A 288,358-nucleotide genomic window follows, 5' to 3' on the forward strand; every position below is an offset into this window, starting at 1 on the left:
AATAAAATAAGATAATTAATAAAAAATTAATAAAAAAAATTAATTGTCGTTATTTTAGTTTTCCTTTTCCATGTGTCAACTACGCTGCCTTTTCCATTTATTTTATTTTTTTTATGTTTGTTTCTAAAAATGTATTCATTTAACTGGTTCAGAATTGTTGAAAGCAGCTAAATTGAAAAAGTGTATGATAATCTTGCGCTGGATGATGAGTTTGGCGAGTAAATGTATTTTCTGAAATAGTGCTCCCTCATTGGTAAATAAGCACTGTCTGTCACGATGTGCTTCGCTGGGATTGGTTTTTGAGGAACCAACCGTGTATTCCTCCCCGTTGTACCTGTCGCACTGTGAGAGGCTAACGGCTCTTCCTGTTGGCCCGCCCATCTCCACCCCCCACATCTGAGCAAGTCATTCAGCTTGTGCATGAGTGTCAGCTCCTGCCGGGTGTAATGGTACTCTGCGGAAGCCGTTGCTGCAAATAAATACCGGTGGAGTTATCAAGAGGATTAGGGGAAGAGGGCCACATCGAGCGACGGGGAGCTGCGCAGGGTTTGTAGGAGACAGGGGAGCGCGTGGCAGGAGAGGGGCTCTCTTTCCTTCCATAACACACCGCTTATCGCTTAGAATATGGCGGAGCAGCACACAGTCACCGACGGCAAGCACAAAGCTTCCACGAATGCCGGGAGCACGCTTCTGGCTAATAGTCGGCCCAGCGCTGGAGGAACCAGAGGAAGCCTGTCGGGGGGACTGACACAGCCGGCGGGATGGCAGTCGTTGCTGTCGTTCACCATACTCTTCCTGGCCTGGTTGGCAGGCTTTAGTTCGAGACTGTTCGCAGTGATTCGTTTCGAGAGCATCATCCACGAGTTTGACCCATGGTGAGTTGCCAGCTTGTTAACGTTAGTAGCGAGCCAACTACCGGCATGATGTTTGGCGAATGGTTAACCCAGTATGGGTTTGGGGTTAATCTTTCATTTTGGCATACAATGTAACGTTCCCACAATTACATCTCATCGCCCTCAAGTAGCTATCCAGGATGCTGTAATCCTAACGTTAACTTGAATTGATGGCTAGTTGTCGATATATGTATCATAAAATAACGTTATATCGTACATTGTCTATGTTCGTCCAGTTAACTTGCGCTAATAACCCGAATGAATCCAGGTTTGATTGAAGCGTTTTGTCTGGCGCGATTCACAAGCTTCGTGCCGACGTAGCTTGCTAGCATAGCTAGCTAACGTTGGCAAGTTAATGCGCATCCATTCATTTATGCGGGAGTCTTGGCTAACGTTAGGTAGTTTTGATATGCTGCCTCACATTTTTTTGTTTCCATTTGCTGCGCCTGCTTAGTTAAGTAGTTAGACTAACGTTAGCTGTTGTGGGAACGTTATATTGCCTGTAGTGTTCGATATACCAAACCACTTCGGAAGCAACTGTTTTATCTCATAGAAGTAAGCGCACTTTGTCAAAGAATAGCGTGGCTGTCCTGATGTCAGTGGCGAGTTCAACCCGGAAGCCGAAGGCAGTATGACTTGACGCGGTCTCTAGTCTAGTTTATTACCACTATTCCTGTCCTCGACTGACGTTCTTATCTGCCCTAAACTGCGTTCAGTTCCGAGGTAGGCTGAGATGAGCATGGGTTGTTATCCAAGTAGCACTAGGTAATTCATTAGCAACGAAGCTAATGAACGGCTTTCTCCCCTTCCGTTCGTTATGAGTATGCAATAAAAAGAAAATGCACGTGCATAACCTGCAGGCTAATGAGAAGACCCCTTAGTTTCCAGCCTAATAATATTCCCCCTTATTCTGTTTCCCCTATTAACAGCATCATGTTTTGGGAATAGTTGAAGTATTGCCGTTTTACAATTTTGGCTACAATCTTTAGTATTGGTTCTATATATGGGTAGTTAATAATGTGTAACTGCTATACTTGAAGCTGTGCTAAATAGATTTTTTTAAATATAGAATTGTGTGTTCTGCTGGCTGATTTGGAGAAAATGGTGTGCATTCAAAAGGAGAGAATCGCAAAACATGGTGCAGAGAGCTTGGAGGTGAATTCCAGAGATCAAGGTTTTGAAGTGTGATTGACAAGTTACAGACTCCCTCATCAGCGACATTGCCATATCTCCTGCATCTTTTTGTATTTGAATGCATCCGCGTTTAAGAAGAGTGCGTATTGCATCCAGCCGGGAGGAAAGAATCTCTGCAACACCTGGCAGTTTAGATTCCTGATCCTTACAGTCTTCTTAGATGCAGTTTCAGAGCTACGTTCTCTGCAGCTGAATGTAAAGTAGGATCAATCTGATGTGTCCAAACTGCAGTATGTATTCTGTCAACGTTTGATAAAAGCGGTTTACTAACCTCTTTCCTTAGACCAAGGTCAAGCATAGGGATTAATGCTCAATCTCAATAGAAAGAGTTGTCCCAGACCCATACTGTCTTTATCAGACAGTAGACTGTAAAGTCTGGTGACCAGCAAACACAGAGTAATCATTAACCACTGAAGCTGTCACTGCTGCATAGCAAATAAGGTTTTGCTTAGCCTGATTGTGAGATTTCCATGTAATATGAATTGAGCAAATAGTAAGGAAATAGTATGGAATTGCCCTTTCAGAGCCTAATATTTATACTAAGTGTTCATTTATGCTTTATGCTAAATCATTCATATTTAAACTGCTGCTGTTGCCTTCAGTGTACCCCATCACACAGCTGTTTCATTGTGTTGTTTTCCAAGGCCAACATTATGAGGGTAAACAGTGTGACCCGTTTAACCCGATGAATCTAATACACTTAGTAGAGCTGAAATACATGATTCATTTTAGTGCATGGGAGTTCATATTCAGTTGTTCAACGTTCAGCAGTGAGCGCACATTGCTGCATAACAAGGATAAGTAAGAATCTCCCGAACTTCCACGAGTATTCAGTTTTTCCATTGTTTGTTGGAGACATCTACAAATAAACAATGCAATTTGGACTATTGTTGTGTGACTGGCCAGAGCTCCGGAGCCCGTAATGGCCGTAACCCCTGAGCTGGGAGCAGGCTTCAGAGCCGCGCGCAGTCCCCCCTGCATGCCCCGCCGGCGGCGCCTGTGTCTGGTGCTGCGTGCGGGGCGCGCGGCGTGGGTTCACCGCGCGAGTACGGCACGCGGCACGCTCAGCCGCTCCTCAGATTGGGCTCCGCCCTCTCCGGTCGCCGTGACGGCGCGTAGGCTCGGTCTTTTCTCCGTTCAGCGCGCGGGAGTGACAGCCGGCGCCGTTTGAGCCTCCGCGCGCGTTTACTCCTGTCAGCGCATTATACCCCACGTTAATGCACAACGTCACAACATAAGCAACGATCGGGCAGCTGCGTGCTGTGTCGGGTCTGACTTGTCGGGGAAACGAGGCTGGTTTTTCAGGAAATAATCCCGTTGCTCCGCCCCCGCCCGTCCAGCTCCGCGGCGGCGGCTCCAGACGCTCGCTCGCTCTCTCCGCACATCTCCTCATCTCCCGCCTTTGATCTGCGGAGCTGCGTCTGCGCTCGAGGAGAGCCCGGCGGATTCTGTGGCAGGCGACGGGCCCCCGCGCGGCGCGGGCGCAGGATTAAGCACATTAACCCGTATCGATCCGGAGGAGCGGGAGCGGGAGCGCCCCCGTATCCCCCCGCCCCTGCTTTCCCCGGGGTTTTAACACACACCCACACGATGGAAAAGGTTGCTCTGATCCTCGCGGGTCCTCCGTGAGAAACGCGGAGCCGGGGAGAGAGCACAGAGCCAGCGGCGCTCCCGGGCCGAGCGCTGAGCTCTGAGCTCTGAGCGCCGAGCGCTCTGCAGGGGTGCAGCTGCGGCCGCCTGCTGCGATGCCCATTTTACCTGTAATGCTTCACTTTTAGCAGAAGGAAGGATTGTGCTCATTTCAAGCTGCTTTAACCAGGAAATCGATCTTGAGAAATTTTAACCGCTTCGTGCAGTGCCTCACAAAGACCAGAAAAATACATTTTCTGAGAAAGTGTCAGCAATGCTGATGTGTCCCTAACTTTTGTGAGCAATGAAACCTGCCGATGGTGCGATGAGGGGTAGTCCTCCTGACCCTTTAGTTTGAAGGGCAGCAAATGAATAAAACGTAACTCTGGGCAAGCGTTTGGTTGGCCGTGCTGTCATTGCTGTAATGAGGAATTGTGATGAGGAATCTTCCTGGTTGTGTGGGAGAAGAGCTGTGGTCCAGTGCCAGCACAGCCTCTTTTAGTGTTCCATGAACAGATCACAGCCCAGCCCTGTCCCCTTTATGCACGAGGAGCGACAACAGCTGCCATACACACCACTGCTCTTTTGCATGCTATCATCCTCTCACTGCCACCCCCTGTAAGGAGTTGATATCTGATGCATTACTAACACCTAGTGTAATAATTGCATAGCCCAGGTTTAAAACAAGCTGTAATGATAACATTGCAGGGGTGAAGATGCGTCTGTGTTCATAATTGCCATGCACAATGGTGTATTTTGAAAGGCCATTTTGAGCAAGTCACAAGACCGTTGACAGCTTGTGCTCGTTTCTTCCCAGCGTACCGCGCAGTACTGAGACTGGAGGGAAAACATTTCAATGGATTCTTTTGTCTCATTGGGGGAACGGCGTGGATTTCGTTGAGCTGGAAATGCTGAATCAGGCCGTCTGTGAAGTGCTCTTTTCTGTGCGCATAAGTGAAGGTGTAGTAACGTTACGTAACTCCTGATGAGCCGCGAGCCTGTCCGCGTATGACACGCTTACCGGCGGTGCCCTGCTCTCTTTGTTCCACTGCATTTTATTTTTTTTTTTGCATATTCAACAAAACAGATTTTTGCCTGAAAATGTGCAGGCCGACAGACCGTCGGGCACACGGGGTTTCTAACGGTGTCGGTTACGGGCGTCCCTCAACAGCGCTGACAGGAACACTTAGTCTAATGTCTTCTGAGCAGCTGAGCACTTTGAATTTGCAATCCCTCCTTTTTTTTTCCCACAGCAAATTTTTTTCTTTTTGGCAGCATTAAACATCAAAGCGTGTGAAGATGCAGTGCCTCCAGTTTTGTTTTTTTTTTCTTTCTTTTCAGGCGGTTTTTTTTAGGTTGAGAAACAAAACGTGATTCATACAGGCAGAGGAGCACAGATTTGGCAAATGCGTGCAAAGACTGAGATTGCTACTGCATCATAGCACGATCATTTTATAATATTTTCGAGGTGATAATATACTTATATGTATAATATTTTCTGCACATTTTGTATTTACTGTTTCTTGGATGACTACCCTTGAAATAGAGGGTTATATCACTTACGGCCATTATCAACATTAGTAGTGTATCTGACAGGTATAATTTAAAAGGCATACATAATTAGACCTTGAAATTAACTTGACGTGTTCTTGAAAAACCTGAAGAGTGTCAGTATCTTCTCATAATGGGGGCAGCATGGTTGTGGAAGCAGGCTTGTGAGCGGCGTGTCGGTTTCTAATCTCTGCTTTGTTATTGTGGTTGCACCCTGGAGCCGGGTATATAAATGGAGCCGCTTCGGTAAATATTCTGCCGTATATCTGGGTAATGCGGAAAAAATATGAGGTGCCCTGCGCAGGAGCATAAATAATGTAGCGCGGCCCCTGGGAAAGTCTTTAGCTGGTAATGCTAAACCGGCGCAGCTGGTGACTCTCGCCGGGTGCACACAGAGCCCTGCCCAGAGCCTCGCGCAGGGTTATCTCTGTCCCAGCGGGGGGTGCTTCTGTAATAAAGGCGACTGCAGGTCATTTCACGCTCCTGGTGACTCCGCCTCGGCGCCGGAACGGGCCGTCTGTTCAGGTGCGAGCGGCGGCAGACGGTCGGCCCGGCGCCCCGGCAGCGCGCCAAACGCACGGGCCGTCGACGGCAGCGTCCGCTCCGAACGCAGGACTGGAAACTGCTAATGCTGTCATACCTGTACAGTGCAGGGAGGGGAGGGGCCACACACACAGCAGTGTTTTAGCATGGTTTTGAGCCGGGGGTTAGGCGGTTAAGCGTGTATTATTGGCCTCCGTCGGCTGTCCCCTGGGTAGCGGGCGGCTTCGGGCGAGCGTGTGGCCCGTCTGCCCGGCGCTGACGGATACCTCCCCTGGCTCTGGAGCGCCGGGGCTGGAGCCGAGCGGTCAGCATGGAGCTCGGGGCGGAGGAGAGCTTCAGGAGGAGCGCGATAAAGAGCACTGCCTGCATGCACAACGAGAGGGAGAGAGGGAGGGAGGGAGAGAGAGAGACAGGAAGAGCAAGAGAGACAGGGAGAGCGAGAGTATTACACACACAGCCTCCACCACCACAAAAGACCTTTATCCTTTTTTTTGTTGTTTTTTTTTCTTTTGTTTTCTTTTTTCATTCAATTTCCCTCTCGGTTTTTGCGGAAACACTTAAATTATGAATGCGGGCGATGTCAAGGGCTTGCCAAAACAGTTCCCCGCCAGGGGAAAAAATAACGTGCGTGCTCGAGGGCCACATCCACTTCCTTCACACAAGCAGGCCACTCTGAGTAGTTAGAAGAGCGCGGGGGGGCGGGCGGGCGGGGGGGGGCGGGGGGGGGAGTACGGATGCTGATGCCAAGCGGGAGATCGCTGACACGTCCTTCTCACCTCCAGATTAATTATGCATACCTGTCCTGACGGGCTCCGGGTGTCTGGCCGATGCGATCAGCCCCCCCCCCCCCGAAGCTCAGCGACTCCAGTTATCCAGCCGTAGGCTGGCGGTAGTGGCGGGTGACGGAATAGAGGAGTATTTATTTATGTGATTAATCGCTGAGCGGAAAGGTCCCTGCGGTTCTGCCACCGTCTGTGCGGTAGGGACAGCGCTGGGGTTTTTTCCCTCTTTTTGGTGCGATCCAGAGACAGATGACAGGGAGAGTAATTGTCTTTCAGAGTTTACTGTAGGACTGTAAACCTGTAGAGCTGGGAAGGCCCACTGATTGCTTCACTCTGTCAGACTCCCCTCTTCCTCTTCTTCCCCCGGTAGTGCGGCGTGAGTGCGGTCCTTCTGCCTGGTTTCAGAGCTCTCTCTCCCCCCCCCTCTCTCTCCCCCTCCCTCCTCTCTCTCCCTCTCCTCTCTCTCTCCCTCTCTCTCTCTCTCCTCTCTCTCTCCTCCCTCTCTCTCTCTCTCTCCTCCTCCTCCCTCTCTCTCTCTTCCTCTCTCTCCTCTCTCTCTCTCTCCTCCTCTCTCTCTCTCTCTCCTCTCTCTCTCTCTCCTCTCTCTCCTCTCCTCTCTCTCTCTCTCTCTCTCTCTCTCTCTCTCTCTCTCTCTCTCTCTCTCTCTCTCTCTCTCTCTCGCAGAAGAAAGGTGGCGCGGTGCGATGTGCGGCGGAGAGTGCGTACGCGGTCTAGTGAAAATAACCCAGGCAACCCGCGGCGTTTCCATCGCCCAGATCAAAAGTGAAGTTTAAGGGGGAAAAGCAGTGATTGGCAGGTTATCATCTGAGGGATCCAGACGTAATGGCTTATTGCTGTGCATGCTACTTAGGGCATTATAAAAAAGTTCTTCACACGAGTCTCTCAGATGATATGAACCATTGAACAAAGAAATCCCACCAATCGATCATATCGACCGGATTTCCATGGCCCTGCTGGAGCGTAGCGTAGCATTTGAGATGAGCCCGCTTGTTCGCGTGCACGCGGCTTCCCTCGCTGCCCCTCTCACCGCACACGGAGACCACGGCAGGCGGTGCGAGCCCCCCGCTCTCTCAGTGCTTTTTGCAGTGGGTTTTCACATCTGAAGGTCATGCACTCTCTCCCGAACCCTGCAGGAAGGTAGCTCAGTGGCAGTCAAGGGGCTGGTGGAGAGCAGGAGGCTTTAGTTTTAACCATTTAAGGTGTGAGATCACATACACGATTAGAATGTTCGGTTGAGAACATTCTAATGCTGATGTTGCGATCACTACTGGTAACTGAAACTGCAGTTCTAGAACACTGAATTTTGAAAAACAAAAAAAAACAAACAAAAACAGAACATTCCAACAGGCCTGCTCTTCAGATGTTTAAACCAGCTGTCTTCCAGAATGGTTCATGGCAAGCAGAAGACCCAAGCTAGGTCAATAAAACAGAAAATGCTTCCGAGTGCGCTCGTTGTATTATTAATATTTTTTGAGAGAAAGATGAGAATTCCTGTGCGGGTTGTTTTTATGTTCAGAATTGAAATTTTTAAGACCATATGGTGCGGAGCTGTTGTGCGGAGATAAACGGCTTAATTTGTCATATGGCTGCGCGCTTTAAGCTTTGCGTGATCTGTGGGTGTGCGGGATAAAAATAAAGTTTGCTTCAGTCTTTGAACATCGTCGCTCGACTGTTAGAACTGGCGTGCCATCAGGCGGCAGCCCACCAGCCAGGCCGCCGACCCACGCCAGTGCCCGCCCGACCGCGAGGCAGATAAGGCGAGGACTGCGCGGTGCCAACCCGCTCGGCCGGTTTGGCTCGGCGCCTCAGTACTGCGAAGGCATCTGTCCCTGGACGCCCGTGGCCAAAGGAGGCCAGCGCGTCCTCAGCGACCTGGCGCCGCGTGGCGGATGCTGTTTTCCAGCCTCATCATCAGCCTGAGCGCTTGCTCAGAAGCGGCTGACACGAGGCGCGCGCTGGCGGTGGCAGCGTAAAGCCCGACGGTGGTGGAGAGGGAGGATGCGTCCGCCAGGCGCGGATAGACGGGAGACGACTTGGCTGCGAGGCGGCTCACGGGCAGGGTGACAGCCGGGACATGAGAGGAGGAGGAGGAGGAGAGAGACTGGTAGAGAGAGAGAGCCTTCTGAAAGACGGCCGCGGTGGATTGGCGGGTGGGCAGTCGCTGTAGGCGGAGAGGCCTGTCAGAAGCCTGTCAGCCCCCTGCGCTCGTCAAACGCCCCTCTGAGTGACGGGCGGCCGGCGCGGGGCAGCCGGGGCGGGGGGGGGGGGCTGGGGGTGGACTGGGGGGGCAGGGCAGCGATGCTCACAGCAGCCTGTCCCATGAGATAGGCGAGAGCGGAGCTCACACTCAGTTTTTGAAATGCTCGGGGAGCAGCGGTGCGGAGCTGAGCGGCGGACGGCCCTGTCTGCAGGTACAGTCCTCCAGACCTCCACAGGCTCCGCCTCCCGCACGCTAGCCACGCGCGCTAGCCAAACTGTCACCCTTTCATTCGTTTGTGTACATGATACGGCACGATTGTCAGGCTGCGTTCACCCGCCTAAATTAGCCAGCCTCGCCCCCTCCTGCCCCCCCCCCCCCCCACACTCATTGCATATGCGGATAATGTCTGGTAATCATGGCCCGGCCCGCTCTACGTCTCACTGATGCTTATCGTCCGTCAGTAAGTAACAGACTTAATAATCTCTGAGGAAATTGTGTGAACGTGGCTCAGACAGCGATAGGGTCTACGCACGGTGCGAAATATCTCCTTAAGCCCCATTTCCAACAGGCACGCTGCTGTTTCCATCCACGGCTCCTGCCCGTGTGGCGCTTTTCAGTGGACTGATCTGGCCCGCGCGTGCAGTGAAATCCTTCGCTGTAGCGACGGGAGGAAGGCGCATCTGCTGGGCTTCCTCTGAGGGCGTGTTCACAGCTGGTCACGCCGCGATCTTATCAGACCCCTGCCGATTTCACCCGGCGCGCCGAACGCGCGTTCGAGCGCTGCGCGTCAGGAGCCGAAACGCCGCCGCGGTCCCCGCGGTAATCTCTGCCCCGCGCGCGGAAAACCGCCGTGAAGTCAAAGGGAAAGAATCCCGGGCCCTTCCGGGAGGCGGGCTGTCACGCCCGGTTCTGTCCCCGCGCTGGCGCTGGCTTGGGACGGACGTGTGGATGTTCTCACAGCTCTCTCTCCGCTCTGTTCTTTAGGCAGCCGGGCGTGCTCCGCCTCCTGAGACCTGCGCGTGTGGGACACGGCTGTTTACCACACCATACTGCTGCAGCGAGCGGGCAGACACTGTGCTACGCCTGTGATTGGCCCAGATTAGCCAGAAATATCTTCACATTATTACGTAATGCATTAGCCTAACGTTCTGCAAAGGGAAAAAACAAAGTGCCTTAGATTTGCCAAGCCACTGACCTGGGGAAGCCTGGCCAAGATAAAGCTTTTCATGAACTACAGAGATGTGCAGTATTTGTGACTTTGTGTATTTGTAACTTATTTAATGCAAAACAGTCTCTATTTGGTGGGAAGGCTAATCTGATATCGTGACTAGCTGACCTGTCCCTCACATGGGGTGACCCACGTTTGTGTGTTAACTCAAACGTGGTTGCAGTGACCGAAGACTTGTGAGACTTCCTGAAACCTGTAATAATGGCTCATTTGAGCCAATCAGAAGACTCTGAGATAACTGATTGATTAATTGCACTGAATGGCTCCACCCATGAAGGAATTCATGATGGCATCACTCTTTAGATCATTAATCAGCAGTTAGTAGGCTATATACTGTATGATAACTTCTATTCAGATGCACCGTACATAGTTTTGAAATGATTGGAATGTTTACCCTTATTGTAAAACAGTTGCCTCCTTAAGATTGAGCAATGGAGTAGTATTTCATTTTATTGTAGGCTGTATCACTAAGGTGATCCTGCTTTCCCTAAATGCGTATTGATTGAAAATCACTACACACATCGGGTGTAAAATCTATACAAGTGCATTGCACACAGCTATTTGCTCCCAGAGTTATCCCCTTGCAGACAAATAGTAGCCTATTTCTACTCATTTAATGATTTACTAAGCTGGAGAGGAAACTGGTCCTGACCACTTTTTCCTACTGGAAAAAGGTTCCATGCGGCGTTCCACTTTTTGTTGTGCCGAAGCGTGTCAGGTCTGCTCTGCTCGCTGGCATTAATTGCTCTTACCGGTACAAAGCTGTGGGTAGCATTGGAAAGCTGTGTAATTGACTTCTTCTGTATTTGATCTGCACCAAAAAATAGGCCTAGATGAAGGAGGAAGACAGTAGCATGCCAGTCACAGCAAAAGGTGAATGGAAGGAATATAGTTTTATAGCCCTACACTGTTGCTGTGGTCAGCCTGTTATCTTGACCTGGGACATTGTGATTGGCGTTATGTAACGCTGTCCTGGATATTTCTAGTGTAATGGAAGTGCACTTGAGCTGTGGAGCAGAAAATGAATATGTAATGTGTGAGGTATGAGCAACCCAGAAAAAGGGCTGGGAAATTCCAACTCTGTTCGTTATTATTCTGGGAATTCATTTAGCCTAGCCCCGCCTTTTCTGTGTTGGAAACGCAGTGCGTGTTGTCTTCTTGTCTGGCTCTTGATATTTTAGAAGGCCTAGAAGTAGACCCACGAGTAGGCCTGTTGATCGTAAACGTCTCACCTCTGCAGGTTTGTATTCCGCTGAACCTAATCAGTATACAGTATACATGCACTGCATTATCACATTTTCTGCTTTGAATGGCCAGTAAATATGCCAGACACAATGAATGTTGTCTTCCTTACACTTTCACTCTCTTTGATGCTTTCTGAATTGCAGACGGGCAAGTCATGGAGTCAAGATGTAAAGCATTTAAATTCATGAAGCCAGTCTTACCAGCAGGTTGAAATGACTTTTCAGGCTAAAAGGATGCAGCTTTTTCAGCTTGTTCTTGAGTCGCTGGAAATAGCTAAGGTAAACAATAACCCAAGTGAATTTCATTTATTTGTTGAATTCATTTAATTTATTCCATTGTGACATCCGTATGCCATTATCATGAGAGACAGCGCTGTAAGACTGACATGATAGTGAATCCTTCACTCGGAACATTCACTCTGTCTTTCACACTTTTATGTTTTGAATATTTAATATCCCCCCCCATTTAATGTATGCCTTGAAGACCCTTTTCTCTCCCTGCTTGTAATATGTCTTTTGAGCCCTTGTCTGATACATTAATCCCCTGTGGAAGATTATGCCGCTCATGACAAAGGCTGGACTTCAAGGTTTTCGAGTTCCCCTGCGGGGCTTTGCGGGGTAGGAAGCCCGCTGCGCCGGTACGATCTGAGCTCTCAGAATGACCTCGCCCTGGTTTCTCTCTTCGGGTGGGCGCGGGCGGGCGGGGCGGGGCGGGGCGGAGCTCCCGCTGTGAAACGCACGCATCGGCAGTCCTGGGGGGGGCGGTCTGCGCAGACGCGCGCGTTTGAAGCGAGCGGTTCTCCTCCTCTGAACGCTTCGCCGTGCCGCTCCTCGCGCGATGCGGATCGGCACGGGCACGGGCGCAGGCACAGGCACGTGCACGTGCACGGACACGGGCACAGGCACAGGCACGTGCACACTGAACTTATCCGCGAAGCGCGGGAGGAGCTCTGCATTCTGCCGCGCTCAAGTCTCACAGTACAAACGGCGCTCACCATGGCGACAGCACTCCTTTTCTTTTGAGGAGGGGAGTGAGATGTGTGTTTAACATTTCAGAGACTCCCCCTTTCTCTGTTGCCCCCTCCAACCCCCCCCCCCCCCCGCACAATACCCTTCAGAGATGCCGCTAAGTATGGCTTTCATCATTCCACCTCTCCCAAGCCAAGTCTTAAAAATAGATCTTTGAAAATTAATAAATAAAATACATTTTCCGGCCCTGGCTTCAATTTAATTTGTCCTTGAGACGGAGAGCTCAGCGGGAGAAGAAGCGATTTGCCTTCCAAATGCTAATCAATGTCCAATTTCATAATCCGCCTCGTATTCACTGATCCTTCTGTTCCAGCCCACGTAGCCTGGAGCCCTGACCCTTTTCATCTTCCCTCCTTTATTTATTTTTATTTGACTTCCTGTGTGTGAGCGTGTGCGTGTCTGTTTTTATGTGCGTGTGTGTGTGTGTGTGTGTGTCTTTTTGTGTGCGTGTGTGTCTGTGTGTGTCTGTGTGTGCCTGTTGTGTGTGTGTGTCTTTTTGTGTGCAGTGAGAGACAGAGCTTTAAACACAGGGGTTTAAATCAGCCCATTACCAGCTACAGCAGCTCTCTCCCCCTCTCTGTGATTGGTGGAGGTAGATAAGGACCGCTCAGGGCTGCACAAGTCAAGCGGCTCTGAAATTGCCGTGCGTCCACCGGCGGTGATTGACACGTTCCCGAATTGGCGAAATTGAAACACTTGACACCTGATTGATGCGGCCTGCTTTCTCCCCCGTCTCCCATCGCACACTCCCTCCCTCCCGGTGTTCATTATGGGCTTTAAAGCACCTGTTCACAAATCAGCGGTCTGACAAGACCGGGGCACCGCTGGCCCTCGGCATGAATGAACAATGAAATGTCATAAACATCTTAATAGTTTCTTTCCGCCAGTAATGCGAAAAGGCAATTTGCTACCGGTGCATTTATGCAAACCGCTTCGACCTCCCCGCTCCACCCTGAGCCGCTCCCGCTTCGCCGAGCTCCGTCCTCCTCATCACGCGCGGGGAGAGCGCTGCGATCCCCGCGGGCTGCGCTGAGCTAGCACGTCTGGCCTAGCGTAGGGCGTGAGCAGCGTCGGCCCGGCGGCGGGGTGGATTAGCCGGCGACGCTCCGGACGCGTGCTCACAGAGCGATCCGTACGGAGGCGCGTGACTGACAGCCATCGACTGAGACCTTCCCCCCCACCCCCCGTGTGAGAACAGTGTTAAAGTCCACGGCCGGGTCACTGAAGGAGCCGTGCCAGGGTTGAGACAGAGGGCCGGGGTGCACCGGGTCCTCCTGGATCCCTCCGGACCACGGCGAGCGGCTAGCGGCTAGCGGCTCGCTTTCCCCTGCCGCATGCGGAGAGGGGGGCGGACTGCTCCCCCAAACTGCTCCTCTGCGGCAGCTCCTGCTGTAAAGCGCAGTTTACCCACACCTTTAAACACCTGACTGCAGGTGCTCCGGAGCTGGGCCAGCCTCGGCCCTGCGTCCCCTTCACCAACTCTGCCCCCAAGCATTTTGGGAAATGTTACCCCCTGTGCAGATCTGCAAAGCTTTGTATTTCAATTTCTCTCTTTACAAAGATGTTTTTTTTCTTTCTTTTCTTTTACATCCTCGGTAGTTAAAAATAATACAATGGTTTTAAAGCGGAGTGTGCATTCACATGGGGGGAGGAACTCACAATGTGTCCTCACAAAGATTAGAAAGAGGCATTGTGTGAGGAGCTGTAAAGAGCCATTGTGTGTGATATTTCCCATTGTGGAGTCTTCAACCTGTAACCCAGAGCCTTTTAAGGGCGTGTCTCCAGCTGGCTCATCCTGGCGCTCGGGCGCCCTTCTCGACCCCGCGTCCGAATCGCCCCGCTTCCGGGACTCTGCGTCCGGCGCTTTAAGAGCGGAACGGACACGCGGGCCCCGCCCCGGGGCAGGAGAGGCGGCCGCGCCTGGCCCACCGCCCAAGAGCCCAACCTGTTACTGTCTGTTCCTGGAAAGGGGGGGGAGGAGGGGACAGAGGGGATCGTGAGAAGCACAAGCTTGGCTTCCTTGATCCTGATAAGAATAAGTCAGCTTCCTGTAGAGGGCTCAGTGCTCTGACCCCTTCGCCTTTAAAACTCTGGGGTCAGATGTGGATCTGAGAATCTGCGTTGTGTACTTGAGCTGGGAGTTTCGCTGCTGGGCGAATTGGCGGCAGCAGGTGAGGATTCTTTCCCTTCCCTTTTGGGACAGTCCCTGGGTTTATCCTGGGATTCCAAAACATTGAGAGCTGCTCGTAAAAGGTATCGCTCGACGCTCTCTCTCATTAAGGGCGATGGCTGTGATTCACGTTTTACACATGATCAATTTATACAGCTTGATACTTACCGAAGCCATTTGGATTAAGCGCAAGGTGGCGACGGCACTGTTCTGCCTGGGATGGCAACCGCCTCCTGGTTTATACAGCTCCTTCAGGAGTGCCTTTCGCTGCCTTCCTTGTTCGGGATGGAGCCATTGCATTGCAGATGAGCACCTGTTGACTTATTTTTCCCCCGTCTTCAGGCCCCCCTAGGGTGAAGTGAGTTGAATCGGTGGAGGAGGGGAGTGTTTATGATTCATGCGGCTTGAAAAATCATTTGAAAAGAAGTTGCGCCCTTCAAATCAGTTGCAGTTTTCCTGTCTCTGGTTTGTGGTGCTTCTTGAGGAATTCTTGAAGAAGAGCCCTTACCTCCGCTTTGGATTCAATGATTTATTCTAATAATGGACTGTTCCGTCGTAAAGCCTGAAAGCATAGTATCTTTCTCTGTGGATGTCCTACGTGCTTCGTGAGATGCTGAGGATACTCTTTCTTGAGTCTTGACACTTCAAAGAAACTCTACTGGCACTTTTGAGATCCTACAAGACACTCTAGTTGTTAGGGGTGGACATGGGTACTCAAAAGACAAGGACTGTTAGAAGTATGTACTACTCGAAAATACTTGCTTGAAAATACATTCAAGTCAGTTAACAGTTTTAGTTTCAGCTATTATTTTTACATTGCAGCTTTAGCAGTTCGCTATTTTATGCATTGTAATGTTAGCTTCTGGCATAACTGCAGTCTGCATTTCAGATGCAGTTATGATTCTAAAGCATGTAGGTTTTCAATATTATTAGCATCGTGAAAGATGCAGGCAATGACGTGCATGTGAAGTCCCACTCGGCTACCCTTGAGTCACCCTTGAGAATTTGAATCAACATGGTGGCAACATGAATAGGATTTATAATGAAAGTTAGTGGTTTTCATTAACACAACATCTTGAACTCTTAAAGGACTGACAGAACTAATATATAATATATATATATAATATATATATATATATATATATATATATATATAATATATAATATATATATATATATAATCTCTGACTGACATCTCTGCTTTCCCCCCCATCTGGTATATTGTTTTTGCAGGGCACAGATGTGGGTAATTTAAAATCTAAATAAGTCATTTAAATATCATTAAATGCTATTGCTAGGCCAAGTTAACTTGTTACAGTTACGGATTATCAAAGAATTGAATGATTTTATGTATATTCATGGCAATTTATCATTCATTTTGTATTTTTCATTCTAATCATACAAAATGTCCTGAAATGAACCACTTTGTGCAGATGCCAAATCTGGCCAGTCCTAGCCCATTTTGGGGGTGTTCTATTTAAGGCTTTATAACTCCAGATGTGAGCATCACAGAGACTTGAAAAATGGCTTAAATGAAGCAAGACACTTGTGCCATTTACAATACCAATTAGTGTTGGATTTGTTTATATTCATAATTTAGGTAGAACTAAAGTGTCACAAATGCAATTATCTTTGAAAAAAGATATAAAATTTAGTTGTTCTCATTTATTTTGAGGTAAAATTGAAAGATCACATATATAAATCAGGGGAAACTATACATATGTGTATACTATATGTCCTGGATCACAAACTCCTTGAACGCGAGTGTGCAAAATCTGAGGGTGAAATGTGGAACTGCTAAAGATCTATGAAGCAAAAAGTAGTTTACTTCTCCAATAGATTGTTCCATTTAAAGACAATAAATAACCTCTAAATCTTCAAAGGGACATCTTTATGTGTAAAAACAATGGTAAGTTTATATATTTATTCCATGTATAGTCGCAGATATTTATAGTAGAATGGCGCATTATAATTACATACAAATTCCTCTTGTTTGTTTCTCTATTCAGTGAACAGCATTTTTCACTGCTGTTTTGGCATACCTTCAGGCTATTGTTGGCAAATGCCCATCTCTACGAGCTATTAGTGTGGTACTCCGAATTTAATTTGTCTTTCCTTATTGTCACCTCGACCTTGTGGTCTCGCTGTTTTAGATTGAACTGACCCACGCCTCTTAGAGATTACAGGGGGTTTTTTTTTTTGTCTGCCCCCAATTTCCAGTTGAGTGGTTTGGCTCCTCTCCGGTTGTGGGAGCTTTAAACTCAAGTTAAGGTGTCTCCTGAACTGCCATCTCACTGACGGCAGGTTTCCTCGGGGTTTTATTCTGTGTGAAAGGGAGATAATGTGTAAAGGTGTTTTATTGTGCCAGCTTCTGTCATCCCCTGGCTGTGTAGGGCTCATCCGGCACCTCAGCTGCTCCTCTGCTAGAGATGAAAATGAGCGGCTGACATCTCATTAGCCCTCTGATTCCCTGCCACACACTGCACTTCATCAGAGAGAGAGAGAGAGAGAGAGAGAGACTGGGAGGGGGAGAGACTGGATGAGTGATGGGGGGAGTGAGACAGTGAGAGAGAGAGACAGGGAGAGGGAGAGAGAGACAGGGAGAGCGACAGACTGGGAGAGCGAGCAACAAGAGCAACTGGAAGCTGGGGAGAGAGACAGGGAGACGGGGTGAGAGACAGGGTGGTTGACAGGGAGACAGACAGGCAGACTGAGTGACAGACAGGGAGACGGGGAGAGACAGACTGGAAGACGGGGAGATACGGAGACAGACGGGGAGAGACACACAGACCTGTGACACAGCAGAAACGAAGGATCGATGGTGCGTCGGCAGCCTTCGGTATTGAAGCAAATGGACTGGGCTGCCGTCCCCATGGGGACACATCCAGTAATACGCCACTGCTCATGTGTGGATTGCAAACAGCCCGCCTTCTGTTTGAGGAAATATCCACAGCAGTCTGCCATCGCATCCCCAATAAAGCACTGCTCCCCAAGCCTCAGCTACGCACCGCTGCAGACCGACTTTTATGTTTGCCTTCCACCTCGCCATCCATCGCTTAAAAGCAAGCAGAAAATGAAGGATTTTTTGGGTTCCTAGCTTATATCCTCTGCCCCAAGGAAGACTGCCCTCTCATCCTGCCTTCTCAAATAAACACATAAGGACTTTAGTTGCGTGGCCACTCTTGTTCTCATAATCGATTTTCATCTCATTGACGGAGCCAAGCAGTGTGCCTGATCACACTTCATAACGTGCCGAGAATTGGATTGTGGATGAAAATGGAAACTGAAAGATTTTCAGCCTGTGCTAAAATCAGTGGCACTGCACTGGGAAAGTTCTCTCTTGTTATTTGCCCTACAACCAAACCAAAGGTCAAAACACGGCTTTCCAAAAAGTATGAAAAAAAAGTCTTATATTTAAGCAACAGGGGCGAGAGATTAGCCTACACTATTTCAATGATTAAAAAAAAAAAAGTCAAAAAAATGTTGACTCTGGGAATCCGATAAAATATTCCGCCCTGGCGTTACTGTCGGTGGATTCGGAGATATGTGGTGTGTTGTTGCTGGAGGAGAAGCCTCCCCGTGGACCTGAAGGTAATTCTGGATGTATATCGTTTCAGCTCTCAAAGGTCACCATCCGTCTTTTAATAAGAATTCTAGCTCTGAATAGAGAAGTGTGATATCTGGCCCGCGGCTCTGTGCAGCCAGCTGGCTTGCCTGTGATCGGCTAACACCCCTCACCTCTGCGACCCCTTCCGCCCAGGACCGCATTCAGAGCTGGGCTCTGCCTGGCGCGTGGGCCTGCAAGTGTTCCTCTGCACTGCTTGTGCTGATCTCACTGCTGCCCATCTGATGGCCAGACCCCGCACAGATTCTCACTGGCGTAGACCTACATGCTAATCTCACTGTCAGTCTTAGTCTGATTATCATTATCACTGGTCTGGGAGAGACCTGCACAGTGGTCTTACTGTCAGAATCTCCTACACTGATTATCACTAGAGAGACCTGCACACTGGTCTTACTGAATCTCACTGAATCTCCTAACTGATTACTCACTGTGACCTACACTGCATTCACTGAGTCTTACTCTTACGTTAGAACTCCTACACTGATTATCACTAGGAGAGACCTGCACACTGGTCTTACTGTTAGAATCTCCTACACTGATTATCACTAGGAGAGACCTGCACACTGGTCTTACTGTTAGAATCTCCTACACTGATTATCACTGAGAGAGACCTACATGCTAATCTCACTGCCAGTCTTACTGCCTTACACTGATTTTCACTGGGAGAGACCTGCAGGCTGGTCTCTAACTTTTTGAATCCCCTACACTGATTTTCACTGGTACTGGGATGGCAGGTATGCCCCATACCTATACAGCATCAAGAGTTTAGCACTTTTCAGGATTTCCACAGTGACCTCAGACTCAGCCCCTAAGAACATCAAATTATGTACCGTCCAACCTCATGTGAACACAGAATTCACAAACAACTTCGGTGATATAAGATAAACAACGGTCGGTTTGACAATTCATGGCCATTTAACTTTATAACATTATTTCCTTATGCAATATTGATATTAAAATGATCAGAATGTTCAATACTGTCAAAGTGAGAGTCATATGGATTTCATGACAGCAGATTTATTGATTTTCTTGTTTTTCTCAAATTAACCACTGCAGCATTTCTACTGTCAACTACTTTTTAACAGCCTACTGTAGCTACCTTGCCAATTACATTACAAAACAGGCATTTAGCAGACATTCTGGTCCACAGCAACTTACACAACATTTTACACAGCATTTACATTGCTTCCATTTATACAGCTGGATATAGCCTACACTGAAGCTGTGCAGGTTTAGTACCTTGCTCAAGGGTACAACAGCAGTGTGCTGCCTGGGAATTGAACCCATGACCTTTAGGTTAGAAGACCAGCTCCTTACCCATTATGCTTCACTGCCGCAAATTCCACCTTTTAAAATGAATGATAGCTAGGTCTTTAGAATATACACACATACAAACAATTAGTAGGTCTATTATGTATACCCATTAAAAACACTTACCATAGTCCATTTAAAAATATGACAAACTCATTCATTTATTTGTAATTCATGGTAAAGGAAAAATTACTGTGTGTTTGCATGTATGTAGGTGTCTGCATGTCTCTCTCTTATGGTTTATACATTTAAATGCTTTATTATTGTCAGTTACTCATAACAAAAACAGTACAAAAAGAAATATTTCAACAAAAAAACTATGGAAATGTCAAGTTATTCATAATTACAAAGCACTGTCTGTAAGTCATTAATTAAAACTTGCAAAATGTAGGCCTGCTGTTGTAAGTATTCAGTTACAACAATATTGCCTATTTTAGCTCACACAAATGAAACTTCCAAAGCAATGCTACCCAATGTTTCCTGAACTATTTCATGTAAATTGGCCTTGTGTTTTCTTCCTCTTAGCTTTAGATTTTTCACATTTTAATTAATGACTTATAGATAGTGCGTTGCATGTGTGAGTAACTTGTCATTTTTGTACATTGAAAGTGTGGTTTTTGTTGAGCTGGACCGACACACTGATCTGAGGTGAACTTTAATCTCGCTGCCAGCCCCAGGTTCAGCGGAAGGCGTCACGCTGGCATTTGGAGCCAGCTCTTTGTGTGTGTGCAGGAGCCATCCTCTTTGTTCAGCCTGGCTGCAGTTCTCAGTACTCTGTGGCCTCCGCTGCCACCTGTCTCACTTTCATGAATAGCCAATTGAAATCAACTGGTCCAGATTAATTCCTTTGCTCTCAAAACGCCGTTTTTGCCATTTGCATTGGTCTTCAGGAGGGCCTTACTGCTTGCGTCATTGTGTTCACTGTTATTTTATGGTGAGAAAAGGCTGGCCTGACTGTTCATCCGTTGCACTTGACCTGCGTTTTCTCGCTGCTGAAAGGGGTTGTTTGTGCGAGCCGTCTTCCTGGTCTAATCTCAGCCGCAGGGCGCCCGCCCGTCACCGTGTCACACAGACGCAGAAGCCTTCGCCGCCGCAGCTTTGGCCTCCGCTCTGCAGCCGGAACTCCTCGCGGCTCAGACGTAACTGCCGCCTCTGAAACGGGGCCTTAACTCAGCGGCACCCGAGTCGAGGTCGCCTGAGCACCGCCAGCGTCTGAGCGAGCGAGCGTTAATGTCTGCCCGGAGGCGAGCGCCGAGCCAGACCGGGGAAGCGTCTCTGTCTTTCAGTTCCTCCTCCTGCCGTCGTCTCTCAGGGCCGGCTGCCGCACCGCAGATCGAGGTTTACTGCGAGTGTCTCCTTCAGAGCCCCGACCCGTTTCAGAGTCCCGTCTCCAGCGCTGTGGAGGCGGCCGCAGCCAGCCCTCCGGACAGCTGCACCGTTTCTCTAAGCATGAGCTCCAGACCCGCACGTCTCGGGCCACGCGCCCGTTGGGGGTGCTGTTAGCCAGTGGGGGAAGGGGGGGGAGGGGTGCAGATAGCAGGAAGCAGTTAGCGTAATTGCGGGTTGTGTTAGGTTCGAGATGCGCGGAGAGGCGCGATGGTCCTTCAGAAGCTCTCTGTGAGACGCACGTGAAGAACACGAGGTCACGCCAGCGAAATCGCTCGCGCGTTGGCAGAGCCGGCCGCTGTCAGGCGCGGAGTCAGCTGGCTGATGCCCTCACGCCCGCGTCCGATCGATCCAAGCGATGCGCGTATCGGAAAAACCGAGCGGCGGAGAGTCCATTTTCCTCCGCCCGCTGTCATTCCTCGGCCCTTGGGTGCCGCGCGTCCCCTCCCCCCTCCACGGCTGATTTATTAGCTGAGCGGTGACCCTGTCCCACGCCTGTCTGTTTGGCACAGACCGCCCTTCACTCTCAGTGAAACTTTTCAGGCCGCGGTGGTTCTGGCGCAGCGCCCCCTGCAGGCCAGGCTGAGCCGCGGCTTTTCGTTTCCGCGCTCCCGGATTGCCGCCGTCTGCCTCCGAGCCCTGGAATCAAGGTGTAGGGTTGAGGCGTCTGAGGTGAGGATTAATTGGAGTGGAGACAAAGGCTCACAGTCTTTTTGTTTTCTTCTGGAAGTTTCCGGCGCGGGCTCACTCGGGTGCCTCTTTTCCTCCGGTGAAGTCAATTTGCACATCATAAGGTCTTATAGCACCCTCCCTATTTTTTTATTTATTATAATTTCTTTTTTTTACAAATGCGGTTGTTTTCCGAGTTGTGGATCATCACGGGGAAGCCAGCTTAAAGCAGGATTTCTGCATTTTATTATGTTTGAAAGGCTGTCAGCCTTCAAGATGATAACCCCGCTGCCCCCCCCCCACCCCGCCCCAAACAACCCCGACACCCACCGGCATAATCCCCCCCCCAATCCAGTCTGACTGCAGCCTTCTGAAGCGGTGTCATATGAGCGGGGTTTGATGTTTGCGCTCGAGCAACGCGCAGACTTGCTGCTAATTATCTTAATATCCCTCATTGAAAAATAAAACAAATTTGCTGCTTGAAGTGTTCCCCCCCCCCCCCCCCCTCACCACAAATCTTGTAATGTGTCTCCAGGCACTCCCAGTAAATATTTTGATAAACATTTAACTGGTTTGTTTACTTTTAATTTGCCTTAATTGACAAAAAAATGAAGCGGGTGTTTGCGTTTCCGCCGGTCGCTCTGTGTGACGCATCTGCCGGCGGTCCTGAGCAAAATGGATGTGTTCAATCGCGAGGATATTTAATCATCTGAACTTTGTTTGCCAAAATAGGCGCTTAGTATTCACAGAACATTTCAATCCGTCTGCCAATTAAGTGCCTCATTTATTCCGGGTGATGTCCTGATTATATTAAAAATAGCATCTTAGCAAACAGGCCTCCAAGATCCTCTATCCGATGTTCGTAAATGCGTTTGGACACCCGTGCCTGCGCCCCATCGTTCATTGCGGTTCGACGGAGGTTCTAGACGCACGTTCGTAGCAGCGAATTTATTTGAGCATTCTCGTGCTCACTACAGGTTGATCTGCCACTGATGGAATAATTGAATTCCATATTTATTCTAAATTTCTCATTTCCAAATGAATTACTATTAACAGGGTTTTTAAGAAGTGGAGCCAATGGGCCTATATTACGAGTGAGACAAAGGAAGGGAAAGAAACTAGTTCTCTTCCTTTTTATTTATGTTTATTTGTTTTCTTATTCAGCATCTATTAATGTTCTTTTAATGTTCTTTAAATTGGGCTGCATTATTTAATGAATAAGTAATGAAGTTAGGCAGTTTAAAGGAGTCGGAAGATTGGGGTGTTGCGGCGTGTCTGGGCGTGCCGGTGAGATTTGAAACTGCGGCACGTCTAGACTCGATCCTTAATTGAAGTCCCGCATTTTACATTTCAGCTGAGACCAGAGCAAACCCGCATCCTGCTGAAGTCCGAGGCGTCTGCTCGAGTGAAACCGCAATTCCCTTTACCCTCAGCCGGGAGGAAGTTTAAAGTTCGCTCCAGTTATGGCCCACATTACCGCTTTGCCGCGCGCGTTTTCAAAAAAAAAATTCCAACAACGTTTAAGCTCTGTGTTGTGGGCTGGGGGGGGGGGAAATGACATTTATTTTGGAGAAAAGGCTTGGCAGCCATATTAAAAATCTCTCTCTCTCTCTCAAGCGTGGCGTCTCCCCGGCGGGTGCCGGGCGTTCGGTGAAATACGGGGGAAGCAGGCTGCCAGACACGCCGCCGCTCTCAGACCAGACGGCCATTACCGGAGCCTTTCTCCGCGCTTGGAGTCGTTACTTCTGCTCGGTGGAACATGTAGCCCGGGCAGCGATTGGCTGGAGAATAGTGATTAAGGAGCGGACCTGATTTGAAGACGGTGTAATTAGAGCCCCAGGCGGGCGCTCGGCTGTAAATTCCGGGGCTCTGATCTCCGAGCGCGGTCGCCCCTGTGCCCCCCCCCCCGTGACCGCCTCCGTCCCGCCGCGTGATTGAGGGTTTCGATCCATCACGCCGTGAAAGCAGACCCCAAACAGACCCGCGTGCGTATCAGCGCTGATTTACGGCCTTCTCCCCGGTCTGTGTTGTTGTTTACGCGCCCGGGCCCGTCCGCGCCGCGGGAGCCCGCTCAGGCCTAGCGCAGGCGTCTCGGGACCAGCCCGGGGATCGCCGGGAGGTGGAAGCGGTGCGCTGTGGGTAAGCGTGAGAGCCTTGCAGAGCACGCGGCCGAGCCTGGACGGGGGTGGTGCTGGGTCCCCCTGGACGCTACAACCGGTGTTGACTGGGCCCCGGCCCGAGCCATCTGTCTGGCTCTGTGCCGAGCCCTCCATTTTCCATTTTTATAGGTTCTACGCTGCGGCCTGACTGTGGGTTTGAACCCAAAGCTGACGGGGCACAATGCATATTGAGCGATAGACCGTTGGTGATGCATGTTCACAAGCCTTTCAGCAGGTGAATATAACTGAGGCCTGTGGTCTTGTGGATGAGGCGAAATGAGCAGGGAAAGATTTCACAAACCATTTCCGTCGGTTTCTGCACCATCTACGGAAGGCTCTGCATGGGCTTATCTTCAGGAATGAAGTCATCATCCTTTACAAAATATGTCGAATCTGGCCATGTTGCAAATCTGGGGGAATGGTTGCTTCGCAGCCTGTTCTTGGGTTTATCGTCTTTTTTGCATTTGTTCCATGTTGCTGACTCAGCTGCAGAGCACTTCTGCTCTTTAGTGTAAGCTGAAGTCCTTTGGTGAAAAAAAGATGGGAAATCAAGTGTGTCTGGAAGGTTCTATTCAGAGAGTAGAATGTGTCTGCCATCAGATGCCAGAGATGTATATTTTTCAGATAAAGGCAGTAGCTTAGAAAGCTGAATAGGCCCGTTTTTTTACTAAACTGCATGAATACCTTATCACTAAAGATGCTTTTCGTGTCTGTACCAGTAGCCGTAGCACTGATGGGTCTCCACAGTCTACTCAGTGTTGCACCATTAAAGCTTGTCTTTTGGCTAGAGACCTAGCTCTGAGCTATCTGAACTATCCACAGCACTTCTTTTTAAGTCTGCTCAGTGGTGGGATTCAGACTCCCGAATCCACTTGTGCTTAACTGTTTTACTGAAGCAAATTATTGCAGAAGAGTATTGAAGAATCTGCACTGGGGTCTAGAACCCTTTTGGGTCGTTACCCATTTCTGCTCCCTGGCTGAGAGCATGAGGGCACCCAGGAACAGCTCAACCCCTCCCCCCCCCCCTCATCCCATCCTGCCCTGCCACCCCCCCCCCCCTTCCCCCGTCATCCCGCTGGAAGGCAGAGGTTCCGTTCCGCTTGTTTGAGCCTTTCCCAAAGTCAGCTCTTCACAGTCCAGTGGCTGCCCAAGGCATACAGAGGAAATCAGCATATGAGACTGGGCCAGAAGGACTTCATGCATGGAATTCATGATTTTTTTTCCTGTTAAAACAACACTTATTGACCTTTCAGTGTGTGCATTGTGATAATTTTTTTTTATTTCACAAGAATGTATGTCGGTTAGGGAAATAATGCTGAACTTTTTTTAACTGAGAAAATGATAGTCCTTATACCGCTTTAGAGGTTAGTTTTGTTAGTGTGCATAAAAACTTGGATAAGGAACCAAGTTCCTTCAGATCTAGTGTTTTCATACCTCTTCTAAGCAAGAGAAGTTATTCCTTTTCACTTCAGATTCAGATAACCTCATTGTTCATCACATGACATGATAGAAATTTGCCTTTGGTAAGAGTTCATAAAAACACACGCGACACTGGCTTACACAAAGGCAAGCTATTGATCAAAGGTAAAAACACAACACCACGTGGAAAGCAACTGAGACCGTTAGAGCAGGTGCAGAAAGATGCAGAAAAGTGCCGACTGGGACGTTCTGCGTGAATTTGGAGATTTTCCGATTTTCCTTGAACTTTCTAAAAAGAAACTTCCTATGGAGAAGGGATGTAGCTATTTAAAAGCTGTGTCACAAATAGCCTACTTCTAATGAAAATAGCAATTTAAGTGCCCGTTTTGGGCATTTTTGTGTGTTTAACACATGCAATTCTTTGAGACATTTTTGTATAGTCATTTACTAATTATTTCTTTTATATTAATATTTCGAAAGCACTAGTTAGATTTTTCTCATCTTTTGATATGTTCTATAAACTATTGTAAGCACGGAAAAATTTTGAGAGGGATCTCTGGTACTTTTTGTGCTACATTTTATGTGCGGGGGGAAGTTAAGCGTATTCTAATCATCTTAGTTAAATGTAATCCATCCTATTAAGCCAATTAAATGAACACTGATTAGTATTAAAGGAAACACCTGAGGAAAACCTCTGGGGGATTTAGCAATGCAAGTGTGTTTGGAGTCTTCAGCCATACCTCGACTAGACCTTCACACCGAAGCTGCTCTGTGACTGTGGAAAGCAGAATCTGACTGGTGTGCTGTTCATGTATTTCACATCGGCAGAACGGGAGGATGGACAGGCTTTTCTGGAAGATCGATTCAGTGCTGCCAAGACAATCACAGGCCCTCAGAAGCTGCATGTATTCATGCCAGTGTCAAACGCCAAGCTGCCGGTGAACTGTTTACTCAGAGAGCAAGGAAATCCCATTGCGTCTGCATCGCCTCTGTAGATCTGGGCAGGCCCGCACTTCAGGGGAAACATTAGGGGAGTCCTCACTGCTGAGTATGATGGCAAGTGGGGGCTTGGCTCTGTCCTAGAGGTTGACTGTGAAGAGAAAGTGAGCTTTCTCTATCCAGCTGGACCATCATATCCAAGAAAGGATGACCTGACCTCCCTGTGATATCTCAGGACCAGGTTTTTGACAGACCCTTTAGCAACAACAGGAAGAGCGTACCCTTTTTCAGAAGATATGAAGAAAGCCTCAGCTGCCTCGCTCAATCGGAAAACCTAAAATGGACCCCTGGTTGCCTGCCTGATACCCCTTAGGAAAAACATGCAGCAAAACAAGATAAAATGGGAGAAATCTCCTTTTCACTTTGTTATTTGTGAATGAATCATATTTTTTTCTGTTTTCTGTTAAAACATATTTTGTTGTTTGTATTATCTGATGCACTCTCATAAAATGACCTGTAGCTTGGAAAGAACAACATAGCCTATCAAAAGATAAGAAAAATTAAAAAATGGTACTTTTGAATTCAATTCGACTAAGTTTATTTCTTATTTAAAGTGTTGGTCGCCCCCGTATCTGCCGCTCTGCCTAGGTTTTGAGTTTCCCCTCAGAGTCCGGGGCAAAGCCTGACTTGTGGGCGCATTAAATGACCCTGTGATGTACAACTGGGTCGTTCTAAGCAGCCAGTCGATGAAGGCAATGGTGAGCTGCTTTTTTGGAATTTCATGAAATAGTAATGAGCTGTTTATATCTACCCTGTGGTTAAGCTGTCCGAGTGATTTAAGAGAGAAGTTTTAGTTTTGTTAATCAACTAAATTATTTAGCCGGACTATCAGTTGGTTGGAGAACAAAACCATAATCGGAGGCAGTTAGCATGAAGTCACCCAGGGGCGTCGTACTTTTAATAACCCAAAGCGCTGGTGGTGAAACTGCCTTCATCTCTCGTGTGCTGCAGGACCACTTTATCCGCCATCGCAGTACTTAAGATGTTAAGAACTTTGAAACGATAGCATTAAGACATCCGAAAAGATTATTTTTGCATCCAGTGTGCTTTCTACTGGCCGTAATGCCCTGTGCTGTGGAGCTGTGGAGGACCAGGGGCAGAGGACCAGGCCTCCTGGGGACGGAAAGTTCCGGGGCCGAAGGATGAATCCTGCTCTCAGCCAGTCAGCAGCTAGGGCCTTCCACAGGCTCGGGGGTCCACACCTTATATGGCCAAGCCCCGCCCCTGCAGGTGTGGACAGGGCAAATTGAAGGAACCTCCCGGGCTAGTGAGCCAAGCAGCCAAACCTTGCTGTTAGGGCAGATGTTCTGCACCGTTTCCTCAGTGCCCGCTCTGCTGCAGTGTTGTGAGAACGTCGAGACATTTTGCAGGACTGCAGCACACCCGCAGTAGCTGTTCTGCTGTAGCCCTGTCTGCCATCGGAGGGGGGGGTAGGTGGGCAGCGGAGGACGTTGGCCCCCCAGCCTCAGCCGGCTGTCCCACGCGAATGAGAACCAGCCCGACACGCCCCGCACTGCAGCAAGCGGGCCGCTCGGAGCCCCGCCGGGCCACAAAATGGCCAGACCCGACAAATGGATTTTTTCATTAAGAAAACACCTGGAAAAAAACTGAATGTCTCCACCGAGTGTGAAATTGAGTTTTATTTGAGCACCTCTTGAAAGTTGGGAGCGCGCGTGTGAGCCGAGAGTGTTCCGTTCGCTGTGGCCAGCCTAATGGACTGGACCGGAATGGTAATTTTCCCTCCGCTCTGCTCTTTACCAGGGGTTACATTTGCCCTTGGTTCCTCGTACAAAGGAGGCTTTTGGATGATAATGTGGAAATGTATTATGAAGTCACCACATCACTTTCTGGCTTTGTGCTCCATGCAAAGCGTCAGGCTCCACTCCTTATAGCCTTTTAAGTCCTGCAGGAGTTTGTCTGCAGACGGGCAGAGAGGGACAGATGTAATTGAGCTTCTGCCTGTTCCAGCTTTCTGCACTGTTGGAGGCTTAGTGCTAAAGCCATGTCCTGCCACCTAGACCTTTGTTCTCTCTGTTTCGTGATTATAAACTATTACTGTGCAAGACTTGATAGTTTTTTTTTTGGCCACACTTTATATAGCTAGTTGATATTCTTATCTTTGCTGAATCATGTACGTATATCTTGTACGTATATCTACACTACAAGTATTACATCTTTCTGAATTAGTCACATACATCTGTGCAGGGAATTTGGCCAGAACATTGACCCTAAATTCACATTGTTTGTTTGAGATTAGAAGTTAATTTTCCCAGAAAGCATTGTGTTTGCTTTTTGATGATCTGTAGACATGTTCTGACATGCCTACAAAGGCGTTATTCATGCTTTATGCCTTGTGACGTGTCTGAAATATTGAGACAAAAATATGTCTTGCAAAGTGCCTACAACTGAAATGTTTTGTTGTTTGGTGCAGTATGGTGTTGGTGTGTCTGATGAGAACGTGGGAGGCTGAGGGAGTTGTGAGCCCAATGTTGGATAAGCCTGTAAGCCTGAACCCAACACTGAACTGGCATTATAGCGGGACCTATTACGGATGAAGTGGTGTGGCTTGTCGCAAGGAACAAGGAGAAGTTAAATTCATATTTTTAATGAGTAGCTGACAGAATGGGCTGGTGGTTGTGCAGTATCGACAAGTACATTTTTCTTAGTCATCTGGTCATAGTTGGAAATGTAAAAATAAATGTTTAAATGGAAGATTTTCTGTTTGCTTTTTGAATAATAGCCTATAGTTTTTTCCAGTTCTGAATGCTCCATGTCTTATGAGTGAATCATGACTTTGGTATAGCGGACTTAAATTGTAAAATATGTTTGTACTGAGGGTCTTCCCTGGATATCACATGCAAATTAAATGAACTGCTAGGCCAGAGTAGGGTACGCTACAATTAATGGCAACTAGACTACATTTATGGATTTATTTGAGAAATCCAGAAATAGTTATTCACTTGAATTTAAATTTTGTGTCACAATGGTAAAGCCTTTTGACATTTTAATTTCTAGTTGTTTGTCATCATTGATTTTTCCTTCCGTGATTTTTTTTTTGTGCATCCATCTTTCGGATTTCTTTAAAATATAAAAAAGGAAGAACAGAGAACACTGTAATACAGTCTCTGCTCCATCATTCCCCTGATTTTTTAATAGTCTAGTCTTGCATTTTGAGCACGAACCTTTTTTTTACTTGCATTATTAAGGCCATTTCTGTAGTAACCTGAATGCAGGCTTATTAAAGATTTTATGAAACACGGCAAAGAGGCAGGGCGGGCAAACCCACTCGGATGCCAAAGCACCGTTCAAAAAGGCAGCTTCCTTCTCATCCAGGATTCCTGCAGTATGAACTGAAAATATCATTTCACGGCTGTAAAAATGGGGAGGCATTTGAAGGCTGCAGTCATTGCCTGTATGCAACAAGACCGGAGACAATCAATCAACGTGATCGATTGCGCCTCGCTAGGATGTAAGTTATGACTTATTAAAAAGTACAGAGTTGAAAGCAGAAGTTGATACCGCAGTTCTGTGCTTCATCAGTGTTGTTTCACAGCTGATCGAATAATCACGGTCCGAGCTCTATTCATCAGCTGCCCAGAGACGGCCTCGCTGGTGAAGCCTTCAGCCAGCCCTAGGAAAACTTGTGTGCGCATGCCTGGGTCAGTGTCTTTGTGTCTGTCTGTCTGGTGTGTGTGTGTGTGTGTGTGTGTGTGTGTGTGTGTGCGCATGCCTGGGTCAGTGTCTTTGTGTCTGTCTGTCTGGTGTGCGTGTGTGCGTGTGTGCGTGTGTGCGTGTGTGCGTGTGTGCGTGTGTGTGTGTGTGTGTGTGTGTGTGCGTGTGTGTGTGTGTGTGTGTGTGTGTGTGTCTATCTAGTATGTGCGTGTGTGTGCGTGCGTGCGCGTGCGTGTGTCTGTGTCTATCTAGTATGTGTTTGCGCGTGTGTGTGTGCGTGCGTGCGCACAGCGAGTCAGACAACCACCGCAGTTGCGTGTGAAATCTTTAGCAGTCTCTGCGTCAGAGGCTGGTCCCGTCACCTCCTCTCAGACATGGCTGCCATCGCAGAAGCCCCCTCAGGACCCGTTCACTGCGCGACCCCCCCAACAGCCCGTCCCTGACAGGCGCCCACGCGCCATCTCACCCCCCCCCCCCATCCCAGGGGCCGGCGGGCGCTTCTCCGCCTTTTAAACGACATTCCTCTGAAGCGGGTGGGGGTGTCCGGGGCGATGGGCGAGCTGTATCCCTCTCTGAGCCCAATTAAAAGCACAGGAGTCACGGGCCGCTTGTGTGGAACGCTAGCACTCAGAGAGGTGTGTTCACTACAGCTTCCGACTCAGAGGAGGATGGGAGAACCCAGCTGAAGCGTACCTGGAGCTGTACCCAGTAGTTTCTTCAGATGCCAGGGTATTATAATTCCAACCAGTATTCAGACTTAATTATATTCTGGCTTTAATTCACTCGGGCGCTTTGCCTAATAAATATTGTAATCAGCGGTGATCCAAGGTGATGCCTTTCCTTTGGCTGTTTTTATTCAAATGCGCTAGTGCTAAAGATGGTTGGGGTCTGAAGAGGGGCCATGCCAGTGTCAGTTCTCTGCTGACAGATGCATGATGGGATGTCACCAAGGCTGCACAACCGCGACTGAGCAGCAGAGGCCTTAAACAGAGCTCAGCTCAGTGGAACACAGTCAGCAGAGCACCTACTCCGGAGCCTCAACTCACGAGCTCGAATCTCCTGTGTGTTGTTTGGAAAGGCCAGACAAAAAAAAAAACAATTAAGCCCAAATCTTTCTGGAACATACTGTTAATGACCTATTAGCAGCCCAGCAAAGAAGGCCCAGGAGCTCCCCTATCCCTCCAACACTCTCCATCCTCATTCTGCTCTATAATAAGGACAGACCCAACTTCACCGTTGGACAGCATCACATAATGGGCTGGTGAGTTCAGAGCAAATGAGCGAGAGAGAGAGAGAGAGAAGTTCTAATCTTTTCTGGTTTTGATGGGGAGGCTGGCCGCCCAGTATCGGGACCGCAAGCTCCAGTGGAGTCCTGGGGCACGGGTGGTGAGTGGTGGGGATCTCTCTCATAACATGGCCACGTTCAGAGCCCTCTGAATAAGGATCACTTAGGAGGAGCAGTGACTTGTAACCCGGAGCGAACACTGGTGCACTTTGAGGGAAAAACACAATCTCACAAGCGGGCGGTTCGCCGACCCCGTGTGTCCGACCGGCACCCTGGCCTTCGAGCCGAAACGCGCGCCAAGTGAGGGGGTTCCTGGAGACCCGCGCCCCACCCCTCCATAGCGAACGCGGGGTCGGCTGGGTTTGCTTCAGCATTCCCCTCCAGCCCGCCATGTTGACTCACACAGCGAGCTCAGCCGGGCGTGGCACATCGCCCTGACTCCCAGACAGCGCGAGCGGCCAGGACAGAGCCCTTTTGTTGACGGGGAAGCGGGCAGAGGTGTCGGGAACAATGGCTCTGAAGATTGGAGTGTGAGGGAAGAAGAAAGAGGGGGGGGGGTGCAGATAAAGCCGCGCTCGCGGGCCGCTGCTCAGCCCGTCAAAAGGCTCGCGTCGCCGCGCCGACCTCCACGGCAACCGCCGCGGCTCGCGTGGTTCGTCTTCGTCGTTCGTCTTCGTCAGCCCCTCTGAACGTTCGCGGGGATGCGTCCTCTTGCTTGCGCTTCTTCAGGTGCGTCTAATTAAAGTGACTTTTCCGGTTTGGAAGCCGGGTCCGTTCATGATGATGAGTCTGTCCCCAGTTTCCTGTTTTTGTGTGTGATCCGTCTCTCTCCTCTCTGGCGGAGGAGCACTGAGGCTTTCCCCCTGCGGGCGTAGTGCGTAGCTTTCTCACACGCCGCCTTGCGTTTCCTCCGCTGTGGAAATGGGAGAGCGCGTGTATCAGTCACAGTCAGGGGCTCACGCTGCGCCTAATTGGGCCCATCCATCCCAGTCCTCGCCCCCCCCCCCCTCCCCCCCGGAGCGAGCTGGGCCAGGTGGCGGCTGCTCTCTCCTGTTTGAGCTGTGACCCGGGCTGCTGGAGCCGTGTGACCCCGGTGCGTGACGCAAACACGGTCAGTCGCGCCGCGGCGGCTAATCCCAGCGTGGGGGAGCACAGAGGCACACGCGTCCTGCTCCAGCGTGAGCGCGGAGGCACGGAGAGCAGTTAGCGCTCGATTGCTCTCCGCTGGAGACGCGTCCTCATTTCCCCGCGCGTGGTCATGCCAGTACGCCGGGTCCTTCTCTTTCTAACTGGGTGTTATTTTCCCCGTCTTGAAGCTTAAAGCTGAAGCGGCTTGAAGCTTAAAGCTGAAGCGGCTTGAAGCTGAAAGCTGAAGCGGCTTGAAGCTTAAAGCTGAAGCGGCTTGAAGCTTAAAGCTGAAGCGGCTTGAAGCTTAAAGCTGAAGCGGGAGAGGGTGCGCGTTGGATGCGGCATTTGGAAAAGAGCAGACTGGAGGCTTCGTGAGAGAGGCTCTCCCCCAGCCTGCGTCCGGACTGCAGGGATGCAGTAAGAAGCATTGGCGTGTTTGGCGGGACTGCGTTGTGTGCCCCGCGGAAAGGCGATCGCAGAGAGAGCCGGGGAGGGAGGGGGGTGGGGGGGAAACGCTTCGTTCTGGTGTACGCGAGACCGGTCGCAAAGTGTCCCTCCCAAATGCGATAGGGCAGCTCAAGTGCTTTCAGCGCTCGGCTTCACCCCCTCCTCAAACCCCCCCCCCCCCCCATCAGCCTCTGCAGTGTGGAGACGGTGGCCTGGTCGTAGGGTGGAGTTTGGTGAAGACGGGCCTGTACGGGCACAGAGCTCACACACACTGGGCTGCCTCACCCCCCCTCCGTTTGCTTGTCACCTCACGGCCCAGAACCCCGGAGAACAGCAGCTCCGCCGGTGACTGCTCATCTCCACTCTTCTGATGTGGAAATGTTCCGTGACTCTGTTCGGTTCTGCGGCTCTGTCGGGGCAGAAGAAAGGCCTCCCTGCAGAGATCTCCGTCCCTCCCCCGGGTCTGATGCATAAGCGCCGGGGTGTTTGGTACGGGGCGGCCCGTGGTGAGGACGGTTCCGATCCGTCCCGGTCACGGCCTCCCCGCGTTGGAAGCGCGACTCCGGGGGTAAATATTTGCGGAGCCCAACGCGCGGCCTCATTGACGATGCGGTTGAGGGTCCCGGGAGACCTTTTTTGTTCAGGGGCTGATCCTCATGCTGCTTTGATGCCATTGAAAGCCCTTTTCTCAGTCCATGCCTCAAGAACTGCGCGCACTCGCGTGTGTGTGTGTGTGTGTGTGTGCGCATGCGCATGCCTTCCACCTGTAGTTTTTGTAGACATTCAGACTTCACGATGGGCTTGGTGGTTTGAGACAGAAAACCGTCAGAGACAAAACTACTGCTCTCTGACAGAGCTGCAGTGTCTCTCTGGTTAGGTAGGGGGATGTAGTATTTCTGGTGCAGGGGGTGTTGCACTGCTGGGATTGCTGGTTTCAGCTGCTCTCATTTCCTTCTAGAGACAGCCTCCCCTTCAGGCGGCTGGTTGTCAGGGCAAAATCTGACCTTGGTGACTTCAGAATGGCCAGTAGGCAAATGTAGGCAAAACTGATTTTCTCACTTTCAGAGAAAGACCACTGACCGCACAAACTGATTTCTTTGACAAAGGTTCACCCACAGGCTTCCCTGATATACAGCTCTGAGTGAGATGGGTCTGATATACAGCACTGAGTGATATCGGAAGATAACATTTCAGGTTCATGTTTCCGGTTGATTTTTGTATTTACTATTAATTTCTTAGTTTTGGCTCGTGAGGTTCTGTTTGCGTGAGTTTTTGAACATTTGGTTTGTGGCATTACCCTCCTTTATTACCAGGTATTAAGAAACGAATCACTTTGATTCCTCTGTTTGATGACTTGTCATTGTTTCTTTAACCTGGGCAGACCATTGGATTATCCTGTGGGAATTTAGGCAGCAGGACTGTTGAAGAGCCGAGCAGCAGAGCAGCCGAGCAGCAGAGCAGCAGAGCAGACAGACAGAGCCCTCGGGATATTTACCCTCAGTCGGATGTTAAATTACGCTCAGCGTCACACTGATTATTTAGGAATATGACAGCAATTAGGACCAGTCTGGTCTTTAAATAGGCTTCTGCTTGTTTGCCTGTGTGCAGAGGCGAGCGGGCGGCACGCCCTCGTTTGCGTGCTCCTTGGCCCTCGCCGTTTGCCCTCGCACTGACGCCGTCCTCCTCCCTGTCCCGCAGGTTCAACTACCGGTCGACTCATCACCTCACCACAAACGGCTTCTACGAGTTCCTCAACTGGTTCGACGAGCGAGCGTGGTACCCCCTGGGGCGCATCGTGGGAGGAACCGTGAGTAGCGTCCGTCCGAGGGGGGGAGGGGAGGGGAGGAGGGGAGGGGGAGGGGAGGGTTTGGGGGCGTGGGGGGAGTGTTTCGGCGGCGCGCGGCTCCCGCCCCGGACGCTTTTGGGTGATGGAGCACTCCCCGGGCCGCTCCCGGCCTTGGCTGGGGCCGGCCGCCCGTTAATTTGGCAGATTTACGGGCCGGGCTTGTTTACCGACGGGACCCGCGGCGGTGGAGCGGGTGCCGCCATCAGCGTGAGTTACTCCCGCCCGATTTATTCCCCGTCTTGTTTTCCGGCCCGTGGACCCCTGCCCCCCCCCCCCCCCCTCCCCCCCCTCCCCCACAGTACAGACGGGCAGCTCCGCTCCTGTCCGAGTGAGAGCGGCCAGGCTGTGCTGTAATTACCGCCACGGGTGTTCAGGCCGCCGCCGCCGCGTCAGCAGCGCCAGGGTTCTACCGTCCCCAAAACGAGTCCCTGCGCACCTCCCTCACCTCCCTCAGCCAGAGGAGCAGCTGCAGCCGCACTCCTCCTGCTTTACCGCATTTACAAACCGCAGGGGAGAGAGAGGGAGAGAGGGAGAGAGAGGAGAGAGAGAGGAGAGAGCAGGAGAGAGAGGAGAGAGAGAGCAGGAGAGAGAGGAGAGAGAGAGGGGAGAGAGAGAGGAGAGAGAGCGGAGAGAGAGAGCGAGGGGGGAAGGAGAGAGAGAGAGAGGAGAGAGAGAGAGGAGGAGAGAGAGAAAGAAAGAGAGAGAGAGAGAGAGAGAGAGAGAGAGAGAGAGAGAGAGAGAGAGAGAGAGAGAGAGAGAGAGAGAGAGAGAGAGAGAGAGAGAGAGAGAGAGAGAGAGAGAGAGAGAGAGAGAGGAGAGAGAGAGAGAGAGAGGAGAGAGAGAGAGAGAGAGAGAGAGGGGAGAGAGAGGGGAGAGAGAGAGAGGGGAGAGAAGTGAGAGAGAGAGAGGAGAGAGAGAGAGAGAGAGGAGGAGGAGAGAGAGAGAGAGAGGGAGAGAGAGAGAGGAGAGAGAGAGGGAGGAGAGAGAGATGGGGAGAGAGAGGGGATGAGAGAAGCCTTTACTGAGAAAGCGCCGTAGGCACCGCCCCCATTCCTCCCGCCTCTCACGGGAGAAAGGGGGGGAGATCGTATCACGGCGGATGGATCAATGCGTCGGACGCTCCGCTCGATGGGCTCGGTCTCCAGCTGTGCAGCCGAAGCGCGTCCGTGGGGAGCCCGAGCGCTCGTCCCCGTCCCCGCCCCCGCCCCCGCGGCGCTCGTCCCCGCCCTCGCCCCCGCGGCGCTCGTCCCCGCCCCCGCCCCCGCTGAGCCCCGACGCTGCGGGGACGCTCTCATTAACCCGTGTAAGACTCCATTAACATGATTCAGGGCGCAGTTTAGAGCTGGCAGCAGATGCACGCAAGGCTGGGGCTGCCATAAAAAGCACATTCAGGGGCTGAGGAAGCGCTCCCCAGCGGCTCGGGCTGGGGCAGCGGCTCATGGAGGCGGCTCGTAGGCTCGCTGGCGCACGCTCAGGCCTGGGCTGGGACTGCAGCGAGCTCCGTTACCGCCAGTCGCTCTCCAGTCAGGCTTCGGTCAAAGCTTACTCCAGACATCCTGCTCCCGGCAACAAGAGATCGTCGCGCTACGTTACCGTTTGGCGGTACGCAAACAAACCCTTAAACCAGGGGCGCCCAGTCGTATGTCATGGAGGGCAGAGAGTCTGCAGGCTTTCATTCCGACCAATCACTTCACCTGCTGATTTCACTGGTTAGTTCCCTCCTCTCTCAAAGGTGGGTTAAGGGTTGAAATCAGCGGGTGAAGTGATTGGGCGGCATAAAAACCTTGCGTACTCCTCTGTCCTCCATGGCACACGATTGGGAACCACTGCCTTAAACCATAGATACTCAAAGCTCGCCCTCAAATCTCAATCCGGCCTTGGTCTTTTTGGCCAGACTGTATTCACACCTGACTCCCAGGTAAAGGGAGGTTGGAAAACCGGCAGTTCATGGCCCTCGAAGGACCGCAATTGGAGTAACAGGGCCTTAAAACTTCCAGGGAAAAGTCTGGAATGGAAGCGAAATACGTTAACGAGGTGTTAATTTAATTTGGGACATTTGTTGCTTCAGTACATTTGATATGAAGCTCGTGTTGAAATAATTGGCAGCTCCTGCTTCAGGCTTCAGATCGTGACACATCAGTCCAACGCTTTCTTAAACTTGCGTTTTTAACAGGCTTTGCACATTTCTTTACCATCTTACAAATTAGAATCTGGATGTAAAACCAATTAGCGTTGGGTCAGTTTTACTTCTTCAAGTGAAGAACACAAAGACCTGTGTGACGGAGAGCCACTGGTACTGCCGGACCTCCGGAAAGCTAATTAAATAAAGTGCCAGGCAGCAAAAAGCCTCCCCTGACATTGAAAATGCTACAGTGCCTTATTCAAATCACAGGTCAATACCAGCCTCCTTTGAAGATTTACCTGAAAGGCATAGTCTTTTTAGAGTTCCACTTCACTAGTCTTTTTCAACATCAGCTACATCAATTGCTTTGTTTTGATGCATGAAATGGGCTAACCAAGGTCGAGAGGAATCCGAAAATGTTTTTTCCTGAAAACTTCAAGCGGTGTTTAACAGTTGAAGCGCTCTGCGGTTCCGCTCTGCGGTTCCGCTCTGCAGGGCAGAAGCGCTTAGTGCAGAGTGACCTTCTCGAATTGCGTTTGTGCACCGTAAGCTAATTAGTTTGTGAATGCGTCGAGTTTAGTGTGCGCTCCACCCACTCAGCAAGCGGGTCGCGGAGAGTGTCACTACAGTGTCACACTCCCCGCGGTGCCGGGAGATCTCTGGAGGTGGATCTGTGCGAAGAACAGGGCTCTGTGATCCGGAATCCGATGGAGTATTTTCAGAGAGGTTTATCTACCGGCTGCCTTGACTGTATCAGAGTTTGCAAATGACCTGATGAGTCATTGATTGATTTTCCCCATGCGGAAATGTATTCTTAGATTTTATGAGGTATTTTATGAGGTGTCCTGTCCATTTAATATTAACATACCCCAGATTTAAACATGTGAACCATCACACACACACACACACACACACGTATGAGTGGAGCATTGTGTAAAAATTCTGAACTGTTGCAATTGATTTGACATCTGAAACTATCACTGAATAACAATAACCAGGGATCAGTCCCTCTCTTTCTCCCTGCTCACTTGCTTTCTCTCCATCCCTCTCTCTCTTCCCCTCGCTCTCTCCTCCTTTCCCCTCTCTCACTCACCCTTTCCGATACGAGCAGCTGATGGCTGTGACAGGCCCCATTAATTGTGCATGATGACATAAGTCTCTGTGCGCAGTTAAGTCACACACATCTGCAGCTAGACTTAGGGGATGTCAGTAAAGTGACAGCTTTTCTTCTCTATAGTGCGTCTCTGCTGTTGCTCTGTCTGGCTGCGTTGCCTTGTTTATCGTTAAAGAGGAACTGCAGAATTTAGCGCAGTCAGGTCGGCTCTTGGCTCCGGAATAAGAGTGATTCCAGCATCTGTTGTTTCGGGCAATTAAAAGGGTAATTATTTAGTGCTTATTTTTAATGTGGTGCATTAGGGGGAACGTGCCCCTCAGGACGGGGCGACGGGGAGAGGATTTGGGCACAGGGTGCTGCAAAGCACCGATCGAGGGACTGCAGCTCTGCCCCGGGCCCCGCTGGCGACAGGTTTAAGACCCCGGGGTTCAGGGGGTGATGAATACCCGGGTGCCCTGTGCTGGGCCGGTACAGTTTGCTCTAAAATGCAGCAGTTTGGCTGCAGGGACCCAGAGCCTTTCTGCTCTGCCTGCACAGGGGCCGGAAGAGCTCAGTGTGGCATGGGTTAGGCTGCAGAGGGGGATGGTATCAGATCAAATTATGAGCGATCACCACACTCCTGGCCTCACTACTGAGGAAGGTATACAGGCTTTTTAAAAATACTGTGGAATTGTCCAAGGAAGTTACGCAGTGTCAGGGCTCTATGGTGCTCCAGTTTTAGAAGCATTTGCTCCTGAAAATTGATATTTACTAAGTGGAAAAATGATTTGGGAGCACATCTACTACTAATTGGGATTCATTAGTGTGCTCCTTCATTTTTAAATTTTTAATTTTTCAACTTGGGAGCACATGTGCCCTTGGGAAAAAATGTTAGCTAGAGCCCTGAGAGAGTCTGTATGTGTGCATGGATGACATGGACTGACTTAGTGCTCAGTATGTAAATAGTGATAAACCCGTGCTGTTTAATGAGAGTGTAGAAGCCCTGTCCTGTGCTCCAGGTTAAGATGGCAGCCGTGGTAAATCCGTCTCTCCCCCGCTCCCCCCGTGTTTCCCGCAGGTATACCCGGGCCTGATGGTGACGGCGGGCCTCATCCACTACGTGCTGAACCTGCTGCACGTGACCGTGCACATCCGGGACGTGTGCGTCTTCCTGGCCCCCGTCTTCAGCGGCCTGACCTCCATATCCACCTTCCTGCTCACGCGGGAGCTGTGGAACCAGGGGGCGGGGCTCCTGGCCGCCTGCTTCATCGCCATCGTCCCCGGCTACATCTCCCGCTCCGTCGCCGGCTCCTTCGACAACGAGGGCATCGCCATCTTCGCCCTGCAGTTCACCTACTACCTTTGGGTAGGAGCCGCGACCGCACATGACCACACAACACACACACACACACGCACACACACCACACACCACACACCACACACACGACCACACACACACGCACACACACACGCACACACACCACACACGCACACGACCGCACACACACACGCACACGACCGCACACACACACACTCACACACGACCGCACACACACACACACACACCACACACACACACACACACACGCACACACACACACACACACACACACACACACACACACACCACACACACACGACCACACACACACGCACGCACACACACGACCACACACACACGCACACACACACGCACACACACACACACACGCACGCACACACACACGACCACACACACACCACACACACACCACACACACGCACACACACACACACACACACGACCGCACACACACCACACACGCGACCACACACATACACGCGCACACACACACGACCACGCACACACACACCACACACACACGACCACACACACACACACACACACACACGACCACACGCACACGACCACACGCACGCACACACACACACACACACACACACATGACCGCACACACACACACCACACACACACACACACACGACCGCACACACACACGCATGCACACACACACACACCACACACACACACACGACTGCACACCACACACACACACACACACACACACACACACACACACACGCTTTGAGGTCCTGTGCCTGTTCACACTGATGAGGAGAGTTATGCTAATGCGGCAGACTTGCAGGCTGTTGCATGCTGTTATTGCCACTCCATTGGTGGTGCAAGTTTGCCTTTTTTAGTTTTCCTTTTTCTTTTTTTTTGGGCCCCCCAGTGCTGTTTTGAACTCAATTAGGAGTCTGGCAGCTTGTGCTCCGGTTGGCGGTGTCTCCGAGGCAGCCGCTCTGCCGAGAGGAGCGCTGGGGTCAGAACGCACGGTACGGCACGCCGGGGAATGCGTACGAAGCGTTACCGCGACGGCCAGCCCAGAGCGCCGCTTCCCTCCCCCCCCGTCCTCCCCATCTCTCTGCCGATCACGTAATTGGACGAAGGCTGCCCTGAGCCGCCGCTGTAAGTCAGCGGGAAGCCCAGCTTTCCTCTCCTTACTGAAAAAGAGGCAGAATGTTCGCCCTACGCAAACCGCACAAATGCGGTGTTTCTCAAGGAAAAACACATCCTGATTTCTCCTGCCATTCCGCCTCCTTTAACAGTGAGCGCTGTTGAAAATATTAGCGGCTTTTTTGTCCGCTCTTCCATTTTAATGAAGCGAGAGGGTCTGAATAAGCACTGATACGGCAACAGCCATTTTCCATTGTGCAGGTAAATGAAGCCCATTCAGCTGCACAGTACAAACGAAGCACAGTCTCGGGGTGCAGGTGTTATTGACGGTGTCACTCCTCCACCGAAGCGCGTCTCTCTTGTGCGGCCGCCGTACGAGCGCGTGCGAGGACGGAATCGGCGTGCGGGGGGGATAAGCAGGTTTCATTCGCACGCCCCGCAACGTATCGTCGAATCGACCTTTGGCACCGAACGGATCGATTCTCCTCCAGCTTGCACGATCAATTTCCGCCCACCACCCCACCCGACGTGGCCGCCATGCTGTGCCGCCCGCGCCTGTGCGCCCGGGCTCGCTCTCGTACCGCTCGCGCTTAAAGACGCTACGCTCGCTCTCGTATCGCTCGCGCTTAAAGACGCTACGCTCGCTCTCGTACCGCTCGCGCTTAAAGACGCTACGCTGACGCTACGCTACCCTCGCTCTCGTACCGCTCGCGCTTAAAGACGCTACGCTGACGCTACGCTCGCTCTCGTACCGCTCGCGCTTAAAGACGCTACGCTCGCTCTCGTACCGCTCGCGCTTAAAGACGCTACGCTCGCTCTCGTACCGCTCGCTCTTAAAGACGCTACGCTCGCTCTCGTATCGCTCGCTCTTAAAGACGCTACGCTCGCTCTCGTACCGCTCGCGCTTAAAGACGCTACGCTCGCTCTCGTACCGCTCGCTCTTAAAGACGCTACGCTCGCTCTCGTACCGCTCGCTCTTAAAGACGCTACGCTGACGCTACGCTCGCTCTCGTACCGCTCGCGCTTAAAGACGCTACGCTCGCTCTCGTACCGCTCGCTCTTAAAGACGCTACGCTCGCTCTCGTACCGCTCGCGCTTAAAGACGCTACGCTCGCTCTCGTATCGCTCGCGCTTAAAGACGCTACGCTCGCTCTCGTATCGCTCGCGCTTAAAGACGCTACGCTCGCTCTCGTACCGCTCGCGCTTAAAGACGCTACGCTCGCTCTCGTACGCTCGCTGCTTAAAGACGCTACGCTCGCTCTCGTACGCTCGCGCTTAAAGACGCTACGCTCGCTCTCGTACCGCTCGCGCTTAAAGACGCTACGCTCGCTCTCGTACCGCTCGCTCTTAAAGACGCTACGCTCGCTCTCGTACCGCTCGCTCTTAAAGACGCTACGCTCGCTCTCGTACCGCTCACGCTTAAAGACGCTACGCTCGCTCTCGTACCGCTCACGCTTAAAGACGCTACGCTCGCTCTCGTACCTCTCGCGCTTAAAGACGCTACGCTCGCTCTCGTACGCTCGCGCTTAAAGACGCTACGCTCGCTCTCGTACCGCTCGCTCTTAAAGACGCTACGCTCGCTCTCGTACCGCTCGCGCTTAAAGACGCTACGCTCGCTCTGTACGCTCGCGCTTAAGACGCTACGCTCGCTCTGTACCGCTCGCGCTTAAAGACGCTACGCTCGCTCTCGTACCGCTCGCGCTTAAAGACGCTACGCTCGCTCTCGTACCGCTCGCGCTTAAAGACGCTACGCTCGCTCTCGTACCGCTCGCGCTTAAAGACGCTACGCTCGCTCTCGTACCGCTCGCGCTTAAAGACGCTACGCTCGCTCTCGTACCGCTCGCTCTTAAAGACGCTACGCTCGCTCTCGTATCGCTCGCGCTTAAAGACGCTACGCTCGCTCTCGTACCGCTCGCGCTTAAAGACGCTACGCTCGCTCTCGTACCGCTCGCGCTTAAAGACGCTACGCTCGCTCTCGTACCGCTCGCTCTTAAAGACGCTACGCTACGCTACGCTCGCTCTCGTACCGCTCGCGCTTAAAGACGCTACGCTCGCTCCGTACTCGCCGCTGCTTAAAGACGCTACGCTACGCTCGCTCTCGTACCGCTCGCGCTTAAAGACGCTACGCCGCTCGTCTCGTACCGCTCGCGCTTAAAGACGCTACGCTCGCTCTCGTACCGCTCGCGCTTAAAGACGCTACGCTCGCTCTCGTACCGCTCGCGCTTAAAGACGCTACGCTCGCTCTCGTACGCTCGCTCTTAAAGACGCTACGCTCGCTCTCGTACCGCTCGACGCTTAAAGACGCTACGCTCGCTCTCGTACGCTCGCGCTTAAACGGACGCTACGCTCGCTCTCGTACCGCTCGCGCTTAAAGACGCTACGCTGCGCTCCTCGTACGCTCCGCTAAAGACGCTACGCTCCTCTCGTACGCTCGCTAAAGACGCTACGCTCGCTCTCGTACCGCTCGCGCTTAAAGACGCTACGCTCGCTCTCGTACCGCTCGCGCTTAAAGACGCTACGCTCGCTCTCGATCGCTCGCGCTTAAAGACGCTACGCTCGCTCTCGTACCGCTCGCGTCTTAAAGACGCTACGCTCGCTCTCGTACCGCTCGCAGCTTAAAGACGCTACGCTCGCTCTCGTACCGCTCGCGCTTAAAGACGCTACGCTCGCTCTCGTACCGCTCGCCTTAAGAGCGCTACGCTCGCTCTCGTACCGCTCCGCTTAAAGACGCTACGCTCGCTCTCGTACGCTCGCTCTAAAGACGCTACGCTCGCTCTCGTACGCTCGCGCTAAGAGACGCTACGCTCGCGCTACGTACGCTCGCTTAAAGACGCTACGCTCGCTCTGACCGCGCGCTGACGCTACGCTCGCTCTCGTACCGCTCGCGCTTAAAGACGCTACGCTCGCTCTCGTACCGCTCGCCTTAAAGACGCTACGCTCGCTACGTACCGCTCGCGCTTAAGACGCTACGCTCGCTCTCAGACGCTCGCTAGCTAAGACGCTACGCTCGCTCTCGTACCGCTCGCTCTTAAAGACGCTACGCTCGCTCTCGTCCGCGGCTAAAGCCGCTACGCTCGCTCTCGTAACGCTCGCTACTAAAGACTACGCTCGCTCTCGTACCGCTCGCGCTTAAAGACGCTACGCTCGTCTCGTACGCTCGCGCTTTAAAGACCTACGCTCGCTTCGTTCGCTCCGCTAAGACGCTACGCCGCTCTCGTTATCGCTGCGTCTTAAAGACGCTCTCGCTCGCTCTGTACCGCTCGCGCTTAAAGCGCACTTCGTACGCCGTGTACGGCGCTAGACGTAGCTCGCTCTCGTACCGCTCGCGCTTAAAGACGCTACGTCTCGCTCTGTACCGCCGCTCTTAGACCTGCTCGTCCGTGAGGCTCGCCTTACCTACGCTCGCTCTCGTACGCTCCCTTAAGACGCTACGCTCGCTCATCGTACGTGTCGTTAAAGACGCTACGCTGACGCTCGCGTCTCGTCCGCTCTGCTTAAAGACGCTACGCGCTGACGCTCTGCTCGCCTCGTCGCGCCTTGAACAGCTGTGACGCTCGCTCTCGTACCGCTCGCGCTTTAAAGACGCTACGCTCGCTCTCTACCGCTCGCTCTTAAAGACGCTACGCTCGCTCTCGTACCGCTCGCTCTTAAAGACGCTACGCTCGCTCTCGTACCGCTCGCGCTTAAAGACGCTACGCTGACGCCGCGGGCTCGCTCTCGTACCGCTCGCTTAAAGACGCTACGCTCGCTCTCGTACCGCTCGCTTAAAGACGCTACGCTCGCTCTCGTACCGCTCGCTTTAAAGACGCTACGCTCGCTCTCGTACGCTCACGCTTAAAGACGCTACGCTCGCTCTCGTACCGCTCGCTTAAAGACGCTACGCTCGCTCTCGTACGCTCGCGCTTAAAGACGTCCCACGCTACGCCTCTCCGTACCGCTCGCTCTTAAAGACGCTACGCTCGCTACTCGTACCGCTCGCGCTTAAAGACGCTACGCTCGCTCTCGTACCGCTCGCTCTTAAGACAGTGACGCTACGTCGCTCGCTCTCGCACCGCTCGCTCTTAAAGACGCTACGCTGACGCCGCGGGCTCGCTCTCGTACCGCTCGCTCTTAAAGACGCTACGCTGACGCCGCGGGCTAGCTCTCGTACCGCTCGCGCTTAAAGACGCTACGCTACGCTGCGGGCTCGCTCTCGTACCGCTCGCGCTTAAAGACGCTACGCCAGACGCTCTCTCGCGGTAAACGGCCTAAAGGCTCTTATCCCATTCAGCTCAGACTCAAGGACTCGGGCTCTTGAGTTAAATGCGCTGAGCGGATGTGTAATCTACACTGAGCGCATTCCGTGCTGCCAGGCCGGGAGCCGTGTGATGAACCGACCGCCTGTGGGCCGCCGACGTTCGTCCAGCAGGCCCGTGTGACGGCGCGGGGACAGTGATGTCAGCGAATGGGTTTGCCCCGCGGTGCGACCTGACCCCAGTCTCCTCTGTGTGCTGTGAAACCGTCCCCTCTTCCTGCTCGTATCCGTGATGGATGCCTTCCCCTCCCGCCCCTCCGGCTACGTTTCTCCCTTTGTGCGGAGCTCAGAGGCTGCAGGGCCACGCCCGAGCGGAGCAGGATGGGCGGTGTTAACTGGAGCCCGGAGCGGCCTGACGTCGCGTCTGGCTGCTCCCCTTTAATTGCTGTAATTTAATTGGAGTGGTGGAGCGGCAGTGGACCGAGCGTCTGCTTACCGCTGCTCTTCAGTGCCTGTCCTGGGCCAGCTGTGACATCACTCTTACGCACAGAAGAGTCTATACCTGTCCTGGGTCAGCTGTGACATCACTCTTACGCACAGAAGAGTCTGTACCTGTCCTGGGTCAGCTGTGACATCACTCTTACGCACAGGAGATTCAGTGCCTGTTCTGGGCCAGCTGTGACATCACTCTTACGCACAGGAGATTCAGTGCCTGTTCTGGGCCAGCTGTGACATCACTCTTACGCACAGGAGAGTCTATACCTGTCCTGGCTCAGCTGTGACATCACTCTTACGCACAGGAGATTCAGTGCCTGTCCTGGGCCAGCTGTGACATCACTCTTACGCAGAGAAGAGTCTGTGCCTGTCCTGGCTCAGGTGTGACATCACTCTTACAGTAACGTCAGAAATGTACTGTATTTAACATTTATTTAACCAACTCAAAAACTGAAACAAAAGCTCAACTAAGAGGCCTAAATGAGTAAATATAAAATAAAAAATAAATGTCAGCAAACATGTCTTTATACATAAATACATACATGTATTTAGAAGCTGTAGCATTAACCCTTGTGGGGCGATGGAACTGTACTGTGCAGTTCAGGCAGTCACTTCATCGAACCCCAGACCAGCCGGTGATGCTGAAGCTTGATTACTGGGCTCTGGAGGTCTGCAGGCTTTAGCTGCCTTCCTGTTTGATACCGGCCTGCGTACTCCGGGAACACCCGGCCAGGTGATTCGCTCTCAGGATGACGACCTCACAGGCGGAGGGGCGTGGGCTCTGGGGCAGTCAGTCAGCGATTGGGACGGGCAGGGTGGAGGTTTCGGAGGCGTGTTTTTAAAAGCGGACCGTGTCATTCACGACCGGCTCAGCTGAAGGTATCTGGGCAGCGCATGGGTAGCTGCCGTTATCGGTCTTATTTACAGCGGCCTGTTCCGCCGTCTTCCCTCGCGGAGCGTGAGGGGCTGTCTCTCCCACGCCAGGAAGGGCCGCCATTATTCCAGCGCTCATTTGTTCTGCTAATAACCCATTCAGCTTGGGCCGCTTAACCTTCTCCGGGTTTCCCTGTTCTCCCCAATCTATAATTGAATCCCCTCCGGCCCGCGGGGCCTGCCCTTCCCGGGGCCCGCCGGCTCGCCCGCGTCTCGCCCGCCCGTCCCCTCGCCCCCACCGCCGCTTCGTCCCGGACCGAGACGAGGTCGGCCGCCCGCGCCGCGGCGAACGCGCGTCGCTCGGAGAGAGGCGCCGGGGCGGAACACTGCGCCGGCGTTAGGGCCGCTCTCTGATGAGCCCCGCTGACCCGCGCCCCCCGAGCCCCCTCGCCTGCACCCCCCGAGCCCCCTCCCCTGCCCCCCACTACCCCCGCTCTTATTACTGCACTGATCCGGAGGGGCAGAGGTCCCCACCACTCTTTATTACAGCCTTCCACACACACCTGCCTTTCTGCTCTTTATTACGCCCATACATGTCTCTCCCTCCCCTCCTCCTCCCTCTGTACATATAGGAGATATATATAGAACATGTTCTTTCTTCTCTCTCTTTCTCTGTCTCCCCTCACTCTCTTGCCCCTTTTCCTTTCACTCTCCAGATCTTTTCATCTCATGCTGTCCCTCTCTTTCTCGCTAGCTTACTCTCTTGCTCTTTCTCTCTCCCTCTCTAGCTCTCTCTCTTTCATGTCTCTCGCTCTCTTTCTTTATCCCTCCCTTTCTATCCCTCTCTCTCTCTCTCTCTCTCTCTCTCTCGTTCTCTCTCCACTTCTCACAGCTCAGTGTCTGTTGTTCTGTTTGGAGGACTCAGATATACAAAATGTCTCATTGTCAGCTCTCCTCCATCTCCTGAATGAATTCTTAGTGTGAAATGCACATGACAGTCCAGCACTCTGCAGTGCATTAGAAACCCGTGCCTGCAATACAGAGCTGAACCCCGCAGCGTGTCAGGGACATTATAAAACCTGTGTGTGAAGGGCTTAGGGGGGGGTGCTCTCCAGTGGGACAGATTAAACTTGTGGGTTCCGTTTAGAAGCGGTCTAAATAAAATATATATATTTTTTTTTTAAATAAATAATCAAGCGCTACACTGACCAACACACTTAATAATTTCTCATTTAAATGTTTAAGGCATAAATCATTCGTGCAGATGATTAATATCTGACTGCCCTGTGTCCTGTTTGGTCGCTGAAGAGCAGTTGTGCAGAGAGAGAGGGAGAGAGTGCTGCTCTTGCTTTTGTGAGCTGGGACGGTAGCAGATGCAGTCAGTGGCCCCAAAGCAGGCGGGACGTCCCGTGTGCTGCTGCTGCAGAGGCAGGTCCTCAGACAGAGGGGCGCTGTGGGGGCACGGGGCGGTGTTCTTAAGGGCTCTGATGTTCCTCTGGGGTTAGCAGCGCCCCCTCTCTCCGCTAACGCAGTCAGACGCGTCCTTCCAGACAGCTGCGCGCCGCGTGCTGATTGGGCGCAGCTGACGAGGCTCCCTTTCACGCTCGATCACCCCCCCCACCCCCACGCAGGAGCATTTAGCCCTAATTAGAAAAGCGCTTTAAAGTCTTCGGCTGGGTCCGCTAATGGCTCTCGCTTAAAGCTGCTTAATTTGGCTTTGTCTCCTCGGCAGCGAGCGACGCCCGGGCTGAATTATGGGTGATTACGGTGATGCAGAGCGCGCGCTTGAGAGTTTCTGTTAACCCTTTCCCCTCCGTGTCCCCTCTCTCTCTCCCTCTCTCTCTCTCTCTCCCCGCCTCTCCCCCTCCTCGCAGGTGAAGTCCGTTAAAACCGGCTCGGTCTTCTGGACAATCGGATGCTGCCTCTCCTACTTCTACATGGTGAGTGCCGACGGCCGCTGTTGCCATGGCCACGGGCGAGGGGGGGGGCTGATAGCGCTCAGCGGGCTCCCTGAGCTCAGCGGGCGGGAGGCTTTTATGAATGGGAACGGCCGCAGGAAGTGGCAGGTGTCGCATCGGAGAGCGCGGTCACGCCGAAGTGAGGCGCAGGGAGAGAGCCCGTCCAGATCAGGGGCTCGAACCGCGACCGTCCCTCAAAGAGGAGCGCGGTTTAGACCGCAGCGCCACCGCGGGTTAGCGCACCCGGAGGGCGCGCGGCTGAGAGACTGTGATGGGGCTCGTCCCCTCCCCGTTCGCCTCTGATTGAGAGCTAAATGGGGACAAGGAGAAGAGACGCGCCTCCAATCTCTCGAGGAAAATTTCTCTCATTAGAAGAGGTTGTCATGTGAGATGGATTGTAGGAACCCGGGCCCATCGATCACGCCGGGCGTCTGAACCCAGGGCGGAGGGAACAGCACCAGCGGTCGCACAACATTTGAGACCCCGGATTTCTATGGAGAAAACCAAGATGATTAATAACTCAGAATCCACCCAGCTACACACACGCACACACACATACGCACACACACATACACGTACGCATGTATGCGCACAAACAAACACATACGCACACACACATACACGTACGCATGTATGCGCACAAACACACATACGCACACACACACATGCACGTACGCACACTCACACATACATACGCATGTACGCGCGCACACACATATGCGCACACACGCACACACACACGTACACGCACACACGCACACACACACATACACGTACGCATGTACGCGCACAGACACACATGCGCACATACACACACATACGCACACACACACATACACGTACGCATGTACGCGCACACACACACATACGCACAAACACACACACACACACACACATACGCACACACACATACACGTACGCATGTATGCGCACAAACACACATACGCACACACACATACACGTACGCATGCATGCGCACAAACACACATACGCACACACACACACACACACATATGCATGTACGCACACTCTCACATACATACGCATGTACGCGCGCACACACGTATGCACACACACACGCACGCACTCTGAGGTTTACAGAGGTGTGCTGAGGCCCTGCCCCCACCCCTTGTGCATCAGAACCGAATTGTTCCTACGGTCCTGCAGTGGAGCCTGCTCGCGAGGCCGCCCGGTGGCCACTCCGCACCCTGCAGCGGGGCGTAATCCTCCTGTGCTTGGCGGTGAGCGAGAGGCCGTCGCGACTCCACCGTGCGCGACCCCGCCCGGACCGCGGGTCAGCTCCTCTCCGAAACCAGGGCCGTCTCAACCGCCAGAATGGGCCGGTCCGCTCCCCGTAGTTGGCGGTTTTCGGGCCTATCCCAGAGGTCTTTGCGCCGCGCTGGCCCAATCTCTCCCGATGTCCGTCCCCAGGAGCGAGGCCAGAGTTCCTCTTCCTCCTCCCGTTGGGGACCTGTGAGCCGGGTCCTGTCCTCCGGGTGACCCTCTGGCCCCAGCGTCTGCTGCTGATCCGCTCCCCACGTCTGCGGTACCGGCCTGCTGATAACGACAGCCCTGCGAGCCAGGAGCCACAGGAAAGAGGCTGAGAGGCTGGGCCGTGTGGCCGCCACACTGCGCCTCCCCCTCCCCTCTCCCGAGCCTCCTGAGAGGAGGTGGGTGGAGGGCTGAGAGGGAGGGAGAGGCGGACAGTGACAGCTGAAGGACAGGCTCTTCTCTCCCGCAGTGACGTTCTCTTCCCTGAAGGGAACGCTTTCAGGCCTGTGTTAGCGGGAAGTCCTCCTCCTTACATAAATCACAGTTACTACGCCCCTCTTCTGAGCTGTGTCATACCTGCGCCCTCACACGCATGTGCACACTCGCATCTAAACACTTTCACATGTATGTGCACACTCGCATCTAAACACTTTCACATGTATGTGCACACTCACCATCTTGCACACATTAACGTACCCACACCTAAACACTCACACTGTCATCTCACAAGTGAGCCATCACGCTCTGTCTCACTCTCACACACGTACTTACGCACGCACAAACACACACGCACACGCACACACGCACACACACACACACACACAGGCCATTAGCATTGAGTGGCAGGACGTCAGGCGTCCCGGGACCAGCGCTGTCAAACGAAACGCTGCCCTCAGCTCAGCATCCCCCCCCCCCCCCAGCGGGTTCGTTCTCAGTTATCTCCCCCCTCTCCAGAACGCCTCTGACACCATGCGTGAGAGCTGAGACTGAGCCGGGCCCACACCCTGCTCAGATAATGAGCTCAGGCATTCATACGCCACGCTGCAGACGGCGCTAGAAGAGATGGCCACGCTGGCCCACCTCAGAGGAGTGTTTCACTCAGATTCCTACAGTCATTTCTCCTCGCTTCCTCGCTTCGATGGTGTAGCGATTAAGTCCGGTCAGTTTGTCTGCTGCAGTTTATGCGCGTTTGAACACTTTTAGCGGTTATCTGTGTGGGACGTTTGTGCTTTGTTTTTATCTGCTTTTGACTTGTTTGAGGTGTCGTTGGTGTGTGTGTGTGTGTGTGTGTTTCCCTGCAGTCTGCTGTGGGTGGGGGTGATTAAGGTGGCTGCTTGGGAATGGAGTGTGTTTGGTGTGTATCAGCTGTTTGTTGTGTGTGTTTGGCGCTCCGCACACCTCTTTGTGGGGTTGACAGAAGTGTTTGGTGTGTTAATGTGTGTGTGTGTGTTTTGTTTCAGGTTTCTGCGTGGGGAGGCTACGTGTTCATCATTAATCTGATCCCCCTCCATGTGTTTGTGCTGCTGCTCATGCAGAGATACAGCAGGAGAGTCTACATAGGTGAGTGACTGCACACTTACCTGTCTAATGCATCAGTGAGTGTCCACACACTCTTATCTAATACATCAGTGAGTGTCCACGCACTCTTACCTGTCTAATGCATCAGTGAGTGTCCACACACTCTTACCTGTCTAATACATCAGTGAGTGTCCACACACTCTTACCTGTCTAATGCATCAGTGAGTGTCCACACACTCTTATCTAATACATCAGTGAGTGTCCACACACACACTTACCTGTCTAATGCATCAGTGAGTGTCCACACACTCTTATATGTCTAACACATCAGTGAGTGTCCACACACACTCTTATCTGTCTAATGCATCAGTGAGTGTCCACACACACTTACCTGTCTAACACATCAATGAGTGTCCACACACACTCTTACCTGTCTAATACATCAGTGAGTGTCCACACACACTCTTACCTGTCTAACACATCAGTGACTGTCCACACACACTCTTACCTGTCTAATGCATCAGTGAATGTCCACACACACACTTACCTGTCTAATGCATCAGTGAGTGTCCACACACTCTTACCTGTCTAACACATCAGTGAGTGTCCACACACTCTTACCTGTCTAATGCATCAGTGAGTGTCCACACACACTTACCTGTCTAACACATCAATGAGTGTCCACACACACACTTACCTGTCTAATACATCAGTGAGTGTCCACACACACTCTTACCTGTCTAACACATCAGTGAGTGTCCACACACACTTACCTGTCTAATACATCAGTGAGTGTCCACACACTCTTACCTGTCTAATACATCAGTGAGTGTCCACACACACTCTTACCTGTCTAACACATCAGTGAGTGTCCACACACACACTTACCAGGCGAACACAATTTTCAGACCTCAGTCTAGACCACATCAGTGAGAGACCACACCTTACTCCTCTGTCTTCTCCACTCTGTTTTAAGCACACTGGCTGGCAAAGACCTCCTGTGTTTCTGTGAGAGTGCCAAGCAGCCGCGAACAGCGCCCTCTGTCGGCAGCGTACGGTCCGGTGACCGTCCTGCGGTGCCCGCAGACTGCTTCCTCGCTGACCGTAACACACAGGAGGCGTCTCCCCGTGGTTCAGTAACACACAGGAGGCATCTCCCCGTGGTTCAGTAACACACAGGAGGCATCTCCCCGTGGTTCAGTAACACACAGGAGGCATCTCCCCGTGGTTCAGGAACACACAGGAGGCATCTCCCCGTGGTTCAGTAACACACAGGAGGCATCTCCCCGTGGTTCAGTAACACACAGGAGGCATCTCCCCGTGGTTCAGGAACACACAGGAGGCATCTCCCCGTGGTTCAGTAACACACAGGAGGCATCTCCCCGTGGTTCAGTAACACACAGGAGGCATCTCCCCGTGGTTCAGGAACACACAGGAGGCATCTCCCCGTGGTTCAGTAACACACAGGAGGCATCTCCCCGTGGTTCAGTAACACACAGGAGGCGTCTCCCCGTGGTTCAGTAACACACAGGAGGCGTCTCCCCGTGGTTCAGTAACACACGGGCAGGCGACCGCAGTGGTCCCTCTCCCTCACCCCGAGAGCGTGCTCAGATCGGCCGCTCCCCCGCCAGCCGTGGGGCGATGGACTGGAGCCAGCCCGCCGAGCGGAGGGGTGGGTGTGATGCAGTAAACGTCCCAGCGGGCGCGGGGGAGCTGAGCACGCTCTTCCCCTGCGCTGACCCCGCCCGGCCAGCCCAGCCCAGCCCAGCCCAGGACATCTATTTCCCTCTGCTTAGGAGCCACAGCTCCTCGCTGTGAAACGTCAGCCCTGCACAGCCTTGACCCGACGGGACCCGGGGAAGCTGCAGAAGGCTTTATGAACTCCCCGACGGGACGGGAGTGTCTAATCAGCCCAGGAGGAGGACAAGACGCCCTTCCTCCTCACCTACCAGGCTCCATTAGCGGGAGCGCGTGCTGCGGTCCTGCCTGTAGATGGCGCCATACTTCTTGACATTTGCCCTTGAGACCAGGGGCAGAAAATGCAGTCCTAGCCGGGCCGTGTTCGAGGGCTCTATTATAACACACGACAGAGGATGCGCCATGTTCACTTGCTGAGTGGCAGCACCCAGCAGGGATCTAGCAGTCTGAGATGTTGCGCCCATCTGGGGCAGTGTGTCGTTCAGCCAAGCTCTTTCCCAGATTGGCTTCAGGCGGATGATGTAACGTAATGAATGTGTATTGACAAAACGTTAATTTCACAAGGACACTGCAAATCTTTTCCAATTAGCAGCTGTACGTAATCGGCACTAGCATATTGCTATGTTAGAAAGGGGGGAATTGTATCAGCATTTCAACGCTGTTGACTGAACGAGCAGGGCAGTGGTTTAGACCGATCGCACCGCTATGACCGTGCTGATGTTATAAGTAATAAATAATGCATCGTCCTGTGTGATGCGGATAAAGAGGAAATGGGCTGAGATCTGGAGCGCTGCTCTGCTTGTTGATGGTGAAGCGCACTCGATGTTTTCATCACAGTCCCGCAGCGCTGAGTGTTTGACTCATCCCTGGTGATGCTGCCCTGTGGGGCGGCCGTACAGCCGGGCTCTCCAGCTACGCCTAGGCTATTGCAGCGCAGGTCTTGGCGGCAGCAGACACGGGTGGTTTGGGTCATTTTTGGGCGCTCGCCTCCTCGTATCCTCGTCTGATCATCACGTCGGTGCCGTCCCGCTGAGGAGCAACGTTTTAATCTCCTCCGGGCATGCGGCGTTCATCCAGCACCAGCCCCTCTGAAACATCCGCTCTGAAACACATGGTTCCAGCACGCTGTCCATTCGCTTCAGACAAACCGTTTGTTCTTTTTCCTCACAGGCCTCTCTTCTGCCTCACTGTTTGAGCAGAGTGAAGCCAGAAAGTCTGATTTCTTATCAGTTTGCAAGCTCGACTTGCTGGCTAGTTGAAAATGACAGATTTGGCATAGACAAAACAGTAACTCTGTTAGTGGGGCAGGTCGAAGGCCCAAGACACGTTCCGGTATCTTTTTGGGGTCCTACGAAGTAGGAACCCTATTGTTTTTGTTAGTATTATTAGGGGTCCTACGAAGTAGGAACCCTATTGTTTTTGTTAGTATTATTATTATTATTAGGGGTCCTACAAAGTAGGAACCCTATTGTTTTTGTTAGTATTATTATTATTATTCTTTTCCTTGAAATGGGCAAATAACCCCAAAGTCCTTGACCAAAAATGATACAAATTACGAAGTCGAAACTAGAGACCATGAGTAACTATGCCACAAAGAATTGCCATGATTCGTCCATAGGTGGCGCTATGGTAACGGATTCAAAACGCAAATTTCAAAATGCTGCCATTTCCACCCCATTTGATGAAAATTCATGAAATCAGGTGGACTTGTGTCATTTCTCATGAGGAACAAATATGCCTCAAGAACCCATAAAGTCCACCATGATGGATTTTCCTGCAGATTGAAAATTTGGCAAAACCAATGGTCATACACATGCTACTAGACAACTTTGCTGGTTCATTCAAAATCATTAACAAACCCATGTCCTAACCTTTCTTCAAGCTGCTAAACACAACCGTGAACTTGCCTCAACCCTCAGACGTACCGTTTTCCTAACCCTAACCCTAACCCTAGCTGAACCCTAGTTTGAGCCCTAAACCCTAATTGAAGCCATTGGTACCTATGAAAACATCAGAAACCCCATTTAAAATTGATGGAAAACAGGGTAAATATAATGAATACAATAATACAAATACAAAATAATATGTATGAGGCCATTTAAAAAACATAAATGTTCTCCCTAATAGAACATGCATTTATTACACCATATGGTCATAGGTACATATGCTACTAGAGAATTTTTTTGGTTCATTCAAAATCATTAACAAACCCATGTCCTAATCTTTCTTCAAGCTGCTAAACACAACCGTGAACTTGCCTCAACCCTCAGACTTACCGTTTTCCTAACCCTAACCCTAGCTGAACCCTAGTTTGAGCCCTAAACCCTAATTGAAGCCATTGGTACCATTGAAAACATCAGAAACCCCATTTAAAATTGATGAAAAACAAGGTAAATATGATGAATACTATAATCCAAATGCAAAATAATATGTATGAGGTCATTTAAAAAACAAAAATGTTCTCCCTAAAGGAAAATGCATTTATTACACATTTTCTATGGTCATAGGTACACATGCTACTAGAGAATTTTTTTGGTTCATTCAAAATCATTAACAAACCCATGTCCTAACCTTTTTTCAAGCTGCTAATCACAAGCGTGAACTTGCCTCAACCCTCAGACTTACCGTTTTCCTAACCCTAACCCTAACCCTAGCTGAACCCTAGTTTGAGCCCTAAACCCAAATTGAAGCCATTGGTACCATTGAAAACATCATAAAACCCATTTAAAATTGATGGAAAACAAGGTAAATATCATGAATGCAATAATACAAATGCAAAATAATATGTATGAGGTCATTTAAAAAACAGAAATGTTCTCCCTAAAAGAACATGCATTTATTGCACATTTTCTATGGTCATAGGTACACATGCTACTAGAGAATTTTTTTGGTTCATTCAAAATCATTAACAAACCCATGTCCTAACCTTTCTTCAAGCTGCTAAACACAACCGTGAACTTGCCTCAACCCTCAGACTTACCGTTTTCCTAACCCTAACCCTAACCCTAAATGTGCCCTAGTTTGAGCCCTAAACCCTAATTGAAGCCATTGGTACCTATGAAAACATCAGAAACCCCATTTAAAATGGATGGAAAACAAGGTAAATATCATGAATACAATTATACAAATACAAAATAATATGTATGAGGCCGTTTAAAAAACATAAATGTTCTCCCTAAAAGAACATGCATTTATTACACATTTTCTATGGTCATAGGTACACATGCTACGAGAGAAAATTTTTGGTTCATTCAAAATCATTAACAAACCCATGTCCTAACCTTTCTTCAAGCTGCTAAACACAACCGTGAACTTGCCTCAACCCTCAGACTTACCGTTTTCCTAACCCTAACCCTAGCTGAACCCTAGTTTGAGCCCTAAACCCTAATTGAAGCCATTGGTACCTATGAAAACATCAGAAAACCCATTTAAAATTGATGGAAAACAAGGTAAATATCATGAATACAATAATACAAATGCAAAATAATATGTATGAGGCCATTTAAAAAACATAAATGTTCTCCCTAATAGAACATGCATTTATTACACCATATGGTCATAGGTACACATGCTACGAGGGAAAATTTTTGGTTCATTCAAAATCATTAACAAACCCATGTCCTAACCTTTCTTCAAGCTGCTAAACACAACCGTGAACTTGCCTCAACCCTCAGACTTACCGTTTTCCTAACCCTAACCCTAACCCTAGCTGAACCCTAGCTGTGCCCTAAACCTTAATTGAAGCCAGTCCCAGGTCGACGGTTGGTCCAGGTTGGGCCTGGACCAACCAATCACAAGCTTGCCCCAGCCTGGCGATTTGCATATTAACTACAGTGTCTCTCTCTATAATTCTATATATATTCTTTAAAATTCCCCATATAATTCAGTAATACAAATGTATTAAACAGTCGACCTAGTAACGCCATTGATAACGTTAGCGGCGGGGCTAAAGATGCTGGTCAACCTTGCAGCAGTGGCGCTGCTAATGTCGCTGACGACTTAAACCGAAACACGGCAAGTCGACCACTTTTAAAGTCATACCCCCACCGACTAATTAGTGTTGGGGAGAGATGCTTTCAAGCCGCTTGGTATCACTCCAGAACCTGGCTTGAATACTCCATCAAGAAAGATGCATGCTTTTGCTTTCCCTGTCTGCATAGGTGTAATTTAGCAGAAGGCAGGAGAAGGGTGAAATTGTTGCATCCTTATTAGGTCCCCAACAAATCAAGAAGAATCGTTGCCAGGTGGGAAATATTAAACTATCGTAGCCTACAAAAGGCTTAAAATCATTGGATTTTAAAGAGAATTATCGTACACGCCCAAAAAAGAGAAATCACAGGTGTGAATAACAACCTTGTTTAACACGCCTATTGACATACTTCAGCCAATGAGTGCAATACCAAAGGTCACAAAGGGGAGAAAAACATTTGCCAACCACATACGCTGCGTGGAAGCAGGCAACTTCCTGGACCCTACTCAAATGAGTGAGACTAACACTAGAAAGCCTGGTCTACGGATATTGTCAAATAGCTTACAATTAAATCGCAATCGCTCAAACATGTAATCGTTGTAATTGAGAGTTGTAACGTTACAATTCATGGTATACTGTATGTGAAAAGGCAAACCGGATCCTGAATCAGCAGCCAGGGAATTTAGTAAATTTAATAAATTCATTGTGAAATGGCGAAATTATCGTAGCCTACATTTGGGCACTTTTTGGGATTATTGATCGTACAGAGGGTAAAATTATGGTACAAATACGATTGTGCATGTTCGTTGCGCCCCGCATTGCTGCTTGCAGCTATATTTTTTGTTGTTGTTTTTTTTGTATTGTCTTTGTGAATGCTGGGTGAAACTGAGCTGTTTTTCTCTCTTCCCTCCTCAGCGTACAGCACCTTCTTCATAGTGGGCCTGGTGTTATCCATGCAGATCCCATTCGTAGGCTTCCAGCCAATCAGGACCAGCGAACACATGGCGGCGGCAGGTAGGGTTCATCCCTTTCCCGGTTCTTCCAATCAGCACCCTGCCCCAGCCCTGGGCTGCCTGCAGCATACACAACAGGCCTGCTCCCTGCAGTGCTGTAAACTGTAAACTGTAATAATAATAATGATGATAATTATAATCTTTATTTCGAAGGTGCTTTTGAAACATTGCGTTCAGAAGGCTAATGCGCTCTCCCTCTGCATCCAGCTGTACGGCTGGTCCGCATCCTCTCCTTTAAACGCTGCTATTTGTCAGGTTTAGAGAAGCGGGGGATGAAATTAAGGGTGGGGTGCATGGCAGCGGCCTCAGATTTGTTTTCCTGGGCGTGAGGATTTGCTTGTGAGGAGCGAGGCGGCGTTTGGGAGCCGGCGGGTCCGTGTGCATAAAACGCCAGAGCGCTCGTAAGTCTGCAGCAGCGGCGGAACAGCTGCTCCCCTCTCAGCGTGGCGGGGGGGAGGGGTGCCTGGCTGCAGGAGGGGGAGAGCCGGCCTGTAGGACGGCCCCCGTACCCGCAGCCGTGGGCGTGGCCCTGTCTGTCATTCTGACAAATGTGAAAGAGGAGACCTTGCAGAGCCAGGAGACTGTGACGGTGCTGTTTTCCACGTGTGTGTGTGTGTGTGTGTGTGTGTGAGTGTGAGTGTGTGTGTGTGTCTGTATGCGTGCGTGCCCGTGTGCCAGTGCATCTCTGTGCCTGATCGATTGGATATTTATCGGCTGCTTTGCGGAGGCGAGTCCAGATTCATTATTACCGGGACCCCCAGTCCACAGCTGTGGCATCGCCTGCCCTTCATGAGCGAGCCCGGCTGAGCGGGCGTGCGCTGCCCTGTGCTCCAGCAGCAGGGAGGGCCCCGTGCCAGCGCTCTGCCCAGCCGCTGCGGTCTCCTGCGGTCCTCTGCGCTCTGCTGCGGTCACAGGAACCTGTTTAAACGTGGCGACCTGTTCCCCGCTCCAGGTGTGTTCGCGCTGCTCCAGGCGTACGCCTTCCTGCAGTACCTCAAAGACCGCCTCACCAAGCAGGAGTTCCAGACACTCTTCTTCCTGGGCGTGTCCCTGGCTGCTGGAGTCGTCTTCCTCACTGTCATATACCTGACCTACACAGGTACTGTACCTCACTGTCCTATACCTACTATACCTCACCGTCATATACCTGACCTACACAGGTACTATACCTCACTGTCATATACCTGACCTACACAGGTACTATACCTCACTGTCCTATACCTACTATACCTCACCTTCATATACCTGACCTACACAGGTAGTGTACCTCACTGTCCTATACCTACTATACCTCACCGTCATATAGCTGACCTACACAGGTAGTGTACCTCACTGTCATATACCTGACCTACACTGGTACTGTGCATCACTTTTATTTGCACAGGTAATTTACCTTATCATAACATACAAGACCTGTACAGAACACAGAACCTCACCCTCTTTTAACTGCTGACAGCGGTAGCATGCCTCATACCTTCATTATCCTGAGATAAACACGCCAGGGCCTCAGTCGTGTACCTGAGCGAATCAGGTGAGTCCACACCTCACCGGCGCGTCACCTGACCTTCATAAACAAACCCAGACGCCCTTCGCCGCCGAGCCCATCAGACAGATGGAAGGGCTGTCTGCCAGCTCGTTGCCACCCGCTCCCCCGCCGCCGCCGCCGCGCAGATTAGCCGATGGCGTCGGAGTGACAGGTTACAGTCTCCAGCGGACGGCCGCGCGCGGCTGCTGTCGGGCTAACTTGTTTCATTAGTCTAAGAGCACAGCGGCGTAGATGTAACAGGACAGCTGAATTATGCATCCAGCAGGAGGGGAGGGGCCGTACCTTCCGCGGCAGGAGAGCAGTAATTGCTGCTTTTTTTTCGGAAGGGTCAGTCATTTCGCACTGCTCCGGGACAGAATTAGAAGACCGTAAAACGCCTTGCTGTCTGAATACGTCACTCGTTTTTTTTTCGTTCCGTCCAAATTTGTACACGGCTGTGTGAATTTTGGCAAGATAAATACGTTCATTCAGGATTACTTTGCAGGCTTTCTGGATATTAATATTTTCAATCCAATCTAAAACAAATATCCATCTGGCCATATTTTTTTTTTGAAGAGTGCTCTAAAGATCTCTTAAATACTTTGTTTTGCCCCAGACTGAAAACTTCAGTTGTTGCCAGGGTGCTTTTCGGTTACGGCGGCCATTTTGTGTCTCAGCCCTGTTTCTGCTCGTACTCCAGCCCTCAGTATTGTTAATAAAGCGGTGTTGCAGGAGAGCCCTTCTACTCCCACGCATCAGAGCTTCAGTCTTCACCACATATTACAGTTTTCATTCCCTGTCTCTTCAGTCCAAAAAAACGGATCACTGACCTGCTGAACACAATAAAAGGAAAGCAAGCAGGCTTACTTATTCTGTAAATATGATTTGCAGACATCCTTTTTTTGGCAACAAACATCTTTACATAACAAGTCTATATTTTATATGACGTCCATCTGTTCCCCACTGGGGAATCAAACCTACTACCTTCTGCTCACAAGCCCAATTTAACAACTGTTTTGTGCCGAAATGGTATGCGTTTGATGTAATATTGACTGTGTATATTGTGCATACTGGATGTGTCAGTCTGTTAGTGGATGTGTTTGTAATGGCTGTGTTTGTCTGTTCAGGCTACATTGCACCATGGAGTGGCCGATTTTACTCTCTGTGGGACACAGGGTGAGTATCATTATGTACTAGATGTCCTTTATCTTCTGATTGGTGGGCCTCATGTGCACGATGTCCTTCATCTTCTGATTGGTGGGCCTCATGTGCACGATGTCCTTCACCTTCTGATTGGTGGGCCTCATGTGCACGATGTCCTTCACCTTCTGATTGGTGGGCATCATGTACATGATGTCCTTCATCTTCTGATTGGTGGGCCTCATGTACACGATGTCCTTCATCTTCTGATTGGTGGGCCTCGTGTATATGATGTCTTTCATCTCCTGAATGATTGGCCCCCTTTCCTCCCCTTTGCCCTGCGCTCCCCAGGTACGCCAAGATCCACATCCCCATCATCGCCTCCGTATCGGAGCACCAGCCCACCACCTGGGTCTCCTTCTTCTTCGACCTCCACATCCTGGTCTGCACCTTCCCAGCAGGCCTCTGGTTCTGCATCAAAAACGTCAACGACGAGCGCGTCTTCGGTGAGCCGTCGCCGGCTGTTCCCAGCGACCGTTTCTAGGGCTGCACGTCGTAAGTGTTCACTGCACTGCGCTGAACCCGGGGCTGTGCAGCAAACATTACAGGAGCCTCAACACAGAACAGTCATTAGAGGAGTGATTAGAGTACGTCTCCAGGGCACAGATTCTCCCCGTCTCTCAGTACAGTACAGTGCATCTCTGGGGCGCAGGCTGATGTGCCCACGCTGGAAGTGGGTGTAATACATCTCTGTGGTCTGCTGGGAAATGTGGTTTACCTTGAGAATGAGCAGCACAGTGAGGGCCGCTCAGTGTGTACTTACTGCGGGAGACGTCCTGATTGGTGTTCATATCTCAAACCGCTGTGTGTCTCTCGCACTAACCCCCCACTCCCCCCCGCTCCTCTCTCCTGCCCCCTAGTGGCGCTGTACGCCATCAGCGCGGTCTACTTCGCGGGGGTGATGGTGCGGCTCATGCTGACGCTGACGCCCGTCGTGTGCATGCTGTCGGCCATCGCCTTCTCCAACGTCTTCGAGCACTACCTGGGAGACGACCAGAAGAGGGAGAACCCGCCAGCCGAGGACAGCAGCGACGAGGACGACAAGAGAAACTCTGGCAACCTTTACGATAAGGTGAGGGGTTAGCGAGGGAAGCTCTGGCAACCTTTACGATAAAGTAAGAGCTTAAAGAAAACTCTGGCAACCTTTACAATAAGGTGAGGGGTTAGCGAAGGACACTCTGGCAACCTTTACAGTAAGGTAAGGGGTTAGCGAGGGACACTCTGGCAACCTTTACAGTAAGCTGAGTGGCTAGTAAGAGAAACTGCCACCTTCTGCAAGAAGCTAGAAGCGTTAAAATAACCACTTCTGGAAACCTTAACAACAAGATTGAGGGGCTGAGAGGAACTCTGGCAGCCGTTGTGACAAGATGAGTGTTTAACGAGGCGAATGTGGCGTTACGCGTTCTGCATATCGAGCCCCCTCGTTAACGAAACGCGCTCGCAGCGAGGTGTCTGGAGGCTTCCCGCGGCACTGGAGCGTGCGGTGGCTGGATTCAGCTCACGGCCCTCAGTTACACCTGAGCAGAATGCTGCTTTTATGTGCTGCTCTGAGAGCCGTAATGGCTGACATTATCACTGCCTGTATTGCTTTAATAATGGCCGCGGGCTGCATAGTTAAGCGCTGTGTCTTGGGAGCAGGCCGCGCCGTAGCGGAGGCAGGTACTGTACGTGAGTGTCTGACAGCGTGTGTCTCCCCCTGCAGGCCGGAAAGGTGCGCAAGCACGTGTCTGAGCAGGAGAAGTCGGAGGAGGGACTGGGGCCCAACATTAAGAGCATCGTCACCATGCTGATGCTCATGCTGCTGATGATGTTCGCTGTGCACTGCACCTGGGTCACCAGCAACGCCTACTCCAGCCCCAGCGTAGTGCTGGCCTCCTACAACCACGACGGGTTAGAGAACGCAAGCACACACACACGGACAAACACACTGAAACACGCACACACATGAACACGTACATACGCAGGCACACACACGCACGCACTCACGGACATGGACTAATACACTAAAACCACGTGCCCATGAACACGGACACAGACACACACGTACGCACAAATACATACACGCACGTGGACACACACACATACTGTGCTGTGTGCATAGACATAGATTACATTACACAGCCATACATTAATACTGTTGACTTACAACCATGATGGGTAGGTGAACACATATAACACGTACAACCACACAGTTCTACACCACTGTAGCACTAGCTTCCGACAACGAGCAGGAGTGTGCACAAGCTCACTTGCTTGCCTAACGGATTAGACCAGCGCGTGTGTGCGTGTGCGTGTGTGTGTGCGTGTGTGTGTGCGTGTGCGTGTGCGTGTGCGCGTGCGCGTGCGTGTGCGTGTGTGTCACAGAGGCCTGGCCTTTCTGTGGCTCTGATGAGTTGGCAGCAGAGAGGAAGAGCTGTGAATTGCTCCATACCCTGTGACTGATGTTCCTGCCTCTGTGAGGTCAGGCCTCCCTGTTTCTCCTCTTATTAGCCAGAGGGACACTTCACCAGTGTGAGAGTGGTGTCAGCGGATGAGACTTCAGTCTGCAGCCCTAATGCTTCTCCTTACGGTGTCATCTGGGTGTTTCAGCTCTCCGGAGCTGGCACACTCCTTTGAGATTTGAGTCCGCTCGTGACATAGGGGTCGAGATTTAGTCGGTTGCGTGTTCCTACGCAGGACACGGAACATTCTGGACGACTTCCGCGAGGCGTACTACTGGCTGCGTCAGAACACGGACGAGCACGCGCGGGTCATGTCCTGGTGGGACTACGGCTACCAGATCGCTGGGATGGCTAACCGGACAACCCTGGTGGACAACAACACTTGGAACAACAGCCACATAGCCCTGGTGAGTGCCTCTTTGTGCCGGCAGCAGGGGGCGCTGTTGGGTATGGCTGTAACTGCTGTTAACCCTCCTTTTTGTCTGTGGACCACTCTCCCTCACTGCATGTCATTTTAATTCTGTCCTTCATCCACATTTCTCCATTCTCTCCTCCTCCTCCCTTTCCTGCCACACATTCTCTTCCCCCTCCCTTTCCCTCTCCCTCTCCTGCACACCCCCTCCCCTTCCCCCTCTCTCTCTCACTCTCACTCTCACTGTCTTTGTTTGTCCCTTGCCCCGCCCCCCTCCTCCAGGTGGGCAAAGCCATGTCCTCCAACGAGAGCGCGGCCTATCAGATCATGCAGAGCCTCGACGTGGACTACGTGCTGATCATTTTCGGGGGCGTGATTGGCTACTCGGGGGATGACATCAACAAGTTCCTGTGGATGGTGCGGATAGCAGAGGGGGAGCACCCCAAGGACATTCGGGTGAGCGGCGGCTGTTTCTCACTCCCTCCGTATTTATTCCGTCTCCCAGCATCCTCCACTGCGTACGCCGAGTGCGTTTTACCTGTTATCCACTCGAGCCAGCAGACGCATTTTCCGGAATGCGTTTGTAACGGTACTTAACGAGCCTCTTAAAGTTACCACGGCAAACGAGGAGAGATTCAAATGTCAAACAGCGTAAGTGAAAATCAATAGAAGGCTCTATGAATAGGTAGAAATTGAGCTGGAAGTATTTCGGGTCTGAGTACATTTTGGTTTCCTTCACAGAGCCAAGACTACTCCCACCCTGCAGCTGCACATTGTGTGGCTCTGTTTTTTTTTAATCATGCATTTTAATCGTTACCTCAGCTGGTGATTTTGCATAATTGCATTATGCTCTGTTTCTCTGCTTTTGATTCTGCTGGAGGTATACTAGGTCCTATTGAACTTGGAGAAAGTTACAAGACTATGTGAAACAAGTATGCATTGGTCATTTACTAACTGATCATTTATTAGCAAATTGACTTTTCCAGGGTAACTTTCTGAGCTCGTATTTGACTGCAGGATGTTTGTTGAAGCGATTTGCATTAATCGCTTTTGCTCAAGTGCGCAACAGGCAGGGCACATCTGCCATCCGGTCACCTAACCCCGGGTTGCCATGTCCCATAACTCCCCCTGACCGATGACTGCTGGCTCCACTGCCACTGCAGTGTCACAGAGGTTAACCGTCTCCCCCACCCTCCAGGAAAGCGACTACTTCACCCCTCAGGGGGAGTTTCGGGTGGACAAGGCCGGCTCTCCCACCCTGCTCAACTGCCTCATGTACAAGATGTCCTACTACCGCTTCGGCGAGATGCAGGTGAGCCGTGGGGAGTCCGTCTCTCCCTCTCTCTTTCTCTCCCTCTCTCTTTCCCTCCCTCCCTCCCTGCAGGGCATGCTGGGGTGTGACTGCTTATCCACACACAGTGAAAAAGTGCCTGTCCCTCACACATACTCGACCTGGTCATGGAGTGTGAAGGTCAAGTGAAGGATGTTCTTTTTCTTTCTCTGTCCTCGGACCACCTGCTCTTAGTCACGAGCCAGGCAGCGCTGGTGTGGTGTTAGCGGTGTAAAGTTAGTGACCCCCTCCCTGAACAAAGAGACACGCGAGAGAGAGAGAGAGAGAGAGAGAGAGAGAGGCCGAGCGAGATGGTGAAATCTGGCCAGCGTTGAGGGAAGCTCTGTGATCTCTGCGTGATTCCTCCTGTGATCAGCCTCTGCTGCTGCCGCTGCATGGAACACAGTGACGTGTGTCCTTGAATGTTTGCTTTAGATATGGAGCGTGTCGCCAAGGCGACGCTGTTGATGTGAAGTTTGTCTTTGAACGTGCTTCGGATACGATTAGCGATTGCGAGTACCACGAAGACAGAGGAGCTAATAATTAATATTACGAGGAATTAGAACTCTGTAATTAATTATCAACACTTCAGAAAGCAAAAGACCTATTAGGATTATCTGGATAACACATTTACAGGATGTAATTAAATCCGCAGTTTCCTCTCCTGAGCTAGCCTATCTGAGTAATGGGCCAATTAGAGCTCTTTGTTCCAGTACGAGGGCCGTACCTGTATGAGTAACCATTATGGCCCGGCTGGCTCAGGACCAGTGCCATCTGGAGACGCACGCCATTCACACTGACCCATCTGATTAGAGCCAGAATTTACAGCCGACTCTGAACCGTTCGTCTGCTATCTGTAGAGTCACGCGGCCCTACACACGCTTACTGTCTGTTTACCAAGAGCCAGGCCCTAGCTGTGTAAGGCCCACGCCATAAATTCTGCCTCCCCTGTGCTAAATGCCTCTAAGGTTACATTTCTGACAGTTTTAAACAACGAACGAAATTCAACAGCCATCACTTCTTGCAACTGTGCCATTGATTTCAAATGAACACAAATTCCCCAATGCAAAGTCTGTGAGCCAAAATGTACAGCGTCTCTTGAACGGAGCACCGCTATTTCATGTAGACAAATATGAAAAGACACAAGGTGTACCCAAAACCCAGAATTCATTAAACAATCTAGAACAGTGTTCGTGATGTTTCCCTGAACTCTGAATTACAGTAGTACAATAGTAGTACAAGTCTTAGTCTTTCTCCAGAACGTTTCATCCATGTTTTAGTTTTACTGTGCCACAAACCATATTTAGAAATGGTTTTATTCACTGGAAGTATCTGCTTTATGCCGCTGAGCTGTTGCCGCAGGTGTGGAGGACACAGTTCTGTTTGTTCTGTACTGTAGATCTGCAGATGAAAAGTTCAGCCTGCTCAAACTGCTAATTCTGCACAGCTACAGGGGGCTGATTTCACGGCACCATGGAAACCTTTAATTCTGTGTGTGTCGTGCAGAATGTGAAGCACAGAATAGACTCTGTCTCTGAGGTGACACAGGCCTGTGGGTATGAAGGCTAATCCGCTCCGTCACAGTGGCTGTGGAGCGTAATCGATGCTGAAAGTGTGACCGTTCGCCTCTCTTCAGTGTTAGCGTTTTTTATTCTGACTTTGAAAAGAGCGAGAAGATTCAGACGTTCCCTTGAGCTCCCCCTCACCCCGCCCCTTCCCTCCGCCCGCAGCTGGACTTCCGGACGCCGCCGGGCTTCGACCGGACGCGCAACGCGGAGATCGGGAACAAGGACATCAAGTTCAAGCACCTGGAGGAGGCCTTCACCTCCGAGCACTGGCTGGTGCGCATCTACAAGGTGAAGAAGCTGGAGAACCGCGAGCCCCTGGACCACAAGCCCCGCGTCTCCAACATCGTCTCCAAACAGAAGTACACCTCCAAAAAGGTGGGCGTCCTCACTCAAGATAACCCAGAGTTTTGAGATGGTCCCTTACACGGCTGCCCAAAGTCCAGTTCTCTGTGCAGGTACATAAAATGCCCTGTGACCTTTTTATCTGGCACCCCCCCCCCTCCCTGCATCCCCTCCTCTTTCTCCCCATTTGTCTCACTGTTGTTCACGGTGCTACCAGGGAGATCACCGGGGGCCTTGGTCAGCGCCAGGGAACCTGCCCTGCCAGGTAACACCGTGGCACGTGACGCGTCACCGCGCCCAGCCAGGGATGGGTGTCAGTTGGCACCCCATTTTAGCAGCTCCTCTGATGCGGTGTGGTCTGGCCGCACAGCTGTGCCCAGGCGCAGCGCTCTGGCGCCGTGTCCGCATCATTATTATTATAATCCAGTTTCCTCCCCTCGCGACGACAGCACAGACGGCCAGCCATGTTTAATGATGCGCTGCTCAGCTAAGCCTGCGCTCCATTCAGATTTAAGAAAGCGGATAGGCTGCAGCCTGCGTAAATGAAACGCCATCCGCGCACACGAGACGTCACGCCCCAGCCTGGCGAATGTTTTCCGTGCGCAGTTTATCTCTTCTGTCCGGTTTGGCTGAACGGTGACTGGGTTCAGTCCCCGCCATCGCTCTCTCAGCTGTGGTCCCTCTTGTCTGCAGCAAAAAAAAAAATATTAAAAAAACATGAAAGGGGATGGACTGTCCTGCTCTCCTAAAAAAAAAATACATGAATAAAGGAGGGAGATGGATATAACCCAGGACCCAGCTTCACTGCATGTAAAATTTTGAAGCACAGCGGGCAAACAATGCTTCCCCCACCCCTGTGTTACAGTGCAAGTGGTAAGGTAAAACAGCACATACAGTACAGGCCAAGAGTATTGGGCCACCTGTAGTTTAAAAAAAAAATTTTGTTAGGTAGAGAACAATTCAGTTAATATATGTGCCTATTGAATAATAAACCAAAGTACAAACTTTTTTTCCCTTCCAATTTCTACCTACAATAACTAAAAAATTAGCTTTACATAAAAGTAATCTTGTACAAGACTTTTCTCAGAATAGCCTCCTTTGGCTTTAATTCCAATTAATTATAAGTCTATCCAATTATTTTGCTAAGTGGGAGGTGGAGGGATGGGAGGGAGGTGGGTGGATAACTAAATTGAGTGGAATCGTATCTACCTTAAGTTTTTAAAAACCCCAGGTAGCCTAATACCTTTAGCCAGTAGTGCAAGTGAAATAGCCACTAAAGTTGCAAGAAATATGGCAAAGGAGGAGTTAGACTTCTTAGATGTGCGGGGTGAAGTAAACATTGTGACAAGGAGGTTATTCATATTAAGTAATTGCAAAGAAACTTTAGCAAGAGAAACCACCCTAAAACTGCACCACAGCTACAGGAAGAACTCAATGCAGATAGAAAGAAGCCAGTTCCCCTGACTACAGATGTGTATCTCTGAAAAAGCCCTTGCTATGTGCTGTTAACAAGAAGAAAAGACTCCAGTGGGCCAAGCACCATCAACACTGAACCAAAAAATTGGGAAAAGACAGTTGCACATCCCTTTTGACCAGCAGACTATAGTTGTCGTTTCACTGTAGTCAAGGGAACTGGTTTCTCTCTAGCTGCACTGTGTTCTTCCTGTAGTTGTGGTGTGATTTTACAAAGGTTTCTTTCGCAATTTCTAATTGCGAATAACGTTCTTGTCACAATGATTACTCAATCCCGCACATCTAAGCCTAACTCCTCCTCTTTTGCAATATTTCTCGCACCGTTAGTGCCTATTTTACATGCACTACAAGCCAAATTTATTAGGCCACCTGTGGTTTTTAAAAATAATTTAAGGTAGAAAAGATTTCAGTCCATTTAACTTCCCCTCTACCTCCCTCCCATGCCCCATTTGCAAAATGATTGGATTGACTTCCAATAATTTGTTTAATTGTAATTAAAGCCAAAGGAGGCTATTTTAAGGAAATGTCTAAGCACATAATTCTGTGTTATTGTTGGTAGAATTTTTTGTATTGTTGCATTGGTTTGTTATTCAACAAATGCACATAAATTAACTGAATTCTTCTCTATCAAAGGTTTTTTTTAAATTTTTTTTAAACCCACAGGTGGCCTAGTACCTTTGGCCTGTACTGTATCTCTAGCAGGTAAGTATGCATATGTCCTGTGATTGGCTATGACAAAAGGAACCCCCTGGAGGCATGAACGTAGCACATTTTAAAGTAAGTGGAATTATTTATTTTTATTTTTATTTTTTTTCCTCAAGCAGATTGCCAAGAGGAAGCGTGGCTACATCAAGAACAAACTGGTCCTGAAGAAAGGCAAGAAACTGAACAAGAAGGCAGTGTAATATAATGATGGGGGAGTAAAAAAAATAAATAAAAAAACACACACAAAAAAAGAAAAAAATTGAAAATGACAAATAAGCAAGGAACCCACCAATGAAGAACAGCCGTTGTCTGGAAGCTCAGAACGTGTTTGCCTTGAGCTCTGGTCCCCCGAGCAGCCCAGTGAAGTGGGGTAAAGAGGTCTCCTGTACACCCGGGGTTGGTCTGCTCCAGATTTACTTTTACCCAGAGGACTTTTTTTTTTTGTCTTGCTTTTCTTTTTTGTTTTTTTTTGTACTTGAATGTGGTGGCAAGGCAAGGCACTGCTCAGTTGGGTCGGTAGCAGGTATTTTGTGGTACATGTTCTATAATCCAATAAATCTGGAAAAAAAAATCAAAACGGGAAAAAAATGTGGTGAATGTGGGAGCAACTGCAACCAAAGAGCCCTCTTTCCTGCTCCTTGGCACATGTAAACTTGTTACCTTTTTAAAAAAATAAATAAATAAAAATCAAAAAGGGGAGGGGAAAAAAATAGCATAGCAGACAAGAGTTCCTGACGAATGTACTGACAATGTACGACATGGAGGAACACCACTATTTAGGTACAGCTTTTCTGTGTCGATGCATTCTTTTAGCTTGTTTTTGAAAACTTCAGCTCAATCTAAATGTGTAAATATGTTATGTACAAAAAATGTCTAATAGGGTTATATAATATATATTGGAATATTGTGATTTTTAATTCGAAGTTTTTTTTCTTTTGTTCTCTTTGTTACTAGTTGCAATTTTTTTTTTTTTTTTTTAATCACAGCAGATCATTGAAACAGCGAATGCAATAAGTCTTGTTTGTAGGGATTTCAGATTTCCGTTTGATGAAGAATGTGAATTTTTAAAATACTTTTGTTGATTCCATCACTTAGATTGTATATTCTGCTGCTTGATTAAAAAGGAAGCAATGCTATTTAAAAAAAAAGTACAAAAATGTAATTATTCTACCTCCCTCCACCAGAGGGAGCACTCCTGTGAATAAGAGCAGAGCTTCGGAGTCAGGAGACCATTGCCAGTTAACACTCACTTTGATATTCAGCTTCCTCCTGCCATTCTCTTGTCTGTTCATAAACTTAAAACAGGATTAATTAATGAGCTGGATTAATTCATTTCAAAGACTGATTTAGAAGCTGCAATAACTGCCCCTAGAGGAGCAATCTTTTAATCTTTCATTACAATAAAGAAAAAAAAGGGTAAATATTTGGGCACTGGCAGTTCAAAAGTAAATATCACCATTGCTGTCAGTATAGGCATCCCCCCTCGCTATTCACTCTCCTTTTAGCAAAGCCATGACTGAAACGACAAACTGTTTTAAAAAGGTGACAAGTCTACACATTTACCGCACGAGACTCCAGAGGGCTTTCGATCATCGTTTTATCAGCACTCTACGGTTTACCTCTTGTTTTTATCACACTATCTTTTTTTACGCTTTGTTTTTTTCCCAGGAGCCTTTCAGAGAGAGGGGGGGAGGTATGTTGTTTTTCATCTCTATTGATGTGCAAATTTCTTAGCTTTTTTTTCTTGGATCGTATGTAAAAAAGGATGCATTTCTAATGACTGCCTTTCAGATGCTTCTTAGCCAATCACAGGACATCATATCAGTTAAGTGCAACTCGAACTTGACCGTATTTATTTACGTGATAAGAAGTTAAATGTTTTCAGGTTTTTCCCTTCTTTCATAAGCTAATCGGCTTTTCCCCTTACACTTCATTGTAATACAATGCTGGTGTCAAAAATGTAAATGGAGAAATTAAATGGTTTGATTGAAGCCTTATAAATGGAAAGTACGATTTTTATTTTTTCATTAAAATTTTTCTTTGTTTGGGGGAGGGGGGGTGGCTTTAATTTTGGTTTAATTTTATACTTATTTGCATCGTTGGACCCAGCTGTGTTTTTCCAGTGGTGGAGCAGTACCCATTCTGTCTTCTCTCCTAGTTCTCTGATCCGCCATTGCTTGGTTCCTGGTAACCTTTTCTTTTTTTTTTTAGCTTTGTTCTGTGCCCCGCCCCACTCCCTCCTTAACTTTCGCCCAGGTTTACATTTTTACTTGTTGCTGAGAAGACTTGGTACAGTCCTGTTCGGAAGTAGACAAAATAAAATGGACTTTGTGTAATAAAATGTCCTTGGTGTTTTCAGTTTGTTAAAACAGACCAGATTGCATTGTTTTGTAATAGTGGATGTCAGCCAGAACAGGAAATTTGACAATTAAGAATGTATTCACTTCACCTTTCATGGATCAGAACTGATATAGTGCCTGGAATGGTAAAGTTTTCATGAATTTATAACGTGCTATAACATGTTTGTGTTCTGGCAGTACAACATTTGATGCGCTTCACAATCACGTCACCAACATTCTGCAGACATTTTGTGAGCACGCCACATGCTTGGGCTAATTATAAGCCTTTCTTCGATTCAGGAGGTGACATGAGCTTAAATATGAACACAACATTAGAAGCCAGGGTTGCATCCTCACACAGTTAAATTACTCTGTAATGATGCGATATGCTGGCTTGCTGACTTGTGCTCAGCCCACTTCTAAAGGTCTGGTGACTAGCATTCCCTGCCCAGAGCATCTGCAAGTGCACTGCATCCAAGCACACAAAGTTTATTGAAAACATCTGAAAATATATTTCCCTTGAGAATACAATCTGCAAAGTATCCCAATATGCACAGGAATTTCACATTACAGTAATGGGTGTAACCCCTAAAAACTCATTTTTATCTTCAATCTTTACAGAGTAATGGATAAATGTTTCTGATATGACTGGCAGTTCTATCAACCTATTCCCTGTACAACAGAGCAAATACTTTGACTTTGCCCTGCAATTATGGAAACACAATGAGATACAGTATATATAGTAAGGTCACTGCAGTTTCCTCTAATGTATGCTGCCACTGTTCTTCACTAAGACTACAACCAAAGCCACCAGCTAAGGAAAAATGTAAGTGCTGGGTTTTTATTTTTTTCCTAGGGAATGTGGGTGTGGCTCAAAAAACAAAAGGGAATTAATAAAAACCTCCACAAGACGGCAGCAATACCCTTCTCGATGGTGACAGCCAGGGTGGTAAAAGGCAGAACTTTTGAGTGGGCACTGTGGCAATGCTGCCACCAGCAGGTCTACAGCAGGAAAAGGTCACTTGTTCATTTGATTCAGTTCACAAGCTTTTCAAATCGAGTAACAAGATGAGAGTGTGATTGCCAAGGTGTATTTATTTTAAACCAATCCCCACCAAGCTACTATATTTCAAGTGTTGCATAGGTTCTACTCAGGTGAGAGTAGTTTGGTTCAAGCTAGCTGAATACATTACCATGCTGAACAAACTTCATTCTCTCACAGTTTTACATACATTCAAGACACGTGAAGGAACTCACACCTACAGCATGTACACATTCCCCACCCCTCTTTACAACTCACTTCGGCTTTCCAAGGTGCAAATTGATCACAATAAAGCAATCAGCAGACCTTCTGTACAGTTGAATGTTGAAGTAGTCAGGAAATATGTTTTGCAGCCAGAAGGTTGTGGGTTCAAATCCCTGGTATTTCAAAATTGGAATTATAATATAAGTACACACAACACACAATTTCTTTGGGATCCTTACTATTTACCTTTAGGGGAAACAAATCCCTCAGCTTTAGACCCTATAGACCCAACATGAGGGGGTCAGGGGAAACGTTCCTGACCTCGTACTGGTACCTTAGTCCCTGGTGTCCACCCCCTGGCTACACAGTGTATGAAAGTGCTCAACAGGTCAAATAATGCCAAAAACCACAAACCAAAATCACAAAAAAATCTTATCAAATCAAATAATACTAACAGGCTGCATTACATACATCTGTGACCAACACCACCACCATTATCACAATCAGCAAAAATGAATCTCATGATGAAATAACTAATATTAGTCTTGCCCACAAGTTCAAGCACACAATAATTGATTATTTAGGTTTCAGAAGATCTGAGCAGCTCATCTGAAGATGTTGCTTTAATTGGTGTGGCACTCAAGCTTATTATTGAATGTGAAGAGGCATAGTATCTGACTGACTTCAGTCCCATTTCATAATATCACGGTGTTGGGTGGGTCACTGTAGATATATACTGTTCCTCAGTATGTACCTGTTTTTCATACTTTCAAGACATTTTCAGAATCTATGGCAGCAGTTACAGCAAAACTGTTGTTCATTTCATTTTTACTTCTGATAATATGGCACAAACTCTGTCAGTTCAACTGCATAACACACTCAAGCACCCAAGTATACTCACCAGAGAACAAGTGAAAGCGCGTTGCTTAGTTACAGCTGACATTGGACAGTACAGGCACCAAATCCTGTAATACATTTCATTGTGTTCCCTTGTTTATTTTTCAAAATTCTAATCCTAATTATGAATATTTTGGTAGGCAAAATATATTTAAAAACAACTTCGGGTTACTAACAGGGGCAGTGTCTCAGAAAGAACAGATCACTCGTGATTGACAAGGTGGCCATTTAATTTCCCTTACACTGCCTGTTTAATTGCACGCTTATCACCCACATCCCCCAATTAATCATCCTTATCTCAAACGGGCTGCCTTTCAAAAGTAATAAAGGCCAAGGAGCATTTAGAACAAAATGCCAAATGCCCAAAATCATTAAATAATTTGATCTGTATATCATTTGGAACATGTCTGAATCCTATCGCAGTTTTCCGTGTCAAATTGGGAGAAAAGCCTGCTCTGTTCATTTGACGCCCGGAACTGTCCGTGGTTACGGCGATCCATTTCCTCACACCTGTCAGTCTCAGCAGAGGCAGTGAAACCAGTACACAAAAAGGCCTGCTGAAGGCGCTTCCCTTTTTTTCCCCAAACAGCAAATCACTGGAACGGTAATACGATATTAAACAGGAAACAAAGAACATACCGTCCAATTGTTGGTACACTGTCTATAATTATTTCACTGTATTTCAACATAAACTGAAGCATATGTTGTAACGTTACATGTCATTTTAAATTCATTCCAGAGTATATGCATAAAATTAGATATATTAGTGGAATAACTAATACATTTGTAGCCAGAAAGTTACACATTTTAACATCAGAAGGTAGGATTATGGAAATGTTGTATGCACTGAAATTAATGTGCTGGATCTAAAGTGTCAGGGCTACAGTATATTTCCGACAGTAGGTAGGACTGGAGTTATGGTATACTTTTGACAGCAGGTGAGTATAGGGGATCCACCGAGAGACTTGCCTACAAATGGATGAGCAAATCTCTGGAAATTTGAAAACTGGCAGAACAAGGCTTCTTTGGACTAGGACACAGTGGAGTTCACCTTGAAAGCAACTGCCCTGCAGTGTTCCAGATATACTTCCTCTGCAGTGTTCCAGATACACTTCCTGTCCCGATGACACAACGTGATGGCGAGATACACAGCCTGGGTTTTTCTCGAGCTCACTGCAGCAGGCTGACGCCCTCGTGTATCTTTAACACCCCATGGTGGGAACACCTGAGCAGTGCTCACAGTGGTGCTATTTGTGTTGTCAATGGAGGGAAAGACCAAAAACCCACCAGTGGCAAATCACCCTTGTACATTACACGTGCAAAAAAGTCTTGGCAAAGTGAAAAATAGAAATATTCTATATGGAATAATAAAAAATTACATCTCCCTTCCCTGCTCCCCCACCTCAAAACTTCTCTCAGGTCGAAGAGAAAGTTTGTGTAGCACACTTCAGACGCTGTTGGAGCACACATTTAGCCATCTTTGCGCCTCCCACGGGGCGTATGATGTGGCTTGCCTCCCCCGCCCCCGCCAATCAGCTCTAAAGTCCAGAGGAAAGGGGGCGGCATTGTCAGTGGCTCCTCCTCCGCCTCTGTGGCCCAGCTTCCCTTCGTCCCTCCCTGACCCCACCCCCTTTCTGCACAGGCTTCGCCGACAGCAGGCGATGGTCTTCTCTCCTGGCGTCAGTGTGTCTTCCACAGAGGGTTGTGGTACACCCAGCCTTCTCCCTGTGGGTACCACATGAACACCGTGTTATGACAAGAACAGGACATTCAAGGCTCGCCATATTTCCCAGTCTAGGTACTACACTGATTACACCATGTCAAACCTGGGGCCTCCTTTACAAAATAATCTTGGAATTCATCGTAAATGTGAGCGTACAGTCATTTCCTAAAATGTTCCCATGAACAAATTATAAAATGTCCATACAGACCAATTCATATAAAAATACTGGCGGTGACATGTCTTCCTGTCTCTCTGCAAGCCTGCATGGCTGCGACAGTCTAGTTTAGGGCCCACAATATCGCATCTCACAGTGCCGATCGCAGAAACAAACCCAGCGCACGCTTAGTCTAATAGCCCATACATATCCATGTGTGACGTGACAGGCAAAATATTCTCACATCAGAAAAAATGTATTGAGCCTGCAAGGATAAGTTGTACGCATCGTCATCGGAGTTTGCCTATGCACAAGAACGTTTTCGCATCAGTTTCAAGTTTTACAAATCTCAATTAGTCCAGTTTTTGTGTAAAATCACATTATTAATTTAGGATCAAATCCGTGTGTACGAATGTTTTATACTGTAAGCAAGGCCCCCGGACTTTAACACCCCAAAGGTCTCTGCTTCTACTGTATGCTTCTACAACTGACAGGCCATTGCATGCATTTACAATTCTCTGTGCGGACAGAAAAAACACAGATAGTACACAGCTGAAGTACATACCTGATCTTCCTTTTCTAATGTTCAATTAACATTTATAGCCAAGCATTTGGGTTGAGCTGAATTAGAACATTACCTGGCCACAGCAAGAAGTACATTCACCCTAACACACTATTTCAGGCCAGTGAAAATGAAATAAGAGATGAATGCACCAATGCAAGTATCTAAGGGTAAAGCCACACATCCCCCGAGAAGAAGCAACTTTGAAATTCGTCATTCATTTCAATGGGACCGAGAGTTATCGCATCCGCAAGGTATGCTGGGATAGCTGGCGATGTGAGGCAAGTGGGCAGAAAGACAGGGAACACGGTGCGATAACCAATCAGATTAAAGTTTTCGATTTCAATTTTTTTTCCCAACTCCACATAGTTCTGTTAAGCAGGAGTCGTTAATTATTGCTGTATGGGGTTTCTCCAGAATATACGATCGATATACATTTAACGGACACCGTTTCAAAAACAGAAAAGAGAAAACAGGAAAGAGTGATGCTGAGCGTTCTCATCGGAGGCTGTGGCTCTACCCTTACTGGGTGCTTGTGAGGCTGTATGGGGCGAGGCTGGGAGAGGAGGGGCGGGGCCTCACCTCTTTGATGAAGTACTTGGGTTTCCAGGGCGTGTTGCTGGCGGCCCTCTGCCTCTCCTCGTCGCGCTGCCGCTCCTCCAGGCAGTGCTTATGCTCAGTGGCCGTGTCGATGTTCCCCTCCTTCAGCGCCATGGTAACACTCTGCCACAGCCGCCTATCACAAACAGGGGCGGAGAGCGAGACAGGATCAAACAAAGAGATTAATAATTACAGGAGCATATGTCAACCCTCAGACTTACCATTTTCCTAACCCTAACCCTAGCTGAACCCTAGTTTGAGCCCTAAACCCTAATTAAAACCATTGGTACCTATGAAAACATCAAAAAACCCATTTAAAATGGGTGGAAAACAAGGTAAATATCATGAAGACAATAATACAAATACAAAATAATATGTATGAGGCCATTTAAAAAACATAAATGTTCTCCCTAAAAGAACATGCATTTATTACACCATATGGTCATAGGTACACATGCTACTAGAGAATTTTTTTGGTTCATTCAAAATCATTAACAAACCCATGTCCTAACCTTTCTTCAAGCTGCTAAACACAACCGTGAACTTGCCTCAATCCTCAGACTTACCATTTTCATAACCCTAACCCTAGCTGAACCCTAGTTTGAGCCCTAAACCGTAACTGAAACCATTGGTACCTATGAAAACACCTGACAACCCATTTAAAATTGATGGAAAACAAGGTAAATATCATGAATACAATAATACAAATGCAAAATAATATGTATGAGGTCATTTAAAAAACACAAATGTTATCCCTAAAAAAACATGCATTTATTGCACATTTTCTATGGTCATAGGTACACATGCTACTAGAGAATTTTTTTGGTTCATTCAAAATCATTAACAAACCCATGTCCTAACCTTTCTTCAAGCTGCTAAACACAACCGTGAACTTGCCTCAACCCTCAGACTTACCATTTTCCTAACCCTAACCCTAGCTGAACCCTAGTTTGAGCCCTAAACCCTAATTAAAACCATTGGTACCTATGAAAACACCTGACAACCCATTTAAAATTGATGGAAAACAAGGTAAATATCATGAATACAATAATACAAATGCAAAATAATATGTATGAGGTCATTTAAAAAACACAAATGTTCTCCCTAAAAAAACATGCATTTATTGCACATTTTCTATGGTCATAGGTACACATGCTACTAGAGAATTTTTTTGGTTCATTCAAAATCATTAACAAACCCATGTCCTAACCTTTCTTCAAGCTGCTAAACACAACCGTGAACTTGCCTCAACCCTCAGACTTACCATTTTCCTAACCCTAACCCTAGCTGAACCCTAGTTGAGCCCTAAACCCTAATTAAACATTGGTACCTATGAAAACATCAAAAAACCCATTTAAAATGGGTGGAAAACAAGGTAAATATCATGAAGACAATAATACAAATGAAAAATAATATGTATGAGGTCATTAAAAAACACAAATGTTCTCCCTAAAAGAACATGCATTTATTGCACATTTTCTATGGTCATAGGTACACATGCTACTAGAGAATTTTTTTGGTTCATTCAAAATCATTAAAAAACCCATGTCCTAACCTTTCTTCAAGCTGCTAAACACAACCGTGAACTTGCCTCAACCCTCAGACTTACCATTTTTCTAACCCTAACCCTAGCTGAACCCTAGTTTGAGCCCTAAACCCTAATTAAAACCATTGGTACCTATGAAAACACCTGACAACCCATTTAAAATTGATGGAAAACAAGGTAAATATCATGAATACAATAATACAAATGCAAAATAATATGTATGAGGTCATTTCAAAAACACAAATGTTCTCCCTAAAAAAACATGCATTTATTGCACATTTTCTATGGTCGTAGGCACACATGCTACTAGAGATTTTTTTTGGTTCATTCAAAATCATTAACAAACCCATGTCCTAACCTTTCTTCAAGCTGCTAAACACAACCGTGACTTGCCTCAACCCTCAGATTACCATTTTCCTAACCTAACCTAGCTGAACCCTAGTTTGAGCCCTAAACCCTAATTAAAACCATTGGTACCTATGAAAACACCTGACATCCCATTTAAAATTGATGGAAAACAAGGTAAATATCATGAATACAATAATACAAATGCAAAATAATATGTATGAGGTCATTTAAAAAACAAAATGTTCTCCCTAAAAAAAACATGCATTATTGCACATTTTCTATGGTCATAGGTACACATGCTACGAGAGAATTTTTTTGGTTCATTCAAAATCATTAACAAACCCATGTCCTAACCTTTCTTCAAGCTGCTAAACACAACCGTGAACTTGCCTCAACCCTCAGACTTACCATTTTCCTAACCCTAACCCTAGCTGAACCCTAGTTTGAGCCCTAAACCCTAATTGAAGCAATTGGTACCTATGAAAACATCAAAAAACCTATTTAAAATGGGTGGAAAACAAGGTAAATATCATGAAGACAATAATACAAATGCAAAATAATATGTATGAGGTCATTTAAAAAACACAAATGTTCTCCCTAAAAGAACATGCATTTATTACACCATATGGTCATAGGTACACATGCTACTAGAGAATTTTTTTGGTTCATTCAAAATCATTAAAAAACCCATGTCCTAACCTTTCTTCAAGCTGCTAAACACAACCGTGAACTTGCCTCAACCCTCAGACTTACCATTTTTCTAACCCTAACCCTAGCTGAACCCTAGTTTGAGCCCTAAACCCTAATTAAAACCATTGGTACCTATGAAAACACCTGACAACCCATTTAAAATTGATGGAAAACAAGGTAAATATCATGAATATAATAATACAAATGAAAAATAATATGTATGAGGTCATTTAAAAAACAAAAATGTTCTCCCTAAAAAAACATGCATTTATTGCACATTTTCTATGGTCATAGGCACACATGCTACGAGAGAAAATGTTTGGTTCATTCAAAATCATTAACAAACCCATGGCCTAACCTTTCTTCAAGCTGCTAAACACAACCGTGAACTTGCCTCAACCCTCAGACTTACCATTTTCTAACCTAACCTAGCTGACCCTAGGTTTGAGCCCTAAACCCTAATTGAACCATTGTGGTACCTATGAAAACATCAAAAAACCCATTTAAAATGGGTGGAAAACAAGGTAAATATCATGAAGACAATAATACAAATACAAAATAATATGTATGAGGCCATTTAAAAAACATAAATGTTCTCCCTAAAAGAACATGCATTTATTACACCATATGGTTATAGGTACACATGCTACTAGATAATTTTTTTGGTTCATTCAAAATCATTAACAAACCCATGTCCTAACCTTTCTTCAAGCTGCTAAACACAACCGTGAACTTGCCTCAACCCTCAGACTTACCATTTTCCTAACCCTAACCCTAGCTGAACCCTAGTTTGAGCCCTAAACCCTAATTGAAGCCATTGGTACCTATGAAAACATCAAAAAACCCATTTAAAATGGGTGGAAAACAAGGTAAATATCATGAAGACAATAATACAAATACAAAATAATATGTATGAGGCCATTTAAAAAACATAAATGTTCTCCCTAAAAGAACATGCATTTATTACACCATATGGTTATAGGTACACATGCTACTAGAGAATTTTTTTGGTTCATTCAAAATCATTAACAAACCCATGTCCTAACCTTTCTTCAAGCTGCTAAACACAACCGTGAACTTGCCTCAACCCTCAGACTTACCATTTTCCTAACCCTAACCCTAGCTGAACCCTAGTTTGAGCCCTAAACCCTCATTAAAACCATTGGTACCTATGAAAACACCTGACAACCCATTTAAAATTGATGGAAAACAAGGTAAATATCATTAATACAATAATACAAATGAAAAATAATATGTATGAGGTCATTTAAAAAACACAAATGTTCTCCCTAAAAGAACATGCATTTATTACACCATATGGTCATAGGTACACATGCTACCAGAGAATTTTTTTGGTTCATTCAAAATCATTAACAAACCCATGTCCTAACCTTTCTTCAAGCTGCTAAACACAACCGTGAACTTGCCTCAACCCTCAGACTTACCATTTTCCTAACCCTAACCCTAGCTGAACCCTAGTTTGAGCCCTAAACCCTAATTGAAGCAATTGGTACCTATGAAAACATCAAAAAACCCATTTAAAATGGGTGGAAAACAAGGTAAATATCATGAAGACAATAATACAAATGCAAAATAATATGTATGAGGTCATTTAAAAAAACACAAATGTTATCCCTAAAAAAACCTGCATTTATTGCACATTTTCTATGGTCATAGGTACACATGCTACTAGAGAATTTTTTTGCTTCATTCAAAATCATTAACAAACCCATGTCCTAACCTTTCTTCAAGCTGCTAAACACAACCGTGAACTTGCCTCAATCCTCAGACTTACCATTTTCCTAACCCTAACCCTAGCTGAACCCTAGTTTGAGCCCTAAACCCTAATTAAAACCATTGGTACCTATGAAAACACCTGACAACCCATTTAAAATTGATGGAAAACAAGGTAAATATGACGAATACTATAATTCAAATGCAAAATAATATGTGACGGTTGCTGGAGAAAAGGTCCGCAAGTCGCAAATCTTGAAATCGCGCTAGGAGGCAAAAAAGGTTTTTAAATTTTTTTTTTTACTGTTTTCCTTTTTTCATATTACGAAAGTTAAAGTGTTGAAGAAGTCACTCAAAAGAATAAACAACATTTTTAGGGTCGCTAAATACTTATAATTTGTCAGCAAAGTCGGCTTGTTTTAGTGATTCTTACAGCTGGGTTTTGGAGGCGTGATGGGGGTGCAGTTTAATTAGCATGTTTGATTTTGTTGGCTATTGTCACTTTGTTTCAGTCAAGCCACCGCCCATAAATAAAGCCGTGTGGTAGTAGCCTATGTTTGTTTACTCTGTGAGGTCGCTACAATGGTGGATGCTCAATCAGTAGGTGAGAGTATAAGCTTTCTAACAATGTATAACATGTCTAATTTTGCTTTTGGAATAGCGTTTTATAGGTTAGCGTAACCAAACATTTTCTTACCATGGCATTCGCTCTATATATGGTAGCATTAAAAGACGTTGCACCTAACGAAACATTGTCAACGATTTTTCGTAATTCCTTGGAAAATACCATCATTATTGAAGACTTCTGGGCATAGCTAAGCCATATGTTTGCTGATAGACCTATCTGACATCGTTTTCTGGAGCAAAACAGAAGCGGATAGAGCTGTCATTGATTTACTGTCTGTGTCTCCATCTACTGAACATAGATAAGATATCATCATTGCTTTGTAAGTATTACTGCTCAAAATATTTCGGTTATATACGTTATTTTAGAAATTTAGTGTCTTTAAATAGGTTAGTGGTATTATGTAATGTTTAAATTATATCATCTTAAACCTTCATAAGGGGCTCATATGCTTTACAATGGACAAAAAGCATTATATTCCTTTTTGGAGAGATTTTGGATTTGTTTCTGGACCCTTAGCTATTTTAGACCAGTGTTAATAATTTAGACATTTTGGGTAGATTTGGAGATGCTGGGTACACTGCTTAGTTTTTGCTTCATAGATCTTTAGTAGTTCTACATATCCACCCTTAGATTTTATGAACTTGTGGTCAAGAAGTTTTTGATCCAGGAAATGTATACTTTAACCCGCAATCTCACAGTATTTCATTGCGAACTAAAAAAGGAGCAAATTCATTTTAGATTTTTTGCCTTGACCATTGCATTTGTGGCACTTTATTTCTTACAAAATTATGAATATAAAGTAATCTAAGCTAGTATTATAAATGGTACAAATGTATTGCTTCATTTAAGACATTTTTCTAGTCTCTGTGGTGTTCACATCTGGAGTTATAAAGCTTTAGATAGGGTAATCCCTAAATGGACAAGGATTTACAGGTACTCTAGCAGGGGAGTGGTTGGGGTGGAGTTAACTAGCTATTGTTCCCACCCATTATCTCCCTGTGAGAAGTGTGAAAAGTTCTAGATCTTTCAAGGGGATTTTCTCTGCTACTTGATTTTAGGAGTACCAACATTCAAATAAGCATATCTTCCTCAACTATTTTCAGATTTCAATGTATGACACATCATTTGAAAGTTTATAATCTGCACTTTCATAATCTTTAAAAAACTGAAAAATGCCCTACTTGAGGACCAAAACAGCAGCACCTGTCACATATCACTCAAAAACACACACAGAAGAGACACATTCGCATACATATCACATGCACAAAGACACCGTGTACACACACACACACCCGTGTTTCCAAATAAGGAAGCACCAGCTCAGGGATTTAGCACTGTCCTTGAAAACATTCAATGCTCAAGCAGAGACAGAACACAGCTCTTCATATGTCACCATTCCTCCTCTCATCCCTCTGTTTATCTCTTTTACCATAAAAACGGCTCCTCAATTATCATGAAACTTTCCGGTTCGCTATAAGGGAACAGCCTTAAAACCAGCCTAACTGGACCCAGACTCTCAGTCAGAACTCCCTGAAAGGTCTTTGAAAGGGAGGGACTACAGTGCCAGAAATGCAGCAGATCTACAGCAGACTGTGTTCAGACCGGGTTCTTTTCACTCTTTTCTACTCTAGGGTCATAATTAGCTAGTGATGCTTATCTAACACCCAGTAGCTTCTATTTTAACTGGAAATAATTTTTCTCAATAGGGATTTCTGCCTTTTCATCTACGGTTGGCTTCTCGTTTTATGTTTTCTTTGAAATAATCTTCACTCTGGGGGTTCTGACAAGTACATATTTGGCAACAATAATGGAAACAGTATACTGGGTTAGTTGTGCTAATGCTAGCTTCCGTTGAGTCATGAGTTACTTCTTGATCATGTTATGCCTTTATTGAATGAACATAAATTTTATTGGTAATGATTGCTTCTATTTTCAGATGGCATTCTAGATACATAATTGAGCATCATGAAAGCATTACATTGCAATTATATGGAGTATTATGAACGTGGGAAATGGTTTCCAGGGGCAAAATGGTGCCACAAAAGTTTAGTTCTGAGTGTAGTCTTTCATCTGTGATTTTACAGTTTTCTTATTATTATCTCTCAGGTCTTTACTGAAGAATTGAGCACAGTGTGGTGTACAGTAACTTGGTGCATCTCACCTCGACTCTGATCTTCCCTGCTTCTCCACCGGCCGAATCTTCTTCCTGAAGACTGGCAGTTTGCCAGTGTCAATCACTTTGGTCTCTCCGCTGCTATAGGTGAACTCCAGTGTTCCGTTCCACTCCCCCTGGGCCTTGCACACGATTGTATTGGTGGGGTTGTGTTTCACCTCAGCCGTCACCCTGTCAGTCACACAGAGCCCAGGGTTCACATCCACAGAAAAGACCAATAACACACTCCAGGCAGGATTTTAGTCTACAGTACTGGAACAAACTATGGAAGCACTACTTAAAAGAGTTTACATTGCATTACACTACATTACAGGCATTTCATTTAGTTTAGTACTCTTAAAACTTTTATCTGTGCTCTTTCCTCTGTTGTTGTTTCTTCCTCTGTAAAAATTTATTTGAAACAGTTATCTTCTTCAGCACGAATGGTAATGATATTACATGACCATTAGAAATTTGAAAAAGTATACAAGCCAAAATAAATAAATAAATAACGCAAAAAATGGTTTTCTTTGCTTTAATTATTATTTAATGTAGAAAAATACTGGACAAAGAAATGTTCAAGCTGATTATTGAATGATAAAATGTCCAACAGTAAGAAACATAAGACTTCTCAATTATGGTGGTATGAACTAATACATAAAGAAAGGTGTAATGATTATTACTTGTTTAACAAAAATGCTAATTATTTATAATGCAACGTATGTTGATATTAACTTCATTATTTATTACATATATTATGCCAAAGAGGAATTCTTGCAAAATATTGCATTACTCGTTTAATTTTTAAAAGTTTATAAATGCAGTGTTTCCATAATTTGTGTCAGTACTGTACATTTGAGTCAACATTTGCATAATATCAACATAAAAAATTTGTATCCCATAAAAAACACACATACACAAGCACACACAGAAGTGCACACAAGCATGTGCGCACACACATAAGTGCACATAAGTGCACACAAGAACACACAAACACACACAAACACAAACATACAAGCGTGCGCACACACACACACAGCCCCACCTGTGTACCTTCCCTCCATAGAAAGGCTTGGTGTGGAATGTGACGGTGGCGGAGTAGCCACTCTTGGCACAGCTGATGAAGACTTTGCCGCCCAGCTCCACCCAGGGCACGGTGAGGATGGAGCGGGCGTACGCACTGGGCAGTGTAAACACATACTCCTCGTCATGCTCCAGAAGGCAAAGGACCCCTGGAAGTCAAAGGGTCACAGGTCAGAGGTGATCTTCTCTCCATGTTCTCATCTGACAGCATATTGAAGTGAGTGAATAACCAACATCAGGGGTGGCCAAACCAGGTCCTGGAGAGCCGCAGGCCAGGGTCTGCTGGTTTTTGTTTTTACTCTGCACTTAATTGATCAATTAAGGTAATTGACTACACAGTTAACTCGCCTCACTTGACTTCTTTGGCCAAAGGGTTTGTTGTATTTAAAGGTGAAAGCAAAAACCAGCAGACCCTGCAGCTACCCAGGACCAGGGTTGGCCACCCCTGACTTCGATCATTAAGCAGGGTCATACTTACATATTCTTCGTATTTATGTAACCAGCTTAAGCAGTTTTTTAAGCATAAATGCCTATCGTTATATTCAAAAGCTTTGACCTTGTTTCTTATGTACTGACATTATAATTTAATTTAATGTAAATGAGAAAGTTTCACTTTCTACAAAGACTGAACACAAATTATAAATATTTTACAAGCCCTATAATGCCGCTGGGTTTTGCTGAGGCTAGTCCACCTTGAGGTGCTCAGACCACTACGCCACATAGCTGCCTGAACTGCCAGCCAGTTGTCTGCCATCTGCCGATCAAATCACATGCCAATTCTTTGTCCATCACAGGAACGAGACTCCATGATCAGCAATTCAATCGCTTAATTCAGCTCAGCATCTGCACATTCCTCATTCTGGCAGCTGTTCTTTTTGAAATGTGATTGCTTATATACATTCCCCTGGCACAGATTTACCTCAACAGTACACTAGTAATCCCCAAATACATCCAAAACAATTGAGTTGCTTAAGGAATATATTAAAAAGCTAATTTACTGTATGCCAATAATGGCCTACACAATGAGCTAAAAGGAAAACTTAAAATTCCTTTTAAAATACATTCCTGCAGATCTTCAGCAAGACCACTCCATAAATGACCTTCAATGAAGAATAGAGGAAATGGATACATATTCCAGTTTGCCAGTTGCTCCACACTATTTCAGAACAAATCTCAAATTTTTTTATTTTGGTTTTTTAAACACATATTGAAACCGGCAACTAATAAAGTTGGTTCAAAACTCCAAGTAATAATGTATGACAGGTAAATGAAAAATAACTTTGTTGTTTTTTTTGCATCTTTTAAAATATGATGTTTATGCATGACATCACCATTTCACATTCTCCTCAAATCTAACTTGCTTCTGAATTCCCCCCCAAAGACATTTCGATACCTAACTGGAATTTTTGTAATAAAAATTTTGTAAATCCTGCCATACAAAAACAAATACTGTGTGACTGATCAGATTCACAACTATACCTGAACCATATTTTACGCATTTATGTTCATGTACAGTATTTCTCCTTTAGTACACTTGTATATAAAGTATTTCTCCTGAAAAACATTAGTGCATACTTTGAGTATTTAGCCAGAAACACATCTGGCGATGAAGTATTTCTCCTGAATCACGCCTGTGCTGTGCAGACACTGCTCTTGGCATCTGTACGTCGTCTCCTATGCAACCCTGCTCCCTCCGTGTGAGATATGAGGGAGTGAGCCAGTGACACATCTGTGGGAGTCACCCATGACTCATCGAAGCCTGGCAGGGAATACATGTGATCCCCCACAGATGTGTGGGGGGGAAACGGCACGGCTGTCGGCTCATTACTCCTTCTAAAAGCCCAATTACACACAACGCTCATCAGAGCGGAAAAAAAAGAAAAACACAGGTCAGGAAAATGGCTGCCATGTGGTTCGGGGCTTCAAGCCTCATTAAGACAATTGAGATAATTATTGGTTGCTCAGCATTTTTTTTTTACTGCCACACAGGGGGGACTGGAGAAGCCGACCACAAAAAATAACTTGACTGATAAAACTGTTGTATATTGTCCTTTTGTTTTTTCTGTGTGATGGCAAACTCACAGAGGAAGGAATGGAGATGCACTTCACAATGTCCCCTGATAAAGAATGTCTTTACCTGCATCACACAGGAAGTATGACTGCTTCTCACAGAGATCCACTTCCTCTGAATACGACTACATTTACATCATAAAGTCTCTTGTGCATTGGCTATATTTCACATGCAATGGTTTACCCTGCTCTTCTATTCCATGTAGCTATTTAAATTACATTTTCTAACAGACCATTAGCCTAGTTGCTGTGAATTTTTCATGTTGAGAATGAGACTGGAGATGGGTTTTTAAAAAGAATGTTTATAACTGGACATTTTGTCAGGCACTTCTGTCTTAATCACTTGTTGGTACATAATTCCTCACACTCTACTTGTAAGGCCTGTGAAGTGTTGCTTTTCAGTTAGTTTTAGCTGGGTGATTTCTCATGAAATCACAAGAAGTAGGCTACTTGTTCCACTGTACTTTTTTAGAAGCGGCATACCGACATACACTAAAAATATTCTCCAGGAGAACAAATTGTTTTCCAGAACATTTTGGCAATTTTCCCATTTTCCATGACTTTTACGTAACTGGAAAACAGCATCAAAAAATTCCAGTTTTTCCAGGACATGAATCTGCCACTGCCAGCTCACATATGCCCACCTGTGAGACACGTGCGTGCCCTTTTTATTTTAACTTTAACATTAATGTCTACAAGCGCCACTCTATGTCATTTGCATCTCTTTTTGTTCGCCCAGCTATTCCAAATAAATGATCCAAAGCGAAGTAGGCTGCTGTGGTTGGGACCGTGTGACCAGCAGAGCAGACGATGTTGAAAACAGTCCTCGGGCGTTACTATGACTGCACAAAAAAATCCATTCTTGTCCGTGCTAAACAGCGGCTCTTCATGCCATTCATGACAAACCACCGGCGTCACGGGTCGATAGCCAATGGGATTCCACAGATCGCCCGCGGAGAGAGCGGGTCACACGCACCGCGGCGCTTCGCTGAGCCGGCCGTCACCCAGAGCGGAGGCGCTCGAGCGTTCTCCAGCGTTCACACGCCCCCTTCCCCCGGGCGGCCTCTTCTCCTCTGCGCAAAGTTAAGCATCGAGTACAGCTGGGAAGCACGCGACTCCATTCAGCATCGACTCGTTCGGTCAATACGAATCAGTAAGTCAACGCAGGAAATGAGCGTCTCCTCGGTCACGGCTTCGGTCTGACGCAGTCTGCTGGAACAGCGGGACCTGAGGGGTGCGCTCCTCAGGCAGGCCTGGGGCCACACAGTATTCAATACAGCCTCACACTGATAACAAACAAGAGTCCGCTACTGCATTAATAACAGGTCCTGTGTTCGCACACACAAGTACTGCCACTGCATAACAGGAATGGGCACGAGTACTCGAGCATTCGAGAGCTCGAAAGACGAAGACTGCTCAAGTACTATACAGTACACGGGAAAATCTGCTTGAGAATAAATTCAGGTGAATTAACGTGTTTAGCTTCATTCTTTATTTTTACATGGCAGCTTTAGCAGTTTGTCATTTTATGGGTAATTATGTTCATTTCAGAAATCCTTCAGCAGGTGTTGTTACTTCTTCAGTGCTCAGTTGCTTTGATAATAACTTTAAACTGTATTTACACTACAATGCATTTATTGAGGGTTTAATTAATATTGATTTGCAGAAATTTTTGGTTTCCCTGTCTATTGCAACGTGTTTCTGTTTTGATTGACTACTATAGGCCTATAGCCCATAGCCAACAATAACACCAGTAACAATATAGGCTACATATTTAAGGATGGGTGTTTGTCACGGAAAATACTGGCTGAAGTCAGTTGCGGTAAAGTTGATGAAAATCATGAAAAACTGAAAAAAGCAGCAGTCTTTCAAAAAATATAAATGAATTGAATTAATAGATCTCATGCACGAAACAACCTAAATAACCTGCACAACCGTAGCAACAGGTGCGTGAAGTTTAAAGGAAAAATCAGTGGGCATGTCACCGCAGCAGGAACAAATAGCAGCGAGATGCACTGATGGACCGGTGCAGATTTAATCACTTTGGTCCATCACAGAAAGAAAGCATGATTTTCTTGCCTTTACCACAGGTCCGTTTGTATTTATTTAAAGTTTGTTTCGGTACAACGTGGTGTGCATTGTGAGGTTTGAGTCTTTGATGAAGCATGTTGTCACTGACACGTTACCATAATGGGGGAACGGGAGCTTAGCAACAATTCTGTTGACAGGGGCCATCAAACATTTCCTTACAACAACTGACAAGAATAGGATTTTTGACCCCAGCACATTGTCGCACTTTGTTTCTCCCAGAATTTGGCAATAATAGGGTGAAAGTGCTATGGTATGGATGACAGTCCCCATTCAATTTGCTAAAAAGTCACGGAAAGCAGGAAAGACAAAGGAAATCCGTCCAAATTAGTGACTCAGTCAATAAAGGTCTTCAGTACAAATGCAGACTGAGGCCTGGAGTCTTTTTTACTATTTGGTGCCCGATGTGTGGCTGTAAATATTCTCACCCTAATTTAGAATGTCTGCTTATCTGTAACCACAGCCACATTCATGTGGGAACGCCACTGCCAATTTGGGAGAGCATAGAAATCCATAGTTCTCCTCATAAAAGAAGTGGTGTTGCCAGCTGCACACCACAGACCACATCTCTCACATCTGGAATAGAGCGGATTCGGAGGAAGACCTTTCACATGCAGCTTTAGCGTGTAGACGCTCTTCTGACCGGTGGGGGTTGCTAGTGAGCGATGAAACACAGTCCCCTAACTGACTGAAGCCTCCCATAAGCAGAGCATCCCAACAGTCGGTTGCACGTTGCCCTATGGAGCTATTGGCCACAGTCGGCCCTGGCACGGTCCGGATTCCATCGGAGACCGTGGGGCTCATCCACGCACAGAATAGTGCCTTAAGTGAAAAAAACACCCAGCAACAGTGGGTATAGCCTGCGTTATCTCACTGACTACACCCAGGAGTCCCAGCAGGGTTGCCTGCATACAAATCATTGAATCTCACCAGGTGGGATCAGTTTATCACTTTTCCCCACTGAAAGATGCTCCTCCCCTCTGAACAGCGCTGCCTGTCTTGTAGCAACCTGTCAGCCTGTAGTGTGGAAAATGGCGTCTTCCTTGTAGGCAGGTGAACTGGATTACTGCATGTGCTTCTGCTGCAGTGTTTTCAATCCTTCAACCAAGACTCAAATCTTCTCCCTCTCACTGCAACTCACACTCTTTTTCTGCAACCTTCGGCATTCCTACCTACTACAGTTGTTTTTTGTGCACTTAAAAATATATTACTGCCTCAGTGTTTTCCTAATTGTGTTCATCTGTAATTGGGTGATTTATCTGTGTATCATATATTATTTGTGTGTCTGTACGATTTAAGTGGCTTTTGGTTCTCGAAAAGCACAATATGAGGCCCTTTACCCCACAGCGCTTTGCTCCCTCACACCGCTCCTCCTCCTCGTTCCTACCTTCCCCGACCATGGACACTCCGATGGACATGCCCATGAACTTGCTCTTGGTCCAGACGTGGGCGTTGACGCACATGCGCCTCTCCGGGCACTCGCAGTAGAAGCCGGAGACGGGCGGGTGGTGGGACACCTGCTCGGCCACGAAGCGCACGCGGTAGCAGCCGGCCGCGTCCGGGCGGGCGCAGTCCCGGGCGGGAGGGGCGGAGCTGTTAGTCCTCGGGGGCCGGACCCTGTCTCTGGGCACCTCCCAGGAGCAGCGGAAGCTCTCCCCCAGGATGGGGTTGTAGGGCTTCTTGGCCACGGCGCCCTTGCGGCCCTCGTGGAAGGCGGTCATGTAGTACTCCACGAAGCCCACGATGCGCTCCTCGGGGCTCCCGGCCGCCGTGATGGACAGGAACATGTCCGGGTGCGCCATGAAGTTGGCGTACATCTCCAGCAGGGAGCGCTTCTCCAGGATGAAGGTGGGCAGCACCACCTGTGTGGGAAAGGAGAGGAAAGCAACCTTAGGTCAACGCTGTATAATGGATAAAGATTTAGCTTTACTGCTTTTGGAAAACAAATACTCTTTTGAGGTGCTTGGGCTAGGAGTGGAAATAGCGACCTAGTGACCCTGAACCATAGCTTACCAGCTATGACTCCGTCTCTGTTTGAAACACATTTGTATGGAGTGTCTCCAGTAAAGCAGCCATTACTGTAATTCAGTTGGGAGGGTGCTTTCTGGATGGCTCTCTTTTATTGGATTTTTGAAACTTAATCGCCATGAGCTGATCTTGGCTGCAATCAATGCTCGATGGGTCAGTTCATCAGAATTTACAAGACAGCGGTGACATATGTGTATCACTACAATAAAACCAAATAAACCAAATCTGGTTTATTAAATAAAGCAGAAATTTAAAATGGGACTCAAAGTATTCTACAGGATATTAAGTATTGTGTGCACTGTCCAGGTAATATTGGATTTTGACTTTGATTAGCTGCTTTGTAGAGCCCTTTAATCTCCCATGAGCTTTAAACACACAGACACACACAAACACACACACACACAGACACACACACACACACACACACACACACACACACACACACACACACATACAGACATACACACACACACACACACACACACATGCAAACGCACATGCGCGCACCCACCCTGGTGAGGTCCATGCCCAGTTTCAGCTGTGACAGCAGGTGCAGGATGACGCTACGCTGGTCGTCCATCACGCCCAGGTCCTCCTCCTCATTGTCCTCGGTGTCCGTCACCTCCTCGCTGGGGCTGAAGGCCTCCACACCGGTGTGCTGTAACCACAGGAGAACCTCTGTGAGCGAGGAGCGGGGGCAGGTTAGGGAGCTCCCACAGAACCTGAGAACCGGGTCTCCGTGGTTCATCAATCGCAGGACACCTTCAACCCTGGGTTATATAATCCATCAGGCATGATGGCAAATCAAAGTATTGAAGGATAAGGTTGAATGAACAGACTCCAAGCATATGTCTTCTAAATAGCCTGGGATACATGTGCTGACAGACACAGAGAAGGTTTTCCCCTTACAATGCAGTCCTAATCCAGACAGCAGGCCCAGCTGACCTGTGACTCTCACCCAATCAACACATGAACCCGCAGTCCCAAAACAATCCAGTGACTCATGTTAGCACTGGCACAGCTGACTGTTCCTGCTTCACCGTATGTCATAAAGGGCGATCGGGCTACATTGGGTGATTGAAGAGAGTCTGCACTGGGACTATGGGGCTCCAGGGGGTGAGGACAGAAACAAACAGGCCTGGGCACTCCATGAGAGGCACACATTCACTAAATGTGTCTTTTAAACCAGTCACCAATGGCGAAGCAAAAACCTGCCCACAGTTAGCTTACATGAAGACTAGCTTGTCTCAACAGAATCTTTAAAACCATTTCAAATCAAAATTAAACCCGTCAACACTTCCAAACACTTGCACTGCACAGGAGAAATGTTAGCATCAGCATATATTTAACATCCCCGTACCGTTAAATGAAGAGTGTTGTGGTCTTGGAATCAACGTATATCAGCGTTAAACTGGCAGGAAAATCTAAACTGGGTTAAGGCAGTGGACACATTAGATTTCCCCTGCTGTAGAGCAGGCTGGAGCCCGCATTGTTCCTTATGCATAATGCAGGCATGTGTTCTGCAAACAGTCACTCTCAAGCCTGGGGGCCTTGAGCAAAAAGCCGTCCTCTCTCTCTTTCTCTCTGTCTCTCTCTCTCGCTCACTCTCTCTCTTATTCTCTGCATTAGCATCTCATGACAAAAGTCACACTGCAACCCAAGAAAAGGGGGTTCTTAAGTAGGACAGGTTATTTTTTACATTCGCTGCTCAAATCATAAAGACATTTTGAAAAACTCTCGAACACATCATCATCATCATCTTCGTATTCGTCTCTCTACCCAGGTCATGTGAGGAGGAGGAGGAGGAGGAGGAGGAGGAGGAGGAGGAGGAGCGTGTTTGTTCCCAGCAGCCCCGGGAGCTCGCTGGCTGCCTGCCTCCAATCGGGCGGAGAGATCGGTTCGGCACGAAGCGGCCGTCTTTTTTTCTTTTTTCTCCTTCCTGTCTTTTTTACCTGAATATTTCATGGCGAGCGAGGCAGCGTGACTCTCCATCTCGCACTCCCTCCCCCACGTCGTGGGCCCGGGGATCCGTCCTGGAGCGCTCGCGGGCCGGGGCGAAGGGCGCTATAAATAGAGCGATCGCTGGTTCCATTTCCACCCCCCCCCTCCCCCACGCCAGCTAATTAAACAGAGACTGAGTGCGGTGCCTGTGCTCGGTGGTGCCCGGATACAGAGACAGAGAGACGCATCCTCAGGACCCCAGAATAAAACAGCCTCCTGTTAATAACCCTGACTGACCAAAAAAAAGAGCAAAGCAGTTGATCGGTTGCACTTCAACTGCTGTGACTGACATCCAGGGCAGTGAGTGAGAACAGGAACAGCTTTCAAGCACTCAGAGAACACGCTCAGCAGCTCTCCACATTACCCAAGGATAATCACCTGTTTGCCTGGCTAATGGGACTGGCGTTGGAACAGGAGCGGGATTTTTAGACACATCGCGATTCTCATCCGGCGCGGACGTGCTCCTATCTGGCCGAGTTAAAGCCCGCCGAATCGAAGCGCGTGGTCACGTGGCTCCCTGACGCGATCGATGCTCCCCTCGCAAACTCCCGTCAGAGCGATTTCTACTTGAGCCGTGAAGCACAAAGCAATACACCCCCGACAGGGCCAATCAATAGATTATGAAAATAAAGGTTTTCATTTGACGACAGCCAGAAGCAAAGCTCCACAGATCAGTGATTATCAGTGGCAGTACTGCCAATGAAGAGTTCAGGAGAACTTACAGAAAGATGTAGTGTTTCATTCACTCGGATGCTCTGAAAACCTTGAAATAACTAATGCAATAAAACAGTCCAACAGCTTTTCACAAATGTCAGCAAATTTCACAATACTTCACAGAGCCCAGGAAAAAAAAAAGCAACTGTATTAAGTAGAGGAGTCAACTGTGTGAGTTCACAACCCAGCCAGGTTACAAGCACATCAAGAACAACGAACCACTTCATTCAGTCAGCCCCTCCTCTGACACCGGCTTCAACAGAAGTAACACAATCTCTAGCCCCCAGTCACAGGTCATGTGTGTCAGGAAGTTTCCATGGGTACCCTCAACCCTGGCATTCAACCCCCTTTTCACCACCACCCCCCTCCCCCCCCCCCCCCCCCCCCCCCCCCCCCACACTACCTGGCGAGACCCCTACTCACGCCGCGTCCCTGGGGGGGGATGAGCTTGTCCTGAGTGCAGCTGGACCTCATCTCCTGACGGAGAGGCGCTGGGGTACGAGGGCCGTGCGGAGGGCCCGGTTGGCGGGGCGTAGGAGGGCTGCGCTGGCTGAGACGAGCCGACTGTGCTTGCGGAGGCTGAGAGACTGCGCTGCTGCTGCTGCCTGCCTGCCGCACTTCGAGTGGGACAATTCCCAGCGATGCGGATGATTCCCACCTCCTCTCCAGCCTTCACATTTCCACAACACCCCCACCAACCCCACCCCCACCCCCACCCCCACCCAGCCCGCCTGCCTGCCTGCCTGCCTGCCTCCCTCCCTCTCCGCCCCCGCTCGGTCACATGACGCAGAGGATCAGACTTAATAACCAGCAGCCTGGTGACTCCAGAGACACCCTAACCTCTGCTACAGCTGGTGGGAGGCTTTCAAATAGTTTCTCTCGCTCTCTCTCTCGTTCAATAACTCCTGTTCTCACTTTCTTCCATTCTTTCATCTCTCTCTTTCTCTCTCTTGTTAGCTCTTGTTTGCTTCATTAACTAACCCCAGCCTTCCTGATTTTTCTCCCACTCTCCCTCCCTCTCTCTTAGCCAGGAAAGACCTGGTAATTATTTTGTTAACGTCAAAGCCAGGAAGTTAACTTAGCCAGAAATCCCTCACCACAATTTCACCAATTTTATTTTACTGTAAAGCTGTACTGAGAGCAGGGAGTTTTCATGCAATGTGAAAGTGCTGGAGATTTGGTTTGTTCCCACAATGCATTGTGTTACCCTATGAGCTGGGCCCATCGGTGGATCACGCAGTCACGTAAAAGATCTGCTGACAAGCGTCCTGTGCTATCACGTATAAAGAGCTGAGCACAGCTGATTTTTCACACATCCACCTCTGCAGCATCTCAGCCATTAAGCAGATGCAGATCACCAGAAAGCAACTAGTGATCTTGTCAGAATGTTTATCTGAAGTATTTTGACACACCAACACAAGATTTTTGAACAAACGTTTTCTTATAAAACGTATCAAGTATTCAAAATAAGTATTTCATAAAGAAAGTATTTTGTCGTACTTACCGAACATATCAGGCCAAAAGACCTTATGTGGTAAATGTATAAATCCTTGGTGATTGCCTTTTAAGCTGCTCTGTTTAAGTTGAGCTTAGTGACGCTTTTTCCAAATTCATGCCCAGGAACATTGACCCAGAAGCTGCCAGCTTCTCAAACACTGACAGCTGTTTAATGAATCCACCAGATGGAAGTTGTTCCATAAGTAGGTCATTTCCAAACGCAGGTAGAATACAAGACCACCATGTTCCCATCCTGGCATTCTATCAACACCAGATCCCCAAGTCATCCTAGCAGATCCCACATTCAATACCTATAAAGTGTCCCTTGCATCCAAATGCGTTGCAGAATGGTCTGATGTTCATAATAAACCACAAACAACCCACAGCATGTCCCCCATCTCATTTCATATTTCCTAAAAAAGATTGATGGATTGCTTCAATCACAGTCACAGAATGTCTAGTGGATTCAGGATGCCCCTCGGTGCGTGCCCTGCATTCAAGCACAATCTCCACCCACGAAAAGCCACAGAGAAACAGAATAAAAAATCCTCCTCCTTTCTTCTGTGTTCAACAAAAAGCTCAAGACAAAAGGAAACGTGTTCTGCTGCAGAGTTCCCAGGTGTCAAAAGCTTCCTCTCAGAAACGCTCTCATCTTTCCCCACAAGCATATGGGAGTTAAACAGTACTTGGGACGTAATTTAAAACGCTTTTCACAGGCAAGCTGTACCTGCACATATTCACATAAAGCAAATCACACGCCCGGCTCCTCCATCCTCTTGTCTTTGTTCACCACAGGGAACAGAGTCCTCCTTTTTAACCGCAACAAGGGAACGAGCGAGAGACGGCCTGTCAGCTTTTCAGTCAAAGAGTGAGGCGTGCATTTTGCTCACGTCTCTAGATGACAGTCTGTGCTGTTATGGCACCAGTTTCCAGGTAGGAATGACTTTGAAAGGACAGAGATTTCAGTGTTTTGGCCCCGCCTACCACGGGCCCACACAGCCAGAGGGTCAGGACACGGACTTTAATCTCTACATCTACACTGACTTTAATCTCTACACCTCTCTCTATCTCCCTCCATCTCTCTCTGTCTCTCTTTTCATCTCTCTCTCTCTCCTCAGCTCCACTCTGTTCATGACTGAAAACAAGCCCAGAGCAGAGAGGACAGGGTCACATGCTCTTAAGGATATGACATGAAGCCCCAAGAAGATAGGAAGAGAGGGAGGAGGGAGGAAGGAGGGGGTGGTGGGATGCAGTGGGGGTGTGATGTAGATATATGTTAATTATCTTAATATAAGCCAACCCTGTGCCTGATGCAGTATGGGGAACGGTTATACTAAATATACAGTGCATTATTCTCTGTTGCAGAGTGGTATGTATTAAATTGTGTTAAAACAAAACCGAAAACACTGAAGCAAAGCATATAATAATGTGTACAAGAGCAAAGTGTGCAATTTGTAAGTACTATATTGTCAGAGGTTGTGGATTATCCTCTTTTTCATGAGAGATGTAAGAACAAGAAATCTTTTTTCTAAACCAAAGCAGAAAGCTAAATAAATATAAACATCACTGTGTTTATGTCTGAACAAAATCATTGGTATTATTTTTCAAGTGCATTTACATAGAGCTTTTTTCTCCAGCTGGTGACTGAAAGTGCTTTACAGTGATGAAGGGGAAACTCGCCTCAGCCACCACCAATGTGCAGCACCGACCTGATACATGGCAGCCATTTTGCGCCAGAACACTCACCACACATCAGCTGAGGTGGAGAGAAATGGAAAGACTTTTTTTAGCCAATTAAATCAGGAGATAATTAGGTAACAGGTGGAGAGAGCCAGACTGAGACTGTGGCCAGGGCACCAGGAACCCCCCTACTCTTTGCGATGAGTGTCATGGGGGCGACATAGCTCAGGAGGTAAGACCGATTGTCTGGCAGTCGGAGGGTTGCCGGTTCAAACCCCGCCCTGGGCGTGTCGAAGTGTCCTTGAGCAAGACACCTAACCCCTAACTGCTCTGGCGAATGAGAGGCATCAATTGTAAAGCGCTTTGGATAAAAGCGCTATATAAATGCAGTCCATTTACCATTTACTTTAATGACCACAGTGAGTCAGGACCTTGGTTTAATGTCTCATCCTAAATGACGGTGTCTCCTACAGCACAGTGTCCCCATCTGGGGCACCGGGATTTATTTGACCAGAGGAAAGATTGCCCCCTTTAGGCCCACCAACACCACTTCCAGCAGAAACTTAGTTTTCCCTGGAGGTGTCCCATCTAAGTACCACACCTGCTTAGCTTCAACCATTCGGCAGGAGCAAGGTACATGGTATGTCTGCTGTCAATATCTGCAGAAAATGCAGAAAACAGTTCTCATAAAGCCTATCTAGCCTTATTTCATATACATCTGAATCAGGGACATCAGCTACTGCAAATTAAAATAAAATAAAGCTTTGATCTTGACAGCTGTAACATACGGGCAACTGACTGTGACTCATAATGGCTTAGTGACTCACAGAAGGTTCTAGGTGTCAATGAAACAGTTCAGCACCATGGACAGCATTCTCTAGGCCACAGCTGAGCCAAATCGCATTCCAGGTGAGCTTCAACACACTTTTCTATTCTGAGATTCTGCTCGAAAGGTCTTCTTTCTTTTTGACCCCTTGGCCCTCTCTCTCTCCCTCTCTGCAGATAGAGGGAAGGCACACAAACTAGGCACGGCAGTTGAAAATGGCAGCTGGTGACAATTTGCCCGTCGTGCAGAGGCTCATATTTCAAAGCCTTGCAGTCAGATTACTCTTACAAGACTAATACAGTATACTGAGACTGACTGTTTCAGCCTACAATACCCACAAACCACTGCTCAGTGCACCCCTACATGAAAATACCCACCATGATCCAGCTATGCTCATCAGTATAAAGAGAAAAGGAGAAGACTTTGTTTAAGCAAGGCAGTGGTGGAGCACTTCATCAAATTGCATTGGGAGTCAAAACGGATGAACGCGTCTGGAAAGAGCCGCAGAATTGGCAGCGGCATCAAAGAGATTCGCTGAAAACCAGAACAGCGTAACAAAAAAAATCTGTCTCTTCCATTCTGAGCACAAAGCGGATGTCTAAGGACAACCACAACAAATAAACAATTCATTCAGCGTGCTTCAATAAATCAGTCAAATGTATATTTCATTGTTCCCTCCACAACAGAAGCGTCAAAGAAATCTTTGAATAAAGATCTTTCTGAGATACAAATGAAAATCATTAGATGCCCTGTAATTATGAGGTATAACCACAGGGAAGATACAAAAGAGATACCTGTGTGGATGATCAATGGAAAAACAATCATGGAAATCAAATACACTCTGTTCTTCTCGCTCACTACCACCACCACCCACCACCATCATCATTATCATTATCACCATCAAAGCGCTTGGCAGACACATTTTTGGCAATTATTTGGGGAGACAAGTGTATAGAATTTCTCTGGGTGAGTCACAGGCCAATGTTCCCCTGTCTGCCTGCTTCAGAGCGGAGTCTAGACAGGAAAGGCCCGGTGCTCGCTGTGCTGTTGGGCTACACTTCTGAACGGAGGTCCTGCCGCACCCACAAGCCAGGCATCTCACAGCAGCGGCCACACCTCTGCACACAGGCCACACACACTCACACAGCCTCTGAACAAGCAGGCCAGGGGAGGCTCAAAAACAGGAAGCAGGCCACGCTGCGTCTCTCCATAAAGACACGCCCAGCACATTTACCCCTCAAACAGCAAATACAACGCTCCACTGCCCCATATAGCATGTGTGAAAAAGCCTATCTCCAAAAAAATGTGTTCAAAACCTCAGATGTGCCATACCCAGCTGAAGATTCTCTCAGCTACGCTGCAGCATCCACTAGCACACCTCATCGGGAGTGACATTTTTCTCATATTACACATTCCGGGACTCTTTGATGCAAATGGATTTTCACTGATGCAATATGGGTAAAATCGCTCGCAGAATTAGTACAGCAGCAGCATCTCACACAACCCTGCTTCATTCGTTAAGCCAAACACAGGATTAAAATGGTAAATGGACTGCATTTATATAGCGCTTTTATCCAAAGCGCTTTACAATTGATGCCTCTCATTCGCCAGAGCAGTTAGGGGTTAGGGGTTAGGGGTTAGGTGTCTTGCTCAAGGACACTTCGACACGCCCAGGGCGGGGTTTGAACCGGCAACCCTCCGACTGCCAGACAATCGGTCTTACCTCCTGAGCTATGTCGCCCCACGGATTAATATAACATAATGCTGCTACTGTAAAACTGTTACACTGTAATAAGACTGTTCCACATTAGATGACTCGTCTACACTTGACTGGGTATATCAACATACATTAAGACAGAATCAAATGTACCATGAACTCTTTCACAGTGTAATTTTACTTGTCCTCAAATTATGGTGCAGAGTGTATAGCGCTATGCTGGAGTTCATGCTAGAGTGCCGAGGAGACAGATTCTTCCTTCTTCTGTCACACTTCGGATCTGACAGAGGTATTCTTTGTCTTCAGACACCGTTGCATTTCTAGTGCTGTCACGTCCTCGGGGGACAAAGGGAATCAATGCGCAGTAAAACTAACTGACATGTTTTATCACAGAGGACAGTGAGTGAATTCTGCATCACAGGAAGACCACTGTGATTCCCTGCTTATGAAAACATTATATTTAGACTGCATTACCCAAGAATGATTTTAAAAATTATATTGGGTTTTTGAAATCCATCTTTCCATAAAGTTTGCCTAATCAGTTTCAATGACTCAATTTGGCAGCGAAAAGCCCTTGTATACAAAGTTACAGTAATACAACCTGTTCCACATCACTCAAGTCCAGAACAGAGCAATAACCCTCTTCTCTGATCTTTAGTGACCCCTGCTGGCAGATACAGATACACGAGATACAGATAAATGTCTGCATGCCCGGGTTTAATCTCTTCAAATGAATTACCCATTCTACACGCAGTACACTTCACAAAACACGGCCATTACTACAGAACATTATAGTGGCCTATCAGGGATGGACGCAGATAGCAGAGAAACGGCTGTCTGAGATAACCTAATTGCACAGTAACTTCTGCTCTGACACAGTCCAGCTGGCCAAAAGCTTAGAACTATGTAAAAGAGACCTGCGATTTGTCCCAGCGGGCCAAAGTTTTCTCTTCATGTACTTTTTGAAACTCTTTATGTACTTTTTAAAAACTAATTTTATTGAACCTGAAGCTTTTTTTGTACTAAACCTAAATCAATCTGTCATGTGGCTTGGCGCAGGAGCGGCAGTAGTTTAGCATACTGAAGTACACCGGGGCAGAGCAATGTCAGCTTCCGCCAGACCGGCATCACAAGAGGGCAAACTGATGAAATTACCGCAAGTACAAGTACTCCCCCCCCCTCCCCCTCGCCCATTTTCCATCCATCTTCCCCCGCCACAGATAGCTTTGGCCGCCCGCCCACCAAGATAACGAGAGCACTTCGCCTGGCGCATCTATGGACTCCGTAAAGAACCACTGTTAACACCTTGTTTTACCGTTCTCCATTTTGCACAGGAAGCCTCACAGATAAGAATCCAATGAATGGCTCTGTCATGACTTACACTGTTAAGTCATGTAAGGACGGTATCTCGGAACTGAGGTTTAGATAACAAAGGCTGCATGTCCCAGCACATGAAATTATCCCCAAGACAGGAGAATCTCATGACACAGGTAGGGGTCTCATGATTGCCCACGCTAACCAGATGGTAAGCTTTTAATATTGAACGTTCTGTCGGATGTTGGCATGGTGTTTAGATTTTCTGGGCAATTATGAACATTTGTGAAGGAACGACCGTATAGCCATAGCAACCGTATCAACACAAAATCCACCAGAACCTCCTAGAATAAGGAAGGACATAGGACGGAAGGAACGGCATATGTGGAGCATATGCAGCGTATGCTGTTCTGTTGGTCTGGTTATAATTACAATCTTCAGCTAACAGCTAGAAAAATGCATGAGTTGGATGTACAGCACACAAAATAAAAAACTCTTGTGGATTGACTTGCTATATCAAAACAACTGCTCTCCTCAAATATCATTAATAAATAGGTATTGACATGTTCTTGACAACTAAAAAACAATTACAACAACAGTTGTCTGTCTGTTGTCTCTTTATCCAGAGAATAGCCCAGTGTTAAATAGTAAGCGTTAAACCACACAAATATCAGTTTAAAAACTGAAGAAGCAGTCAGGTTGTCATGTGGGTGCAGTAACAGTAAGATAAATATAGTGGTACATTTCCCACAAAACCACTGTCACTACTTTATGGCAATATCAGTATTAATCATATGGTTACAACACAGTCACTCACACACTGTCCATTACATCATAATGGGCGAGTGCCTTATAAATGATGAATCTAAGGTTGACATCAGAAGGTTGCAGGCATGAAATACGAAAGGGGTAGCACTTCACTTTTGGACAAGGTACTTTATCTGATTTGTGTGTGAGTGTGTGAGTGTGTGTGTGTGTGTGTGTGCACGCACTGGATTGTGGATTCTTTCCATCATGGTTCTATGTGTTCTGTTTCTATTGTGGGTGTGTGTGCGTGCGTGCGTGCGTGAATTGTTTCTAATGGTTCTGTGTGTGATGTTTCTATTGTGTATGTGTGCATGTGTATGAGTGTGTGAGAGAGAGAGTGTGTGCGTGTATGTGGATTGTTTCTAATGGTTTTGTGTGTGATGTTTCTATTGTGTGCGTGTGTGTGTGTGTGTGTGTGTGTGCTTGTGTGCTTGTGTGTGTCTCTGTGTGTGCATGTGTGTGTATGTGTGTGCATGAATGTGTGTTGTCTGGTGTGCAAATAAACCATATAAACCATATAAATAATGTAAAGCAACAGCAATGGTAATGAAAAAAATGGAAAGTTTGTGACTATCTTTGGTTCAGCCTTAATGCTCACAACTATGATGAATTCTTTACTGGAGAGATAAACAATAAACAATAAAATTCATAAAGGTGTCCAGTATCATTATGAAATGGCCACTGAGCTGCAGAGCTAGAGGCTGGCTCGTAATACAGCAGCCTCTACAGGACTCTATGCCATTTTGTTTGGGACACGCAAGGGCAGTACGTGCACTGGTAATGCTGTAAAAATCATCAACCTGTGCAAATAAGGGTCTGTTTGCCAGCCTTCTCTGGACCCAGGACTGGACTGCAGGAGGGGTCAGGTGTTAGGTTAATCTTGCATAATAAATGAATATGCCTGACACTGTAAGTATGTCCAGAAGTAAAAATGAGGATGAATTATTGATACACATCGACTTCACACTGAACAATCATTGCTTCCCATTTATCAACTATTTTCAATTAGCTGCTCTACGTCTGCAAAAAAGCCAAAGGACATGCTAAATGTCGATCTCTACACTCTGACTGGGAAGACTGAAACAACTCTACTGTACAACAAATACTTATTTATTTATTAAAAGCACAGTGTACTAGAGAGGATGGCAAGACAGTCATGTTTAAACAGGAAGCAAAACTAAACATATAGGTGACAACACTGGTAAACCGGGCACAGTGAATACCATTTTCACAACAATTCATTTCTACACAATTTTTCAAATATTATGTCACAGAAACGTAGTTTTAAAAAGTTCAGAGTAGAAATTACTAACACACAACCTATGCCTGCAATTCCCCCATATATACGAATATGAATGACAGCTGGAAAGATAACTTAAATCACAATTGCATTTAGAGCAGTCTGAAAAACACTGGATTTAAAAGCATAAATCAAATGGTATCCATGTTATCTAGAGCAACAGGTAGGGTAACAATCACAAAATGACGGTATATTATTATAATCATGTAAGTGGAATTTCTCATAGCCAAATGTGAAACAGTAGAAGCACAGACACCTCCCATCTGAGAGAGCCATAGAATGCAATTACAGACTAGGAACAACAGAATCAGGTTCATTACCTATACTGCAGAAATAATTCAGCAAAGTCGAGCTCCTATTTGAGTACACACTCTTAACTCATTACAATATCATGCCTTGCATATTCTCCTGACATTTACCAGAAAAACAGTTTAACTACGTATGAAGAAAGGCAAGACAGCAAGGTCACAGTACAGCCATACATCGTCAAGGTCACAAGCTTTGAGTTGCAAAGCTATTATGCTTTCATCACATTTAATCACCTTAAAAAAATCATATGGAATGAGTTTCTAGTCTGGCCATATGTCACATATACAATGTCTTTTTCCTGCTTAATTATTTATTTCAGTTCCAATTACTCACTGCATAGTGTAAATGAGTGCCGTGGTATTAAATTAATCTTGGTGAAATTGTAATACAAGTACTAATCGCATTATAACATATGATGGACACATAATTGCCCCAGAAGATTTGTCATGTCTTTGCCGTCTCAAAATATTTAATATTATACCATAAAGGGCAATGGTGTAAATGGTAATATTTCATCACTCTAATTTCAGTGTCAAATGCTAATTGTATCCATGACTAAATTCCTTTTGAATTACATTTGGACAATGACTAGTGCCTGAACGCCAACTCCTCCTATTCACAACCAAAGAAGACCCCATTATAGAAAAACTATTCTAAAAATGGAAAACAGGTTTAAATACACAAGGGGTTCTTCTCAGGATTCTAATTTTGAGACTCGATCTCGGGCTTAAGATCTTTTCCCACTCAAAGAGTTCCACAGGCCCCAGCTGCCCTATTTCCCTGGTGAGGTGTAGTGTTTGATACTCAAAGAGCAGTGATCTTTCTTCACCCTGGTAAGGGTGCTAGATGGGGGGGGGGTTCATGTTCGGATGTGTGCTACCCGTCTTTGAGCTCAACAGCGCAATGCGCAGCAGTCTTAACGCAGCCAGAACAGCGCAGAATGCCCTGGGCCTCTCCTAAAAATAAACAGGTGCGCACGCTACCTTCTCATTACTGCGGCATGCGAGCTTCAGATTCAGCGGCTGCCAGTACTCTGGAATAACCAGCCACGACGCGTTTCAGAGGCTACGGCAGTAATGGCACTGGGGACTGCGTGAGCCACCGCATGCAGAGATAAAACGATTTCACGAGCGGAACACGACATTTACACTCCACTTCTTATTCATTTTTTCCCCTCAAGTGGGCTTCTCGCACAACCCGGTTGGTATGAGCTTTTATGGCACGATCACAGGAACGATCCCATCGTGCAATCAGCAAGCCGAGGGTAAATAAAGCAGATTTATCTCCAGACACACCGTCACGTTCTCATATGAAATGTGTGAAGTGTATGAAATGTTCTCCATAAATAAAGACTGATTGATTGATTGATATGGTGCAGAGAATGGGGAAGTCATTGCACCAGGAAGTAATTAGTGCAGGTGCAGGGTGACAAAAAGTCATCAAGCAAAAAAAAGACACACCTTTTAAATACCCTGGAGTGATTTAGAACAACAGGACACAGTTTCTCCCTAAACTGTCTTAGATTGCCTGGGAGAAAAGGTTGTTTCTTTTTTTGTTGTAATAAATCACCCGGGAGCGTTTAGTGTGCATGTGTAACTATTCATCTCAGGTTCGTATATATAGGCCAAACACTATTGCTGACATATCGCAGCCTGAGCAAAGAGCAAAGATTTACGGCTTAGCACCTCACCCCATCAAAGATACAACACGGAACATCTGCCCTACAGTACGGCGCATAACCTGAGCCCTAGCACAGATGCATTACTCCACTTCCCCTCAAGCACAGTCCTACAGGCAATCTCTATCCTAGACGCTATATGACATATAACCTCAAAGATCCTGTACAAGGTTCTCAAACCCAGCAAAGATAGTGCACTAAAGGCACACTGCACCCAAGATATGTTACTACACAGGAGTCACAGGACCCCTCAGGTGTTTTCCGCTGACGCTCCGCTCTGAGAGGAAATGGGCTCACCTCCGCGCCCGGGGGCAGGCTCTTCTTCCGCAGGGCGGGGGAGGGCTCGGCCGAGGCCAGGGAGCTCAGGCTGCCGTTCTTCATCCGCTGCACCGCGGGCGACTTGGGCTCGGGCCAATCAGGGCCAGCGTCTGTAACCGGGACAACAGAGCGGCGCGTCAGGACCACGCGGGGCTGCAGCACGGACAGAAGGAAGGAGGCAGAAGCAACCCGGACCGATGCACTGAAAGCCAGGCTCCGCTTCCCAATCCTGCATTGATTAGTTCAGTCTGGGAGCGCTCGACCTGCCAAGAGGCAAAAGAGAAGGACACCTGGGGGGCGTTCAGCACAGCGAGAAAGAAACAGGCTCCCCATGAAGACGTTGTTAATTGGCTCCCTCTGAAGATTTCATAACTCACACCATGCTTCCATTTTTGGAATCTTAACCTTATTTTGTGAGAGGATTACACAAAGGGTGCAAAGTTTAGTTATGTCTCCGGTGGGAAAGTAAAAGCATCGCTCATATGGCATTACATGTGAAGGAAGTACTTTTATTTTGAAATATTATGAACTTTGATTTATTTTCTAAAATATAAAGACAAAAAATTAATTAGTGATATATCAGAAATATATTTAGAATTTCTTTAAAAACATAGGCTGTAAATGTTCAGGAGTGAGATATTTTATCTTCCAAATAAACAGTGGTCCCCGTTATATATCTGAAATGGAAAATATCAAAAGACTAGTGGGTTATCAAGTTTTTCCAGCATACCCTTCAGTTTGTTGATGTGTAGGAAGAGGTGAAATGGGTAGGGACCATGCACGTGTGTATGTGTGTGTGTATGCATGTGTACAGACACTAGATGAAGCAACTACTCCTGTAGGTCACTCTGAACTGGTCTGAAAATCCAATCACCTTAATTATGTCAATGGCAAAATCCAATCATGGCCTAAACAGAGCAACATGATGTTAATTTACAGTTCATAACAACGCAGCCATGCAGCACACTCTGAAACACCCCATAATATCCACTTTTATTATTCACAACATTCAGAACGCTCCCGTTGGTGACACAAAAGCCCCTGCTGAAGTGAAAGCACCGCCCCGAGTCAGCCAGACCACGGGCAGTACCACGGGCAGCACCACCGCTCCGGACCTGGAATTCTGCTTCAGACAGTTAAACGCCATCACCAAAATGAGTCAAGGCTTCTGAGATGGAGAGAGGCAACCTCACTGGCCCTTCAAAAAAAAAAAAAAAGGAACAACTGCTGAAACACAAGCACACCTGTACTCTACGTGAGAAAAGATGGCCGCAACACACACCCATTTTTAAAAAACCCGCACGAGTGCTGATCTTTACCTCCGAGACCTTGAGCAATGCTTCCAGGAGCGGGTTACACATCAAATCCTGTGTGCCATGTTTGAGGGCATGGAAGTCAGGGGAAGAAGAAATAGCAGTTTTTCTGTTATCGGGCCATTATTTTCAGCTCAGTTATTTTCCTATGAAAAGAATGCATTGTGTACACTGTTCTGCCTCTGTGCATCCGCATATGTTACATCAATACAATCCTGCACCAGGGCTACTACTACCTGGCTTATATTCAGGTGAAACCATGAAAACATGATTATTAAATTATATATTTCATATTCACAATTTCATGTTTCACAGGATTTGGGACAATTCAAAGAAGGGAAGAAACTAAAAATGTGAAGAATTTCACTTTAGCTTTCATGTCTGAAGTAAAATGTATAAGGATTTTAGATAGGAAATATTGTAGGTTAAGTTCATTAATCCAAAATACACAGCTTAAGTTTGTGTAATAAGACTGCCATAGTAGCTCTCAAAATCCATGTTGGTGTGGCTAGTTTTGACTCGGTCTGACCTTAAGAAATCCTCCAGTCAAATGCATTTCCACACAAATTATTCACATTTGGGCTGCAATACATCAGGATCCAATTTAAGCCAGTGGGGGGACGAGGACCCTGTCAGGAGAGTGCGTTCCAGAAGGCCATCAGCTCAACCCCAGTTAAATTTAATGCATCTCATATTCGTAATGGACCGACCCGTTCCACTGAAGCAGCTGGAGTGGAGCCCGGAGCCCAGAGTGGGTCTGCCCTGATGGGGGGGGGGGGGGGGGGGGCTCTAATAACACATGCTTCCTGTCTGCCGGACCCTCAACATCCGGGTGCTGCAGTGGTCAGGGGGCTTCGGCCCAGCAAAGGACACTGCTGTCACATGCCTTACGAAGGTACTTTATGTCAAAGCCAATAGAAATAGTACTTACAATATGGAAGGACATTTTATACTATTACATGTATTATATATTACATGTATTCTACTTACGATTACATGTATTAACATGTTTCCTGAGAAAAGGCAATAATGTCACTAACATCTATCATCATCCGGTAACAGTAGCAAAAGGCAGCCATATGCAAATCAAGATGCCGTGCAGAAGCATGTAAGGTCAGGCATTTTACAGCTGAAAATGTCATCGATGATGCGCAACGTGCAAGACCTATGACCAGGCGGGTTCTGCGTTCTAATAATAATGAGGATATGATATCAGCAAACAGAACAGCAAGCATGGCAAGGCCCTGCCCTCGCCTCGCCTCAGTGGATGTGCTGCGACACAACAGCCTCTCTGAGGAGCGCCACAGACTCAGAACTTCCCTCAAAGAAAAATCACCTCAGAGCATGCGATAGCTTTCCGAACGGCAGGCCAAGCTAAAGAGTGTTCATTCATAGCCTCCAGGGCGCCGTGCAAACAAGCAGGCAAACCTCTTCAATCATCGACTCTGACACAATCCCTCAGAGAACCCTCCATATTCATTTAGTCAGCATAAATGAATAAAAACCATTACCGAAGAACCATCCCGTGCCATGTGGATTGAAATGTTAAATGGGAGACACTTCAGCCCCATGCGCTCCTTGTTGAATGATGCCACGTCAGGTCTGCCCCTTGCCCAGCAATTCTGCCAGGGTGTAGCACGTCTGGGTCACCTAGGAGATCCACTGGGCAGCAGCACCATGGTGATATGGCTGACATCATCACTCTAGAACCAGCCCTGTGGCAAAGTCACCCTGTAGCACCACCACATCTGTCGCAGTGGTGTGAAGACTCGGCACTGGCACCACACCCATCAAAAAAAACAGGAAGTGGAACAGAGCTGTTCAGAACGTGAACCCTGGCGGATTCTTTCTGCGCATCCTGCTCACAGTGCAGCATTGACACAGGGTACAGGAGCAGATTTCCATGCAGGACCGGGACATAACGCCCCCGTCTGTCCCAGATAGGGGGGGCCCAGACCGCCCCACCCTCCCACACCACTTTGGATGGCCTTCAACACATACAGAAGTCACCACCTTACGGCCGCTGGGGTTTTGCTTTCAAAAGGTCTTTATTTGTTCCATGTTGGCAGACAATTAGGCAGTAGGCACTGTAAATGATTTCTTTGGCATGAAATTAGTCCATCGTCAGTACATGCAGGCATACACACACTTCCGCACACACACAAACACACACTGAGCAGCGTTATGCCAGCTTGGACTGACCGAGACCATCTTGAACGCTTTGGCTCCTTACTGTAAACAGGCTGACCAGAAATAGCCCACCGTCAGGACTGTTTCAGGAGGGGTGGGGGGACAACAAACAAAACGAACATTCAAAAAAACAAACAGAATAAGACAGGCGACCAACACAACAACAACAAAAAAAAAACGGATTTTCGACATCTTTCAGCAACATTTATTGCATAAACTCAGGTGGATAGGTCCAGACAGACAGGGGCAGGAGTCACAGTCTACCTCCGCGTGGCCCTTGTTGGGCTCTGGGGGCGGGAGGCTCGATGTTGGGGGGCCCGGGGGGGCGAGCAGCGGGGGGCCCGGGGCCGACTCACCGGGGGGCGGGCCGCGGTTCTGGTTCTGCTGGGTCACCTGGGTGACGTTCTGATGCAGGATGTTCAGGCACTCCCCCAGGCAGCTGAGGGTGGCGGCCGAGGTGGCCTTGAGCAGCAGCAGGTCCTGGTCCAGGCAGGACAGCGGCCCGCGGGCAGGCAGCGACTCGATGGAATGCACCAGGCTCTTCTGCTGGCCCTCCACCTGGGTCATGATCTGGGACCGGGGGAACACAGCAGAGTCAGGATACGCCAAACTCACCCCACCCCTCCCTTTCCACTGCAGGGAGGAAATGATCAGCTGCTCACCAGCAAACATCTGCATGATGGATCAGTGCACCTTTTCTGAAAACCATGAGTTACCAGGACCCTGAATTCCACTAACTGCACTATTACCCTAACAACCAGTCATGGGTCCGCATTGCAATCTCTACTTTAGATGAGGGGGGAATAGGAGGATGAACAATTTTGATCCAGACTTCTGAGTTGTTTTCCCGCTGGAGTTTGTTTATTTCGATCCCCGTATGCAGGGATGAGTTATTATTCCTGTATGACTCACTCTTCAAGCATAATTTAGAAAATAACATGACACAAATTCGGCTGCACAGACAGTGATTCCTTGTGACAGCAGGTGTCTCTGCACAGCAGCATGAACACCTTGAATGTACACTGAATGTCAGATTAAATTTTACAGGAATTGTACAATGGAAACTGGCAACATGGAACTTTTGGAGGAGTCTCAGACACGAATGGGGGGGGGGTGATTTGTATTTGTGAGATGGGGGGGGTTTGACTTACCTGGAACACTGGCATATAGGAGTGGTCACCTGACACAAAAAATGGTCACGAATGATATGTTGGACCGAGAGCTTTCGGGGAACAACAATTTTTTAAACAAAGTTTAGAACTGAACACTTCACTCTACTTTGTCTCACAAGACCTTGTGAGACAAATAATTGTGCAATACTATAACCAAAGCATCTGTTTTCCTCAGTTCTGTAAACATAATATCCCTCAGCTAACATGGAACAAAACATTCAAGTTTCACAATCTGTATCAATTTTGGTTCAAACTAATTAATAGCAGATGAGTTCCTCTTCCAACTGATGACAGGAATTCTCCACAATAGTCATTTTAGTTAGGCTAAATGCACTGAACAGGAAAAGAGCACTTAACAGAAATACGCACTGAAAGGAAATACACATGTAAGAAAAATATACAATGAATAGAAACTGCCTTCGTGCTGAGCATAAAAGTATAGAATAGAAAAAAAAGCACTGAGCATAAAATGAGAGATGAATAGACATATCCCCTGAAAAGAAAAGGGCATTGAAGGAAATAAGGGTAATGCAGCTTCTTCTCAGCAAATGGGAATTGAAACCTCTCTCCACTGGACCAGAGCGGTACCCTGGGCTAAAGCCTCTTCACATTCAGTCCAGCTGGCTTTGTGCAGAAAGGTCAAGCGGAAAGCATGCACTATGCATGGCCTTTACACAGTTCACAGCGCTCCGACTTCACACACAGGTGAATATGAAGCACTGCAGCCTCTTTGGCAGTAATGCAACATCAGAGTTGATGTGCACATGTAAGGGTGAGTGCGTGTGGTATCGTGTGTCAGAGAGGGATCGGGGACTTTCCACACACCTGAAAAAAGCTATCGTGATCTTTCCCTTTGCATATTGACTCTGTTCTTTATCATTTTTATTCTTCTCATGTTGTCACATAGACAATATACATACACAGACACACACACACAACATACACAAGCACACAACGACTTATTGTTCGTTGCTTTGGATAAGCGTCCGCCAAATAAATGTAATGTAAAAAATGTAATAAACAGGAACATGAGGAAAAATGCATCATAAAAGTCCAAGAATGCAACATGTTTGTTAAAGGGGTTATCATCAGTGCAAAGACCCAATTCTCTGCCAGCAGTGTCCTAAGGTTTTCCCCACACACAGAACAGAACCAATCTGTCCATGCAGCACAAAAATTACTTGGTTATTTTCATTTATGAATTAGTATGTCATACTGTGCACACAGTGCTCAGCCAATCAGTGAGTTTTCACTCAACAGGTAATTCCCAGGCTACCACAAAACCAACAGGTACCAGGCAAGGGGACGAGCAGGAAGTCAACCTACACCAAACCGTTACTTAACTGTAATAAAACTCTCTTACAAGCAAAACCTCTCTTACAAGGTAATCCTTAATTCTGAAAAAAATACAAAAAAAAACCTTTGTATAATGTACCAACAGCTGAAAATATTGGCAAATCAGGTTTTGATCTCCCCTCGTCCCGAAAGTGCTCAGGTTTCCTGGAGGTCTTAAGGACATCTTAAAAATATGTGTTGTAAAACTATAATCACATCAGCCTTTATTAAAAACCACTTGAGTAAATGAATAATCTGTTGAATGGACCCTAAAGTTCTACTTCAAAAATTAGATCTCCACTGCACTGAATCTCTGCAAAGGAGAAATTGAATTAGCCTCAGTGTACATCAACTCATGAGTGAGCCTTTGTGAAAAATTAACCAGCAGAGCTGCTCACGTCAAATCAAATATCCACACAAATTCCTCTCCCCGCCCCTAAACTCCAGTTCAGAAGGAAACGGTTTACTGCACAATAAATAAATCCAAGCGTTAACTGAGGGCCATTAACCACCCATGAAATGCCATGTAATCTTGTGCGTTTCCCTTTTATCACGGCCACAGCTAAACTACCTGCTGCACTGGAGCTAAATGGCTCGAGAAGCACACGGCATCCCCTGAAAGCATCCGCTGTGTTCAACAAAGAAAACATTCACTAAAGGGGGATTGTGTAGCCTTACAAGGGGGTAGGCTCGGTTTGGACAGCCCTGCATTCGGTGTGTCCTTACTGGCATTCAGTCAGCCTGCTGGTCCAGATAAAGCTGCGATTGAGCTGCCTGTTTTCAGCCACGACCTGCGCGCTGCTGGGGCGTCCGATAACAGGTCCCCTCTTTCTCTCCCTTTCTCCCAGAGAGCAGTCAGCGTTACAGCAGGCTCGGTGTGCTGAAGGTCAGCAGGCCCCAGTCCGGTAACCGAGCATAAAGACGCTCTTTGTGCCACACAGACTCTGTAGAGAGCCCTGGAAACAGGACAACTCTGGATGGCTGACTTTAGACTTCTGGCCTTTGAAAAACACCATTTTACCTGCCAGAAACTGCTCTCTAAATTCTGTCTTTGCCTTGAAAAAAATTTGCTCCAAGTCCTGTCTTTACCTGGAAAAACCTCCCTCCACATACTGTCTACCTAGCAAAACCTTTCTCCAAACCCAGTATACCAGGCAAGAAACTCTAAAGCCAAATCTTGGCTTTATTTAAAGCAAGATATTTTTCCAATGACAGCCAGCAGGACTGGTTTTGTAGCATACAATACATTACAGGCATTTAGCAGACGCTAATCCAGAGCAATTTACACAACTTTTTAGATAGCACATTTACACTGCATCCACTTACACAGCTTGATATATACTGAAGCAATTCAAGTTAAGTACCTTGCTCAAGAGTATAACAGCAGTGTCCAAGCTGGGAATTGAACCGTTTACCTTTAGGTTACAAGATCAGCTTCTTATCCATTATATTTCATCTCTCTCCACATGACAACCCTCTCCAGTGTATTTCTCAAACACAGACAAAGGGAGGGGGTTTTTCCACATATGGGCATCATCTTGGATCAGTGGTTAATTCATGGTTCATTCCACACAATGCAGATGCAGTATTCGATGCTTTACAGAGCCCTTTGTGGACAAAGGCAATGTCATGTAGAGACTTTGTGTATGAAATGACTAACGCTTTGTGCAATTCCAGAATGCTACTGACCTTTCACACGTAAATCTCTAACACGGTTACCTTGATGCTGAGATGTTAAAGTCACTCACTGAAGACATTATATACACTAAGCGGATTACTGAAGCCATCTTTTAGGTTTACAAACACTTGAGGTGGAAAAGCAATTATATGATAAACTTTAAGTGGACTATCAGCATACTTGACAGGTTGGATAAGTGCTTTAAGAAGTAGCCCTTCACTTAAGTTTTACATTTTTCTCAGTGCAATCGTTTCTAATTGAGGCTGGTGATTACTGGACTCCCTAGCTTATAATTTAAAGAGCCGATAATCACATTTAAATTATATTCAAAGTTTAGAACAAATGATGATTGAATCCAGTCAAGGACTCAACCTTGCATCATTCAACAGGCAGATATTTATTTTCTTGCTGTAACATCCATAAAAATTCCACCATAACAAACAGATGAATGTGATCCTGAAGGGCAGTAAAAAAACAACACTGCATCCACACGTCAAAGAGAAGCATGCAGCTTGCTGACAGAGACAAGACAGTTGCTGAATACAGCTTAAAAATAAGGCAATTCTGCTAGATTTAACAGAATATTACTCTATTGCCTTATTCTGCCTTATACACCCTTGGCTAAATCGGCTTCATTCAAATACACTAGCAAATCCATCACACAGATGCAAATTTTTTTGAAAGACTGCAAAAATAACTCTGAGTCAACATTCTACCTCTTAATCTTCAGCTGATTTCACAGTTTGTGCTTTTTATATTATTTCTTAAATTAGAAGACAGCCAAGCTTTATAATTCAGGTTGCCAACAAATCATAAATTTGCAAAATTTACTTCCAAGGAAAAAATGTGCAAAGTCAAAAATTGTCATCAAATATTTCAGCTTTTCAGGATGAGCCATCCATTTTAATTCAAAATAAATAAATATATAACAATAAAATCAAACCTTTACAAAAGACCTATGCCAAAGCCAGCACAGAAGCTAAGCCCACTACATTTCTGCAGAACTTGCTGAGCACAGCTTCTCTGTTTCTTAGTGAAATATTGTCAACGGTGTAGCACCATTATATTTCACTTTTGGCGTACAAAGCTCAGTGCTGCTATTAGTGATGCAGCGGAGACATAACTCTCATTTTCCCCACTTACGGCCACCTGACAGAGCCTACAGACCTACACTTGGATTGATCTTCAGTATGGGGTTCATTCAAATTCCCCCATTTCTACACACGGTGTGGGTTTGTGCACCGATTCAGAAACAGCAGGAAGAGTAGGCCTAAGCCTGAACCCAGAACTGAACCTGAACTGAAGAGCTAAGCGAAGTGCTCAGCAGCAGCACACACCTTTTCCACACTAGGCATCTGAGGGGCAGGGATGCAGTAAAAGCAGGCGGGCAGGCAGACGGCTCATTAAACATGCGCAGCGGCCCCTACCTCTTTGACCTCCATGAGCCTCCCAGGGTACTGGTTTTTAGCCCTTCGGGCGGCGGCCGGTGACTTGTGATGGGTGATGGTGACGATGTTATTGGGCGCCCCGGGGTGGACCGAGTGTCTCTGCGTCCCGGGCGAGGAGGAGGGAGGGAGGAACACAAAGCTGTGGGTCCGACCAGATGAGGAGGAGGAGGAGCCCTAAGAGAGGAGGAATCATGAGTCAGAGCCGCCCTGTGGCCCTGAGCCCACTGAGCACCTCAGGCCCCTGCAGCTTCAGTAGGTCATTGAAACTGAAAACTCTAAGGCACTTCAGGTTTGGTCCTGGAGGCGTATTTGTTTGTTCATCTTCAAACTTAGAACTGAGTAGTAGTTGGCTAAGGAGCTGGGCTTCAAACCATGATTGTCTGATTCTCAAGTGGTGCACTGTGGTTTGCACCCCCGTGCAAGATACTTCATCTGAATAATTTCACAAAATATTAACCTTTACAAATGTAAAACACCTAAAAGCATAAGCTATGCAAGTCGGAACGGATTCAAGTGTCTGCCCAGCAAATAAATCATGTCATTTCTAGACAGATCTTTCTTAATATTCCATAAAATGAAGACAAGAGGAGATTCACAAAATGATTAGAAGCCTCTGCACTGCCACCGCTGTCTACCAAACTTCAGCTCAAGGTGACTCCATTTTAAATGTTCCAAAAGCCTTTCCCAGGGGTAAAGTAGACACGTTCCTCACTGATTTCTCATTGGCAATCCCCCACTTGCTTCCTTTAACTTTGACAGATCTCTGATTTGGGAGGGGATAAAAGGAAGTCTGGGCACAGTGGAGACGGAACAAAACAAGTCTCTCTGAGCATCGCTCACCCAAAGAGAAAGACCACGCCTCAAAACTGAAACGGCTATCTGTTCCAGACTGGGCCCAACACATAAGCAACTTAATTTGACTCGAACGGTACTACTATGTCCCTCTTAAAAGCGTTTCAGCTTTTCTTATTTCCAATTTGCCAGCAAGGCTCGCCTTGCCTCTCCAATGGAATACAAACACGTACTTGAGACTGAAATACTTCACTTGGACTGGGGCCATAGCTCTGCAAATGTAATTTCCTTTGTGGGAAAAGGCCTGGGAAAACAGCCTGTCCCTAAGAGCGTCTTAATGGCCTGGGGCAAAACCGAACCAATAACGGGCACCGCTGGTCCCAGCTGCTGTGCAGGGAGCACGAGCAGAAATCATCCCTAAGCTAATAAGGGGAATGGATGCACGGCGACTCCCTAATCGCCTTGCTCAGCATTTATAACCGCTCTGAGGTCCAGTCCAGGTCTTTCCGCCAGAAAATGCACTGCATGCAGCACCATATGTGCAGGTCTGGATATGTGCAAAGAGGTAACCGGCATATGTTCACAGATGTAAGCATTTGTTTTGAGTCCCGTATGTACATATTTGTTCAGGCAAGCAAGGGCATAACTAGTGTATAAAGATGCCAACAAGGATGTATGCGTACTATGCACGCATACACAGTGTATATAGATGTACACAGGTGTGTGAGGGTATACATACAGTGTATAGAGAGGTGTACAGGCACGTACAGGTTTGCAGTGTATACACATACATGCAGGGATGTATAGGCAGATATATCTAGTGTAAATATATATTGATCTGATCTGGTATGAAAAAGGGTAATTAGTGCATGGAGATGTGCACACATGTCCCTGCTGAAGAGGTCACTCACCATTCCCTCCTGGCCATTCCCTGTCTTCTCCACATAGAGGTGCTCATCGGACCCCTTCAGCTTTCGCAGCTGAATCAAAAAAAAAGAAGAAGAAGTGTAGTAGCCTTCCTCACACATCAAAGTGATCATTTACTCAGCAACAGCATTTACTTCGGTTAGCGTGACATCATCTGAGCAGGCTTAATTAAGGCTGGAATTCTTGCAGTAGTACTGAATTTAGCACCTGGGTGCAGCTCAGGAGAAGGCTGATTAGCTGCGAAAGCCTCAGTGCAAAACGAGCAAACAGCTTCAAGGTCTCGTTTCGCGACCGCAATCTGTGTTTACTTTTTAAACCTGTCAGCTGAGTAAAAACAAAAAGGGCAAAGAGGCAAACGATACTGAGCGTGAAGGCGCCGCGCTCCAGCGCAGTCGTGCGTGCGGCACACGTGCACGAGGCAGCGCAGCGGCTACACGAGGGACTCCCGCCAGGGATGGAGACGCCGCCCGTGCAGCATGGAGACTGGTGTTCCCGGGCAGGCCCGAGGACAAAGCTACCGCAACATACACAACACACCATCCCATTACACTGTTACTACAACATACACAACACACCATCCCATTACACTGTTACTACAACGTACACAACACACCATCCCATTACACTGTTACTACAACGTACACAACACACCATCCCATTACACTGTTACTACAATGTACACAACACACCATCCCATTACACTGTTACTACAACGTACACAACACACCATCCCATTACACTGCTACTACAACGTACACAACACACCATCCCATTACACTGTTACTACAACGTACACAACACACCATCCCATTACACTGTTACTACAACGTACACAACACACCATCCCATTACACTGTTACTACAACGTACACAACACACCATCCCATTACACTGCTACTGCAATGTGTAACACACCATCTCATTACACTGCTACTGCAATGTGTAACACACCATCTCATTACACTGTTACTAAAATGTACACAACACACCATCCCATTACACTACTACTGCAATGTGTAACACACCATCTCATTACACTGTTACTACAACGTACACAACACACCATCCCATTACACTGTTACTACAATGTACACAACACACCATCCCATTACACTGTTACTACAACGTACACAACACACCATCCCATTACACTGCTACTACAACGTACACAACACACCATCCCATTACACTGTTACTACAACGTACACAACACACCATCCCATTACACTGTTACTACAACGTACACAACACACCATCCCATTACACTGTTACTACAACGTACACAACACACCATCCCATTACACTGTTACTACAACGTACACAACACACCATCCCATTACACTGCTACTGCAATGTGTAACACACCATCTCATTACACTGCTACTGCAATGTGTAACACACCATCTCATTACACTGTTACTAAAATGTACACAACACACCATCCCATTACACTGCTACTGCAATGTGTAACACACCATCTCATTACACTGTTACTACAATGTGCACAACACACCATCCCATTACACTGCTACTGCAATGTGTAACACACCATCCCATTACACTGCTACTGCAATGTACACAACACACCATTACATTAAACTGCTACTGCAATGTGTAATACACCATCCCATTACATTGCTACTGCAATGTGTAACACACCATCCCATTACACTGCTACTGCAATGTACACAACACACCATCCCATTGTGTAACACACCATCCCATTACACTGCTACTGCAATGTACACAACACACCATTACATTAAACTGCTACTGCAATGTGTAACACACCATCCCATTACACTGCTACTGCAATGTACATAAATGTCTTTCCTGTAAGCATGGTCTGCAAGACCACTCTCCAGATACAGTGAGCTCAGGGTTGCTGTGCCAACACAGTAACCGCCCAGTCACAGCCCAAAGACAATAATCTGCAGACCCTCTATCCTGATACCATAACCTGCAGGCTCACCATCCTGACAGAGCAGCCTGCAGACTCACTTCATATTCAGACTTCATATTTAATGTGCAAATATTCGAGGCAGGTTTTTTGTTTAGCCACCGAAGTGCTGGCGATGCTAAACCTAAGCACTTTACCTCATAAGCGGCTTTATATTTTTCAGTGGCAATAAAATATGTCTGTGCAATTGGAACCTTTGTACAGTATAAAAACCTCCTGAGACAGGCAGTATCTGTGACATCGCCGGCACGGGGGAACTGGCGCTCGATCACGAAGGACACAGAAAACCTTTAGCACCTTTCGGCCCCTAACTACAGAAGTTTGCCCGGCTGAGGAAGCAGCCTGATCAGCAGGGCAGTCTGGGTGGCAGACAGTGACTTATGCCACGTTTGACCTTTGGCAGCCCCGGAGCGGTCGATAAAGCATTTGGAGACGGAACAGCGGGCGTGGCTCAGGCTCACATGCCGTCGCCAATGGACCCTGGCACAGGTCCGCACTCCTCATTACCGCTGCCTGGGATGTTATTGAAACAGACTGCCTGTCTGGGCCTGGGTGGGGTACGGGGGCGGGTGAAGGGGAGAGGGGGGGTAGCGGGGAGGAGTGTGGGAGGGCCGCCAGGGGAGAAGTACAGACATTTCTGGATCGAGAAAAGAGAACCGTGAGGAGAAATTAACTGTTGCCGGTGGCTGTGAATATTTTTGAACAGCTTAATAAGCGATAATAAGCAGCTTCGGCTTGGCGGACAGCTGCAGAAACACCTGCATAAGCACGCCACTGCGCAGAGCCTTGCAACATGGCAGCGCCCCACAGGTGTCGCTCTGTGCTGGTCCAGCACAGTGGTGCTCTGCTCCACGTTTCTGGGCCCTTGTGCGAGTACACATTTCTGACCACTTGCGCGTTTAACTAGTTTACCTAACTGTGTCTCTTCCATTCTTACATTGTTACCTGCTTGTAGACCTTTATGTTTAATCCTTGTGTCGTCTACGTTGGCTTTTATTTTATTGCTGCGATTTATCCTCGTTAGCCAAGCTATTATTGTAATAATTTAAATATAAAAGGCACTGTGGATATGAAATCTGCTGTCTGTGCACAAAACGTATGTACTCATTCTTTACTGGAAAATCTCACTGCTGGGTTAAGTTGGTTCACTTTAAATTAATCCCTCCTTAGAATGTCTCTCGTCAAGTTCAGACCACTTTCAGCATTTGTGCTGCAGTCTAATACACACATCCTCGTGTGCCCAATATGCAATGCACTCAGGAAGCTAGGCTAAGGTTAGGGCTAAGGCTTGAATGATGGCTGTACGTACCTTCGCACTGCTGTCAGAGTGGCGTCTGGCACAGGTCTGCAGCTGATTCATCCAGAACTGCTGCTCCTTGGCATCAGATGCTAGACACACAAGAGCATGAGATATCATTTTTACATAATTTTTTACAATTTTCACCACTGTGAGAGGTGACATACATATTCAGTCCTCTACCAATGAACGGAGCTCAGAATTTGCTTCAACCAGGTAACACAGCCCCAATCCTAACCCCACCTATTATAAGAAATAAGAGAATGAAACGCGTCCCTCAAACGCTCCTTATCGAAGTTCCAACCACTATCAGCAGTTCTGAAGGGCAGAGAAAGTCACAACGATTATCACAGCAATCTACTTCAGCACACAGTCTATGCCTAAAAGACACAGTAAGTTTGAACCATTTAGTTTTCGGCAGCATCTAAAGCCCTTTAGTCAAAGCGACAATACTCAACTCCACAAAGTAATTAAGGGATTTGCTTTCTACAGTCAGAAAAGGCCCGGCATTTGAACACAGACAATGGAAAATCACATAAAACCCATTTTTCCAAATCTTTTGTCAGCAGCCTGCAGAGGCCCTACAAGTTGTACAGGCTGATGCTGGGATGTGGAGGCAGAACACATCAGCTAAATGACTACGCCATCGCCTTCTGTTCTCTCTCTTCAGATGTAGTGCCTGTCAAGAAAGGGCCCAATGGTACATGCTAATCCCTCTTCAGGCTGAATCCACAGTGTTGAATCCACCACCTGCTACAGCCTCTGTATCCGATTGTACAAAGTCAGACACAGAATTGGCCAAATTGAAACTACAGATCAAACTGAATCTACGTGGACAGGACTTTCCACATTATTTACATACATCCTAAAGTAAAATTGAACCCATCACCACCTGAGAACTCTTCCATGATGGCGGCAATGCAATGGACTCCTCACCAAATAAAATCGTCTGACTGACCAAGTGGTCAATTGAGCTGTGCTAACCTTGGGAGAAAAGTTCACAACACAAAGAGTCCGTAAGATCAGACAGTACGGATCAGGAAGAAAGCAGATTTGAGACAGCCATTCAGGACAAAACTAAACTGACAAAACAAAGCCTGAGGACAGAGCGCAGGAGGTAGAGGAGAGAACTTGTCACTGTCAAGCAAGTAATAAGGGTGGTGACACCCCAGAGATCAATCAGTTGGCAGTGTATTAGTGCACGCCAGACTCATGCTTTTCTCCCCTTCTATGGCTGCTTCACACAACAGCATCAGTATGTGTATTGGTTACAGACAGCCAGGAGCAATTGGTTTGAATATGGGGTTGCTTTTATTGAAATGAAACCAAGTTCCCATCCCTGACGTTTTGCTAAAATCTATCAGGAAGCTCACAAAAGAAACAGACACTACTGAATTAACAAGCAAATTAACTCATCCTATCTTTCTGTCACTATATTTATGACGAAAATATGATAAATTATAAAGCTACAGAGGATTCATTTGTTCCAAACATCAATTCAAGTCAGTTCCAGGCACTTTCTAAGCGTGAGCAGATGCTTCATACAAAGAGAAGCTCTTCTCGATCAAAAATAGGCGGTTTCCAGCTTTGTCAAAGTTTTAAAAAACTCACTTCCTCGATCCCAGCTGTGAGGCTCTTTCCCCAACCAGACGCGGCTTCTTCAGCTTAATAACCGACTCCCTGAAGATGCTGCATAACACACCCCCCACTTCCTCCTCTTTACAAAACTGCTCGGCTCTGTTTAGAAAGACAGCCATGGATTCATTCACTTTCATGCACACAGGCTGTGCTCTTCCTCTGAAGAACCACTCTGTTCTAACCTCATTCATTTTCCCAGCTATACAGAACCTGACAGCTGTTCTCAGCACTGCCCAAAACCCTCAACAGCTTCTTATAAAATAATCCTGCCTTAAGAGGACAAGCTGTGCCACTCCTTATCAAAGGGAAATCTTGGTTGGATTTAAATATTGCCTTTGCAACAATTGCACTTAATTAGTGGGCAGTAATGAACAAGGGATGAAACTGCACTCGTGAAAGCTCATTCTAATTTGCACTTGTCTGTGAAATAACCCTTATATTATTTTTGAGTCACTGAGACTGACACAGCATGTGAAATCAAGGATCAAGATCACCTTAACTGGAAATCAAGCTCATATTGTTGTTTCTAGAGGGGAAAACTCAGACAAACAAGCAACAAAAAATTACAATTACAAATACCTTTTCTAGCAGCATTTCTCCAAATTGTCGAGCGGTTGCAGTACCTCATCAAAGAGGGTACTGCTGCCCTCTTCTCAATATTTCCTTCTGCCCCACCCTGTCACAGTAGCCACTTTCTGTTACACAACATGTTTACTCAGCTAAAAATGTCCTCCATAAGACAGCTTTAATCTTCGAAGCTGAGAGCGCAAGAACGTCTGTAGTCTCATAAGACTTTCATGTTTCCCACCCTAAAATCGGCAACTGTGACAAAGCCAGATATTTTAGAGGTTTTAAAGAGGGAGCACCAGTGGAGTACCTGAGGGTTGCAATTTTTCACAATTACATTCTCTACTGCCCATGTTTCAAAGACACATGGAGTGGAACGTTTAACTTGAGCTGATACAAAGCTATTATTTTGTTCTGTGTTAACCTGAACGTACAGGTAACCTGCGCTAGCTTTTTATGAACTAGTATACCGCCCCTACAGTTGCATGCAAATGTGCCCAAATACCTTTGAGAAGAATACAGGCCACAAATGCAAACTACTGACAAGATCCTTATCACAGGTGTACACCCACGCAGGCACCCACAGAGCATGTGCAGAGGGGCCAATCTTTTTGATGACAGAGGGCGCTCTCTCAGAGGAGATGGGAGGGGAATGTAATTAAGCTGAAGTCATTAAATAATGTGTTAGGGTGGGCCTGTCTGACTGTTTTTTACCAGGACTGATGACCAGGACATTCTTACTCTTGAAAAACTTGGGAGCATACTTTCTTTTAAAAAGGCAAAAAATCTCATTTACATTCACTGTTAAATCAGGCTTTGGGCATGTAACTCCAGCTCACAGCAAATCTCACATTAATAATAAAATATCCTTTTCAGCCTATGCTCACTGTGTGCAAAGGGAATCTGTAACCAATACACGGCTGAAGAGCTGAGCAGAAGTGTTATGGAAATTAAGTAACATCTATCACGCTTCATTAATTAAACAATGAAACAGAATTGCGATATTAAATTCTTTTTTATGATTTGGACCCTTGCTACATGACAGAACAGGACTCTAGAGTAACCATAGAGAACTTCATTGTGAGGAAATTAACATTCACAGCCAATAATTTCATTGTATTGTTACTGTTTATAGAATTTAACTATTTTCACCTTGAAATGGACCTAAAATGGTCTCCCCTCTAACACTGCCAAGCCCCAACAGTCCTCATTGTCAAGGAGGATTTTGGGATGGAATCTTCACCTTCCTTTGCCTTAGAGAATATCATAACAAAATAAACATGAGAACAAGGCACATTTAGATATCTGCTTCCTGAATCACTCACACGATTGTATTACGATAGCACAGAACACTGCCTTTTTAGCCTCTCCAGAGCAACTAAACTGGAAACCGCTGAGTGTAAAAACCTTGAACTTTCTTCTTGTGACCAGCCAGGGTTTCCATGACAACCCTCTAAGAGCACAGCTCTCAATCAAGACAGTGACCTCTTAATTGCTGAACATCCCTTTGACCCTCCCTTGCAATGCCATGAAATTGCACCATTATGTTAGTGAAGCCCGGTGCATACACAGGAAACAGTCGATACGATACGCCCAATAGTATTGATTGAGCGCAGTGAGCAACACGCTGTGGAGCTATCATTCGGCCTCAGCTCAATATGGGCCCCGCCGGGTCAAGGTAAAGGGGAATTATTTGGATGCATCCCTCGCGTTGCGTTGAGGGACGGTCCTGAGGGTGGTGGAGAGCGACAGAGAGAATCTCTTTCTCATCACAGGAACACAGCATGCACCACCAAACCAGCGAACTGGTAAAATTCCACTTGACCCAGGCTTCATCAAAAGCTAGGACAGCAGGGCCTGGAAAAGCTCAGCAGGGCATATCGATCATGCAATTAACCCCCTACCCCGACCCCGAGCTGCAGGCACAGTGACGAACAGCAGCAGGGATGACTTCAGAACAGGGCTCCTGGTGCTGCAGAAAACATCCACACACAAGCTTGGCAGCAGATCCATTGATCCCGCAACAGCTGACCCACAGCCTCATAGCTTTGAGGGCAGCAGTGGAAAATGTTTCATTTTTAACAGGCAAGGCTGAATCCAGTGGTCCTCGCCGAACGAACAGTTTAACCAGGGTTGACCTCACTGTTCAGAGGGAGGAAGAGGGACAATGAAGTGGCCTGGGGGGGGGGTGTAAGGAATGAGAGGTCCCATCTCCCCTGGGGTGCAGCGTACCTCTGAGTTTGTACAGCTCCCCGTTGGTCGAGTGGACGGTGAACATGTGGGGCGCCTCATCACTGTGCGCCACCACCGCCCCGATCAGGGGCAGCGAACCCCGCGGCTTCTGGCTCTTCGCATGCTCGTTGACAAAGTACTGCAGCTGCCCCAGCTCTGGGTCCAAAACAAAGTACCTGCATGGAGAGAGGGAATGGGAGGAAGAGAGGGAGAGAAGCCAGAGGGATGGAGGGGGGGAGACAGAGGGGCAAAGGGCTAATCAGTTACTCATGATCAACTTCTGATTTCACAAAGAAAGGATATTTACAAAAGGAGCAAATTTGGAAGAATGACACATCGTACGACATAAATCATTTACGCAAGTAAGACCATAAATAAGCTCTCAGGCTGCTTAACACATTTTACCAACACAAGCAGCCATATGTGACCATTTTTGAGTAGAAACAACAGTTCTTTGTCAACAATTTAAAGCTGTGAATGGGTACCACCTCCGCTTGCTATTAACAGATGGGTTGCAGTTCAGCATTGATTTTTAGCCACAGCTTTACTAAACTAAATATAGCAGCAAAGGAGAGTGTGATAAGACCACCTCTTTGGTGGCTACCTGTGAATCACTCAGTGATATCACACCCTCAGTGCTTGAAGCCCATTGGTTCCATCTGCATTCCTGGCTACATAAGGCCAGAGGCAAGCTTAACTCGCCTTATAAAGAAATTATCTGTTGCTCCGGGCCTGAATAGAGAAGCGCATTTATTGACTGTTCTCTTGGAGCTGGTTGTGTGATCGGTTCTGGGTCAATACCACACACGGAGGAAGCCTGTCCTACGAGGCTGAGCGCTCCAGTTACTCTTCCTTCTCTCTCGTCTCTTCAGTTGGAACCCTGCCTTCTGCGTCACTGTCAGTACTGTGACCCGTAAATGCACGCTCGCCGTCTGAGGGTCACAACGAGCCGTCTGACCCAAACTGGCGCAGAGATGTCTCGCTGCCTCTCTCTACCTCTGTCTGCCTCTTTCTCCTTCTGCCTCCCTCTCTCCTTGACAGAGATACTAGACATTCTGTTCAGCATATTTTATCCACTCTCTGTTTCAAACGTCCTGGGAAAATATCAACGAAAATGACTGCTTCCCCCAAGGTCAATGAAATTCATGCGCATCGCTGTGTGATGAAGCAAGAAAAAAAGGATTTCAAAAAGTGTAAGGCTGAATGCAAATTGATAAGACATGTTAATTAGGCCATCAAGAAGTAGGCTTTAGAAAAGAGAGAAGCAGACACTCATTGCAGCATTTTTCTTCCCCTCGCTACCAATAAAATGACTTGCATTTATAATCAAGTCAGGGCTTCAATCACGTAGAGGTTGTACCCATACTTATCCAGCATCTACTGAGAAATGAATCAACTCTTGTGACCAAGTAAAGAAAAAATCTGTCACCACAGATTTAAAAATAAGCAATTCCACTGAAATTAGGCCTATATACCGAATCCACAAACAAACAAAACTAAAGTAGAAGTACTTACTACTTAAAATACTGAGACAGGGCTTCCATACTTGAGACAGTGTAACATGGTTAGTCATATAGACCATCTGAATGGCCCTGGTCACAAACCACATGTATGATGTGACCATTCCATGCAGAAAGTGCACAATATGACAAAGAATAAGGAACCATGCCAATGCATAGTGACAGCATATCCAAATCATGTTCAGAGTCAGGAGAATTCATATTTTTCCATTTTTTATCAGTTCAACAATTTGTAATTGGCAATAATTGTGTTTTTCTGAGGCACTATGATACCCTCTCACAAAGAGCCCAATACACTTACATCTGGATCCACCAATAGAGACATGCTAACTTTTGATTGGCTCACACTTAATCACTAAGAAACAACCTTTAGACTGTATGTATAGAAGTACAGAACACATCCTCACTGCAATCTATGACAGTTGTCCAGGCAACCAACCTTGGGTCACTGCATACACTTCTCCCCGTGCACAAATATGTAATGACGTCCTCATGAGTATCATACTGTATGATCATGCTGAAAAAACACTAGCCAGCTGCGTCGTGTACCACACAACACAAAATCCATGAATAGAAACATACACTGCCTTCAGGGAATTATTAGGCTGTTTGCTGAAAAACCATGTGTCATAACTTGTAGCTTATATCTACTTGAAGTATGAAATTAACTATGATTTAAGATTTAAGATTTTCTAGAAGAATCCATAGAGAGTGCTTAGTGTGAACAGTCAAAGGCTCTGAGAGTAAATGATCTACTAAATTTTTCCATCCATCATCCAACTTTATACTTTCCCTATGTTTATCCTACTCATAAACCACTCAGAATATCCTTACAATAGCATTTGTACAGATATACATTCATTTATTTGAGTTTAGTGAGTTGTTTGTCTACATCCACCGGAAACAAAACAATTATTTAGACTTCAAAATCAAAAATCACAGTAAAAACACAAATGACTAATATCACTCAGTCATGGGACTTTTGTTTACTACATGCTATTTGGCTGCAGGATAGGGTCAAGAATGTCTGACTCTTAACACTAGGTTAATTATTACTGATGTGCAAGTGGGACACAGGCCCTGAGCGAGGGATTCATTAGCATCTGTCTCTGGCATAACAACATAAACAGCAGCAGCACTAACTAAATCCTGGCATCTCATAACATCTGCATCAAAACTGAGGTTCAGCTGTGAAGGCCCAGCCTGTTATCCAAGGACTCATCAACGGCAATGAGCCGGGTATGTGATGTAGGTGGCAATACTTCCCACTGAATGGCCATAGAGAGCTTGTACGGTCCCCTTCCCCTCTATACTATGGCCGCTGAACCAGATACTGAAATGGGAATGGTTATAATGAAAACTGTGCACCTCATTAGCCCAAAAGGACACACAAGGTCCTCTCTCAACTCGAGTGACAAACACATACAGCCCCACAGTCCGCCCTCTTCTTTATCAACACGTGTCTGCATGTGTGTGCGTGTGTGTATGTGTTATATTTAAAATGTTTATAGTCATTTCATGTACAGTAACTACCGATTAACCCATAACATTTTGCTTAATCACACAGTAAGACACTGACACACGTCCACAGCTCTCAAACATTGGTCCTGCCCATGTACCAGACATTTCACTATAGAATTTGAAGACAAGTTAACTGAGCTATCTATGAGGTTATACAGGTAAAGTACATTACCTTACTCCTAAAGTAATAGGTTAGTGATATAAACATGTGACTAGAGAGTTACTGGTTTATAACCCCAGGTCTGATATTGACAATGTTCAGCCATTTACTTAGCCACAATTGCTTCATTAAACATCCATCCAGCCAGGCAAGGAGTGACATGTAATCTACGCATTTAATAATGCCATTTGTTTTGCCACTGGAATAAATAACACCAAATAACAAGAAGGGGATCCAACATGGTGATTCATCATCACAGTAATGTGTGTAACCAGACATGTCACAGTTGCCGCTGAGTGATAAATAAACATCACAATAAGGAGTTTCAGTACAGTGAAGAACAGACGACAGCCAGGTTGTTGCCTTCTCCAGCACACTGCCAAATAACTGTTTACAACACAAACAAGCAGCAGTGAAAGTCCTGCCCACTCTTGTCAACTTTCTGTGTCTAAGTGCAAGCCCACAAAATGGTTGGAAACTTAAAAATGTGAGTGATGGCTCTTCCCATGTGGACTTTCATCTCATATCAGCGATTCACATCAGGGTAATGTCAATAAAGAATCACACTTAGAACGATGATTCACTGCGTCATTGAGCTGTTCCACTGAGAACGACAAGGAAGAGATGAGAAAGAAACTGCATAAATAAACTGGTACTTGTAAGGTGAATGAGCTCCAAAATGGGTGGAGCAACTACATGCTGTCAGTTACTGACTTGAATGAACCATTCAAAAGACTCCTATCCCCAGCAGACAGTCGTGATAGGTTCAGAGCAGTGAGCCATTAATCGCAATGGCTGAATCTACCCTTTTCAGTTTAGGAAGCCTCACTCTCGCATAACCAGAAAGTACATCTGGTCATTTGTCAGAACTAACTTCTGAGTGTTGACTGAAAAATAAAATATGTGAGTTCATATAATGCAGATTAAGTCAGTAGAGGTTGGTTATTACTTTATCAATATCACAGTAGCATGTGACAATATCTCTCACTCCATACTCTGCTAAATTGCAGCACTCCCACAGAAAATTTCAGGTACTGCTATATTGCTATCCACTTGGGACCCACACCACACAAAATGTGTGACTTGAAAAGACAATAACGTGCAGAGATAATCTAAAAACCATTTTTTTTTTTGTAGCAGTGTGCCATCACAAAACAAATATCTCTTGGCAGAGGAAACAAATAAAAAAAAACTATCAGTAGGCACAGATAATCAAGCACCAGGCACTCTTTTGAAAATAGAAACAAAGAAGCAAATGGTTGAGTCTGGAGATTTAGGTGATGTCAGTGCTGTTTAATCCCCAATTAGTCAAATGTGTGAAATAAATGTGTTTTAATTCACCCCGAGTGAGAAACAATTGATGTACCAAAGCAGAATGAAATGTCACAGCCTACACTTCAAAAATATCATAAACGAATAGGGAAAACAATGACCGTACTTTTAAATTGATAAATAGATCCTGATTAACAAATTTGGCAATTTTAGTGAAAAGTACACATTTTCAGGTGAGTTTTCTGCAATGGATGTTGCTGCTGATGCTGTTGCTGCTATGATGCTTTAGTTGTTCAGTCATTACATTCATTTCAAATAAAATGGAAAAAGACGTAGCTATCACATTTCATGAATTCTATTTATGGTGGATCCTTATTTACACTGACATGCTTGTTTACGTTAATCGTTCAAAGCTATCAATCAAAATGAGGTTCAGGATAATTATCAATAAAAGTACATGCCCAGCATCGCATACTCTGACCTCATTCTTCACCACCATTTTATGTAGGCCTACCTGGCAGAATAGAATTACTAAAGAGAATATCAAAATATCCGTTGGGAAAGCTTTCCTGTCAAGAGAAATTTCCAGATGATGTGCTGTAGGTCACCGCTTTGGTTTCAGAAAGTCAATGATTTTTCCATTTTACACTTTTTGTGCAGTGTTCCAGTTAAAGAATCCTTAATAAACACTACATCCTGTTTGTTCTCTCCACACATCCACCGTACATAAAATGTCAGTAAAACCATAAACCCAGAGTGAAGTCATTTCTACAAAGTAAAGATTAAGCCTATATTTCAACTCCCAAACCACCATCTTTCAGGCTTTGAAACATAATTTAATTGGAGATGGAGACAATGCAAGAACTATTCAGAATTGTACAAATAAGTACATTTTTAGTTTCTTTCACATTGCACTTTTCATGTTGTTCAAGACCAAGGTCTTTCAGTGTTGTATTTTATATCCTACCAGAATTTGGCTCCATGGAGGATACAAGAATTTACTGCAGAAGAACTACAGTATACATCATAAAGAAGAAGCAGAAAGGCAGCAAACTTTTGCACTGCGCGTGATGAATGTCTCCATCCACTACAGATTTCCATGACAAAACAAAGTCTGAGCTTTAGAGTCTGAGCAGAGACCGGGGCACAACCAAACACTGTCAGGTTTTCACCTATTTTAAAAATATATATACACATATTAGCATAAATATATGTCACCCACAAACAAGACACATGTTTTTAATACAATTATAGACCATCGGTATAGTTCTTGGACAATCCTGTTAATTACAGTTCGCTCAAAAGTAACGGAAGTAAAAATGTTAGAACTTTGCTTTAATGCAAGGTAGGTGAATTCAACATTTCTTTCCAGTTACATTCTTCACCTTGGATACTCGTCGTGTTGAAACGGCCTATACGTTGCCTAACTGCATATGATACCATTAGTGTGTGATGAATGTCCCTGAAGACATGGATAAGAGCGAGTGCTCCTCGTTGTCTATGCTAGGCTATATAGGACAGAACAAGTGAACGGTAACAAATGAAATATACACCGTTTTTGAAAAGCTATTGCGGCTGCATTTACTATAGGTGGGGGCATGTTATAACACAGCATTACAGCGTGCCCCGCGTTATGCTATTGGTATTCATGACTCACAGTTTCCGCTTGCTAGTCTCATGTGTCAAAGCTACACTATCTTTTAGACCACAAGACAATGATTTAAAATTACATATATTTGGAGTCCGTGGCGTACACATAGCATTAATTAATCGAAAAACACTTTGGCTAAAAAATAAACACTTGAATTGTGATTTTTTTTTTTTTTTTTAAACACTCGTTAATAATTCTTGATGACGTTTTTGAATCGTCTCGACACTCACACATAAGAAGCGTGCTGCATTAACAGCCTACATAAGTAAAGGCAAATACATATTTCTTGTTCAGGCGCAACTATGTAAAATTCCCATGTTTCAACATGACCCGTGTTAGTTTGTGCCCCGGTCTCCCTAACATGATCACCTCTTTAACTCCTTTTTACATTTGCTTAGTGACAGGCCTACTTCTTACAATAAGCTGCAGGATTAACATTCGTCCAGAGACCCTCCTGCTTGTACACTACTACAACAACCCTCCTACACACCAAACCTCCCTGCACAAATCTACCAGTAAATACATTTTCAGACCATGCACAACAATGCAAGGAGGTAAGCACACTGTTTGCACAACAGATCTGCAGTCTCAACAGGTACTACTGACAGGCTCTGGCATGATCTCTTGTTAAATGGACTATAGAAAGACATCAGTTCAGTACTGGTCGCAGCTCAGTCAACTTAAGTCACCTTGCTCACCATTTATTTACACTACACTCATTAAGCATTTGGGTCCTATTCCAAAGGACGTGAAATATGCCTTGATTTCTCAATGAGCGCTCTTTCCGCGCCACTCACATTAATCTTTCTGATCACTTGGCTTTTCATAGGTACACAGCTTGCTCAGGATGAGAAGCATCTTGGGTTTGCGCAATAATATTCAGGGCTTCTGTAGTATGTAATGCAAAAATTCAAATGTAAGACTTTTCAGTTACCTTCAATGGGGTTTTCAAGGATCGTATTTGTAAATAACGCTCTTAAAATGTATTTAACCGCAAGCTTCATATATCTTTCCAAACATATCAGTTTAACTTTGTGTATTGAATATTGCAAAACTTGAAAAAAAACAGTATGACAATGTCGTTCACTTCAAAGCAGTTTGAACAGTGGTTATTTAATATTTTATTTTATTTTTTCCATTATTTAGTAAATAACACTGGGATATTACTTTTTTTTTTTTTTATCTCTGACCACCTATCAACACGCGTAATAAAATTGCGGGCTACATTGCAAAATCAGGTCTCTCACACTGCATAAATACACTAAGTCAACAAATTAATAACTGGAGCTATGAGGGACAGTAACTAAATAAAATAACAACTAAATGGACATAAGCGCGAGGGAGAGGTTGCTCTCCTTGTTAACGAGTGGGAGACTATTCTATTCCAATAAATCTTAGTGTTAGAATCTTATTTTTACAGTCTAACCAAGTTTGGTTATTCTGACCAGCAGTTCTTATTCGGTCAGCACTTATCAGGTCAACATTCCTGGAGATAGGATTTGTCCAAAAACAGGGCATTGGAATCGGCTAACGTTACACTATTCTTGGTTAGACTGATTCTGTTCCTAAAAGCTTATATTGCAACTAGGCAAATTTCTAAATATTTTTTAAAACGTTACTTTCATACGTTACCAAATGCGTACGTAAAAAATGAACTTTTTGACATACTAGGTAGGCTACCGGTGAAGGATGCACATATGATCATGCGGGCCGCAGACACCCATAAAGGTGGTTATGAAGCCCTTTCCATTCAAGCGACTCGGGCATAGCCCCAAGTCGCGTAGACTGACCACTAGACTCTGCTGGAATGCTATTATTTTGGTCATACAGCCTTTGCATATTGCTTATTTTCATCAATCTTTTGATAAACGCCGTGTCTTCAAGAGGATGGCGTAACCTACAGTTATGCGCAAATGTATAAAAACGTGTCTCCAAAATAAACAGTCAACCGCAAAACTAACAAACTGGCTGACGTTTACCAAGTCAAAACAGAGCACCACCCCCTTCCAGCTTGATTGCACTAGCACGCAAGCTAGCTAGGTCAAATCAGCAAAAGCAAGTGTGGAAACAACTGGCTAGATACCCAACCAGTAGCGGCAAATCCATCACTGACCGAACTGGCAAAGTTGCCAATGGAAGATATGGCAACTTGCGTATGGATCAAATAATTCATACCTGTTCTGCCAGCCTTGAAGCAGGTTCGTGTATTTACACAGCACTCCTTCCAGGTGCCCCTTGTGTGCCTGCTGCAGACCGAGGCTGTTACCCGATACTCGTCCCCGATTCCCGGTCCCTCCAGCCGGACTACCAACTGACACCGAGCCCGGGCTGTGTGTTCTCCCGATCTTTCTAGCGGAGTTCGCACGATCCGCAGAGAACACGGAGTTGGTCTTGCTAGTCCCGGGATGTGCACCGCTGAATGCGTTTTCCATGCTAGTTATAGTAGTGGGATGGATAAACTAGGTTTTGTTCGCTATATCATCAGTGAAAACAGCGCAGTGTATGACTCGTGAGTTAAATCACGAACTTCGAAAATTCAGCATCCATATTCCGCTGACGGTTTTGTCGTCTGCTTCGTCCAACCGGCACAATCATATTCCTAGTTACGATTATGATTATTTTCCTTGCTGCGGCGATTACTCCGTGCTCGTATTCTAGCGTTTTTAAAATGGAAATCACCGTAGCGTCACTCCCTCCGCCTCTCCACCAACCCGGATATTAGCCTACAGTCAAGATACACATCATCACATGGAGCGCAACGAACTCGCACGGTCCAGCGCGCAGAATGCCGATCTGCACGTTTCCTATACTGCGTAAACCTTGAATGCTGATTCACCAAATTGTGATCTTTTGACTCCATGAAGCAACTACACAATTAAAAAACCTTTGCATATAACGCGTCATAAGCCATGCTTGTGGTTAAATTGTACTTGGATTTGCATTCTTTTTTACATATTTGCAGTGCAGACAGGACAAACTTGTTCAGTGTTAACAGAGCAATGGAGACCAGAGAGAAGCGAGTACCTCTGGGACCCCAGTGCTGTCCTCGCACCATTAACAGTTGTCTCGCAACGTCATTTCAGTAAGTTTCAGACAAGTTTGGCTATGCATTTTTAATTGTCCTTTTAGAAACAAAAAGCACATGCGGACATCATATAATATTTTACCAACTCCCCTGCCTATCAGTTGTGAAGTGAAATATATTGAGCTGCAAGTTTCTTTTGGAGATTGTTTGGCAGATAGCTGAAGGTCAGCGGGTGTGCATTCCTGAGTTAAACCATGTAGCTGTTGCAAATGTCGCAAATATTTGCACTCAACCCAAAATCTACTTCACTTGCTTCATTCTGATGGAAAAACCTCACAACTTTAGCGCTTGCGCTTCAGAAATCATAAATACCCCATTGTACTGACTTGTTTAAAAATACATTGCCTTACACAGTGAGATATGTTACATAAAACAGGCCTGGCTATATCCATGCATTTCATTTAGCACATTTTGCTTAAGTAAATTGTGCCGCATCTTAAATCTCAAAGGAGAAAGCGTGAATCGGATTCCCTCGAAGAGAACTTATCTCTCTTTTTTATTTACAATATCAGGGGCCAATTTACCTCAGCCAACCGGTGGTCACATTTGTCTGTTATACAAACCAGGTTTCCCCTAAAGTATTCGTGAGAAAACAATTTTTGAATTAGTCAAAATAGTTAAAAACAACACATAATGTATCACATCACCAAGTCTAGTTAAGAACAACACATTTTGTAGTTACTTTCAACACAGACTGTGTTAAAATGTCTGCTTCTGTTACTCAAAAATTGTATATTTGTATTTGTATCAATGAAGTTGTAACTTTGTGACACAAACCTTGTAACACAAAAAGTGTGTTGGATATTAAGAAAGTGTAGCATGTGTTCTGGAATTGATTTTTAAAAGCCAGATATGTATGAAACCAGTTACAAAATATTGTCTTCACATAAATAGAAACATTGTGCTTGATATTGTTTTAATATGTTTACCCAGCTCCTTTACTGTGATAAAGCTGCTGTGATTGTACACAACATGTAGAAACCATGTCTTATCCCATACAGCTGATCGCTTTGGATAAAAGCATCTGCCCAAAAAATGTAGGGTATTGTAATGTAAAGCTGAAGACTATTTCAAAGTCTGATGTCGCATATGCTGTTATGTTATCTCTTCATGTGTTGACCTTAGGTGTAGTGCTCAGCCTCTTCCAGCACACAGTGCAGTTTCCGCTGCCCTGTGCAGGCTAACCTTCATTAAAGCAGCTGGCCGCTGTCTCAGCCTTCCGTATATCACCTGTGCTGGCGTATGGCAAGAGATGAGATCACGGGGTCAAGGGTTTACAGCAGTTTATCGATAGGCTGCTATGAAGCCCTCTCACATCATTAATTCAAGGCAGACGCCAGAGAAAAACGTGTGCTACACACATTAATAGATCCAAAGATCATGTAAAAATCCCTACTCACATTTTCCCTGCCCTGTTATCAAGTCACAGTATATAAAGGGGTAATTGAAGTCACCCATAATAGCACTTTTTTCTTTATGACAAGCTTTGTAAAAAATCATGTTTGAAATGTATTCTCTACTAGCATTGTTATATGTAGCCATGATAGCTTCCATCCAGGCAGTCTACATCTCTGTACCCTTAACAAAAGTTTGGTGCCTTTTTTAAGGAGACCCAACAGTCAAACCTCCTTGTGCATTTGTAAACTTCATTCAGATGGAGGAAAGCAGAATAGGATCACAATCTGGAATGGAGTCATGGCCAAGATGCAACATAATCACAACATTTCAGCAGAGGTTTCAACATCATTACAACAGAGGCTTCAACTATATAAATCATCAGAATAGCAGCATGCAGCGTATTGTCCTAGATGAAGGAGCGTTTCAGTTTCACATGCCCCCTTGAGCAGCAGTACGCTGGTTTTGGCACAGGGCTGACCCTGTGTGTCTGGTGCAAAACTGGCTGCCTGCTCTTGCTCCAGTGGAGCTCAACCCGCCCTCCTGCCCGTGCCCAGAGAGCTTCTGCCATTGCACATTTGGTTGATGGTTCATCTCTGGGAGACGGTTCCTATCTGAAGAGAGAAGTCTGCAGCCTATGGGAGCTCCCACTGCACTTCTCTCTGTTCGCCCTGTCGGTGATGGATGGCTGGTGATGAGGAACATCCTTGGGAGCTTGTGGCTGAACACTCCCTGGCTCCAATACAGGAGATCTTATGGGGAGCACTGTGTGAGCAGAAAAAGCCTTCTGGGAGTATTGGCATACAGACTTCATTCTCTCTCTCTCTCTTTCAATCTTCCTCTCTGTAAGGCAGTTGTGAGGCTGAGAGTCTCTCTCAGAAAAGGTGTTTTCAAGTTAATGTATTCCAGGTTCGGGCTGCTGCATAAGTGGAGTAAATAAACACCATGAATATCACCAAGCTGACAGTGCTGAGCAGCCAGGAAAGTCTGAGGAGGAGGGGCTGGGCCCTGCGCGTCTGAGGGCTCGGTCAAATTCACAATCACTTCAGTCACTCCCTTTCTGCTGTGTCAGCAACTCCCTAAAACTGTGAAGGCTGTGCTGAGCAGAAGGCGGAGCTACAATGACCCTGTGACTGGACCAGCTCATCTCCCTCGCTAGTCAAAGCAGGGAAATGAATGGAGAGAGATGATGCACAGGTTCATTTGATCGTACAGTGGCAACACTGCAAGCTTGGATAGCAGTACTCATTGGCAACATTCACAGTTGTATCAATCGATCACAATGCATTGTTTGGAAAAGGTTTTGTTCTCAGTCTCCAAAGGTTCCTCCAAGACACAGCAATTAGCAACACCTTTTTTGCTCTTCAAATGGGAAAATTAACAAGGGCATATTGGCTGAATGTAGGAAACGTGCTGCGATTCATCCAGTCTTCAGCAGTGTGGAGAGTGGACAAATTATCCAAAAAAATGAAGATGAATCATTACGAGAGGCAGCTCAGTGCCATTGATGTCACAGTGCAGTTCTTTTCATTAGTTGATGGTGCTTCCAGTCACGGGCAGACAGGCAGGATTAATGCAGAGTTTGCCGTCTTGATTTGCCTTCCTGAACCTGCAGGGAGGTCGGTAGTGTGGATCTCCATCGCTGGGAGGAGAGACTACCGATCAGTTATTCACAGTGCAGTACCTTGTTTACAGGGAACATCGGGATCAGACAAGGCTTTCGTTACAAGAGCATATTTTCTTTTTTCAACTGCGGCTGAAATAAGCAGTCCTAAATCAGATTAGTACCGTCCGTTACTCGCACACTGGCTCATTATTCTAGAAGAATCACTTAACGGGTGGCCCACTCCTGCAGTTATAGTATTTTACCGCTAGGTGGCGAAAAGGCTGGCAAGGTAATTGCAAATATTGGATCATGGCTGTTAAGTGTTTCCCATTTCTTCAGCGGTATGTTATGTGGGGACAAATTGCGCAATGGCTGTGGAAATAGGTGTTGCATTGCATAGCTGTGTCTCCTATCACAGAGGCTAAGGGTCTCATTCTGGAAGTCATACGATCATTGTGAATCATTAACCTCATGAATTCAGCAAGGACATGAACTGCAAACAACGCACCAGACTGTTACAATGATTTAACCCTCACGTGCCATTATTTTTGGCAGTGACTATGTTAATTTGCTGTGCAAATACATGAGGAAAGGCATGTTGTACTGAAACTCTCAGCAAATGGTACAATGTACAGCGTAAAAAGAGCACCTTGTACTCATACACCATGTAGGTTCAAGCTCAGAACAGCTTTTAGGAAGCTTTGCGTTACCTGTGGTAAGCAGCAGAAATGCAATAGAATAACATGTAGTAACTGCGCACCGTTAAGTGGAAGCTAAATGTCTGCACAACAGTATCAGCCCAATGCATTACAACAGCTCTATATCTCAGACAAGATTACATAGCACATGACTGAGAATGTTTTCTTGTCTGAAAAAACAATCTTGGAACAGATGTATCATGAAACATGAGTTATTACCAAAACAATTGTTCCAATTATTTGTATTACAAAGCAACAATAACAAAAAACAGCTTTATGAAATTTTACCACCGAAGCTTTACTTTTATTTGTATTTATATCCATTTCCCCACAATACTGTACGTGTAGCAAACCTTTAACTACTTCAGATTCTAGAGCTTAAGTCTGAAGTGATTTATTTTTACAAGGTATTTGGCTGTTCATTGATGCAAAGAAAATAAAAGGCAATAATCAGATTCCAAGATTATGTTCCATTTCCTTTCATGTCTTAAGGGAGCACTATAGTCTTGTTAAGTTGGTTGGTTCTGTGTCTTCAATAAAAGAAAAGACATCGCTATTGATGTGATTTTTTTTTCTGATAAAGCTGATGTGTGCACTGCATTATTCCTTAGAAGTGCTCTCTAAAATAAACAGTTAATTACCTCCAGGAGAGGCACATGACACCATATGAATACAGATCATTTTAACCTCTGCACCGCAGAACCGCAATGTTTATTCAATGTTATACATCCAGCAGTAAGACAGACGTGGCCCTTATGAAATGTGTTATCCTAATCAAGATCAAAGGAATGTATTATAGGTTTAAACCTAAACACATACACACACCCAGTCTGCGTTTATATAAAGTATATATATTCAGTGAGCTCCATAACTTTTGGGACATATGACATATGTTTTCTTTGATTTGTTTTTGTACTCCACAATTTTAGACTTGCAATCAAACAATTTGCATGTGGTTCAAGTGCAGATTCTCAGTTTTTATTAAAGGGTACTTACATACATTTTTGTTTCACCATGTAGAAATTAGAGTGTCTTTTGAACAAAGTCCCCCCATTCAATGCACCAAAATATTGTCTTCATCTTCAGCTCCTGCTTGTTTAGGGGGCTAGTTGCCTTACGTTTTCTCTTCAACATATATTTAATTGGATTCAGATTGGGTGAATCACTTGGACAGTAAATATTTTTCCAGTTTCTAAAAACTTTTGTTGGATTGGCATAATGTTTGAGATCACTGGCTTGCTATTGGACGAAGCGCCAAGTTTGGAGCCATTTGCTTGAACTTGGGCAGATGCTTCTGTACACTTCAGAATTAATGCTATTGCTACTTTCAGCAGTTGCATTATCAATGAAGACAAGTGCGCCAGTATCTGTGTAAGTCACACATGCACAAACCATAACATCCCCAGCATCATGAGCCATGGTGTGCGTGTGTGCGTGTGTGGGGGGGGGTATCCTAGCCATCCTGTTTTTGTGGTTAAATAGGCGTTTGCATCTTGCAGTATAGCCTCTGTAGTTCTATATATGATGTCTTCTGCAGATAGAAGTCACTGACACATCCAGGCCTGCTTCCTGATGAATGTTTCTGATCTGTTGGACAGGTGTTTTACTGGTTTTCCTTCATTATGGAGAGGATTATTTGTTATCAACTGAGGTCTTCTTTGGCCTACCAGGCCCTTTGTCAGTACTGAGCTCACTCGTGCTCTCTTTTTTCTTAATGACAGTTCCCAACTGTTGATTTTATGTCTCATTAAATATCTCTGATTATGTCTGTGATTTATTTCTTAGCCTCATAATGGCTTGCTTGACTTTCATTGGTACAACTCCGGTCCTCATGTTGACAAACACCAACAACAGACTCTAAAGGTAATCAAAAGCCCACAATCAAGACTTGATACTGAAAGCACTCTCATACCTGCAGTAAAGAAGCAATTGAACATACTTGACTAATCAGAAACACCTGTGAAGCCATTTGCCCCGAAGGTTATAGTGCTCTTAAATGGTGGGACTATGCATAAAAAGTGTTGTAATGTCTACATCATGAAACCAAAATGTATAAAAATGCTGAATAATAAAGAATCTGCACTTTAACCACATGCAAATCATTTGATTACAAATCAAAAATTGTACAAAGCCAAATCAAGAAAAAAAATCTTTGTATTATGGAGCTCACAGTATATTTCTGTCATATTGTAGTTAACTTGCATACATACATATTTACATATATACTGGCTTTTAAGAATAGTCATGCTTCAAACAGAAGAAGACAGTGATTAAATGAAGTTAAATGATGTGGCTTTGGAACTGATTCTGAGTAGTCAGGTAAAGAGTTGTTACAGTGTGTGACAGTGAGGTGAACAGCAGTGACCTTGCAAACCTTGGTTCCTGCTGAGAGACGTGGCGTGATCATGGCTGTGGCGTCGCACTGTGGTAAAGGAGCTTGGGTTATTAATCGAAGGCTGCAAGGTTAAATCCCTTCAGTGGCAGTTTACAGGGGGAACTATCATTTTAGCCTTGAGCAGATTTGGATTGCTTATTCTGATTTGCCCCAGGAAAATATCTCCGGGAACTTGTACAGCAACATCACTAAAATCATTATGATGAGTGTACAGTTGGAGGTACTGCTCTTTAAGCAGACTTACCCCTGGTTCGCTCATGCTATGCCGGAAGCTATGCCTCCAGATAACCAAGCTGGGAGAAGATGGTAAATAGTTCTCAGCTCTTGTGTATCTTTTTGCATTGAGACATAGTACAGGTAATGCATGTACTCTCGACCCATGTGATTTCAATATCGTGCACCGAGCGAAAGTGAATTCTCTGGATCATTTTCTTGGTGCTGTGCCATTATTTTGATTACCTCACAAATCAGGACTTTGCCAAAGAGCAGCAGAGACACCTACTGGCTCTGGGTTGGATCTGTTCTGTGTACCACACTGGGAGACAGAAAGCTCTATGGAGTAGACTCCAACCATGCCATGGATGACTCACTTACGATAGAATGTGAGCGACTGTTTCTGTTCTATCAACACTTATGCATAGGGAATGCCGATCGCTGATATTCTCCCTCCAGAATGTTCATGTTTTCAGCATTTCAAAGCAAGTACATTTTTAGGGAGGATTTACATTAACAAATGCATTGAATAAATAGGATAATATTTTTCCTGGCTTAAATGCAACAATCACACTCATGTGTATACAGCGTATATAATGGGGAAAGTAATATATTAGCAGAAGAAGAGAATGTGTATGAAACAAGCCTTAGGATCTGTTGAAATCCTGAGAACACAGTCCCAAAAATGGTGGTGTGAATTGTATTACCCTTGCCATCCATTTTCATTGCTGAAAACATAACAATATAACAGAAGCCAGAATGATCTGTGCTAGCTGGATAAATGACCACTGCTGCCAGCAAACACAAGATGTTTTTAGGCAGTGTATTGCTAGATCGCTCATAAACCTAAATAGTCACGGGGTTGTCTCCAAATCACATTTTGGACCAATCAGACTTTGGCCTTGTGCACTTCAGCTCTTTCTAACTGTGGCCTTGCCCGGTCCTTTGGTTGTTGGGTACATTAATCACTCTGGAAAAGAATATCATTTTTTCTTTATATGGTGGCATTAATGGAATTTAACCTCTGCGATCCAGGTGATCAGCATTAGAAGAGATGCGCTTTCAACCCACACCACACACACACACATACACACATACACACACACACACACACACACACACACACACGAACACGCACACACATACACACACACACACACCTTTCATCAGAGGAGCCTGTCTGGAAGGCTCTAATAGCTATAGGGGGCTGAGTGATTTACTGATTTCCCACCGAACTGAAGGACATCTCATTAGTATCGATTTTCACGCTGTCTAGCAGTCATAGATAAAAGAGAACAGGGGGAGATGGACTAGTTATTCTTAATTTTACTTTCCTGGCACACATATTACCACCCTCACCACAGTATTTTTTAAGCTTTGAGTGTTCTTATGCTTAGAATGAGGGAACCTAATTTTTGTGTTACCCACATCTTTTGAAGGATGCCAAGAGAGACAGACGGTGAATCTTTACTTGCTCTTTGATCCACGTATATTCATGAATTCTGTGTACTCCTATTAATATTTCCTGGAGTTATGCTCCAGCGCATTCCAGGCCCTTCACAGCAGCAATGCTATTTGCTAATTAATATATAAATGTAGACTCTTCTCACAACAAACCACCAGCTGAGCTGCAGTTATTTCATCCAAAGACCACACTTCGCACGCAGTTGGTGTATGAAGACTGCACCACTAGAGTGACTTTTCAGTGATGAGATAAGGATAATCCCTCTGACTAAAACCCTACTTCCCCAGCTGACACTGCATTGTTTTATGTGTTTTCCTGCTGGACTGTCAGCCATAGTTGACAGTTAGTCAGGTTTCACTACTGGATATTCCATCGATATCACCACTTTATTAGGGTGACCATAAACCTTTTCATATGCAACCAAGTTCTTTTGGATTGGGGTGAAGCTTTGCTATTGAAAATGTTTTTGGGAATCAGTGCTTGTGTGCTGTTTACTATCTCAGCATAGACAATGTCCTCATAGTGCAAATATTATGACCTGGCTCCATGGGCTACGGCTTGTATCGCCCCACTGCTGAGAGCTTTGATTGGTGAGCCTTGCTGTTTAATAGCTGGTGTAGATATGGGCTCAGCTTGGGGGCTTGGGGGTTGGGGTTGGTGGGGGGGGGGGTTCAGGCCATCGTACTAAACTACAGCGCTGCACTAGAAGGCGTTTGAATAATTAATACGCTGGTGCCCGGACGGTGGTAAATAATTGAAATTCTTGCCTGTCCTCTGCGAGAAGCAGAGCAGGCGCATCGTGAGTCACCCAGCTTCACCGTAGCGCCGCACTCCGGAACCGCACTCCCAGTGTCCTCCGGGGCATCAGTGGGGCCGGCACTGGAACGTGAATCCCAGGAATTCCATCTCACATTCTATTACATGTACACTAAAGTGCAGTATGAGTTCTAGAATGGATCTTCACCAGCCAATCTGCCACAGTTTCAGCCATAAATAAGACAGCTGAGATAATCCACTGACTGTGACAGTACAGTTAATGAGGTACTATAAACCACAAAAACGTTCTTTCGGTGATAAGTGCATTGCCATGTTGGAAGTTGCTATTCACACTCATCAAACAAGTTTTTTTCTAATTAACTATTATTTTCAAGTCACTTATGGGTCACACTGTTCTAATCGCAATATTGTGAAACAGCATTTCCTTTATTAGCTAATTGATCTGATCATAAGTAGTATAAAATTATAGATCCATTTTAACTGAGAACAAAGTATTTTGGCATATGCACAAATTAGAAAGGCTAATTATCTGTAATGGTACAGAAAAAAAAAATTGACAGATTTTTTAGAAAAAAGGGATTGTTAATGCTGATTGTAATTATCCCTAATTGTGTCCTTGTATTTTAAAGAAATTAGAGATACTTAGAAATGTGCTCAATAATAATAACTGAAATGGGGAACTGAATAAACATATTTGCAGACCAATGGCAGGAATTAGCAGTGGTTTTGTTCTGTTCATTAAAAAAGTCAGGTATGTGAATAATGTGTGAAAACAATAGCCTAATAGATTACGTGAGTGTGCGCACATGTTTGTGTGTATGCATTCATGTAGCTTCATTGTAGTTTGATACGGAAGATGTGTTTCGGCTACACGTTTCTCCGAAGCCGATAAGCAGGGGGCTTCTCCCTCCGCCATCATAACAGCGCTGTGATGTTGACCTTCCTCGGGGCGCTCAGGCGCTCCGCTCGGAGTGCGCTCTCTGCGGCTGTTAGCGGCAGCGCTGTCATGCCCGCTGCCGCTTTCATCTCATCAGCAGAGGAAGCCAGCGTGTCGCGCCTTTCATGCACTCCTCAGAATAACACAGAGCGACAACGTGCATCGCTTTCAGATGTGAGCCGAAGTCTTTGGGAAGGTTGTACGGTTCTTAACTGATTTCGTGTCAGTCACAAAAACCGTACGAAAATGTCAGAATAAAGTTTCAGGGATCATGTATAAATCATTCCCTTTTTTTTCAACTTTACAAAGAATTTTGGAAAATTCTGTTATTTGCTTTACCTGAAAATGAATGTGTGTGCATTTATGTGTTGGCATAATACAAGACAAACAAGAATTTATAATTTAATGGTATAAGTGTAAATCAAAGCAACAAATACAATTTATACTGGCAATTTAAAATAAACCTTGTGATGCACATGAACTGAGAGTGTTTCAAATATTTGCCATTTTCTGTTATTTACATTGTGCAAAGGATTTGGAACCCCATCACTGGTTTGTTGTGGTTCAGTGTCAGTTGAACTAAGCAATTTTTACACAGGCAACATTTTGGGCAGCTATGCTATGAAGCCCTGGTTTGTATGGAGGTCTGACGCCTGTGTGCTCTCTACAGTGGGGTTGCCCTGTGGACACAGCTGAGGGGGCCATTGGACCTTCCAAATTTGGGTGAGAATTGGATATACACAGTCACGTTGGGTGCCAAATTATTATTATTTTAAATAAATGTGAAAAGGTATAGGGTTCAATAAAAATAAGCACTGAATCATAGAGGCAAATCAAATAACTTTTTATTTGAGTCTATGAAGACAGCCTGTGACTGACTATGTACAGTATGGATATATTTATGTTAAATACAGGAGAATGTTGAAGCACAGTGGTAAAGCTTACAGTCTTTTGGCCCAAGAGATTTTAATTTAAAATTGTAGAAGCATGTACTGCTACAGAGAGGAACACCAAGCTATTTAGACAAAAAATAATAATAAATAAATAAATAAATAAAATGCAAGCTTAATGTAATCGCTCCCAGTAGACCAATCTACATGAAATTTTCTTAAAAGGTTTTGGCCAATATCTTGGACAGAGTTATGACTTTTGTAGCCATCTGGGCCCAGCTTCAACTCCCTGGATTGATGATATGTCTACAGTACCTTCTTGTTTCTAAAGGACTTCCAGTGAGCAGGCAATTCATTAATGTATCTTATTGTATAAATATGCAGAACAGACTGATGTCACTACCGGGGTCATTTGGAGTCCATGTCTAAAAAAAAAAGCAGAATACTGTATGCAAAACGGCTGCTTTTCCAACAGGCTTTGCATGCTGGATGATCCTCCCCCATCCTGCAATGTTGGAGGTGGCAAATGCAGGTCATACTGTGCGTTCAGTGGGGATTTGTCTTGCATGCACTTCTCCAGCAAAATGATTTATACAGAATCTGACAATAATGGAACAGGAGCTTTTCCCTGAAGATGTCAAGCTTAAATTTTCCTCTGGTCTTCGTTTGAAGAAAAAAAGCTCCCATTTCTTTCAAAAATTTTTTTTTTCATATGCATATTTTAAACCATTTGTGTCATTTTAAGATGTAGAAACTTCCCCTGAGGGAAGTCTGTGTGTGGGTGAAGTTGTTATTGATTTACTGTAATATTGGTAGTCGTGCAAATGAAAAAGTAGATTTTGTACAGAATATAAATGTAGGCCTACTAATTTAATACTTATGTGCCATCAATCCGTTTTTTTACAGTAAATATTTCCCACAAGCCATATGAAGAACAAAATGTGAATTGTGAAAATGATGAACTCATGCAATGGAAATCTATAAAACAGAAATGGAGAAAAATGCATTGATTAGGTTAAATGAACAACATTGTACCGTCTGCTCGGTCTTGGGGTCAGTATTGATTGTTTACCTTTCAAATTTGTGTAAATGTTTTAAAATGAATAAACTCTGAGAAACATTTGATTCAGTGTGATCTGTTGAGTGGCCGACTGTAAAAATCAATTGCCTTCAGCTTAATTCCCCCATTACTGGACAGTACAAGACTTCTCCAAAGCTGTTTTTCACATAGTAAATCCTTTATTTTAATCAAAGAAGGAAGTTGAACATCTCTTTAGTGCTGAGGCACACTAGAGGCTCACATATTAATCTCCAGCATAGACTTCTTATGTTGAAGCAGCTTCAGGTAGAGCAAAGTGCTCACTAATATGTTTATTTGAGGACTATTAAAGTAGATCACATTGCACGTGTTGTACTTTCGTAGCAGGACCTTCCAATGAATGTGGCTAACACTAGGAAGACAACAGAACATGCTAAATTATTCAATTTATTGTAATGTACACCCAACAGAGGGCCAAATTTTTCAGAAACAGCCCTGTCTTTGTCAAATAAAAATCCCTTTCCTTGATTGTTTCCCTTCTACATGTATCCAACTTAGCAGCCAGTATTTATGGGCCAAGAGACCTCCTGTTTCATTCAGACAACAGGTTACCATGGCCACATATCTTACAGCAGCTTGTGTCATTAAAGAGCGTCAGAATAAAGAACATGTGGAAGTATACCTGTTTAAAAAGGAATGCAAAAGGGCATTTTAAACAGAAGCTGACATCTGCCATTTTAAGTGCATTATTTAAGAGGAAGTGTTATCTCCTTGCTGTGATGTGCTTTCACTGAAGTGTCAAGAGGCTCACCGGAATACATTTATTCCAGTGCTTCACAGACAAAGGCCACTATTGCTGTCAGCATGATGATGAAAGCACACTGCAGATCGAATCTGTATAAAAATAGAACTGCATACAAAATGGTAAAGTTCAACAAACGGAACCAAAAGGTCTGTTCCCAATGCTCTAAATAAGAGAAACTGTCTATTTCCAGTTGTTCTCCAAACCAGTAATGAGTTGAATAAATGTTTGCACGATGAGCTGAAGTCAGCGAGTGAATTTCACGTCGTTTGTCGGCCCGGTGGGTCCTGTGCAAGGCACTGTGGGTAAAGCATCCTCTCTCGCGCGCTCAGCACTCGACCGGAATCTCGACGATGTCGTCCTCGGGGGCGCGCCCCTGGGGGGCCGCGTGAACGCGGGGCGAGGGTCTCCCCCGGCAGCTGAGCTCAGAGAAGGGGCTGAGCCAGGCCAGGGAGGGGGGTCCTCCAAAGGCAGCCTTTACGCCCAGCCAGCATGGCAGCCTCTCCCAGGTCGGGGTCTCGCCCTTCAGTCGCTCAACGCCCTGCGGTGACAGCACCCCAACTGTAACCTCCACAGCTTCCAAAGCAGGAAACCAACCCCGGTCCTCCCTCAGGCCAAATGCGGCACAATCCACATCCCAAGACTCTGACTGAAAAAAAGACCGACTAACTGTCCATGGATTCTGTATTTACATCCCCCGTTGTTAATGTGACTGTCAACTGGCACTGCATGCTGGGAGATGCTCCAGCTCCTTGAAAGCAGAGTTGAATGAGCGGGCTTTTCCTCCTACCTCAGTCATGGCTTCACTGTGATAATCAAGCAGGTGTGAGGGTTAGCATTATGCAAACGTAATCAAATCTGCATTATTTTTGAGAAACAATACAACATCTCTCTCTGGTCAAATCATTCGTGTAATTTGGAGCAACATGTTGATCCTTGAGCCAGGAAACGAATGGGAGGGCGGACAGGGTGAGCAGTCTGTCAGTTAATCTGCGGAACCACTTCAGCGACGGCAGCCCAAGAGTGGTTTTAGGAACAGCGTGCATTAGTCCATTAACCACCAGCGACCGAGAATGCTTTCCCACTCAGACATCGGGACGACATAATTAAACAATATGTGAAGGAGGACTTTTATCTGTAATTAGGTCAAGCAGCCACAAACCGCTGCAAGCCAGCAGGCCCAGTGCAAAAATGGCTAAAAGTATTTAGATGAGTCAGGAGCATGAATGAGAGCATTGACTTTAATTTAAAAAAGGTAACTGTGGTGCTACAATGACACACTTGATTTTGTTATTTGAATAATAAGAGTAAGCGGTTTTAGTATGCACCCATTTAAAAAACTAAGAGCATGCTTGTTACCTTGAAAGTACTTGAAAGGTACTTCTGAGCAAGAATATCGGAGGTTACGGGTGTAGTTCAATTGAAGCCATTGTTAGGAACACAAATCATGTGTGTTATTTTGTCCTTCAGATTTTATAACCCCTTTTTTCATTAAAAATGATATTAATAACATCAGCAGAAGGTAAGAAGAGACTGTGAAGGGACAGAAAAGAACTTTATAGGAAAAAAGATTTTTTATTGCATTTACTTTCAAAGTGAAAGTAGCCAAAATAACAAAGGTTTGGACAAACATTTGAAATAAGTTCCTTATGAATACTTTATTTACAGATAGCAGGGCAGAAGAGAGGGAATAAAGAGGACTGGTGGGCAAAAAAGCCATTTTCTCCCCTCTTCAGATAGGAGAGAAGTGAGTCCAGAAAGCTCTTCCAGTATTACTGTGGAGGGCTGAGGCCCAGCAGTCTGAGCATAAGCAGAGATTTAATAGCATTAATACGAATAAAGCCACAGCATAATGAAGTCTGTGGTGATTGCGAGGTTAAGACACAAAGAGAGAGAGAGGGGGGTGGGAGTGAATGAGATGCACCTGCAGGTGGTGTTCAATTCTAACAGCTGATACATCTGTTACACCGTGAAATAGGTGAGGCGGTCTGATGAAGCCTCCGTAAAACAAACGGTCACAGCTGTGGCCCAATTGCACTTTGAAAAGCAACCGTTCCTCATCGTTACATCACAGCTTACCGAAACCCCAGCCACCAACCTGCTTGAATATCAGTGTGAAGGAACATGACTCATCCATTTCATTAACAAGTGCTTACATGATAGTCTATCGTACATGCAGTAAAAAAAGGCAATCCAACACTTTAAACATCTATAACGGTGGTCGTCTGGAATATTTCACCAACGGTCATTCCAGTCAACCTGCAGAGACATCGGAATAATCTCATTTTTAATCCTCCCTTTTAAAAACAGTAACAATTTGGCAACCAGTCTTGAGGAAGTCATGATAACTTTTCCTTCTGTTCACGGTTTCCCAAGGTCCCCCTCCTATCAGAAATAAGGCTTATGAACACCAGGAGGAAAGGGGTGTCCATTATATTGTCACCAAAGTTTAACTAAAACTAAAAGTGTGAAGACACTGTGATGGTAGACAGATAGCTGACTGAACTGAAGAGTTATTTTTTTGGACTCTGCACTGAACATCAGTGTGAGGTTAACTATGATATATGAACCAATCCACTTTCACTTTACAGTAACTTGACTGGATTTAGCATCCGCTGGCTACAGATGGACACCCAAGGTGAAGATGCCCTTTCCCAACATGGCTTCCAAAGCTTCAGAGTCCTTATTTAAAAGACTACAAGAAAAGGTCCAAGCCTCCCATTAGCAACTCACCTATACTTCCCAGTTCAAATAAAGTGCAGGATCCATCAGCTTTAGGATGATGTAACATGTTTGTGTCTGCATGACTGTTTTGAGGCAGAACCATGGCAAAAACTGTATAGCAGATGCACAGGACAACTCAGCTTGCAGTCCGCATGTAGCTTACCTACAGGCTACATCTGATCGCCCTGCTAAAGCATAAAGGGTAAATACAGGGCAAGCTTGGGAGAATTGAACAAATCTGAATCTGGGAATAAAACCTGCAGCCTTGATGACACAAGCACAGTTCCTTCACCAGCACAAACAGCTGACAACATCTTAGTGTTCATTTTGCGGGTGATTTAACACAGCTAACAAATTTGCTTAGACCATTCCCAGATGGAAAAATTGCATATTCGCATTACCTACATGAAAGCATATTCAGCCCAGAAAAAGACCCAGAAGCAGTTAACTGGTCTTCACATCAACAAGGAGCAGTAAGCAGATTGTACTATGCACCATACCAAGACGGATACCTTCAGGTTCCAGACAGCACTGTCCCTACAGCAGGTGTGCACAACAAGGGCAATTTCAGCATTCTGTGCCAACTTCTGCTCTTAATTATTTAATTAGCTCAATCAAATCTCAATTAGACATCTGTATAAGCACCAGCTACAGCCGCAGACTGCAAGCTTATCCGAAAGATTTTACTGAGCTCAAGTACAGGAGTGAACAAACAGTTCATAGAGCTGCCACAAAACCAAAACTATGGTAACTGGTTGGAACAAAAACTAGCACTGCCCAATAGGTTTTAGACAGCACTATCCTTTACAGTAACACTAGAGATTACAGATAGTACTACCCTTTATGCCAACATGACCCTACAAGTTCCTTCTTAAAGTATTTCATATAACCTGTGTTCTACAGATCATTGTAAGGCTATTAGTACAGTTCTCAGGCATCATCACTCCTCCAAGCACCACTATTTACCCCCATTTAGGAATCTCTACAAGCTACACAGCCTACACCACCAGCTATGAAGGCAACCACACCCCACCCACAGACACCTCAGCCAGGTCACAAAGACAGCAGGTCTATGTAGCGAGAGTTCTCATTGGTCCAGAGATTAAAAGTTAGATGCTTGTTGGGAGTTTTCAGCCAACCTCTTTCAGAAAACATCCTCATGCAATCACAGTAGTGTTGGTTGAAAAGCCATGCTCCTAAAGAACAGCAGGATTTTTCCCCATCTCATGTAAAGTGCATCACTGTTTTAGAAAGCAGAGAGCAAACTGAAGTTCCACACATGCATCGTTCTCCTGACTGGAAATACTCACGTACAGGAACCATTCTGGGTCCTCTACTTCAGCTGATCTAAGATCTATGTTTCCCTTCTTAGCCAAACGGAAATCCCCTTTGTAGTAGTACTGTGGGGAGTATTTGTGTTTGTTTCATTTATATCGGAGATTAAGCACTTTTTAAGAATGAACTGTTTGGGGGGCACTGATGTGAACAGAAGGAAAACACCAATTACAGTTAACAGCCTCAGGCAAAGAAAAGCAACAAAAAAAAGATACTAAACAGGCAGATTCAGCACAATCGCTTCTTTTTCCTCCGTTACCGATTACATGTAACAAAAAGAAACTAAAATGGATTTTAAAATGTTCAAAACAAACAGAAAGAAGCAGCATCAGAAAAATGGGTTGTAGTTTCGCTCGTCAAAGTCAGTGAGGCGGGCGCTGCCAGTACGCATCATCAGTCTGCGCCCAATGGAGGAGGGAGGGGCCTCGCCGACGGCCTCACATCTCAGACAATGTATTGGTAGGGGTCGGCCTTCCCGTGGTCGGGCACGGAGAAGGGGCTGAGCCACGCTATAGAGAAGGGGTGCCCGAACACTACCTTCATATTCATCCACTTAGTTTTTTTAGCCCATCTTCGCTCTTCCTTTTTCAACTGCTCTATCCCCTGAAAATAAGAAACAACCAAGACTTCAGCATGTAAGAATAACACCTACAGGATTACAGAGCATCTTCAACTTGCCTACTCCAATGTCTCAAATATCTCTAAACATCCAATAGCGTCTTCTGTGATCCGTTTGAAACCGTTTTAAGTGCCACTGGTTTAAGATCGCGCTTTACGAATAAATGATGTGCATCTTTGGCCATGATGTTCGGCTCTTTCTCGCGGGCATGGTCATCAACATCAAGACCAGCATTTCGTAGTGGAAACATCACATCTGTCCGGTACCACATGTAGACTGAATAGCAGTTAACCACATGACTAAAGACAGTTAAAAACATGACGTGCAAACAGTGATGCACCGACGTAAAAATTTCTGACCGATACCGATTATTTAGGGAAACAATCAGGTGATGTTGATACTGATACCGATTGTTTGGTGGTTATGCTTCCTTAAGTTTCATGATCAACTATTTAAAAACTTGTCATTCTAATAAACACAATTTTAATTACGCAACTATAAAGTAAAGCAACAAAGATAAATATTTAGTTTTTAACGACATTTCATCCAACTTAACTATAATTTTTTTTCAGGCCTGCTGGTACGCACTGAAAAACTCTAAACAGACATGGCACACAGGGTGCCACTGGTGAAGTCAGATGGCGCAGCAGACAGTCTGCAATTTGTGTTTGCTTTAAAATTTCCGTTTGCTTTGCATATTCAAGACTTACAATGATCACAAAGAGAGGATAACCTGATACGCTGCATTTATTGCATAAAAATAAGCTGTGTAACCTCTGCCATACAATTGCACACAGAGAATGTTTAACAATGTTACAAACTTGTGACAAACAACTTTTCTTTTTTTTTTTTTTTTTGAACCTTCAGTAAAAACAAATATTGGATCAAATTAATTTATATTAGATTAAATTAAAGTGCCAGACAGTTGTTGGGTCATAACCATTGCAATTGGAAGAAAAAACAGGGACACACCTGGCATTACTTTGTTTCCCGCACCTTGTGCATTAATGAGAACATCCTCTGACCTTTACAAAATATTAGCACATTATGAAAATTGGAGAAAAACATTGAATGCTTGGTTGGTCATTCCCGCATCTGGAGTTTTTTTCTTGTTTTTGCTATGCTCGTAAAATTTCTTCCTACCATGAAGAACGCCTGACTAGTTTGCATTCCGGGCAGAGGTGAATGCAAGCGAAATCTACTGCTGTTACCAATGCAGCACTTTCGACACAAGCAATGCCGGAAGTGTGGTCCTAAAATTCATTCTTAACATGAGGAGTGCCTGGCCCACAAGTGCAGGCCACGTGTTACCATGGCAGCACAATTATATTAAGAAATGCCATTTTGGAAAAAAGGCTATATTGTATATTACTGTAATGTAACAACCCTTTGGCTACCTTTTTTATTTTTTTGTGGCTTTTAGTATTAGTATTGCAAGGACATAAAAAAACTCACTTTTGCACTGAAAAACTATAAGACAGGAATTTCAACTAACACAAGTGCAGACACAGCTACTTTGGAGCCAACACAGTGGTCCAAGAATATATTAGGCAAGCAGCTCCAGGAAAAGTGGTTAAAATCAGGACAAAGCAGTAAGCATTTGATATAGAGGATGCACAAGGTTACAACCACAAGCACAGTGCAAGAATTTAAAACGTGCGAAAAGCAGTCACCCAGCAGATTGAACACTAATGATTTTATCTCTCGTTTATAATATTCAAACGGCAAGCCTAATCAATATCTTGAATACCATTGTATATTACTGCATACAACTGTATATAGTATATTACTGTAATGTAACAATGCGTATAAACCATTCCCATATCATTACTGGAAGCAATCCACCTCTGTAAAATGTAAATATCCCAAGAGCACATTAAGCTACAGTACAAAAGGCTAAACCAATTTCATATAACAGACATTATACAAGCCATTTAAGAAGCCATTTCTTAGTAGTATATTTCACCCAAAATCCCTAGAGTTAGCGCTAGTGTTACCACAGGGAGATGTCATGATGACATAGCCTCCATCACTATTCTCCCATTGGTCCACATCTCCAGCTGCCACATTAGAGACCACAAAGTGTGACCACAAGGTCTCATTACTTCCCACCCCATTGAAAACGCATTACTGGGTTTCACACAACCTCAGTTCAGAGCCAAAAGCACATCAATAGCACTAAAAAAGAAACAGGAATCAAGGGCTGGCATTCTCCAGTATTGGGGGGGTGCAAAGAGTAATTCAATAAGCAATGTATGAACCAAACCTCTACATTTGGGTCACATTTTGTGGCATTTGACTATATTTTAAAAATCTGAATATTTTGCCATCACAGCTTGAACATGTACCAAGATTCTGTTCCCTGTCACGTTTCTCCAAGTCCCCAGATATCGCAGTCAGTTCCACTGAACAAACTGGATAAGGCTGTACGAGGTCAGGGGTTAAGGTTTTGGTGGTGCGGAGTGGGTTATGTCAGCGATGGGAGGCGGAGACTGGTCACTTACCGTTTCATCAGTACAGATGGAATGGACTTGGGTCCCGAACATCACAGAAGTGAAAATGAGGAAGAGGAGTCCCTCAAAAGACAACAGGATGAGCAGGATGACAGTCGCTGGAGGCGAGAAGGAGCTGCACTCTGGGGAGGGGTGGAGGGGGGGTTGGGGGGGAGACACACAGATGTTTACACTGTGGAAGGGGGGTAACCACCATGCACAGCTGGCCATACCCACCACTATTCTGCCTTTGGGAAGTACAGCTCTGTTCGGGTCATTGCTTGAAACCTGTCCATGGAATTGGAGGTTGTCATTATCAAAAGAACCCCTTTTTTAAAGGGGCCACAAATGGCAACAGCTACCAGCTGCACCTAAACTGACCAATCAGCATTAGATAAGCTTGACAGGTTTCTGGCAATAACCCTAGACCGAGTAATACTTCAGTGGAAACGAACCCTGTTCCTGGAGATCTGCCATGCTGTAGGTTTTCAATTCAACCCTAATTTGGCACATCTGAGTCTACTAATTAGCTGCACAAAAAAATCTTGATCTCTGTTGAATGAGGTGTGCTTTGTTAGGGTAGGACCGAAAACATACAGGATGGTAGATCTCCAGGAACAGGGTTGGACTCTAAGCATGTTCCACCCTGGCCCTCACAGCAGCCAATCACAAGCGAGGAGGAGAGGAATGCTGACTGCTCCCTCTGACACTCCCCAGACTAACCCAGGACAGGTTTATTACTTTCTTTATCACCAGACTCATTTTCAGAACAGAAGAACTTGATACTGATAAACTGTGGCAATTACATGCAGCACAACAGCTGACATTAATCCTTAAGGAGACTGAGGGGAGCGGTTTTTCAGAACAACGTCAGCCACAGAAACTACATTATGCACACAAGCTTGGTTATCATTAATGAGCACCAAAACAATTAAGAACAATACTGGCAGTAAAAACATACCCGCTCACATAGACCCTGTTTACACTTGCTTTTAAAATGCGTCTTGGGCGATTGGATCACAAGTGGACAGCGTTAAATACAAGTGTAAACGACCACCAAGACGCATTGTGATCCGATCACTCAAACCACTTGCCGAGGTGGTCTGGGACGCATTTGACCACATATCTTTTGTAGTGTAAACGCTAATGAGTCCTGATGCGTCCCCGACAAGGACGTAACAGGAAAATACGTCATCAATGCAGGACGTGGTGGTTGTTTTGCAAGTCGCAAATGACTTTGTCCTGCCAATCTCAACAGTTGGAATAGCCTGTACATGTATATTAGTTCTTGAAACATTTTTGTTTCCTTAGCTTGCCCGTGCAAAACAAATCTGGCGCTTGTCTGGCGACCTCCTACCAGAAGTGACGTAGGCAGTCACGAAATCTGAACACAAGTGGTCAGCTGAACACCTTGGAGACGCACGATAGACACAGGTGCGAACGACGATGTGTCTCGGCTGCCCACTAGCGTTCGGATCACCGAATCGCATTTTAAAACCAAGTGTAAACAGGGTCACACATTCCTCCACACACTTAAAAGCAGCAGACACATGCAGTCTGATAATAGATGAAGAGTGAACTGTTGCAGTCAGATGCCCCTTCCAACTCCAGCATCAGGGAATGGGGGGAAAAAAACGTGGCCTCTATGCGGGTGTTTGGTGGGACACATTTACATACGCATGTTCCGCTCGAGACCCTGTCAGTGCTGACTGTGGCTAGCCACGCAGGTCAACACGCAGCCGGCTGCCAGGGATCGGAGGGTCTCAGCTGGCCGGGATTACAGCAGCTCAAGGCTCACTACGCCCCCCACTGGTCAATCAGGCACCCGCAAGTCTGTGAGCTCGACTTGTGAACTGTGATGAGAAGCAGTGGCAGCTTCACTTCGGAGGAGGTGCTTCGGATAGCGAAGGTCACAGCAAAGAGCGATGCTAAATAAACAATTAAGCATTGCAAACTGGGGGAAAAAGGAGGAAGAGAGAAAGTTTCATTCTATTTTAAACAGCATGACAGCGTCCCTGTCAGGCCAAGCCCCAGGTGGGGTCGTGACCCCTGCGGAATTATCCAGAACGTACACAGCAGCGGAGCTGCTCTGCTCACAGGGACATCGGATCTTCTGAGTCACAATGACAGAAATGACAACTGCCAATCACGGCTCTCCTCAGGCTAGGTTCTGACCCAGTTTGAGTAAATAAAATCTGAATCTGGATAGCTTCCTTCCCAATCCCGCGAATGACGAAATGGATACGAAACAGTGCCACTGTTGAGAAACTACCGGAAGCGCCAGAGTCAGCCGCTAGGTCTAAAGGCCCATCACAGTTTAACCTGTTTGCAGGCTCATTTGTGAAGCGTGCAGTGCAGTGCAGTGCTGGAGCCAGTCCGCGGGCCGATTCACACACACACTAGGGGACTGGACCAGGGTCACTGCAGCACCGGCCCTTTCCCACACTTACTCGTCCAGTCTTCTTCCAGGCAGAAGAGGAAGTGGAAGACCACCATCATCAGTGAGTGCAGTGATATCAGCGCGATGTACATCTGGAAAAGAGCGAGGCCATCTTTAATGAAGCTGCAGGACAGAGGACAGGCACACAGCCGCAGGGAGAAGCCCTCTCTTTAATTTAGAGCTGAACGCGGATGCTGCCGCATGCAGCCAAGGTGAGAAATCTAAAGGGCCAATCAGGGACCTCTCATAAGGGATCTGTTTATGTCTGCGTTTTATTAATCTCAATACAGCAACACACAAATGTAGACAGTTACAGCCCAATTCCAGCTCTCAGTTACTCCGACCAGGAGTTAAGGTGGGTGATACTGTATGTATGCTGCTGAGTATGTGTGTATGGAAATAATGTGATAGTGTATTTATGTGATAAAGGGAGAGTAGGCATTTGCGTAGTGCACTCTGATAACCTGTGAGAAATTATCCTCTCTTTTTGTGCACAAGTGAATTTTCCTGATATCTGAGACTCAGTCACTCACTGTGAATAGCACAAAGTACTTCTGGTTGTTCTCTCCTACACAGTTGTTGACCCAGGGGCAGTGGTGGTCCATCTTGCGGATGCAGCGTTTGCAGACGCTGCAGAGGAGGAACATACACACCCACTACTGGCCATGTCACAGGAACAGCACAGAAAACCCACCTGGTTTCTTGGTATGCAAATATTCTGAAGGTTATCCTGGAAAAAACATAACTATTAACTATTTTTGTCATAAATTTTTAATCAACTTCATTCTGACACTATAATAGTGGAGGACAGAGGTCAAAATCCAAAAAGAGCCTACTGTAAAAAGAATCCTGTGATTTTACAACTTTAATATGGTGGTACTCCTCATTTTCAAGGACAGTACATCACTAACTGCATTAACAGGTTATAAATCAATTCTATTGGACAATGTGTCTCCAGACTCTGAGTTCTGACCTTTTGCCCTACAGCCTATGTATTTGAGTACATCAGTCTTCCCATACAGGGTCCCTGGTGGTGAGGCCCACTAAGAAATGCTGCAAACTGCTCACCGTGGAGCTTAAATACTGCCAGCGACAATTCAGGCTCAGCAATACGACACCTTTACTTGGAGGAGAGCTGCGATGCGTAACAGCTTGTAAATCAACAGCACATCCATCAAATACGACTCCCACGGGCTTCCACAGGGAGCTGCGACTACAACTATAAATAACTGTCATCTGCCCCACCCTGCGCCATTTATCTATTCTCTCACTACAGCAATATTCAGCCCAAACTGTAGCAGAGACATTCAATGTTTCAGCATCTGAAGGGAATGAACCCCCAACCACACCAAACAGCCCCATCTGAGGAATTTGAAACCAAATCAGAAGGCGAAAGTTCTAATGTAACTCCAATGTAACCCTGAGGAACTCCTTAATTACAGCCAGGTATCCTGACCCAAAGCGTGGTGCTACAGATTCGCTGCAGTGAGCATGACTCCCCCTGCTGGCTGGCTGGCCGTACCTGCAGTGATGCGCCCGGTCAGGCTTGATGCTGCAGCACTTGGGACACTTATAGACCACCTGACCTGGCTTCAACTGCAGGCTTTCAATGAACTCCTTCGTTGCGTTTCCTTTTGGCACTGCACCCTGCAAAAAAATTGTGATTTTTCACAAGCTGTTGACACAGGCCTGCAGGACCATTTCCACACGTACGGCCCCTCGATTTACCACCGACCCCACCGAGGCTTCACTCCTTTCAGCCAATGATAAATTAGATAAATTCTAGTGGGCAGCTCGTAGCAGAGGGCATGTGACTGAACCTCTGGCTGAACGGTTAAAGCAGCCAGCCTGGCCGGCAGACTCACGGGGTCGGTGCACATGGCCCTGAAGTGGGAGGCCAGGGCGAGGAAGGCCAGGCCGTTGAAGAGCGTCCCGTTGACCAGGCTGTAGACCAGGCTCTTGGAGGGCAGCAGCATGACGAAGACCACCACAAACTCGGCGTAGAAGACCAGCATCCAGGTGATGACCCCGCACACGATGCCGCAGGCGTCACGGATGAACCACATGTCGCGGGCGTCAGCGGTGCGGGGCGGGGGAGGGGCACAGTGCTCGGGCTGCAGGTAGCCCGCCTGCCTCTCAATGTCCCTGCAGCGGTGCGCTGGGCTCCCCATCCTACTAAAGGCTCTCCATCGGCATGCTGGGAAGAGGGAGGAGAAGAGGAAGTGAGCTCACTGACTGGGGAGGTAGGGACAGTGGCCACCTTGTGTTTTTTGTGCAACTATTTATCAAGAAAGCATTTGTTCACTGTAGCTTCACCAGCCTCTTTCAGGGTTTTCCCAAGATTCATAGAAGCCATGGGACAGAGGCAGAGAGGGCTCCATGAGGGGGAAAGGGACAGCTGAGGAATCAGACTTTCTTAAATTATGTAAAGTACGTAGGTTAGCCAACGAGGCCTCGGAACATTCACAGCTTCGGCCAGCCCTTAAAAATAGTAACCTCACACAATGCACTGACCTTCAGCGCTGTCGCTGTCGAGTTCTGATGCAAGTTTAAATGGGTCAACATTAACTCCTGGGCTAGCTACAGCACTACAGCACCTGAGTGCACACCACAGATACAATCGAGCCAGTGACTGCTTACCCCACAAGACACACATGATAAGACCTAGCAAAAAAAAAAAAAAAAAATGCCAGTCATTCTCACCACTTTTTCCACACACTTCCCCATTCTGGTTACACGCGTACACTTCACTACCATAAAAAAGGCCTGACTGACAATTACCTATTATTTTTAATCTATGAAGGGGCCTAGCTCATTTTCCCAACAGGCAGTGAAAACCCAATATGCTGGTTGCCATGAACAGAGACAAGCAGAAAAACCCTGCCCAGGACCACTCGTATGTAAATTTACCACCAAAAAAGATACTCCAGTTTTCCTTTCTGTAGCTCTGTACTAACGGAAGGAACAATGGTTAGGCTACATCATAAAATATGAATTACACGGTCTCTACCTTACACCCTTAACTTATCGCCTACTGTTTCTCATGGTACCTGCGTACTTACATAAACCTTAAATCCTTTCTTCATTCACACCCCATTCATGCACTATATTCTTACCAATCTCATCTTCAAAAACGATTTCCAAGTTTTCCATATCGTAAAATTCAGCTCTTCAGCAGCACGATGCCAGCCAGGCGCCCCCCCAGAGCGCAGCTGTGAGCAGAAACGTACGATCCGCCAGGATCTCCCAGCCGCGGCTCAACAGCCCCGTTAGCGCCCGACGGCGGTAAGAGCCTGGCGTGCGGATCAGGGCTCCCTGCTGCGAGGTGTGGTGAGCGTATGAGACCGAGCGAGTGCTCCAGCGCCACCTAGTACCTTCACGAGGCCCTAGCCAGAGATTAGTGACGGCTGGCGCTGACAGGTCCGCGGGAGATGCCAGGCCTCGCGCTGTCCTGCTAACCCCGGGGTTAGAGAGGGACACGAAGAACGCTGCGCGTGCTCATTCACAGGCTATTCGTCTCACAGGTAGTTCACCCGAGTAGAGCCACAGGTCTCACACAGACAGAGAAGAGATGGTTTGGAACACCCGTTAAGAGAACTAAATGAAAGCTTTACCTTGACTATACTTTCCACTTTCATGTAGATTCATTCTTATACGCGAAGCAATGCATACATCTAACACATATCCTGAAAATAAATCCATGCACAAATATCTTTATGGTAATTTAGGTACAACTAGCCTTAGAGGAAGTACAAAAGCATATATGTCATGGAAAAAATCATTATGTTGCAAAGATGCATAACTAAACAGCACTCCCTTTTGTGTGGATCTCAAGCAACTACAACTAGAGTGCTATATCAGGTATCTCTGGTAAAGTCCATCATGTGCTCCAGTGTTAAGCTATATGCAAGGCTTTAGTGTTTCATATTCATGGCTTTTTAATGTAGCTATTGATCAGTCCAATTGTAAGCAACATAGTATAATGCATACCATTATAATGAATAAGCTAATCACTTGGCAACAAAGCTCTTAAACTGAGGTCAATATGTTCAGAAGTGAACTTCCAAGCCCCAGGCTATTGTTTCAACTGACTGGTAGCATTGGAATAATGTAGCTACAAGCTATTTTTCCAATTGTAGTTTAAAAAAAGCCTAAGAAGGTGAATGTTTGAAACCTATTTTGCAACCATTAAAACATAATGTGCACACCCTTATCAGTGGGTTCAGCTACTTCAGCCACACCCATTGCTAACAGGTGAATGAAATCAAGCATAAAGCAATGCAATCTCCCAAGACAAACACTGGCAGTAGAATTTGTAATACTGAAGAGCTCAGTGACTTTCAACGTGGCACTGTCATAGGATGCCACCATTACAACAATTTAGTTCATCAAATTTCTGCCCAGCTAGAGCTGTCCTGGTCAACTGTAAGGTGCTGGTAAGTGTTGGGTGGAGTAATGAATCACGCTTCACTATTTGGCAGTCTGAAGAATATGGGTTTGGCAAATGCCAGCAGAACGCTACCTGTCCAAATGTATAGTGCCAACTGTAAAGTTTTGTGGAGGAGGAATAATGGTCTGGGGCTGTTTTTCATGGTTTGGGATAGGCCCCTTAGTTCCAGTGAAGGGAAATCTTAATGCTACAGCATGCAATAACATTCTGGAGAATTGTGTACTTCCAACGTTGTGGAAACAGTTTGGGGAAGGCCCTTTCCTGTTTCAGCATGATAATGCCCTAGTGCACAAAGCAAGGTCAACAAAGAAAAGGTTTGCCGAGTTTGGTGTGAAAGAACTAGACCTCAACCCCATCAAACACCTTGAATTGAAACGCTGACTGCGAGCCAGGCCTTATGCCCAACCACAGTAATGCTTGTGTCTGAATGAAAGCAAATACCCGCAGCCATGTTCCAAAATCTAGTGGAAAGCCTTCCCAGGAGAGTGGAGGCTGTTATAATAACAAAGGGGGGAGCAGCTTCATAGTAATGCCCATGGTTTTGGAATGAGATGTTCAACAAGCACATATGGGTTTGATGTTCAGGTGTACACATACTTTTGGCCATGTAGTGTATCAATACAACTAATCTTCTGCACTGCCCAGTGGCTATATCCACACTCAAGTGAATATACTTTACATTTTAGTAAAACCATACAATCTACTGTTGTTCTACACTTGACACCAAATTGTGTATGGACCCACCTGCTAACAATATTTTCAGATTATGCACGGTCCATTTACTTGATGAGTTTGGACAATATTTTTGACAAATTCAATAAAGTAATTGACAATGCTTACAAACTTGAGTGTTTGGATTACCATGGTGGGGTGAACTACAAACCGGGTCACCCCACCATGAGGGAAGGCTATGACCGGTCCTACTTTACACAATTCTAGAACCAACGAGGTTGAAGATTGTGTAACAACAGCTTGTCAAGTTCTTCAACTTTTGGTTGCGACTGCAACATAGATTTTCCATAATGAATTGCACACACTGAGAGCTACACATGGTAAACCTGATTAGTGAACAAGTCTGCTTCACTGTCTTCTGTAACCCTTAGGTCATGATATGTGCCTGCAGCACAGTTCACTCCCTACAAGCCTCACACTAAGAAAAACCATGTTTGAATGAGGACGAAGCTATCATACTCTTTACACATCAGCCATCTGTTACGAAAGAGGAAAGGCCACACGTTGCAGCACATAATGAGGACAACTGCAGTGTCTCACAAGATTCGAACAAACAACGCTCAAGTTCACGGGATAAACTTCCACATTAGACTTCCCACAACAGTAGGCCAGCGTAACCGGTAGTTTCTTCTCTTGGGCTTGACTAACTGCAATCATTCACCCGATCTTTCCCTGAAATAATGAGAGACAATACCCCACCGAGGAATTGGATTACTGTGGTCTAACAACAATGCAAACTCATCGACAACGTCTAGCTAACAAACGAAATGTAGGCTATGGCACGAAGAAAACGAAGTAATTTGTTTTGTTTAGTCATTGTATGTATCATTGTCCAATTATTTTGGATAACTTATCGGTGTGTGAAGGCTTATAGAGATAATGTGAGTTCTCATTCAGAATGCATTTTACTTATTATCCGGCGTTGCAACATCATAACGAGATGCGATCGATGCCCATTGCGGAAATTAGCTAGACCTATTGAAATTAGCGCTGATCTAAATTGACAGGGAGTGTGTAACTCGCTGGTGACATCCAGCAACTGGCTCGCTAGCCACAAGGAAGAAATAAACAACTGGACAGTCGTACGGCCGTTAGTTAGAAAAACGATTCATTTTAGTGTTTAAGGCTTCCTCCACAAATTAGCCTACTTAATTAGGCTAGCTAATCTTAACGTTGTCAACACTCAGGGATACCACACTGGTTCAGTTAATTTACGATAGCTAGCTATAAACGAACAGGCTAGCAAGCTGGTTAGACAACTTTACAGTTAGCTAGTAATGTGTATTACAATCAGAAAAAGGCTTAGTGATACTGCTCACCTCTTCCCCTGGACGCCTACACACGCAAAGAATTTCCCGATAGCTTGTCTATCCACGACCACCACTTCGTTTCCCAAATTCACCATTCGCGCGGCTCTTCAGTTAGCATAAATGGTGCCTCATCGGTTATTTATCACTCCATTCACTTTAGTCTGTTCATTGGGGTCATACAAAGTAAGTACGTCTTCAGGAACAGTAGTTCGCTATAATGGCGAACTCGTGCGCTTCCTTGTGCTTCTGTTCCTCGCCCTCCTGCCCTAACAATTTGGAAAGGTCCGCCCAACCAAAAAACAAGGAGAACCAGGAAGTCTACAACGAGCAGCAAACACTATTCCGAAGACTTCCTGCATTGTGATGTCAAACACGCTGCACGTTTTTGCAGCTGTTTGGTAGTACCGTGAAATATATAATACAAACGTAAACTGGACTTCAGTAGTTAACTAGAATAATGTGACAACCTGGTGACTATCCAGTTATTGTAAGTTTTTTAAAGCTGCTCAAATAATTGGCAGTGGCGATAATGAATCGTTATAAAACACTAATCTAAGCCAATTAGCTAGTTACCACTGCGACAAGTACAATTATTTTAATTGTATTTAATAAAAATAAAAAATAAGTATGGGTACCGCATTGCACAACAATCACAGTTGGTCACCGCAACTGCGTCGCTGTTCGATGACGTAACAAGTCCGCTGAAGCCCTCCATTGCATGTGCGACTGTGTATATGAAACATGGCTACTGTACAAGTGAGTGAAGCAGAGAAGGTGTATATAATGCACGGAGTTCGGGTGAGTTTAGTAATATAGATATATTACATTATAATTATATATCATTTACCAAGTATGCTTGTATTTCGTGTACTATTTTCGGTTATTCCAGTTCAATATTGAGTTGGTTATGAAGCGTTCCTGATCGATCCATGCCCTCTGATAGTTTAACGCAGAGGTGGGCAACGGGGGCGGTATCTATTCCTGGTTTTCATGCCATCTTCTGGCCTTAATTACTTAATTAGCTCAAACATTTACATAACGTTAGACTTTTGTTACATTTCGTGATAGGCACATGAATGACAGTCGAATGAATGAATGTCCCTCTATGAAACGTTTTACTCTGATCTAATCTACGAGTGAGTCAGTGTTGGGTGTATACAGGCAGTTGGCTCATTTAACCAGGGTAATTGGTGGAAGCAAAAACCTGAATAGACACCGGCCCCTCCAGGACTGGTATTGTGCACCCCTGTTCTAACGCCATAGCTCAGCGATGTTGGAAGTTTGACTTTTCGACTTGTCTTTATATAAGGATGATCTACGGGTTGATGGAAGGGGATGTGAGGACTACAGACACATGGAGATCGAAACCGACGTGGTGTCAAATACAGACGGGTCTGCAAAAGTCACACTGGCAAGTCTGATGCTTTCTGTTTATGCTGGGAGTATTGGTGATGTGCTCTGCTTCAGAATTACAGCAATTTGTATCTTGTTTCTGCCCTGTTGCGTTACAACAGCTTCTGCAGGGTTTTGTTGAATTTACTGATTTGTGTTTATCAAGGGGCACACAGCTATCCTTGTGGGGATAAAGGCAGAAATCAGAAAGCCCAGGCCAATGGTGCCAGATGAAGGTTATCTGGAGTTTTTTGTTGATTGGTAAGTCCTAACTCCTGTAATATCTTTAAATGAATGATATGAAGTCACTTTGTGGTTACTATGGTATTATTCCTGATTAAAGCTTGATATTTTAAAAGTCAGTTATTCATACAATATCTTTAAGTGTGTTGACTTATGGTGTCCCATTAACTTCTGAATCAGCCATAAAAATGTTCTTTCTTTTTGTCCATAAATGACCATGTCACATCATGGGTCAGAGAATGAACAGTCTTGCTTTTCTTGGATTAATTTGTTGATTGTCTCAAGTGTGCAAAGAAGTGCTGCATAAATAATGCAGTATTGCTAGTACTATGTCAGGAAAGAGTGAAAGCAGTTTCCCCAAGTCTGCACTAGATGGCAATCATGTTTCATGGAGCCCTGTCTATAACATGCCATGATTTATTTATTTATTATCTGGTTTTTGCCTTTGGAAAGTTAACAGGACTACCGGTGTAATCTACTCCATGTTATCAGTTGTGAATTAGGATCTAGCCTCTCCAGATCTAAAAATTGCATGGTTCTGTTGCGGAAAGTCTGTCATTAAAGTTGTGTGGATAAGTTCTGAGTAAGATACCCAGCATATGGTGATATTTGTGGGTTGTAGACTTCAGGCAGTCATCAAATGCAAAAAGGATTTGCAAAAAAAAAAGTAGCCTACTAAATATGACCACTTTATTTCAGATTATATTGATTTGTCCAATTACTTTTGCTCCCCTAAAACGGGGAACTTTTGTATAAAAAGGGGGTATAATTCCAACACAGACTAGCCAATATGGATGCTAATACCCTGAAATTAAAGCAGACAGTTTGCACTTCATTGCAACCTCATATTTCATTGTTTTATTTCAAATTCAATGCGCTCGAGTACAGAGCCAAAAAAAAAAGAATAGTTGCATGCCATTGCACATTTCTCTTGAAAATATCAAGTATATATGGTAGCACAACCATCTTGGGGACATTTGCTATTGTGTGCTTGTGCTGGTTACTCCCAGCAGGAGGCACTGCAGCAGGTATTATAAGGCATTCCATTGCATCTTCCCATCAGCTCTGCAAACGCTACTCCAGAGTTTGAGGGCCGTGGTGGGGAGGAGCTGGGGACTGAACTGAGCAACACTCTGTACAAAGTGTTCAACAACAGGAACAGCATTGATCTACGGACACTCTGCATTAGCCCGGGAGAACACTGCTGGGTGCTGTACGTCGATGTACTGGTGAGTGAGACGCCTCCTTCATCTCTCCTCCAATCACAGCACAGAACCCCGTCCAATATGACTAAAGTATGCATGCTGATTTTACCTCGCTGTCTGGATTGGTGGCAAATATATACAGTCAGCTCCTTATCAACTAGACTGCATTATATAAATATACTGTATATATGTGTAAATATTTTGTGTGTGTGTGTATATATATATATATATATATATATATATATATTATATATTTTTTTTTCTGAGTAATATAATGTACAATTTTATTTATATTATAAATAATGAAAGTACAATTCATAAGTTCTTCCTATAGGTCAGGAATTTCATCACAGTTATGGCCCTCCTGGTTATGTGCAGCCTGGGAACCTATGTGATGTATTTGTTTGTCTGAGGGCTTTGGCTCTCCCCCCAGATTTTTTACATGATGTATCTGCTTACCAGACGCTCTGGACTGGGGAGAATAACAAAGCATGCACTGCACTTTAACATCCTGCCTGTTCATACAGCTGGATGTCTGCTAAGCAATGCAGACCTTTCTAAAAACCTAACACGAGGTGTTACTAATTCAGTCAGAATTTATGAGTTTGAGTTTGACCATCAGGAGTGCTGCTTTGGGAGCTAGACTTCTGCTGTTTGTAAATCCTGTTTCCAAATTGCTGCTTTACATCACATCCTAAATAAAAATAATAAAAAAACTTTTTGATATTATTAGGTGTGTTATTTTTAACAAATGGTTTGTAGTTTTGGCTGAATGCCCTTTGCATATCAAGCATACATACTGTAGCGTGGATTCGCAAGTAAGCTATTCTGTGATATTCCTGTAGCAGTTGAACTTTATTCTGTGCACGAATGAGTGGACACAGTGTGAGCACACTACTGCTGTTTTATACTGAAGCTGCATGGAAGCAGTAAATCAGGGGTCTTTGTTCTTCCACAGTGGTGAGGACGTGACCCAGCGTCCTGTAACTGGGCCGTTAGCCCACTGAAGCTCAGACTTTAGCTACGTGCATGGGTCTAATGACTGTTTGTTTAATGTTCTCAGTTGCTTCAGTGTGATGGAAACCTGTTCGATGCTATCTCCGTGGCAGTTAAGGCAGCGCTCTTCAATACACGGTAAGCATTTGAGAGAATTAGCAGTGAATTTTTACGACAAATTAAAAATATGTTAGACAGTAAAAAGTGGGCACTTGAAGCCAGTGAAAGTTTTTTGTTTTTAAGGCATAGAGGAAAATTAATTTTGAGCTTTCAGACAGATATAAGGGGCTTTTCTCCATCATCAAACCTCCATATCTCTGTCTGCTGTTTTCCTGTGTTACAGAGATGCATGGAAATTTCATTTGCAATATAAATAAAGTTTTAAGTTTTAATGTACGCCTTTTCCTAAACAGAATCTCTAAAGTGCACATCTCAGAGGATGAGGAAGGAGGCAAAGAGATTGAGCTGTCAGATGACCCCTATGACTGCATGAGGCTAAACGTGGAAAACGTGCCCTGCATTGTGACTCTGTGCAAGGTGAGACTGGAGACCTGATTATGAAAGAACTTCCAACGGATTCTTTGGCAAAATGGAGACTTGTTGCCGGAGTAGTCATAGTATATCAGTCATGATGCTATTGGTTTTATTTAGCGTGAAACTGAAACTGGCTTTTCGGTGTCTGTTTATATATCTGTGCTTTGTGTGTGTGTGTGTGTGTGTGTGTGTGTGTGTGTGTGTGTGTATTCATGCTGAAACGCAGGTGGGTCACAGACATGTGGTGGACGCAACACTGCTGGAGAAGGCTTGCTCGGTGGCCAGCCTCTTGATCTCAGTCACGCATCGGGGGACAGTCACCTGCGTCAGGAAGGTGGGAGGGGGAAGCCTGGACCCTGAGAGTATTTTCGAGATGATGGAGGTCAGCTCCCGCCATTTTACTAACTGCACATCTCTCCTTCCCCTTAAAAAAGCATTTGTTTAAAGACTATGGCTCTGCGTGAAGTTAGTTTGTGTACGTCCTTCAGAACAGGCTGTCTAACTATTGGCACCACTGTTTAGGAGCTGATCAATGTAAGGATTTTTCAGCAAAGTGATGAATCATTGAACATTTTGTGAAGCTTGAGGAACCTTGTACTGTATCTGCTTATAAACAACACTCCCACAATCTCAACAATCTTTATTTTACAATCTGATGTTTTCTACTCGGTACAGAAGCAGCATTACATTGTATTGCATTCATTTGAGTTTTTTAAAGACCAACTTTAATAGCTTGCCGTTGACATTCTGACCACTTATATTACTGGATGTCTTACTTTAGTACTTTAGACAAGGACACAGCAGTCCCAACCAGGATTCAAACCTGCCACCTTAAAGGACCAGCTGCCCCTCCGCACAGCAGTAGTTTCCAGGACTACAGTGACCGTTCTTGAGGCCGTGTGCCCCTTTCCCTGGGCTGGACCCTTTGCAGGTGGCATATTGTGGCTGATGCTGATGCTCTCTCTTGTGTCTCTTCAGACAGGGAAGCGGGTGGGCAAGGCACTCCATGCGCCTCTCATGGAGGTCCTACAGAAGGAGGAAAGCCTGGGCAATAAGAGACAGAAAGTGGGCTTCCTTGGATGAGTTTCCCGTTTCGCTGTTTTTGTACCTGTAGCCTTTTCTAATAAAGTTGTTTTTGTTTCTTTAGATCTGTTGTTTCTCTGGTTTTTAACTTTGCAGAAACATGCGCGCTTCACTCTAGCAAGGAGTTGAGCAGTGAGCAAGTGTGGCAAAAATAAAGTTCTAATGCGTGATAGTTCGTTCAAGCGAATGTTTATGTGGTGCATAACCATTCAGACCCAAATGTCACAGTACAAGGAGCATTAACATTGTGCAAATGCTTATAGATATGTCAATCACATATTTAGTCAACTGCTGGATGACCCGGTCTTTCCCATGAAAGAAAAAGTTATTTCTTTGATAAAGAGACAAATGGCAGTCACTGTTGACGTGGCCCTTATATTTCTTAACTGCTCCTGAATTGACTTACTGTCACATGAAGTGCTCACAGTATTGAATAAAAATAAACTGAATAAGATTTACAGCTGAACAAAATTGCTACTGCAGTACCCGCTATAATTTCAGGCTGGTTTTGGAGAAACTGTGGACAATGGGAATCAGTGTTTGTTTACAACCGTATAGAACAATATGAAAAATGGGAAACTCACATAATGACTCCTTTGTTGAGCATAAGTGCTCTTTTGAACTGTCCTGTCAGTATTTCCAAAGCAATCTTGTCTATTTCATTCTTTTTTGGAAACCATTAGTTTTTTCTGTGAAATTTTATGGCTGTGTGAAATTGTTTACTTGAGCCCGTCTCACAAAAAGTTTATAAAGTGCAAAAACTTTATTTACACTGTTGTAGCCAATAATTGTATGCTTTTATAACCCAAGCAGAGGTGTGAATACTTCTGTGTGGTATCTCCTAATTTATACAGTAGATTTGCCACAGTAGCGTTACTGTTACGAGAGCTTATCCTTTAATACTTTTGCCACAGGAGTTACACCTCACCCCTTTCTTTACCATTCAAGCATTTGAAATTGTTAGTTGTTTCTTTATGTTCATTCATCTGGAGAGAAGTGCAGACGTTCTGATCCCATATTATCTGGAATAAATGATAGTAAACAGAGCCTAAAATAGAAATTGCTCTTCATCCACAAGTTATACAAACATAGAAGGAGGCCTCGATCCAATAAACATTCTTTCCAAAATGTTTATTGAATCCAGCCAGAGACAGCACTCTCTGTTTTGGAAAAATGGGTTTAATTCAAAATGGAAATGGGAAGCATTGGTTCAGGACTTGCAGTCCAAGTGGAAAAAAAAAAAAAACTGCCTAAACAGAACAGCATTAGTTAGAGGTTCAGGGAAAATAGACCTGACAATCAAGGCTCTCTGCAGGTGTGTGGGGCACTTGTCTTTTTACTGTCCCCTGGTGAATGTTGCCATGGGAACTTGGCACTTCTTGCATGGTTGGAGTGCCCTGCGAGAGTTGCCACGTGTCGGCTGAAGAGCACCCAGCGCGAGGCCCTGCAGCAGATGTGCAGCTGGAACACTTCCACTTCTTCACAGCTCCTGGACTTCTTCACAGCTCCTGTAACTCCAGATGAAAGGAAAAGCACTGCGCCTTTCTAAATATAGAGCCTGCCAGTTCTTAACTTACAGCCTCGAGTGAAACCTCGTCCAAGGTAGTTCTGGCAAACAAATATATTGGCTATTATGTTCTCTGAATCTTTTGATTAAGATCCTTAAATTTAAGTGATGTATTCTTTAAGGATATTTGAACAATTATTAGGGGCAATTCTTCAGAAGAACCCATTGTTGATTAAAATAAAATGTAGTATTGCTCAATAGTAATTCAGTGTTCTCCACTCACTGATCTGTCATGGTTTTGTGCATAAATTGGTTGATATTGGTGTATTTTAATTGCTATTGCTTTCTCTGGGTTAAAGTTGAGACTTTAGGTGACAGTACCTAGCTGTGTCTAGAGCAGGTTAAACATGTTATACATGTGTTTTGCTCTGCAAAAGGGAGAACCCCTGATGCAGCTATGTGTTCAGTGTCTGAAAGATTGAAATGACATACAGTACTGACATGGAAAATTCAGTTGTCTTGAAAGAAAATACACTACATTTCCAAAAATATGAACATCACACCCATATGTACTTGTCAAACATCTCATTCCAAAACCATGGACATTAATATGGAGTTGGACTGCTGCAGCTACAACAGCCTCCACTTATCTGGGAAGGCTTTCCACTAGATTTTGGGACATGGCTGCCGGGATTCACATCCATTCAGACAAAAGAACATTAGTGAGGCTAGGCACTGGTGTTGGGCATAAGGCCTGGCTTGCAGTCAGTGTTCTAATTCATCCCAAAGGGGTTGAGGTTAGGGTTCTGTGCAAGCCAGTCAAGTTCTTCCCCACCAAACTCAGCAAACCATTTCTTTATGGACCTTGCTTTGTGCACAGGGGCATTGTCATGCGGAAACAGGAAAGGGCCTTCCCTTAACTGTTGCCATAATGTTGTAAGCGTACAGTTTACCTAGAATGTCATTGTATGTTGTAGCATTAAGATTTACCTTCACTGGAACTAAGGGGCCTAGCTCAAACCATGAAAAACAGCCCCAGACCATTATTCCTCTTCCACCAAACTTTACAGTTGGCACTATTCGGGCCAGAGCAGTTGGCACTATGCCAGATGGTGAAGTGCAATTCATCACTCCAGAGAACATACTTCTGCTGCTCCAGAGTCCAATGGTGTGCTTTAAACCACTCCAGCCAACACTTGACATTGCACATGGTGATCTTAGGCTTGTGTACAGCTGTTCACCCATTTCATGAAGCTCTTGACGAACAGTTCTTGTCCAGACGTTGTCACTGCGCTTTTCAGTGCGACCCATTCTACTGCCAATGTTTTCAATGGAGATGCATGGCTGTATGCTTGATTTTATGCACCCATTTAGGAAGCCGCTGCTGTATTCAGAAAAATAAAAATTAATGTCTGAAAAGGATGATTGAATTTTTTTATGTAAGAATAACTGTGAAAGCTGTGAAATGTCAAGACATTTGAACAAGGAGTCAGTAATGGTTAAAATAACACAACGTGCCACACTGTGCCTTCAGTAAACCTTGGAAAACTTGGGTAAGTTAATTTGTTTGTCTTCCTGCCTTTTCAGTATGTCACTTCTGGTCTATTTGACCAGTGGATGAAGTAACAACTTTTTCTTGGCCTCCTGAACTTGGATGGCTCCTATGCGCAGGAGTTTTCGATTATGTTTTTTTTTTCTACTTTGTGGTAGGAGAAAGATAAATTGCCGCTGCCGGCAGGACCGAGAGTGCAGTCTTAAGACTCGATCATGGATCTCAAAGGAGCGTGCTTCGTTTTGTGCCTTCTCTTTCTTATCCACTCTTCTCTCCAACAGTCTACCCCAAAGAAGAAAACTCTGAGAAAAGGTAGGAGACAACCATCATGCGCTTCCTTTTCTTCAATAGCCTTTATGAGTAAAGTATTGCTCTTGTACAGCATGGCATTTTGTGACTGTTAATTTGGTATATCATTTTTATAATGCCTGCACACAGCTCAGTATGAATTTACCTAGCTATGGTTTGACAGTTAAAAGTTATGTGATACAAAAAGCAGTTACAAATATATCACTAAATCACCCTGCTGTTGTGTTTTTACATTTTTATATGTGTATGAGCTACTAGACTTGTTCTATTTATTTGCCGTTTTCCCAAGAATTACTGAATTAGTGTTATAAAAAAGAAACACTGAATATATTTGGGTTGAGGATGTTTGAATATTAAGCATGCACAGAGTGCCTTGGCATTTACAAAGATAGTATATATACATGCTTCCTTTGTCTATCCAAAAACTACTTTCCCCAGAGTTGAATGATTTTAGAGAACATTTTAGGGAAAAAATTTACTGGTGAAATTCAATGTATTTTCTAAAAAGCAGTTTCTAGTCACTGTACAGTAACAATAAAAGCAAACACAGTTAAAGGAAAAAAAATCTTCATAAAATATTCAACATACCAATATCTCCAATTGATTAATGTGTTAACGATGTAAAAAATATTGAAAGCTTGTGACGAATTGATTGGATTTGCACTGCTGACGAGAAGAGGTTAGTAGACAGGTGTTAACTTATGCTCTCCCTCCTTACTCCCAGCCTGCATGCAAATTTAATTGAGTTCTCAGCTATTGCAGTGAAATGCTCTGAACAGAATCCTCCAGTGAGTCGTTCCAGGGGAAACACATACTCACATCCACCTTCCTTTCCATGTGACCAAAATCACAGCTTTTCTTGCTCTCTATATAAATGAATTGCAGAATCTGCCAAACCGAGCGACATCGAGGAGCTGCAGAAGAAGGTTGAAGAGATTAGTAAAGAGTTGTTGCTGCTGAAGGAACAGCAGGCTTTGCAGACAGGTGAGGTCTCTCATACATCACACAGCTAACTCACACAGAGGGCTGAATAGTTGTTGCAGATCCAACCACCACTTTCACTGTCAAAACAGAGTAGAGGGAGCTGGTGTAAAGCAAAGGAAGCTACACTACTTCAGTAAATATATTAAGTTGTGGAAAAGTGAATATTCAAAACTAATGTTTCACTCCATGACACATTCACATGGGTGTTTTTTTGAGTAACTAAGGGGGGGGGGGGGGTTAAGCTGCTTTGCATGACCTGAGCAAATCTTTATGGTCTGAGACTCTCAGTCTAAATGGTGAAATCTTGAGAACATCCAGGGCATGATCACCTGAATCTTTTAACCCTACAGAATTGATCCAATTGTGCAGTTAGGGCTTTGGATTGGAGAAAAAGCCAGGAGCATCCCTGGCACTCCAAGGTTGTCTACCACAGAATTAAGGTACCCACAGATGTTGTGCTCTGCTGAGAATCAAGCCCATAAGCTTGGACAGAGTGAAGTGTACTGGACTCCAACACACAGGACTGCAGTCCAGAGTCCGTGTGGAGATCCCAACAGTTTGTAGCTGTTTCCACGGTAATGTGGGCAGTACCAAGTGTTCCATACCAGAGTGGGTCAGCCTTATGTAATCCCACCACATGCGTTACATCTGTCCCTTTGACGTGGAATCCTGAACAGTAACATACGACCTGCTCTGGTCTGGAGCGCACATGCTGGGACTTAGTGTGGTGTGCCAGGTGCTGACTGTGGTTTGGGAATATGTCTACCAGAAGCTATGGACTTCATTACAGTCCACATGGCTTTTCTTTGCAAAAGCCAGACATGTGGCTCTTGCAATTCATCAAGCCCTTCTCCAGCCCTCTCCTCCAATTTCATAAGGGTTTCCATAAAATTAGGTACAGCTTCAAAAATGTAAAAAAATGTATACCAGAGAAAGAACAAAGAGTGAACACAGAACATTGATATCCTTGTGAGATCCTTGAAAGTTCAAATATGTACATTTCAAATCCTTTGTGATCTCCTCTCAGTTTGCTTGAAGGGAGTCAAGATCCACGGAAAGTGCTTTCTGGCAGACACCGAGAAGAAGTCCTTTCACACAGCCAGTGAAGACTGCATCTCCAAGGGGGGCATACTTAGCACCCCCACATCCAGTGAAGAGAATGACCAACTGAACGACTACGTGCAAAAGAGCATAGGGCGCGACACAAAGATTTGGCTGGGCATCAATGACATGATGACCGAGGGTCGGTGGCACGATCTGACAGGCTCCGACGTGACCTACACCAACTGGGAGACCAACCAGAAACCAGGCAGCAACCCGTCCCAGAACTGCGCCGTCCTCTCCAGCGCGTCTAAGGGGAAGTGGTCGGATGAGAGCTGCCGCGCAGACAAGGCCTTTGTCTGCCAGTTCAACATTGTCTGAGTGCCTCAAAGCCAAGCTGGTGCTCCAGCTGTTGGTGCAACATAAAGTCTTGCTACCCATCATTTCATGCTACCAGATGAACTGCACATTCACTCAGAGGGATGTCCCCTTGATCAGTCAGTTGTATTTGGCTAAAAACATTTTAAGATTTTGCAATAATGATGATACGACTCTAAAAGTTGCTTACTTACATTAATATTTTTTACACAGTAATCAATGTTGGTAGCACAAATTGACCAGGCAACACTATACTAGCAGTCTTAATTATGTCCTACCACCCTTTGATGTCATAAGCCATTCCATGACTTCTTTTGTTAATATATGGTGACTATACAGATAGCAAATTTCCTCTTTCTCTTTCTGCAACTGATCATTGTTATTACACAAGGATGTAACTGAAATCAATTAAAGAGAGCTCATCAAGGACAGCTTCATATTACTCTGCAGCTACTTATATTAAGGAAATGCTAGTAAATCCCACAATGCAGCTGTAATGGATCAAAGTGGAACAGTTGTTAAAATCAATAAAAAGGAAGCAAAATAGGCATAGATCTCATGACAACTATGGCCAACCGGTTTAAACAGGGCCAAAGTGGTTTACATCAGATAACTCATTTGGGTTTGAGTCAGTGAAAGTTTCATTGTGCAGAAAGCGTTAAAATTTGTACCACTTTTCTTGCACTTTCCAATCTTGTCAACCTCTTGGAATTTATGAAATTAAGATTTGTTTTTTCAGTTTGCTAGCCTTTGTATACTTGTTTGTTTTCTAAACAAAAAATGACTAGCCTCCTGTAACTGATCAAAAGTGTAACTCTTCTAAATAACTCAATAAAACTCATTTAAAAACAGGCTTTTTTTACCTAAAATAATGTTGAAATAAATGTTGCGTAACAAACTGAAAAAATATGAATACGACTTAAAATGATTTAGTCACATCATTGCATTTTTTCCAAAGTGAATTTTTATAACATTGAAAGACGTTCAAAGTCAAGCCTCAGAACTTCCATAGTATCACCCCAGATGAAATCATTGTTTGGAAAAAATTCACCTGGCAGTTCAAATCTCAGCTTTCATAAAACTTTATTGATATCAGACACAACATCTTTGAGAGAACTTAAAAGCACATTGAGCTGTGATTTAAAAATATTTTATTTAAAGTTTATTTTTTTAAAAACAAAAAAAAAAACCTCAGGATTTACGAGAGTAATTTTGGCCTCCTAAAAGAGATTGACAGCCCCCACATACCTAAAAGGCTTTCCAAACACATGTTAAGATCCACTATTTTAATGCTTTATTATGAATGGAATAAATTAGAATTAGAACAAACACATTTGTTGCGCACGCAGAATAAACAGAAACTGGTTTTACAAATAACCACAATAGGGTTTTGAACATTCTAAGGAGAGGACTGAAAATGGATTCAGCACCGTATTAAGACCAGCCAACTTAAGCTCATTAACAGTAGTACAAATGGGCATATTCACAGATATGGAAAACAACACAAGTCTATAACTGTAATCCACAATTTAATGTTTCTTTGCCAGCACGGTAAATAATATTGTCCGTATAACTGGCAAGATAAATGAGCAAGGAACTCCTTATTTTCATGGATAATGACATTAATCCACTGTCCGGATGAAGGACATCTGTGGAAACTTAAGTCACATTTTTCCCCTGATGGGCAGTGTGAATGAGACATCGGGTTCAGAGTGAAGGAAGGGTGCGCTGGGCTCTGAGGGTTTGTGGAAACCAGAATTCATTTCTCGAAGACACAAATCCTCTCACGCATCCCGTTTTCACAGCCAGAGGAAGTGACTGACTAAATCACACGGAACGCTCATGACACACAGCTTTGTGGGCGCATGTTGCCCGTGGAAGCTGGTACTGCCCAGCCAGTGAATAGCTAAGCTTAAATGCGCCTCTGTGGATGGACTATACAAGTTCCTGCTTTCTCCACTAAAATACAGAAACCATACATTTCCCAAAATCCTAAATACATCTCTCACTATATACACATATACAGTAGTAACACAATCAAATCTGTTAGCCATTAGAATTTTCAACACAACCTGAAAATTGCAGGAAGGACACGAGTGCAAGAAATGAACAATTTCAAGTTATCCCAAAATATGATTACTAACTACATGAGTGGTGTTCAGCCTTTGGCACATGATGTTTAAAATACACAGTTCTGTCGAGCTGAAACCACAAGGCTTTATCAAATAATGTGTTAAACAAAAACAATGGCTTACAGTCTATCTACCAAATTAAGAAATTGCATTCATTCACAAGTCCCATTCAGACAAATGAAACAAAAGGGTTATGTTTCATTCATATTAAAACTATGGGCTTAAAATGAATACATTAATGTGCATTTAAAAATATGACCTCACAAAGACCTGCCAGATTCAAAAGAGTACATGGCTGTTTGAATGGCAGTATATCACATTTACTGACAAAAACAAAATTATTAACATATTCAGGTCCTCATTTTGGCAGGACTTTCCAGCTGTGACAGCGATTTCTCCTTTTCCCTCAATGCTGGCCCACTGAATCCACACACAGGCTTTGGTCAGTCTTTTCCGCACTCAAGGCTAACCTGGAGCAGTGAGAGATGACAGTAGCCATTTTGTCATTATCCCACGGTCATACCCTTCTCTACATCTCCTCCTCTTCCTCCTGCTCCTCCCCCTCCTCCTCCCAGTCTCCTGCCGGCTGTGGCTCTATAGCAGAGAGACGCAGGGGGGTATGGTCTCCGTTGCTCTTGAACGTGTTCAGCTCATTGTTCACCATGCGGCGATCCAGGAAGCCCAGGCTCTCCTGGCGGTCCACTGGCGTGCGGGGCCTGGGCGGGCCCATGCCCTGGGACGGGTCCAGGAAAGTCCGGTACATGTCTGCCTCCGGGCCTGCCCCCGGGGCCTCCATGCCGGAAGAGGAGAGTGGATTGCCATCGACGGGTCCAGTGTAGGGTAGGTAAAAATCCCTCTGGTCTGCCACAGGCCCATTGTAGACAGGGTCCTGCAGAAGGTGACCGTAGACCACGGCGTCTTCAATGGAGGCATAGACGTGCGACTCGTTGTTGGCCCGGGATTTGGGGAAATGCTCGTCACCCGGCATGAAGATGTTCCCCTTGGGAATGTAGATGGATGCCTGCTCAGCCATTTTCTTTTTCTTCTTCCTGTTTGACACAATGGGCACACACACAGAAATGTCACAATTCATCGTCATCAACATTTTCTCTCATTTCTCAGCCTTTCTCTAACCTTTTACACCCTGGTAAGCTGCCTACCAATATTGACAACTGCTTCATCTTATTCCTCCAGAACAACCCATTTGTCAAATACAGATGATTACAGAAAATGTTCTCTCTGAAAACACATTCCACTCATGAAAACTCCTGAAATGTGAACATGGGACAGTCATTTCTCATGGCAAGCATGACTATTTCTGACTATGTGGCCTTCAGTGAGTTATCCATCCCTCAATCGGCAAGAGAAGGGCCCAATTCAGGACAATTAACAAGTTTTAAAAATTCAATAGTTGCCATTTCGGTTGGATGGAAAACCGGTACATGCATTGCATCTGTCCCTTTGATGTGGAATCACCGTCACCCTTGCTGAAATCATCTGTCATAGCACACAGCTGGGCTTTGAACTGTAAAGCGAGGGGTTTGACGAAAAGCGGGGGTACACTGAATTAGCCCAGGAGTTAGCTGGCCACGTGTCGCTGAACGAGACCGTAAATAAACTGAAGCACTCTTGATACAAGATTCAAGACTGGACATTCAGTTATTTCTAATTTCTTTTAGAGTTAACCCCGGTATTTTACATTATCAATCAGCTGTTACTTCCAGATTTTAAAACTAGCCAACTCCTTACACTTGTTTTATGTTTTTACTATAGTGTGCCATACATTCTTCATATTGGCCTATATCTGTTGCTCCCTTTCCATATTCTCAGTCACACGAGAACACCTATAAAGGGCACCTGCTAAACGATAACAGTGGCTACAAGCATCCCGCTGCACTCGCGCAGAAGGAAATGTGCCCTTTAATCCGTCAGACGAGCTCACCTGATGACCACACAGACTGCAGCCAGCACAATGAACATCAGCAGCAGCAGGCCACCCACTACTCCCAGAATGATGGCCAGGAGGTTGTCTACGGAGAGCAAAACAGAGTCTGTCAGTGAGCTCCTGTCTGGCAGAGGGACGCAGAGGCAACCATCTCACGCATTCTGATATCACCTGGCTTAATATACGTGACACTGGAAAAAACAGAGGAGGAAAGACTAACCTTTTACTCAGAGAATGAAATGTAACAGAACTGCTGCCGGAGCTTGATAATGACATATAACTTTAGTGCTGAGGATAATTGTATAGTGTAATTTTGAAAACTGCAAAAAAAAAAAAAAAAAAAAAAAAGGATCATTCCTGTATAATAACAGGGTGACTGTGTAGATGAATGAAGCCGAGCTTCCAACTCTAATGTTGTAGGATCAACTCCTGCTGGGGCACTGCCATTGTACCCTTAATTAACCCGAATTGCTTCAGCGAATATCCAAATTGATTGCACATAAAAATGCCTGTAATAAAAAGAATTGCAGCTGCTCTGGATAAGCATGTCAGCTAAATGCCTATGCAATGTAATGCAATCACGGTATTAGCCAACTGTTACTCTACACTGCTGCCAGTGTCATGACACGATGACACCACATGCAGCACAGGAGCGCTGTTGCAGTGAACTCACTGCTCTTCTTCTCCAGCGTGATGCTGGTCAGCAGGTTGAAGTCGCCCTTCTCGGGCAGGCAGTTGGACGTGTTGAGGTAGAAGCTGTCCGGGACGCTCAGCTCCTCCACTTGCTTCTCGTCCTCCCGCCGGCTGAACATCTCCTCCAGGGAGCCCAGCGTCTGCACCTTGATGCTGGTGTGCCGGTCTCTGCACTTGGGCTGGCTGATGTTGGTGAATGCCACGTTGGCCCCGTACTGCGGGGGCAGCAAGACCACCCACGATGCCGTGGAGGAGGGCCTCATGGTGTTGGGCCAGTTAGGGGTGCTCACCACAGCCGGGGTCCCCACTTTTGGGGACAAGGTAAATATGTAGCTCTCTGTAGGGGGGGAGGGGGAGACAAGCTTACTGAGACAAGTGTGCATAACACAATGTCACTCAAGAATGTTTATTAAACTCCAATAAATTATTATGCTTGAGTGTTCTTTCTAATGCAGCGCTTGGATGCTTTCCTTACTGCCCCCAAGGACTGACACATGGCAAACTGATGCGAGAGACAAGTGGACGTGAGATATGGACGTGAACAGCCATGCCATCTTTAAAAAAAAAAAAAAAGTTATTCTCCATATAGCATTGCAGTAGCACAATTTCCTCTTTAAAGACAATTCAGCTCAGCAACCCCATCCTCCCCAGTACTGTCTCGCTAAATACACAACTACACAACACTTTCCATACACTGTCTTCTGCATCATGTCCTAACAGTGACCCCTTGTGGCTGAAGGAAATCTATGGCAAAGACGTCATGATACTATAGTCTACATTGCTTCACAACCTGTCATTGGACAGAATCGGTGACCAAATGTGGACCATGTCTTTCCATGCTGAGCTAAAATACATGTTTCTAAATAAAATATGAAATTCTGAACTATTTTATCTTGACTTTAAAAACATTTTCTTACAGCTTCCCCCCCAAAAAAGGCTTTACATGGATTTCTGTGGATATGTATACTGACACCAGGAAAACCAGAGCAACAGGAACTCACTATCATGTTGCTGCCAGTGACATCTTTTAGCCCCAAAACCCTACCTTTGCACCAATGTGTAAGAAGTACTTAGACTACTTTTCACGTGTGTCACTGACCCATACCTGACCTAATCATCAAGGCGTACTCATGCCATTACGAAGTTACACTGTGGTCCCCTTACCGGCGATCTCTCTGCTAAAAGTGACGTTGAAGAACGATCCCTGAGATCGGCCGAGGGCCCTGGGCGACACGGCGACGGTGACATTTGAATGGATCTGCACTTTGCTGATGGAGCCCTTCGGACAGAATTCGCCGAAGGGGGTCCCGTCTTCCTCGGCCACAATGACGGAGTACATCCTCTGGCACTCCTGGCCGGGCAGTGCCTGCCGGAGGCTGTCTGTAGAGGGCAGCAGATCCACCGTGCCATCCTCCGGGACCATCAGGTGCCAGGTGATGCTTTGCGTTGGTACAGGGAGACATGGGGGCAGGGCAGGGAGATTGAGCAAAGTCCCACCCACTGGACACTCCTCCCATTTCTGACACCCTGTGAATTATAAAAGAAAACAACATGAGAGACATTGACCAAGGAAGCCAACTGTGCCAGTGAACTTTTTTTATGTCAAATAACACCAATACAAACAGAACAAGATTGTTACCATCAAGTTCTCCCTGCAAAAATGTGGTCAAATCTTTTGAGATAAAAAAAAAAGACCTAGAACATCTGAAACATTTAATGTCACATGCAGTTCAAACTTCCTCATTAACTTCACTTTGCTAAATATAAGCCACAAACCGCCACAGAAAATGCAGAAATTTTATGAACCCACGTTGTCTGATTTGGTGTGCTACACTTGCCTACATTCTTGGAGAATGACAGGTGATCAAGGAGTCTTCCCTTTTTTAATCTACCTAGTTAACTACTGTTTGTAGTAGTCATGTGATGTTGCATGGAAGGTACAGGCAATTTGTAAAATCCTACAAAAAAGTCATAAGATGTCAGAAAATGACTTTGCAGTCGTTCTCAAATATTTTACCGGAAAACTCCAGACCCTCATTATTCAACAGCAATGTTTTAACCAACAAATGTTAAATCAGTCATGTTTTAATCTCTACCACCCGATTATTAGTCATAAGGAAAATTCTGCCAGATCATTCTTCCAGTCATGTGCAATGAATACAGTGGAACAATTTTATTTCAGAGCTCAGTTAAAATGCAAATGTATTGACGTTCCACAGAGTGCAATGGTCATTCAAAGGCAGAACAACATTTTTGAAACACTCAGGCCTATTACACTTTATGGTAATGTTGCGAAAACTCAAATACTACACCTAGTTATATAGGCAAGTAATTCCTACTAGTTACCAATATGGGTATGTCTCATTCTAGCACAGCAAATAACTTTCTTTCAATTCTGTCTCAGTAATGCAGATTACCTATGGATGGATGTGTCAGATATCAAGTGGTAAAGTTTCATAGCCTCCAATGAGCGATACAGCATACCAATCATTTTGATTTTGATCCAAGAAGTTCAAGTTATCCATGTTGCCATTTACTGGTATAGGTTACTTATGAGTGGAACAGCTTACAGTAAAATTAGTTACCTAAGGTATTGCTGACGGTCAGTTCCAGATCCTCATCAATACAGTCCTGGAAGAAGAGCTTTGCACTAGTCCCTGGGACTACAGTAATTTTGTCCTTGAGGACCCCATCCATTTTCATCTCACAGTGAGATCCTGTGTCTTTCTTCTCAATGTTGATGGTCATTTCTTGGTTATTCTGAGGATCCACATTGCACAGTACTGGAAATGACAGAATGACACCCATTATGAAGTTTTACGTTTCACTATTGACACCCTTTCTCACCAACTCACTGGGGTTACATCCACCTGGATTTCTTTTCATGGGGTGCAACACCAAAGAACAGTTTGACTTTCCCAGTTGCCATTCTCCAGCCCAGGCATAGGTACATGGCATACATGGTGTCTTTGTACAAGTATGAGTATTAAAGGTGCTTTTATTTTCACTATGGACGGGATATTTTAAAATCCCTATGACTGGTCAGGGAAGATTCAAACATCTTGAGTAAGGGGTTCATCAAAAACCTAAATATAACCAAAGTCGTAAAATATGGTTTATTTTGAATTTGTACAATTGCCAAATTCATATTTTCATCACATAGCAGCTTCAACTAACAATTATGCAATCTTTACAATTTTCTCAAAAAGTTTTCACAATTAACCAGGCTGCTAGGCTACATCTCACAGCCCTTACCTGGGTGGCTGCTCTTAATCACAGAGACTTGGAAGTTTAGGGAAAGGCCCGGAAGTTTTCCTCTGTGATCCGTCTCACAGTTGGTGAGGGACATGGTGAAGCTGCCCTGTTGGCCTTGGGGTTGGAGGTCGGTCAGCTTAGTCCCGATGGTGAACTTCCCGCCCTCCTGTGCATAATCCACCACCACGGACTTCTTCAGGCATCGGGGCGCTGTGTAATTCAGGAAATTAACCGAGTAGTTGTACTTCGATGGGACTGTGAAGACCCACGTCATCAGGTCATCGTCCGGGAAGTGTCCAGGGTAGTTTGCAGAGAAGAGCTCCGCGGCCACTGGCTGGGCAGGCAACTTCACATCGACAACAGCAAGCTCTGGTGGAGCACAAGGGATGGGAATAAATATTGAAACAACACAAAATGTCCATTAACAAGACATTCCCATGTGTATTCTATGCTCACATTTGACTGATGTTAACATGAGACAATTAAAAGTAAAAAATAAATTTTAAATATATTCACATTAAGCAAACAGAAGTGGTGAAAAATGAGGATCACTGTACTCATGAGAAATCAAAACATACAGTACTAAGCGAGATTTACAAGCCTACTATTCTCTACTAACAAAGTAATTATTCATTCCTTAATTAAATACAAAGATCCATGTATGGTCTTTGTGTCACAGTACAATAGGAAATTTGAATGAGATCTCACTCTGTGAAAGAGAACATGGAATTCGTCTGTACCATATTTGGTTGTCAAACGTATAGTAATATTTCAAATATTGTGCTCTTTCTACTCCTGTAGGGCTACCCCCAATCTAGTATCGCTCGTATCTTGATGTTCCAGCACTTTCATGTCGCACTGGTGTCTTCATCTTAATGTTGTAGCTCTTTATCATATCTCTTGTAATCATGCCTAACATATAGTTTATGACTTGCCATAACTTAACTGACCAAGCCAATACTTACTGTGTGGACTAGACTTGATGTTCATGGCTATGGATACTTTAGAAGAACTGTAGCTTATCTGCCCTATGCTCTGTAGTTGTTCCAACAACCTTCAGCATGCAATTATTGTATGTAGCTTTGGATAAAAGCGTCAGCCAAATAAAATGTAATGCTGCTTAAGAAAAAGTGTTCAATAACTTTCAATCCAACCATAAAATGAATACCATACCCAACTAGCAAGTACATTTGAATGAATGATTAAATTTGTTTTCCAGGAAAAGCTGGACACACATTGACACCTCTAGAGAGTGGTGCCTTCCAACACTGGGACAAAGGATAATTGATGCATATTATTCAAATTAAATATGAATACTACCATAAAATATATATGTATTGTGCTGGTAGTTCCTTTTACCTTTTGAATAGATGTAGACATTCATAGCTCCCTATCAGAGGGACCCCCAATACTTACTTCTGATCTCTGACCCGGCGAGGACCTTGATAGTGTCCGGATCCACCTTCCTGTCCCCTGCGACCTCCACGGACAGCCGGCCCTTGTAGAGCACTTGGACGGAGGTGATGGTGCCGCTTCGGCAGAAGGTTCCAATAGTGAGAGGTCCGGAGCGCTGGTACGTGATGATGCTGTAGGAGAGCTGGTCTGGACAGCTCTCTGATGAACGCACCTGCTTCATTCCTGGTTCTAAGAAGTCCAGTTGGAATGCTCTCAGCTGCGGAGACCTCAGGTCCCAAGTGAAGGTCCTGTTGAACTCCGGGAAGAGGGGGAATTCCCCTAGCACTACGTCTCCATTGCAGGTCGTCTCCGTACATACTGTGGAAACACTCCCAATTTGAAAGGGTCCACGTAACAAATTTCCAAATCACAGATTATGTGAAGAACACCAAACGTAATACGCCCAAAATCAAACCCAATGAAGCATGGCACTTACATGTTATTAATGGACACACACAAAGTATTATTCAACCTATTCATACAGCTGAGTCCCTACTCAGTTGACTTTAAATGTACAATGTCAGATGTACATAAATTAGATGATGTGTCTACTGGCTTTATCAGCACTACAGCCTGTCGTCCCTTCTTGACCCTAATGATCTCGTTAAATTGGGTGCAGTGGGGAGGGGACCTTCCTCCTACCAATATTCCTGTTTATCTCCACTTCGAAGGTGTCCTGAGGCTGAGGGCAGGTGAAGTCCACAGAGACGTTCTGAGTGCTTTTCAGGGCCAGACTCTCGGAGCACTTGGGAGGATTGGAGCCCTCGTGTGAGCACACAGTGCAGTCTGACCCTGCGTCCACCCTCCTGATGTAGATGGCAGTGTCAATGTCTGGAGCCACAAGCATCTTTCTGGACCCTGCATGAGGCCAGAGATCGTCAATGGAAGCCGTTCCTGAGAAATTCTAAAGAAATAGGCTAAAAAGACATGCTCCAGGCTTCACCTTACTATCCTGAAAAATGAAGCTGCCCATTGTAAAGTTGCAACTGGAGCAATCTGTATAAAAACTCACGCCTATTTTATACTAATATTCCAGAAAAGCAGCATTAAGGAACAGAGATAACATGTTTAACCTTAATTGGTAACGTTAAATTTACAAAATATACTGCTTTTTCCCTTTCTTCTCCCATTTTGGAACAGCCAATCACATTCATCAGCAGCACACACTCATTGATGCAACCTCCACAAACATATAGCCTACTATCCACAGAAGTATGTGATGTCCGTCATTTATCACAATGCAGGCTGCAAACTGGGCTTGCACAGAAAAGAACATTTTATGTGCAGCTCAAAGGGGGGATGGCCTATGTGGGTGGCCAACTGACTGGGGGTCGCTAGTGAGCAATGACACACTGTAATCCCGTCCAAATGAAACCATCTCATTCCTGGTAAATTCCCGTGCCAACTGTGCATCGTACTGCGGGACTGTTGGCCACAGTTAGCACTGGCACGGTCCACATTCCAACCCAGACATTGGGCCTAGCCACCCAGCAGCCCTGAACAATTACATTTTTGAGTAATTTATGAGCTTACTTTTGACCAAAGGTTTGCTGGTGATTTGGAACAGGGATGGGTTCACGTTTTCCTTTCCCAGAACTTGCAGGGACACTGTGGCCTTGTTGGGAAGATCTACATGGGAGACAGGGCCATTCCTGCAGAACATCTCAGTGCGGACATCCCCACTGGGCAGTGTGCTGACCATAGTGTACTGGTATTGGTCAGGGCAGGTCTCAGGTGGTGCAATCTTCTTAAGCCCATCTTCAGGGAAGTCCAAACCCAACTCGGTCTCAGGGGCACCAGTCAGATTCCAAATGAAGGTCCTTTTGAAGTCCGTGAACAGAGAGGACTGGGTTTCACCTGCGGCTGGGCTGCAGGAGTCCTTAGTACATTCTGGGTTTAAAAAACCAACGTCAGTCAAGTACAATTTGGTGATTCAATGCAAATATCAATATCTGCTCAGTGTATGAAAATTTGCCATTATACAAGCAAAATCCTGCATTCAAAAGTATTTAAATGCTACACATCAACTCGGTTAATTTTGTAAGCAGACAGCAGTATCAGGCTACAAAGACTGACTCAAATCAGTGGCCTCACCAATTGTTTTCTGGATCTCAACAGTGAAGGCTTCAGGAGGATTGGAACAGTTGTACTGGAGGATGACATTCTCATCTGGCTGTAGGGTCAGTGTGGAGGAGCAGGCTAACTCAGAGCCATTGACTCCCCCAACTCTGCAGACACTGCACTCCTCTGCAGGGAGGGAGGTACCCAAGATCACAGTTGCACCTGCTTCAGGGGTGACAGACCTCTCCAGACATTCTGGGGGAACAAAGAAGGAAATACATGAGGAAAGGGCTAAAAGCCATGGGTTGCCACACGTGTATCTAGCCGAAGGCAGAGGTGTGGGGCAATGAAAGGCCCCATACCTCTGCTGAAATAGGGAGTATGGATTGAGGCATACATTGTTAATCTGAACCAGATTAGCTGTTCAGCCAATTTTAAATAATATGTTTATATTATTTAAAAGATGCCATTCTAACAAATCTAACAGCCTAAAATCAAGTTTGTCATTGCTTTAGGGGCATCTAAAGCCCACATTCTGGAATAGACAAAAAATGTACGCGGCATGAAACCAGTGTACCTCAAGTGATTTCTTTCAGACGTTTGTTCTGATGAGAAAAACAAGTTAACTGTGGAAGGATGCTGAAAAGAGGAAATATGTGATACGGTGGACATTGCAGCTTTCAAGAACCTGTAAGTGTCATACCAGAATACACACAAGACTGTAAGATGATCTAAAAACTCTGCTTTCTCTCAGGTAAATATCACTAGTAAACTGTTTTGCAGATGCCAATATCTGGGGAATCTTAGGGCAACTTGTGTACATGCAGCACAAGTGCATAATTTCTAGCAATATGACGTATAATAGATTGAACACTACATGGACAAAAGTATGTGGACACCAAATATCGCATCCAAATGTATGGGCATTAATATAGAGTTGGCCCACCCTTTGCTGCTATAACAACCTCCACTCTTCTGGGAAGGCTTTAATCTAGATGTTGGAGCACTGCTGAAGAGCATTAGTGAGGGTGGGCACAGATTGGGAAATTAGGCCTGAATCGTGTTGGATGGGGTAGAAGTCAGGGCTCTGTGCAGGCCAGTCAAGTTCTTCCATGCTGTTCTCGACAAAACCATTGCAATATGGACCTTGCTGTGTGCCCATCTATGCTGAAGCAGGAAACGGCCTCCCAAAAACTGTTGGGGAAGCACAGAATTGTCTAGAATGTCACTGTAAGCTGTAGGATTAGGATTTGCCTTCAGTGAAACTAAGGGACCTAGCCCAAACCAAGAAAAACAGCCTCAGACCAAGGGGTTTCCAGATACTTTTTGTCATACAGTGTATGATGCAAACATAACACATCAGATAACCATATATGATAAAGCCAATGACCTCTGTGCAGTTTTTCCTACAACTGCTACCCACGTTGGGTTAATTTAGGGGTACCTTACCTCAGTAGTTATTTCATACAATCCCATCTTCTGAGAAAGATAATTCTAAGGCCACAATTTCACTTCAGCACAAGCAAATGAATGACAGTGGAATAACTCCACATACTCATGATTTACCAGTCCCAACATGCATTGGAATGATTGCGCAAATACACTTCCTCAGTGAGGAACACTAAGGCAATGTTTCCAATCAGAGAGGACAGAGGAGTCCATTCTGGTGAAATGACTGTCAGTCAGCTGTTCTGACCTACTAGACTGGAGTTCCCCTAAAGCACCGTAGACCAAGAGGTTTCTGCATCCTACTAATCAAAGTCATCAAACGGGACTAACATGTCCAATCTGTGGAACATGTTAGTCATGTTTAATTCACTACAAACCTTCAGAACTAAGGTTTGGCACCCCATCATTTTGCTTTGCACACACAGTCACAAAACGTCATTGCAACAGCCTTAATTGAAATGTCTTTCTGACCAGACCTGCAGGCCCACACCAGCGTCAAGAAGGCTAGAAACTAGAACTTCAATAAAAGCTGAAGTATTAAGATGGAGTTTCACCTTCACCTGCGTATTATAATGCAAACTCAAATGTACTGTAATAAATTGAAATTTAGAGCCAATTCACATATTTTCCATAATTCTCCTAGCCATAGTTCACAACTGGACGTAGGGTCAGACATTTAAGGTTGCACATGGCCTGACTACACTGAAAAATAACTACAGTTATTTTTCAACAACCAGTTGAATATCTTCCCTCCTAAAACTCAGCATCATCCTGTGTAATACCGCAATCATCTGTGCATCAGTGTTAAACTCTTAACACGGAATATACACAACATGGCCAGAAGTATGTGGGCACCTGAACATCACACCCATATGTGCTTGTTGAACACTGCATGGGCATTAATATGGAGTTGGTTCCCCCTTTGCTGCTATTACAGCTTCCACTCATCTGGGAAGGCTTTCCATTGGATTTTGGAACATGGCTGGGAGGATTTTCTTCCATTCAGCCACAAGCACATTACTGAGGTCAGGCACTGATTCTGGGTGATAAGGCCTAGCTCGCAGTCGCCGTTCCAATTCTTCCCAAAGGTGTGGGGCATTGATGGGGTTGAAGTCACCAAACTTGGCACACCAGTTCTTTATGGACCTCACTTTGTGTACAAGGGTATTGTCATGCAGAAACAGGAAAGGGTCTTCCCTAAACTGTTGCCACAAAGTTGGAAGCAAACAATTCTCTAGAATGTCTTTGTACGCGGTAACATTAAGATTTTTCTGGAACTAAGGGGCCTAGCCCAAACCATGAAAAACAGCTTCAGAACATTATTCCTCCTCCACCAAATGTTACAGTTGGCACTATGCATTCAGGCAGATAGCGTTCTCCTGGAATTCACCAAACTCAAATTCGTCCGTCAGACTGCCGGATGGTGAAGTGTGATTCATCATTCTAAACTCCACCACTCCTGCCGACAATTGGCCTTGAATAGAGTGATCTTTGGCTTGTGTGTGGCTGCATGGCCACTGAAACCCATTTCACAAAGCTCCCGACGAACAGTTCAAATGCTGACGTTGCTTACAGAGGCAGTCTAGAATTCAGTAGTCAGTGTCACAACCAAGGACAGACGATTTTTACACAATATGTGCTTCAGCACTCAGTGGTCCTGTTCTGTGAGCTTGTGTAGCCTACCACTTCTCGGTTGAGCTGTTGTTGCTCCTAGAAGTTTCCACTTCACAATAACAGCACTTACAGTAGATCGGGGCAGCTCTAGCTTGGCAGAAATTTGACAAACTGACTTGTTGGAAAGGAGGCATCCTATGACAGTGCCACGTTGAAAGTCAGAGAGCACAGTACAACCCATTCTAATGCCAATGTTTGTCTATGGAAATTGCATGGCTGTATGCTTGATTTTATTCACCTGTTAGCATTGGGTGTGGCTGAAGTAGCTGAACCCACTAATTAGAAGGGGTGTCCACATGCTTTTGGTCATGAAGTGTAAATTTATGAAGCATGTTAGCCAGTGCCAACTGAGCTGCTACTGCAGATTACTAGTGAATATTTTTGTAGTGAAAAGTTGGTGAAACACAGTCTTGGATTTCAGGTTAAAACCCAGGCATATTTGGTTGAAAAGTGAGTTTTCTAGACGACTAGGCTAAAGCCAGACTATATCTGTCAATTATAACCTAGTCCATTTACGTCAAAACGTCTCTCAACCTAGACTTTCACCCATCTAAACTCCGGGTTTTACTCACTGGGAAGGGAGACGTGCGGCATTGAACCCCAGTTTACCGCATCCCAATTGAGCAGGTGGTGTACACAGCCTACATGGGGAGGACTATACAATCGTACACAGACTGGAAATTCAATAGTAAACGGAATGCACTCTGTCAAGCCGTGTCGAATACACTTATTGAGATTTACTCTGCAGTGTCGGTCTTAAATTATTCATGTCCGGATTAAGCCCTGCCTTTATCTGGTCATTATTTGCAGTGGGATAACTCGATCAGGCAAAGTATTGTGTATTCGTCAGAATGGCACTATACAGCCAGTGATACTGTAACCAGTATAACAGTAAGCTTTGCGTAGTTATCTAATTAAAAGCTTAGCCAACAGGGATTTTAAAAAAAGTCCTCTATAAAAACGATATGCCCACGTGTTTAACTATTTGAATCTTCCTTCTTTTTTTTTCTTCCAAAATTTGAATTTCCAGATACAGCCTATAGCTATGTAGTCTAAGTTATAATGTAAAAAAACGTAGGCAGCATCCAAATTTTGGCGCGGGCATGCACATAATGTAGACATTTTCCACATTCTTGCAGTTGACATTTTAACTGTTGACAGTTCAACATGAATAAATCATCAGAAAGAATTTCTCCATAACTTTAACCAATGTTTCACAAATAATGATGAATATAGCCTATGACAATGTATCTGGAAACGCCGCGTTTTTAATTAAAACGTCTTTGCTTTTTTTTTTTTTTGAAGTGGCTAACGTTATAAATGCACATGCCGCATGAAAACTTCTAATAATCCGTAACAGAACTTGCAATGCTCTAACGGCAGCCATTATGTCTTACTCACCTGAGATACTTGAAACCAATAGTACGATTGTTCCCAGCAGCAGAGCGACGTTCGTCGTTGAAAACTTCATATTTTTTTCCGATTTCCACGTATGAAATAAAAACCCCAAATCACAGGTGCCTCGGATTCACGAGTCAAATCCACTTAGTCTGTTTGGAACGGCCACATCAAACACATTTCGAAAAGTAATCCATACCTCGGACTTCCTGTTTCTCACAAGACCTACTTCTCTTCTATAACATTATCTAGTCTACAACAGAAGGGCGTGCCGCTTTCTACCTGTTGAAACTTGAAATGGCTAGGTCTTTTGATTTGTAATGGTGCGAACTGCTTGTCAGATTTGATCGCAACAGAGGCAGGTTATAAAACCTAATAGGACTAGCAAATCCGTGATATTTTGTATCTGTTTTTACTTTATGACCATAGCAGAAAAGTACATTAAAGATCTGATTGGATCACAGCAGGTGTTGTAACCACACTGAAGCCCCCGCCCCCCCTTTTGACATTAGAGAAATGCAAGGCGTTTCGTTCCGAGTGTTAGGCTACAATGCAAATGTAGGCTATCTGCACCAGTAGCCTACGTTTCAAAATTTACATATAAGATAACAGATCGACGCTACGGTACTCTGACTCTGAACCAGGGTAAAGTTAGTAAATTATAACAAGCTAATAATCAATGATGAAGTATTCATTTACATTTATAGTTAAAATAATTTGGCATAACAACTCCAGTTTAAGCCTGTGTTCCAACACGTGTGATGTTCGCCGTACCAAACCCTGCAAGCTATTAGGCTACGCATATTTGTCTATGACTATCCCGGCCTTGTCGTCTCATATTGTGAAGTACTAAAGTTCTTGTTAGACAATTACGCGCGCAGACATGATGTGATTACTAAAAATCTATGTAACAAAACTCCGTACTCTTCAAATCCAATTTTGCTAACCCTTCTTTGTTTACCCGGCAGTGTGGAACTCAATAGCCAGGCAGAGAGGGGAAAAAAGCTGTAGGCCTAGTCGTTATGTGATCATGCAGGCTCTACAAGCCAGTTAAAAATAAATTAGATTTTAGCCTACTGATTGACTTTATTCAGACGAAAAAAAAGCATTCCTGAAATTCGGTCTTATTGTGTAGGCAGCAAAAAATAGAAAACATCTTAAATTGCATGCATCTCAACAGGTCTGTTGTCTTAATTTCATCATAAGAATTTAAGATGTGCTTCATAATGGTAAATGGTAGTTTGGTTTTCTTAAGTGAACCAAAATGTCAAGAAAATGTGATGAATACATTTGCATACTGTCATTTAATCCCCCCATTTGCAATGATCTGCCAAAAACTATACCTATTTTTTAAAAACATTATTTTCTCTGGGGAAAATTAAGCACCAAAGAATGGTTTCAATAATTTATGGATAAATGAATACTCCTTTCTGTTATATTTCATGCTGTTGTGGATTCCTGTCAGCGTGATGGACAAGCACACAAGTCTTTTTCCAAGACTGCACTGTAATGGGGGGTTTCACCGGGGTGTGAGAATATTAGTATTGTCTTCATATGACTGTTTCAGTCAACCTTCCTGTCACCACATGCCCCATGATGTCCGCATTCCTAAGGCATCAGCACTGGAGGGTTCTCTCTCTTTCTGGCACAGGTAACCTTCCCATGCATGAGCTGAACAGCATTTTGTTACAAAACTGTAACATAATGTATGATTAAAATGTGCAGGTGAGTTTTCTGTGAATGATTTTGATGTGCCAGGTTTTTTAAACAGTTGCTAATCCAGGTAACTAAGTATGAAAAAATTAAGAGAGCATATTGTTTTTATTGATTATAAACTGTTTTCTCACAGTGAGTGTGAAGGTAGCAGCCTCATACAGATCTTTAAACTAATTATGTGTATATTTAGCAACTTTCCGATGTGTATAGTGATACAGACCCTGGTGGGCCAAATTATTCAGATTCCTGGGAGCAGATTAGCCATACCAAACAATTATTGATATTTTCTTGGTAGGAAAATGAACTGATTGGTTTTCAATAGCAAAAATTGCAGATTCTCATCTGCCTTAAGTTTTGTTTCCCAAAAGAAATGACCATGTCTTGTTCATACCACATTTGTGTCAGACAGCATGTAAGCACTACAACACAGGATAAATAGCATTCTAAAGCTGTGCTTATTTGAATCATCCTCTAAAATAATACAAGATTTATTGATTAGATGAGGATTTTTGTCAATGCACGACCAGTCTTAACAATGGCTAGAGTGAGCTGAATCAATAGGTTCCTCACTAGTGAAATTGTGGACACAGCCCCTAAAACTAACCACTTGGTAGATAATGAAGAATTCAAACACACAGGAAATTATAATGAGGCAAACTTGCATTGTGTTAATAAGTTTCAGGAGAAAAAATATTAGCTTAAATATGTGTTCAACAACCTAATTAAGAAGAGAAATATTAAACAGCTTTAAGGGAAAACATACGAAAACCTTTGACATACCTTTGTCTGTAAGGTGTCTGATGCATCATTTCTTGAAAACTATCCTGAGGTTCAGTGTAGTAGCCTTCAATGAATGACAGTGATGCATATCCAGCCCCTTTCATGGGCAGCCTTTCCACTGTGCCACCATATTGCATTCACTAAGCCATGCTCTAGAGTCTTTGAACATATGGACAAAAATAATAATAAATAGCATTACTTGGAAAAATTACTTGGACTTGGAAAAATTACTTGGAAAAATAGAATTTTGTTATTATTTGCCCATAATATAAGGTTGTATTCTATGGTTCATTTTACTCTTTTGAGAGAAGAGCAGCTCATTTAGGCTGCTTCCCACAGCTACACTGTTACTGTGACAAACTGGGGGAGAATAGCCACAAAAATACTTGGATTTGTTGACTTTTCTTATTATTTACCAGACATATGAAATTGTGTTCTATAGTTTCATGTGGTGGTGCCCGTGGTGCCCTTTATTGGAAATGAATTGTGGATGGATCAGTGTATGCTTTGTTTGAAAACTGGATTTGACTGTAGACCCTGGAAATACTGAGAACCTGGACTGGATTTTGTACTTTGGAATGATCTTGGATTACGGCACTGCTTTGTGTTTTTGGTTTGCACCTGGGCAAGCTGCTTAGCAGCCCCGGTATAGAGGGGAAAACTCAGAGTACAGTTGGTCTCCAAAACAGAGATAGGCTTTTGTTTTTTCTTTCTTCATTTTTGAGTTCAATAAAAGTATCAGTAAATTTACTGAATCTTGAACTAACTTGTTTGTCTGTCAGATCATTACACCTCTCCCTGACCTGTGGTTGCCTTTCCTCAGTTCTTGCTACAGTTGGTAGAGAATGTGGGGAGGGCCCCCCTGGTGCATTGGTAGAAGAATTACAACCTTGCAATAGGATAACAGTTCGTAGTTTTGTCATTAAGGAACGACTGTTGGAGCATCGCTTAAAAACCAACCCAGCTCAACAAGCAAGGCATGATGAATTTATTGCGGAACAACGACAGCAAATTGCACTCCTGAATGCATTAATTTTACATGCAACCCCCACATAATGTCATTGTATGACTAGGGATATGTATTTTTTACATTTTGATGATGCCCATGCTCAACCGATAACTTCTGAATGGTATGGTATGGTGCCTAAAGGCAGTCTAGCTAAAATAACGAGCAAAGGACAACATTAAAGAGTGTCTTTCTATTGCAAAGACACATACTGAATCCATCCATCCATTATCAATACCCGCTTATTTTGCAGGGTCACGGTGGGTACTGGAAGGTCCAAGCATGCATTGGGCGAGCGGAAGGAATATACCTGGGACAGGCTGCCAGGACAGGTCGCAGGGCACACTCACCATTCACTCACACACTCATACCTATGGGCAATTTAGAGTCTCCAATTGTAGGCCTACCTGTACTGCCAAAAGTAAAGGAATCTGGAAGCTGAATACGGCTGCTGCTCATAAAAAAGGAAAACACAGTTTCTTGTGTTCACTTGCGTTCCACTGGCTGCTTCTTTGAGCAGAAATTTGGTTCACACTGCACATTAATTTTTTAAAATCAAAATTCAATCATTAAACCCATGAACTAAAACTTCCAGTCTGTAGCTGACGGTAGCCTACTTTTAACGACACCTGCCATTTTGATCATGATTTTCATGAAGCATTCGCCATTACACATAGCCTAAATCTTTAAGTTAACTTACACTTTGCCACATCCACCATTTCTCAATGTACTCAAACCGCATGACCTGTCTCTTTAGGACATAAAATGCACTAGTAATTCATCATTACTACGTATCTCAATTGAAGCGTAAAAACGTGGTCTCTGTAAGCATTTTTCCGTTTTACTGCCACAAACGGCATTTCGAACGCTACCATCAGGAAGCTAACTTAAAACACAAATTCGCATTTACTTTTTCAAAGAATACAATACGGTTCTTCGGCAGCTTACAATGCAATAACAGTAAGGTTTTGAAGTTAAGAAATGGGTACTTACTGACCTACTAAAAAAAGAAGGAAAGCACAGTTCCTCCTGCTCAACTAGCTACTTTCTTGAGCCAAACTGCCGCGCCTTTCCAATAAAAATGCAATGGCGCCCTCGGCAGGATACATGTGAAATATCCCTGGAAGAACACGTCCTAGCTGATACGTACAGCATTAGACTACCAGTACAGAAAGTAATTATTAACCAAACTGAAAATAAAAAAAATGTCTTCCCCAATCCCACCGAACCTTGTTTTTCATTTAGAACTTGCTTAATTTACAGATCGCTACACACACAAGGCACTGTCTATATCATAAATCATTCATCAAAATCTAGCTAAATCTCGGTTTGCCAGAACACACGAACTCCACACAGAAAGAGGCAGGCTGAGATTCAAGCTGTGAGGCAACAGTGCCACCCACTGTACCACAGTGCCGCCTATTCTTCTTCTTCTTAATAATAATAATAATAATAATAATAATAATAATAATAATAATAATAATAATGCATTGAATTCATGATGTGCTTTTCATGCATCCAAAGCACTAGATGCACACAATTGTTCAAACATATGGTGTGGTCATTAAAAACTGAAAGTGTAACACAGCTGAACTGCAGATTATTTCCACTATAAATGATTACCATTTGACACTTTGATGTACAGTAACACATAAAGTTTGAATGACAAAGATAAACGGTAAGATTAAAAAACACAGGGCTATGTCACATTAAATAATTTAGGAATCATTGGGTAGAATTGCTTTGGAATAGACCTTGTTTAATTTGTGTGAGCTAAGACAGTCAATATGGTTTGGGATCTTTTTTCAATGGGCCTATATTGGGTTACAGAGATTTGAAGTGGGATTGTTTGAAAACATTACAATAAAATTTCTAAGAAATGGGGCAGGACATAGATCAGGACCCCTTCCGTCATATTAAAGTGTCAAAGGTTTGATACCCTTTAATTTAGGAGATAAATTACAATCTAATTAAATAAGCCTGTGTATTACATAAACAATTTGGAGTGGGATTGTTTGAAAACGCCAGAATAATATTTCACTCAAATCAGGTCACTTCAGGACCTCTCCAGTCATAATCAAGTGCCAAAAGTTTGAGATCTTTAAATTTCAGGAAGAAATTGCAATCCAATAGGCCCCTTTTTCAATAGGCTTATATTACTGTTTTGGTTTAAATAGACCGTTTGGAGTTTGATTTGCAAAACTGTGCAGTAATATTTGATCCACATCATTTCAGGCTATTAGGCTAGTTCCTGTTCTCTCATACACACGTGATACAATGTTGAGACAAAAAGAATTTGGGGAGAAAAAATTGTAACTTGGTTATGTGATATTTCCTAATTACAGCCTTTAAAATACATGCGAAGTGAACGTAGTCTAAATTAGAAATAAAAATACACATTATACACTGCGCAAACGTGCAAGGAAGAAAGTGAGAGCGTTACTCAACGATTTAAGATCGACCGTCAATTTCGAATCGGAAACTGCGAATCGCGATCAAACTTCAGCTTCGTGTTGTCTTTCTTGTAGTTGTACAAGTTTGCAACTGTGTATTCTCACAATAACGTACAGATTTGTGAAACCATTTACATATTTGTGAATCCATTCTACAGATTTGTGAAACCATTCACAGATTTGTGAATCCATTCTACAGATTTGTGAATCCATTGTAGAGTTTGTGAAACCACATACCGATTCGTGAATCCATTGTAGAGATTTTGGATTTTTGCTACAAAAATACCTCTATACTTCAAACATTCCCCTCCTAGATGCCAGTATGTAGAAACACTTGATTTGTGAAGAGTTCTTGGGAAATGTGTTGCAGAGGGAAGTCAAAAGAAACCGAGCCAGCCAGGAGTCGAACCTAGAATCTTCTGATCCGTAGTCAGACGCGTTATCCATTGCGCCACTGGCCCAGACAGAAATGTTTAATGATAGACGTACATCTTGTGTTACTGTACATAACTGTGTACGTTTATTTATGCGTATTTAACAATTGTAATTATGTGGTTCAAAATATATTATTACAATCGTGCATTCCAATTTACGCAATATGTGCAAATGCCAATAAACGCCGGACAACGGAGTTAGTGTGAATCTTCCGTGTCTCTCGCTTTATTACTGACACGTCACTGAGGTCAGGGAGACACTGAAGTAAAGATGGCGACCGCCTACCAGAGCTTCAATTTGTGAGTATGATATTTCACCTTTTATAATTAGGATAACGTCCTTTTACAGCTAATACAGAATGTATAGCAACTTTGTTAATTACAACCAATGAGTTCATTAGATTGTTTGACGATCTGGCTAATAGCAAGGCGACGTTAGCATTCGTCGGCGCTGTTTGCAACTGTCATTGCCATCGGTTCTGTTACTTTACTGCCAAATGTTAGCACCAGGTAGTTATTACAGGCTAACTTAGATACTAGGAAGTGATGCTCATTGGCTACAGTGAGCTATATTACTCGCTAAGGGAATTAATTATGACTAGCTTGCTCGCGAAAGTATCTAACGTGTCCATTCGTATTCATAAAACTGCACAATCTGGTCTCTTTTTATTGAAGCAACTGGCTGCTATGTCGTCATTTTGAAATGTTGCTAATCATGAGGTGGTTTCCTGTAGCTAACACTGGCTACCTTAGTAAAATTCTGTAAGCCACTGTGTAGCCACCTAGCTCCGTGTAGTCTAATGCACGTTATAAGAATGGTTTCGAGAGTCCAATTTTTAAATGGCTACGAAGTTTCGTCGGGATGCGGTATAGATACATAGATACAAACAGTACAAGTCGTTTTATTTCGCTCGCTTGGATGTGATCTCAGATGTCGTTTTGCTGCATTCTTTTTCGTTTGGGCATATGTACGGCGCTACCCAACTTCGTTTGGTAGCTTACAGTACATGTCTTTCATCTAGATCTAGGCAACTGTATAATTTATGGTCCACATATAATCATACCACGGAATTATGCACGGTATCACCTTGGCACCAATGAGCGAATGTCATTTCATGTTTATATGAGGCGACAGAATGACATGCTATTCAGGAATGACCGTAATAATTGTAATTCATTATCAATTAATAGTTGTTGCATAAATTGTTTGGATAGGTGTCTTGCACCAAAGCCCTATTCCGTGGGAATTCCTATTCCCAAGTCAGCTGAAATCAGATGTATTGTTTGCTTATTATGTGCTAGCTGTTACTCAGTCAGGGAGTGAGAGCGCGTTGAGCTAGGAGGCATATTTCCACTTCTCACACAGTTAGCCAGGTCTTGGGCTGTCCTATGCCTAAATATCCAGTATAGCTCGCAAAACAAGACCGACCACAGACAAACCCGTGCTCTCCTCTGAACTTACGTAGTTAAATTCTGCGACGCGTTTTTCAGCCAAGCCTTGTGAGAGAGTGTTTCCTGTGTTGGCCCTGTTCTCAGCATTTGTAGTTTGACCCACGTCCTGTGAATCTGAGCGTCTCAGAAAAGTATGTATTGTGAAATCGGGGGTAAAGGCCTCCAAACAGTGGGTTTGTTGTAAAATGTAAAAGAGCTAAAGGTCCCGTGGTACTGTAAGTAATACTGCACCAAGAATGGCATTAGCCAAGGGCTTCACTCTCCTGGGCCTGGCTATGCTGTATGCCAGTTGACCCTCACGGCTATTTGATGCTTGAAATGAACTTTTAAGCAATGTGACAAGGTTAGCTGTTGAAGGGGAGGTATACAACTTTGACTGGTTTGAATTTCAGTGGATGTAATGTCTGTTTGAAAGTCTTTTTCATAAAAAGACAATACGTATGTAGGCAGAACCAGCAGCATTAGCCTCTGATAAATAAGTTAGCTTTGCTCTGGGGTGTATCGGTATTATACACTGTAAATGATTTCTGTTTCAGATTAGATTGTGCTTTCGCTGAGGTGATGGGAGCCCCTCTCACCCCCATTTGCACTGGCTTTCACTCCAGCTGTTCTTTTAGTGAATTAGGTTTATATGAGCTGTAATCTGAACAGCTAATGATGAAGTAAACTGTGGATGTATACACATTTTCTGAAATGGCGCAGGTTAAGGTTTATAATTAAAAATTGCAGTTCAGTTGTCTGCATCAGCTTGGGTAAACACAATCAATGGCTGTAACAATAAAACAAACGGTTGATATTTCTTAAATGACAAAGTTCAAATTGATGGTAAATTAACAAAGAAATCAAACTGATTAAAGGAGATGCTGTAGATAATTTGAAACCCCATTTAGTGTTCACAAGGGAAAACTAAAATCCCAACCCAAAAAATGACACTGCCTCACTTGTTCCTTTGGTGAAAACTCTGTCTCTGCGAGTGGTTGCCAGGTTCTCTCGCAACCTGTGTGTGTTTGTGCATGGTGTTGGCACAGAGCTGACCGTACTGTGACGGGAAGCTGGCTGTAGTATAATAGCATCTAAAAAGTCAAGCGTAGAGCCTTACGTCAGAAAAGTAATAAATAATATATCTATATAGCAAGTTGTCAATGTCTTATTGCATTGCAATTGCACAGCACAGCAGCTAGGCTAGCTTTTGCTAGCTTGACACAGGTACAGATGGGCTAATGTTACAGAATGGGTTGGGAAAATTCAAGACCCACTACTAAGCCAGCTAGCTTATTATCTACACTACATGGCCAAATGTGTGTGGACAGCCCTTCTGATTAGTTGGTTCAGCTACTTCAGCCACACCCATAACAGGTGCATAAAATCAAACATACAGCCATGCAGTCTCCATAGACAAACATTGGCAGTAGAATGGGTCATACTGAGCTGCTCATTGTTTTTCAACATGGCCCTGTCATTAGGTGCCACCTTTCCATGTCAGTTTGTCAGATTTCTTCCCAGCTAGAGCTGCCCCGGCCAACTGTAAGTGCTGTTATTGTGAAGTGGAAACTCCTAGGAGCAACAACAGCTCAGCTGCAAAGCGGTAGGCTACACAAGCTCACAGAACGGGACCACCAAGTGCTGAAGGGAGGGGTAATAATGGTCTGTGGCTATTTTTCATGTGGTGCTACATGTGGTGAATAAGGGTAGCCAACTTTGCATCACTTTTGAGCCCTTTCAACTCCCTCAGTTTTCCCCGCCAACCAAAAGCCTGACCAATGTTCTCTCGTTTTCCCACAAGCTTTATCATGACACTTTTGCGATTAATAGTGGGGTTTCTTCGAACTGGTGCTGGTTGTTGTAAAATCCTCATTCATACTGAAAGCCCTGGAGTGAACAGAAAATTCTCTCTTGAATTAGCTGGTTAATACTCATTTTTAACTAATATTAAAATAAATTTTAAATTATTATTTCATAGAATTTATTCAGATGTAGCCTTAGTTTAAAATGAGGTGCTCACTTTCCACTCAGATAGTTATTGATGTGATGTCTGGAGAAGTGCTTCAGGTTTTATAGTTGAAGTAAAGGAGTCTTTTGGAATGTTCTAGTCTTACAGTGTGCTGTCTAGGCTGGTGGGAAAATAAGTCCTTATTTGCCTGTTCCCATCGTTATTCTCTTTACTTCATCCTGTGGGAATGACCTCTGATGTGACTGTATACCCAAGTATTAAGCTCTGAAAACTACAGCCCAGCTGGAGTAGCACTGTTAGGACATGGATGCAACCTTACTGCAATGTTACAAAATATGTTGTTCGCTGTGATTTTGGAGTTATTAGAATTCCTTCCTGAGAACTGCAGAAGAATGACCTCGGATGAAGTTTGTCTTGGCCCGAAAAGGAGAAAAAGGATCGCCCCCCTAAGAGTGTAGGAGCAGTCAAGTTATATGACAGAAGTTGCACAAGCTGGGTGGATAGCACAGAGTGGGAAAATTCTACGCTGCAATGGAATGAGAATGTATTGGCTGTTTTTTTAAAACCCAGTGAATACCAGGCATTTGTGTTGATGGCATGCAAGAGCTGAATATGCTCCCCAGTGCTGGGAGCCACAGAGGATTAGAGGGTATTGCCCAGTAGGACTGGTAGTGTCAAACTGCTGCACTCATGTTAACTGCTAACAGTGGCATGGCCAGCCTTTCACCTCAGGGGCTTTATGGCTGTGCTAATGCTCTACGGTCATAGACCAGTCATTTTATGGTCTCTGCATGAACGCTGAACCTCTGTGCAGGTGAGGAAATGTTCCCCTGCTCCCTGCTCCAAACTTCATTGAAAATGATCCTCACTGCTCCACCTGCAGTGCAGAGTTAATGCAGCCAGGGCTTCATTGTGAGTGCCCAGAGACTGAGGCTAATGTCTGTCTCATCGCAGACTCCTTTATTCCTGTTAGAGGAGACTGAGAGAATGGCAGCACATGGCAGATTGTTGCACAGTCGCACTTCAAGCATTCCTCCCCAAATCAATGTTTGTTAGGAAAGGGAATGCTGACACACATTTGTATGATCAGCAGTATGCCATAGACATATATATATAAGTCCTAGGGAGTCAGGCCAGCATTCCACATTGGTATAATGCATGTACTGCTGGCTGGAGAAAGTGCAATGATTACTGTCCTTGAGCTGCTTTTTTTATTTCTTGAAAGGAGAGTGGACAGGCTGCCCTGCTGTATTTTTTTGCTTTATTGACGGAGAGAAAGCCGAGAGGGTAACGGACAGAGAGAGGATGATGGGTCAGAAGGTGTCTTGGCAGGAATTCACATATGGCTGGAGAGTTGGCCACCCTACACACTGCACCTGTCTTGCCCCTTTTTTATTTCTATATAGAAATATCATGTAGTGCTGTGCACTGTGTAAGCCTCCCATTGTCTGTTCACTTTTGAAAGAGCACAGTAGCAGACCACATGTGCTGATTCATCATATGTTAAAGTTAAGGCTCGTGCTGGGAAATGCTGAGGAATCGCATTTTAAGAGTCACACATTAACTGCAACGGTCCGGCCATTACTTCAGCATAATGCAGCTTCCTGCAGTTTAGCGTGCTCTTCCTGTGCTCCACAGGCACACCACCCCTGAGAAGTTCTACGTCGAGGCCTGCGATGACGGCACCAATGACGTCCTGGCCATTGACAGGGTGTCCACAGAGATGACACTCACAGGTAAGAGGCGGAGTGTCGCTCGCAGTGCATTGTGGGTACTGTGGCTGAACAAGGAAGGAACTGTTTGTGTAGCCCTTTAGATTTAATCACAGTTGCAGAGTTAGTCCTAATATTCATGTTTCTGCTTTTGCCGTTTTCTTACCAGGTACAAAGGGATTACAATGCTATTATTTTTTCATGTGTCTCAGTTTTTATGTCAAGAGAAGGTTTTAAAAACACTGTGTGTGTGCCTGTGTGTTTGTCTCAGTCTCAGAATAGTTACTCAGCTAATGTTTTAATGTTTTTATCTGAGTTGATCAGATAAATAAATCTTTATGACACCATCTAATTACTAATGGTTAGTTTGCTGTGATGGAGACCGTTGTCCATCACAGCAGTCCATTGTAGTGTTGTGGATGAACTGTCCCCATGTAAGTATTATGAGTCATCCAAGCCTCACCTCAACCCATGTGGTTTATAACAGACAATGGGCACCAATGCAGGCTCAAGACAGGGATAAGAAAAACTGATGGAAGTAACAAAGCCAATAGCATATTACTGTTTGTAGCTCAGTGGCACGAATGGCACTAGTTACAAGAGCATGTCCCATTCGTTTTTGGTGCTATAAACTGAGCTACAAGTAGACATGTATGTGCTGAAGGTGGTGTCTGTGTTTTCTTGTGTTTTCAGGGAGAAAGGACATCCCTCCATCAGCGGTCACCCGGCCCATTTGTGGGATCATGGGAACTATTCGGCTGGTGGCAGGTACGTGTTTCCCAGCTCCGCCCTCTTTCACTAGGCTCGCAACTGCGTGCGCGCTCTGGTTTAGCTAATGAAATGGCGCAGAACTGCAGAAGGTCTAAGACCACACAGACCATGTATTAAAGGTGAGGATATGTGTCCTTATGTGGTTTCATTTGTGGAAGATAGGAAGCCAATGCAACCAAATGAAAATCCACTTTACTTAAGAGTTCCACTTAAAAATGATGAAGGATAATATGTGCATTGTTACAGGTCTGGATAATGAAAACCCTTTAATATATGTCTTCCATGAATGGAGTTGCATGCACATGCCTACTGGTTGGTGTTTATTTAAATATGGGCAAAGCAGTGACAGAACCACAGCACGTGTGGTGCTTGTGTGGTCCACTGGCTCTCTGGGGTTGAAGGAAAACAAATGTGTTCAGTGATCTGGGGTTTTCTCTGAGAAAACAGAGAGTCATTGTTGCATGTTAATGGCAATAACGGAGACACAGTCACGTCTTTAAATCATAAATGGAGGACATTGTCAATTGAGGAATCGCAGCTACAGTGACAGTATTAGGAAGCCACAAATACTTTCCACCATCACACATGGAACAATTTTATTAGTGGAGCTGGAACTGGAGGTACAATGATAGTTCTGTGAATAGGTACTGTAGAACTCAGTTATATAGTTTGTGTGTGTGTGTGTGTGTGTACCTGGTGTTTAGTCCAAAAGCCTTGTGGACTGACTGATTTGGAAAATGTAGGCAGTTTTGCAATGGTATTTGAATGATAAATGATTGTTGTGATGTGATTTCCCCCTCCCAACACGAACGCACAGGGATGTACCTCATTGTCATCACCAAGAAGAGGAAGGTTGGGGACCTGTTCGGTCACGCCGTGTGGAAGGCGGTCGACTTTGACGTCATCTCCTACAAAAAGACCGTGCTGCATCTGACCGACACTCAGGTACCAGTACGGTCCCTCAGACCACAGCGGGCCTTTTCTGTCCAATGGGGAAACAGCCAGCATGCACTGTAATCATCAGCAGAAAGCTTGTAACCTTTCATTTTAGGTCCCCTTTGCAACAGTTTCAGTCTCGGTTGTGTTTTCCGGCTCGGATACAGAATGGATGGATTTAACGAGTAAATTAATAAATACAAATACACAAATAATCTTTGCTGTTGGTGCAAGTTTGTATGTGGATTCAGGTGCACAGTGGCAGCTGCCAATCGCCACATGGTTTCCTGTGCTTTGACTGAAAAGAGGCCTTTTTTCCCTCTGCGTGGATTACGGGCTCCCCGCCATCATCCTCTGGAGACGGCGGGGTGATCTCGGCGGGATGATCTCTGGTTTCAGGTCAACACTCCGGTGTGCATTATTGAGCAGGGCCCGATCTGCCGGGCTCCTGCTGAAGGAGAGCCCTTTGCTGTGCTCACAGCGCGCGTTCCCGGGGGTTTCTTTTGGGGTTGTGCTGGATTTGATGTGAATCCACACAGGAGCCATGACACGCGTGGCCTCGTGTTTCAGAATTACTTTTCACGTCGGTGTTCCTCAAGCGTCTCTGTTCATTTGTGTGGTTTCTCATCTGTGGTAATGGCTGTTTTTAGATAAGCTTTGAACCCTCAAGGCTTAAGGCTTACGCGTTTTTCAGTTGCCAAATATGACGTACCGGTCTTTTGTGGTACAGGTCTGTCCACAAAAATAGTCTAAAAATAACAATGCATCTAGTGAAAGTATCTTGTGGTTTCATGGGGAGGTTTGCTTAACAGAGCTGAGGCTGCGGTAGGAAATGGTATTTGTTTTTTTAACAGACCATACAATAACAGTGAATTGAATTTGTTTCTGTTTTGCACAACTTCCTTGAAGAAGAGCTCGGTGTCAGGGATGGGGATATGACTAGAACTGGAAGCTTCTGAACAGAAGCCAACGGGAAAAGATCATGTTGTTTTGGCTGGTGTGACATGGCGTGAGGCAAAGACTCCTGCCGCTAACTCACTTAGTGCCCAGATCCTATTAGCTAAAGACCGATAGGGAGTGCAGGGAAGCTGGGATTTGCTGGGGAGATTAAGCAGGCCGCGGGAGAGGCGCGGTCGCGCGCGGTGCGGTGGGGGAGCGGCGTAATGGCGCTCGGGCCGCTGCGCAGCGACACGGCCCCTCGCACGCTGAGCCGGGGGTGCGTAATGCAGCGGAGTGTGAGAGCCTTTCATGTTGGCACGCGCAAGGGGGGGGGGGGGGGTTTATGTCCGTCGGCTCTCGCACAAAAGAAGGCAGCGTTCCGTTTCCCGCCGGGGTGAAGAGGCTCCAGTGACTGCACTGCGGCTCCCTGATGCTTAGCGACGCTTGGGAAGCCACGGGGCTGCAGATTGACTTTGTGGGTTTTATCGCTAACAGACGGTGAATGAAGCTACTAGGTTTAAGTGCATCCCATCTTGCTTACTGACGGACCCTATGGGCGGATTTATTTCCATTGCGGAATGTGCCTGATTGGCATCTCCCGGGGAGAGCGGGTTCAGGATTGGGAGCACTCGGGGTTCAGGAGGCAGCAGGAGTCCCCCTCCTCATCGCGCAGTAGCTGCTCGTCTGGTCAAACAGGACCTGCAGGCTGCCTGTAAAAGCAGCTCCAGTTACACAGTAACCACAGCGCCCCCTGCTGGCAGACTGCAGCTTGAAAAGAAGTGCAGGCTGACTGTACCTCTGAGGTGCTCCATGCTAGTTTGCACCTTTCTGAATTGTTGGTAGGTACTGAAGGTGGGACAGGGCTGGAGTCACGATTGGAGAGCTCATGCATAGAGAAAGGATATGGCTGAACTCATTACTCATCGCTAACTTGAACCCTTCTCCTCCTCAGACGCAGGACAACAAGACCTTTCTGTCGATGATCAACAACGTCTTGACCACAGACGGATTCTACTTTGCCACTGACTATGACCTCACCCACACTCTGCAGCGCTTGTCCAACACCAGCCCCGACTTCCAGGAGATGAGTCTGCTGGAACGGGTGAGAGAGGGAAGGGGAGAGAGAGGAAGATGAGTCTGCTGAAGTAGGTGAGAGAGGGAGGGAGAGAAGGAGAGAGAAAGAGGGAGAGGGCGCTGGCTGCTGTAGGGTGGCTGGTTGGCACGGGGCCCTGCACTGCAGAGCTGGGGTGATCAGTGTTGCAGTGTATGGGGCCAGCTCATCCATAATGAACCACTGTTAGTGTAGCTGCAGTGTCCTATTCCCCAACGGTCCTGCCTGCTTTGAGTAAAGCAGACAAACACACACACACACACACACACACACGTACACACATGCCTACACGCACACAGCCACTAATCAGACCATCCTTCCCTGAGCACTGAGATGCGCATTTACCCACTCAAGGGCTAATCTGATCGCACAGAGCCTGCCTAAGACCTTACACTCATTCTATCTGTCTCACACACACGCACACACGCACACACGCACACGCACACGCACACGCACACACACACACACACACGCACACATACTTATTAATTCATTTTGTGCGATCATAGTTAATAGGTCATAGTAAGGGCCGCTTCAAGGCAAATTTAAAGGCCCTTCCAGGGCTCTGCTGTGGGGGGGGCATTCATTACTTGGTTCTGATTGGTTGTTTCTGCTTCCTGTAGGCAGATCAGAGATTTGTGTGGAATGGGAACCTCCTGAGGGAGTTCATCGCACAGCCAGAGGTAAGGGTTAAGCTGTTCAGTATTTCACACCATGTTAACACCCATTAGACAAGGAATGTATACACAGGATGAAATTGCATAGCATGTATTAAATCATAAAAGCATGTTTTGTTCCACATGTACTCTACATAAACGTTACCGTAAGTGCCTTGTACTCCTCATTTTCTATGCTGAACATGGCCTACCCTTCCTCCACAGCTACACAGGTTTGCCTTCCCAGTTATCCATGGATGTATCCTTGGCAAATGTTTTGTGACTTTGTGTATATTTGTGGCTATGTTTATAGTAAGGAATGTATTGTAAGCCCTTTTATATGTATGCGTGTGCATAGAAAGGACTTGCACACACACACTGTTTATAGTGAAAAATGTCTTGTCTGTTTATAGTATAGTTATATTGTAAGCCCTTTTTTATATAAGTTTTAATGTTGTGAGTTTAGCGTTTCTTCAGTAGAAATTTGGCTGCTGTTCTTGTTCAGGAGTTACTAAATGTCTGTTAAGTAGAAGCAGACAAAATTGTATTTGGTTCTGAAATATGCACATTTGTGGTGAGAGAATGGGCTGTTGAAAATCACCTGTAGGATTGTCTGTGTCAGCCGTCTGGCTGCCGATGATCATTTCTCCGGTTTAGACTATAGGTGGCAGCAGAGGTCACTACATAACATAACTCCAAATGCTACCTATATAGAACAGTGGATATAAGTTAGTCTAAATGAATTTAACTCAATCCTGTATCCAAAAAGGCATGGCATAGACTTGTTCATTCAGAAGCCCAGGATTAAGGTTGGATTTAATTAGATATCCTGCAGACCATTTAAACAGCAAGCCTTACTATTACATTTAATTGAATCGCTCAGAGGAGATTACCAGACTCTTGGATACTGTGGGTGGGATACCGTTTCTTGCGTTTTGTGACTAAGATGAATGAACAGAGTTTCTGTAAAGCCCTTGACTCCTCTACATGTAGTCATCGCTATGAAGTCCTGCTGCATTAATGGGAAGATCTTTGACTGGATGATCATCTCCAGAAGGAGTTGTTTCCGGGCAGGCGTGCGATACTATGTGAGAGGTGAGGCCACATTCACTGACCGGGCTCCCTGTGAGCGTAGGCCCAGAACATCACGGGGTAGAATCCCGGGTTTGTAAGCATGGTTTTGTGGTGATGCTGTTGTGACGTGATTGGTTTGAATCATAATCGAGCAGTGCTTCTGGACTCTCTAGAACGGTCTTCATTTCACTTTCCCAAACGGCCACCATGTGATTGAATAGGCAGATGAACAGAGGTGTCCCTTGGTTGCTCCCTGTTAGGCATTGACTCGGAGGGACATGCTGCTAACTTTGTGGAGACTGAGCAAATTGTCCAGTACAATGGGGGAAAGGCTTCATTTGTGCAGGTGAGTCCAAATTCATAAGCCTTTTGAAACCGCTAATAACACATTGCACGTTTTACAGTGTTCCTAGATCTCACGGCAGAGCTAAACTTTGTACACAAATTAAGTTATATTTTTAAGCATGTTTTAGCGAAAGAGTTCACATTCACCTTGATGGCAGGTAGCTCCTCTGACAGAAATGAATGAGATCTTGTCCAAGTTGATTGCAGTTTTTCCCTCTCTTCCTCTCTCCCTCCCCCTCCCTTCTTTAGACTCGAGGATCCATGCCTTTCTTCTGGTCCCAGAGGCCCAACCTGAAGTACAAGCCCAAACCCCAGATCGGCAAAAACACCAATCATGTGAGGCTTTGCAGCTTTTAATTTAATATGGCTGATAAATCACATGACATGGCTGCCAGTTACATGACACTTTTGGAATTTCTTCAGCATTACCCTGCCCCTATGCATGGTTTATTTGACTTAAATTAAAATTATCACTATTGTACGAAGCTTCATTCATAATATTACTTGCGCTTTCTCTTAATGGAATGATGAGGTATTGATAATGGATTCAGATCTACAACCCATTAATAGTAGCGTTCTGTAGCATGCTGTGTCATATCAGCAGATGGTAGTTTTGTACAGTTACCAGAACCATGCCGTCACTCTCACCATTAATATGAATTGATATAAACAGTCATAATACAGTAAATGGGTCTGTGGGATTCAGGGCTTTGCTGAATAATGATCATATTATTTCTTCAACAGTTGGATGGCTTCCAAAGACATTTTGACTCCCAGATCATCACCTATGGGAAACAAGTGATTTTAAACCTGGTGAGCTTACTGATTTCCACGCATGTTGAGTTGTAGAGTCCCTGAATGCAAGAGTGATGTGCCTGTGTTGGCAAATGAGTGTTTCTGATTCCATCGCTCTGTTTCCAGGTCAACCAGAAGGGGTCGGAGAAACCCCTCGAGCAGGCCTTTGCTAGGATGGTGTCCAATCTGGCCAACGGCATGATAAAGTAAGTGCCAGACCTTCCTTCAGTGTCGATTTGTTCAGCCTCCTCTGGGCTGCACCAGGTTATGCCTGTTGAAGGTGTTGGGTTGCTATGATAAGAACCCCAGCTTTTGCATTCGCCATACTGTGCGCCCACATTGCATACTCCCTGCTTAACGGCGCTGTTTTCACACAGGTACATAGCGTTTGACTTCCACCAGGAGTGCAGTCGGATGAGGTGGGACCGGCTCCAGATCTTGGTGGACGCCGCGTCTGAAATGCAGGATGACTTTGGGTAGGTATCCCCTGGCTTCCTATAGGCAGCTGGGACGGAGGAAGAGGAGTAGGGAACAGACGTGGGTCAAATACATATTCGTTTTGGATTCAAGTGCTTTTCTACGCTTTACTGATCTTGTCTAGTGTATTGGAACCAATTAAATAGTCTCAGAAAGTTCAAACCCCGCCTTCTAGCCATATTGGCAGGCTCAATTACACAAGACAAGATCAATAGAGCACAGAAAAGTATTTGAATTCAAAACAAATACGTATTTGACCCAGGTCTGGTACGGAAGGTTACTGAATGTATTGTATGTGTATCATTTACTTCAGTTTAAAATCAGGTGATTAAATGCTATTCAGATGGCAGTGAGGGTTTTTTTTGTTCTACACTGATGAGTAAGCATGGGGATTCTATCTATTAGTTCCTTTCTCTGCCTGTGTCTCTAGTCACATTCCAAAGGTCCCCTCCTCCCTCTGAACTTTAATCAGAACACAGCAGAGCCATGTGTGCTCAGCATTGACCAGAAATCAGTGTTACTGATGGGGGCAGGGAGGGAGGGAGGCAGGGCTTCCATTGGTCTGCTGCCTTCCCTCTCAAGTCACATGGCCCGTCTGTCCCACAGCTACTTCATGGTGGATGCGGATGGGAAGGTGCTGATTCAGCAGGAAGGCACATTCCGCAGCAACTGCATGGACTGCCTGGACCGGACCAACGTCATCCAGAGCCTGCTGGCCCGCCGCTCGCTGCAGTCCCAGCTACAGGTCAGGGGGCACATCCAACACTCCACATGGAGCGGATGGTCACGTCATTTATATTCGTCTGGGCATTCGGGAAAGAACAGGAATGTTAGCTGGCCAGTCTCCCCTTGTGTTTACGCTGCAGATGTTTTTCGAGTCCGTTTATGCAGAGGCTACTCAGCGGGCTAATTTCCAGGATGAGGATGAATGGGGGGTGGAGGAGGGGGGACTCGGGAGTTGATGTTGGTGATTGTACAGAAAGGTAATCTCGATAGAGGCATCGGCTCAGGCTGATACGCAGACAGCGGTGCCGCAGCCCCGGCAGCGGGTGACTCCGCCCTGTTTTCACAGAGACTGGGCGTGCTGCACGTGGGCCAGCGCGTGGAGGAGCAGGCCGACTTCGAGAAGATCTACAAGAACGGTAAGGCCCCGCCTGCGGGAGTGTCTCGCAGCCTGCCCCGCCAGATCCTGCCAGACCCCCCCCGCCGCCGCTCTAACCTCCGACCTCTCTCTCTGTCTCGCCAGCGTGGGCCGACAACGCCAACGCCTGCGCCAAGCAGTACGCCGGAACCGGGGCGCTCAAGACCGACTTCACCCGGTGAGAAATCCACCCAGTAGCCACATCCACACCACAAGGGCTGCGAATGCACTGCAGGCCACTTTGGAGCTGGGCAGGTGGGTGGGTAGTGATGCTGGTGATTGACAGCGTGACATCACTGAGGCTTCCGTCTCCTCCCACAGGACAGGGAAGAGGACCCAGTGGGGACTGGTGATGGACGGCTGGAACTCCATGATCAGATACTACAAAAATAACTTCTCTGATGGCTTTAGACAAGTGAGTCTTTACCTTGCACCTGGGGTCTGTGTGTGAGATGCCCTGCTGTGTGCATTTGGTCTCACTCTGTTCGTTTTGTTTGTAGGACTCTATTGATCTGTTCTTGGGGAACTACGCTGTAGATGAGGCGGATGGACACACACCGCTCCACGTCCAGAAAGACTGGAAGTTCCTGACGGTTAGTTCCGATTCCAACCGACTGCAGGGAGCATTACAGTGGAGCAGGACTAACTGGGGGCTCTCATGTCTGAAAACAAAGTGGTCTCTTACTGTACTTTTGATGGCCAGATTGGGAGAACTGTGCATGTTTGAATGTTTAGTTTTTTCCCCTATTTTTTCTCTAAAATGGCTATTTATAACCGTAGGCTTGTGAAGTTGCTACAACATCAATTTGGGCACACACTATTCACATCCTCGTATCACAAAAACCACATCCTTGTATCACAAATCCCCCTGGAGTTAGAGACCCCTGCTCTAGGGGGCACAGCCAGCTGCTGCTCTTACCCTCCCTATTAGCAGTCTGCTAGCTGAACTGTGTAGTTTCGGTATCCGAGGACTGCTCTGTTGACGTAGTTAGCAAAGGCGTACTGAAGGTGCCAAATCAACCGGTCTGTCCAAATTCTGTTCACTCCTGCCCGCAGTGGGAATTGCCCAGGCTTATTCCTGACTGTAGGGCATGTCACCGTGCCAGGAGCACTCATCTTCGCTGGGTACTCCCATGTTTGAATGCAACTAAACTTTATCCATTGCTGACTGAGGTAATAGTTTGGAATGTGGCCGTTTCCCTGGATTGTATTGGTGAAGTAATAGTTGGTTTTTCTGTTGATTCCACAGCTCCCTATCATCATGGTGGTCGCATTCTCCATGTGCATAATTTGCCTTCTCATGGCTGGTGAGTTTGACCTTTTCTTATTTTTTTCATTTTGATTCAGGTCCACTGAAATGCCTCTGGAAGTATAAGCCACTTTCCTCCTTGAGGAAGCCCAGTATCCAGGGTTAGAATAGAGACCAGACTTAAATGCTATTCCTGAGGCTGTGATGCTGTTCAAGCCTGTGCGCAGACACCGTTGGTGCCGCGCTCAGTGGTGTTGGTGTTGGTGCCGCACCCAGTGGTGTTGGTGTTGGTGTTGGTGCCATGCTCAGTGGTGTTGGTGTTGGTGTTGGTGCCGTGCTCAGTGCCGTGCTCAGTGGTGTTGGTGTTGGTGCCGTGCTCAGTGGTGTTGTGCTGCCCTCTCCCCCAGGTGACACGTGGACGGAGACCCTGGCCTACGTGCTCTTCTGGGGCTCGGCCAGCGCCACCACGGCCGCCGTCATCCTCTTCAACGGGAAGGAGTTTGTGGACGCGCCCAAGCTGGTGCAGAAGGAGAAGATGGACTGAATGTGTGTGTGTGGAAAGCAGCTCGGTCCTGCAGACTCTTCCTCTGTCACCTCCTCCTCTTCCTCGTCCTCCCAGCTGCACCAGGCCTGGAGTCTGTACTGACCTGCTCTCCACACTGTTCTCACACTAGTTTTTTTTTTTTTTTCTTTTTTACTCCTGTTTCAGAGCTGCTGTTACTCCTCCAGGAAACGCGTGGGTGGGTGTGCACACTGTTAGTCTCTATCCCATAAGTCCTTGCTCTCAACCAGCACCAGGCCTGGTGCCTGTAGTCACCCTATCCCTGCACTGTTGTTTGTTTCTAATCCCACAGTTTCTTGCCCAAATCAGCATGCTCGTGGGGTCTTTACCAACCCTCTGTCCACACTAGATCCTATCCCAGAATCCCTTTCACTCCTGTAGGAAGCACCTCGCTTCTCTGCCTCATATCTCACTATTGAGAGAAACCTTGAAAAGGGTTGAACTATTTGTCTTTCATGACTGGTAGGGGAAGGGGTTCTTATCCTCCAAAGATATTCAACCTGTATTTCTTACCATCTCATTAGGAGGTAGAAGGCTCTTTAATAGAGAAGCAGTCCCAATCTGTAGGCTGCTGAGTGGAGTGGATACAGATGGGTTCCAGTTACTTTCTATTGTAATAATTTCCATAGAATGCTTTTGCACTGCTGTAATTTCATAGGAATAGTTCTTAAGTTATGCAAAAACATAAGCATATAACTGTAATTGAGTCTATAATCCAGTATAGTCTCATAGTCTCACCATGGTTAAGGCATGAGAACAGCCTGGCACATGCATTACTCTCATCCAAACCCGGAATGAATTTTTAAACTTCAAGTTAAATACGGCTTTCTTTTGACTTCATTTTTTATTCTTCCTCTTTATACAGCAGTCCGCACTGAAAGTGCATAATAGAAATACCCCTGTTCAGCTGTATGTCTCTTTAAGGAAAATGATAAACTGTCATTCCTCTGCACTGTGAATGTGGCTCCACACCATACGCATATTGTGACATCACTGTTAGAGGCTCCTGGAAGAACCAATCATGCCCTTCATTTTTAAGGGGGAATGTGTGAGAGAAATGCAGATGGAATAACACTGTGCATTCCGCGCACGAATGGCACAAGCTTTCTGGTAATATAGTGTTCTTGTTGAATTAGGACCAATGTTTTTATTTTTTTTAAATCAGCTCATAGAGACATTGCACAGCCGTTTGGCCTCCACTAGGCCTCTGGTGCCCCGTGTGGCAGGGAGGTGGTATGTCCATTTTCTACCTGCGTCGTTCTCTCTCATTCCACTGACTACAGCCTCACTCTGACCCCTGCTGCTCCTGGGAAATGGGAGAGGGGTTTGTTGGGAGACTGGTTTTTAGGAATTCAGTAAGTGCTTCTCATTCTGCTACTGGCTTTCAGAATGGATCCAGACCAATCGGAGAATGTAGAATATTTTTACTATGCTTTGTTCTGTCTCCTCTCTTGCTGTTGATTTAGTGGTCCAAAGCGTGATACTGTACACACGCTGTGTCGAGTGCATCCATCACGCTGTACTATAGTTGCCATGTTTTACAGTCTTCGGTATAAAGATGGTATCACTTGCTTGTGTGCGTCGGCTAATTTTAACCCTTTAGTGCACACAATGTACTTTTTCATTTACGAGGCATACTTCTATCCTTTGTTTAAAAAAAGGAGTTTACCTTTATTTGCTATTGAAAACATTGCTTTATTAATAAAGGTTTGATGCAGCTGAATTTTAGGCTTGATTGCTAAGCAACAAAACGATGAATTCTTGACCAACTTAAGCTTGTCTACTGTGCAACCTCTATGTATAAATATGACTTGTAAAGTGTACATTTTAGGTAATCTATGTATCATATACATTTCCTTGTAATTATGTACTGTATATTTTACATTGAGATTTGTATGCAGAATAGTTGTCAAAGCAAGTCATGCACAATGATGGCAGTTGATCCACCTTTGCTTGTAATTTGGTGACATCTAGATGCCATGGATACGATTAATACTAAGTGTGGAGTTGCATCACTATTGACAGCTTTGCTGCATTCAAAAGATTTTTTTTCTGATTATTTAGTTAGGTATGACTTCAACAACGTAAGTCTGCATTCTGGGGGAAAAGATGATGGGAAAATATTTTTTCTCAGTTTTATTTTGCGCAATAATTCTCTCACCGATGCGTTCTTTCCCCCCCTCTATTACAAAATGAACGCGTAACAAAATTTAGCGATTTAAAAATGAGTGTTTTCCTTTTTCATTTGATAATTATGAATCATACTGTTTAAGAGGAAGGGTTTTCTTTCAAGTAAATTTGTAATAAAAGCCATGATAAGATCACTATATGAACGGGCATCCATTCCAGTGTTGTTCTTTACATTCTGGTCCGATCTTCCACCCTCAGTGTTTGTGACTTGTTGAATCTGTTATGAGGTACTATTAATGCCTTAAATATGAATTTTCTTTTGTGGCTAAAGAAAACAACCAATTTTGGGCAGATGATTATATTGCTTTGTAATTGCCCACCACTGTGGCCCTTGAAGAATATTTGTTCATTCATATCCCCTTTGTATACAAAATCCTGCTTGCATCAGATATCCCTTGGCATGTTTTCAGTGAACTCTTTCAGTGAGTCCATTTCCTCTAGACAATTGACTTTCTACTTGAAATTTGCATGGGGTTGGATCTAGGAAACTTTCAACCCAGGAAAAGTGCTTGGCTGGATGTATGAACTGTATGAATCTATAAACCTGTCTTTGAGGGCCCATTGGCTTGGCTTGTTTTCATTTACATCCAACTTTACACTTTCCCTGCTGATTTAATGTTCACTGTTGCATTGCTATGAGTATTTTTCTCATTCTTGGGCATTACCATAAATGTTTTAGGTTAGTGGAGAGCACTTTCCATTTGAACAGGGTATAAAAACAACATTATTTTACAGGCATCGTTCTTTGGGGGTTTTTCATTGCATTACGCTACATTACAAGTTTTATATGATCCTTGGGATGATCTTGGATATTTGTGTTTGGGAGCATTTTGTGTACTCATTTGGGCCTTGACTTGGCGCATGATCAGGTGATCTTTTACAGAACGATGGGCTTGAGTGATTACATTACTAATTAGAGGATGAAGTAATGGTCTAGTAGATAATATCTTTAAGATATCCTGATATTTTTTATGTACATTGTTCTGTCTGAACTACATTCTCGTCTTGCATACTCTATCCATGAGATGACCGAGAGGTTTCACATTGATAATGAAAATTGATAAACTGCATTGTTGTAGATATACTATGACAGAGTAAAGTGTAAGGATGTTACTGTACTCTATTCATTCTCTTGTGCTTCCCTAATTTTAAATGAGAGCAGTTGCAGTGTGGGTCCATCATGGAATTTAAGTTAATAATGGTAATAAAACTTTCTTTCCTGGTGCATTTGAAGGTTCTGTCACTCATGGAGGTGTCAACATCACTGATTTTATTTTATTCTTTTGTCTTTCCAGTTCTCTGTTGTTCCATTCTTTGAGGTGATTTGTTTATGGTTTCTTTTATTTCAAATTGAATAAAGACTCAGATGAGAAAATAACCAAAGGAAAATGTGATTTTTTTTATTGTGGCAGATTTTCTTGTCATGTTCAGTTTTGAACAATTTAGCACCTGCCATTCATTTTTACCATTACATTGAGCTACTGTAAATACAGTAACGTACTGATAAAATACCCCTTATGAGACCTACTCACAATTTGTTTTTCTCAGGGATTTGGTGAAGATCAGTCTGTGGAATAAAATTCTTGAAATGCCAAAACCGATTAGCCAGACTACAGAAATTAACAAAGTGAAAGCTGACTGAATTGTTGCCCACAATCACAAGTGACTCAAAAAAGGTACGGGTAAGAACTTTTTTTTATTTTTACAGTTATGCAAAAATGTGTTGCACATTCCAGAATGCCACTCCTTCGCAGTGGTGCCACAGCATTTGGCGTCAGCAAAAAATATAATATGAAAATGTCCGTAATTACGATAGATATTTAGTTTTATGTTTATTATGTTGGAACATGATTTCGCACCCCCTTAAACCCCTTGTTCTGCGTGCGGTTTTTTCCCCCGTCCTCCAAGCAAATAACCACCTTGAGATGGCGCTGTTTTATAAAAAGGCTTTAAAACTCCAGCTGTAGTTTTCATTTCCGGGTTCAATACACTAATTTAACGCAGGTCGTCGAAGCAGTGTTTGAAAGCTGAACTATAGCTAGCAGCTAACATTTCAATACTTGGTTGAAGAACTGTTTCTTGTTGCCAACTGCCAACATGAAACTCGTACGGTAAGGTATCTTTGGAGCATATCCTTTATAGATATGCATTAACGGCAGAAGACGAAATGCGTTGGTATTGAAGGATTGCTTTAGATTGGGGAATACTGACTGTAGTGTTTTGTGCTGTTGGTAGTGCAGTGGGCGGGAAGTAAATGAATGAACGGAATAATTTCGGAGGTGAAGTGTTGTGTCCAAATATCGCATATAGAAATTCCTCAACAGGCGTATTATTGTCAGTATGAACGTCTTGTATCAGCCAAGCAAGGACATTAGTTGGTTAGTGTATGTAACGTTAGTTGTTCGGAAGAGAGTGTTATTGAACAGTATTTTTCTTATGCAAGAATACAATCAAAAATAGTTGAGTAAACTGCTTGGCTAAGTGTTCCTCGCACAAATATCAAAACCCTAACCGTTCAAATGTAGTAGTCTCCCAGTTTGAATTAAGATTAGGTAGTTCTCACCGTGTATTCACTTGGCCGTCGCAAGCGAACATTTCCTCTGCCGTTGTTCTGGTTTGTGACGTTGGCTAAAGTGGGATGTTCTCACTTGTAGTTTACTCATGATCAGGCGTTCTGGAAACTCGCATCATGAGACCCCGTTGTACATCCACGCCTATGAATTATAAGAATTTGTGGCCTGCTGTACTAATCATTAATTGCGGTCTTGCTGAAAGCGAGTACGCCTGCCCACAGAAGGGTAGCCACTTGTGGAAAGGGAAGCGTCCAAAGAATGAGCGAATTGCCACAAACCGAATATTTATTGTTACAGGGCAAAATGCATGGAACAACTCGTTTTCAACATGCATGACAACATTTTCAGCAACCGTGTGTAAGAGAAGTAACGCACCACGTATAGACAGTGGATCACCAGGACTGAGTTTAAAGACTCTGCTATGAGTGGCTCTCGCACATTTCAGAATACAAGAGCCATTGCAGGTTTCTCAAATCAATTGATGTTCAGTCAATTTTCATCTGTATTTCTTATGATCCCTCAGATTTTTGATGAAGCTTAGCCATGAAACGGTTACGATTGAACTGAAGAATGGCACACAAGTTCACGGCACTATCACAGGTAAGCCAAACCAGATCATACCTTTGTTTTTAATGTTTGTTTTAAAAGTTCTAGTTTGGCTAATTAATTCTCTTTGTGAGTATTGTGTGGTTAACACAGCTGTAAGCTCCTCTTGACCTACCACGCAATGCATGAAGAGTGAATTGATTGATTTCAAAGTACAGCTGTGAAATAAATGGTTTGGGCGTATCCTGCAGGTGTGGATGTCTGCATGAACACGCATCTTAAAGCCGTGAAAATGACCCTGAAGAACAGAGAGCCTACACAGCTGGAGTCCCTCAGTATCCGTGGCAACAACATTCGCTACTTCATCCTTCCCGACAGCCTTCCCTTAGACACACTGCTGGTGGACATTGAACCCAAAGTCAAGTCTAAGAAGAGAGAAGCAGGTAAGAGTGCTGTAGAGATGGGTACCAGACAAACCTGCAAAAGTTGCCAGGAAATTAGGTTGATCTGTCAGACCAAGGAGCCTGAATACATTCAGTGTGAAGTGTTGTTTCAGTTTTTCAATATTCTAGTCTATGCTTTCCAATTGAGAAATACACAAGTATGCATATATACTTGTCTCTCCCAGTGTTTTTTTTTCCCAGTAGAATCACCCAATGTGCTTATTAAATAAGCAAATACTGTATTCTGTTCACAGTTGTGACTGCCTTTGTAATTATAATTGCAAATTGATATGAAAATGACTCTCTCTGCTGCCCTTTCAGTGGCTGGCAGAGGTCGTGGGAGGGGCAGGGGCAGAGGTCGTGGAAGAGGACGAGGAAGAGGGGGCCCACGACGATAACTTCCCCCTCCATTGCACATCGACTTCCAGCTGTTTGTACAGTTTTTGTATTTCTTTGAAATTATCTCTGGCAAGTGGGTTTTTTTTTCTCCCCCCTCATTTTCTACATAAAACTTTCCTGACAAAATACTCTATTGTTTGTGTGGTTTAATACATTCTGAAGGATCACGTCCTTGAATGGGTGCCTCAGCTTTCTTTCTCTGTACAATGTTGGAATGCATCGTCAGGTTATTGGCCAGTTGCCATATGGGAAGAAGGGGGGGGGGGGTTTGCCAGTCACCGGTCAGATTCTGCTACACAAAGAAAAGGATCAAGCAAACCCGCAAGGCAGAACAATTTTTATTGTATGCAGTTGCACAAACATGAATATACCATTTCATCAAAAGCTGTCATTCATAAAGTTTGGATTAAGGGTGGAGGAGTTAACTATACGCCACTCCAATCCCAAGTCGAGGTATTTATTCCTGGTTGTCACAGAATAATTGTTTCACTTCAAACTATCATTTCTTTGTCCCAGCGCCAACGATCTATGCACATTTTTTGAAAATCCTGTCCCATCTGTGTAACTTGGTCAAGGTTCATATATTTGTTAATGAACCGACAATACTTGTGTTCTAAAGTATCTAATGCAAGGGCACATTTCAGACTCATTTTGGGCCACCAATTTACATCTAAATCTAATGAGTATAATGATCCATAAAAAGAAAAACCATTGATTTTGGCATTCAATGAGGAGGTCTTCCAGTGCTAATTTTTGGGGAGCCCACTGTAATTGAAAAGACAAATCTAAACGTGTGATCAGCAATATTTTAAAATTTCTTATCCAATAAGTGTGTTTGCATCTGTTAAAAATCTAAATGCTTTAACCAATTTATCTCCAGCTGAGACATATGGGAGGCAATATGTAAAATAAAAATTCAGATGACTTGCATTTCTGAATGTCCTTGCCTCTGAACCACCCTGTGATATCTGTGCCAATTAATGGTGTGGAAATAAGTGTTGGTGAAACTATTTTGGTTGGTTTGGTCCATGGTCAGAACCTGTATATATGTACAGTATGAATGCACATTCATTTCAGAATTTAAGAACCAATAGGCGTACATCCATTCAACTAGAATAAACATTGGAGAGAAACGCCCCAATCATAGACAATACTGAAATATGAATTCAGTTCACACAGTTCATGAATACAACTTTTTAAAAAAATACTAAAAGACCTGCTTGGATTCGGTAATCTTACACGAGAGAAATATAAACCCAAACTACCGCCTGGTTTTTCCATAAATGATGACTGAATAGTAATGATATGAACGTTTCAGTTTGTCCAGACGGGTGAATGCTACTGCCTAGAGGTCTCACTGCACAAATGAGTCTCTTGGCTTCCTCCCCTTCAGGAAATTTCTTCAGAGGTCAAAGGACAACTGACGACACCTTCTTTGGGCTCCTTCTTCTTGCAGTAAGCGTAGAGCGCCGTCAGCGGTATGCAGCAGACAGAGGACAGCAGGAGGAGGAGGATGACTATCTGCGCGCTCAACGGGTACTCCTTGGGCACTGACCTGCCCTGTTTTTCAGGTTAGGGGAGGGAAAAGAACTGGTTAGGTTCATGATGCTGGGAATATTGCATTTGACTGCCAGTACATGATAAGAATTTTCACTTTGCTCTCAGAAGACTACTGGAAGACTTAATGCAATTAGAAGCCATTACAGAGGAGAGGTGGAATGGAAGGTTACCAGGTCTTTGTCCCAGGCATGGTAAGTGTATGTTCCGCCCATTATGTAGCTGGCGACGTAGAACACAAACAGCCCAATGATGATGATCGGGCCAACGGCTGCCCACACGATCTTCCAGTACCAGCTGGGCCGGTGGCCGATCATGTCCTCAATGTCTTTTTCAAACCTGTAACAGACAGGGAAGGACGCATGGCATTGCTCTGTGGTCAAAGACTGGGAAAAAGCCACACATTAAAAAAGTTAAACGAACCTAATGACTGCAGCTATGGATGACAAACGTAAGACAAGTGAAAACTTTCTTAACCACATCCCAATGGTCACCGTAACATGGATGCCATCATGCTAAGAATGAAAATAAAGGCTCAAGAAGGGGAAGATGTTGACACAAACACCTTTTTAGGCCGTAGATGTAGCAGACACTGATGGTCTCAATGAGCACGATGAGGAGCAGGGAGAAGGTGCAGGCATAGTCATTGAAGATGGCAAACCAGTAGTTCCCTGAGCGGGTGGTGAAGCCCAGGCCAAGAAGCAGACAGAGGAGACATACCAAACCTGCCGAGCCAGCCAGGAGAGACGCCCACACATAGAAGCACAAGACCACACACTTCAGACCACAAGCAAGAGTAAAGAATAACAACATAAACAGCAACCCCCACAGCTATGGACTAGCTTTCCGCACCAAGTCCTACCTGACCAAAATACAAACACAAAATACACAACATTCTAGTTTCCTGGAATGCTGGGAAATGTGGCTGTGACATCATGAGAGCATAACGAGTTTGTTGTGGCTCCAGGCTTGGCCTGTTCCTCGAGCTCACCGTTGAGGACCTCTTTGTTGAAGTAGCCAGACAGGAACTTGGAGTCGCGCAGTGGGGTGGTGATGGCTGTGACGTTTCCGAGCATGCTCCCCACCCCCAGCATAAGCAGCATGAAGAAATAGAGCACGGACCAGAGCTGGGACAAGGGCATGTTCTTAATGGCCTCGCTGTACACGATGAACGCCAAGCCTGTGCCTTCCACAGCCTGAGAAGGGAAATGATCCAAATACTAGCCCTTTACCATTTTACTTACAGGACAAACAGTCAACTCTTTCTTTTTTTGTGATTATCCCAGTGACTGCTAATCCCTCTCTTCATTACAGTTTTTTTGTTGCCAAAATGACTACAGTGACTGGGAAACATATCCATACCTTCTGCATATAGTTCACATCAGCAACCCAACACATATCATATGAAAGTCATACCAGACTAATTAAAATATTTTATAATCCTACTGTAAATTTTGTGAAATCATAGACAGAGAGCCTTTGTTACTTACAAATTCTGTGTTAAAATGGACCAGAATAAATGAATCGTTGTGTGGGACGGTACCGTGTCTAGTTCAGATTCCAGGCTGCAGCTGTCCAGCTTGTAGGCCAAAGCAGAAGACTGGTCTGGATGTGTGCTGTTCAGCTCTGCCAACCAATGCCTCATGTTGTCGAGGGTGATGGAGTCCTCTGCCACATCCAAGGTGTTTAAGAGCAGCATTCTCACCCTGCCAGGGCCAAAGGCCAGAAACACAGTCAAACTGCTTAAGACCGCGAGATCTGCTATCCAAAGAGAAATGAGAATAATGGTTGTGGTCTACAAAACGGTGCAAGAGAGGTGCAAACTGCAATGCTGAAACATGCTACTGACCTTTTCTCAACCTAACTTTATTCACAACATCACCCTTTCTAATCCTTACTACTGACAGACCCTGGGTCTGCTAGACCCTGTGACTTAATCGTATGATTACAGCCAATGACCTTTCCAGGCAGCTCTCGTAGTTGAAAGTGGCCTTGAAGCCGTAAATGGAGAAGGTGACGATGCTGGCGAAGACGGACGTGCCGCTGTTTATGAGCGACACGATGATGGCCTGCTGCTCGAAGTTGTTGTGATAGCGGTTGTAGCTGGCGAAGGCGATGAGGGAGCCGAACCCCAGGCCCAGCGAGTAGAAGATCTGCGTGGCAGCGTTGATCCACGCCATGGGATTAGCCAGCTCCTCCAACTGTGAGAGAGCACCCGCATGCACATGCACAAGCATTCACAAACCATGCAAATGCATGCAAACACAATACACAAGCAGACATACAAGCAAAAACATGTATACGTATGCACACGCAATATAAGCACAGGGTACAAATGCAAACTATAGCTTCGCATGCGTGATAAAACATGGACATACAAGTAGATATTTTTAAAAACATCCATTCAGAAAAATACACATAAACAAGCACACACAGGCATGGATATGCACAAGAAAATGCACATCCACAAACTATCACACGTGCACATGCAAATAAACACATAACCACACGTCACAGTACTGTTTTCCTACCTTTGGTGTGAACATGTATGCGATGCCATTCATTGCCCCGTGCAACGTGATACCTCTGATCAGGTAAATGGTCAAGACCACATATGGAAATGTTGCAGTGAAGTACACCACCTGAAAACCAGGGCCAGGTAAGGGTTAACTCTTCCAAGGTACTTAGTGACCATCTGAAACCACAATAATATCTCTTAACCTCCACATCAGACTCAAGGTTGAAATTAAATGATCCAGTCTAGAAGCTTTCATAGCACCTCAAAGCGGTGCGTATTCTTTATATTACTCTAGATAGTATGTGGCATATATTGAAGGCATCTTTGTCATTAGAAAATATGGAATTTTTTCCACTGTCCTGTAATACATTTTGTGTTATTCATTTGAGTACAGTTCTCTGCACGTGTCTCTCCTTAAAATGACATTGTATATGGGTATCAATGCATTCCTAACAAATCACACATAGTTTAGCATTAAATCAGCGAAACCAGTGAATCTGAAACTAGGCATTCAACTTAGCAAAATAAACACAGGCATTTTCAAAGTGTTGAATGTGAAAACAGGCTAGCAAGCAAACTCCATTCAGAACATGGATGGATTTTCATGAGCACTTAAAATGCAGTATGCATGGTTTAACAGATCTTTACATTGTCAATATGCACTATTTGCAGGCACAGAGAGGCACAGTACTGCAGCTATACAGGTGTACAAGTGATAGAAGCCACAATTCAGAGAAAGAGAAGTAGTTATCGGTATTGAGTAATCAGCTACATCACTGCTAGATCGTTCAATGAAGCAAAAGAAACTAAAGGAGGTTGCAAGATGTGATCGTTTCAACGTCACATTTCTGTCCCCTCTATTTGAACTGACAAGCCATTATGTCATAAAGATATATTGCCTAATCAGTACAGTGAAACATGCATTTCATTATGGTGCAGGACTGTTCTCTGGAGAGGAAGTACCTTCCCTGTGGACTGGACCCCTCTTATAATGCAGAGGTAGACCAGCATCCAGGCCAGCAGGAGGCAGACGGCCTGGCCTTTGTGAATGCCTCCGTGTTCCTCGATGGAGGAGGAGATGTTGAGGGTCTCCCTGTACCAGAAGTACTGCGTGGGCGTGCCCAGCTCGCACTCCTCCAGCTGGCCCGTCAGGTTGCCGTTGGCAGGGCACTCTGCCCAGGGCAGCACAGCCTGAGGAGACAGGGGGGAGAGTGAGGCTTTGTGAACCCCAAAATGGGCGGGGCTGCTGTGTGTTACCAGTGTACTCGCTAAATTCAACCAAGCACTTTGTTTCCCAATGGACATTTTTTATTGGCTAACACGAGCTGCGAGTAAATTTTGGTTCACTCTGCCATTGCTAGGAGCAGCCAGAGAAGGACAGTCATGGCTCACAGATGCACACTACGCTGTCACTCCCGTTCACACAGCTCAGAACAGTGTTTCCGAGCCCTGGTGCTGGAGGCACACACTTTATTCCAATTTCCTATTTCAGCTCTTAAATATTTAGGTTTGATTGAGCGATTCTTAGAATACTGATCTGGATTTGACTTCCCCAGCCAGGCATGTGTTGTTAGTCCTGAAGAGGAAAAAAACCTCTAACCCTAACCCTAACTATGGGTTGATATGTTTCTTCGATGCAAGAAAAACTCTTCAGCTTAATATATGACAACAATTAGTATTCCGCCAAATAAAAACATTTCTATAGGTCTTCAACAATTAAATGAGCAACCGATTCGGCAGCTATCTTTCTGAAGAAATGGATATCTTCGATAAACACCTTTACTTATACCCTTCTTTTAACATCAATTTGTTTTCCCTAGTCTTTGAGGACTTCAATCAGAGAAGTGTCAGGAGATGTCAGACCCAGAGCACCAATCACATAACAGCTCAATCAAACCTCATTCATCGCAAGTGCTCACAGCGGGCCCCTACTGGCCAGGTTTGGGAAACACTGAATTTAAAAAATGACCAGTATTATGTTCAACTCTGAGAGAAAGTGAAGGCAAATTCTCAGAGTTGTTTCTAGCTCACTGTGAGATGAACTAATGCTGTTTGCTCTTATGTATAGAAAAGCGCACAGAATCACAACACGGGATTGAGTGTGAATTTTTCATATTCAGACCTGCCGACACAGATTCTGCAGGATAGCGTGTGATGTAGAGTCCAAGCTGGGACACCACTGTTGTCCCCGATTGCAAGGTACTTCACTACAATTTCTCAAGTCTAAAAAAGAAAATCCAGTAACACCAATCTGTAAAATTACAAGCATATACTGTAAATAACCTTGGAAAATGGTGTCTCTATGCAAACTTTTCTTCTTCCTCTTCTTAGAAACAACTCAAGAAGAAGAAGAAGAAAAAAGAGAATGATAACTTTACAGGGATAATAGTATGTGGTGGTATATAGAGCACATTCAAGGCCTTAAGTAATGGTATACTTCATGCTAGGCCATATTAGGGAATATGCTAATGAAGATGTGGAATCATGTTTGATGCGTTGCGTGCTTAACACCGCGTTCAGCCCACCTGGAAGGAGTGGAACAGGTACCAAAAGGCCCAGGCGATGATTACATTGTAGTACACACACAGGTATACTGATGTCACAACGCTCGCAATACCTGAGGGCGAGACGTAAAACGCATTTCCTTTAGTATATCACAACATAGACCATCCCAGTGCAGAACGACAGTAGTGTCTGCCTTCACTTTAGCAAGCAATTGACGCACAAAAATAAAAGTCTTCAATGGACGTCTATGCCTGTGGCTTCTCGCCACTAAAGCACTGATTCAAATATGGAAAGCTGATGTTGTGCCCTTGAATCATAAAATATAAATAACAGACACAGAGAACATAGACTGGCTGTCTCTCATCCTCATTGCAGAAACATATGCAAAGAAAGTCTTAATATTAACGTGACAATATTAATAAATTAATTTGTTTAAAGGGAAATCAGTTGGACTTTAATGGCCAGGCTGCATGCAATGGAAAGCACTGTGCATTGCATGGCATCATGAGAGGAGTTGTAAAAGTTCAGCGATGTGTCGTGAATGCTAATTTCAGTCACTGCTTTGCAATTCTACGACTTGGCAACCTTCGTGGAAAAGCTACATTGTAAGGAGAAGCTCTTTGACAGTGTGCTTTCTTGGAACATGTTTTATTCAGTCATGGACAGAATTGAAGAAGCGGGGACAAAAGTGGTGTTCTTTTTAACATGCAATGTGTGTGCTGATAAACGTATACAGTAAATGGCTTCATGGAAAGAGTCAATTTATGGACAGGTTGTAAAAATGTCACGGCTGTAACAATGTCACTGAACCAGAAGACCGGAAACACCACTGAACAGTCTCCCCCAGTCAGTGTGCATGCATTCATGTAGCTGTCTCTGCTTCAGTGAGCATTTGTATCCCTCTATCCCTCACTCTCCGTCTCTCGGTCTTGTATCTGTGCGCGGTCATGCATCTCTCTTGCCTGTGTATCTGCATGTGTTTCTGAGTGAAACTGTATCTTTCTGTATATGCGTATGAGCTTGCGTGTGCCTGTCCATCTGTGCGTGTGAACATGTACATCTCCACTCACCCACTCCCCCCAAATAAGGGCTGATGGCGCTCCATGCCCCGATGCTGCCCAGCCGCATCTTCTGTCCAATAGCCAGCTCCATGTAGAAGAGGGGCACGCCCTCCACCAACAGCATGATAAGATAGGGGATCAGGAACCCGCCTGAGGAAACAGGGCTCAAGTCGAAAGAGGTTCTCTTCCCATCAGCCACCTTCCACCATTTAACTGCTCCTGACAAGCATTCTGTGTTAACACAATGACAGATTTATGATGCAAAGAACTCTGAAATTCTCCTTTCATTCTTTCCTTTATGTCTTTACATGTTGTGCTGGGTGGTCCACAAAAAAAAAAGAAACCTGTGATGTGTTCATCATCAAATATGGCTTGTGTTTTTGCCATGCCGGCAGTTGAGCGTATTGAAAGGGTGCACCGTGTGACATTAACAAGTACATTCTCACAGCGTGAAGTAAAGACGAGAGGGAGTGGCACATCTGTCGGGGATCGGAAGGAACTTTAAACTTGATGAAAAAAGGAAACTAAAATCAGCAATTATTTTCTCTCCCACAGCTCCGCGATCGAGGCCACGCCACGGGTGTCTTAGTGTTCCATCACCCTCAATTTCCCCGAGAATTTTGAAGAGCTTGACAAGCAAATACTGTACCCTGGGGCCCGATGACAAGCTAACGAGGGCTTATGCAATTGTGCCCTAAGTGATGCGTGGAGTGAGATGCAAGTTTTCAAGGCCTGAGGGCCTAACCTAAGGGCTGTTTTTCAGACTATCTGCAGGAAGCCAAGCACATAATAGTCATAAATTAAGCACTGCAGGGCTATCCAGCTGTTTCATTGCAGCTTGTTTTTACATTTTGACTTTGATGAATTTGTGTTAAATCAAGCTCACAGAAATGCTTGATTAAATTGTGTAAGGACTTGTTTAAATTACTCAGAGTGTGCAGAATAACTTTCCCACTGCGGTAAAAGATCAAATCCTCCCAGTTATTCAGAATTATACAGAGTTAACATTCTTCTGGGAAAAATGATTAACTGAATAACTTTCCCTGAGCCAGGCATGCAGATTCTTCCTCTACAACAAGACAACAAAATATGCCAATTTCTCAGTACCTACCTACCCATCCATCTCCTGGTTAAGGCTGTGACTTTGTTTAAATGTTCAACTGGGTAGCTGACAAGTTGTCAGTCGAGTCTGAATTTCTTGCACTTGCTGTCTATCCTGGGAATATACTCTCCCCTTCTGGTGAATCACTGAACTTCAATATTTGAAAATTTGTAAAACTGTAGGCTACATCATTCTAGATAAGATGGCAGTGGTGTCAATGTGTTAACATAAATGTATATTTCCATGTAATAAATAGTGCTTTTGTAATTATTCATCACACTAGTAATCAATTTGTCTATCAATACCCTCACTCTTGCTTAGAATAATAATTATTTTAAATCACATTTTTGCTCCATGCTAACTGTGAATTCATGTTTTATAACACAATACTAGTGTTTTAAGATATTATGGGGTAATACTGTCAGGGTGAATATAAGAAATGTGCTGCATACCTAACAGCATTGACCGTTTTGTTTGGGTTTGAACAAGGTTTTACGGTCGATTTGGATAAGCAGAATTAACAGAAAATTGTGTCACTGCATTAACCTCTGATATATTCTTCACAACTGCATGCATACAAACAGAAATACACAATAAAAAACATCCAAGAATTCTCACTATGTGCATGTCATTGATATAACATAGGTCTTTTAGTTTATTAAGAGTGATTTACACAATACACTTAACCACCCCCCACCCCATGTTACTGTGAATTTAACTATGCATAATGTTTTACAACAGTACATTTATTTATTCTTGCCATCCTCAGATTGTGAATTTGCAAATTGTCAGATAAATTATGACCAGAAGACACATCTGTGTCGCAACGAAAAGAGAGATTTCTTACCCCCTCCATGCATTTGACAGAGGTACGGGAAGCGCCACACGTTCCCCAGTCCCACTGCGTAAGACACGCAAGCCAGGACGAACTGCATGGGATTGTCCCACGATGGTCTGCTGTCCTTTTCCATTGCTGAATTTGGGAGATTAAAAGACAACCTCAAACCCTTTGGGCTCTGGCTCCTTAGCGAAAAACGGCGTCAAATATATAATCCTATTAACAGGACATAGCAAATAGGCTATATTTTAGACAGGCTAGTAAAACACTAATCTGGCAAACTGCAGCTATGTGGTGCCTACAAGTATGCGTCTATTCAAATGAGGTCTCCTACCAGAGAGGAGGGTCCCTTTTTTAATTGGTGGGAGGACGTGCATATTCAACAATAACAAGGCTGTATTTTAGTTAGAATTATTCAGATGAATGACCACCACTGTTTGATCAAAATATATCTTTCAATTTACTTTCTAAATTTTAAAAAATATGACTTATAAAACAGTGTTAAAATCCACATTACCTGCAACCTGGAGTCATCAGATATCTCCTTTCTAGAGTTGAACAGATGTTGAAAAGGGTTCTCTAAGGAGCTAGTTTGTTCATTTTAACTAAAAAGGCATTGCTGTTGAAACGCACATGTCTTCTTTTAGAATAAATATAAATCTGTTGTTCAGATGAATCTGATTGTGACCACTTAATCAGGTGGTCACATCTGCAATGGTTGAAGGGGTCACAGATACTGCCAAATACATATAAACATAACCAGGTACTCAGCTGCCCAGGCTGAGGGGCACAGACCTGCTGGACTCTGTTAAACTTTGGAGCAGACTGCTTGGGAACATAAACTCAGGCCTGAGGCCCCAAGTGTCAGAGGATGAAAAACCATCAGTAACAGATGCTCCTGAGAAACCATTGCCACACCCCCGCACCCATCCCCCTTCATGGACCAAGACTGACTCCTTTGTACCCTGTCCTAGAGCATGTCAGCGTGTTGTTTTCTGTAGTTTGTACGGTTTAGTGGCTGATATAACATTCTGATTGCATTCATCAGACGCTCTCAAAATATATTTAATATCCCCAGATCTTACAACAACTACGTTGCAAGACCCTCACTTCAATCTTCCCTCAGTGTGTATTCCACAGTATCAATAAAAATGTTTCCCACCAAATCACTTGTGTGTAGGCCTATATCTGGAGAGATTAAACAGTTTGTCTACTACACGTCTTAACATTGAGTTTGTACATATATAACAGCACTTAACAGGGAACTTCAGGATAAATCTCAAATGTAATGTGTTGCTGCTCACCTTATAGCTAATTTACTGAAAGGCAAAGAACAAGCTTCACCAGGGGAACATCTCCCATTTCCTTCCAAACTTTTTTCTAACATTCTGACTTACACACATGATATTACTCCATTACTCTAATGGATGAATGAACAATTGATTTATTACTGGCCTATTAACATGTCATCATTATTACAATGTCGACTGTCCGTAGGCTACTTTCATCCTGTTACATTTCCTGGCTCCAGAATTTTCTGTGAAGCCCATATCCTGCCCGTTAGCACAATGCTAGTGCATTGCTAAACTGCATTTAATTTTTTATTCCCACAGTATGGCACAGCTACTGCAATGTAGCCCACTTTTAAAAACTTGATCAAGTTTTTGGAGTTTGTATGGATTGAATCCAATGCCTCTCATACATGAGACTGTAATTACATGTAATTATCTCTAAAGTCAGGCTGGCTACAAACACTGTGCTCACAGAACAGTTAGCCTGACATTTTACACGTTATAAAAGTAAAATGTTGAATCACGGTGATAATACTAATGTTTCTGGTTTAATTTGATCGAAAGTGAAAATTTAAACAGAAAAAACTCCCCATTTATGCCATTAAAATTATTAATTCCTAACATTACACAAGGCGAACTACACGTGGTGCAACAACTTTGTCCGGGGACGATTTATCTGGCTTTGGGGTTCACACCAGAAGGGGAATTTTATAAACAACACTAATAAGTACATCAGAAACAAAAGATTTAAAAAGATGGTTATAGTGTGAAACGCTACTTAGTATACCGCCCCTGGAGCCAAAAATGTACAAACTAAAGAACCTATCCCACTAGCTAGCTAGCTTCCTACCTACCATCTAAACTCCTCGCGCAGGTGGACTGTAATAACGATGGAAACAATGGCGTTTGTCGCCCTCTGCAGCTGCAACAGCAAACTGAACAGAACCTAACTAGAGTTGGGCTCTGGTGTTAACCAATTTGCAATGTAAGCTATGTGATCACGGTTGATGTGGTAAATAATGGAATTTATTCCGAACATTCCGAATCAATCAGGAGGCGTAAATTAAAGCATTCGTAATTCTGAAACATTGATTCAGTTCATTGTAAATAACCAAATACTAATAGAGAAGATACGGTATCTCGTAGAGCGCCGCCTATCACAGTAAGTGCAAACAACCTCTAAATCTCTGGTCGAGATAGGGCTAAAATTAACGTCTTAACTTTATTTGCCTCTAAAGCATTTGATCTTTATGTCCGTCGCGTTGTGGAAAGTACTACAAATATTCATAAATCATATTATCTACACGACCACTTGCAAATGAATTTTATAAATAATTATTGTAAATTTCACTTGCAAACTTCACTTGGGGGAATCCCTATTGAGATGTACCCTTGGCCACCATTTTAGGTGTGAGTTCAATCCATTATAAAGTCACTTGAAGTTTGTGACATAGCTTCTCCGCCCCTCAACTTTTCTGAAGAGAACAAGTCTGCACCAGAGCAGGCTCAGCAACCTCATATTGCCCACAATTCACAGCAAACTTCCTGTTTGGTGACAATCACATTATTATTTATTGTGGTATTACAATAAATAAACCAGGGATAGCATTTGACAAGATTGTTTTATTTATGGCATATATAATAAATTGCTTAGAGCAGGCAAAAAACTAGAATGGAGAAAAAAAGATAAGAGTGAAAGCAGCTGCCAAATCTAAATATGAGGGACCAATCTTGGGAGCAGCTGAAGGCAGATCTTAGCCAGAGTGATTTGAGCCACGAATCACGTTTGCAAGGGCTCTCTTCATAATAATGCTAATACTACAGTGGAATGCTAGAAGCCTATTAGTGAATGGATGGGAATTTAAGGGATTTGTTAGGGAATTGGGAATGAAACCAGATGTCGTATGTGTACAGGGAACATGGGGAATGAAACCAGATGTCGTATGTGTACATGGAACATGGTGTAAATCACCTTTGGATTTTGTAATAAGAGGATATGACAGTATACAGAGTGACAGAATAAATGCAAGTGTTGGAGGATGTGCTATTTTTGTAAGGAAAGAACTGAAGTATAGGTAACTAAAGAAAATTATGGATTTTGAATATACTGTAGTAGAAACAGTAGTATATGTACTTATGGAATGTGTGAAGTACACTCAAGAGAGACAAATACTTTCAGCTCTAGAGGAAAAAAGAATCAGGTTAGATGTCAGAGATATTCTCCAAAGGAATTCCGAAGATCGACGCTTCATGGAAATATTTAAATTTTATATAGTACAGGACTACCTAAAACAATTTAACTATTAAAACTCAAGTAGGCTATTGGGGCAGTAGGCATAGGGCTTATTAATGTAACCATATTGACCCACACTTCAGTCCAGAAGGTGGCGGTAATGCACCAAAAGTTGTCTGCCAGTCGCCATTAAATACAAGAAAAATAAGAAGAAGAACTTCTGATTCCCCTTTATTTAACAGTTAAAGGAGACACAGTTCTTTTAATCCAGATTACTTAAACACAGTAAATCAGTACAAATCAAAACAAGAAAACAACAAAAAATGCAATATATAGTATATAAATAAATAATACATTAAATGATTTTACATATAAATAATAATATATAGACAATAGAAAAAGGGGATGGATGGAGCCATTAGGTGCATTGAATATTATGGGTAAACATCTGACGGGACTGTGTGATTACTGCCAGGAATCAGTAACCCATGTTTTGGAGGAGTGTGGTAAATTTGTGAGGGATATGTGGCAACTATGTGAGCGAGAGGCTATGTAATGCCCTGAGGGAACATGGCATTCAGGGTTTAAAATTGGGAGCACTGTTGAAGATGCCATCGGGGAATGTGATGTACAGACAACTGCTTTGCCTCCTCAGGGAAACAGGACTAGTTAGGAGGGTGCAGAATTAGTTATTTATGTTATGGTGTAGGCGGCATGGTCGTGGGTTCGAATCTCAGCTTGTAGCCTTTCTGTGTGGAGTTTGCATGTTCTCCCCGTGTCTGCGTAGGTTTCCTCCGGGTACTCCGGTTTCCTCCCACAGTCCAAAGACATGCAGATTAGGTTAATTGGAAACTCTAAATTGCCCATAGCTGTGAGTGTGTGAGTGAATGGTGTGTGTGCCCTGTGATGGATTGGCAGCCTGTCCAGAGTGTAGCCTATTCCTGCCTCTCGCCCTACATTGGGCGAGGAATACACCCTGGACAGGCCACCAATGGGTTGCGGTGGGTTCTGGAACCTATCCATACATTTGCTGGGATAGGCTCCATCACCAACCACGACCCTGCTCAGGATAAGTGGTTATAGATAATGGATGGATGGATGAATGTTATGGTGTAGTTGCTTTTGTGGTAAGATACTGAATGCTGGTTATTTGAGTTTGAATGTATTTATTATATTTGTTAAAATATGAGTTGAGTTTGAATGTATTTATTCTATTTGTTTATTTATTTTCTTTGAGTAGGATATGATGTTGTTTTGGGGATAGTTTATTTGTTACATTATTTTTTTTTAAATTTAATTTGTTATTGTTAATTATCAATTGTTTTGCGGAAGTAGCCACATGTGTCTTCGCACTCCAGCCCAGTAGGTGGCCGTAATACACCAATGTTGGTTTGACACCGCCAAAACTGCAATGAAGAAGAAGGGCGGAGCCAAAACAGGATTGCGACGGGACCAAGGATTTTGCATATATTTAGGGACATGCATATGAGATTTTGCACTGACTTGCATTGATCTTGTCTAAAGAGTGCATGTAGATTACGTCACGGGTTCAGATTTTGAAGTACACTGGTCAACGCTGGTTTTAACTAGCTAGCTATATTGCCAGCAAGGTTTCAACACAGGTACCATTACTTCAACCGGACTTATGACAAGTATATCTACGTTTATGTACTTCGCTTTTGGGAGCAATTTGCTGAGGGAGAGACTGCAGATGATGAATCCGTCGGCGACATTTCACAGTATCGGTAGGCTAAAGGTGAATTCAGTTTGGACCATTTAATAGGAATTGTGAATAATTTTGCCGGGGAAGAACTATTATTTTAGATTAAGTGATCTTTAAGTTTGCTCATAAAGTAAAGAACGCTTTGTCGCGTTAACAACCTCCGGGATATTAACTTATTTTAACAGTAACGTTACATTAATGCGGACACCGAATACCGTCGCAAAATGGTAACGTTGTTTTAAGTTATCGAATAAATGCCAGTGTCGTTCAAAGAAGAGGGAACAACGAAACATGTGCAAGTAAACAGCCACTTCTACTTTTGCACACAGGATTATAACCTCAATTTTGGAGTCCGCGGAGAGAAAATGTCAAATAGATGGCATGGTGGTGTGGCCACCATTGAAGAGAGCATAGGAAATGAAGTTTGGGGAGTCATATGGAAACTGAACCGCGACGATCTGCCCAATTTAGATAAGTAAGTTGTGTTTTGCTCTGTGTAACCTAGGTACCTTCTGAAAACATTTCACAAACACGATGGGGATATCGAGAATGGCATCCCATCGCTTCGTGTAACTGAAGTGGGCTGTGTTCATTCAAGAATAGTATTACTAGAGGATATCTGTTAACATAATTTATTTATTACTTGAGGCCATCACGTGATTTCAGCGGACTATTACCGCGAACATCATTATTATAACACCATTTTCGATTGCTTAATGCTATTATATTTAAAGCTGTAGGCAATTGGTGTTGCATACATTAAAAGCAAGTAGAAGGTAGCCTGATTTATACATTTCATTCAGACAATATGCAGGCGTTTCTGTATTGTCATATTGTCATATTTTAGATGTCTAGATTGTAATATTCATTCTACATTCGACTTTTCACTGCAGCTTGTGGCTTTGCTCATAGCTCATTTTAAAATAAATGTATTACTGTGGGTGCGTGGGGGGAAATCTTTGCATCTGTTTGTCATTTATGTTTGGAGGCAGGAAGGCGTGGATAAAGGCATTTACCGGCCTCTGGAGGTGAAAGTGGACACACATGAAGGGGAGGTCGTCTGTAGAACTTATCAGATGAACGACTTCAGGGCCATGCTACCTTCCCCTCCATACAAGCAGGTGAGAGGGGGAACAACTACAAAACACAAGTCCGAAAGGTAAAACTGAGTATGTAACAGTTATTCATAGCCATGAACACAAGTCCAGTTCACACGGTAAGCATTGGCTAGGTCAGAGAGTAATGTTAAGTCAAACTAGGAGGCATGACAACAAGCTAAGATATCAAGATAACTATAGAAGTACAATCAAAGTGCTGGATGGAGGTTCACGCAATATAAAAGTGGTGCAGGAGGTACATGTGTCTTCAGACCATGGCGGAAGATGGGGAATGATTGAGTGGTCCATAGAGGAACAGGGAGTTGATTCCACCACTGGGGAGCTAGGTCGGAGAAGCTCTGTGGTAGGGATGAGCGAAAACCATTCACCCGGATGGCTGTCCTGTTGGCTGCAGTGTAGATGAGGGTCTGGACTTTGAACCGTATCCTGGCAGCAACTGGTAGCCAGTGGAGTGCCCTCTGCAGAGGAGTGATGTGAGAGAACTTAGGAAAATTAAAGACAAGTTGGGCAGCAGCATTCTCTAGCCGTTGAATGTGGTGTGCTTTGTTAGGGTTTGAATGAAAACCTACAGTATGGTAGCTCTCAATGAACAAGGTTTGTTACCACTGGTCAAGAAAGTAGGTTACATAAGTAGTCAAATTGTTTGGCACTACAGACAAACATTAAATTGAGCATGACCTATTTTAAAATGAGTTTAGTTATGTGTGCAGCCGTAACTGTAATAAAGTTGAGGCACATAGAAACCACAGGTATAAACGTATTGTCAGCAAAGTGAGGATTAATTTAAATATGTTTTATTTTCCAAACCCAGCAGTTTTAACCTTTAACACCCTCATTTGATGTACGGCACTCTGAGTACCAAACACAAGTGCATCAAAAGTTAAAACGCCTCACTTATCTAACATGTAAAATATATTTATTTGATTTAATTTGGTAATTATTATCAAAGATATTGATTATCAGTTAAATCGCCAAATTTGTTGATAGGCAAAGCAAACTGTTGGATCAACCTTTATCAAAATGTACAACTCCCAACCAGATGAAAATGAAGAAGTTTATTAAGTTAGAACAAATATTCACGTCTAATCTAAAGACGAGGTTCAACTACCCTAAAACAATGAACAAAGGTTACAGACATGGGCAGTCACACAAGAAATTAATGAAAGCGGATACCAAACCACAGCTTTTGTCCCAAAGTAATCCAAGGATGTTCAAAGACCAAAAGGCAGCAGAATATTCCAAAAGAACCAGAGATGAAATTTATAATGCCAGACCTAGATGCAGGACTCTGATGCCCACTTCCAACTGTTACAAACTTCTTCTTTCCAAGTTGCCCAAACTGACTAACTAAAAGTAAGCTGCATATTTTATGTAGACACACTGACTCACCTCCTCTGACACACACACACACATCTCCGATGGCCACCCCCCAGTTCCTGCTCTGTCCTTTGTCCAGACTGTGCTGGCCGAGCACTTTGAAGCTTCCTATGGCTGAGAACGGCCAAATGGTGAATGTCTGACAATGTCCTGGGAATGGGTGAGGGAAATTACCACACAAAAATGCATAAACAGAAAAAAAATGTAGCATGTTCTTCACTGTTTTGGATGTGTTGTCTTTATTTGTATGTTGATGGTTATGTAAGGTCATATGCCTTGGAGCCAAACAAAATGGCATACCCTCGGATTACATCAGGAAGCTTGAGGCGATGAAGACAAATGACTACAATGGGCCTTCCATCTTTGATGACATCAGAAGGGCAATGGAGTAGTGTCAGAATAGCTGGGGAGGTCAAGAAACAGCCTTTGACTGACTTGTGTGGCAGCCAGTGAACGGAACAAAATGGCTTATGTCCAGAAAACAAGTTGTTAATACAGGAACTATTATACATATAGAAACAAGGAAAAATGGTCACATAGGATAACCTGTTGCATAATGCAGGAGCATTCAGATGTAGGGTTTAAAGCTAAACCAAAGTGGTACTGAGCAAACTGTCTGCTTTTTGAAGGATAACAGGTTTAGTTTTAAATGTGTTCATTAATCAGTAATGATTTAGTAAATGTCAAATGGGGAACTGGGAAACTGTAAAACAGTAGTTGCCCAGCTACAAAAAATGTCTATTGATAAGGTGTGTTTTTGTCTTGTATTGACTGAGATAGCCAATTTAAGTAAGAAACAAGTCTTTTGTACAAAGAACACCACAATTCAACCAATGCCATAAGAAAATGTCCCTTCAGACCCCTGGTCATTTTTGCATGACTTGCTGATCATAAGAGTTGGTCATTTGTTGCTGCATTGACTTGTTTTTATATTAAATGTGAAACATGGAGCAGCAAACTTGATTTTAATTGTGTGTTGTTTAAATACTGTGAGATTAATAGATGTAGGTTTGCACTAACACATTTATGAATGCCTATTAGGAATGTTTTCATTTATTAATTTATACTAATGTAAAAAATATTAAATAACTTGAAATGACATGTTCCATAAAACAAATTAAATGTCCTGCTTTGTGAAATGACAGTGCCAGTCTAATTGAATTAAACAAAGGTTTCCTCATGAAATTTCAAAAAAAAAATTGAATTGAATAGTTCTGTAGATTGTTTTTTTTTTTTGTGCAGCAGTGGGAGTAATGGAATTAGAAACAAAAATAAAACATGCCAGTGAACATGGAATATTAAAATGAAGTGCAAATATAAAGCATAAATCGGTGAGCAGTCGGTGTTACCTGTGCAAAAAAAGAAGGACTTTTCATCAGAAGGATGCTCTGGGCACGATCTGTTCACCTCAAACCATATTTGAAGATGATATACACGACCAGTGAAGAGTGAAAACTGGATTTAGGTGGCTGGATTCAGTGACCTGCAATTCACATGCAACTGAAACGACTCTGTTCCCTGACACGTCGTGTAGTCCCCGTCGTTTAAGAAAAGTTTTTCAAGGTTTTGCTTATGGCTTCCGTCGTACACGCAGATGACGTCACGGTTTAGGATTTTCATATAGGCTACGCTTGTCAACGCTGTTTTTAACTAGCTATGATAGCTATATTGTCAGCAAGGTTTCAGTACGGGTACCATTGTTTAAACCATTATGTAAAGTAGGTCTACGTTCATGTACTTTGCTTTTGGGAGCAATATGCTGAAGGAGAGACTGCAATTAATGAATCCGTCGGCGACATTTCGGTAAACTAAAGGTGAGTTCAGTCTGCACCAGGTATTGTGAATAGGTTTGGTAACCGACGTTAGTAAGATGAGGAAGTCAGCTCTATGCCAAGGAAGAGCTGTTCTTTTAGACTAAGTGGAATTGAAGTTTGATCATTAAGTAAGTAACGCGTTGTCATTGTATGTGTGTGTGTGTGTGTTTTAACAGTAGGCTAACGCGTTACATAAATGCAGACGCCGAATACCATCGCGAAATGGTGACGTTGTTTTCAATCATCACCTAAATGCCAGTTAAGTTCAAAGAAGAGGGAACGACAAAATATGTGCAACGGCCACTTTTACCTTTGCTACAGGATTATATTCCATTGTTAATTCCTCTCTCTCCTCTGGTCATGTTCCCTCTGTTTTTAAGACGGCTCGTGTTACCCCACTACTCAAAAAACCCACCTTAGACCCCTCCGATGTAGAAAATTATCGACCCGTATCCCTTCTACCCTTTCTGTCCAAAACCCTCGAACGAGCAGTTCTTAAACAATTAACCTCTTTTCTCCATCAGAACAACCTGCTAGACCCTCACCAGTCTGGCTTCCGATCCGGGCACTCAACAGAGACTGCACTACTAGCTGTGACGGAGGCACTTGCCACTGCAAGAGCCTCACGCCTCTCCTCTGTCCTGATCCTTCTTGACCTGTCTGCAGCTTTTGACACGGTCAACCATAAAATACTCCTCTCCACCTTGGCTGGGATGGGAATTACCGGGACTGCCCTGTCTTGGTTCTCTTCCTATCTTGCAGATAGGACCTACCAGGTCACCTGGAAGGGGTCTGCCTCTGCCTCTCATCCACTTGTCACGGGAGTGCCGCAGGGATCTGTACTGGGTCCTCTGCTGTTCTCCTTATACACCAGATCTCTTGGTTCAGTCATTAATTCACATGGTTTTTCCTATCATTGTTATGCAGATGACACACAACTCTACTTTTCTTTCCCCCCCTCGGCCACACAGATCAATGATAAGATCTCTTCCTGCCTGGCTGACATCTCCACTTGGATGGCCAGCCACCATCTGAAGCTCAACCTCAACAAAACTGAGCTGCTCTTCTTCCCGTACAAGACCTCCTTGCTTCGTGAACTCTCAATCACGGTTGATGGCACCACAGTGACTGCCTCTCACTCTGCAAAGAGCCTGGGGGTGGTCCTGGATGACCAGCTGGACCTCAAGGAGCACATCAAGTCAACATCACGGTCCTGCAGATTCCTCCTATACAACATCAAGAGGATTCGACCATACCTGACGACGCACTCCACCCAGCTGCTCGTCCAGGCTACGGTGACCTCTCGCCTTGATTATTGCAACTCTCTCCTTGCAAACCTGCCAGCTTGTGCCATACACGCACTACAGATGATTCAGAATGCCGCTGCCCGACTCATCTACAACCTCCCCAAATTCTCCCACGTCACTCCCCTGCTGCGATCACTTCACTGGCTACCGGTCGCTGCCAGGATCCGATTCAAAGCCCTGACCCTTGCCTACACTGCCGCCAACAGGACAGCCCCTATCTACTTGCAGGACATGACTCAATTCTATGTGCCTGCTCGACCACTCCGCTCTGCGGCAGCAGGGCGTCTTGCAACCCCTCCCACCCGCCCAAAGGGATCACAGAGCTTCTCCACCCTAGCTCCCCAGTGGTGGAACGAACTCCCCGTCCCTCTCCGAACCTCCCCCTCACTATCCATCTTCCGCCGTGGCCTGAAGACTCATCTCTTCAGACTATACCTAGAATAACCACCACCACGCTGTGTGTATATATATATATATATATATATATATATATATATATATATATATATATATATTAAAAAAAAAAAAAAAAAAAAAAAAAAAAAAAACCCTTTTTTCCTGTCACTTGTTACATGTTGCCCCATCCCTGCACTTCTTGGTAAATTGTATTTGTCCTAATACTCTAGCTTATTCTTCTGCCTAGTTCGGCTTTGCAGATGTTAGACCAGGATAGTGTTCTTTGTTCTCGGCTAGAAATAGCTTTACAAAATAAGTAATTGTACCTTACTGAACCCGTGTTCAGCAGTTGTCTACGATCATGAAAATGCACTTTTGTACGTCGCTTTGGATAAAAGCGTCTGCTAAATGAATGTAATGTTTAATGTTTAATGTAATTATAACCTCAATTTTGGATTCCCCGGAGAGCAAGTGTCGAAACAGTGGCATGGTTTCTTCATTTCCAAGAGAGTGGAAATGAAGTTTGGGGAGTCGTATGGAAAATAAACCAGGACGATCTGGCCAGTTTAGATAAGTAAGTTTTGTTTTGCAATGTGTAATGTGGGGAAAAACAGGACCCAGCCTGGGCCAGAAGAGCTGGGTGTTCTCCTCACACTGTTGAATACTTCTTCAAAATATACACTTCACAGAGTCTGATGCAACTGGATTTATTGCAGGTAATTCCAAGATAACATGCAAGAACCCGGGCTGATCTGCACATATCAATACAAACTGTCTCAAAGCATTCCACAAGACACTTCACAGAAAACACATAAGACGCACACACACTCACACAGACAAGACACACACACACACGAGACATACAAGACATACTCCCCTGGGGTCGAACACTCCCTTTTATCCTATCTTAGCTCCTCCTGTTGTGGAGCTCAAGCTTGGACTGTCTCTCATGCTTACATCATTTTACTTTACTCTTTTCCCACACATCATTGTTTCTGATTTTTCAGGCACCATTATTTCCCAATTCTCGGACACCATTATTTATCAGCCCCTTCCTTCCTTATTTTTTTAAAAAATGATAGTGCTCATCTCCCACTTGAATCTCCCTCCCCCTTCTATCATAAATCACATATTCTGACAACACATTTTCCGGAAAAGGCAGAAGCTTCCGTTAGTTCCACAGATGTGCTTGTATACAGCTTAATTAGCAGGGCAGAAATTATGTGTGTATTACGTGTTTGTTCTAATCGCACCTATTTTAGTATGAAGCGCTTCCCTGCTGCCGGTTGTTAATCTTATGGCTAAGGTCAACCTTGGTCCACCTGCATCCTTCCTCTTTTGCTAGCCGGATGATACGTCAGGGAGGAGACAGTTGGTGCTCATTAATACATTCCTTTCCCATATACACTGGGCCTGTGCTCTCTAACTACATATCTTTCCCCATACAATGGGCTTGTGTTTTTTGAGTACATCTATATTTATTTCCCACAGTAACCTAGGTAGGCTACCTTCTGAAAACATTTCACGAACACGATGGGGATATTGAGAATGGCACCCGGTCAACGCTTCGTGTAGGCTAACTGAGTGAAGCAGGCCGTGGTATTCATAAAATCTTTTAACGTAATGTAGTAGCTAATTACTCAAGCCTATCACATCATTGATTTCAGTGGACTGTTACCACGAACATCATTATTATAACGCCCTTTTAATCGTAGAGGGCAGGCACGTCTTTTCTACTCCTCTAACCATTTTTCTTATTATGCAGAAATCATGCAAGTATGTTCAACTGATGTTCCATCTTTCCCCAACCTACATAAACTACTTGAATGCCCAAAAACCTATATTGGCTGCAGCATGTTTCTATTGATGGGTGGAATGGTGGTGCAGTGGCTAGCACTGTCGCCTCACCACAAGAAGGTTGTGGGTCTAAATCTTGGCTTGGGCCTTTCTGTGTGGAGTTTGCATGTTCTCCCCGTGTTCGCATGGGTTTCCTCCAGGTACTCCGGTTTCCTCCAACAGTCCAAAGACTTGCAGGTAGGCCGATTGGAGACTCTAAATTGCCCATAGGTATGAGTGTGTGAGTTAATGGTGTGTGTACCCTGCGATAGATTGGCGGCCTTTCCAGGGTGTATTCCTGCCTCTCGCCCAAAGCAAGCTGGGATAGGCTCCAGCACCCCCCGCGACCCTGTCCAGGATAAGCGGGTATAGATAATGGATGGATGTTTCTATTGAATGGTCCACTGGTTTTTCATAATAATTCAGAAAACATTCTCTTGGGTTTGTGTTAAGTTTTGTCATAAATGACACACTGAGTCATTTGCACAAAAAAGTGTCCCCATGAATTTCAAAAGATTTTTAATTTAATAGTTCTGTACATAGTTTTCTTTTTTTTTTTTTTATACATACATGGAATGTTATAGCACATATACCTTAATCATCCATTTAAAAGAGTTCATGATTATCTAGTTATGTAGTCAGCCTGTCAAAGCTTGGTACCTCTGTCAGCTCACTGAAGCAGTTTTCATATTATTCAGTCAAGTTCAAACACAAACCTCCAAGTGAAATTGTTCATTAGCCCTTTCCGGTCATACAGTTGGTGACACTGTACATCAAACAATCATAGAGCTGGCATTGTCTTTCCTTTTTCTGACTGAAATTAATTTTAAACAGCTTGAAATCTGTCCTTTTAAGGACTACTTTAAAGGGCATATAGTGGTTCTCTGAAATGCATGAAGTCAGGCAAAGTTTGATTTGTCCTAAAAAGCATTTATGAAACACCCTTGTGAAGGCCTTGTAAATAATTAACTACATCCAAGCACTTTTCCAGAGTTGAATCTTGAAATCTTTAACCATCTATGCTTAAGAGCTTAAGATGTATATGTTGCGTAATGACATTGAGTTCACATTTTGAAGTCAGTTATATATCCAGAACACAATTGAAGATCACAGGTTCAACATTTAAACCAAATTACAGTGTGCATAAGCTAATGCTATGTAGCATAAATTATCTACTTTCCCTCGAGATGGATTTGGACAGACAACGGATGCTATCCAACTGGCTCAGATGATGCAACGACACAAGCAGAAATTAAAACTAAATGCAGGAACTCCTGCATAACTGACCTCAATGAAAGCAGAAAATAAGCATGGCAGAAAATCTGTCCCAGTTTCCTTTCTTGTTTTCACAGTGCTGTGAATGCGGATCAGTCACATATGGCAGGGAGGTCCAGTGGCCCTGCGCCAAGAGTAAAAGTATGGACATAAACTACTCACATAAAAGTTGGCACTTGGCCAGGTTGTCCATCTCTCATTATAATTTGACATTACATTAAATGTGGGCATTGGATAATCCCAAATCTTATGCGGGAGGTGGTTATGCAGGAGTTTACAATGCCTTGGCAAGGATAAACAACAAACTTCTTTTAGCTGGTACAAATGTGCATTTAAAAATGTATATTCAATTTATTGAAGGTGCTTAATTTGATAATTTTTCTTTTGGACCAGCACATCAAGTGTTTGGATCCATCTAGCAGGCCCAGTACTGATTACCGAGTTTGGCCAGTACTGCATTGCACAGATAAAAATTATTTGCTGCATTGTAGCTGAACAGAGTTGGCAATTACATTTTTGAAAATACATTCTGTACAAATTAATGAATGCCTGTACCAATCAACTAACTGATTTGCTAACTGATTTATTGTGAAAATGAAATGGTGGTTTAACCACATTTCAAACCAAAATTTTACCAAAGGTCAACAAAAAAGTGGCATAAATGAATTCACTTTGGCAGAATTTTCCCTCCTTTCAATATGAAACTTGTAAGAGATGAAACTGACAGTGTGCTGTTGCAAAGGTTGTTCAAATTCTGCGGGACATTTCCTTCACTCACAAGTAACCAACACAACATTACTTCACCTTTTTGCTGGATAGAACACATACCTTACCTGACTTCAGTTTTCTAGCTAAGGTAACTGACTTTCCATGTCCAGCATTGCTTGTTGAAACTATCCTTTTATGGGGTGTGGCCACGGGTCTAGGATTAGTACAGCATTCAATACAAGTATTCAAAAGCTTACAATCCCTTAAAACTAATTTCTAGCGTCTGCAAATTGGGTACAACCAGCGGAGAATTTCAGCTAAGTAATATTTTGGAAGAAATTGTACATATTGAAGGATACATTTTCTTTAATTGCTGTTGAAATTCTCAGCTGGATGTACCCAAACCGGGCTGTACCCTATCCAACATAACTGTTCTTGGGAGGAAAAATTCATTTTTCATGGTTCATCACCATATGACTGACAAACCAGTGTCATGTCCCACCTTGCACAATAACAAGACTGATCATAATTATCAATAATTGAATGATAGTACACAAAAATACAGAATTATTTCCCTGTACTTATCCCTGGGAATAAAATCCAGCCATATTCTCACAATCCAAAATAATGTCCCTCTGTTTCACAAAGACTGGATTAGGAGAGAGCACAAGGCTTTGCCACGTGTTCTCAGGACAGCCAGCCCTGAACTTCCGCTGAAGTGAAGGATCCTGAGAAGAGGTCCGTGGTTGCTACCCCTCCGACGGTGCCACGGGAGCTTCTCGTGCCCATGTGATATCCTCAGACAGAACGCTGAGCTTTCACATTCTGTCACCACTAGGGGGCACAGGTCTGCTCCTCAGCCATAACCCAGGATGGCCCTCCCTGTGTGGGTGGGAGTAGGATGTCCCAGTTCCACCAATCAGGGTGAATGTGCTGCTCGTCACATGACCTGGAGGTTGCACAACATTAAATCCTTTATTGGCTCGTGAAGGCACTGATAGATACAGTATGCAAGAGGGCAGACCCTTCCTTGAAGGTATGGGCATCTGACTGGGCATGTTGGGAGTGCCAGTGCATGATGGGGCATGGCCGCAGTAAAAGCAGAAGAAAAAGTGCAGATCTGCCATTCAAAGACAAGGCAGCAGAGGAAGTCCAATCCCTGGACGAGAGGAAGGGGACGAGTGCAGTCAGTGACAGAGCTCAGCGAGAGCCTGGCCCGTCAACAGGAGCATCAGTTATACATTGGGGTCGGAAATGGGGGAGGAGCTCCGATCTGCACTGCGTCGCCTGATTCGCCAGCGCCGCAGCAGAGGAGGGTTGCCATATCATGGCCGCCTGTGCACAGGCGGGGAAGTCACTTGATATTAAAAGGCTGCCATGGTTGCTTCAGTATGCTGAAAATAATGTGTGCAAACGTATGCATAACTATGCAGAGGTGATTCCCTGAAGACTTTGGCAGATGTGGGTGTCCTGGGGTGGGGGTCTGTTCAGTCACAGCATGACGACAGACCCAGAGCAGCAGTGGGAGCAATGGCATTGGAGCAGGGAATGAGAAGCCTACAGAGGACAAAAAGAAAACATGCCAGTGAGCATGGAATATTACATTTAAAAGAATTCCAAAATGAAGTGGAAATATAAAGCATACATTGGTGAGCAGTCGGTGTTACCTGTGCAAAACAAACGGGCTTTTAATCTGAAGGATGCTCTGGGCACGATCTGTTCACCTCAAACCACTCATCTATACAGCTTCAGAGGGAGAGAACCATGTTTAAATACGCTTGAGAAAGTATCCTCTGAGGTTCTTCAATTGCACAAAACGTGCGTGCGCATGCACTCTCACCCTTTGTGATATATGCAGAGGCAGGGTAGGCGTGCGATGGTGTCTCCTTGTACCAATTCCTCCAGGCATATTGCACACTCTCCAGAATCCTTTGCCAGAACGTCCTCTGGAGAGAGAAGAGAAAACCCATGATCTGGTCACATGCTAGTGAAGTGCACTGACACACCGGTGTTTATACACACTGCAAATAGATGTGGGAAATCATATCCACCGTATACAAAAATCATTTACCACACTGCTGCTTTTGGGCTGAGCTTCATAAATTAGTGACAGCAGAGATATTATGGGACCTCATAGTTACTGGTGTTGCCATATGCTGTTAACAAATTGCTGCTCAGAACCAATTAAAACCCATATGTTTAACAGGGACAAGCATTTCAACTAGTTTAAATGGGTTACTGATGCATACTACTGGTTTTCAGTTAAGTGATGCATCCTGTAGGGCGGAATCAGATCCCAAATGCCAGTGTTGACTGTGACCAGCAGCCCTGCAGTCTCTCATACTCCCACACCTGAGGGCAGGCACCCAGCGGTCCCCATCTCATATAAGGGCACAAGAACAATAATTGCAGCTATATGGTGAGCCTGTAAGTATGATTGGTCAAAAACAGTCACTGGTAGCATGGTAACCCCGTCCCTTTAATTTATTAAGCACTGAAGATTTAAAAACTATGCTGCGTTCCAACTTGGAATATCTTTGATTTCCACAATTTAGTTTTTCTAGAAAACAACACAGTAAAAAAAACTAGTTGTAATACAGAAGAATCCTTGTGTTTTAACAATGATACTGAACATCAGGTCTGGTTTTGTGAGGGCTTTCAACTGTCTAGTACCAATAACCACTCAAATTAGTATTTCTATACATATGTGTTCAGAATTGCCCAGTTACTGCAACTGTACGTTCCATAATTTCCCTGGGAGATTTCTGGATCAGTACCAGTAAAGAGCCACAAGGGGGTGGTCTTGGTTCAAAGTAACGTATTGCTGTTTTTATAAATTTACCCTCTGTTTAACCAGGAAGTCTCACTGAGACAAAATCTCTAACAAGAGGAATCTGCCTAAGATAGCGGTGGCATATACATCAGCACAGCAATACATAAAAACACAAATCTGAAAATGATATTTAATCTTTCAAACTACAGTATGCCTTTCTAATTGTGCTTGCAATTCAAGCCAACAAAATGAGCCTCGCACAATAGTCAAATTATTTCAAAGCCACTGTGTATTTTTCTTTGTTCTTCTTGCTATTCTGGGGAAATCACAGGGCTTTGTGGCAATCGCTACTAATCTTAACTCTTCCCAGCCACCGATGGCTTCCATCCTATTTACTCCAAACAGGCACCTGCAGTTTACATTTACGCTGTGAGTTTATCTGCAGCTGTGATCTGGTTCGCTCAGCATGTCTGACAGACTGAGGAAAGTTCCACGTGTCACCAGGATTCCTGTGCGTACTCTAGATGACGGCATCTCCCCAGTTCTGTTCCGTTTATACCCTTGCCTGGACCACCAGGCTGACCTTACTCAAATTACTGACTCGTACCGCCTCTTGGCTGCCGGGTACTGTACTGCCCAGAGCTCTTTCCCCCTTCCCCTACAAGTCAGGACAGAAATGGGCCATTTTCTGGTTTCATTGCTATAAGCTATATCCCCTGTAATACTTAGAAAAAGGGATCTGCACTGGGGAACTGAGATTAAAATTACATGGAAAAGGGGGGTCCAAGGATAGGAATTAAACCCATGACCTTGTGGTATCTCAGAACTGAAACCTTTATCATTCAATGCAGTTTCTTTTGAGTATATGTGCTACCAGGAAGCATGCATATGTATATGAATGAACGTGTGTGAGAGAGAGAGAGAGAGAGACAGAGAGAGCAAGAGAGAGGCCTCTGAGCACTAACTGTCACACCTACAGAGTGGAACACCTACAGAGTGGATATTTTCTGTCCAGTTCTTCATGGAAGGCTAAAAGTGCACAGTGGGCTAACTGGTGGGAAGAGATGTCAGAAAGATGCAGATCCTCTCAGAAGGAAAATACTGTATGCAGGCACGGGTTCACATTCAGCTGATCCGTTCTGAGTCTGAATTCCCCACACCTTTAATAATAACACAAAGTGATGAGATTCTCCTACGCTACTGAGCAGCCAAGATAGCATCTGGCACATTTCCTCCCGTGGCTGCCACGACATCACTGAGATTAATTTACGTGTTCGGAGAGAGAGAGAGGCAAATGAAATATTTTATCTCCTGGCTGGTTTATCGAGAAGCTGCCGTCCCTCGTCATTAGGATTTTGCCGGGACAGCACGCAGGCCTCCGCGGTCGATATCTGATCCAACGTGTTTAGCCACCGACATGAAAAATAACGCAGCATCATGTTTTCGAGCGGCATAAATGTCCCTGCCATTGCTTTTGCTCAACAGGAAGGCCAGCCCCGAAAGCCAATCACACCGAAAGTAATATTGTGGGATATTTCTCGGCTGAAGGTCATCGATTCATCTCTCGGGCTGGCTTTCCTTCGGCTGGACGCGCCAGTCACGGCGCACGGCGAAGGCCAAGCTGCGGTCGGCGGCAGCTTCATCTCGGGTATCGTCTGACGTAGAGAAACCCAGCGCTACTTCTGCATTTTCGGGCGCAGGGGACCCCACGCAGGGCTATTTCTGGGACGCTGTTTGTGAGTTCCTCAAAATGTAGTGAGAAATATCAGTGAAAAGAAACAGAAAGACTGACTCGGGGGCAACAGCGCTACAGTGGAATATTAATAAAGAGAGATCATTTCTCATGGTTGTGCTTTCAGTTTTTGGAAACATAGTCCTGAAAAAAAGACTGACCTGGGGTCAGCAGTTCAACTCTGAGTGGAGATATTAGAAGAAAGACTGACCTGGGGTCAGCAGTCCCAGTGCTCATAGACTGCTGCGTCTGAAACTGAGTTTTACTGTACAGCTCCCGCTCAATGTCACTCAGTGTCATGGCGATGGATTTAGATTTGCTGCACCGCCGTCTCGGTTAGTGGATTAGTGGGCTCTGAATGACATCTGATACCAATTGTGGGGTAATAACGTGCGCTTGTGTATGCGCAACATCCTGAAAGCTATGCAACATTTCTGCTTTGGGTGCAGCCAAAATACTTCCTGAGTTTAACAAGCACCAAGTGCTTTGGACCCCAAAAGAGGAACATTTCACTTGTGCTTATGTTCAGTTCCAGAGTCTACGGGGTTTCAGAATAAGGGAAGCTAGCGCTGTGATGGTCACATAGCACATTAATCTTATAAAACAAAGGGGGGCACAACTGTATGTATAGATAACACATTCCTTCCTATATATACAGCAGTGGCAACTGCTTTCTTTCCAGACATAACGCATACTGACCCTGGTTTTGGGGGTGGGGAGGGAGGGCTGGGAGGTTTGAGGAAGATATACACGACCAGTAAAGAGTAAAAGCTGGATTTAGATTGCTGGTTTCGGAGATGTGCAGTTTATATGCAATTAAAATGGCCCTGTTCCCAAATGTGTTGCAACATGTTAGCTTGTTGGTCTGCTTAATGCCCTTCATCTCTCTATGCCAAGCTTCTCTCTGGTCTTGGCAGAGTGTGTGTGTGTGTGTGTGTGTGTGTGTGAGTGAGAGAGAGGGTGGGGGGGAGAGGAGGACATAGGGAGGGAGAGAGAAAAGCAGACACAGTGAAAGGAGAGTAAGAGAGACAGAGCGATACCAAGCCAGCATTTGCTGATCCAGACATGCTGTTCAGCAATGCTCTTGTTCAGCTCTGGCATTGGCTTTGTTTACAGCCGCAATGCATTGTGGGCCACCAATAAGCTGCACTACATTCACAAGTACACCCTTCTCTGTAACAGCTGGTGCTCATGAAAACCATTCAGCACATAATCTGAAAGCCTGCGAGCAGATCCATCAATGGGCTTTAGACGTGCAGAGAAAGTACAGACAGATCACAAAGCTCCATTTCTTTACACTGAAGGAGAGCTCATCAGTGTAGCAGTTCCTTTACACAGAGGGAGAATTCATTGCTAGACCTGTGTTTCTATTGGCAGAGGGAGAGCTCATTGGCAGTCCTGTGTTTCTATTGGTGGAGAAAGAGCTCAGTGGCAGACCTGCGTTTCTGTAGGCCGAGAGAAAGAGCTGATATGTAGATCTGTGTTTCTTTCGGTGCAGAAAGCTGATTGGCAGAGCCCCCCTCAGCACTAGTCTTACGGTCAACATATACGTACTCCTGTTCTCACTACGCCCACGTCAGTGGTCGGGTGTGCAGAAGTGTTAGTATCACAGGAAATCACCGGTCACATCCCACACAGTCACCTTTAGGTGCAGAATGCAACCATGGCTGATAAATTATGTTTATTATAAATTCTCTCTTATTAGCATACAGAATGCATCAGAGAGATTCAGATTACTGAATTCTTCCAATCATTCAAGGCTAGCAGTACAGTAAGAATATTGAATATTCCAGGGATGTGATTGAAACCAATCAAACACAGTGACTGCATGTTCATTTGAGCATGACTATGGCCTAATGATTCAGACTTTGAGAGGGAGCTGATCTTTCTCGCACAATTACAGCATCCAGGAATAAGGGCCATTAACTTCTATAATCTCATCAATCAGAAGCCATCATGTTCCTCATTAGATTGCCGGTACAGTGCCGGGAGAGGACCTTGTCTTTCTCATATACATGTCCAATTACCTCATGATGTGGATTTGGCTCACACAGCCTCTTTCTGTACCTCTTGCTATCAGTTTAAAAAAAAACATTGTTCTCCCTGCCAATAAATAAACAGCACAGACTCCAGAAATAAAACCTCCACTTGAACATGCTGATTTCCACAGTGAGGCCCCAAGCCAGCTAGACTCCATTGTATGCAAACAAAGGGCTTTCTTTTTCCTTCCACATTTCTTAAAAGGCATCTCGGATCGCTTGTGCTACATAGATGTGTGCTGCCAACAGCCAGCCATGTTAGAACTGGCAAACCCCATATTGTGGCAAAGCCCTTCATGAATGGAGCGGATTCACAATGGTCCAACTCGAGGTGAGCTTCCAGGCCTCCAGATACCCCACTGCATTTCTGCAGCTCTGAGAATTGACAACCATTGCATCAGTTTGTTCCTGCTCTCCATTGGTTTCTGTTGGTCACTGGTAATGGTTTCAATAGAAAAAAGCTGACATGCACAGTTCTGGTATTAACTGATGTGACCTGAAGTGAAACCACTGCCTGACTCTCAAGGTAAGAAGTAACTGAGCATATGTCTGTTTAGAGAATTGAGAGTTTGGGGAGTGGGTTCACAACTTGTAGCTTTGACTGGCATTGGCCACACTGTCAATCACTCTGCTGAAAGCTGAGAAAAACCTGTCACTCACTCTTCTGCAATCTGGGGTGGGCCTGTCACTCATTCTCAAGGACCAACACAGTGATTGCACTCAAAGCAAGCTGCCATTTTGCCCACTTGTATCGCTAAATGCTACAGACAGTAACAAGCACATTTACAGCAGAACTTCAGAGACGTCGGGTGACAGGCCAAGATAGAAGTTGAAATGCTGCGAGGTAACTACACAGCCTAATAAAATAACTGGCAGTTACAGAATATACTGTATAAATAAGAAGTAGCAGGGACCATTTACAAAACTGGCTGTCAGGTGATAAGGCTTTCAGAAAACAGGAAGTGACATTTAAAATGAGACTGAACGTTTTGTTTTTACATTGCTTCTGACAATCAATTAATTCCTGTGAACACTTAACTCTTCCAGCAGAGTCCGTCCCCATATCTCTTTCTAAGCTCCTTGCAGTAGGTAACGGTGAATAACGGGATCCTTACCGTTATACGTGACCCTCGGCTTGGTTAAACACATGACAAGGTGCAAGTCCATTTCGTCCGAGGCCACAAACTTGGAGCACACAGGGCACTTGAAACCTGTGAGGAGGAGAGAAAAGACCACTTCAGAAAAACAGTTTTGAGGTTTCTTGTGCCATCTTGAACCAATGTGTTTCTTATATGACCTTTACTGTAAAACAAAGGTCGTTTGAATTTCACATCCTTGAAAACACATTCAATAATTAATTTGCAATTAAGTTACAAAAAACTTAAAAACTGTAATAAAAAGTACAGTTAAGTAAAGTCTTAAGTTAAGTTTTAAAAAATGCTGTTTTGGAAGGGTGAAACAGATCTGAATTGGACGTATTTGACCATGGCAGATGTGTCAGTCCTCTCTGTGTGGTGCTGTTGGGTGGAGTGTTTCTCCAGCAGCCCACCAGGCTACCGGCTGGTTACACCACAGGCTGCCCTTCCCCACCAGACAGCCAAACCTCTGCTACCCATAACTCATGGAGGCGCAACGACATGGCCTTTGAATGATAAAATCTAATTCCAGTTCTGTCTTCACCAAATCAGATTTGATCAGACTCAGCAGCCGTGTCTCTGGGCGTGAGCTTCTCTGCTCCAGGTACTGCTAATTACGGAAGCCTGGCTGGATCTGAGGCCTGCACTGGGACTCCTCTTCAACACTCGGCCCTGGGCTGCAGTGCACAGTCAGGCCTCAGTGTGAACCCAGCGTCCCATGGGAATGACAGGCCTTATTATGCTCCATTTAATAAGCTTGCAAGGGGTTAGATGCAGTCCCAGCGCTGACAACAGACCACACCTTCCTGTGGGCTGTGCACACATTCAAAGGGAAAGGTCATTTATGAATAAGCGGAAGATGAGCTAAGCTTACAATCGCAAATATAGGTAGGACAGTACAGAGTATCCAGAATAAAAAAATCCAGGCATGCATTTTGCAAGGTCCCAAATGCGGGTCCATTTTCCACAAACTTTCTTACAACTTCAAAGATGATGAGTTTGATTCCCAGCTGGCGCTCTGTTGTTGCACATTTGAAAAAGGTGCTTAACCTGAACTGCTAGGTAATTAACCTGTGTATGCTAAATTCAGAAATGTAAATCTCAGTAACAGGAGCAACTGTTAACTATGGATTCAACTTTTTAAGTGAGAAAGACTCATGTAGTAAATATCAATAATAAAGAGAGAACAGGCCTTTCTTACTTTTTCACCTTTTCTTAAATGTCATGAGCTGCATGGACATGTTCTGGCTTATATGCTTTACTAAGGAGTCCAGTTAAGCCTTAAACTTGTCCATGAAACTCACACACACTCTCACAAGCACTATGACACACAGATACAAACACAAACACACACACACACACACTCTCTCTCTCTCTCTCTGAAGCACTCTCTGAAACACAGATACAAACACACCCCCCCACACTCGAGCACTCTCTCACACACAGAGACAAACACAGAGACTCACTCACACTCACACACACACTAAATGTACTCGACAGCTGCTCTGTACACTGCGGGTGCCCTCTGACTCTTCAGGTTCACCACTCGCAGATTTAGGCAGTCCTGTTCTTGGTTACCTGAACCTGCTGAACAAAGCCCTTAAACTGCTGTACATAAAGAACAGGGAAATTCAACCCTGACTCCTGGCAGCACACCTCCATTACAGCACTTAACGACTTGCACTTTGCATTCATCACATTGTCACACAGCATTCAATGCCTCATATTTACTGTAACCTAATAGCACCATAGATCAGCCAGACGAGGGCCAAACGCTAACAGAAAACCGACACTATTCTGATTCAGGGTTCATTGCTGGTCCAGACCTGTCAATGCGGATCAATGGGTAGCTGGCTGACAGATGTAAGATCCATTCAGCAAAAAGATCAGCACAGAATGGTCCCAAGAAACAGTGGTTCATTACCTTTCTTATCTCCCCGAACAGGTCTTCACAGTGCTGCTGTCAGTTAAATTAGCCTATTTCTCTCTGAGAGACACAATACTGAAATGGACCCTGAAGAAAATTTTTGTTAGTAAGTAGAGCAGAATAGTAATGCATGTTGATTACAGTAAATTTCACTCATGTAATTAGTATGACAGTTCAGCCTTTTCTTACATCGAAACCCAATCAATATTCTCACAGTAGTTCTCACAAACTTTGGTCTCAAATGGACTTTGTTAACAAATAGACATATTCCTCTGTGAAGTTTACACTGTGCATTTCAGCTACAATGGTTGACGAGAGGTGAAATGGCACCTTTGTTGTCTGAAAGCATGTTTGGTCACACAGCGAAGGCAGCTCACGTATTGATGAGGCCTTTTCCACATTTACGATTAATCCTGAACGGGGCCGGCTCTGCGGAGCGGACCCGTCAGCGGGGCAGTTCCCGGTGGACGTCACGTTCTCGCAGCGCTGCAGCGACGCTTCAGCAGCCGCGCTGCCTCTCAGTAACATTCTGATAGCAGCGCGGGAGACGACGTGTTTGGGCGGGGAACCACAACCCCCCTGCTTTCTGGGTACGTGTCCTCAGCTCAGCGTTAGCGGCCTTGGAGCGGAGTGCTGACAGGGTAATGCGGGGCCGGGGCCCCCGAGCCAAAGCCAGAGCCACTGACAGACTAATGCAGGGGAGCGCGTGCAGACCACATCTAGGGCTCAGTCAGCGTTCTCCATCATTCTCCATCTCTCCTCGCTTCTGGATTTCCTTCCCTGTGCTCACGCAAATGGAGCTCAAATGATTGGACCTTCCACCATTACAGGTTGTTGGCATGCACACGTATATCAACAAATTACAAACACTAAAGCTGTAAAGCAATTCATCTGAAAAGCCTGGAACTTCAACCGCTGCAGGTGAAGGTGTTCAATAAATGACAAAGAATATAAAGCAATAAAACGAAGAATCGGAAAGGTGAGGCACCTTCAGGGTTGGGCCCAGTCTGTACCGTAAAAGCTCATATAATATATGTGCCTGCAATGAGCAAATTCTGTACAGAGAGACAGGTTAAAAAAGAGAATAATGCAGGTTTTCGCTGTTTGATTTGACATTGTAGTCTTTGTTTGGTTTTTCCATTGCTCTTGTGTGCCCAGCTGAAATCATTTCCTGGTTCAGCACAAGCTTTGCTCCCATCTGAAAAACATTGGCCGAAGCCAATCGAGAGGGACAGGGGACAAAATAAAGACAGGCTGTTTGCACAGTTTGTGACCGCCAGCTAAAGAGGATGAAAGGGGCTAAGCTGGGCAGCATAGCTAAGAGCACCACACATGCACGCACGTATACATGCACACGCCCAGACACCTGGGTGCATTCATAAGCACACACACACACGCACACACACGTGCAAACCCATGCATAGACAAGAGGGCGACTCCGGCAGCACCTGCACACAGAAGTGTTTCTGTTCTAGTTATTGTGTGATGTACTATTGTGTTGTTTTTATACAATAACTAGCCACGGTGCAAACAAGACACAGCTGGTACAACAGGTACTAATGGCCCCAGGTTGGTCACTGCTAGGCCTGTGCTGATTAACGGAAAAGTCATGGTAATAATTTTTCACATGGAAAAAAGCTAACGGAACTGTTCATTTACACCAAAACAGGTAAGTTTTAAAGTGATTTCATACAGAATTAACCTCCCATTAGATAGAGCCTTCTGACTACAGTGTAAAAGTGAGTTCATTAATAAAAGTCAAATATCTTTTACTCCTGACACAACCGAAAATTCAGAAAATGCACAGTACAGTACAGACGACACATTTATGCACGCAGTGGGAGTTGTTCTAGATAAAAAACACATGACGGCATCAGTTGGTGGACCGCACTGCATCCTGGGAACATAGGATGAAGCCAGCTGCAGGACGCACTGCCTGACCTGAATGTTCCGAACTGCACATCCCTGAACAGACAGGGTTTCCTGCACTTTCCTGTACCAAACCCCTGCAACATTACGCACCTTTGGCTAAAACTGTAGTACGTCTCCACTCACCATCCCCCACCCGCCTTCCCCAACAACCCCTGAGCCATATGCCAAGGCAAACTTTATTAAAGCGAGAATATCCTGCTGGGGTGATGGCAGCTTTATTGAGTGATGCGCTTCTGGACAGGAAACTGAGAAATCTCATTCTGGTGGCACAGCAACTTCATTCAGCATGCTGCTGGTGAGGTCCAACCATGTGCCAAGACACAGTGACAGAAGGATTGCAGAATATGAAGAATATGCAATTCCTATTGTCTGCAAAGGAAGTCACTTGGTGCCTCTGCAAGATGGAAGTCATGGCTTATATCGGTCTTCTGCTCCATCTAAATCACTGTCACATGCTAAAATAGTGGTTCCCAACCCTATTCCTGGAGACCTACCGTCCTATAGGTTTTTGCTCCAACCCTACAAAAGCACACCTCACTCAACAGCTAGAGATCTCATTGAGCTACTAATCAGTAGAATCAGGTGTGCCAAACTAGGGTTGAAATTAAAACCAACAGGACAGCAGATCTCCAGGGACAGGGTTGGGAACCACTGTTCAAGAACATGACCTTCCTGTTCTAATGGCATGTCATAGACAGTTACACTTGCCTTTTCCCAAAGCATGTACTAAGCATGTAATCACACATTCTTCAGCTTCAAAAAGGGGAATTCTACATAAAGCAACAAGAAGGATTACAGGCAACTGTACATGCTTGGCACTTTTAACAAAGATTTAGCAAAGACTTACAGGACTAATACACTACACCAAAGACACAAAGAAGAACTTAATGTTTCAAAAACTCTTAAATTTAATACTGTCTGTGTAAGCTTCAGCAAAGAAAAATCCTTCAGGGCTAAGCTGTGACATTTGGTGGTAAGACAGAGGGGAGCAGGTGAATCAATGGAAATGTTATTACACAAAGGACAAGCCAGATAATAGCTTTTTCCCTTTCATGTCTACAAAAACTAAGTGTGCACCATCTAGTTTAATCCCTCACCACAAACATGAATATATTCTGATATACTGTGGAATACAACAGCATGTGCAAGTAAAACACTTACATACTGTATTTCACATTTTTCATCCTGTATTTATCTTGTTCTCTTTATTCCTGCTGTCATAGTTTTAAATGCATTGTCTATATTAGTAGATGACATCACAATGGACTTGCTTGCCTGGAGACCTGGTGAATGAGCACTAATGGGCACAAGCCGGCACATAGGCTCTCAATATGGGTGATACCCAACCTCCTTGGGTCAGAGCACAGACTGGGGCAAGGTTCAGTCAGGGATCCCAACCTGCAGCTGCTGTTAGGGGCAATGTATCTAAATCAACTTGACATTTGCACCATTTTGCTCTTTGCATGATGATACAGGCTCAGCAACTTCTTCTCCTGGGGCTGTTCTCCCCCTCCCAGGCCACACATGTCAAACATACATTTTGTCCAATATAATGAAACCTGAAACCACTGAAAAATATCACCATTGCTGAGGTGACTCCAAAAGACACCTGTTCAGACTTCACCCTCATCCGCAGCCTAGAACCTGCAACTCACACCCGGTACACAACCACTCTATGCCCTAAATTAAATATAAGTGCAATGTAGCACTTTCTGATCATTGTTAGACACTATAAAAATGTTAAGCTGTGTTGATGTAAGTCAGTATTGCTATGCTACATTAATGATCACTGTTGGTCACACTAGAGACATGATATGATACCAGAAGTTTAAATGATTGATTATGCTCTACATTCACAGTAGTAAGATTTAGCATGTCATCCTTGAAGGTCTAGGAAACTGAAATCTGTGAATTCTTTGCTGACGAGTTGTTTCAATATTTTTTTGCATTCACAAACGGCCAAGAAATATTTTTTAATGATTCCTACAAAAAAAAAAAAAAAAAACGTATAAAAGCCTGTGTCGAAATTCACTTGCTTTCCACCTTGGCTAAATAACAGGTTTTCAGTAGGTAGGGTTAACTGGGTGTTCGTAACGTAACAAAAACCTTAAGACAAGCGAAATCTTTTCTACATGTAATATGTAAATGGACACTTTCTTGCCACTTTTGTGCATTTAAGGCAAGTTGGAAATGCCTAAGCATTGCCCCTTCTCTGGAAAAGCAATATGCTTTTTTCTTTTCACAAAAATGAAAGGACCTACAAGAAATGGGTTTCATTTCTGGAGCCCACTGACACTACAATATTAAAATAACCCATACAGTTAGTATTTGCAGAGCTCATTTTCACCTGGAATTTGTCACTGCACTCGGTGGATTGGTAAGTAGGCCTACTGTTAGCTAGAGACAATTAAACAGCTTTAAACTTAGACATGTGAAATTACTTTCTTTATTTGGGTCTAATGTCTGGAGTTTGAGACTGCTACAGAGTCTAATGTTAGTGCACAGTAGCTCAGTGTTACAGTGTTATTACACACTGAATGATCTTCAGGTTCATCTATACAATGGTAAAGCATAATTTACATTGCTTTCTTTTGTTTTGTCTGATAGTGTAAGTTTACTACTCTAACCGGATCTAACCCAGCTAGCGACGAGGAATGGTTTACATATGATGTTTCTCATGGATATGAATGTTAAAGTAATAATCTCTAAGATTTTCATTAAAATAAATGTCTTTTAAGTCACTATCTATCGCTGCATTGGGTACCAAAATGGTGATTGAGCCGATTTTTATATTAATTTATACTATTATTATTATTATCATAATTCATGATTAAAAAACTTGTCTGTGGCGACATTCCCGGGAAAAAATCACAAGCGGCGCACAGTTAGTGACGCGTTTTTCATCACCCATCAGTGGTTGGTCCGCCAGAGAGGGTAGGCAGAACTAACGCAACAGGCTCGCTCTTCAACTCACTTGTGTGTGAGCGGCGTACTGTTTTTCCGGTATCTGCATACGTTACAATAACAGAGAAAGGGGGGTTGGGGGAGTTATTGAACCCTAAAAAGGTTTTGTGTAACATGAGAGATCATATTATTTGTTGATGTAGATTTCGTATTACATTTAATGACAATGTAACTTTACTAAATTACATAGCTATTTGCACAGCTAACGCTAGCTACCGGACCATGTCAAGAAAGACAACATTAGTTTAGGCAACGTTGCGCACAGTATCCATCTCTCATATCAGGTAACGTTGCGTTAGCTAGCTAGCTAATGTAATTAACACAATCTAATGTCGGCTAACAATTAGAAAAAAACGCTAGCTAACGCTACCAACCGGTACCGACCTCGCAAACCGTCTCTCGAATGCAATGCTACCTTGCTGCAACGTAGCTAACTTAAGGCCAGTTCAGATCAATGATTCGCAACGAGACTGGGTGCAACTTGCAAAATTCCAAGACGTCTGATTGTAAACGTTCTAAAACTACACTTGGCGATTTGACAAGGACGGTCTTTTAAAACCTCAGGGCAGGCAACGGCTCTGCTACTAGCCAGTTCACACCGCCGCAATTTTCTCTGAAACATTCTAAAACCGTTTCGCCCTGTTTCGAATCATTGATCTGAACTGGCCTTAACGTTACCGTTATTTACATTGCCATCGAGTTCATCAATATATTATAATGATCGGAATAAAGCCGGGGTATGTGTAGCAGAGCCGGGTCTGATTTCTGAAGACATCGTGCAGGAGAAAACTAAATAAAAGAATACGGCAGTATGGATTAGCATTGTTATTATTTTATTACGCTTCCTCATATGTTCCTTCAGCCTTTGTGCCCTTTTTGATGAAATCTCCTTTGTTTTTGTTTTATTCTTCTTGTTCTGATTGCTAATTTAACACCCAGCTCAGCTTTATTCTCGAACAGTTTAGCTAGCAAAACCAGAAACACCAGGGGTAACATTTTACAAGGCAGTTGTTTCAAAAATACCACATGACAATCATTCACGAAAAAGACTGCTTATTGTGCACGAGATACATAATTCCACAGCGAATCCCGCAAATTCTTCTTTGCAGTGTAAAGATGTTCATACCGGGCAAAAGGTGGATAAAGAATGTTTGCAGAAATTGATCATTACTAATTCTACCCCAGGTTTGCTACGGCATTTTAACCCGGCTCGGCAGCGTAAAGACATCTTGAGTTAGCCTAATGTTAGACAACAAATGAGTATGTACATAACGTTACTTTTATAACAACCGTTTTTTATTCAGCAAATAGTAAGTGTTATAGTTGGCGTGCCAACTGACTGACGTCACACAGGCGACACTGGTTGGATCCGGTTGGATCTATGGGAAGTGAGGTCCAAAAACACACCTGCAATCGCCGCTTCTCGCCATTGGCACCACCATAGAGAACGAAACTGAAATCTTCGAGATTTTCACTTTAATGAGCAAAGGATACATGCCCATCCTGTCCTTGTCTGCTGAACAGGCCACAATAATCTAATAATGTTCATTACAATTGAATGGTTATAATTGAGTTAAAAACTTGAAAGAAATATTAAAAAGACAATCAACTGTCACTTCTGGGGAATATAACCACAATTTTAATACAGTTTCCTGGACCTGGATTTTTGTCATACACTACAAACATTTATTGATGTTTTCCCTGTTCCCCAGCATGATGTCCACTATAATTCTGCCTGTTCCGTGTACTCCTGCTGTTCGTATTGATTCTGTAATATCCATTCAATGTATCATGTTTATACTGCCCCAAATAGATTAAGAACGCTTGCCAAATAAATACACGATAATATTACAGAGAACATACCAGTGGATACTGTAGCTATATTTATAATTCATATTCCTGGCACTGGTCATCTAAGAGTAGGGCTCAGAAGGTCAGTGTAGATGCATAACATGCATTATTCCAGTGAAAACCGGATGTGGATGGGAGTTTGGGTTCATTATCACAGCTCAAGCAGTTTCCCAGCAGACCATAGCAAACTCTGCTGAGCCGAGTTCTCATAAGCTGCATTACCACAAACCAAATTTGGGTTGCCAACCTCATTTGAATCTGTAAACAGGATGCCATCTATTTGAGGGTGGCACCAACATCACCAGTTAATGGTATTTCTGGTTTAAACACTGAGGACCGACCTCTCTCTCCTACCAAGTGGTGAGCCACTTGTGTGCTTGTGTGTGTATGTGTGTACACAAGTGTATATGTGTGTGTCTGTGCCAGCATGTGCTTGTGTGTTGCAAGAAGGCAGTATCAATCAAACAGCTCATCTCCCACATACAGCGCACACAGCAAAATACAATCACATCAGGAGCAATAAGCTTGACTGGAGACACACAGTTAGAGGCTACTCGGTACTTTTTGGACAAGGGACAAGCAGAGCTGGGCCAATGGCTGAGAAGGTAGTGTCTATGATGCGAGAATGCTGATTGGATTAATGAGAAGGGAGGGTTGGGAGTGCGCCTTTTTTAGTTTTGATAAGACTGTACAGTCCAATATCTTCCCCGGACATCAGTACAAATGAAGGTTTGCATGAGCGGGGGCACGTTGAGGAGAATCAATGAGAGAGGGAGAGAGACGAGGCCAACGTGAGACCATGGCCCATGACCATGTGACTCTGTCCTCATCTCTCTGCACAGCATGTCCGCTCCCATGAGGCTCAGAGCCAGTATACTTCCAGTGGCACACATAAAATTGGCAAAGGGGCCATGAATTTGCCAGGCAAAGCGAGCCGATTTACCCTGCTAACACGTTCCAACAAGAGACTCTCCTCGCACACTGAAAGCGAATGGCCTGCATGCCCTTCCGCCACGGCGAAAGCCCTTTAACAGATTAGGCGGGAGAGGCGTTGGCCACCTATTCTGGCGCTTCGCCTCACTCCAGCTGAAGACCTTCAGTATGCTGCACAACAACAACAACAACAACAACAACGGTCGCCACAGGGTGTTGACTCTCCAGACCGCGCACCTGCCTTATCCACGAAAGGCCCGGATTAAAGGAGAGATTAGGAGGCGAAAGCAGGTCAGCCAGCGCCCGCGGAAGCGCAGGTCTTGGCCGTGACGTGGGATTAACGCATCGCGGCAGATTGACTCCAGCCAGCCAGGGAGACGACGCAGGGCGCTACGGAGCTGCAAACGTAAATCCAAACCCCCTGCCCTACAGCCGAGAGCATGGGATTCCACTGCATGGCACCCGTGGGAAAAACCCCACACCATTCCTTCGGAGTGAGACAATTCATTGCTCATCGAAGCCCAGCAAATATGCTGAGAGTTTTGAGAAAAAGTTCCAGAGAATTCCCACACAAAGAGAATCTGTACTGAGAAATTCAATCTCTTCAATAAGTTTTGGGACAATTTTTTACTCTATAGCAGATACATTCTGGGAACTAGAATACAGTTAGAAACAGAATGTATTTTTAGTACAGTGATTGAGGATCTGAACTTTACTCAGTAGTTGTATGATGATGACTTGAAACTACACCACCGATAGATGTCCAGAACCATGATTTGAACTGCACAATGTTGTGAAAGCACGCTCCCGCTCTGGCCGGGGGAATCCTTATGCTTAATCTATAGTAGTCAGTCAAAGAACATTCTGTTCCCTGGAAAAAATAAGCAAGATTACAGGGTAGTAAACACTCTCCAACTCCCTTGACGCTGCGCAGTCTCAAGCCCCGCTCACACATGCATCTCAACCTGCAAATGTTCCGGCAATTATCCATGTCGGCGTCCATGTATGAACAGGAGCCGGAGTCGGTTTACCATGCAAGATGTTCCTCCAATTTGCCAGGCCACGACCTTGTAAGACTTAGGCCTATGGAAATCTTCTGCCACGGCTCTAGTATGAACCAAATGCAGGAACATTTCAGAATAAAGCAAGTAAACATTTATTTTAGGAATGTAATAAAGTGTCGCTGTACTTGCTTGACATGGCTTTGTCTACCGCAAGACTGCCATTACAAAATAGTCATCACTGCCTCATTAATTACTTGCAATGCTATGCAATACTTCTCCATGGTAAACATCAGTGTCAGGCTCTTCCAGCTAAATTTCTTTTCTACCCAATGTAACAAGCTAGCTAGTACCACGTACTGTATCAATGGCACATATAGGCTAACAATTATTGTTGGCGAACAATTATTTTTGTTGCATTTTACCAAAAACAACTCCACATATTAGCATCCCTTCCATTGTTTATCTAACGTGAGCCATTTGGAACCATTACATTACATTATAGGCATTTGGCAGACGCTCTTATCCAGAGCGACGTACAACAGCAATGAACCATATAACATTAAGAACATTCTAATCACACATTTGTGATCTTACACCTTAAATAATTGCATTTACAGTCTTCAAGCAGTCACATACTGGGATGGAGACAAGCATCTTCAAACAGTGTCTCCTACACACTAAATTGTTTTTGAATTATATTTAATATCTCAAAAAGCAGAGAAACTCTAAATCATTCAACTTTTATTGCTGAGGCTGAGAACTGTAAGCCTTAAAGCCTGGCGTCCAATTAACTGAACAGGGTCTATTTTTAGCGTGTGCTTTTTACATGCCTGAACCTAGACGTGTTGCAGCTTACAGCTTAAAGCTCATTATACTGGATATTCCACATAGACAGACATGGTATAAAATACGATACATTTGTACGTACCGTTACTGATTTAGGGTGTATAAAACAAAAACATCTATTATAAAAAAATATATTAGGAATCATTAGAAAAGCTTTACTGAAAGGCTTGGTGAATCAAATAACACCCACATTCAGACAAACACGCCACATGCTGTTTTTTATTTCTGAGTAAAAAACCGGTGTTATCTGATGTAATACATGGCTTGTCTACTATAAAGTGGACTAAGTAATAAACATAAAACATGTACATGTATCTAGTTTTCAACATAAATTCAATACAAACTGGGGGAAGGCCAGTATCTGCATGGTAGAATGTCATTGGTTCATTTAATTTGCTTTTTTAAATTAATTTTGATCATATTTTATTTTATCACTTTAAAAAGACAGCACCAAAGAAATTACCTGAGGAATCCTTACACACTGTCCTTAAGACGTTCCTGCTCTCCAACACATAGCATGTTAATCCTGCACACATGCATGCATGCACGCACACACGCACACTCTCCGTTAGCTGTGCACTGCAGGCAGTTCCAGGCAGATTCCTGCTGTTAAGCCCCTTTACTTACAGGCTATGGGTGAATAAAACGTCCAGTTTCACGCACACTAAAAATAAACAATCAGGAAAAAAACCCAGGAAAACTTGCAGCTGAATGTGTAACACAGAGAGGGGGCTACACTTCTGCCCACACGGAAAAGCTTTCCTGAAATAGCAGAGTACGTTTCCAGCAAATAAAGAGTGCATGACTTTTACTTATCTAATGGAGGGTGAACAGGAAGTGAGCACGTGTTATTCTCTGTAATGAGGTAGGGCCACCATATTTCTGCAGGGGTTTACTCCATGTGACTGACATGCTTAAAAAGTCCCCACAACTCTCTAAACAGGAGACAAGCTAATGTTAGTAAAGTGACTGTTTTCACTTGGCTAGTAATTGAGTGCAAAATGGTGCTTGTGGAAAAGAAGCTTGAAAACAAGTTGTGGAGACAAAAGGATTAAAAGCCAATGTAAAAAAATTTAATGAAAAAAGGAAAATAAATTGCAATGAAGATGGAATAAATGCAGGTACTAGAATGGAGTACCCAGTGTTTAGCAGACTCTCTTGCCTGTAGGGCCAGGGTCGAATAGCACTTACCTAAAATAAGTGCACGTAGGCAAGAACAGAAAAACAAATGGAAAAGTGGAGCACGGGAGGGAGGCTGACCCAAGCGAAGTGTGAACCGGCGAGACAGCTGGGATTCCTGACATGCTGTTGACACAGCGCAGTGTGCGGCGCTCGACCTTCTCGTGCTTCCCCTCCGGCGCTGAGCTGGAGGCTCCGACCCTCACGTAGGACAGGCCTGGCCAGGTTCCTGCCGACGCCGCCCCTCTCCGACCGCAGTGCACGCTAGCCGAGCATGACCCCAGACCTAAGCAGCGTTCCTGAGCCCTGCTCCAGCGATGCAGAGCCACGCACGACGCAGAGCAAGACGACACGCGGTGGACCCGCTGACCGCTGCTCTCCCACACTCCCACTGGGGGAACACTCTTCCACCACAACAACACAAACTCCAAACAGAATCTTCCAAAATGGATGCTGGTGCGTTACTGCCTCACTGTAGATGTTCTTGCTGATTTTTACTTGGTGAGACAGTTAACAGAAAGACACTTTAATAATGATATAATCACTGTTGTGTACCTGTAAGGGCACAACAGACTCTCCTGAGACGAGATGTACCATTCAGAAGGAACAGTCCAGTCCCAGAATGCCATGTATCACCGATCACTCACGCGACTGTGGTTTTGATTTAAAATAATATCTGATGATAACAGGTGCACCCTAAGGGAACATGCTGTTAGCGTGTAACCAGCGATGGCTTGTGACAGCACACGGAACAGCTGGACGCCATGGAGTCTGATGAAACGGGGGTTAACATTAACATTAAGGATCCTGTTTCATTTGTGTCTCAGAGTAGAAATCTCCAACCAGATCCCTGACATTAATGCTACAGCTACCATGACACAGGTTTCAGTAGTGATGCACAAGAATTAATTATTATTATTATTATTATTATTATTATTAATAATAATAATAATAAATGTATTTTATTTAGCGCTTTTCACAGTCTCAAAGACACTTAAATGGGAAAGAAGACCATCTCTCAGTGTGTGTCAGTGAGGGCAACGCAACAAAGCCACAGCCTGACACGTCTCCGCAGCTGCTTTGTGTCCATGTATCCATTGTGCACCATGCCAAAATTGATCCCAGGATTAGTCATTTTTATAGGGAAAATTCCACCGCAAAACATCATTATCCTCATTTAACAGATCAAGGCGTAACTTATTTAGTCTCTCTTAGTGGTTGGCCAAAGCAATCTCTGCACAGAAATAGAGTCTGCAGCAGGAGCGAGTCCGGTAGAGGTATACGCTACATCATAATGACATACACCTCTACCCTCACTCATTTTAGAAGAACTACAATGGGCGGGTAATTTGAATTTGGAGATACCTCCCCCTGACCTCCCACACTAGGTGAAGGGGGCATTGAACATATTAGCGGTCCCAATTGTCATCAGCCATTGTTTTCTCTCTCCCTCATCTTGCGGTAGCAGGTAAAAATAAATTCCTTCCTTCGCCAACATTCAACCCTTGCCATTTGCCACACTGCAGCGAAGAGACATTTTCTTTTCAATAGAACTTAAACATGAAGGTAAACTGAACACCACAAATCCAGATTTTCTCTGTTTAGTGGATAGCTTACTAGCTTACTATTCTCTTGAAGAATGGCTTCTAGCCCAAGGAGCAATGCCCAGCCCCTCCATTTGTATTCAGCAGAAGTAGCAACCTGTGACTGGCATTGTCTGATGCCTACCCACACACTCAAAGAGTCCACTCTGCTGTTGTCCGCAGAAAAACAGGAAATTGGAGCAAGAGCAGTACTTTGGGGCTATATTCATACACTCACTACATGTAGAGTTGGCTGAGACCTCATTTTAATCAGGAGGACAGCTACTCTTCTGCTAACAAATACCCAGGGTGGCATTTCCCTTTAATGAATCTTGTTTTAATTAACTGATAAATTCATGCCAGACTCTTAATGGATAAAATGGTCCCCCCTGATGGTCCAATCACAGTTTAGGGTTCAGAAAGAGGGCTGCGTGATATCAGGGTGATATCAGGGTGCTGGCAGGGTAGGACAGGTTTCTCGGCACAAGACCCAGCAAGCCGCTCGCAATGCAAATTCCCTCCTGCTCCTCGTGATTACCCAGAATGCCCCTGTCCAACTCATTTTCCCTCAATTTTCTCGACTCAGCTGCTGTTATCATGAGACAAATCACCCCTATGCTCTCATTCTCTCATTATCTTTTAACCCGCCATCTTTCAGCGCTTCCCAGTAGACAGCAGCTGAAGCTTTGACTGGGGTGTTGTTGTACTGGAGAGTGATCAGAAAACAGAAACGCACTCCCGTAAGGAACCCCTTCTATGCAATGTCCCATTAGCTGTGAAATGAGATGACAAGCATGGAAGGGAAAGAGTAGTAGTAACAGGTAGTTCTATAAAAGCAAGTGGACAATATTAGCCTTATTCCACCAACAGCACCACAAGGTGAAAGAAGAAACTGTGACATTTATGCAACACTCTGCTATGGGCAATGTTCTCATTTTCTCAACATTTTAATAATGGACCTCACATTTTCTGCACTCAAATGGGGGCAGCTTCTAGAAAATCCTAATCAGTTTTTTTTCTCGCAAAGCCTTGAAGGCCTTCTGCTTTTTCATGGCTTAAACAACATTTTTTCCCCTTTTAGCTTGAAACAGGAAATGCAAAACTGCCTTGTGCTCTGGAGAAATAGCTTGCTTAACGCTCACATGATGGTGTAAATGACAAGCTAAATTCATTCTGAACGGTGGACCCTGACCAGTTCTTTACTACATTACTCTTCATAATCAAACACATTCTTGGGCTCATATTTACAGAGCTCATGGGAGGGAGTCTTAAGACTCAGGCAGCTGCTCTGTGACCTGCAGACTAGGGGGTCTTTCGCACAGTTCTCTGCCTGCTGCCAAATCCCTGGGTAGTTTCCCACAGTTCCAAATGATAAGCAGGCACAAAGTCCAGAAAGCCGCAACATGACATATACAGGGTTATAGGATGACAGCTTTGATGGGTTCGCCTTAACTTTTAAATGTATTCACATAATGAACAACTTATGTTTACCACAAAAAGCCCCATCTGAACATACACCCAAGACATCAGCTTGCCAATAAATACAGATTTACAAAGGCTGTCTTTCTGGGCTCTATCTCCCATACTACTTAGGTGTATGCACTGATGTTATCTTGCATAGTATGTCATCCTGGATAAAAGTGTCTGCTAAATTAATGCAAATGATGTAAGGCCCCATGCTAAAATGAACAGAAGCCTATCCGAAGGTAAAATTAAGAACCATTTTGATGTGGCCTCCTGTATCTGAATAATCTTAAAATACCAAACTTAAAATGGTGCAGAAGAATGGTGGTGGATCTTTATTTGCTGTCACTGGTTTAGCATATACATCTCTGTCAGGGCATGATGGTAATCTGAAGATCTGACCTTGTCTCAGTGCACTGGCCTTAGAACCTGGGACCAGAAGCTCATTGGCATGACCCATTCATCGAGTCTGCCTCTGAAAACCATGCTGTTAGGCAAAAGGAACCTAACCAAAGAGGCTGGCCATCAAAACATTGCTTCAGATGTGAAATAATTGCAGGTCTGTTGATTCTTCACTTTTCTTTGATCTCTCTGACAAGGTCCTTATGATTTATGACTCTCCACACCTCTTTTTTTTTTGCTCTTCTTTGCACATCAATATTTGTGCTTGCTTACAACTTTGAGACAGCAATACAGAACACCACAATGCAGGAAATGAAGGATGTCAGCATGTCAAACTGCAGGCCTACACAGTGTCCACACTTGGTGCATACAAAGGGGTAAATATTCCATATTTACACATCATAGTCCCGTGTTCCGACAACCTATCCCAAATGAATGGTTTATAACTTGCAGACTACTTCCTGGAATATTTGTGCGTCAAAATTAGAGTTTCCTTTCTGTAAATTGCATTCCCCTGTTCCCAGTCTTCACTTCCTTATTGTTAGGTTCTAAGTACAGACTACATACAATCTATGTTCAGTTTTAAAGAAAAGATTCCTTTCCGACAAATTCAAATGTCTTCTGTATTCTTTGCCTTGACCCAACACAATAGCCAGCAAAGTTACACCAATGGAGAAGCTTAACTGCATGCCACTGACTGACTGTGTTGGTCCTTCAATTGTTCAGGACAATTTGTGATATGGAAAGGTGGTATGAAAATGTGATATGAAAATGTGATTACATAAGCATTTGGCCACAGAGAGGTGTGACTTGCAAAAGAGATGTTTTTCTAAAGTAAAACCTGACCTTTCACCAAGACACAGGCTGGAGTACCCTTCCTACACCCACTCCTCTGGTCACAGGACACAAAGAGGAACTGACACAACTACCCCCAGAACACACTGGAGACCTGAAACTACAGGACTTGTTTTCACTGGCCCAGAGTAAGAGCACTACACTTTTTTCTCCAACTCTCTGCATTTCCATTTATTTATGACACATAAATAAATGAAAGAAAGATGTTCATTAAGCTGAGCATTACTCGGAGAGCCCATTTAAGTAAGCCCTGTGAAGTGTAGTTTAAGAACTGCGGTTGTAACCAGATGGTTGCATTTTCTAAATCATGGGTGGGTTGTAAATCATGTTGTTGTTATGTACTTAACTTCAGTCATTATCTACTGGCCTATATCTTTTGGACTTTATACTCAGTTATAGATTGAGGAACAGGCAATATCCCCTTGGAGAAATGTCACAAAAAGCATGACTAATAAATAATTGGTTTACAATCTGGTCTTTATCTATTTTGGGTGATAAAACTTGGTCTATAACTGAAGCAGACAAACTGCATGAAAAAAACGATACTCGTGTCCATTGAGTCTTTTATTTGATGAGCTACGGCGTGGCTGGTCATTACCACCAAATAAGGTAATCTTGACCTGTTTCCATATCACATGAAAATACTAACTCAGTACATGATTTCCTTGGATTAAAGTCCAGCACCTATGTTGAAATTGGATGGGGCCAGCAGGACCATCTGACATAATCTAATCAGTGTTGCCAATTTAGGAAATGAGTCACCAGATCTTGAAACTTTTGAAAATATTAAGGGCTCTACATGCTTTGGGCAAATTATCCCAGCCTCTAAAGCGAAAGGGTTACTTCCTTGGCCCTGTCTATGCGCTTAACGTGCCACCAGTGCAAACAAAAGAGGAGAAGGACCCAAGCTATTCTCATTTCATGACAGGGCAGTGGCATCGCCTGGCCTGACCATTCGGGGATGCAGCCCCGAATATTTTTTCTTTAGCCCCGAATAATTCTCCACTTTGAGCGGTTTGTCACTACGTAACTGAACATCAGTAAAAGACGACGGCAATGTTGTATATTATCTCAATGAATGGAGGCAAGACCAATCAGAGAGGGTTTACAGGAAAATACGTGGAAATACTTGTGTCTTATTGGCTGACAGGTCTCTGTCGGGGTTACTATGCCAAACGCTAGCTCACACAGTCAGTCAGTGTGAGGAAAAAATGGACATACGAAGATTTTTTTAACCGGTAAAGGGGTTGATGAAGCTGAAGCACAACCATCATCTCATGCTGAGCCAGGAAAACAAGGTGTGTAAATGTCATATGAGTTCAAGTCAAGTCATGAGGTCAAGTTACGTGAACACGATACGAGCAGAGCATAAGTTATGTAAGGAATAAACCACAACAGGCTGTCCAGTTATTGGAAAATAATGTACGACGGAGGTGGTGATGCGGCCGAGGCGAAGCCGCTTAACCAGCCCCAAAGTAGGCTACATTATTTTCCCAATAACGGGACAGCCCGGAGGGGTTTATTCCACTTATACAACGGGTTACCAACAATGACTATATATGGTTACTTCTATATTTATTTATTTTTATCAATTTAATCCGCTGAAAGTGAAATTCTTCCGCAGGCGTTTGGGCATATTATTTTACCGTTGTCAAGCAAAACTCTGGCTGGTAGTTCTATTTGCACCGTTGTTAAGCAAAAACCTCTGGTCGTTAATTCTATGAACACAATGATTCTATCAAGAACAAATAGTTCCTTCTCGTTTCATACCATACAATTAGCACAATTTTTGTCATTACATTATTTAATAAAACTGCATGAAACCAAGTCAATCAAATTCATCTCCCTAGCACTGTCTTGCTTTTTAAATGGTGGTCGCGCAGTGTAGACATAACGTCTTTCTAAAGCCGTCTTTACACTGCCGGGTTAAAATGCTGTAGCAGACCAGGGATAGAATTAGTGATGATCAATTTCCACAGACGTTCTTTATCCACCTTTTGCCCGGTATGAACGTCTTTCACTGCAGAGAGGAATCTGCGGGATTCGCTGTGGCGCGTGCAATTATGTATCTCGTGCACAATAAACATCGTCTTTTCTCGTGAATGATTGTTGTGTGATATTTTTGAAACCCCGCCTTGTAAAATGTTACCCCTGGTGTTTCTGGTTTTGCTAGCTAAACTGTTCGAGAATAAAGCTGAGCTGGGTGTTAAATTAGCAATCAGAACAAGAAGAATAAAACAAAAACAAAGGAGATTTCATCAAAAAAGGGCATCAAGGCTGAAGGAACATATGAGGAAGCGTAATAAAATAATAACGTTAATCCCGTCAATTAATTTTTTTATTTAGTTTTCGTTTCTAAATATCAGCTACCATACGGTCTTGGGTTTTGTTTGTAATTAATTCCCAGATCAGGGGCTTCCCTCCCTTTAGCTAAAATTTGAAAGAATCCCTGATTATTGATCATTTTGATAATTATAAAAATGTGATTGTTTTTTCTGGAAAACTTACTAAGAAATATTAATCATTCATAGATTTAAAGACTGTTCTTTTCACTTACTTGCAAGTTCTATTTCTTTCTTTCTTTCTAATTGCAAATAAATTCAGTAATTTCATTTAATCTTAACTATATGTCTGTTTCCCTTCTTACATTGCAGCTTGGACAAGTTGGGTCAAAACAATACTGAAGTAGGCTAAATTTAACCAGATAATATAATTTTAAAAAGACAGAATTCAGTCATTGTCTTCATTTTTCCACAGGTAACAATATTTTCTCATGTTTTACTACCTGTACCATTGAGGTGAGAATTGTGGTTCATATCAAGTAGGTCCATCAGCAATGATTTTGCAACCAAATTATGAAAGTTTACTCAGTCACTTTGAGTAGTTAGCCGTTTTCAAATCTCATTCATGAAATTGCCATTGTATTATGGGTTTTCCATCATGTAGGCCTAGTAATAATGGTAGTAGGTATCCGATATGACGCTCATTTTGGTTTGAGACATTCGAGTGGCTGGAATATTCATGTTCAGATTATATGGTAAATCAAATCCAAACCCTTCCTTTCTTCTCCAATTTTCACATTTTTTAAGCAATGCGTAGCCCTCACATGCAAGAAAAAAATGCATGGAAACAGTCTATTTAGAAGTACGCTTTTAAAAGTGTTTCGGAGAAGGATCTGGGCTCAGCCCCTGATGGTTAACAGTCCAGCCAATGTCCCTGTTAGATAGGGGCATGAAAGTTGATGTCATCAAACAGCTACTGCACCTTTTCAGATACATATCAACGAATGGACCACAATCTGAGGTCTGGACAAAGGTTAAATGCAGTTATAAAGCGGGTTGTCTGCCACTTGAATAGATGAGCAAAAAATATTATTACGCAACATCCTCTCGGTACTGAAACGTATGAAAAGAGTTCAGAACGCATCAACTGATCTCCTGACAATGTGACAGGTGAGGTCCAAAGTTACAGATCAGTTTACTTTAATGAAAGCTCCGAAATTCCCCCATTAAGACCGCTCTTTATCGTTGCATAACATGTTGCCTTCTGAACTTATCCCTTTAACGACGTAAACGTAAATGCGGCACACACACACTAATTTGTTATGCATACAGGCTAATCACTTTGTAGGTTGCTCGGATTAGGCCTACCTTGTTTTGCAAACCTTCCAGCAGACTTGTTGGTACATGAAGTTGCTGGAAGGTCAAGGTGCGCAACAAGTTGTTAGTGTTTCCACCAGCATGCTGTTTTTTAGACATACCCAATATCGTTGTGCAACGTTTGAGTGTAGCCTAGGCCCTATTCACAAACATATGAAAGAGCTTTTATGAGATGTAGTCTGCTGTTTTCCAAACAAACAAATAAAATCCTATGTTTTTGAACACAAGCCTTGAGTAAACCTCCTTAAATGAGAAAATACAGTGGCAATTGGCTAATCACTCGTTTGATAAACGCCCACATTGGTAGACAGCCATTAGCCAAAACTACATTTGCCTTTTCCATAGGTGACTCTGGATTCAGCGTTAAATGTAGGTTAGTCCATGGCCAGAAACCGAGGTGATAACATCATAACCGTCGAATTACAACCAACACACTTTTTTATTTAAAGACACCGCACTGTCATAATTCATATTCATTTCGGAGCTAGCAATAATTTAACATGGCGATATGATTTCCGCCCCGCGATCCAATATCACTATCATTTTCAATTTACAACAATGAGTGAATGTAGCAAAATTTCCTATAACTTTATCAATGTTGTTGTTTAAATCTTAGTCACTGTGCTTAATAAACAATCTGGCGTTTTACTCCGTTAAAAGAATAACCATAATAGAAAATAAAATCAATGGAAGAAGACAAAACAACTAAGTTTACAGAGACTGCACAAAACTAATTCCGAATAGGTTACTCCTTGCGAACCACCAAGGTGGCCTACTGCTCGTCCACAGTCGTTGACTAAAAAAACTAAACAAAACTCTTTAGCTAATGACTATCTTCAATCAGATAGCCTTCTTCCGTAATTCAGTGTTATTAGTTATTTGTAATGGTAGCTACAAAGTAAATTCAAAGTGCACATTTCTGACATCAGTGGACGTGTCCTTTGATTCGTTAAGTAGCCAACAGGTGACTGCAACAATGTACTTGTCATACTATAATTTGCACTTTATTCTTTTCGATGGTGTTCACACTTTCGACTGCTCCTTATAAACAGCTTAAGAATGAAATTAGTTCAAGGTGTCAATCTACGTAATTAGGCTACCTCACTGCACTACAAACATGGCTACACATGCATTTTAGACTCGCTAATAACACTTTGACAAGCAAGTTAGTTTTGTGATCTGCCTCTATCAAACAGTTCGTTCCATAGTTTTCAATAACTAAATATATACGTGTACACGATGCAATAACGGAAAATGCTTCAGGATTCCTGTCACAACTTCCTACCTCCAAAGAGATGAGGCGATAGGTGAGCAGGCAACGAGCCTATCAGGAGGCGGGGACCTTCCTGATCTCTTCCGTCCCTTTCGCCGGTGTTCTCTTCTGGGGTGCTACTGCCAGATTCGTGTGAGCTGTTGGCGATGTTACCGAAGCCGGATTGATGAAGTGACTGAGGCCTCGTTCCCGACCCCCCTCCACTGTTGCCACTGTATCTTGTTCTATGGCCGTGGTGCTGAGCCCCGGCCGACGTGGTTCCCGAGGCCCCGTGTGATGAGGCACCATACGCATGGTATCTCATTGCCACGGCTGCAGTTCTGCCGTTTCCGTTACTACCGTTACTAGTGCTTGAGGGCACATCTGAGCCGGAATAAGCTCTGGTTCGGCCACTGGCAGCTGGGCTACTTTGATTTGCCCCCATATTTGTAGCCCGATGCCAATCTATCCACCGATTACTTGCTGTCGATATGGCCCCAGCAGCGCTCCAACTGAAAAGTTTTGCAGTGCGTGATTTAAAGGGCACGGAACACGAGGAGCAGAATTCCAAGCGGTCTTACCAGCAACGTGGGAAAGAAGCAGGTCACCACTTTAACTCCCATGACAAGGCAATTGAAAAAGCTCACCAAAACAGTGACAAGTCTGACAACCAACGGAAAGCAGGCAACATACAAAAATAAAGAAAATCTAATACGTCCTTAAAGTGTTAAATGCATAACGACGACAGTCCAGGAAAACAAACTGTTGATGTTCCAGGCTTTCTAGTCACAGATTATTTTTGGACTTAATTTGCTTTGGTTGTTTTCTCAGTAACGTCTTCTCCGCCATACCTCCTCTTTTAAGTGAGAAAGTGAAGAGGTAGTCCTTACAATTCCTTTTTGTGCGACTGTAGCCATAGCCCAGACACTGTGCACATGCAAACGAGGCTTTGAAATGCTGAGGTAAAGGGAGCGAGCTGGTGGGCAAACGAAACGGAAAAAACTGTCGAGAAAGAAGTAGGAGTGCGTGTGCAGTCCAGAAGGTGCATGAGTGGTTGTCGAGTGCAAACCAAGGACTCCCCTCCCTCTCGTCGTGCGTCAGGTGACGTCAGTGCTAGAGCGGCACCAGCCTAGCTACATCAACAATATAATATTAGAAACTATAGGAGTACGATCACAGTAATCTCTGGTAATGTGCGAGATTGTCAGCTATCAGTGTGCTCCAAAACTGTTGTCTCAATCTCCTGTGTGTTATCATCACAAAAGCGCATTCAGGAAATAGCTTTTTGCACTCATTGCAATTTACAGGGGGTAAAAAATAAAATGCGCTTAGTTGGATTCTTTATGGGGGGTTTAAAACTGGCAAGACTTAATCAGTTACGTTTCTTATCATATAGACGGACTTTTTCCACATTTAAAACCAAGGAATGTTTTCAATACATACGTTTAATATAAAATAAGCATTATGTTAATATAGTATAATATCACTCTATATAAACGTGGTGCTGTGCATGATTTCTTGTAAACATGCTGCACGCCGACAAAAATAGAGAAGTAGGCCATGGAACACATTTGTTGGCTAAATGGCTTTAAGTCGTCAAGGGTCCAAGGTATCAAATGAGCCTCAAACCATCATGCTGCTGCCAGATATGCAATAGATACTACAAGAATTGCTTCTCCTGATTAATTTTCCTGTTGAACTCAATGGAAAAAATATTTAGGAGAAACAATGCTTGTAGTATCTACTGCATATCTGGCAGCAGCACGGTGGTTTGAGGCTCATTTAATACCTTGGACCCTTTATGACTTAAAGCCATTTAGCCAACAAATGTGTTCCATACTGTATCAGCATAATTTTCAGATGAATCTAGTCCCACCCCCCAATTCCCATAGAGATCCATTCAAATGCAGAGAGTTTTTGTATCGCTTGTAGGACAACCTGACAATAAGATATCCAGACTCTGATGATGTTGATAGGTCACAGACATCAGGAAGTCATGGTATGCAAATGATATGCAACCAAATACAAAACATTACTCTTTTATTTGACATTATGTTAATTTGTCTAAAAACACTGAAATGGGGGATTACATATAAAAAAGTGCTGTAATTACTACGTGGTGAAACCAAAATGTATAAGAATACCCTTTAATAAAATCTCTGAGCCTGCACTTTGACCACATGTGAATTGTTTGATTACAAACAGAGAAAATAAAATATTAAATCAGAAAAAAGCAGAAAAATGCAGGTGGTTTTGATGATGTGGCTGATCGGTGTATATATTGGCTTGACCTTGACACATACAGAATGTAATGATAATAACCATGCAACTTTCATGCACGTCAGCATAATTACTGTTGCAAGCAACTGTCATGCAAGTCAAAATAATGTGCATGACTGCAATTTATGCTAACTTCAAGAAAAGCTGATAACCTTTGCAAACTAATATTATTACTGTTCCTGTCCATAAATGATAGAAATATGAAGTGATATCATACGCTCCAAAGGACCAGAAGACTACACATGCATATTTTGACACTTTTTCACTTATAATGTTTAATTTCTTGCTTTGGCCGAATGTTTTCCTGACTGTTTCCTGTTGTATTATTGCCTATCTGCAGAGATGCAAATGTCTGCACCTGATGTACATGACACACACACGCACATACACACGTGCACACACACTCACTCCTATATTGTGAATTTCATGGTTGAGTTAAAATCTTAACTGTGTATTTCATTTACATAAAATGTACATTGCCTTTGAAGCCTAGAATTTTTATGACAAAGGTCCATTTGAAAGAACAATTATAAAATCACACACCCAATACATTGTGAATATTAATACAATTATTATCCCTGTATGTTTTGCTAAATGAATTCAAGAATTTACTGCTACTGAAAAGACAGACACCAGGAATGATCTTTGTTTCAGGGAAATATTTTGTAGGTAGTGGCATTGCTATAAAACCCCTTCATCAGCATAGGTACTTCAGTTCAATGACTTGCCCAGCAGTCCAGAATCACACCCTGAATGTGGCAGCTCCATGGGGTCATGCACAGTTGGCTATAGTGTCAGTTAGAGAGGGAGGGTTTTTAGGCCAATGGGGTTTCTCTTACCTGATCATACAAAAGGAACTTCTCTGGTTAACAGATGGCCTGCAGTCTGTCCACATTACCTTCTGAGGAAACCTAGCATGGCAGATGTGAGTGCAACAGCAGGCCTACAAATATGATTGGCTATTCAAAATTTGGAGAAATAATTGCTATAATTAACAGTCACCATTAAAATTACTTTCATGCGACTACTCTTCACATTCGTTTTTGTGTTTAAAGGATTATTTGTGGTTATTCTTATTCCAATATTTTTTATAAACATGTTTTAAAAAACGTGTCACTTATGGTTATTTAACTAACAATAATGTGGCATAGAACATATTAGTATGCTTTATGTTTATTAGTAGTCAAAATTATGTCTATTGAAATAACAAGATGGCCTGCTTCCTCACAACCACACTGAAAAAGTAACTGCAATGAGTTAAATATCATTGGATGATGAGGCTGAATTGGATGTGTTCTCTAACTGAAACATAATAAATGCCAAAAAATAAAGTACAAAATAAAGAGTATATGATTAATATATCTTAGCATATACTTCATATTACAGGCCTGTCCAAACCTGAATTCCCAATTTACTTTCAATTTTATAAAGAAAAATGGAGCCTGGAAACAGAAACTGAACATGCATTAAACTAAATGATACAATGCATCCAATAAATATATTTCATATCATATCAACACAAAGCTGAGTTTGTCCCCATCAAATAAACAAGTAAATAAATTGTGATGGGCAATTGGAGCCCTTTAATGGCGGATGCCACATCAGGTACTGTCCTTTTTGATAATTTTCACATGCCATCAGAGGTGTGTTCTTCTGCACAGCGTGAGGAAATCCCTCAATTGACAGACACAGAACTCCACCAATAGCAGAAAACTTCCTTCATTGACTTTGGCACAACGAGCAGCTTTCAGGCAGAAAAACTTCTCTCTGGGCCTCGGTAGATTATAATATCTGTTGAGGTGGAGGGAAGGTGGAGGTTAAGGTGGAGATCATAAAAACAGGAAGTGGTTAAGAACACCAACCTGTGAATGAAAAGCAAGACGTTTGGTTGCTTTTTTCAGTAAACCACAATTTTGACTGTGTATGGGGGAGGGCGGCAGCTGTCACTTCCTATGCAGCTCAGATAACAAACGGGGCACACAGGTGTTTTGCGGCACACCGTATTCTTGCAGAGAAGCAACATTCTTCATGCACCTTGCACCGAAGTATCAATACAAATATTTCTTATTACCTGTGTATTGGAAGTAGCCTTTACCCTTTAACTCCATCCAATTCTGAGTATTTCACCATTTTTATTTTTAAAAAAGATCACCCAAATGATCCTGAATAAAGCCAATTCTAAAATTAATATAAAATCACCCTGGATTATTTTCAGAGTGAAAATACCAATACTGCCCTCTGGTGCCTAAAATAAGGACTTGAATGAACCAGTCTTCAACACCAAGCCATCTTATTTTGGTACAACAATTACATAATAAAATAAAAACTAAATGAAATCATTAAAAACCTATGCTTTAAGTATCTGTAGCATATTTGGTCATGCTAAATGCACAATGACATGCAGCATGTGCTGTTGATTTATATTAAGAATAATTTGAGGATATTTCCCACGGCACCTGTGTGTGTCACAATCAGTTCTCCCCACGGCTGATCCCATGATATTCTTTCAGAATTTGTGGGATGCTGATTCTGGGCAAATCCCAAACAATGGTGTTATTTACTCTGTGTGTGTGTGTGTGTGTGTGTGTGTCTGTGTAAAAGACAGAAGTGGACGTCATCATTGGATTCGATGGACAACCAAGAGTGTGTCTGTGTGTGACTATATGTGTCAGCAGGTTGGCATGGAGACCTGAATGAGGGCAGTGGCCATTTTAAGAGTGCTGTGATTCCCCTAATACAAAACATAAACAAAATCAGTCTGCAAGGTTGGCAATGACACATTAGTGGTTAGGTTGACATTTTCTTGTCACACCAACTGCAGTTTTGTCTGTCAAGTAGCAAACAGCTGATTCTCCAAACAAAAAGCAGAAAGATTTAACATCATTTCAACATATATTTTAAATCAGAATTTTACACACATTGGAATATAAAACATAAAACACACAGGGGAAAAAAAAAACAATAAAAACATACATTTCAGAAGCAAAAGAAAAATACAAAATATAACACAAGCTCATTAAAAACTCATGAAAAAGAACTACCGCAAGGGCATGAGATTACACTGAAACGAAAATGCAATAAATTAAAAATGAAAGATAGCAGCTTTTCACTGGAATGAAACTGAGACATAAAGAAGTAGAAACAAAAGACAGCAGCTTTGACAAATCTCACAATAGACTTCAATTGATATGAACCTTTTTTTAACGTTTACAGTACACCGGCATTAACAGGAAGCCAATCTGCATCAAAGGGAATCCAATGCTAAACAGATACTTTAAGAACATGGTAGTTCAGGAGGATCAAACAACATCCACAGAGGTTGTCAGTGAGGTGCTGTCTCGGCTATCGCAGAGTTTTCTCACAAGATTGCTGTGTCATTACCACAATGTTATACCATTATATCAAGACTGCACAACTATAATGCGTAGACTGACACAGGGTCAATAGTTATGTCATGGTCTACAATACTTTATTGGGCCATGTGTTGCATCTGGGTCCACAGTGTTGCCCTGCTTTGAGATATACTCCCGTGTGTAGAGTGGGTCAGGAAGATATGACTGATGCCTTTCAGCAAATAATCATTTATGTTGGTCTGATTAAGGCTGGACTCCAGTTAACATGTAAAGCTCTCACAGTGGTGCTGCATAATGCTGCTACAATGTTACAGAAATGTTTTGGGTATGTCTGGTATGAAGACTAAGTTGTGCAGTGTTGGTTATTGTCAGAAGAGCATCGAACAAGAAGGGTATTCAGTTGAATGGTTGCTTTTTGACGGTCACTGGCTTATGGTTGCCGATTTTTGGTATGGTATTTTTTTTATGGTATGTGATTTACAATGGTTACAGGTTGATGGTCATTGATTTTACGACAAAGACTATGGCAAGCTAGCTGTAACCAAGATAAAGGGACCAGGAGAACAATGGGTACATAAACTCCTACAAGACAACAAAATCTTGTATCAAACAACTCATGCCTCCCACATTTCATATTAAAGCATATTAAACTGTGTATTGTCCTATAGCTGGGCTGTAATACACCAATTACAGTACAGACAGGATGCTAAAATGCTAAGATGAAGGAGCCTGTTTTCACAGTAATTTGTGAAAACAGGCTTGTACCAACAATGTTAAAGGCAGGCCTTGCCCTGGCTAGCAGTGAAGATGAGCCAGATGGTCTCAGGGCATTACCGGCTGCTTGAGTAGCAAATCCCAGCTGAGGGTGGAGCCATTTTTATTTCAGCAAGCTACTGAATTGCCTGTATGAATCACATGAATAATGTGTAAAATGAGCAATGTAAGTCACCTTTGATAAAGGTGTTTGCCAATACATTGTGGTAATTTAATAAGGAGCATAGTGGAACAATGTCAGGGCCATTATCAGAAGTCACCTGCAATAGTTGCCATCAGGTTTATTTATTTCATCTGCAGTATGGATATAGCACTCACTGTAATATTCTCCATACGCCACCCTGTTTTTAACCCTTTGAATTTGTTACACGACTCTTGTTGAACAAAACCTACAGTCCGAATTTCCTTGTCAAAAGCCATGGGAAATCTGTTCACATTCACACAACGCACCACTGTAAAATGCAATTACACATCACCCAAATTCATGAATTCCTAGAACTGAACAAGACAACAATGACATTCGTTCTGTTCAGTTACTCCACACAAAGAATTCTGAACACTTTTCAGCCCTGAGCCAATTGGGACAAATGTGTACCAATGCCACTGAAAACCAGTTTTAAACTTCATTACTCCAGCCCACTGTTGCATCTTTTTGTTTTGCACAGACTCCATGGGAAGACCATTAAAGACTGTCAAGGTGTGTTATACATCTACCCTGAAATGCATAAAAATGCTAATGTGACAAATTTCCTGCACTAATGCCAGTTCCCATACCAGTTGACATAGCGCATCTGGGGATTTCCTTGACAACTTCAGAAATCACATACATTCACTCAGTTTGATCACACAGCCCTCTCTAGTTCAAAAAATCACAATCACACACTACTTTTTACTGTATCAAGAGCATCCGTCTCCCTTTGTTCTACCACTCCAGTGCTTCCCCAAAGGGAATAATGATCCTGACTGAGGAGTAGAGTACCATCTACAGCAGCTCTACTCTCACGGAAGTATCTCTTATTCAGTAAGAGATTACAGCAAAGGTCCTTGCATTCTAAGCCTTTTCTTAGCACGTCAGTGTGAGGAGATCAACTAGAGTAATACACAAAGTTAGGCTGAGACAGTCTGGGCTACATCATGAGCATGGAGTCCAAAACAGCAGGACACAGTTAGCTTCATCCCACCAGCACACACTCGGTTTAAGTGTTCCCCAGATCACTGCTGCACAGCTAGTGTAGAGGTGCATAAAGGGTTTCCAGTTGTCATCAGTGCTAGCTCTCTCCTGTCATACACTCTGGATTGCAGTGTGGAAAGTGTCATAGGAATGCAGAGTTGCAGTTGCAGACAGCTGAGTTGCAGTTCTCCTTGTACAGGAGTGCATTGTACAACTGCTAATTCCAAATTTGAGAATAAATTAATTTAATAAATTAAATAAAAAATAAAATGTAGGGTGCTCCTCTTCCTAAATTTCATAAACTTCATCAATTGTGGTCCCCACATAGGGAGGCTGAAAAAGTTCCCTTTTGTGAATAGAAGGGTTGCTCAACATTGTGATCCAATCTCTTTGCTCAGCAGTTGCCTCTAATCAGGGCAACTCACTGCTGAATATATACTGAAGCTATGAAAGTCATATTTCCTTTCCCAATGGTACAACAGCAGACCAGCAACATTTGAGGTAAAAGTACAGCTTCTTAACCAATTGATAACCACCTGAAAAACTTTTTTTCTGCCTTTCTCATTTTGGCCTCTCTTCTCCAACTCTCCTAATCTAAAACCCCTTTCACACACAAAACCTGGGGTTGACACGATATATTTAACACACGTTCTTCCCACGTTTGACCCATTCACACCACACTACAGTATTCCAAGTGTCTAATTAAATACTGGCTTCTTCGCAGCAAGTGAGGTGCTGAGACTTCTAGCACAAAATGGCTGCCAAACCTCACCCAAGAAGGTTCCTCATCATGACGGTGAATGAGACAAATTATCCCCTCTCCAACGAACGCTCTGATATCCTTTATTGATGAAAGATGCAGGAATCGCTACTATTGTTATTTCTGAAACATCACAGAAGGTGTTGTGGGGGCTGTGAAGCTAGGCTAGCTTGGAGGCAGAGGTGCTACCATCACACACCATTATATGCTGTCCCTGTAATTAATGATAATTGCGAGCAATTAACTTTTAAGTGTTCTCTGAATCTTCAAGACTGAAGAAATTTCTTCAAAAGAGCTGTTCGTTTAAAATAAATAGTACACTTCAATTATCATGTGCAACACTGCAATCTGATGAAATGACTTCCCCCGTGAGATTAAATTAAGCATGTTGTTTTGATTCACTTCAACGATCAAAGGGATTTATTGCCATGCATGTGTCTTAAACCCACAAGCACATACACATATGCATTCATTTCATCCCTAACACACAATAAACCCTTTTTAATGGACAGAAACATCTCCAACACATCCCCAGTACACAGGTTCAGTTGTGATAACATTTCATTATGACATGTTGGGACTTTGCTGCCTGTGACACACGTTGGTCAGTCCTATCATTGCTACTGTTCTTTCCTATTGGTGTTGTTTCATTGCCCGCTCCTGAACACAAAACAAACAGCAAACCAACCAATGACACGGTGAGTGCTGATCAGCTGCTGCAGTCACATCACTGCATTCAACCTTTTGAAAAAACAATTTCAGCTAAAATAAGAAACTGGTCTACAGCAGGAGATGTGTGTTGATACTGTACATGTGTGGAGGTGGGACTTAATTACATGAACTGTTCATCTGACAATATCCCAGCAACCACCCTGTTTTTTTCTCTGTTTGTCGGGAAGATGGGCAGTGGTATTAAGAAGCCTATTGAGAGTGTACTACTTTGGAAAGCTTAGCTGTCGAGCAGTTAAAGGGTAGGGTAACGTGGTGCAGTTCAGCTGGCTGTCCTGTGTGTGTGTGCGTGTGTGTTTATCTGTGTGTCTGTGTGTGTGTTTATGTGTGTGTACAGGAGTATAGGAGTAGGGCAGTGGAGGTTCTCTCTGCCTCCCTCGACCCCTGCTGGAAGGCGTTACTGTTGGCTGACGCCCATCTGCTGGTGGTCGGCCTCAGGCTCCTCCTCCACGTCCGCGTGGTACTCCTCGAAGGTGTCGTCATCAATGTCAGGAAGACCGAGGAGCTGAGGCAGAGGCAGGCCAGTTAAGACTGGCTACAGAGTCACGTCACACCTTCATCACCACCGCTACAGAGGTCAAATCTCTCATAATACTCAGGCCAGCTTATCCAGCCTGTGGATATTGTTCAGTTAGTCCTCAGCTTTTGACAATAGTGTTGACAGATTAATTATCCCAACTCAACTTAAAGTCCAAGTTATGATCACAGCTGTGTCAGATGTATCAGTCTTTGTTCAAGCCTGTTAGCCTAGTATAGCTCAACCCATGCATATTTTGCACATATACTGTAATCATAAATACACAATTGTAAAGTCTTGGTGGTGTAGTCAGAGAGAAGGGAAAACAGGTGTGAACACACTGTAGTCAAGTGAGAGAAAAACCGGTGGTTTTGTGCAGATTCTTTGTGTTGCTCTGAACACCATGGGCGTGGTGGTGGTGGTGGTGGTGGTGGGGCGTTTGGGCGAGGGGTGATGTTATTGTACTCACAGGCCTGAAGGATCTGAAGACCTTGTCCAGAATCTCCAGCAGAGTTTTCTTCCCACAGGAGGAGATGTAGTCTTGGGCCAGCTGCAGGAATGGCAGGCAGTCTTCACTCTCGCTCCACACGTGCTGAGAGGAACAAACACCACACAACATGCATCAGAGCTGACTGACACTCGCTTCCGCCCAATCACGAGATGGACCCGTTCACCTCCCCCCCCCACACTCTGCTCTTAAAGCAGTAGTTTCATTATATCACAGATAAACTGCTATTAAATTGTGTTATTTTACTCACACACAGATTGATCATTTAAAAACCTGAAAGGTTATTTTTGTGTACATAGACTGTTGTCACACAGACAGTGCAAAATTAGACCAAAGTCAGTAGATCACCAGTGAGCTCACATAAAATGACATTGACCTGCATTTTGGTGTTGTTTTTGTTGTTCTGTTGGCCACCTTCTCACTCATTCCCATCTGCTTGAGAAGTGACAGCACTCATAAATCATACAGGGCTATTTTAAGGCACTTCAGTGATAGCAGCCTAAGTCAACAGGCTTAGGCTGCTATCATTGAAGTGCCTTAAAATAGCCCTTTGCAGATACAAATGAAGTATTATTAGTGTCAAATTGAGAGTGAGGCTGGTTTCATTTCAGTAGTGTGAATGGAGGTGCAGAAAGACCTTTGCAGATACTAATGAAGTATTATTAGAGGGTCTACAGAAACTTACACAGAAGTCAACTCTGAGTCATCATTCATATACAGCACTGGCACAAATTATTTAAACATTTATAAACAAAGTTTGATGATTAATGAAATATTTTTCAACAATTTCTCGTTTTGGCATAATAAATCCATTAAATAATAAATGTAATATCAACATAAAACAAAAAATGAAGAAATAATTAGCATTTGTGTTAAACAAGTAATAATCATTGCACCTTCCTATATGTATTTGTTCATATTAGTCTAATTTATCTAACTGTTGGAAATTTAACATTTAGCTTGAACATGTATTTCAATTTATTTCAGATTACTGATGGTCACATAATACATACCGTTACCACTTGTGGTCAAGAAGACCACTGTTTCGAACACATTTTTACAGATGAAAATGGCTCAGAGAAACAATAACAGAAGAAAGTGCACAGATAAAAGTTTTAAGAGTACTAAACCAATCTTGTGCCAGTACTGTATACTGGATGAATGTATATATTCATCAGTGTTATTCATCATATTAAAGCTCAGAAGAAGAAACACGTTTTTCATCTTCACTGTTGATCTTCACTGCCCTTTCAAAGGGTGATAAGAGTGGCTCACAGATCAAACAAATAGCTCCACAGACTCTCAGATGAGGCATACTCTGGAAATATGTGTGCTACTCCGCTCTGGATGTCTTTCAATAGCAGCTTCTACTATTTCAGTTTCTCGCGTATACAAAGCTCTTGCAACATGAAGTATTACAGAAATGTAATAAAATCCTGACATGTTTGTTGAGTAGTATCTTATGACTTTAAGGGCCTGATTTACTAAGACCTTTAGCACATGCAAATTGTTTTAGCACAAGCGAAACTCATAACATAAGCAATGACTGGTGCAAAACAAATACCATGAGCAATCGTTGGAAATGTTATTGGTTTTGTGTGTAATGGCCTTAGTAAATGAGCCCCTAAGTGTCAACATTTCCTGAAGCTGGATGACATTAAGTACAATGGCGCCACCTTGTGTCAGTAGTGGCGGGACACGTTTTGATTGGAGGATGCAACAGGAGGCTGGGTGAACAGCTGACTGTACCCGCTGCTCATGATGGGACAGCAAGGCTCCAGGAGCCTCAGAATGGGTGGAGCTAAAATGTATCCATCTGTGGTGGGACCAATTGCAGTGTCATTCTAAGGAAAGGATAACCGCTTGTTTGGCTCACACAAGTCAGTGACTGACAGCATAAGGTAGCTCAGCACATTTTCCAGCTCATCAATCCTCCTGAGTCAGCCTCTCTCACTGACAGTGATCCCTCAGGCCCAAAGCAATTTCATATGCAGGTGCATTAAGGTTCACACTACAGTGCAGTGTGTGACTTCACCTTGCCTACTCTCCACATACAAGCAACTAGCTTAACAGATAGAAAATTCATCCCTGTGGCCTTACATTTTTCATCATTTATACAACAGCTGCATATGCAAATTCTGACATGGCCTCTAGTGGCACCACAAAGAGCACTGGCTGAGTTAATAGCCTCATAAAAGCTGACCAGGAGACACTGCTGACTCCACAGCCACTGACAGAGGTAGTGGACTGTACAGAGCTGACTAATCATGCTTCTAGCTACATACATAAATTACACTGTTCAAAAAAAGAAGAAGAAGAAGAAACAGAGAAACAGAACTATGATTCGGCCTTCCTGAACAGTGTGCTAACAAATGCCATGTTCATATTTGAGTATCCTTGTCTGACTCATCGGAATGGATATGCTGAAATTATGTTGCATGGGTGCAAAAGATTCTTTGTCTTCTGTGAAGCTGGCTCATATTGCCTTCACGTTGCCCGGAACTGTGGGCCACAACTCTCCAGCAATGACAGTGAAAGATAATAAGTGATTCAGAGGCACTGGACAATGACAATCTTTAGAGGAGATATGGGGAACAGTTCGTTATGGATTAGCTACACTGTACTAGCTGAGCACATTGAGATGACAGTACAGAACAGCTTTGGAGGGGGGGGGGTGTACAACGAAAGTGGACACTATAGTCTTGCTGCTATTACCAGTACAGATATAATTTTTTGTCCTCTGTTCTTTTTACAAAAAGGGAAGGTGAGGCCTGCCTTACATTATTGGCTGCCCTGCAGTTCCTTTGCTATAGTGTGACGGTGATGTCCAACATTCTTTAGAATTAGCAAAAACAGCAGGTCCAACCACAGATAAGCAAGGTATCTTAGAGAACTTATTGTGCAACAGCAGGACTAGGAAGACAGAAATACTTTCCCCTAGTTGTACACAGGCCCCCTGAATCAGCTGAGACATTCTAGCCTAAAATAAATATGTAAAAAGACCAAATGAGACATTTGCAACAGATTTCACATCTCCAGCTGCCAACACACCCACCCCACCCCACCACTGCAATGTTATCTACTGTCACTCCAGCCTGTTATTTGTATTCCCCTGTCGAGCAGAGGGTGGGGGCCACTCCTGGTCTTAGTGGGCTGGACATGCTGTCCTTATATTAGTATTGATCTGGCTTCAGTAACTGGACCCCACCCCCCATGCACACACTTCTGAGACCTGGCTGCTGCAGGGAGTTATTTTTGGGTGATGGTTTCTGCCCTTGGGATGAGCAGTGCAGGGCAATGTAGGTTGGGTGTGTGAGTGTCAGACTGAGCATTCGCTCAGAGCATCGCTGCAGGTCATCCTCGCTGCGGTCCAGTCAGGAAGTGATCCTGGGGTGGCCCCACGATTGTCACAGTGTCATTCAGCAAGGTCTCGGCACCACACTCTACTCCACAACCACATGGCACTTCAAGACAAATTATTATGACAGCGCAATATGATGTCCGTGATGCTCATTTGAGGTGGTGTGTGTGTATTTATGTGGTATACGTCAGATGTCCTGGGGTTCAGCAGTTAGGCACTGCACTCACAGTGATGCTGCACTACAGTCTCACCCCACTCCACAGCACACCTTTGAGTGCTCCAGAATGAAGCCTTGTCAGGTGCTCTGCAACTCCACTGCAGCTCATACAAATGGAAGGAAAAACTACAGTGACATCACAATGCCAATGTGGTGACATCACAATGGCCCCGATCCTGAGCAGTAAGCCCAGATGTATTGATGGGGCAAATTCACAAAAGCCAAAAAGCCTCACCCATTGTATTTGGCTAAAATCAGTAACACGGATCCCTGAATGCATCCTCCTCCCCACCAAACGCAGGGATGCCGAACACTGCATTCCAAAACTCTCCATCTTTCACTCCTCCCTGTTAAAATGACTTCATTAGTAGAGGCTCATAGCCTGGCAGACATATGCTTTAGAGTGCTTGTCCTGTATTGAGTTCTGGTGTTGTTTTGCTTTACTGCTGCATCATCCCATCACTCTCCCATCCTGTACGTTTCGGTTTGCTCTGTGGTATCTGTGGTAACACATAGTAATTATGCCATTGTTGGGTGGGGCGAAGGCAGTGTGTTCACCCCTGTGTGCTAGCTTCTTCGTGAATAGGATAAGTAAAAATGCTACAAATGGATCTAGGTGGAAACTACACCCAAAACAACAGCCTGTGCAGTTACAAAAATATTTAATGCACTTATTTCATCGATATTAATGGTAGTGAAATTGTTAACACTACAGAGAGCCACCCCACTGAGAATCCATACTTCATTGTCCATGATTCCTGTCCTGTGTTGCATTTTGAAAAGAGCTCAGGGACTGCTGCCATATTGAATAAAATGTAATAGACTGACCCTAGAGGAAGGTGATTATGCTGTCACAACAACAAAGCCAATATGTTCATCAAACTATGATGGATACAATGGTTCTGTGCATACACATAATATACTTTAAAATGTGTGTATTTTATTTGTAAACCAAGGATGAAGTCAGACGTGGGGCTAAGCTCACCGAGGGTTATAGCAGCTAAGTGAATGATGTCATTCTTACAAACAGCATGAAAGTTCAGACTCTCAGTTGAACTATACACCTGAATGGTATCACAGTGCGCACAAGGAGCAAACGTTAAAAGTACTCAGAATAGTTAAATAACAAGTATTTTATAAACCGCTGCGCAGAACCTAGAAGGAATGCTGAACACTGTAGGAATTGCGCTGGCTTTCAGGCTGTCCTGCTGACATAATGTATTATCTCTCAGGAGACCAACGAGTCTGAAAATGGATACGGCAGCATACAGCTCCCACACCCAACGCCCTCTGCTTTCAGGACCAGCGTGTGCACAGAAGACATTTACACCGAGAAATCGGTTTGACAAAAGTAAACATAAACACGATAATATATGAACTGTTTTTATTAAGAAACAAAACACATCAATCATAATCATAATCGGCCGAGAACCTCATCGTTAGGCAGCTGCAAGCTACTGTGGGTGCACCAAACTGCGGTTACCCAATGTATGACATCATTACATTCGCCATAAAGCAAACGGATCCATTCGCGCATCTTATTGGATCCTTTGGACCAAGAACCCATGCCCGACACGTCAACACCCCTTTTCAATCGCACGCGCTTGCAAACACTCGCATATACAGTTTTGTCATACTTACAAAATTGTCTGTACCGCCATTCATGTTATCTGGGCACAGGACGTAGAACGAGATCCCCGGTTCTGCATAGAAATCCAACCGTCTCTCGTCTATCTCCTCCGCGAAGATGAGATCAAATGGGTTGCCGGAGCACCATTTCTCGGCTGTGTCAACCAGCTGCTTGAATTCCATCCTTTGTCAGCTGTTTTATGCACCTGAGTGGTCGAAGCGGAGCCGGTGAGCCGGGAATATCTTCCTCGCACCCTAAATGATGTTCAGTAGAACAGCTGACAGCGTTCCTAAGCTCTAGCACCCCGTCCGCATGGTGAAATATACTAGTTAGCAGCTTCGCACATTGGTTTCTCGACGATATTCTCCCCAGCTCGCTAGACTTGCAGAGACGAGATGCGCCGTGCTGATTTTCTGGGTAATGTGGGCATCACACGCACAGCCCTACGACATGTAACGTAACGTCCCTCTCCTAACGCGATGACGAAAGAATGAAAACACCGTCCTGTCGGAAAAACCATGTTTTTGGGCAACAGTTGTATTTTGTTGCACCAGTTCATGACGAGAACATATTAGCCTTATAAAAATAATTTGCATTATTAGATTCATCCTGTGGATTCACAAAGGATCATATTTTGAAAGCTGAGTGCTGTTTTCGAATTGGCTGTACAAACGGCAAGCATGCATTTTCAAACAACAGACCCGACATTTCATGTAGGTTAAAATAAACTATATTATGTTACAGTTTCTGAGGCAAACATATAGTTCAAGGACACGATAGAAACCTGCCCAAAATGAAGATGTAGGCTACAGTTGCCTAACGTAGGCAAAAAATGACTTATTAATTATTTTCCGTATAAATAGATCAGAAGACATTGCCACTTGCCATGCCGTTTATATGATCACAAACGAGCATTCACTTGGTCATCAGTCTTTCCTGTGATAACCATATCATATGGCTACTTTACAATTATTTCACAGTTTATTTGTAAAGCCCAATATCTAGGTCTTACAATTTGTGCAATGTAATAATAATAATAATAATAACAATAATAATAGTAATCATTGAATGAATAGTGAAGTACAACATTGTGGCAAAGCAGATACAGTAAAAGGTATGCTTATGGCGCTGTTATCCAGTGAAATGCTCTGTTCTCGTCCATTTGTCTTACAGTAATAAAGGACAGCTGAAACAGGGCAAAGGATTAACCCAGTTCGATAAGAGTCATCTTCCTTCCACATACTACAGGCCTTCTATCTATTACAATAAAAGGTAGTAGAAGAGATTATTGTAAATATGCACATACTGTACATTCTATTAAACAATCATAAGCCTCAATTCTCTGCAACTCAAATACTTTTGAAAAAGTGTAACATGATGAGTTCCTCTGTGGCATTTGGATTTTCTTTCTAGGAGCTATTGCCACTGGCTGTGTGAAATATATTTTAAATCTCTCCCACAGAGCAAGAACAAGTTTCTAAAAAATCATTTTTTAACATCTCCTCTGTGATATCCTCCCTTAATACTAGGGAAAATACAGCTAGAAGATGGTAAACTCCAGCTATTGATCTTGTTACCTCTATGTTTATGATTTCTTTTCACTATGCCATATAATAATATACTCTGATAACATTCATCAGTATTTATCGTGGCTGTATTGCCATTATTGCTATTATAATATTTTTTCCCACTCATTGATTTCTTTATCTTAAATGACACTGATGTAAGACAATGTTGTTGTCTGACGGACTCAAGTGTGGGGTGCATCACGTAAAGGAGAGTATGGGGGTGGGGGGGTAGGGGGGTCATACAATTCCACAGAAAGGAACACGGGTCTGTCAATATTGCAAGATATGAAAATTCTTGACAGAGCAGTTCTATTTAGTGCACATGTATGTGAAGATTCAGTCCTTACCAGAATGATAAGGGTTGAATATGGGTTAAGACACCAAGGTGAAGCTGCATTCTCAGTTATGAATCACATTCACCCAAACAGATTATAAAACTGAAGAACAACGTTTTACTTCTCAAAGTGAAACAATAAAACCACTACTGTTCATTTACCGCCTACAGGTTGATTAAGTATGTGATCCAAGCGGCCAAACATGAAATGATAAGAAGAAGCATTCTATATGAAACAATTCATTTCAATCTCTCATAAACTTTCATAATTTTTTTTTTTACTTTGAGTAATCTGAGACCTCTGTGGGGAGAAAAGACAGTTCTTAAAAAGGTGCCTGAGCCAGAATTCCAATTCTTACACTACTTGTGGGTCTCTTCACTTTTTGAAAAGAAAAAACATCTTGATTTTTCCACATCCAGAAAAGACACAATGCTTAGTAAGCCTTTCCAACCTAGCTTTCCCACGCAAAAGTGGCCAGAGCATCATTTACATATTACAAGTAAAAAAAAAAAACGCCTAGTTAAAAAAAATGAACAGCTTGATAAAATTCTGGGATTGCAACTGCAGTTGGAACGAAAACCAGCATACACAGGAGGTCCCCAGGATCAAGGTTGGGAACCACTGGTCTAAGGAAGCAGACTTTTGGAGGATGGATTCTTCTGCTAGAGAGTGTTCTGGCCATAGAATGTAGGGCCCATGTGAGAGGTTCAAATCCGTCCTCTCATTAGAAATTTCCGAAATTACCATTCAAGCTCTGCAAAATGCAATTAACTCTGATTGGCTGTCAGGGTAGTAACAATGGTCTAAGATGCCCAACTCAGGGTGAAGCTCCAGGCTCATTAGTAAGTTGTAGTCCCAAAGGAGCAACATGGCTTGGAATTCCGCTTCTGATGGTACTTTTTAAGCGTGTGATACCTATGTTTTTGAAGTTTGATCGAAAGATTTACTTCTATAGGTGTCAGAATGGCCGAGTGGTCTAAGGCGCCAGACTCAAGGTAACGCAACCTTCCATGTCTTGGAGTGTTCTGGTCTCCAGTTGGAGGCGTGGGTTCAAATCCCACTTCTGACAGTTGATTTTGAGTTTGTTAGTCATGCTCTCTGAAATTAAATGATATAGCTTAATAACTCCAGGGTCAGATGCATTACAGAGAATGATATACATGAAGTTCCAAGTGCAGGTTCAAAGCATTTGTTTTGTTTTTCCTGTGTTCTTTTTAGCTTTCCGAGCTTGTGTGCCTGTCATTAAAGCAGTAAACATGGCAATGTATTGTTCCTTCTGTAACATTGTCCCCCAAAGTTGTCAGAATGGCCTGAAACTTAATAACACAATGCAAGTTTGACTCGTTATTTGCTTTGTCTTTGAATTCTTCATTATCTACCAGATTGTTGAGTTTAGTGCCCATGTGTCCACATTTCCACAAGTCAGGAGCTTATTGATTCACCTCAATCTTTAATTAAATTTGTTCCCTCTTTTTTATGCAATTGTTTGCAATATTGAATAAGTACATGAACAACAATCGTATTCTTCATGGAATGCTTAGCTGTTTCTGACATAATGCAGCTTAAGAGCATAAATAATCCCTGTAGACATGAAGAAGCACCTAATTAATAAAAATGAACAGCTTGTTAAAATTCTGAGATTGCAATTGCAGTTGGAACGAAAACCAGCATACACAGGAGGTCCCCAGGAACCACTGGTCTAAGGTATCAG

General features: G+C 44.4%; 12 protein-coding genes and 2 non-coding genes across 23 annotated transcripts; 7 read left to right on the plus strand and 7 right to left on the minus strand.

Annotated features, from left to right (window-relative positions):
* Window positions 1-365: 365 nt before the first annotated feature.
* Window positions 366-70,471, plus strand: LOC135261421 (dolichyl-diphosphooligosaccharide--protein glycosyltransferase subunit STT3B). Of its 6 annotated transcripts, none has more exons than XM_064347711.1 (17): window positions 367-875; window positions 34,283-34,391; window positions 38,724-39,011; window positions 47,580-47,645; window positions 50,396-50,495; window positions 57,037-57,135; window positions 58,087-58,233; window positions 59,787-59,835; window positions 60,151-60,305; window positions 60,720-60,931; window positions 61,562-61,749; window positions 62,536-62,707; window positions 62,995-63,168; window positions 63,911-64,024; window positions 65,773-65,985; window positions 68,089-68,127; window positions 68,247-70,471. In XM_064347711.1, the coding sequence occupies exons 1-16, from the start codon at window positions 625-627 to the stop codon at window positions 68,095-68,097; spliced, it is 2,346 nt and encodes a 781-aa protein (XP_064203781.1). In that variant the 5' UTR covers window positions 367-624; the 3' UTR covers window positions 68,098-68,127; window positions 68,247-70,471. The 6 variants fall into 6 exon arrangements, with proteins under 6 accessions (XP_064203775.1, XP_064203781.1, XP_064203780.1 ...); XM_064347710.1 differs by having other exon boundaries at window positions 68,250-70,471; XM_064347705.1 differs by lacking the exon at window positions 68,089-68,127 and having other exon boundaries at window positions 366-875.
* A 1,073-nt stretch (window positions 70,472-71,544) lies between these two features.
* Window positions 71,545-131,718, minus strand: LOC135261422 (oxysterol-binding protein-related protein 10-like). The gene is made up of 13 exons (XM_064347712.1): window positions 131,028-131,718; window positions 122,729-122,904; window positions 118,304-118,383; window positions 115,019-115,087; window positions 113,295-113,489; window positions 108,039-108,252; window positions 104,159-104,289; window positions 90,530-90,676; window positions 89,378-89,852; window positions 83,795-83,981; window positions 82,759-82,941; window positions 75,634-75,787; window positions 71,545-74,337 (listed from the first exon to the last, which is right to left on the minus strand). Exons 1-13 carry the CDS (start codon window positions 131,282-131,284, stop codon window positions 74,293-74,295), a joined length of 2,313 nt encoding a protein of 770 aa, XP_064203782.1. The 5' UTR covers window positions 131,285-131,718; the 3' UTR covers window positions 71,545-74,292.
* A 13,991-nt stretch (window positions 131,719-145,709) lies between these two features.
* Window positions 145,710-160,955, minus strand: LOC135261423 (palmitoyltransferase ZDHHC3-like). 2 transcript variants are annotated; one of them, XM_064347714.1, is made up of 7 exons: window positions 160,892-160,955; window positions 155,630-155,961; window positions 155,287-155,411; window positions 154,298-154,394; window positions 153,775-153,856; window positions 151,337-151,467; window positions 145,710-148,816 (listed from the first exon to the last, which is right to left on the minus strand). In XM_064347714.1, exons 2-7 carry the CDS (start codon window positions 155,933-155,935, stop codon window positions 148,658-148,660), a joined length of 900 nt encoding a protein of 299 aa, XP_064203784.1. In that variant the 5' UTR covers window positions 155,936-155,961; window positions 160,892-160,955; the 3' UTR covers window positions 145,710-148,657. The 2 variants fall into 2 exon arrangements, with proteins under 2 accessions (XP_064203784.1, XP_064203783.1); XM_064347713.1 differs by lacking the exon at window positions 160,892-160,955 and adding an exon at window positions 160,266-160,834.
* exosc7 (exosome component 7) lies at window positions 160,888-165,772 on the plus strand. 2 transcript variants are annotated; one of them, XM_064347717.1, is made up of 8 exons: window positions 160,888-161,012; window positions 161,566-161,667; window positions 161,815-161,909; window positions 162,955-163,120; window positions 164,160-164,230; window positions 164,506-164,629; window positions 164,853-165,008; window positions 165,605-165,772. In XM_064347717.1, exons 1-8 carry the CDS (start codon window positions 160,998-161,000, stop codon window positions 165,707-165,709), a joined length of 834 nt encoding a protein of 277 aa, XP_064203787.1. In that variant the 5' UTR covers window positions 160,888-160,997; the 3' UTR covers window positions 165,710-165,772. The 2 variants fall into 2 exon arrangements, with proteins under 2 accessions (XP_064203787.1, XP_064203785.1); XM_064347715.1 differs by having other exon boundaries at window positions 160,895-161,054.
* Window positions 165,773-168,928: 3,156 nt separating this feature from the next.
* On the plus strand, window positions 168,929-172,408 carry LOC135261426 (tetranectin-like). Its single transcript, XM_064347719.1, has 3 exons — window positions 168,929-169,080; window positions 169,963-170,061; window positions 171,089-172,408. Exons 1-3 carry the CDS (start codon window positions 168,984-168,986, stop codon window positions 171,481-171,483), a joined length of 591 nt encoding a protein of 196 aa, XP_064203789.1. The 5' UTR covers window positions 168,929-168,983; the 3' UTR covers window positions 171,484-172,408.
* Window positions 172,409-172,546: 138 nt separating this feature from the next.
* cdcp1b (CUB domain containing protein 1b) lies at window positions 172,547-188,226 on the minus strand. Its single transcript, XM_064347718.1, has 11 exons — window positions 187,546-188,226; window positions 183,055-183,276; window positions 182,494-182,850; window positions 181,603-181,818; window positions 180,922-181,278; window positions 179,506-179,874; window positions 178,836-179,033; window positions 177,415-177,777; window positions 176,231-176,587; window positions 175,555-175,642; window positions 172,547-174,661 (listed from the first exon to the last, which is right to left on the minus strand). Exons 1-11 carry the CDS (start codon window positions 187,613-187,615, stop codon window positions 174,142-174,144), a joined length of 3,117 nt encoding a protein of 1,038 aa, XP_064203788.1. The 5' UTR covers window positions 187,616-188,226; the 3' UTR covers window positions 172,547-174,141.
* Window positions 188,227-193,885: 5,659 nt separating this feature from the next.
* Window positions 193,886-193,958, minus strand: trnar-acg (transfer RNA arginine (anticodon ACG)). The gene has a single exon. It is a non-coding gene; the product is annotated as a tRNA-Arg (tRNA).
* Window positions 193,959-194,073: 115 nt separating this feature from the next.
* LOC135261428 (phosphatidylinositol-3-phosphatase SAC1-B) lies at window positions 194,074-211,431 on the plus strand. The gene is made up of 20 exons (XM_064347723.1): window positions 194,074-194,231; window positions 198,973-199,070; window positions 199,740-199,814; window positions 200,635-200,762; window positions 202,645-202,794; window positions 203,427-203,486; window positions 203,685-203,718; window positions 204,453-204,554; window positions 204,794-204,879; window positions 205,128-205,214; window positions 205,623-205,691; window positions 205,800-205,879; window positions 206,051-206,149; window positions 206,757-206,895; window positions 207,223-207,292; window positions 207,397-207,469; window positions 207,613-207,706; window positions 207,792-207,884; window positions 208,541-208,598; window positions 208,948-211,431. The coding sequence occupies exons 1-20, from the start codon at window positions 194,203-194,205 to the stop codon at window positions 209,082-209,084; spliced, it is 1,761 nt and encodes a 586-aa protein (XP_064203793.1). The 5' UTR covers window positions 194,074-194,202; the 3' UTR covers window positions 209,085-211,431.
* A 1,815-nt stretch (window positions 211,432-213,246) lies between these two features.
* snrpd1 (small nuclear ribonucleoprotein D1 polypeptide) lies at window positions 213,247-215,381 on the plus strand. Its single transcript, XM_064347725.1, has 4 exons — window positions 213,247-213,403; window positions 214,389-214,465; window positions 214,663-214,854; window positions 215,176-215,381. Exons 1-4 carry the CDS (start codon window positions 213,390-213,392, stop codon window positions 215,250-215,252), a joined length of 360 nt encoding a protein of 119 aa, XP_064203795.1. The 5' UTR covers window positions 213,247-213,389; the 3' UTR covers window positions 215,253-215,381.
* Window positions 215,382-215,575: 194 nt separating this feature from the next.
* LOC135261427 (sodium- and chloride-dependent transporter XTRP3-like) lies at window positions 215,576-227,102 on the minus strand. Of its 3 annotated transcripts, XM_064347720.1 has the most exons (14): window positions 226,981-227,102; window positions 225,352-225,382; window positions 224,844-224,969; window positions 222,904-223,044; window positions 221,854-221,945; window positions 221,451-221,551; window positions 220,292-220,519; window positions 219,342-219,452; window positions 218,770-219,011; window positions 218,354-218,516; window positions 217,802-218,006; window positions 217,376-217,535; window positions 216,984-217,149; window positions 215,576-216,813 (listed from the first exon to the last, which is right to left on the minus strand). In XM_064347720.1, exons 2-14 carry the CDS (start codon window positions 225,366-225,368, stop codon window positions 216,643-216,645), a joined length of 1,923 nt encoding a protein of 640 aa, XP_064203790.1. In that variant the 5' UTR covers window positions 225,369-225,382; window positions 226,981-227,102; the 3' UTR covers window positions 215,576-216,642. The 3 variants fall into 3 exon arrangements, with proteins under 3 accessions (XP_064203790.1, XP_064203791.1, XP_064203792.1); XM_064347721.1 differs by lacking the exon at window positions 221,451-221,551; XM_064347722.1 differs by lacking the exons at window positions 221,451-221,551; window positions 225,352-225,382.
* Window positions 227,103-229,760: 2,658 nt separating this feature from the next.
* Window positions 229,761-233,716, plus strand: ggcta (gamma-glutamylcyclotransferase a). The gene is made up of 4 exons (XM_064347726.1): window positions 229,761-230,115; window positions 230,412-230,557; window positions 231,071-231,203; window positions 232,844-233,716. Exons 1-4 carry the CDS (start codon window positions 230,005-230,007, stop codon window positions 232,967-232,969), a joined length of 516 nt encoding a protein of 171 aa, XP_064203796.1. The 5' UTR covers window positions 229,761-230,004; the 3' UTR covers window positions 232,970-233,716.
* Window positions 233,717-238,432: 4,716 nt separating this feature from the next.
* Window positions 238,433-270,534, minus strand: LOC135261431 (E3 ubiquitin-protein ligase znrf2-like). The gene is made up of 5 exons (XM_064347727.1): window positions 269,478-270,534; window positions 247,573-247,668; window positions 241,754-241,859; window positions 241,581-241,659; window positions 238,433-241,470 (listed from the first exon to the last, which is right to left on the minus strand). The coding sequence occupies exons 1-4, from the start codon at window positions 269,887-269,889 to the stop codon at window positions 241,602-241,604; spliced, it is 672 nt and encodes a 223-aa protein (XP_064203797.1). The 5' UTR covers window positions 269,890-270,534; the 3' UTR covers window positions 238,433-241,470; window positions 241,581-241,601.
* Window positions 270,535-277,842: 7,308 nt separating this feature from the next.
* mturn (maturin, neural progenitor differentiation regulator homolog (Xenopus)) lies at window positions 277,843-285,180 on the minus strand. The gene is made up of 3 exons (XM_064347728.1): window positions 284,756-285,180; window positions 279,498-279,620; window positions 277,843-279,016 (listed from the first exon to the last, which is right to left on the minus strand). Exons 1-3 carry the CDS (start codon window positions 284,924-284,926, stop codon window positions 278,909-278,911), a joined length of 402 nt encoding a protein of 133 aa, XP_064203798.1. The 5' UTR covers window positions 284,927-285,180; the 3' UTR covers window positions 277,843-278,908.
* Window positions 285,181-287,604: 2,424 nt separating this feature from the next.
* On the plus strand, window positions 287,605-287,716 carry trnal-caa (transfer RNA leucine (anticodon CAA)). Its single transcript has 2 exons — window positions 287,605-287,642; window positions 287,671-287,716. It is a non-coding gene; the product is annotated as a tRNA-Leu (tRNA).
* Window positions 287,717-288,358: the final 642 nt, after the last annotated feature.

Source organism: Anguilla rostrata, chromosome 8, assembly GCF_018555375.3.
Source record: "Anguilla rostrata isolate EN2019 chromosome 8, ASM1855537v3, whole genome shotgun sequence".
Lineage (NCBI taxonomy): Eukaryota > Metazoa > Chordata > Actinopteri > Anguilliformes > Anguillidae > Anguilla > Anguilla rostrata.

Coding starts and splice junctions, on each gene's coding strand:
- LOC135261427 (XM_064347720.1), bottom strand. Junction 221,552..221,853: donor ACCTGTTCCACTCCTTCCAG/GTGGGCTGAACG, acceptor TTTCTTTTTTAG/ACTTGAGAAATTGTAGTGAA. Junction 218,007..218,353: donor TGGAATCTGAACTAGACACG/GTACCGTCCCAC, acceptor TTCCCTTCTCAG/GCTGTGGAAGGCACAGGCTT.
- LOC135261428 (XM_064347723.1), top strand. CDS start 194,203: ATGGCGACCGCCTACCAGAGCTTCAATTT. Junction 199,071..199,739: donor CACAGAGATGACACTCACAG/GTAAGAGGCGGA, acceptor TTGTGTTTTCAG/GGAGAAAGGACATCCCTCCA. Junction 204,880..205,127: donor GAAAGGCTTCATTTGTGCAG/GTGAGTCCAAAT, acceptor TCCCTTCTTTAG/ACTCGAGGATCCATGCCTTT.
- LOC135261423 (XM_064347714.1), bottom strand. CDS start 155,935: ATGGGGAGCCCAGCGCACCGCTGCAGGGACATTGAGAGGCAGGCGGGC. Junction 153,857..154,297: donor AGTACTTTGTGCTATTCACA/GTGAGTGACTGA, acceptor GCTCTTTTCCAG/ATGTACATCGCGCTGATATC. Junction 151,468..153,774: donor CCTGGAAGAAGACTGGACGA/GTAAGTGTGGGA, acceptor ACCCCTCCCCAG/AGTGCAGCTCCTTCTCGCCT.
- LOC135261421 (XM_064347705.1), top strand. CDS start 625: ATGGCGGAGCAGCACACAGTCACCGACGGCAAGCACAAAGCTTCCACG. Junction 58,234..59,786: donor CATATACCTGACCTACACAG/GTACTGTACCTC, acceptor TTGTCTGTTCAG/GCTACATTGCACCATGGAGT. Junction 62,708..62,994: donor ACAACAGCCACATAGCCCTG/GTGAGTGCCTCT, acceptor CCCCTCCTCCAG/GTGGGCAAAGCCATGTCCTC.
- LOC135261422 (XM_064347712.1), bottom strand. CDS start 131,284: ATGGAAAACGCATTCAGCGGTGCACATCCCGGGACTAGCAAGACCAAC. Junction 104,290..108,038: donor GAACCGCGGCCCGCCCCCCG/GTGAGTCGGCCC, acceptor TCCCGGTTACAG/ACGCTGGCCCTGATTGGCCC. Junction 75,788..82,758: donor CAGGGAAGATCAGAGTCGAG/GTGAGATGCACC, acceptor TGTTTGTGATAG/GCGGCTGTGGCAGAGTGTTA.
- LOC135261431 (XM_064347727.1), bottom strand. CDS start 269,889: ATGGGGGCAAATCAAAGTAGCCCAGCTGCCAGTGGCCGAACCAGAGCT. Junction 241,860..247,572: donor GCCGAGGGTCACGTATAACG/GTAAGGATCCCG, acceptor TTCTCTCTCCAG/AGGACGTTCTGGCAAAGGAT. Junction 241,660..241,753: donor CTCTGCATATATCACAAAGG/GTGAGAGTGCAT, acceptor CTCCCTCTGAAG/CTGTATAGATGAGTGGTTTG.
- LOC135261426 (XM_064347719.1), top strand. CDS start 168,984: ATGGATCTCAAAGGAGCGTGCTTCGTTTTGTGCCTTCTCTTTCTTATC. Junction 169,081..169,962: donor GAAGAAAACTCTGAGAAAAG/GTAGGAGACAAC, acceptor AATGAATTGCAG/AATCTGCCAAACCGAGCGAC. Junction 170,062..171,088: donor ACAGCAGGCTTTGCAGACAG/GTGAGGTCTCTC, acceptor ATCTCCTCTCAG/TTTGCTTGAAGGGAGTCAAG.
- snrpd1 (XM_064347725.1), top strand. Junction 214,466..214,662: donor AGTTCACGGCACTATCACAG/GTAAGCCAAACC, acceptor CGTATCCTGCAG/GTGTGGATGTCTGCATGAAC. Junction 214,855..215,175: donor GTCTAAGAAGAGAGAAGCAG/GTAAGAGTGCTG, acceptor CTGCCCTTTCAG/TGGCTGGCAGAGGTCGTGGG.
- ggcta (XM_064347726.1), top strand. CDS start 230,005: ATGACAAGTATATCTACGTTTATGTACTTCGCTTTTGGGAGCAATTTG. Junction 230,116..230,411: donor ACAGTATCGGTAGGCTAAAG/GTGAATTCAGTT, acceptor TTTTGCACACAG/GATTATAACCTCAATTTTGG. Junction 231,204..232,843: donor CTTCCCCTCCATACAAGCAG/GTGAGAGGGGGA, acceptor TGGTTATGTAAG/GTCATATGCCTTGGAGCCAA.
- exosc7 (XM_064347715.1), top strand. CDS start 160,998: ATGGCTACTGTACAAGTGAGTGAAGCAGAGAAGGTGTATATAATGCAC. Junction 161,055..161,565: donor ATATAATGCACGGAGTTCGG/GTGAGTTTAGTA, acceptor TCTTTATATAAG/GATGATCTACGGGTTGATGG. Junction 165,009..165,604: donor GTATTTTCGAGATGATGGAG/GTCAGCTCCCGC, acceptor GTGTCTCTTCAG/ACAGGGAAGCGGGTGGGCAA.
- cdcp1b (XM_064347718.1), bottom strand. CDS start 187,615: ATGAAGTTTTCAACGACGAACGTCGCTCTGCTGCTGGGAACAATCGTA. Junction 181,819..182,493: donor CAGCAAACCTTTGGTCAAAA/GTAAGCTCATAA, acceptor GGCCTCATGCAG/GGTCCAGAAAGATGCTTGTG. Junction 174,662..175,554: donor GCAGTCTGTGTGGTCATCAG/GTGAGCTCGTCT, acceptor TGTGTCAAACAG/GAAGAAGAAAAAGAAAATGG.
- mturn (XM_064347728.1), bottom strand. CDS start 284,926: ATGGAATTCAAGCAGCTGGTTGACACAGCCGAGAAATGGTGCTCCGGC. Junction 279,621..284,755: donor ATGGCGGTACAGACAATTTT/GTAAGTATGACA, acceptor TGTTCCTCTCAG/CACGTGTGGAGCGAGAGTGA. Junction 279,017..279,497: donor TCTTCAGATCCTTCAGGCCT/GTGAGTACAATA, acceptor CCTCTGCCTCAG/CTCCTCGGTCTTCCTGACAT.